Source organism: Malania oleifera, chromosome 8 (assembly GCF_029873635.1).
Source record: "Malania oleifera isolate guangnan ecotype guangnan chromosome 8, ASM2987363v1, whole genome shotgun sequence".
NCBI lineage: Eukaryota > Viridiplantae > Streptophyta > Magnoliopsida > Santalales > Ximeniaceae > Malania > Malania oleifera.
Window position 1 is genome coordinate 42,136,782 of NC_080424.1, and position 288,358 is coordinate 42,425,139.

The 288,358-nt window shown below is 36.4% G+C and overlaps 3 protein-coding genes and 1 non-coding gene across 8 annotated transcripts; 3 read left to right on the forward strand and 1 right to left on the reverse strand.

Moving 5' to 3' along the window:
• Positions 1 to 8,654: 8,654 nt before the first annotated feature.
• Positions 8,655 to 38,440, forward strand: LOC131162307 (peroxisomal nicotinamide adenine dinucleotide carrier-like). Of its 3 annotated transcripts, XM_058118637.1 has the most exons (11): positions 8,655 to 8,893; positions 9,076 to 9,189; positions 9,345 to 9,419; positions 10,342 to 10,472; positions 10,727 to 10,781; positions 12,208 to 12,360; positions 23,331 to 23,399; positions 23,478 to 23,585; positions 24,555 to 24,623; positions 37,276 to 37,330; positions 37,916 to 38,440. In XM_058118637.1, the coding sequence occupies exons 1-11, from the start codon at positions 8,660 to 8,662 to the stop codon at positions 38,104 to 38,106; spliced, it is 1,254 nt and encodes a 417-aa protein (XP_057974620.1). In that variant the 5' UTR covers positions 8,655 to 8,659; the 3' UTR covers positions 38,107 to 38,440. The 3 variants fall into 3 exon arrangements, with proteins under 3 accessions (XP_057974620.1, XP_057974622.1, XP_057974621.1); XM_058118639.1 differs by lacking the exon at positions 37,276 to 37,330; XM_058118638.1 differs by lacking the exon at positions 23,331 to 23,399.
• A 33,940-nt stretch (positions 38,441 to 72,380) lies between these two features.
• On the forward strand, positions 72,381 to 193,239 carry LOC131162484 (phospholipase SGR2). Of its 3 annotated transcripts, none has more exons than XM_058119019.1 (21): positions 72,381 to 73,066; positions 76,419 to 76,519; positions 77,474 to 77,668; positions 84,562 to 84,717; positions 96,023 to 96,094; positions 96,184 to 96,336; positions 109,200 to 109,250; positions 121,496 to 121,666; positions 134,955 to 135,104; positions 143,100 to 143,165; positions 143,330 to 143,896; positions 143,988 to 144,054; positions 144,184 to 144,296; positions 144,505 to 144,577; positions 155,935 to 156,037; positions 156,588 to 156,681; positions 156,840 to 156,902; positions 170,916 to 170,964; positions 171,177 to 171,280; positions 173,656 to 173,702; positions 192,526 to 193,239. In XM_058119019.1, the coding sequence occupies exons 1-21, from the start codon at positions 72,826 to 72,828 to the stop codon at positions 192,758 to 192,760; spliced, it is 2,871 nt and encodes a 956-aa protein (XP_057975002.1). In that variant the 5' UTR covers positions 72,381 to 72,825; the 3' UTR covers positions 192,761 to 193,239. The 3 variants fall into 3 exon arrangements, 2 of the variants coding, with proteins under 2 accessions (XP_057975002.1, XP_057975003.1); XR_009138831.1 differs by lacking the exon at positions 192,526 to 193,239 and adding an exon at positions 169,930 to 169,978 and having other exon boundaries at positions 72,388 to 73,066; positions 173,656 to 173,688; XM_058119020.1 differs by having other exon boundaries at positions 72,388 to 73,066; positions 156,840 to 156,896.
• On the forward strand, positions 164,282 to 164,387 carry LOC131163262 (small nucleolar RNA R71). The gene has a single exon (XR_009139034.1). It is a non-coding gene; the product is annotated as a small nucleolar RNA R71 (small nucleolar RNA).
• Positions 193,240 to 267,738: 74,499 nt separating the features above from the next.
• On the reverse strand, positions 267,739 to 269,090 carry LOC131161338 (protein PHOSPHATE-INDUCED 1-like). Its single transcript, XM_058117044.1, has one exon. It carries the CDS (start codon positions 268,881 to 268,883, stop codon positions 267,912 to 267,914), a length of 972 nt encoding a protein of 323 aa, XP_057973027.1. The 5' UTR covers positions 268,884 to 269,090; the 3' UTR covers positions 267,739 to 267,911.
• Between the last annotated feature and the right edge of the window lie 19,268 nt (positions 269,091 to 288,358).

Genomic DNA, 288,358 nt, shown 5'->3' on the forward strand with positions numbered 1-288,358 from the left:
TATTTCCATCTGGTAGGACTAGACCTTAAATTAGTAATAGGTAGTACGAGGGCATTTTAGTTAGATGAAAGTAAGGATAGTATTATGAGGTTCGGATTCTTAGAATAATTTGTTATTATTGCAGGATGGATCCTGAAGGTAGTAGTGCTCACACTAGTGGCGATGATGGAGCAGGGCCTTTTAGCATGAGTGGTGGGGACTCAGATGCTATTTTAAGCAACGTAGCTCAGCAGGTCATGGCTGAGATTGCACGGAGCTCTAGGAGGCAGGGAGGCCCATCTGTAGCCTAGGGGTGTACCATAGAAAAGTTCATGAAGATGTACCCTCCCGCGTTTTCAAGAGCAACTGATCTTATAGTTGCTGAGAACTGGATGCACGAGATGGAGAAAGTACTAATGGTGCTTCACTGCACCGATGAGTAGAGGGTCCTCTATGCCACGTACAAGTTGTCAGGTGAGGCCGAGAGATGGTGGACGACCATGAAATTATTGGAGTAGAGACCCATACTAGAGCCTATGACCTGGATTTGGTTTAGAGAGATATTCTTTGACAGATATTTCCCCACCACTATCAAAGAGGCTAAGGTGTAGGAGTTTTTGAGTTTGACTCGCCGTTGATAGTTCAACAGTATACGGCGAAATTCATCAAATTGTCATGATTTGCTCCATATATAGTGCCAGATGAAGCTAAGAAGGCCAGGATGTTTGAGAGGGCTTGAGATGAGATATATATATAAGTAGGTGGCGGTTCTAAAGATGCAGGACTTCTCTAAATTGGTAGATAGAGTCACAGTAGCTGAGGAGATCGAACAAAAAGATGTGGGAGTACCGAGCTAGAGGAAGAGGCCCATGCCTCCAGGTTTCCAGACAAGTCCTAACTGGGCCCCATGGAGGGGGAGACTGATTCAGTGGAGGCCAAGGGCAAATGACAGGATACCGAGGGCTCCAGGGTGAGCAGACTTACCCCATCTATCCTAGATGTGATCGGAGACATTTGGGAGAGTGTATGAGAGAAGAGAATGTTTGCTATCGGTGTGGGAGATCCGGTTATAGGGCTTGGTCATGTCGGGGACTGCCGACCCACGTACCAGTTCACAGACCGTTCCGGGGTGGTTATCAGGCACCCCGTGGAGGCCAACAGAGGAACACAACACCAGCTAGGGTCTATGCATTGATGCCGGGAGACGCTAAGGTTTCTGGAGACGTCATGACAGGTATTCTTACTACTTTACCATATAAAGTTGTTGTTTTGTTTGACACAAGTGCCACCTATTCTTTTGTGTCATTGGGATATGCTAAATTAGTTGGGGTTGTTATTAGTAGCCACGCCGACTGGATCAGTAATGAGGTGTAGGAGAGTGCTTACAAATTTTCCAGTGGGCATTTAGGAGAAAGTATTACCAACCGATCTTGTGGTATTAGATATGCAGGGGTTTGATGTGATATTGGGTATGGACTAGCTGATAGCTAATCACGCCAGCATAGATTATCATCGAAAAGAAGTGATTTTCATACCCCAGGTGAGCAAGAATTCAGATATATAGGTTCACGTGAGCACATCTCACCACAACTGGTGTAAGCTATTTAGGCGAGGAGAATACTTCATGGTGGTTGCTAAGGGTACATTGCTTACATAAAGGAGTTGCCGAGGGAAGAACTGAAAGATGCTAATATTCCAGTAGTTAGAGAATTTTTAGATTCGTTTCTAAAGGAATTATCTAGCTTTCCACCAGACTGAGAGATCGAATTTCCTGTGGATCTTCTACTAAGGTCGGCACTGGTATCTAAAGCACCGTATAGAATGGTTCCAACCGAACTGAAAGAATTGAAAGACCAGTTGCAAGAGTTGATGGATAAAGGGTTTATCAGGCCTAGTGTGTTGCCTTGGAAGCACCAGTCTTGTTCATTAAAAAGAAAGATGGGACTATGAGAATGTGCATAGATTATAGAGAGATAAACAATTTGACAGTCAAGAATAAATATCCTCTTCCCAGAATTGACATTTATTTGATCAGCTCCAGGGGACCCAAGTCTATTCTAATATTGATCTTCGGTCAGGATACCACCAGGTGAAAGTTAGAGCAGAGGACATTTCAAAGACAGCATTCCGAATCAGGTACGGGCACTACGAGTTTCTAGTAATGTCGTTCGGATTGACTAATGCACCGGTAGTGTTTATTGACCTAATGAATCAAGTGTTCCATCAATACTTAGATTTGTTTGTTTTGGTATTTATTGATGATATACTAGTCTACTAGAGGAGTTTTGAGGAACATGAGGATCATCTGAGGCTGGTCTTGCATGTGTTAAGGGAGAAAAAGTTGTACGCTAAATTCAGGAAATGTGAATTCTGATTGAGGCAGGTTACTTTCTCGAGCATGTAATTTTGGAGGATGGCATATCAGTAGACCCAAGCAAGATAGAAGTAGTGGTGAGTTGGGTGAGACCGGGGAACGTTCAAGAGGTCAGGAGTTTTCTAGGTCTAGCAGAATATTATAGAAGTTTTGTGGATGACTTCTCCAGATTGTCGGGTCCACTGACACGACTCACGAGGAAAAATGTGAGGTTTGAATGGACTAATGATTGTGAGTAGAGCTTCCAGGAGTTGAAGTGACGACTGGTCACTGCACTGGTATTATCTATTCCATCATGAGAGGATATTTTTGTGATATACAGTGACGCATCCCAGAAGGGACTTAGGTGCGTGTTAGTGTAGCATGGGAAATTTATTGCCTACGCTTCTCGGCAGCTTAAAGAGTATGAAAAGAATTACCTAGTACATGATTTAGAGCTAGCTGCAGTGGTGTATGCGGTGGGAAATGCGAGATCTTTACTGGTCATAAAAGTTTAAAGTATTTTTTCACTCAGAAAGAATTGAATATGAGGCAAAGAGGATGGTTAGAGCTCATTAAGGATTATGATTGCACCATTAACTACCACCCAGGAAAAGCAAACGTGGTGGCTGATGCATTGAGCCGAAAAGCAGCAGAAGCAACGATGTCAGCAAATGGAGATTTAGCATCCTATTTAGATGGATTTGGATAGATTAGGCGTGGAGCTAATAGAGGGTGATCACTAGACATTCATTTCCAACCTGGTGTTACAGCTTAACTTGTAGGAGAGAATTAAAGCTACTCAAAGAAATGAACTAAAATTGGTAGAGCTGATAGAAAAAGTGCAGAACAGACAGGGAGAGGAGTTTACTATATCAGATGATGGAGCCCTAGGGTTCTGTACTAGACTGTACGTTCCTGGAGATGCTGAAATTATGAGGGCTATTTTAAAGGAGGCTCACAGATCGTTTTACACAGTTCATCCTAGCAGCACTGAGATGTATCGGGACCTTTGAGAATCTTCCTGGTGGAGCAGTATGAAGAGAGAGATAGCCGAATTTTTGGAGCAGTATTTGACGTGCTAGCAGGTAAAGACTGAGCACCAGAGGCCGGCAAGACAGTTGTAGCCACTCCATATTCCCGAGTGGAAGTGGGACCATATATCCATAGATTTTGTCATAGGTTTGCTACCAGCGCTACATAGTCAGAATGCCATTTGGGTAATTGTAGACTAGCTGACGAAGACTGCCCACTTCCTACCTATTAAAGTCAGCTATCCTATGAATAGACTGGTAGAGATATACATTCAAGAGGTAGTTCGAACTCATGGAGTGCCAGTATCAATAGTTTTAGACCGTGACCCACGTTTCATATCACGATTTTGGAGGAGCTTACATGAGGCTTTGGGGACTCAGCTATCATTCAGTACGATATTTTCATCCTCAGACTGATAGGCAGCTAGAGAGGATGATCCAGATACTTGAGAATATGCTACGAGCGTGTGTGCTAGATTTTGGGGGTAGTTAGACCCAATATATGTCCGTGGTTGAGTTCGCGTATAATAAGAGCTACCAGATCAACATAGGGATGACATCATACGAGGCATTATATGGTAGGAGGTGTCATTCTCCACTATATTAGGATGAAATGGGTGAGAGGCGAGTTTTGGGACCAGAATTAGTGCAGCAAGCGTACGATAAAGTCTAACTAATTAAAGACAGGATTAGTGCAGCTCAAATTTGGTAGAAAAGCTACACAGATACTCGCTGCCAAAGTTTGGAGTTTGATGTGGGAGATCTAGTGTTCTTGAAAGTAGTACCACTGAAAGGAGCTATAAGATTTGGGAAGAAGGGTAAGTTGGGCCCTACATTTATTGGCTTATTTGAGATACAAGAAAGAGTGGGTCCAGTGGCTTATAGGGTAGCTTTATCACCAACTTTATCTATAATACATGATGTGTATCATGTTTCCATGCTGAGGAAATACATCCCAGATTCCTCCCACGTAATCAGTTATGAGGAGATAGAGCTCACAGATACACTAGCATATGAGGAGACGTCAGTGCAGATCTTAGATAGAAAAGATCAGGAGTTGCGCACCAAGAAAATACCATTAGTGAAAGTCCTGTAGGGGAATCACGCAGTAAAGGAGGCCTCGTGAGAGTTACATGAAGAGATACGTCAGAAGTAGCCACATCTGTTTGGCGAAGATCAGTAGTAGTCAGGGGTAACAATCCAAATAAAATTAGTATTGTTTATTTCAGTGCATATTAATTAAAATATGAATTGTATATTAGATTATAGGGTAGATAACGTTTTTAGTTTTGGGAGAATTTTATTTTATGTATATGCTTGTAATCTCTCAGAACCCTGATTGTAACCACGGTATTCTTTCGCTACAAAATAGGTTAAGTAATAAAATAAGTAGTAAATTTTTCCTCAGAGGATGGTGTATAATATAGATAGTAAATTTTGAGGATGAAATTTTATAAGGAAAGGAGAATGTAAAGACCTAAAAATTATAATAATTAAATAGTAGAGAGGAAGGAAAATTTAAAAAGGATCAAAACAGGGTTCGTCGACGAAAGCCCTGATTTCGTTTCGTCGACGAACTCCTTGTAGGATTCATGGATGAGTCTTAGTGTCTCGTCAACGAAGAGATACTAAGAGGTTGTATTTCAGACCCATTGTTTCATCGATGAGTTCTTTACCTTCGTCGACAAACTGCGTATCAAGTCACCAATAAACATGCAAAATCGGGATTTCAGCGAGCAAATTAGTTTTTCCTTCTTTTCTCTCTCTAGATTTCGGAATTCTATGCTTTCTTTCTAGGTTTTTGGCTTGGTCTCTCCCCGGTTCAACAATCAGAAGCTACCACAATGATCTTGGGGAGATTCTCTACAACTTAGTCAGAGCAGAATTTTGGTTTGAGAAAGTTGGACACCATCCCAAAATCAGGGTAAGTAGGTTATTTTAGGTTTATTTGGTTAGGCTTCTCTGAACCTAGATTTTGTATTAGATGTTGATATATTGGTGTTTGAGGTGATTAAACTAGGGTATTGTGAATTCAGGGTTTGGTGCATATACTGTAGGCAGGCTAAGGAACCTAGTGGATGTTTCTAGGAACCCAGGTAAGATGATAAATAGTTTATAATTTTGGAAATATGGGTATGAAAATTATTCTAGAAATTCAATTGATTGACAGGGAAATATATGTGTGTTTAATTTCAGGATTTGGAATTATGAACGCCATGGGCATGAGTTAGGAATTAGCAGACGAGCTTAGTTTGCCAAGTAAGGGAAATATGTTATGTCAGTAAAATTAGGAATATTTATTAGTAAAGTATATGTATTTCAGATGGTTACAAATATTAAATTAAATGATTTTCATGATTATTATTCATATCATAAATTATTTTTATTATCAAAAAATACAGATTTCAGGATATGAGATATTTATTATTTTAGTAGTGTGACATGAGTTAATATTAGACCAGTACAATAGTTATACAACTTTCAAATTATCATGATTTATAGTATACATACAGAAACATATATTTTACAGCATTTTTCAGAATACCATAATATACATATTTCAGAACCATAACATTTAGATTATTCAAATATTCAGTATTTAGATATTACAAATTATTCATATTACGCAGTATATTCAGATCAGTTATTACAATGTTATGGTTATTTCAGTAGATATAGAACCATGGTAAAATAATAAGATATATATAGAATATTATTATACAATATCAGATCCCTGATGAATCAGTTAAGTCAGTAGAGCACGATATCGTAGCTATTTCAGATCAGAGTGCAACCACATATCTCAGATAGTGTGTGGATTTCTGTCAACCGTGCCTTGGAGGGATTGCAGGCTCCCCAGAAATCTAGGTTGAGGAGGCCGATTTGACGAGGGAGATGTCAGTTATCATGCCTTTGGAGGGATTGTAGAGTGGCCGGTCTGATGATTGATAGACTTTCAGTTAACTTATCCTAGTAGGCCAACCAATGTTAAGTCCCACCTACGGACCGCACAACCTTGTCATGAGGGGTTAAATCATGACATACAGTTTTTTAGGGAAGTTTGACAGTTATATATATATATATATATATATATATATATAGATTTATAAAAATTAGCAGACTTACCTATAGATTATAAAAGTATGATTAAATGGTAAGTTTATAAACAACTGTATTTTAAACCACATAGGTGTGAGTTACACAGTATTATATTTTACCTGTTATCCTAGTTCAGTTATTTGTTATTTCATAGTTCATGTAAACTCAGACGCCACACACTGGTAATAGCGTATTTCTTCTTATTGAGAGTTGTCTCATCCCAATAATTTAACATTTTTCAGGTGATCTAATTAGACGAGCAGATCAGGTTCGGAGATAGATAAATCATTTACATTGCCCTATCTGTAGGGTAAGTGTTTTTAGGGGAGACATATTTTTGGAGTAGCATTCAGGGTTTTTGTTGGTAGATGTTGCTGGGAAGATGTGTAGTTATGTATATATGTTTTGAGAATAATACTAAATTCTGGTATTGTAATAATGGTTGTATAGTTTTATATTTTCCGCTACATAGGTGTTTTCCAGTAGTCTTTATATATATATATATATATATATATATATATATATAATTAGAAAAAATGGTATGAATTTTGAGTTCGTTACAATAAAAATCCTTCCAAGATTCCTAGAGACGACGTCAATTGTTGTGGCAAGAATTTGACTAAAAAATACAGATAAATCTTGACCTTGAATCCCTGCAAAGAATCAAGAATAGGAGGCTTGGAGGGCCCAAGGTGCATTCCTAGGGATCACTTTGAGTCTAGAAGTATGGTGTGATTGCAGCAGTAGGAGAATGAGTGAAAATGAGATCCTTTGACCTTTATTGTGGAGTCCCCTTTATATTTGTTTTAGGGGTACCCTGTTGATGACTATAAGAGTTATGATTTGACTTGAGGATATTTATTAGGTTGAATTGATTTGGATGTCATATTTGTTGCAACTAAGCTCATCTTGTCCCTTCGGATATCATATTTGTTGTAACTAAGCTTATGTTGTCCATCCATATGATTTCTTTCTCTTTGTAGTCCTTTACAAGTCAACATTGATATTATTTTGTGTTATATCAATATTATTTATATACGTTATTTTTAAAATTTATGTTATTAATATTAAATTTAGTTTTAGATAAATAATTTAACAAAAATACTCATAAACTGGCATGCCAATTTTAATCATTTTAAACATTTTAGATAGCTTATAACTTTTTTACCAAACACTCAACTCTAACTTTTTTTTTTCAATGACTCCTTTTTTTATAAAGGGACCAGACAACTCTTACAATTATTTGAAGGGTTCCTTTTAAAAATTTCCTTTTAAAAAGTTACATGACGGTCAAATTAAGTGAAACTTTTAGAAGTTAAAAACTATTTTTTTCTCCAACATATTATTCAATTCTATTACAGTCCTTAATATTTTTCAAATATTATAAAACTATAAATGCATAATTATAATTTTTAAAAGTATATATATATATATATATACACATATATATAATCATTTTAAATACATATTCTGGACACACCTTACAATTTTTTTTTTATCAAATACTCAAAATTTTTTTTTCTAATAGCTTTTTTGTTTTCCATAGGAGGACCAAATATTTTTAAAACGATATTAATAAACTCTTGTTCATTTGCTTCTTTTCAAAAGTCCTTTTAAGAATAGTAGCGAACTAAACTAAGCCTTAGGACTTGTTTAGTATAGTTGTTATTTTCTATTTATGTTTTTGCATGGTGAAAAAAATATTGTAAAAACACGTTTCTTTATGTTGTCAATTTTTTTTTATTATTGATTTTTAATTATTTTTGAAAAAATTAGAAATCAAATTTTATGATTATGAATTATTTTAGTAAGTGTTGGCAAAAATTGTTCATTTGGATCAAATCATTCATTTTACATACTTTTAAATTGAAATAAAAATAAAATAATCATATAATTTAAATATAATTAAAGGAAAACATATATAAATTTCAAAAAATAATAATAATTATAACATAATTTTACTATTTTTTAATTGTCATCTCTAAAAATATTTTTATTATAAAGTAAAATTTGAAAGTATAATAATTTAAATAAAATAATTATAATAATTTTTATTAATTTTTATAATATTATTTTATTTAAAGATGAAAATGAGTTTTTTTTTAAAAAAATTAATTTTAATTTAATTTATAGTTTCTGTTTCTTGTTTCGGTTTTTGTAATTTACAATCATACAGTTCAACAAGCGTACGAAAATGCCCCTCATGGAACTTTCATTCCCTCGCATTCCAAGCCTCCAGCAGAGTTGTCGCGAAGGACGAGCATGTAAGCAGAGTGAGCTCGCCGCAGATAACATTCGCGGGAGCAGTGCTGCATTGCCAACGCTGGAAGTGGATAAGGTGAAGGGCATGTCGAACGCCGTGGCGAATGGGCTGGCCGGAGCCGGCGGTGGTATCATCGCTCAGATTGCAACGTATCCCCTCCAAGCGGTATCATCATCCCTATCATTCTTTTATTATAAAAATCAATCAGTGCTGCCGGCGCGTCTTTCCTTCGCCGTTACAGTTCCACCACCATACTCTCGTTTTCATCATTCATCAGTGAATTCATCTTATAAAAGCAAAACAAAACATAAAGAGAACAAAAATCGGTGCTGGGGGTGTGGTTGTAGGTGAATACGCGCCAACAAACCGAGAGAATCGCCAAGAAGGACCTCGCTAATTCGAGTGGGAGTTTGCCATCTCCCAATCGCTTTGCAGGTGGTACGCTTGTTCAAATTCTTCAGGTTATTGTCCTGCTCCCCTTTCTCATCTTCTTTCTTTTCATTCAAACCTCGACAAACTTTTTGAAAATTACTGAGAATAAAGAATGACTATTTATTTTCCCTTTTCCGAGATTTTCTGACCTATCATATGCACCCCCCTCCCCCCCTAAAACCAGGTTATAAGAAGCGAAGGCTGGGGAGGACTCTACAGTGGCCTTAAGCCTTCACTCCTCGGGACTGCTGTTTCACAGGTGGGTACTTATTATGTTAGAGGTTTTTACACAAAAAAAAAGGGTGATCTAGGATGGCCAATTAGTATTTGGATGGATCATTCTGGCCCTATTTGGAGACCAATTTCAAAAAAATAGGATCAAGGAATTATTGGGTCCTAAACCCAGGGATGTGATTAATTCACAGCATAGAAAATATTCTCAGGAATGACATTTCTAGGAATTTCATTATTGCAAATGAGATGCATGTGTCGTTGCAATATTTTGTTTGGTTCACTGTAATAAACCAAGAATATAGGCATGCCTCCAATGTCAATGTTTGGGGGATTTCTCCTCCATCCATGGAACAGGTGCCTTCCTGATGGTCTTCCTGTTGTATGGTGAGTTATTGTGTAGACACTGGTTAGTATTTGAGGTAGTTGATCCCTTCGATAGTTGAAGGACTATTACAATTTTTTTATATTCTATTTTAGTAGATTGTTTCTTGATGCGTTGGAGTTGCATGGCATAGTTCAAGCTCAAATTTGAGGTGGTTCAGTCCTGGGTTGTTCAAATGCATATCTTTTGATGCTTTATGCCATATGGGGCTCAAAAAAATATGTTCATGTTTCGACTTGATCAGTTCATTTCAGGTTTAGAAACTTCTCCATTAATTCTATGTTAGTACCCTGGCATCTTTAGCTTGATCGTTCAATGTGTCTTATACAGGTTGCTAGTTCTGTAAATAGTGGCCTCATATCAAATTTTAGGTTTGTAAACAGGCGGTACCATGTTGAAAGATATCAAGTCTTCTTGTAGGTTCTCCTCGTTTAAGAAAATTGATGCCCATCAAGACATGGGATGCTCCTTTCACCTGCTTTATGTTTTGTCGTCATTTTTGCCTTTTTTGCATGAGGTTTTACACTATGACGGTTGACCTGATGATCTCTTGTGGTGTCTCCAGGGTGTATATTACTATTTCTATCAGGTTTTCAAAAACACAGCTGAGGCTATTGCAGCTGCCCAAAGAGACAATGGACATGGAGATGGTACTGTTGGCATGTTTTCTTGGCTTTTTGTGGCAGCCATTGCTGGGTAAAAAGTCAAATTTTCTATGGCTTTGAAGCACAAATTGCCTTTAAGTTTCTTTTATATTTAGTTATGTGTTAATGGAGTCATGATGTTCTGATGAAGATTTGCTTTCTCATGGTTTGAGATTAAACCATATTCATATTTGTAGTCATTATTCTTATTTTGGAATGAGCTAAAGGGAAGAGTTTTGCTATTTTCCTTTTCATGAGGGAGGTTTAGGTTTAATGATATCTTATTACAAACTTTTTATTTTGCAGGTCTTTGAATGTGTTGCTGACGAACCCAATATGGATTCTTGTAACTCGTATGCAGGTGGTGCCTTTGGATTGTTTAACTGTGTGCTCATCTTCTTTACTGAGTGGGTATGAGATGGCCTAGAGGTTGTGGTCTAGTTCCACTCACATTTGGGTGGGGCTTGAACCTCACCACCCTCTCTCCCAATTTTTTTTTTTAAAATCTTTTTTGATAGCAAAAGAAGTTGAATTTATTAGAAAAAAAAAAAGAAGAAAGTACAAGAAGGAGAACAAGAAATCCTCTGCAACAGAATAAAGAAAAAAGAGAAAATAAAAAATAAAACAAAAACTATAAAGAAAAACTCAAACAATGAGACTAACAATGCCAACCATTCTCGTTGGATATCAGAAAACTTCACTCCTTTAAAACAACCATCATAAGCACACAGAGTGAAGCCAAATAATGTATCTTCTTCCATAAGAAAGATTCATTCAGCTTTTTTTTTCCATAAATATATGAGCATTTTGTTCAAACCATACACCCCACTGGATCACGAAAACTGCACACATCCACAAAGCCCAAGCATCCTTCCATCGCAAAAGAAGTGGGCGACAAATCCTCCACTGATCCCAGAGGAACCCAATTTCTCCCAAAAGACCAAAAAGCTTATCCCATATATTCCAAGAAAACAAGCAGTGCAAAAACAAATGAGATGCTGTTTCAGAACTATCACGGTAAAGAATACATATATCAAGAGAAAGTGCGTGCCTTTGAAGGTCTCGTACTCTTCAGCCAACTGTTGGTGTTAACTCTATTAAGATCAACTAACCAAGCAAAAGCCTTGATCTCTGAGGGAACTTTGGCCTTCCAAATAATTCTATGGAGTGGAAAGGAAACATTAGCATTAATCAAGTTGTTGCAAAAAGTTTTGCAAGAATAAGCCCCTGAAGAGTCTAAAGACCAAGAGCGTCTATCTACCCCTAAGAAAGGACAGCGAGTCCCCAATAACATCAACATGGAAGACAACTCCACCTCTTTATCAGTAAGAGTTCTATGAAGTGGAGGTCCCAAGAAAAAAAAATGTTTGAATTGTTTATTACAGTACTCTATTGCTCTTCATTAGTCCAATACTTCTCAGGAGAAACTTAAAGAGCTCTCAATGATTCTCTGGTTTGAACTTTAATACATACATATATACGTATACATGTATAAATTTTTTTCTTATTTTTTTCCCTCTTATATAATAACTGAAGGAAACAATTAGAATTATGGCTTACTAATTGTGATTTGCTAATGCTGACAGATGGTCTACCAATAATGTGTTTTTCTTAGCTTTTTACCCTTGTTTACTGGGTGGATAATCTGACCCTTGTTCAGTTTGTGGATATTGTTTCCCACACTCTGCCTTTGTAAAATCTCATATTTATACTTCCATACATAGGATTAGCATATCTTTAGTTGAATTTCAATTAACTTGAGGACTCCATTCTTCGTTTAATTTTAGACACATACTCAAGCAGAAAGGAAAATTATGGAGGCGAAGGAGGCTGCATTGAGAGAAGCTTTTGAAAGCGGTTTGATAGATTCAAGTTCTTTGCAAGAGAAATTGACTGAAATTCACACTGTAAAACCTTCTCCATATGGAATGCTGCATGCGGTTTGTATTTTCTATTTTGTTCTATTGTACAACATCTAAGTGGTGTATTTTTTTATATTTATTATGAGTTTGAGCAGTTCTTGATGGGTTATTTTTGCGATCCTTTCTTTTTCTGAATCTGAAATAAATGCTGTCCTTGTTTCTAAATGCTTTTCGTTATATTGCTTGACTGTTGACCTTGACAATTCCATGCAAATTGATTTATGTCTGCATGGCATAAGATGGTATGTGACTATTGACAACTTTATATTGACCTTGAAAAAATAAGTTATTTCTTGCATATTTTAATCGAAATAAATATTCAGCATACAATATGATATTTGAATCACATAAATTGCTTGGTATTGACTGATAAAAAAAAAAATCTAGGTATTCATTGATGTTTGATCAATTATGTTTTTGACTGAGTTTTGCACTCATCATAGTTCCTCTGATTTATGTAGTCAGGTGGCTTGAAAGTTTAGTTTTATTATCCCAACTGTTAGAGGTTATTTATGTCTTTTAGTATTATTAGTAAGTGTGTTAGTATGTTAATTAGCGAGAGTTAGTAAGCGTAATTGTCATTAGAATGTATATTATTTGTATAATAAATAGAGGGAGAGACCTATCTTCAAGTTAGGTCATTCTTATTAATCAAAATCTCAACATGGTATCAGAGTGTGATCCAACCTAAACCCTATTATACTCAGCCGTTGCCAGCAAAACACATTCCCATCACTGCCCTTCTCAGATCCACCTCCACCATTCATTATTTCACAAAACCAACCATATAGCTAAAAACAAAACCCTTCAAAGCCTACCCCCACGAAACCCCATTGCCGTAAAAGGTCCCATGCGCTGTCACATGCCAGCCAACTGCCAGCAGTGCCAACCCCACATGCCAGCAGATGAGAGTCTTTGGCCACCTTTTTATTTATTTATTTATTTTTCTCTGCCATGCTCTGATTCCTTCTCCAGACAATATTATCAAGCTATTGGGCATGTTTTTTTGCTAAAAAATCCAACCTTTTTTCGACCATGCACTCACAGTAATCTGTTAATTTCTGTTCGTTGTTTGTAAAGGCTTCTTCGTGAGTTTCTTGGAGCAGTGGCAGTGTTCGTAAATTAAGTTGTGAGGCTGTGGCAGTGCTATGTCAGTAGGTGAGGTGTTCACCTTGTCCGGGGTTGTGTCGGTACTTTACATAGTTTGTGATTGTCTTGATTAGTTTTGATTGTTCTTCTTGTTTGACATTGTTGTGGCTGCAAGTTTGTGAGTGTTGGGATGGAGTCTATGAATCCCAAAAATATGTTTCCTACATCGCTGCCATAGATAATGATTCAAAAGTTGGATAAAAGAATTATGGTCAATGGTCTAAAGCCATTCGGGTTTATTTAGCAGGATTAGGAAAATCTGAACACTTGCTCCACTTTTATCCTTTTGATGAGAAGAGAAAACAAGTGTGAATTCAAGAAGATGCCTTGATTGTTTCCCTCTTGTGTAATCCGATGGAATCACATATTGCACATATCATGTAGATACGTGCAAGGAGATTTGGGATTATGCCAAGCTTCTAAACTGTAGTAACATTACATGTATATATGATTTATCCTAGGAGTACTTTCAGTTACAACAAGGAGATAGGAGTATTGCAGATTATTTTGAAGAGATGAAGCGTATTCATGAGTAGCTTAATGTCTTGCCACCTATAACTGCCAACGTTTGTGAGATGCAGAAGCAGAGGGAGCAGATGGCAGTCCTTCGGGATCTAGCAGGCTTGAGACTCGATGTTGAGGCAGTCCGGTCCTAGATACTTAGTAGAGTCGAGTTGTCATCATTTGTCGATGTTTATTCTCATGTCCTTCGTGCTTCCTTTAGTACACATTCTCCTGCTCTTGCATCTGGCTCTAAGAAGACAGCCTCTGCTACACAAGGTGATTCTAGTGCTCTACTAAATAACTGCAAAAGTTATCAAGGTAGTTCGGGTGGTAATGGTGGTAGAGATGGATGAAGTAGAGGCACTCCTCGCAATTGCAGTCATTGTGGACTGAATAATCATACTATTGAGCAGTGTTGGGATCTCCACAGTAGACCTTCGCGTGTTGATAATGTAGACACCAACTTCGCACCTTTGGGGGCAGCCAATGCAGCCACCATTGACTCCACACCTTTGGGGCCGAGGGGGGGGCAACGTACTGTATCCATGTCAAAGGAAGAGTATTCCAAGTTCTAGCAGTATCAAGCGTCACAACAAGCTTCTCTCCCCATTGCATCTCTCGCCCAAACAGGTAATCCCATAGTATGCTTGTCATCCAGTATTTTTCGTCCTAGTCCTTCGGTCATAGACTCCACTAGCACTAATCATATCACATGTATACCTAATTTCTTCTCTACTCGTCAAGATCCTACAAATTTTTACCTTGTATTACTCTTGCTGATGGATCCACCACTGCAGTCAAGGGAATTGGGACTGTTAATCCCACTTTTTCTGTTTCTCTTTGTTTCGTTTTGTATATTCCCAAGTTTCATTTCAATCTTATGTCCGTTAGCAAGATTACTAAGTCCATGAATTTTTTAGTAACATTCTTCTCGATTCTATGGTTATTCAAGATTTGAAGACAAGGAAGACGATTGGCGGAGGGTGTGAAGCTGGTGGACTTCATCACTTTGAGCCGCTATCTCCTTCTACCGCCTGCGCTGCTGCTGCCACACCTCTCCAAATTCATTGTCTTATTGGTCATCCTTCACTAGACAAGTTGAAAACTCTTGTTCGTAATTTGAGTTTTGTGCCTAGTCTTGATTGTGAGTCTTGTTAGTTGGGAAAGCACCATCGTGTTCCCAACTAAACAGGCTGCAAGCCTTTTCTTGTTCCTAATTTGAGTTTTGTGTCTAGTCTTGATTGTGAGTCTTGTTAGTTGGGAAAGCACCATCGTGTTCCGTTTGCTTCCTGAGTCAATAAACAGGCTGCAAGCCTTTTCATGTTAGTCCATTAGGATGTTTGGGGTCCTAGTTGAGTTGTGTCCAAGTTGGGTTTCCAGTACTTTGTTTACTTTGTGGATGATTATTCAAAAATCACTTGGCTCTATTTAATAAAAGATCGCTTTGAGTTATTTCATATATTTTATGCCTTTTGTTTTGAAATAGACTCAATTTGGTTTGCCAGTTCGAATACTTTGAAGTGCTAATGCTAAAGAGTATTTCAGTTCACAATTTGCTACTTATATGACTTAGGTTGGTATTGTTCATCAATCATCATGTGCCCACACTCAACAAAATGGAGTTGCAAAGAGGAAATATAGACATATTCTTGAAATCATTCGCACCTTACTTTATCAAATGCATGTACCTAAAGTGTTGGTCATTTCAGTGTTGTAGTATTTGAGTTTGGTCTTTGATGGTGTGTGTAGTGGATCATTCTTTGTTTTATTGTCATACTTCATCAGGTAGGACCTTTCTTGTTGTTTATGTGGATGATATTGTTATTGTAGGTGATGATGATAAAGGTATTTAGAGTCTCAAAATTTTTTCTACAGACTAAGTTTCAAACTTAATATTTGGGATCGTTGACATATTTCTTGGGTATAGAATTATCTCGATCTTGTGTGGGAACTATTTTACCACAGAGGAAGTATGTTCTTGATCTGTTGGATGAAACTAGATTGTTGGGATCCAAACTGGTTGATACACCCATGGATTCTAACAGCAAATTAATGCCGGATATGAGTGATTTGTTGCTTAATCTCGAAAAAATACTAAAGACTTGTTTGAAAGTTAAATTATCTCATAGTCACTTGGCCAGATATATCTTTTGCAACAAGTGTTGTGAGTCAAATTCTAGACAGAGGACAAGTCATTGGGACATAGTCATTCGCATCTTGAGGTATTGCAAAGGTACACCTAGGAGAGGTCTTTTATATCGTGATCTAGGTCACACTTATATTCATGGATATATAGATGCAGATTGGGTTGGATCACCTTCCGATTGGAGATCCATGACCGGGTATTGTATCTTGGTTGGTGGTAATTTGGTTTCTTGGAAGAGTAAGAAACAAACTGTGGTGGCTAGGTCAAGTGCTGAATCATAATATAGGGACGTGACTCACACTACTTGTGAACTTGTCTGGTTGAAGAATATGTTGGAAGAATAGGATTTTTCACATTCTTAGCTTATGAAGTTGATGTGTGATAATCAAGCTACTCTTCATATTGTCTCATTACTACTGCTTATGGGAAGTTCGATATGCAACTTGCTAATTTTTTAAAGCTTTGGGAGGTGCTTGTGTTAAATTTATTTGTAACAAGCTAGGAACATATGACATTTATGCTTCAGCTTGAGGGGGAGTGCTAGAGGTGTTTTGTGTCTTTTAGTATTATTATTATCAAGCGAGTTAGTAAGGGTATCATTGTCATTAGAATGTATTTGATTTGTATTATAAATAGAGGAAGGGACCTATCTTTAAGTTAGGTCATTCATTTTAATCAAAATATCAACACCAACAAAGTTTTATGAGGATGTCATTGAGGACTGCCTCTTAAGCCTTCTTTTCAGCACATCTACTCTAGGTCACCTAGTTTGGCGCACCAAATCTTTGCTTCCTTCTAAATAAAGAGTTTTGTGAGAAAGTCATATTTGTGTTCACTAAAGTGGATTTTATTGAAACGTTTTAAATGATCACAATGAATAGTGCTATAAATTTGCACAAATATCTACACGGGCAAGTTTGTAATATTTGTGAAACATTAAGGATGAACATGGGATTTGAAAATTCATTGAAAAGAAGTTAGCTTTTTACTCGTAAAAGCTTCAAACAGCTCCATTTCTATGTTTGTTATTCGAAAGCTCAAAAGGTAAGTTTCCGTTCCTTGAACAACTTTATCCTTTTAAAAGTAGAAGCTCCCATAATGGGGTTTTTGTTTGGGGAGGTTGGGTGTTTGGGTTTGGAATGCAGCCTAAAGACGGTACCGGGAGCTTAATATCTGTGATGTTCAATGATGGGTATGCTCATCATTCCTTTGGTTGCCATGATTTTAGAAAATGGTGGCAGCCAGCCTAATGGCAATGGTTGTAGCCAAAGCAGATGTTATAGAGTTGCCATGAGTTCATTCTTTTGCATCAGCAAACTTGATAGAAACATAGAGATTCACATGTTTTGATCCTAGAATCCTACATTATATTGTTTTAAATGATTTGTAGTAATCCTTTTTTTCATTTGACATAGAAAATATACTGCAAATATTCAATGTTATCTTGGGTTTTTCATTCATTGTTGGTGAGAAAAAGCCTATATTAGCTACTTTTCACTATTTTATTAGCTATAAATGCTACTTAAACTAAGAAATCATAAATATAATGAAACATATTCTATACAAAGCACATATATGCATAGCATAGCAATAGAGTATATTTTAATATCTAGATTAAGTGTAAGAAAAGTATTTAAAAAGATAAAGTTGATAGGACTTACAATTTACAAAATTTATGTTATTTTATTGATAGAAAAAGTTTATTTAATTTTATTTTAGATTCAATGGTGTCTCACGAGACCTCTCCCCTTCTCTCTATGTTCATCAGTGTTTATTGCTTTGATGATTGTAAAGCATGAAGGAAGGATAATGCGGAAGATCAATCTAGATCGAAGGGAAAACCTTTGATTTGAGACTGGATAGAGGGAAAGGAGTGAGTTTCTATTCATGCTCGAGCATAACACCAAGTCAAATTGAGGGATTTGGTTGTCTTCATTGTTGGTGAAATGGTTTAGGGGGGGTGTCGTCAGTTTTTGGAAGATTGGAAAGAGGTTTTCAAATCATCAGGGTTGGTAGTGTAAGATATTTACTGTCTATTCATTTAATGAAGATTTGGAAATTTTTGGAGACAAGGTTGGGATGGAAGGGAATTTTTTTTTTTTAATTTTTAAAATTTAAAAATTTTAAATTTTATTTATTTATTTTTATTTTATTTTTTTCTGATGGGGCTAAAAGAGAGGGGTGACGAGAGTTTATTCAGGAATTTGGAGTGGTGACTAAGGAATTTCAAGCAATGGCAAATGATTCTGGTGAAGGCAAGGTCGATGAGGGGGTTCAGAGGAATAGTTGTTCACGGAGCGAGGTCTTGACGGTAGGAAGGATTCAATTTTATGATCGTTGTGGGAATCGATGCAGATTGTGACATACATCATCTGCATGGCAGCAATCAGTGCAGAGGTAGCTAGGGTTTCTGAAAATGGCGGTGTGAAGAAAATGGATAGGAAGGGGCTGGGCCTTGGCTTGGTGAATTAAGTGGAAATGGTTTGGGCTTTGGGCTGGGCATTATAAATATTGCTCTGCATTTGGGTCACATCTTAATATTCAAAAAGGCACTGGTGTAGATAATGGGCTTTCTTCAGCTAGACCAGAGCACAAAGGCCTGAAGTTCTTGCAGCCTATTACATCTCAAAACAGCCAGGCCCATTCACTGGATCAGTTTGTTCTAATGGCTGGAAGACAGACTCAATACAGTGGCTCTTCAAGCTTCCCAAACAAAGGGTATCTCAATCTTCCTAGAAAGGTTGAATCGCAGTCAGAGAAGGGGGCGGTTTCATCTTCATTGCAAGTTAACGGAACTGTGGGTATGGGCAGGAATGGATTAGGTAGTTCACTGAATCAAGATGACGCTTCTTATTCTAGTGGGTCTTAAAAGTGGGAGGTTGGGAGAGTGGCCTATGATTAGCCTCTGACTAAATTTGATGAGGGTAAGGGTACAAAGGATAAGACAGTTTGTGAGGATGATGCTCAGATTAATCATGATGTTGTGAAGGGTCAAACTATCAAAGTGGAGATTGAGGGAATTAATAATGAGGGAAGGGATGGTACAATTTGTCATCATTGGATGGTGGGGCAGGTGGATGTTAATGACGAGATAAGGGTTTTGAAAGAAATGATTTTAATTGTAAGGAGAAAAATGCAGTAGGGAGGTATGTTGGAGGATGAAACTATGAAAATAATGTTGGTGGTGAGTTTGCATGTGATAAAGGTTTGTTATTGGACTAAATTTGGGTAAATCAGGGTTATTTGTCCGAGTCATTAGATTTACTTGGGGATTTATCATATGTGCCTCCATCTCCAGTGGAGGAGTTGGAGAGAGTTCCTCTTTTTGAGGATGTTGGTCTGGGAAAAGAGCCGCTGGACTGGATATTGCCTATCGCGGGGGAGAAAGTGATGCAGAGGCAGCATCAAGGTTCTGCAGCCATGGGAGGGATTAGAAGAAATAGAAGAGGAAGGGAGGGAAAGGGAGGAGAGAGGAGATACCCGGGGGGGTGGGGGAACTCATGTTTAATCAATTCAATTTCATCAACTACTGCCTACGTCATGGCTTCACACACTATCTATAGGAAAGCCTCTAAACACATGAAATTACACACATACCCCCAAGACTACATTGCACTACAAGCATACCCCTAGAATACACAATTACTACAAACAAGACCAACATAAATAATCCTAATACAAGCAAACTACACACACATTAAACAACAAACTAGCTAAGCACATTTGGGTTTCGGATCCAATAAACCATTCACCCTATTCTTTGACATGGGCCTCCTAATTGGGTCGAAATGATCCATCCAAATAGCCGCTTCTTGTCCTGCATCAATTCCCTCCTTTCGAAAAGAACTCGACTCCATCAAGTTCAGGAAAGTACCAAAGAGTCATCTCGTTTCATGAGAAAGGAACCAGCAGTACGCTTCAACTTGGTGAGTGGAAGAATTCGTGATGGCATCAGCTTATACTTCTTGTTGTCAGTGAGGAGGGAATAAGAATTCTCATATCCATCATGCTTCACCTTTCTATCAAATAACCATGGTTGGCCCAAAAGGATATGACAAATTTTGAGAGGAAGGATATTACAGTGCACTGTCTCCATAATGGAACCAATCTTGAAGGTAAGTAGGCAGCGATCATGGAACTTCAAGTTGGTATTATTCACCCAAGCAATTTTGTATGGTTCGGGATGAGGCTCAACTTCCCAATTTAACTTCTTCACAGCTTCATCAGCAACTACATTTGTGCAACTACCAGGATCAATAACCAAAGTACAAAGCTGTTTTTGGCATATCACTTGAGTTTAAAAGATGTTGGTCCGCTTCCAATCCTTTGTCTCTTTAACCTTGTGAGAAGAGAGCATATGTCGAAGTACTACACAAGTTTTCAAATTGCCATAATCTTTTAAGTCACTTGGAATTTTTGTTTCAGCTTCAACTACTTGAGTATCATCATCATATTCTTCTTCTTTTTCTGCAACAGCCATGAATTGGTTAGGACATTGTGCAGTTTGATGTCCACTACCTTGACATTTAAAGCATTTGAGTGATGGTTGGCTCTTAGAAGTTGTTTCAGCGTGCTCAAGAGTCTTCCGAGAGGTATTGGTCTAAACACCTTTACCCAATTGCTCAACTGTCTTCTCCCGTACAGTTCCACTAGTACTCTTTGCAAACCAAAGGGCTGATGTAGCTCTTGGAGGATTGCGTTGCATGTCCTCCTCGATCTGAGTGGCAACCTGTGCAGCATCCCAAACTGTAATGAGATGACATGCAGCAAGTTTGGAGGCAATAGCTGGCTTCAACCTTTTTTGTACAAAGCTATCATAATGTCCTCTTTCCATTCTATATCGGCACGAGTAGCCAAATGATAGAATCTAGTAGTGTACTCCATCACTGTCTTTTCTTCTTGCTTCGAATCAAAGAGCTGGAAAGGAACACACTGTTGATAATTGGGAGGCGCAAATTGCTCTTGCATGGCTCGCTTTATCTCATCCCACGTTGTAATCTCACCAAATCCCCTTCTTCTAAAGATCTCCCTTTGTTTAATCCACCAAATTCAAGTAGTTCTCTTCAGTTTTGATTCAGCAAAGTACAACTTTCTAGCCTCATTCATGTCATACCATTGGAATAATACTCCAAAGAATATGCTCAATCATCAAATTCATCAGGAGCATCACCATTAAAATCTGAGGCTTCTAGTTTAATTCCCTTAAATGATTATTTCGACCTTCACACAACTCAAAAGCATGAAGGACAGCAGCTATTTCACCATCTTGTTTGGAAGGAAATTCCATGGGCCTTTTATCTAAGGCTGCAACTTTGGTTGTTAGCCTATTCAAAGCACCAGTAATCATCTCCAAAGCATTTTCCATATTTTGTATCCGGCTGAGTAACAACTCTACCTTTGCTGATGATTCAACACTGGAACCATGATGCAATTATATGAAGCAAATCACAAACTTCGCTTTCAATTATTTAAGATCTTCAAGTCACCTTTAAGCTTGAGTATCATGCAGAAATGAAACAAATTCACTAGCAAAACTCACAAATGCAGCAATAAAACCTGGTTTTTTATGCTGACAGCAGAAATTTCAGGGCTCCATGCCAAAATTGTCGTGCTTGCTTGCAATAGTGACCACAACAAAATTTCTCCTTGCAGGTCAAAATATTGTGGAGATAATCCAAATTATCATGGCTGGAGCAAATTCTCGTGAAACTGGAACTAGGAGATGACGCAGGCAGAGTCCCACCTGCAGGTCACCAACGCATGGGGCGCGTGGGTGTGGGTAGGTGGAGTTGAGTCTCTGGCTATGAAACTTTGGTTGAGGGAAGATCAGGGGATTAGGAGTTCAGTGGTGTTGGATGAGAAGCGGCTATTTGGATGGATCATTTCAACCCAATTTGGAGGCCTATGTCAAAGAATAGGGTGAACGGTTTAAAATGAAATAGAGGCATCATTTGTGCACATGCATATATTGTAAGTTTTATAAAACAAATGGACCAAAAAAAAAGAAAAATGTTTTACTGCTGCTTCCCTCTTCCCTCCATTGCCAATAATGCAAAAAAGATAATATCTCCCTGTTTTCCTCTACTACTTCACTCCACCTGCTCTCTCTCTCTCTCTCTCTCTCCGATGATCAAGAACAAACCAGGAAGAGCCATAGTCCATGAGGATTCAACTATTCATTGGCCTTTGAGGCTTTAACAGAAGCCAATAAGGAACGAAGCAACAGGTTTTGAACCAGGAGGGGAATGGATGTCTTTGGCAAAGCAGCTTGGGAGGTCCAGGCAAGGATGAGGATCTTGTTCTAGGACTTCCTTTATTTTGTTTTGTTTTGTTTTTTTTAGTTTTTGTTTTTGTTTTTGTTTTTTTTCTGGTTTTGTATATAGGGACCAAAGGAAACGAAACTAGCGTTTCCTCTGCAGAAGTGTTCTCAACGTGTCCTGGAGTGTCCAAAACTGTCCGAAAATAAAAAACTTTGAAATTAATTTTTGACACATGACAGACATGTATCAGGCACGTGTCAGGTGCCTGTCAGTGTCTAATATGTGTTGGATACAAACATGTTTGACTTTTACGAGTGTTATTTTTTTTTTAAAATTTTTGGTGAGGATTTCTTGACCTAGATTAGTTTGTATCTCTTTTTTTCTTAATATATTTCTTTTCCTATAGAAAAGAACTCGATTTATTCTGAGGTTAGCTATTAAATTAGCCTAAAATTTTAATAAAAAAATATATCAAATTGGAATAAACCAACTTAAATTGAGTTTCCAAGCTTTGATGTGGTGGTTATAGTGAAAATAAAAAATGCAAAAAACTGGTCTGAGGAAGCCAATTTTAAAGCATTCACAACCAGTTTGCTAGTGTAGTGGCCTGTAACACACTGTCACAATTCATAATGCCCATTCCAGTGCCATAATGGACTGCGATGGCTGGTATAGTTGTGAATCAGGGACCATACTGTAATGGTCTTGAAAACCACCAATGTTGTTACCCGATGGTTGATGCAGCTATGGTGGACCAATTTTTAAAATGCTGTTGGTTACTAAATATTATGACTATTATGCTTAGGATTGTGCCATGTGAATCTCGGCCTTGAAAATAGTGAGGATGCTTCTAATATTTAAAAGTTTACCTTTTTATATTTTTTTATTTTCTCTTCTTATTTTGTTGTATATTTATGCATTATCAATAGGCAAATGAGGTTTATAATGAAGCTGGAATTAATGGATTTTGGAAAGGCATCATTCCAACTCTTATCATGGTTAGTTTTGTTAATAATAGAATTACCTGAATTGCAGTGTTGAGATACTGCTACTATCATGAGCTCACTACATGCCAGGTGTGCAATCCATCAATTCAATTTATGATTTATGAAAGCTCATTGAAGCATCTAAGGGCAAAACGTGCTACAAATAAGCAGGGGTTGAAAAATGTGACAGCACTGGAGGTAAAACATTCCCTTTAGATGATTAAGTTAGACGGGACATTGTATAGTTTGTTGCAAAGCCAATTGTTTCCTTTATTAAGCATTGAATCTTATTTAATGTGCATGTACACCATATATTTTAGGGAGATGAAATGGTTGGAAGTTTCCCAAAATTTATCATTTATTTATTTATTTATCTTTTGTTTTACACCATAATTGGAAGAAAAAAAGGTTGTTGGTGGCATAAAATTTTCGAATCCTATCATGTTTGACCACAGATAGAGTGTTCAAATTGTGAATTCAATTTTTTTTTTTTTCTAAAGTATTGCCTCTCCTCGTCTAGGTTGTAATTTCTCCTTTATCTAATATATCTTCATTTTTTTTTATTTCAAAACATAACATAAAATAAAAATACTTCCAATGTTTGGCAACATAGGCATAAGAAATTCCTTATGATTTCCGTGTAAGAAATCTTCCATCCGCCTGAGGCATGGATATTGGAGCCAAAAATTAGGTATTTCAACGTAATAAAAAATGCTTCATTTGCAATAAGTAAGAACTGAAAAGGAAAAAAGGGGGGAAATTTTCTCAAATCATAAGATTATTCCCTTAATAGTTTTACATTTGTTTTCTCCTCTCAATAAAAATGCTAGCTTCATCAATTGCCCGGGTAATTTCCTTTTATTTACTCCAAAAAAAAAATGTTTTTTAGGGTTCTTTATAATTTGTTTTGTGCTTGTTTTTTTCAGTTCATTCTTCAGTTTTTTTTTTCTTGGAAGATTTTGTCCTTCATTGATTGTATTCCTTTTGTCATTTAATATATCTTCTTCTTCTTCTTCTAAAAATATTTACACCAAAAATGGTTATTTGACTCATCTATTTATATTTTGTAACATTTACTTTTAGGAATTATTTTTGCCTTAGCATCTAATTCAACTGCCTTATTATAAATTGGTGCACTATTTTACTCATTCTCTACTCTCTTGACAGGTTTTCTTATTAGGAGCCTTGGCAAAATTGGGAGCCACCATCTCAACCTACCCTTTGTTAGTTGTTAAGGTAGAGTTTGCTGACCAGTTGCATTTGAGAAGTTATTTTTCTTTACATATTTCATAGTTATTATACTTATCTATCTTGGTTACTATTTGTTCTCAAATATTGTGACAAAGTGATGACTAATATTTAATTGAAACAGATTTTTGTCCCTAACTTGATTTCTTGAAGTTACAATTTATTCTTAATTAAGTGCTTTCTTGGTTGATAAGAATTAGTGCAAAAGACATTGACCTCCCTTGAGGTTTGATAAGAAACATTAACCTCCCCCGAGGTTTCAAAAATTCGAGAAACCTCACCCGAGGTTTCAAAAATGTCACTGACCTATCTTAAGGTTTGGCTAAAAGACACAAACCTCCCTTCAAAGAATTTGTAGTTTGGCGAAATATAAGGGGAGGTTTGTGTCTTTTTGGCAAACCTCAGGGGAGGTCAATGGAATTTTTGAAACCTCACATTTGCCAAACCTCAAGGAAGGTGAGTGCCTTTTGCCCTAAGAATTATAACACAATCAACAAATCTTTGAGGTCGCCAGTTTTATTTAAGTAACATTCTGTAAAATCTGTGTATTAGAAATTTAGAGGCAAGTGTTATGTCCCTCTTCATTTCACTGTATTGTGCTTGATGGCTTGATGGGTACCTTGGTCCTGAAGGATTTTTTGCATTTATGGGAGTAAATCTTGTTACCTAGCGTGGCAAGGAACAAACTTCTACAGCAAGATCCAGTGCTGAAACAGAGTACCAAGCTATGGCTCGTACTGTGAGTGAGCTTATATGGCTCAAGTCTCTTATGTGTAAGATGGGATTTTGGTAATGAAGCCAATAGATAAGTTTTGTGATAATCAAGTTGCCATTTATATCGCTAGTGATCAAGTATTTCTTGAGAGGACAAAGCTCTTTGAAATTGACCCTCATTTTGTGAGGGATGTTGTGTTGAATAAGGTTGTGAGGACTCCCTTTCTGAAATCTATGGATCAATTTGGCGATATTTTCATAAAGCGTTTTATTTAAGCCTGCCTTGTCTGATGGTTTTTACACAAGCTGGGTTTGGCTGATATTTATAAACCTCCAGCTTTAGAGGCAGTGTGGAATAGAATATTTTTTTCTAGCTGTTAGGTTGTGTGAGTGGGAGTATTTTTGTCCTTAAGTCTTTTTTATTTTTATCAACATATAAGATGGCAAAGATAGAGCTGCAAGTAAGGCTCAAGGAACTATCACCTCTTTTTTCTTTTGCTTTTTTCATTCTTTTCTTCTCTTTTTACCTTTTCTCTTTTGATTTTCTCTTTCTCTAACTTTACAACATATCAAACTAATGGAGAAGTCATACTCCCTTTTCATGACTAAGGCACTATCCCACTTAAAAAATAAAACTTAAACTACTATTTACGTGATGATTACCCATCGTATGCGTAGAAGACAAGCAGCCACAGGCAAGCATAGTTGACCTAAAACGCTTGGCTCATGACACATCGGCGTATTCCTCATCATTAGAAATCTTCTTTGATGGAGGTTTTCGTTGATACCTAGTTGAGTGAAGAGGTTGTACACATCAAAGGCTATTTGGATTCCCGATGATGATCTTTGTGAGCTTGATCCTTCTCTTAGTGGTACTTGTCTTAAATCTCAAGAGTCTAGTACTTTTCTGCTAAGAGAGTACAATAGGGTGCTTTTGCCACGTCATCAATTTAATTGCTTTGGCTTATTGGCTTTTGAATCGTTGTAGGCCGCGTGGCTGTTAAAATCGCGATCTTCCTACAATCATACTTTACTAAAACGATCCTAGTCCTACCTAAAATAGCAAATTGGTAGGGTCATAGTAGGATCATTGTAGGATCAATAGATCGGTGGGATCATAGTAGGATTTTGATAATATCGTATGATTCTCCATTCTTTCATAATTTTAAAATCTTCTCTAAAATACTTTTCATAGAGTTGGCTTTTGCTCTATATAACTTATACATGAAATGGATAATTTTGAAAGTGATTTGGTTTATTTTATCTTAACAAAATTATGACTCAAAATTTACTTCTTGGTTCATTAGTGATTATTAAGTGGTACAAACGTTGTGTACTGGTGGCTTGGATTAAGTCATTGATGATAGTCTTAGTGATACCAATGAGACAAATGGTTGCTTGGATGCTGACATTTGAGGTAGAGGCACTAGCTTGATAGTTCAACTTTTGTTTGTTAAAAATTTTTTGAAAAACAAAAATGGATATTCATGTTGTATGGTTGTTTGTTGACTACTTCTTGTAAAAAATTGTGTTGTTATTTCATAAGTACTTATTTCATCATCCAGCCAATTTGATTAAGTTAGGTATGCAACAATTTGAACACTTCATCTTTTCTTCTTTTAGTAATATGAGGGCTCCACCATTGATACTTGTAATTTTTTGAGTCTTCAACATTTACTAGCCAAATTTGTAGATTTATATCATAGAAGTTTATGAAAAAACTTCATACAAATGCATTTTTCACATTAATTTATGTGCTATTAGAATATTACGATCCTTGATTCAAAATGCATGACTCGATCCTGCAAACCATCCTATATAGGATCTGGATTTTAATAACCCTGGTAGATCGTAGGCTGGACCAAAGAGGCTTCCAAGTTCCAACCAAAATGGGTTGCTTGAAAACTTGTTATTGTTGCTAGCTCTTACAGTAATGGTGATTAATTTATGATGTCTTTACACCTGATTATCAAAGCGGATAGGAAATTGATCACTTTCAATTGGGTGGGAGATAGACTAACATGCATAATGGGAAATTTTGCAAGGGTTTTGCCCTCCAACTTTTGTCTCGAGCAAATGCGATTGTTCTGGACATGGAAGTCAAAATATCGATGGGGTTAAAAATTACAGTATTGATGAGGGCTTGATATTATTCAGTTTTGTTCTCTATGCTTGGGTTGTTTCCTGTTGAATTATAGAGTAAAATTGAAGTCCTAATCCCAATGATAGGTCTCTCCCTTTATTTATAATATATATCAAGTACATACCAATAACCAAAATATCCTTATTAACTCACACTTACTAACATAATATTAAAACATAAAAATAATGCTAAATGACCAAAATAGCGCTATTAATACTCCCCTCAAGCTGGAGCATAGATGTCATATGCTCTCCTAGCTTGTTACAAACAAATTTAACATGAGAACCCACCAAGGCTTTAGTAAATAAATCAGCTAGCTGCAAATTAGACTTCACATAAGTGGTTGTTATGAGCATTCGCACAAGTTTCTCCCGAACAAAGTGGCAATCAACTTCAATGTGTTTTGTCTGCTCATGGAAGACTGGGTTGGAGGCAATATAAATAATAGCCTGGTTAACACATATCAACTCCATAGGTCGAAATCTAATTTTCCAATATGTTCTTCAACCAAGCAAGATCAAATGTAGTGTGAGCCACGACCCTATACACTAATTCAACACTTGACCTAGCCACCACTGTTTGTTTCTTACTCTTCTAAAAAACCATATTACCCCCAACAAAGATACAATATCCAATTATAGATCTTCTAGTGGAAGGTGACCCAGCCTAATCTACATCCGTATGTCCTTGAATATAAATATGACCCCTTTCTTGATATAGGAAACCTCTTTCAGGTGCACCTTTGAGATATCTTAAGATTTGAATTATTGTATCCAATGACTTATTCTTGGAGAATCAAGAAACTAGTATCCAATGACTTATTCTTGGAGAATCAAGAAACTGATTCACAACACTTGTTGTGAAAGATATATCTAGTTGAGTGACTATAAGATAATTCAACTTTCCAACTCTCTGGAATCATCTTGGGTCAGTCAACAAATCACCCATATGTGGCACTAACTATTAGGATCCATAGTTGTATTAATAGGCTTGGATCCCAATAGTCCAATCTCATCTAGAAGATTAAGAACATAGTTCCTCTGTGACAAGACGGTTCCCATACGACATCTCGATACTTCTATACTCAAGAAGTACTTTAATGGTCCCAAATCTTTAGTTTGAAAGTTAGCCTATAGGAAATGCTTTAGGCCCTAGATACCTTGATTATCATCATCGTAATAACAATATCATCTACATACAAAATAAGGAGATCCTACTGAATGGAGTATGCCGATAAAAGACAAAGTGATCTACTGCACAATGCACAATGTTGGAGTCCAAACTCAAGTACTATAACACTTGAGTGACCAAACCGTGCTATGTAAGACTATTTAAAACCATATAATGATTTTTGAGCCGACACATTTTGCTTGACTCCCTTGAGCAACAAAGGCAGAATTTCTCAGAAAAGAGAAAGGCCAATCCCAATCTAGGTTTCAGAAAGAAGCCAGAAATCAACAGGAAACGCATCATCTAGAAAGATGAGCAATCTAGAGACAAGAGTCATATTCAGCGTTTTATATGTAGCCAGTTTGGGCATTACAACACTCGATGCACTCAGAACCCAAAAACTATACAATAGAAGAATGTGATTCAGAATCTAGAAAAGAGGAAAGAATCAATTCTCTTGACGAAATTCTGGGAAGGACTCCAGAAATTTCGAAAGAAAAAAGAAATCTGTTAGAAGGATTATTAGTAAATCCAGAAAGCACTCTTTTTTTCAAAAAGTATGAAAAGGGTAATTGAAATATTTGAAGAATTTGAAAATATTTCAAAAAATTACAAAGAAATTAACAGGGAAAATATGGCAGTTATCATTCACCAGCAAATTATCCTAAAGGTAGAGATGAGCATCCAACTTTAAAAGAATATGTTCACTACCAAAGCGATAATTGGAATTTCAGAGAATTCGGAATTAAATCAATATTGGATAAGAAGTGGATTGTGTATTCCAAAATTACACTTTCCCAGTAACATAAACCCTGAGAACTTATTAGCAGTTCAGAAAGCCCTCAGAATGGGAGATTTCCAGTTTTTTGGTTTCATATAAATAGGACAAGCCTTTAATTTCCTACTAGCATTGGTAAAACATGTATTAAATTTCACCAACCCAGGAAGGCTATGGTGGATAGGATACATTGAACCAATCGAATTAAAGACAAGGAAAGTACTGTTTTGGAACCTTTTTCCAGAAGACTGGAATGACGGATCGGTTTCAGATTTTAATGAAGAAGCACCCAATTGGGATGATTTCCTAAAGCATAAAAAATTCTATGTGTTAGTTTAGAATCTATGGGGAATTTATCTTCTTGAAGCAAGAGTTGCTTTAGATTGTGTGCTTTTTGCAGATTATGAAACCTTAATTGCAATTGAGGGAAAATATCTCCAATTCTATGAAAGAAGCGAGCTTATCCGATTATGCTATTGAAGCAAGGAAAGTGGTAAGCCAGATCAGAAATTGGGAATGCCACCTCCCATCAACTCAGGCAATGAAAAATGATCTCCAGCGGAACTTGCTAAAAAAAGATAAAGATGAAGAAGTCATCGAAGCCCTTAAAAGATCTCTAAAGAAGGACAAAATTTTTTCAGATGCTAGTCCAAAAAAGTCATCATATCCTAGGCCAAATTGACAGGACTAGTCAGTAGGGTCATATCAGGCACTTATCCAAAATTGTGTCATATCTAGGCCTCATCGAAAGGGTGATTCGAAGGGTCATATCAGCTTTACTTTTACTTGAAGATTCTGTTTGTTTTGTCTTTTGTAAAAGGTGAGTCAGGAAAGCATGTGCTGTCCCCTCCTTTATTAAAGTAGCTTTATTAAAGTAAGAATCTTTACCTTTTATTTTGCTTTATGTCGACATCGATCTAGCATCTACTTTTGAAAAAGCAAGATATGTTTGTCCATTAGTAGTTTGCTTGCCTATTTAAGGGAACTCTGACCCTATTGTTTGGAGAGGAAAAATTAATAGAAGTTTCAATTTGTTCAAAGACATCTCTCTCTCTCAAACATTTTCCTTTCCAAGTAAAACATTGTTGTGTGGGTTGAAGTCCTATCCTGACTGAAAAAGCCTGACGGAGAGGCGTAGAGGCACCACATAGGCACCAACATAGCAGTGGGATCGGAAGATTACCTTCTACAGCTTCGTGAAGGTCCAAAGAAGAGAAGAACAGGTATTTGATCTTTTATTAATTTAGTTCTTCCTCCCCCTTTCATAACGATCTAATTAGTCGAGTCCTTTTAATTTAGTAAAAATTAAGAGCCTAGACCTTCTCCTAGAGATACCATTTAGGAAAGCATTCTTCACATCTAACTAATGTAAAGGCTGGTGACAACTAGTGGCTAAGGAGATCAATAGACATACTGAGGTAAGTTTTGAAACTAGAGAGAATGTGTTTGAATAATTCAAACCACATGCCTAAGTATATCCTTTAGCAAAAAGGTGGAGCTTTAGACAAGCCATATAACCATTTGGATTGACTTTGATGTTGTACACCGAGCAATGACCGACGACAAACTTATCAAGAGGAAGCCGTACCAAATCCCAAGTATCATTTTTATGTAGCACACACATCTTTTCAACCATTGCAGTCCTCCACCTAGAATGGGATAGGGCTTCAAAATGGATTTTGAAAGAGCAACTAGCGACAGAGTACTAACAAAATAGTAATACAAGGGCGATAAGAAATCATAGCAAACAAAATTGGAGATTGAATGTTGGGCACAAGTGAGTTTATCTTTCTAAACAACTATAGGTATACGTTGGGAGAGTCCCTTGAGTTGACTTGTGTATGCATGCAAATTAGGTTGATCCAAGTAATGAGAAAGACTCAAACTGGATGAAGATGTAGGACTATTCATAGTTAATAGGTTAGGATTTGGAAGGTTAGGCAAAGGAAGAGACTCATCAAGGTCAACAAAACTCAAGGATTCAAAATAATAAAGTGTAGACTCAAAAAAGGTGACATCAGCATAATCAAAGAATTGATGTGAGGTAGGGATATAACATTGATATCTCTTCTGAGTGTATGAATAGTGTAGAAAAATACATTTGCTACCCCGAGGGTCCAACTTGTTTGTTCCTAGACTTAACAGATGGAGAAAGGACGCAGCCGAATATACAAGGATGAAGTGGGAACAAAGGAGCATTAGGGAAGATAACTGATTATGGGGTTTTACCGCCAAAAATGGAGGATGTCATTTTATTGATAAGAGAGCAAGCAGTAGGCACACTGTCAATCCAAAAAACTTTAGGGACATTCATATGATATTTAAGGGTACGAGTGACTTTGAGAATATGTCTATTTTTCTGCTCTACAGCTCCATTTTATTGTGGAGTGTGGGCACAAGATGATTAATGGATAATACCACAATTAGTTAGATAGGTAGTGAATTTGGTACTGAAGCTCTCCTTAGCATTATCATTATGAAGTATCCTAATTAGCATATCAAACTGAGTCCTTATTTGAGAATAGAAAGCACAATAGATAATGTACAACTTAGAACAATATTTCATTAAATACAATCACGTCATCTTGGAGTAGTCATCAACAATTTTAACGAAGTAACGAAACCCCAACTTTGATGTGACACAAGTAGGACCCTAGACATTGGAATAGACTAACATGAAAGGACTAACCGCCCGTTTATTGACTTGGGAAGCAAAGGGAATACGATTATGTTTTCCTAACTAACAAGACTCACACTCAAGATTCAACACTGAACCCAAGGTTGGAACTAGTTGTTTCAAGTTGTCCAAGGATGGATGACCAAGGCGACAATGGATTTGAAGTGGTGTAGCAGCTGCCGTGTAGGCAATAGGAGGAGATAGCGATAACATTTTATCTAAAAGCTTAAGCTATTAGGTTGTGGGCTAACAATGTATATCAGACCTCAACGCCCCCCACATGTGCAGCTTGACAGCATGTGGAGAGATAAAAAAATGATAAACAACACCCATTCTAGGGAATAAGATCATTCTTAACAAACAAATAATAAACATGGGCAACAAGACTAGAACCTTGGACTCAAAGGACCTTTTGGCAACCTGGCTCTAATAAGCTTTTAGGTAAAGTGGTATTCTAGCATGGTATCTGAGCAAGATCTGACCTAAACCCTAATTGCATAATTGCCGCTAAACCAAACCCTAAATATCATAATCCCACACAAACGCATTGTTGTAGGACCATCAGAACTCCAAAGCCTAGAAGCAGGTTCAGGAGTTGCAAAAAACGTTACAATTGTGGGAAAAAATCCTAGATGCTGCTGTCCTCTTCAAAAACTCTAAGAAATACTTCATATTTTGCAAAACCAACCACATAGCAAGCAATAGAACCTGTTGATCTGTCAGTCTGCAAAATTTCACAGCTAGAGGAGCCTTCACGCACCTCCACACACTGGCCAAAATCCGGCATTGCCAACCCCACGCTCTACCGTGTTTTTGAGCAGCTATTTTGCTCCGATTTCCTCCCAAATGTCTTGAATCCTTCCCTACACTTTAATACCAAGTTATTTGTCATTTGTTTTTGGTCCAAAGATATCACCTTTTTTAGTTGCTCAGGTGCCACATTTTGGGAATGATTGTTTACCATTGCCTGAAGCTGTTGGTCAATGTTTATTGAGTTCATTACGGCCTAAAACAATGGTATTGCTGTGTTCATAATTTGTTTTTATCTAGTTCATCGTGTGCTTGTGGTCTGCGCTGGTTGTCAAACGTAGTGTGTTGGAATGGAGTCCATGAATTCTAGGAGGATGTTGTTTGCCGCATATTTATGATTTGCTACTGTATTGATGCTACGTGTGTTTTGGGATGGAGGTCTCAAATCCTAGAAGTATGTTTCCCCCATCGGTCACTTGTTTGAGTGAACAACATAAACTAAGAGTCTCAAAGGAGGAGTATTCAAGGTTTTTGCAGTATTAGGCATCCCAAAAAGCATCTCATCACATAGCATTGTTTGCTCAGAAAAGTCTTCCTACAATTTGTATGTCATCTGGTATCTCTCCCATAGAACATAAGACAAGTGTATCCAAATTCTTTTCTACCTTTTAATATTTTTAAAATACACCTCATTAAACCCTTGTTGATGGGTGCACTATTATTGTTAAAGGGATATGTTCAATAAATCCTACTCCTGCCATCCTTCGTTCTTTTATTTTATATATACCTAATCTCCTTTCAATCTCATGTTTATTAGTAAGCTTACAAACTAATTGTTCTGTGGCCTTCTTTCCTGATTCTGTGGTTATTTAGGATTTGAAGGCGAGCAAGACAATTGGCATATGACGAGGAGGCTCGTGGACTTTACTACTTTGAGTAGCTTTGTTACCATGTTGAATTATTGAGTGAATGGAAGGCCTAATCACAATGATAGGTCTCTCCCTCTATTTATAATATATGTCAAGTACATCCCAATGACCAAAATACCCCTAGCAACTCACACTTACGAACATAACACATACTAATAATGCTAAATGACCAAAATGGCCATTAACATTTCCTTTCAATTGAGAAGGTCTAAACAAAAGGGACAAGATCATCAATTGAAATACTGAATGTGCTGGAGGTTGGGGGATGATGGAACTTTTAGAAACTTAAGCAGAGGTAGATGTAGGAATTTCAATGGACGAGGGATGGATAGGGTGAGTGTACAAGGGAAGCAAGAGGGAAACTGGTGGTAGTGAGGGATAAGGCTGCGAGGAGGTCTGTGTTTTTTCAGCTATCTCGAGCCGAAACTTGCTAATACTGTGGAAATAGGGAATAATCATGCCTAGAGCCATTCCTGAAGCCTTGTTGTAGTTATTAAGTTATAAATCAATTTGGCTAGAATGATCAGGGAATGGTCCAGGCATATTGTTTGGAAATGAAGTGCATGATATAAGATGTTCTGATTATGTGATAAAATTAGGTTAATCCTAACTTATCAAAATTTAGAACACTAGGGTAGCAAATTGGATTGGTGCCTCGTAGTAGGGCATGAGAACATGGGAATGAAGTTGGGTTGCTAAATGGGCATTATAGGAAATGGGTATCACATGCTGTGGAGGGTTGGGCATCTTGAACTTGGGATTAATTTGCATAGCATAAAGGTGTGGGCTAATATGAGTTAGAGACTTCTTTTAGGACAGACCTACTAATATTAAGTGGGCCCATAGGAAAAGAATTGGGCTGAAGCGTGATCGGGTCATGAAATCTAAGCCCAACATGATTGATTAAAACCTTGGTTGGGGTTAAAGACAGTAAGTTTATGAGGTGGGTGGTCCAAGCAATGTTGGAGATAGTTGACAAGGGAGATTGAAGGGGAGGGTCGTGAGATGCTGGGCATTAAAGATTCAACATCAATACATGGATTGAACCAAGAAATCAAGATTCCTTCTTGGAGGCGAGAATGGAAGATAAAACAATGAGGCAGTTCACAGAGAGGATTTGATGATGTTAGGATCTTTGAAAAATCCTACCCAAGTTGACTTGGGTGGGGTTATTGCTCAGGCAAAGGAAGCTGTGGGGGAAGAGGTTGATGAATTAAATATTAAGGGTAAAGTAGTGCTAGTGGAGATCTTGGGATTTAATTCTCTAGCTTCTAAGATATTTGGAGAGGAAGATGACAACTTTAAGAGTATAAGTGAATCAGAGAGGTTTATTGCTAGCATAGTTTATGGAAAAATTCATGGCTTCAATAATCCCCTGAAATTATTATGGATAATGAGGTTTCTTGTTAGGGCTATATGGATTTTGGGGACACTGGCATATTTGATCAGTAGGAGAGGACTTTGGACTTGGGGATGGGGAGGCACTTTGTGAAGGTACAAGTTGGTGTGCCATTTTAAGGAAGTTGCAGGTCTTCCAAATGTTGTATTTGACAAGGGACTTTGGCTATTATCCCATATAATGAAGATTGTTCCTCTATTGAGATTGTTGTTAGTTTGAATAGTATCTATGGAGGGGGTTCTTGAGAAGGTAGGAGATCTTTGTTGTTCACAAGTTGTGGATGTTTTGGAGAGGACCTATAAAGGAGAGCTAGACAATTCCCAAGAAGGTCGAGCATGATTGTGGCAGGTGAAGGTATTCTGATGGCTGAAAGGATTCTCTGAACTAGTGGGAATCCAAAGTGGAGGGTTAGAGAGAGAGAGAGGGAGAGGGAGGGAGGGAGAGAGAGAGAGAGAGAGAGAGAGAGAGAGAGAACTTGATGGTTCCAATGTCAAAAAGATCCCCCATGAAGAATAATTAGGGGTATTTATAGAGGAGAGGCTAAATGTTGCAAGGTGTCATCTTCCGATGATAGACTGATATGTCATGTCTCATTTATGACACATGGTTAAGATAAGAAAGAATAAAAAGAACATGTGTCACGAATGATGTGGGATGCTTGAGCAACTTTGGAAAAGGCTAGGGGGTTGAAACCCCCTTAGTGAATCCTGACTCGAGCCCACCAAGCCAAAGCTCTCTTGAACATGCTAACACTAGGATTGGTAGAGAGACCCCATTATGTGTTTCTATGGCCAATCTTAGTATGTTCCGTCGAGATTGACCTCTTGCAAGAATGCAAATGTAATATAGTTAGTATTTAATTTAATTAACATGTTCATGTGAGTTTGGCATTGATTAAGTTAACAATCTAGGATAAAGTTATTTTACACATTTTCAGTATCTTTGGGAACCCTCATTTGACTTCTGTAAAGACAGCTCAAGGATTTTGAAAGGCATTCTTTCCATTTCATGCGGCCTAATTTACCAAATGCGTCTTGTGCCAGAGTGAGGGAGCTGATGGGGGAGAAGGTACTACTATGTCCTTCAAGGGTGAGAGAGGCAGTTGGAATCCTCAAGTTCTCTTGGAGGGGATGGATATTAAATTGGTTAGTTCTTTAGGAAAGGAGGTTAGGATGTTTTGAGGGGGAAAGATTGTTAAAATATGAGGTTGATGAGTTGGAATGTAAAAAGGTTAGGCAACATTAAGAAGAGGGGCCTCAGTGCTGGAAATTGTGGCTAGATACTCACCTGATATTTTGTTCTTTCAACTTATAAGAAACTAAGATTGAAAGGCTTGTTCAGGGGGTTATTAGGGATATTTAGGCTTGGAAAGGGAAGGATTGGGCTACTCTTTCTTTATATGGGCAGTGGGGGGTGTTTTGATGGTGTGGGGGACTAGGTTGATCTGTAGGGTTGACTGTTTTTTTCTTTTTCCTCTTTATCTGTATTGCTTGAAGTTAGGGGGTGGGGGCAGAGGTGGTATACCTTGGTCTACAGTGATAGTCTTTCAAGACCTACATTTGGTCTCAATTTTGTGAGGAGTTTGCTGTGTATGGGTTTTGTTTTCTACTTTTCCTAGACAGCTGGTTGGGGGGACTTTAATTTTGTTAGGTTTCTGGCTGAGGTAAAAGGGGTGTGAATTTTTTTATTTTTTAGTATGCATAATTTTGATGGATTCATGGAGAATGTATATTACCAATGTTACATTTTGTTTCTTGTTTTAATAAGTTTCATTTCCTCTTCAGGAGGGGGAAAAAAAAAACATGAGCCTACTCATGATATGCCAAAACCAGTCGGTCTACTCCACTAGAGTTTGAAGTTACATTGACCTCTTGTATTGTAAACAGCAAACATACATAAATAATCCCAATTAAGACTTTAGAATCATCAAAACATTAACACAGCATATGACAATTTTGTATTCAACAGAACGCATTACACATAATTTTTGTTATCAAATCAATCCCTTGGGTCAACAAAATGTATCTCTCTCCCCACCAGAATTTTCTTCTTGATTTTGTTATTCTGCATCCTTGTGCAGTCAAGGCTTCAAGCAAAGCAGGAGATAGGTGGTAGCAACTCATTACGATACTCAGGTTTGCTTTTAGATGAGTTTTGGCATAGCATGGATTTAACTTTTCTCAACCATTGTCATCCTATTAAGTTATTATCTTCATCATATTTATCACGGCTGTTATCTTGGCATTTTTTGGAAATTTTGTTGCATTATTATCATTTGTTTGCTTGGTGAAGCCATGAAATGAACTCTAATTGTAGAATAGACAGTGTAGTGTTTGTAAGTCTGATTCTTGATGAAAAGAATAGATAGTTTAGAATTTGCAACTTGCCGCAAACAACAATTACCCAGCCATTGACAAAAAAAAGAAAGAAAAAGAAGGTATTTCTTGGCATCTGATCAACTGAAAGTTACTGTGACCATATCTCAAACCCATGGGTAATGTTGGGCATAGTCCTCCATCAACTAGCACAGGGGGTATGTTGGTAAGCAAATATTCCCCCTTCAACCAGTGTGAGGGTTATCGACAGAGCTTCATATGTTGTTCACTATGCTATTTTAATTATTTTTTTGGTCCTGATTATTCATTCAATTAAGAGGCACAATGCTTGCATTTTACAGCTAGCTACATTGTTCTCTTATGATTTGGTTTCAATAAGTACAGGTACTCTGGATGCAATAATCAAAATGATTCGTCATGAGGGATTGCCTGGCTTTTACAGAGGGATGAGCACAAAGATAATGCAGAGTGTTTTTGCAGCCTCTGTACTTTTCATGGTTAAGGAGGAACTCGTCAAGGCTTATATGGCGCTAGCAGTTAAATCACGGAAGGTTTTGCTGGGTGTAGTGAAATGATTTCTTCAACGGGTGCAAAAGTTCACCTACTAGATTTGAAGACTCTGACGCAGACCCATATTGCTCACGAAAATTATTTTTATAATGATGCGCCAATTCACGCAAATTAACTATCAAAATATTCCTAGCTATTAGACTGGAATGTTGCTGTGAATCTTTGCAAGCACACACAAAACCTTACTTGTATTGGCATATGTGCCTGCTAACCATTCTTCAAATTTGGAGAGATCCTGAATTTGAATTTGTTGTGAGTTTGGATAATGTGATATAAAATTGTACTAAAATTTATTCAAATCTATTTAAATTCAAATTTAAGGTCTTCAATGTTCTCAAACGTAGTGTAAATGTATTTTGTATTCTTGAGTTGAACTTATTAACACTTTTTATTGAGGAAATTTTACATTTGGTTTTGGTTTGAGATTGATAGAAAGTGTATATATATATATATATATATATATATATATATATATATATATATGTGTGTGTGTGTGTGTGTGTGTGTGTGTGTGTGTGTGTGTTTTTAATCTCGTGTTATAAATAAATTAATTATAAAAAATACATTAGCTTACAATATGAGATGCTCCATTAGTCTTTAGGGCACATTAAATATACAGCAAAATAAACAAGTTTTATTATTTAATTAATAAAAGTAACAAAATTTTAATAAATTTAGACTATTAAATTAGATTACCTAAGCTTACCTGTAAAATTTAAATATCATAAAATTCCTCACAACATAGTGACAATTTTGAAAAAATAGAAAAAGAATGTTGAAGGTTAACAATTTAGCGAGGTAGTGCGATGGCTACAAAATGTCTCCATTGAGAGCCTTCGACTCTCCCACTCCTAAAACTATGTGCGCTTCTTATTCCACCGGACTAAAATTTCCAAATCCTAAGCTGGGGATTCTTAGATTTGATTTTATGCAATTTTATACAAAATATAATATAAAATTATTTTATTTTATGTTTAGATTGGTTTTGAATTTGAATTTATATTAAATTTAGATAAGATGAAATATAAAATTATATTAAAATTTGTTTAAATTGATCCAAATCTAAATTCAAGATTCGAAATTTATTTTTTCAAATGCAGTATCAAATTTTATATATATATATATATATATATATATATATATATATATATATATATAACAAATAAAACCAAGATCCTTGTTTTGTGTGGTTATAAAACTAAACAAAATGGCAGTGATAGAACAGACATGGAATTTGCTTTTTTACAAAATTTAATTCAATTCGAAGAAGAAATTCTAATAATATGAGAAAATGCATGGTTTCAACACCTAATATTAATGCCTACTTATGGCAATCATATCTGAATAATTAAAGGTTGCATGCTTGAATTTCACTTGTAAGGACTGAAGTTCTAAAAATAATGGAATCTAGAGTTGCATTAAAAACATCATGGCTAAAAGGATACTTGGTGGCGCTAAAACAGTTATTGAATCCATTAAGAAAACATAAACATTAAGATTGGACTTGCAAGTTCAATGTCAACTCCCCATCTGTTATGAAGAAAGTAATTCAAATAATTCCTATCCCTTTTGTACTTTTACCCCTAGTTTTGAGTGTGTGTATGTGTACGCGCGCACCTCTATACAAAGCTCCCATAGGGTGAGGCTCTGAATACCACCCAGCCAACCCGAAAATACCAATCACTCCTTGACTTGCCTCCCTCGTTAAATATGCATAACCTATGAATATGTGATTAATGAATTAATATTACATATTTTAACCGCTGACACCCATCTTAACATATTTATTGCTATTGGCTATTGCAATTTACTATATTGTACATGGTTTGTATTTTGTTTCATATGGTGAAATTACAATTTATTTTTGGTTATCTAGTTAAGCTAGTGTTGAATAGTGTCGCATGACCTTTCACAAGGTATGAGAAATTCGATCCGTGACAGTTGGCATCGGAGTTTGGTTAGTTGTTTCATGATTTGGTTGTCTTTCTATTGGGGGATTTTGTGAAGCATTCGAAAGAGACCATGTCACACACCAAATACGAAGAGAATTGACGTGCTAGAGGCGTAGGTTGAGACAACCAACAATGTGACTATAGAGATTACCAAACTTGTTGAATATGTTGGTGCATTAGATGGATCACAAAAACATTACCAAAATTTTATTATGAAATTGTCAGAGGACTTATGTGCTACATAAAAGCTTTATAGATCTGGATGGGTAGGCTTACCACCAAGATGAACTTGATGGTTGGTGTTATTGGAGATTCCAAATTTATAATGATAGAGTCGAAGAAAAAATGTGCCAGAACCCAGAGCATATAGGGCTGCCCATGATGCTAAAAGATTGGAAAACTTCTTATTTAACATGAAGCAATACTTTCATATGGTGAGGGCCAGCTCGAATAAGGTGAAAGAGTCCATTGCAAATATATACTGAAGTGAATATGCTAAGTTGTGGTGGCGTACCAAATACAATAAGATTCAGAATGGATATTGTGTAGTTGATAGTTGGACAAACTTGAAAAGAGAACTCAAGGCCCAAGATTTGCTAAAATTTGAGTATACATGTAAGGTGCAACCCTTATGCACACTAGTATAGTGCCAATGGAGTGTGTGTGGTGAAACATCTTTTTCAGGGCAGATCAAAGAAACATATTCAAAGGAAGATAACAGTTGGACTTTCTTGTGACAATAATTTCAAGACTTGCGTACTACACAATCTACTGCAGAATGCTTGATTGACTATGTTGGACAAAGTTCTACCATGTCTAGATAGGGTGACATGTTTGGTGGAAATGTTTGAAATTCTTTCAGGAGAGGAAAATTTCAAGCAGGGCCAAACACAAACAAGGTATCAAATCAACGAAACTGATTGTCACTACGTCACAAGCATTGCTTAATGCCCCTTGCCATCTTCATTGTGGAATGAGGACACAACGACAGGATGAAACGATGATAAAAACCTCAAGGATAGGTAAATGCATGCTGCGCATTAGTAGGCAAACAAAAAAATGGAAAGTTACCCAGCTAAAGGGTTAATGGTTATGGATCTGCGAACTAAATATAAAGCAGGTATCCTACGATGCTGATTGTAAGGATGCTAGAGTCTTACCCATGATCTTGTCTCATAAGGTACACATAACGACTCAAACTAACAAGTTGGAGAAGGGATTCATGAGCAAAAGCAGTGACTCCACAATGTAGCCTACTCTTAAAATTGCCAAGCAAGGGAGTGTGAAAGCCTTGGATCAGTGGTAGATAATTGTGCACTGTTAATAGCCCTGATTGTGTATGGTTTCCATTTGATACTATTAATAAGAGACACTAAAGGCAAGTACCAATGCGTTTACTTAGATCCCTTACCCTTAATGGAGTCAACCTATTGCATGGTGCAGCACTGTGAGTGTGAAAAGGGGCAAAGGAGCTCCTTTTAACTGTAACACTCAAATCACAGGTATTAATAGTAAGTCGAGCTAATGGAAATTGGCAAATCTATTGGTGGATGAAAGGTCTAGGCAAGAGCGGTCCCTACATAGCCATCCCAGATATGTTGGCCTGATGAGTATAAGAAGTTGTAAAACCTACATGACATACCTTTCATGTATAGTAAAATGTGTGGAGTACATAAGATCGAGCGAGATAATAAGGATAAAGCATCCTATTAAAGGGCCAATACTAAGACACCAAGCAAAAGCTAGAGAGTAGTACTCACTTGAGTAGTTTATTGGGAAAGAGGGTTACACCTCCTTCCAACTGTTGCTTTTTAGATCATACTACATATTTCAAAGAGAATATAGATAGACAGCATGTTTGATGTGTGTACTACCACTGCTCAACAAAGTGATTGTACATAACAATTATCCATTTCCACTTAATTCATTGATTTGTTTGCAAATTAAACAATTCATGTCCTCTGCTATTGACCAAACTTATTGTAATCACGCTCATTATTTAGTGAATTCGTATCTGGTGATGAATGAAAACTATTTGCATGACACAATATAGGACATATCAATCTTGTGGATGCCCTTTGATTATGAAAACAGATGTGGCCAACAACTTTTCGAAAATGCTAATGACCTAGTGTTTCATGGCTACCTTACAGGCTTATTCCGTGGTATCCTTTATGACGTATTGCCTGTAGTTCACTTTAAGGGAACATGAAGAGCATTTGAAGAAGTGTTCAAAAACGGTGAGACTACATTTGTGTGGAATAGAAGTTTTGTTTTTTTCCTTAAAGGAGCATCAAATTCCTTGTCATATGATTGAACAATATAATATTTTGGATGGAATGGTCTAGGGTAAAGAACTTAAAGATTGGAAGATCCCCCCGTCAATCAAGGAGTTTTGTTTGTTTTTCGACTGGGCTAATACGATTGCAAGTTCTGCGGGCCTCCTCATAGAGGAATTTCTTTCAATTGTATAAACTGCTAAAGAAAGGAACTAATTGTGAACTAGATAGATAGGAGTTTAAGGGCCTTTTGATATCTGAAGAAGCCAACGATGTGAGATTTAATACAAGCCTCTTTCAACATCATGAAGCCCTTTTGAGTACAAACATCGGCTTATGAATATGCCTTAGTGGAGTCTTTCTAAGTAATGGGTCTAACGTTGCGTACTAAGTTGTAACTTAGTGAAATTGAATTGAAAATGCACAACTAAAAAAAAAATAAATGCTAGTGGTAATTTCTACTATGTGGTGCATTACCTCTTGATTTTTTAAGTTCTATGAAGAATGATTGTGCGACCGTCAAATTAGATCATTTTTTTTCTTCGTAGTATATAATTATAATATATATATATATATATATATATATATATATTCTATATATTACTTTTCTGATACCTCTTCTATGAAACTCCCATGCCGAATTATAATATATTCATTCTACGCAGCGGAAGACCTAACCATACATCCATCATCACTCTATACACTACCAGGTTCAATACATTCATACACGTCATATAACCCACTCCCTCCAGTATCACCTATCCCAAAAAATACAAAACTCATCACAAACTACCCTAAACTTAGGGCCTATTCAAGAAATCTCTCTATCTGTGAGTCTGATCTGCCGCTAGCTGAATCACCTAAAAAATATTAAAGTATGGGATGCCCACACTCTTACGACGAATATGCTATTTCCGGTGTGTAATCAGTTACAATACTATGAAAATCTATTACGTATAATTCATGTATCACTGAATCTGTAAATTATACCAATAATATAAACCATCACCTTTTCCCTTTTTGGATTAACCAATCTGTACTTTAGCTTTCTACTGGAACATACTCTATCATATAAGGTAATTTTCTATCTTTGTAACTCATAAATATACATAATAAGTAACTAAAACTTCCCTATTGGATACTGTGTGTCGTGATTTAACCCCTCATGGTAGGGTTGTCGCCCGTAGGCGGATCTATCCGGGCTGGCCGAACCAGGGATAACCCTATACTCCGTCAGTCTGACACCTCCTCACCCATATCTGATGGAGTCTGTCCACTTATGGGCTCTATGCGATCGGTTTATATACTCCGTTTACTGAATAGGTGGTTGGCACTCTATACTGTATGTAACTACGTACCGTGCTCTGTAAATACTGTAAATAGTCCGATAGGGCGGATACTATAAATACATTTCTATATTAACATCTGTTTTCCATTATTTTGTAATAACTGTATTAACCATGACACTGTGATAAACTGTACCTGTAGAAATTGTATTTCTGAAATGAATTTTCAAACTGGCTATCATGGTATTCTGTAATTACTATAAACATATTACTATCTGTATATTACTGTAAAACTAACTCTGCAAAATACTATAAAACACCCTGGGGGGGGTTTTTTGTACTATATCTATATCTCAAGCCACACATGAATTTAAAACATATTATTCCATAATTGATAAACTGTGATAAAGTTCTGCTGGAATATAAATAGGTAAAAATATACATATACTATACTGAAAATTATACTAAATTGCCTAGCATAGAATATTTATCTTCCTCACTATTCAAAAGCCTATCGTATACCGTCCTACCCCCGTATGCTTCCTACCCGACCCCGGGGAAACAACATTCGGCTAGAACGAATATCAATATTTCTTTGCCTACCTCATTTTCTACACCTACCAAATGCCACATTGAGCTAAAGGCCTTACCTTAATTCTAGGAGGACTTCTACTCGATCCACCGAGTTCATCCTAGCAGAAGTAAGAGGACTCCCCAGGGCGTCGTGGTGGCCTAGGTCGTCAATCAACTACTGACAGGGCCAAAGTGAAAGAAGAGAGGAAGGACCGGTAGAGGAGAGAGAAAGATTGTTTCGGTGATTTCCTACGCTGAAAAAATGAGTTAGCACTATTTTATACTCACCGGCCTTCGTCGACGAGCCACGTCACCGTCGTTCAACGAGTTTTCTGTAGAAAGTTCGCGACGAACCTGCACCCTCGTCCGCGAAATTTTAGACTTCCAAAAAATTCACTCTCGGTTCTTCTTGTCGACGAAACATTGTCTTCGTCGACATAGCCCTCTTGTACCTCGTCGACAAATCACCTTTGTTCATCACGAGGACCTGCTTAAATTCTTTGAGTCTTACATCCCAACGTGCACATTCGTCGACAAAGATTGGCTGGCTTCCTTCTATAACTGCTTCCATACTTCTGATCCTTATTTATGATTTAAATACCCTTATTCTTCGGTCTTTACATTCTTCCCTCTTTATAAAATTTTTTCCTCTAAATTTACTATTCTGTAGTCTTATCATCACTTAAAGGCAAACAGCTACTTATTTTATTCCTACCCTCACTTATGGCGGAGGAAATAATACCTGGTTACTAGGGTATTTCGGAGATACAAGTATAAAGAAATTTCCCCCAACTAATACTACCTATCCTATACTCTATTTACAATTACCTTGTACAAAACAAAATTATCACTACTTTTAATTACCATCACGCTATGACCCACTAAACAAGTGGGGGGTAATTTCTCTCTAATGTTCATCTTCAAGCTCCACAAGTCTTCTTCTACCGCGTGATTCATCCATAAGACTTTCACTAACGGTATCCTTTTGCTGCCGCATACCTGTTCTTTTCTATCTAGAATCCGCACTGGACGTCTTCTATGCTAAATCACCACTGAGTTCCAATTTTGCATAACTAACGATTGGGAAGGATCTAGGACCTATTTCCGTAACATATAAACAATGAACACATTGTGAATCCTAATAGAGATGGTAGTCTATTTTAGTCCAGCCGATAGGCAACTGACCCAATACTGCTCAGAGTATCTCAAATGGGCCAATGAACCTAGCTCAACTTACCCTTCTTCCAGACCTCATATTCCCTTCAATGGTGCGATTTTCAGAAATACATGATCACCCTCTTTCAAATTCCAGTTCCTGGCGGCAGTATCTGCGTAGCTTTCTACCACTTCATGTGCTGCATTGAATCGATCTTGATGAGTCGGACTTTATCGTACGCCTGCTGAACTATCTTTGGCCCCAAACTCGGACCTCTCACCCATTATCACTCCATATAGAGGGAACGACACTTCCTACCATAAAGTCCTCATAAGGAGTCATGCCAATGCTAGTATCGTAGCTTTATTATAAGGAAACATTCCACCAATGGCATATACTGAGTCCACTACCCTTTAAAATCTAATACACACGCTCGCAACATATCCTCAAGTACACCTGAATCCGTTCTCTCTGTCGGACCGTCTGTATAGGAGAATGCGGTTGCTGAATGCTACGCTGAGTCACCAATTCTCCTATAACTCCTCACAGAACCGTGATATAAAACGTGGATCACGTCCGGATTATGGATACCGACACTCCATGGGTTTGAAACATCTCCTGTATTTAAATCTCTGCTGATCGTTATTCATAGGGTAATGCTAATCTTAAATGGCTATAAAAATTAGAGCTGTCCTTCGTCACCTATCAATCAATTACCAACACCAAGTGCATTTTGACGTTAGGCTTGACCACCAAGTATGAACCTTTGACCATGGTTGCGTGTTTCATCTGGAGCATGTTCCACTATTTTAAATGATACTTGACTTCGACCAAGAAAAAATGTTCTAGCCCCACTCCGCTACCCAGAGCATATAGGAGCTTCGTCCCTGCATTGTGCTAAAAGATTGAAAACTTCGTTCTTGTAACATGAAGCAAGTCTTTCATTTGTGAGGGCCCCAGCTCCTGAATACGGCTGCTGAAAGAGGGTCCTAGTGCTCGCCAAATTATTAACTATCTGAAGTGAATATGCTAAGTTGTGGTGGCGTACCAAATACAATAAGATTCAGAATGGATATTGTGTAGTTGATAGTTGGACAAACTTGAAAAGAGAACTCAAGGCCCAATTATTTTCTAAAAAATTTGAGTATAGTGTAAGGTGCAAACCTTATGCACACTAGTATAGCCAAGGAGTATGTGAAACAATCTTTTTCATTGCATATCAAAGACATTTCAAAGAAAGATAAGTTGGACTTCATTGACAAAGAATTCAAGACTTGCGTACTACACAATCTACTGCAGAATGCTTGATTGACTATGTTGGACAAAGTTCTACCATGTCTAGATAGGGTGACATGTTTGGTGGAAATGTTTGAAATTCTTTCAGGAGAGGAAAATTTCAAAAGAAGGGGAGCAAACAACAAGGTATCAAATTCAAAGGAAACTTTGTCACTACAGTCACAAAGCATTGCTTAATGCCTTGCAAGCTTCCATTGTGAAGAGGACACAACGACAGGATGAGAACGATGATAAAACCTCAAGGATAGGTGAAATGCGATTGCTTGACGCATTGAAAAGGCAAACAAAAAATGGAAAGTTACCCAAGCTAAAGGGTTAATGTTTATGGATCTGCGAACTAATATAAAGAGTACTCGTGCTATGGTGGATGCTAGAGCTACCCATGACTTTGTCTCATAAGGGAAACATAAAGACTCAAACTAAAGTTGGAGAAGGATTCATGATGCATGAAAGCAGTGAACTCCACAATTTAGCCTACTCTAAGAATTGCCAAGCAAGTGAGTGAGAAGCTTGGACAGTGGGTAGGACATGTCAATGTTATAGCCATGATTGTGGATGGTTTCCATTTGATACTTGTAATAAGAGAGTAAGGCAGTACCAATGTCGTTTACTAGATCCCTTTCCTTAATGGGAGGTAAACCTTTGCATGGTGCAAGCCACTGTGAAGAAAAGGGTCAAGAGGAGCTCCTTTTAACTGTACAACTCAAGAAGGGATTAATAGTAAGTGAGCTAATGGAAATTGCAAATCTATTGGTGGATGAAAAGGTAAGGCAAGAGCGGGTCCCTACTGCCATCCAAGATATGTTGGCCTTATGAGTATAAAGTTGTAAAACCTACAACATAACTTTCATGTATAGTAATGTGTGGAGCATAAGATCGAGCTAATAATAAGGATAAAGCATCCTATTAAAGGGCCAATACTAGATGACACCTCAAAAGCTAAGAGAGGAGCTCACTTGATAGGTTATTGGAAGAGGGTTACACATCCTTCCAAATGTGCTTTTTAGATCATACTACTATTTCAAAAGAAATATGATAGAAGCATGTTGATGTGTGTAGACTACCACATTCTCAACAAAGTGATTGTACATAACAATTATCCCATTTCACTAATTATTGATTTGTTTGATTAACAAATTCATGCCATGCACTTGACCAAACTTGACTTGTAATCAAGCTATTATTAGGTGAATATCGTATATGGTGATGAATGAAAGACTATTTGCATGACACAATATAGGACATATCAATTCTTGGTGATGCCCTTTGAGTTAACAGATGTGCCAACAACTTTCTAAATGCTAATGAACTAGGTGTTTCATGGCTACCTTGACAGGCTTATCGTGGTATACCTTTATGAAAGTATTGCCTGTAGTTTCACTTTAAGGGAACATGAAGAGCATTTGAAGAATGTGTTCAAAAACCTGGTGGAGAATAACATTTGTGTGGAAATAGAAGTGTTTTTTTTTCCTTAAAGGAGCATCAAATTCCTTGGTCATATGATTGAACAATATAATATTTGGATGGATATGGTATAGGGTAAAAGAAATTAAAGATTGGAAGATCCCAACGTCAATCAAGGAGTTTTGTTTTGTTTTTCGACTTGCTAATTACTATTGCAAGTTCATGGCGGGCTACTCATAGAGGATTTCTTCATTGATAGAACTGCTAAAGAAAAGGAATAAATGGAACTAGATAGAGGAGTGTAAGGGCCTTTTGATAACTTGAAAGAAGCAACGATGTGAGATTTAATACAAGCTCTTTCAAACATCATGAATCCCTTTTGAGGTACAAACAAAGGCATTAGAATATGCCTTTAGTGGAGTCTTGTCATAAGATGGGTATAACGTTGCGTACTAAAGTTGTAAGCTTAGTGAATTGAATGAAAATGCACAACTAAAAAAAAAAAAAATGCTAGTGGTAATGTCTACATATGTGGTGGCATTACCTACTTGATTTTAAGTTCTTAGTGAAGATAGATTGTGACGACCTCAAAATTTATATCATTTTTTTTCTTCGTAGTATATATATATATATATATATATATATATATATATATATATATATATATATATTAACTTTTCTGATACCCTCTGCTATGAAACTCAGGCCTATATAATATATTCATACCTACGCAGCGGAAACATAAACCATACATCCATACATACTATACAATACCAGAGTTCAATACATTCATACCACAGTCATATAAAACCACTCCCTCCAGTATCACCTATCCCAAAAAATACAAAACTCAATCACAAACTCACCCTAAAACTAGGGCTATCAAGAAATCTCTCTATCTGTGAGTCTGATCTGCTCGCTTAGCTGAATCACCTAAAAAATATTAAAGTAATGGGATAAGCCAACACTCAGTAAGACGAAATATGCTATTTCTAGTGTGTGGAAAATCAGTTACAATACTATGAAAATCTATTACTATATAATCATGTATCACTGAATCTGTAAATATTATACCAATAATATAAACCATCACCTTTTCCCTTTTGATTAACATATCTGTACTTTAGCTTTCTACTGAACATACTTCTAATACATATAAGTATATTTTCTATCTTTGTAAATCTATATATACATAATAATAACTAAAAACTTCCCTATGGATAACTGTGTGTCGTGATTTAACCCCTCATGGTAGGGTTGTGCGACCCGTAGGAGGGATCTATCCTGGCTGGCCGACCAGGATAAACCACTATACTCCGTCAGTCTGACCAGCCCTCCTCAACCCATATCTGATGGGGAGTCTGTCCACTTATGGGCTCTATGCGATCGGTTTATATACTACGTATTATCTGAATAGGTGGTTGCACTCTATACTGTATGTAACTACGGTACCGTGCTCTGTAAACTGTAATGGTCCGATAGGGTCTGATACTATATAATACATTTCTATATATAACTATCTGTTTTACCATGATTTTGTAATAACTGTATTAACCATGACACTGTGATAAACTGTACCTGTATAAATTGTATTTCTGAAATGAATTGTAAAACTGTATAATCATGGTATTCTGTAATTACTATAAAACATATTCACTATCTGTATATTCTGTAAAACATAACTCTGAAAAATACTATAAAACATGTTTTTGTACTATATCTATATTCTCAAGCCACACATGAATTTAAAACATATTATTCATAATTGATAAACTGTATAAAGTTCTGCTGTGAATATAAATATGGTAAAAATATACATATACTATACTGAAAATTATACTAAATTTGCCTAGCATAGAATATTTCTCTTACCTCACTATTAAAAAGCCCTTATCGTATACCGGTCCTACCCCCGTAGGGCTTCCTACCCGACACCCTGAAAACAACATTCGCTAGAACGGAATATCAATATTTCTTTGCCTACATCATTTTCTACAACTACCAGAAGGCCAACAATTGACTAAAAGGCCTTACCTTAATTCTAGGAAGGAATTCGACTCGATCCCACCGACGATTCATCCTAGCAGAATTGAAGAGAACTCCGCCAGGAGCGTCGTGGTGGCCTTAGGTCGTCAATCCAACTACTGACAGGGCCAAAAGTGAAGAGAGAAGAGGGAAGGACCGTAGAGGAGAGAGAAGAGATGTTTCGGTGAATTTCCTACGCTGAAAAAATGAGTTTAGCACTATTTATACTCCGGCCTTCGTCGACGAGCCACGTCACCTCGTTCACGAGTTCTGTAGAAAGTTCGTCGACGAACCTGCACCCTCGTCGACGAATTTTAGACTTCCAAAAAATTCACTCTCGGTATCTTCTTGTCGACGAAACTTGTCTTCGTCGACATAGCCCTCTTGTACCCTCGTCGACAAATCACCTGTGTTCATCAACGAGGACCTGCTAAATTCTTTTGAGTCTTACATCCCAACGTGCACATTCGTCGACAAAGTTGGCTGCTTCCTTCTATAACTGCTTCCATTTCTATCCCTTTTATGATTTAAATACCCTTATTCTTCGGGTCGTTACATTCTTCCCTCTTTATAAAATTTTTTCCTCGAAATTTACTATTCTTGTAGCTTATCATCCCTTAAAGGCAAAACAGTCTACTTATTTTATTACCTACCCTCACTTATGGCGGAGGAATACCGTGGTTACATAGGTAGTTTTAGGAGATTACAAGTATAAAAGAAAATTTCCCCCAAACTAAAATACTACCTATCCTATACTCTATATTACAATTACATTGTACAAAACAAAAATTATCACTACTTTAATTACACATCACTGCTATTACCCACTAAACAAGTGGGGGTATTTCTCTCTAATTTCATCTTCAAGCTCCCACAAGGCTTCTTCTACCGCGTGATTCATCCATAAGACTTTCACTAACGGTATCCTTTTGCTGCGCAATACCTGTTCTTTTCTATCTAGAATCCGCACTGGACGTCTTCATATGCTAAATCACCACTGAGTTCCAATTTTGCATAACTAACGATATGGGAAGGATCTAGGACATATTTCCTTAACATAGAAACATGAAACACATTGTGAATCCTGAATAGAGATGGTAGTTTAGTCAGCCGATAGGCAACTGACCCAATCTTCTCGAGTATCTCAAATGGGCCAATGAACCTAAGGCTCAACTTACCCTTCTTCCCAAACCTCATGATTCCCTTCAATGGTGCGATTTTCAGAAATACATGATCACCTACTTCAAATTCCAGTTCCTGGCGGCAAGTATCTGCGTAGCTTTTCTACCGACTCTGTGCTGCATTGATTCGATCTTGAATGAGTCGGACTTTATCGTACGCCTGCTGAACTATCTTTGGCCCCAAAACTCGCCTCTCACCCATATCACTCCAGTATAGAGGGAACGACACTTCCTACCATAAAGTGCCTCATAAGGAGTCATGCCAATGCTAGTATCGTAGCTATTATTATAAGAAAATTCCACCAATGGCATATACTGAGTCCAGCTACCCTTAAAATCTAATACACACGCTCGCAACATATCCTCAAGTACCTGAATCGTTCTCTCTGTCTGACCGTCTGTATGAGGATGGAATGCGGTGCTGAATGCTAGCTGAGTCACCAATGCCTCCTATAAGCTCCTCCAGAACCGTGATATAAAACGTGGATCACGGTCCGAGATTATGGATACCGACACTCCATGGGGTTGAACAATCTCCTGTATGTAAATCTCTGCTGATCTATTCATAGGGTAGCTAATCTTAATGGCTAGAAAGTGAGCTGTCTTCGTCAACCTATCAACAATTACCCAGATGGCATTTTGACCATGCGATGTCGGTGGTAACCCAGTAACAAAATCCATGGATACGTGGTCCCACTTCCATTCAGTAATGAAAAGTGGCTGAAACTGACCTGCCGGCCCTAGTGCTTAGCCTTAACCTACTGGCACATCAAACACTGCTGTACAAATTCTGCAATCTTCCTCTTCATGCCGCTCCACTAGAAATACTTCTGCAAATCCCTATACATTTTCGTACTTCCAGGATGAATAGTGTATAGAGATCTGTGTGCCTCCTCTAAAATTGTCCTCTTGATGCTGTCATCTATAGGCACACATAATTTGGTGCAAAATCTCAAATCCCCATCGTCAGAAATGCTAAATTCTTCTCCCTGATCGTCTTGTATTCTGGCTATCACTTCTGCCAATTTTGAATCATTCCCCTGGTCTGCTTTAATCCTTTCATAAAGTATAAGCTATACAATCAAATTAGCAATAAACGCCTGAGGATCATCTGCTACTAATTCCACGCCAAGCTTTTCCAAGTCCATCTGAATTGGGTGCTAAACTATTGCGGCTAGTTGTGTTGTATTTTTTTATTTATGGCTCAAAACATCAGCCACCATATTTGCTTTACCTAGGTGGTAACTGATGGTGCAGTCATAATCCTTGATGAGTTCTAACCATCTCCTCTAGCGCATATTCAACTTTTTCTGTGTAAATATGTACTTTAGGCTCTTTTGAATAGAAAATATTTCACATTTCTCCCCATATAGATAATGTCTCCAGATCTTCAGTGCATGTACAACTGCAACCAATTCCAGATCGTGAGTAGGGTAGTTATTTTCATATTCTTTCAACTGCTTGGACGCATACGCCACCACCCTACTATGCTGCATCAGTACACACCCAAGTCCTCTCAAAGACGCGTCACTGTAAATCATATAACCATCACCTTCTGATGGAATCGTCAGTACTGGTGTAGTGACGAGCCGCTGCTTTAATTCCTGGAAACTCTGCTCGCATTCCTCATCCCACAAAAATCTGGCACTCTTCTTGGTCAAACGTGTGAGAGGTCCTGACAAGGCTGAAAATCCCTCCACAAATCGTCGATAATAACCTACCAGTCCCAAGAAATTTCTGACTTCCTACACATTCTTCGGCCTGACCCAATTTACGACCGCATCAATCTTGCTGGGATCCATTGAAATAATGTCTCCTGAGATCACATGGCCTAAAAATGCAACTTTCTCAAGCCAAAACTCACACTTTCTAAACTTGGCATAGAGTTTTCTTCCCTGAGTGTCTGCAGAACTTGCCTCAAATGCATCTCATGATCCTCAAAATTCCTCAAGTACACCAGTATATCATCAATAAAAACTACTACAAACTAATCTAGATACTGGTGAAAGACTTTATTCATCAAATCCATGAACACAGCTGGGGCATTCGTCAAATCAAACGACATAATGAGGAATTCGTAGTGCCCATATCTGGTCTTAAAAGCTGTCTTTGCAACGTCCTCTGCCTTTGCTCTCACTTGATGATAACCTGATTTGAGGTCAATCTTGGAATACACCCATGTACCCTAGAGCTGATCAAACAGATCATCGATACGGGGTAGAGGATACTTGTTCTTAATAGTAACCTTGTTGATTTCTCTGTAATCAATACACATCCTCATAGACCCGTCTTTCTTCTTTACAAACAACATTGGAGCTCCCCACAGCGATACACTGGGTCGTATAAATCCCCTATTCAGCAAGTCTTGCAACTGATTCTTCAATTCTCCTAATTCAGCTGGAGCCATACAGTAGGGAACCTTAGAAATCGGTGCTGTCCCTGGAGGCAAATCTATAGGAATATCCACCTCGTGTTCGGGAGGCAACCCTGGTAGCTCCTCTGGAAAAACATTTGGAAATTCTCGTACAACTGGGGTACTGTCAAGCTTCGATTCATTCTCTATCATTTCTTTTACAAAAGCCTTAAACCCCTGACATCCTTCTCGGAGTAGTCTACTTGCATATATAGCTGATACCATCTACAAGGGAGCACGCACACGAGAGCCAACAAACCGGAATTCTTATTCACCAGGGGATCTAAAAATTACTTCTTTCTGATGGCAATCAATACTAGCGTGATTAACAGCCAACCAATCCATACCTAGTATTACCTCAAATCCGCATATATCAAATACAATCAGGTCTGCTGGAAGCACTCTCCCCTGAATTTCTATTGGATAACCTCTGAGCACTCTCTGACACCGTATCACTGACCTTGATGTTGTAGCTACGAGCAGTTCTCTATCTAATAATTGGGTCTCACCTCCAGAAAATTCAACGTAGGATGTAGAGACAAATGAATGAGTAGCACCTTAATCAAATAAAACAATAACGGAATGTGATAAAATAGTAAAAGTAACTATCACCATATCCGCGGCAGCCTCTGCATCACCCAACGTCAATGCGTAAACCCTCGCCAGGGCCACATTCCTCTGCTACCCTCCATGAGGTTCCTGATATCCTCCCCAATAGGGCTTGGGAGCTAGGACCTAGTCTAGCAGTCCTAGGCATGCACGTGCCATGTGGTCAGGTCTCCCACATCGATAGCATACATCTCTCCCTACTTGGCACTGCAAATGACGTCTTCCGCACGTCTGACATACTGGGACGATCGACGCACTCTGATTCCCCTAAGGTCCCGTCATCTGCCTCTGATCTCCCCTATCGCGAACTTCTCTCCATGGACCCCTACTGGAGCTAGCCTGAAAGCCCTGAGGCACATGCCTCTTCCTCTAACTCTGAGCTGCTATAACACTCTTAATGATCGTAGCTCTGTCTACAACCTCCGTAAATGTCTAAGCTTTGAAGCCAATCACCTACTCAAATAAGCTTTGCCTCAGTCCTTCTTCAAACTTCTTTGCCTTTTTCTCTTTATCAGGTGCCAGATGTGGAGCAAAACATGACAACTCGATAAATCGAGCTGCGTATTGGGATGCAATCATCTGCCCCTGTACCAGATGCATAAACTCTACTGCCTTTGCACTCTGAACGATAGCAGGGAAATACTGCTTAAAGAACAGTTCTTTGAATCGGTCTCACATCACTAGAACTGGAACCGGCCTCTGCTCCTCTATTAGTCGCGCTGATCTCCACCAGCGCTTTGCCTCCCCTGTTAGATTATATGTTGCAAATACTATCTTCTGCTCATCTGAACAAGGAAGCACTGCCAACATCTCTTCGATGTCCTCGACCCAATTCTTAGCCACAATTGAATCATCTCCTCCAGCAAAGGATGGGGACTTCATCTGCGTAAACTGCTCGATCGAACAGCCACGCTCCCCAGAGCTCCTGGCCATCTCAGTTATCACCTTCTAGGTGACACTGCACAACATAGCATCTGTATCTCCTCCACCTATGCTGGAAGGTCCTGGCCTGTCTCTCCCAGCATTCATACCACTGCTTCCCGAGTCCATCCTGAAAACAAGAAACACACTAAAGAACCTTATCTTCTACACAGACCTATCCTATACCAATTCAAAATTAACTACCTTTCCTGACCTTAACTCAATATCCAGTTCTGTCACCTAGACACACGACCCGACAATAGTTTACTATGGTTTTCCTGAAATCGTCACCCCAGGAAAAGCATAGAAACCACTAGGGTAATCTTGTACCCAGACTACAGAACAAACCTCAAATCCTCCCCTATACTCTGGTATTGCTTTTGCTACACTCTAAGGTCTACAGAACCTAGCAACCTAGGCTCTGATACCAAATTGTGACGACCTCAAAATTTATATCATTTTTTTTTCTCCATAGAACATATATGTATTAACTGTTCTGATACCCTCTACTATGAAACTCAGGCCTGTATACAATATTCATACCTACGCAGCGGAAACATAAACCATACATCTATACATACTATATAATACCAGAGTTCAATATATTCAGACCATAGTCATATTAAACCACTCCCTCTAGTATCACCTGTCCCAAAAAAATACAAAACTCAGTCACAAACTCACCCTAAAACTAGGGCTATCAAGATATCTCTCTATCTGCGGGCTTGATTTGCTCGCCTTACTGGATCACCTGAAAAATATTAAAGTAATGGGATGAGCCAACACTCAGTAAAACAAAATATGCTATTGCTAGTCTGTGGAAAATGAGTTACAATACTATGAAAATTTATTACAATATAATCATGTATCACTGAATCTGTAAATATTATACCAATAATATAAACCATCACCTTTTCCCTTTTAATTAACATATCTGTACTTTATCTTTCTACTCAACATACTTCGAATACATATAAGTATATTTTCTGTCTTTGTAAATCTATATATACATAATAATAAATGAAAACTTCCCTATGGATAACTGTGAGTCATGATTTAACCCCTCATGATAGGGTTATGCGACCTGTAGGCGGGATTTATCCTGGCTGGCCGACCAGGATAAACCACTATACTCCGTCAATCTGACCAGTCCTCCTCAACCCATATCTGATGGGGAGCCTGTCCACTTGTGGGCTCCATGCGATCGACTTATATACCACGTATTATCTGAATAGGTGGTTGCACTCTATACTGTATGTAACTACGGTACCGTGCTCTATAAACTGTAATGGTCCGACAGGGTCTGATACTATATAATACATTTCTATATATAACTATCTGTTTTACCATGATTTTGTAATAACTGTATTAACTATGACGCTGTGATAAACTGTACCTGTATAAATTGTATTTCTGAAATGAATTGTAAAACTGTATGTCATGGTACTGTAAACTGTATAATCATGGTATTCTGTAAATACTATAAAACATATTCACTATCTGTATATTCTGTAAAACATAACTCTGAAAAATACTATAAAACATGTTTTTGTACTATATCTATATTCTCAAGCCACACATGAATTTAAAACATATTATTCATAATTGATAAACTGTATAAAGTTCTTCTGTGAATATAAATATGGTAAAAATATACATATACTATACTGAAAATTATACTAAATTTGCCTAGCATAGCATATTTCTCTTACCTCACTATTAAAAAGCCCTTATCATATACCGGCCTACCCCCGCAGGGCTTCCTACCCGACACCCTGAAAACAACATTTACTAGAACAGAATATCAATATTTATTTGCCTACATCATTTCCTACAACTACCAGAAGGCCAACAATTGACTAAAATACCTTACCCTAATTCTGGGAAGAAATTCGACTCGATCCCACTGACGATCCGTCCTAGCAGACTTGAAGGGAACTCCGCCAGGAGCATCATGGTTACCTCAGATCGTCGATCTAGCGACTGACGGGGCCGAAATCGAAGAAAGAAGAGGGAACGACCTTAAAGAAGAGAAAAGAGAGGTTTCAGTGAATTTCTTGCATTGAAAAAATGATTTTAACACTATTTATACTGCGGCCTTTATCGACAAACCTGTACCCTTGTCGACGAATTTCAGACTTCCAAAGAATTCACTTTCGGTATCTTCTTGTCGACGAAACTTGTCTTCGTCGACGAGGCCCTCTTGTACCTTCGTCGACAAATCCCCTGTGTTCGTCGACGAGGACCTATTAAATTCTTTTGAATCTTACATCCCAACATGCGCGTTCGTCGACAAAGTCGGCTGCCTCCTTCTGTTACTTTTTCCATTTCTATCCCTTTATTATTTAAATACTCTTAGTCTTCTAGTCGTTACATAGATAATTCAAAGTGGAGTTTGAATTCCCTTTCAAGCACTAGGTGAGGAAGATGAATCAAATCGCAGATACACTAAGCAAAAAGGTGTGGCTTACAGTTTTACAATTGGTAACACACTTGAGAGGAAGGTTACCATGACAATTGGGAGCACATTAAGGAGAACCTTGTCAAATATTTAATTGACCAAAACCTTATATAAGTTAGGGGAGGAGAGAAAATCACGCTTGTTCTAGTTAGAGGATACTACACACATGGTAATTGACTCTTTGTGCCATGAGCTCGTGACATGGGAAGACATTGTTGGGGGGTGTTATGACACCACGTGGGAAAGCCACACAAGATGGTGCCATAATTTGGCATTGTTGACGTAGAGGTACTATTCGCTGCACATGTATGATGAGGAGGTTGATTATGCCCAAACTCTCACTTGCCACAAAGACAAGGTCAAGTGGATAAAGATTGAAGAGTTTTTTATGCCTCTTCTAGTACCAACAAGACCGTAGGGAAACTGTAGCGATCCTAAAAATTTCGTTTAATTTCTCTTATACCACTTGTAATAACATGAATATTTCATATTATAATAATCACTGATACAGACAGTGGAAGACCTCAAATTCAAATTACTAGAGAACTAATTATCCCAACACAACAACAATATCATTTTCAACAATACAATTTACATATCCCTAAAAGAATAGTTTAAATACATAAAAAAACCTAATTTAATTAAATATATATTCTAAATAAAACCTTCTATCCCACCCATGCTTCCATTGCGCTACTCTAACCCCTATTATACTCCACATGTCATTTGAAAAATATTGGATAATCATGGGGTGAGACACCTCTCAATAAGAAGGAATAGATTATCATCATTGTATGGCAACATGAGTTCTAGTGTGTCATAAACATATCCTGTAAATAATTAACTTTAACTGGTAAATCATGTATATTTGTACTTATACATATGTAAGTCTGGTAAATATATACTTTTCAACATAAGCATACTTTATCACAATAAGTTTCTCTAAGTACATAAATCATTTGATATACATATACATAACAAAATTTTTCCCTGGATGGACAATCATATAATATCATGTAATAACCCCACATGATTGGATTGTGTAACCCGTAGGTGAGACTTAGCAATGGTTGGTCTACCATGCTAAGCCAAACATAACGCGTCTGTAAGTACGATTGGCCACCCCTACCTTGGTCCAGACCCAAAAGGGTATCTTACTCTTCAATGACCCAATCGACTATCGAATCACCTACACTCTATCTAAGAAGTGTGGTGGCACCGACTTATTCATAACAACAAAAGTACCGTGCTCTGAGCATAATTGATCCATCAAGGTTCTAATACCATATAATATAATTCATATAATATAACTGTAGCATAATCGCATTTTTCATATTTTTGCATAAAATCTGTCATATCATAATTTTTGCATAAACTGTCATTTCATATTTGATCATGGCATAAAGCCGGCTGAACTTTCATGGTATTAAGTCAGCTAAATTGTCATAATATACTGATCACGGCATTAAGCCAGCTAAACGGTCATATCAGAATTTCATAATATTTGTAACATTTTCTAAAATCATTGTAACATCATACTTGCTTTGGATAATCATAAAATAATCTGACATACTCATACTCATGTCACACAATTTGAGTGACAATATATAATATAATAACTGTTTGGGAAAAATATATTTTTTGCTGAGGACTAACATTAAATCATCTTCTAGGGTTTACTTAACTCAAAATACATGGTTTCCCTAAAATATACATATAAAAATAATTCAAAATTTTCATTTCCATTTTCCTGAACATTCAGAAAATCACATATATTATTGTTGAAAATCTGATATAATCAAATCCCTACTATTTAATTTAACTCCAAAATATTCCCAAAAATCTGATATAATAAAATCCCTACAGTTTAACTTAACTCAGTCATATTTTTAAAATAAAATATGAGCATAAATATAATTAATTTCACATACTCAATTTAAATCAGACATATTTTAAATAACATAAATCTAATTAAATTCACGTACTCAAATTTAATCAGGAATATTTTTAATATAACCCTAACATAATCTATTCCTCTTACCTTAGCCCTGGAGTGGGGCCTACGACATCCAAACGACAAATCCACTCCGATTAAAATGTTTAGGAGCGGGGCTGGGACTCGAACATTGGTGTTCGTTTTTCGATTTGGTTACAGACGGAAAGAAATCTTAGAGAGAGAAAAAGAGAGTGAACAAAGAGATTGAGGAGAGAGAGTGTGTGAGATGGTATGACCAACACACAAATAAAAAGGGGTAGGGGATTGATTTCAATCTTCCTGAAGCCGTAATCATATGTATATATATATATAATATATTATATATTATATTATATTATATTAATTAATTAATTTTTAATTTAATTATTTTATTTTTAAAAATTTTAATTTTTTAATTAATTTTTTTAACACTTCCTTGCATATTATTTTTGGGGCCGTTAAATTCTCCCTTCCTTATAGAAATTTCGTTCTTGAAATTTGCTAACCATCAACTCCAAATGAAAACTATCGTGAACCCAATGATTATAAGTTATCTCATGAACAATCCTATTAAAAATTGATAACTAACACGAACTGATATATTACACATCCTATCATAATACCCCTTGTCTCAACACCAACACTCAACAACTTTAATTCTCATTTCCAATTCCTAAAGATCTAACATCGGCATAACCTTTCTCTCTTAACAAATAATATATTCTGGATCCTTCTTTAGAAATGGTACCTACAAGAATTCAGTAACCAAATTGCAATACGGTTAGGATCCCTACTAACCATCCTCTTATCATCCTTTAGCTCCAAAATAAAATTCCTTCTGAATAAAGAGGTATTTAAGGCTTTTATCATCTGAATACAGTTCAAATTTTTTTCCATATGCATTTGAATGCTATAATTTTAATGCAAACATATTAGTAGCTAATTCCAAGTCATTGGTTGGATAATTGCGTTTGTGAGGCTTTAAGTGTCATGATCCATAGGTAGCCACCTTTTCCTTTTGCATCAATACACTTCCCAATCCATTCAAGGAAGCTATGAATTTAAGCCACATTTTTAGGAGTTTCCCAACTCAATACAACATCCTTAGAAAAATCAATAGATAACCATTCTTTGATTATGAAATGTCTCAAAAATTTCGCACTAGTTGTCCAAAACTCACATTTCTTATTTAGCATATAATTAATGCTCCCATAATTTTTGTAAAGTTAACCGCCAAGTCAATACCAATTCTTAATGTAACCCGGTTCAACTTCCAATAATCAATGCATAGCCTCAAGGACCCATTATGTTTCTTAGCAAATAACACAGGTGCACATAGTGATACACTAGATCGAATAAATTCCTTATCGACGAGATCTTCTAGTTGCACTCTAAGTTGCCTTAGTTCAGCTAATGCCATTCTATATAAAGTAGTTAATATAGGCTCTGTCCCTAACACCAAATCAGTAGTAAATTCAATCTCCTTTTGGAGGTAGCCTTGATAAACTATCTTGAAAAATATCTAAAAATTCATCACCTATGGGTAAAGAAGTTTGGGTTTCATTAACTTATGTATTTTATTTCATTGTTGTTACAAACCCCAGGCATGTGCCCATATTCCATCCTTTCACAAGCACTCAAGATATCGAATATGAGAGCTTGTTAGTTGGAAAGAAACTGTCACTCCATTTGGATCTCCGATTACTACTTTCTTTTAAAAACAATCAACTAAGTGTATGATAAATCGATAACCACTCCATTTATAGGATTATATCATAATCCACAATATCTATATTAATAAGTCAACTGGGAAGTCATTTCCACCAATATTTAAAATGCGTGTCTGCATGTTCTGTCCACATATATAGTCTTCCCTAGTACAATTGGTTTATCTACAAAATAACTTTTAACTAAGATCTTATCATCGACTTCCAATTCAACTTTTTAAACACAAAGGAATGGTGAACCTCCATAACCTCCATAATAATTGCTTCATTTCGAACAATGGATTCGAGGATATAGGAAAATGCTTTCCAATACTAAAGTATCCTAAGCTTTCATTATACTGCACCACCACAATAAAGATTTTGGAAATCCGTGGTACGAAAACATAACTGTAAGGCAAAGAAACATTCTTGCATATAGTGATACAGGATCAATATCCAACAACTTTAATTCTTCATTACAATCCCTAAAAACTAATGTATGCGGGCCCTTATAGACCTATGCTTAGAAGATAAGGAAACTAAATTAAGCAAACCAATTAAACAAAAATATCAATTTCCTAAATAACCTAAAATCTTGCTTCCTAAGCAATAGTATCCTAGAATTTCGAAGATTCCCCCCCCCCCCCAATGAAATCATCATAAATATATATATATACCATTAACATTTGTAAGTTAAAATAATCTCTTGGTAACAAACCGCATTATTTCTCCACTACCAGAAAGAATTCAACATCAAATTGTAAAAATGCAAAAGATGAAGAACGAAAACCACAAATAACTAGAAGGAGACCACCACTATTTTCTTTCTTAGCTAACTCAACATATTTTGGATTGATCCCTAAATGCAGTGGTTCAACAATTTCAATAGCAACATCCTCAACTACCCTTTTCTCATTGGTTGACCTCTCTTTGAATAAACCTAAAGGAAGACTTCTATTCTAACTAACAATGTTTCAGCCTATAGAACAATACTTATTTAGAACCATCAAAATTTCCACTTTGTCTCTGACTGTTCTCTAAATTTAAACAACTGGATAAGACCTCCTTCCAAACTCGAAATAATTGTTTTGTGAATTGAGGCACAACTACACTCGTCTCCTACAAAACCACCATCGCCTGCTACTCTTGCAAGAACTTTTGCTATTCATTTGTAAACCCAACTCTATAAGCTTATCATTCCAATTTTCTTTTATCCCCATCCAAGTCTTTATCTTACTAACTTTTGTAATGAGTACTTTCCTTCAATTTTCAAAAGCGAAGGCAAACATTCGCAAATCCATCTAACCACCAAATAAGGAAATCTAACTCCATTAGCTGCAAATCTGGGTTTTCTCCTCCAAGTAAACAAAACACCCTACCCAAACTTTTCCACTTGCAAATTGAAGTGTTCTCTTTCAATCTAACATTATTTTGGGGAACTTTCGCTTCCATACTATATATGTGTGCTCAGTTATTTGAATTCTAATTCCACACATTAAAGAACTTTGATAGTTTCCAACTAAATTTTTTCTTAGCTCATCAACTTAATATACTGGATTATTTTATTAAACCGATGTAAGAATTGTAACTTCCAAATTTGAGATGACTTGCCCGACTGATCATGGCACAAGTTTTAAGACACCTTATGCATCGTAGTCTTTTTTATGTGTTGATATTCCCTTGGGTGTTGCATGCAGTTCTATGGGCTAGTAATATGATTTCTTATTGCAAGATCTTCTCACACTCACTTGAATTAATTATTCTCCATATCATTTGGTGTGTGTCCTCATTTAATTTACATTTATCAGATTCTTATTTTGTTTTCTTAAAGAAATTTAAAAGATCCTCAATCTTTGAAATTCTAATTTCATTGGATACTTGACTTATAGGCTATAAGAAAAATTATTTTCTATTCCTCTTTTGATTGAACATAATTTAAATTTACTTGATATTTTTATTGTAGTCTGGAATTGAATTTTGACCCTATACTTTCTTGAGGAAGTGATCCAAAGTCCCATGGCTAACTTATGGAAATAGGGAAAGACTGAATATTTTATTTAGGCACAAGAAACATGAGAGAAAATAACGTATACCAAAGAACTATAACTTTTCATGAAACTTTAGGATAATCAGTATCCCAAAGAACTTCACCATTAAAGAACCCCTAGGATTTCTAAGCACTTAAATCCAAAGGTAACCACTAACATTCTTTCAGTTGCTCCCAAAATCCATGCACACTAAATCATAAAGGAACCATAGAGAGCTAGGAGTATACTCTAATGTGCAAAACATCTATTTTGTGCATATGACCTTTTTGATGCAATAAATTGACGTCCAAAATGCATTGATCATTCATCCTGAAAACCTTTTTTGTCCTTTTAAAGTTCTAAAATATGATTGGACGGTCAAAGAGGTATCCCACAAGGCTCACCGATTTACTTTTCTTAAACCCAATAATGAGATCGTCTTATTCGAGTAGAATTCGAAAACATGATCAGGAGCAGTTGTAGATACATTTAACTGGAGCGAATTCCTTGTTGAGCATCATTATAGCCAGTCATGGTGCCTTCACATCAAAGTAGAAGTTCAAAGCTTGGCTAAGATCAGTGACAAATAAATGTAATTGGGGAAAATTCTGTATTGAGCATCATTGTAGCCACTCTTAGTGCCTTCACATCAGAGTAGAAGTTGAAAGCATGACCAAGATCAGTGACAAATAAATATAACTGGGGCAAATCCCATGACAAGTTTTGGGGAACCAATTTAGGGGCATTCATATCAGAACGGAAGGCAAAGTTGGTTGTGTTGATTACTGGCCTGTCAGGGAAAGGAAAGCTTGCACATCATTATGCATTTCACGCATTACATAAAAGGGGAAAAAGAAAAATGCGTACACATCTTTCTGCCATGCAACATGCATACACATTATAAATAAATTTTTAGGTTACTTCTTCATTAAGGAACTTAATTTTTTTCCCTCTCTCTCTCTAACTTGCGCCCACACCCCTTCTCTCTTCGATTTCTAGTCATTCGTAGCTCGAATCAACGATCGAAAGTCGCCATGAGGATCAAGGGGCATTTATCTACAAGTCTAGCGGAGCAGATTTTTTATCTGGGCTTTCCAGGCACCACTCCAAAACCAGGGTAAGTAGGGTATTTGAAGGTTTTATTGTTAATTTGGAGTATATGATGCCTAGGAAATGCTAAATGAGAAATATGCTCTAAGTTGAGTTGATTAATTTGGAAAAAAAAAAAAGTAATTTCAGGGTTCTGATCTTCGAGCACCTAGGGCATGGATTTAGGGTTCCCAGTAACTTAGGTAACAAGATTATATTATGTTAGTTAATTTTGAATTATGGACCAATATAGTGGCAATGTATATTTTCAGAAATGGTATATGTAATTTTCTAAATAAATTGAGTATATGAAAAGGACGGTTTTGACTGTTATATGTTTTGGGGAAAATTAGCGTGATTGGTTTGAAATCTCCTATTTTCTATAAAATAAATAGTTTAAGTTAAATAAAACCCTAAAGATGCTTAGACCTTATTTTTAGCAATTTATGTCTTTCCCCATCAGTTATTTTATTTATGATTATCAGATAAAAATTGTGTGGCATGAGAATAGTTTTTAAATGGTGTATATCAGCAAAATGATTTTTACTAATATTATACAACATGATATGATGACTGGGGGCAGAGATTTGATATGATGGCCGGGGGCTGAGATTTAGATTTAATATGACAACTAGGGGCCAAGATTTAATGTGAGGGGCAGGGGCCGAGATTTGATATAACGGATGGGGGCCAGGAGTTATTAAATGATAGGTTTTCTATGAAATGAGATATAATACAACTTTATTATGTAAATTTCCATATATGATTCTAGAGCCCTATGGATATGAAATGTGATGTCATGAGCATAGTACCGTAGCAATATGTTGGCAGAGAGTGCAATCACACTGGGATGATAGTGTGATGATGGATAGACGATTTGGTGACCTAGGCCACAGTACTACTCCGAGGTTTTTGCTAGGGGGGGCCCATTCGAGATAATTTCGGGTGACCATATGTAGGCACAATCTTACTTACTATCTTTACTGACTCAGCTATGGTTGGCCGACCATATATTGAGTCCAGCCTTCGGGCCGTACAACCTGTCATGGGGGGAAGCATGTCATATGAGATTATGATAGCGTGACAACACTAATATAGCGGTCCAGGTTGTATCTTTTATGCATATATGAGCAAATTTACTATAAAACGACTATATTGAGCCGACAATTTATTATTCAAAAATTATGTATGTTCAGATATACATTGTAGTGCAGTTTTAAATGCCATTTCATATACAGTTAAATAATGAAACTTTTATATTCACGAGAACTCATGCTAGCCACACACTAATATTAATATAATCCGCCTTACTAAGAAGTGTCTCACCCCATTATATAGGGGATGTAATGGAAATCAATTAATAAATTTCGAGAACGAAATTTTTTAAGGGGGGGAGATTGTAGAAACCCAAACCCAAAAAATAAGGAAATAAATAAAGAAAAGGAAAATGGAAAATTTTAAAAAGGCAAGCAACAGTTTGTCAACGAATTCCCTACTTTCGTCGATGAACGTCTTTTTGCAGCTTGTTGACGAAATTCAGGCATCGTTAACGAGGAGATACCAAAAGGAATTGCAAGCATATAGGTCATTGATGAATCCCTTCTTTCGTTGATGAACGTTCCCAGTAAGCTATGTAAAGGGATTATATTATGTCAGTTAATTTTGAATTATGGACTAATATAATGGCAACGTATATTTTCAGAAATGGTATATGTAATTTTCTGAATAAATTGAGTATATGAAAATTATGGTTTTGACTGTTATATGTTTTGGGAAAATTAATGTGATTGGTTTGAAATCTCCTATTTTCTATAAATTAAATAGTTTAAGTTAAATAAAACCCTGGAGATGCTCAAACCCTCTTTTCAGAAATTTATGTCTTTCCTCATTAGTTATTTTATTTATGGTTATCAAATAAAAACTGTGTGGCATGACAATAATTTTTAAATGGCGTATATGAGCAGAATGATTTTTACTAATATTATACAGTATGATATGATGACCGAGGGCCGAGATTTGATATGATGATTGGGGTCCGAGATTTAATATGACGGCTAGGGGCTAAGATTTAATGTGACGAGTAGGGGGCGAGATTTGATGTAATGGCCGGGGGCTGAGAGTTATTAAATGACAAGTTTTCTGTGAAATGAGATATAATACAATTTTATTATGTAAATTGCCATATATGATTCTAGAACCCTGTGGATATAAAATGTGATGTTATGAGCACGATATCGTAGCTATATGTTGGTAGGGAGTGCAATCACACTGGGATGATAATGTGATGATGGATAGACGATTAGGTGACTTGGGCCACAGTACTACTTCGAGGCTTTTGTCCCGAGGGGAGGGGGGCATTCGAGGCAGTTCTAAGTGACCATAGGTAAGCACAATCATACTTACTACTTTTACTAACTCAACTATGGTCGGCCAGCCATATGTTGAGTTAAGCCTTCAAGCCGCACAACCTGTCATGGGGGGAAGCATGTCGTATGAGATTATAATAGTGTGACGACACTAATACAACAGTTCAGGTTGTATCTTTTATGCATATATAGACAAATTTATTATAGAAGGGCTATATTGAGTTGACATTTTATTATTAAGAAATTATGTATTTTCAGATATACAGTGTAGTACAGTTTTAAATTCCATTTCATACACAGTTAAATAATGAAAGTTTTATATTCATGAGAACTCATGCTAGCCACACACTGATATTAACATAATTTGTCTTATTGAGAAGTGTCTCACCCCATTATACAAATCCTTTTTCAAGTCCTTGAGGGAACCGTACTTAGCTTACCTTGGGGCTGGGATTAGACTTCTGGAAGTGGTTATCAGAACTAGTGAGATACCAAATATCTTATTATGTTATTTTGGGATTGTAATATGTAGATAGATAGTAGTGTGTATGTATTTGGGAACAGGTAGAACTCTGGTAAAGTGTTTGGATGTTTTAGAAGTCTTTCGCTATATGGTTCATTTTCAGTAATGAAAGATGCACCCAGGATTCCTTGGTTAGGGCAGGTTGCATTTATATATGCTACAGGTGGTATCAGAAAGAGATATATAAATATGTATGTTTTATTAGCACTCTGGGTCCGTGTGGCGGGTCGGGGCTCTACATTTATACTATGGAAATGAGACGAGTATTTTCAACTGTGCAAAGTGAGTACAATGTAAAAAAGCTATTTTCGGTTAAATAAAGGATGACTGTTTTCTATAAACACTAAATGCATGCTAACCACACAGTAATATTAAATTAATCTGCCATACTGAGAAGTGTCTCACCCCAATATACAAATTATCTTTTTAGGACCATCTTGAGGTTGAGCTTAGCGAACTTCGAGGCGGGGTGATAGCCAGTTAGTTTTTGTGAGTGTCAGTAAGAACTCTACTGTATATAATTTGAGTTTGAAGCCCTGAGTATGTAATATGGGTGTATGGAATGAGTTGTTTTTGTTATACTATTTTAATGGGTTGTAATATGGATAATTGGAGACTATTGTGTATAAAGGTACTTTAGAACTATAGTAATGGATTATGGAGGATATTTTATTTATTTTCACTACATTTATATTATTGATTATGGTATTAGGTACACAGACGTCACTTAAGTAGCACCCTGGGCCCCATGTCATGGGTTGGGGCGTTACACCAACACCTCCTTGCTCGTATGCTTTCCTGTTCTGAAACTCACCTTGCACTGTTTACCAAACAAACAGTATTTACAGAACTTAAGCTTACAACAAGAATTACCTCTCAGTAAGTTCCGCTTGTGTAGCTCCTACAAACCACGTTCATTCATGTGACCTAACCTCATATGCCACAAAGTAGTATCGTCTGTATCTGTATTTGAAGAGGTACTAGCTACAACTCCACCTGTCACTTAGCTACCCACCAGAGTGTACAAATTGTTTCTCAAATGATCCTTCATTACTATCGGTGAACCTTTAGCCACTTTCAGCACACCATCCCTAACTGAAAAAGAGAAACCATTACTGTCCAAAGAGTCTAAGGAAGTCATATTCTTTTTCAACTCTGGAACGTGCCTCACATCCTTGATGGTTCTAACCACACCATCAAACATCCTAATTCTGACCGTTCCAATACCAAGAATACCATATGAAGCATCATTACCCATCAGCACCATCCCTCCAGAGATTGGTTCATAGGAGTCAAACTAGTCCCTATATGGATACATATGATATAAGTACGCCGAATCCAAAGTCCAGGTATCGACTAAGTAACCAGAACCTGTAGTAACTGCCAAAAGATCCCCATCAAACACTGATGAACTGTTTTCCACTACAGTAACCTGCTCAATATTCTTCCTATTCTTTTCCTCTAAATCACTTTTCCTTCTTAGATGGTCCTTCTTCATATGCCCTTCTTTCCCATAATAAAAACAATCACTCCTCCAGTTCCCACTTTTACCCCTGGACTTGGATAAAGATTTCCCTCAATTCGAATTACCCCTACTAGAACTCCTGCCCTGTTGTTGGCAAGACTCACCTTTAGCCACCAACCCTTCTCCATGTCCTGGATAATTTGGTTTGTGAAAATTCTCACTCTCCAGAATGGCAGTAGTCACCTCATCAATTGTAAGAGTCTCCTACCTAGCAATAGTGTGGTTTTCAAGTATCAAGTGAACTGGGAAGCGAATACAACAAAATCAGTGCTTTATCTTCCACCTCAATTTTTACCTCAATACTCAGCAACTGTGTGATTATCTTATTGAAATAATTGAGGTGGTCTCTGAGTTCTATGCACTTAGTCTCCTCAACTGATACAACTGTTTCTTCAAATATAGTCTATTAACTAGGGACTTGGACATATAAATATTCTCCAATTTTTTCCAAAGCTCAGCTGGTGATGTTTCAATCAACACATTGTATTTAATTTCTGGAGCTAAACTTAAGCGAATGGTACTTATTGCTTTCATCCACTGATCATAACACAGTCTCTGACTTCTTGTCTTTCCCATATAGTGCCTTAATTAGTCCCTATTGGATCAACACATCCTTCACAATGCTCTGCTACAAACTGAAATTATTTTTCCCATTAAAGGGTACCACCTCGAACTTGGCCGTCAAAGTACTCGCCATTAATTTTTTTTTTTTCCTTTTTTCTTCTCTCCTCTAACATCAGCAATGACATTAGCACCTATCAAGATGACGTCAGCAACAATGCCTGCGTCAGCTTCTATGTCAGCGTGATGTCAGCGCTCCACGGGGAGGATCTGCGCCTCAACCCGCACTTCGACCCAATTCTGAATCCGAGTATGTCACCAAATTCTGGCACTGTTCATCATGTTCTTCATCTGTGAAAATTTTTCTTCTTCTGAATTTTTTTTCCACACCTTTAATTGAAAAATGATCTTCCTTCAATTAAAAAAATTATGGAATAATTTTCTGGCACCTGATATGAATCTTCGCATACCTCAATCCTATATGAATGAATCGATCTGATCTTGAGCACTCCCATGGAAAAACTTCAGATTCAAAAAAATTCTTTCAATCTGATCTGATCTATCAGATCTGCACCAAATTGAAACCGTGTTCTGATACCACTTGTTAGGATCAGAGGAGCCAATGGGGGACTTGATACATATGAGTGAATACCAACTTGACTCCAAAGCTTAAGCCCATTGGGTCTTGGGCCCAACCATGTATATAAACATCCATCATCCTCTCAAATTTTACAATGTGGGACAAGCTCACAAGTGGAATTCTCAACAGGTCCAACACAAGAAGGGAATGTATATCAATGAACCATTCAACTTGCAATTTCATATTGTATACTTCCAACTACACGCAAACATCAACAACAAATTATAGCAATTCGCCTCTAGGTTCATAGTTCTAATGAAGTCGATAGGAGGAGAAGTTTCACACCTTGGAAGATGATTACATGCTTTGGGTCTATGTGTCACAAGCTTCTCACAAGATTCAATAGCGTCATCCTCCAAAAAACACTTGTGCTCAATTGAATTTCTAGTTTTAACATTGACTTTTGTTGCTTGCTCCTAAGAATCTTCTACAACTTGAAAGTATTGTTTCGTTGCATTTTATTGCCCTTCATGGATGACATCATGGTAATCTACCACCTAGACAATTAATGGACCTCATCATTTTCACATTGATAACCCATAACAACCATGAATTTAGGGTCATCTGCAAATTCCTCATTTTTTTGATAATCGTGCAGTCCATTAAACAATAATTTTCATTTCATCTTTGATAGGTTGTTTTGAGAATTTAAGTTTGCTTGCAATTTCCCCTTTTTTTGTGATTGTATGTGGATTCCATAACAACAACAATAATTTATGATTCATCCTTCATAAGCTATTTTGAGATTGGAAGATCACATTGCCCAAAATAAAAACTCTTTCTTATCTTAAGATGGAAAATGATTTCATGATAACAATTAGGGAAGAATTCAAAGACCAACAAACCTTTCATTTACAGCCAAAAGAATGTTTGAGCTTACTTGTTCTCTTTAATAATGCTATAACCACTTAGCCACGTAACCAATAAGCTTATAAGATGTGAATCCTCCTTCCCCCACCCCACCCCCCCAATTGTGTCATTGTTTTTGAAGTAGATATCAAGACAAAATAGCTAGTTCTATAATGGAAAAATTACCATTGAAATAAAGAGTATCCTCAAGACAAAGCATAGAAGCCCATGTAACATTTCTCAAACTCGTATCTTGTAATCCTGTATGTAGGTTCTCCAATTTATCAACAATAATGAATGTCTCAATCTCCAAAAAAAATATTGTTGCCTAGAATGGTTTCAAATGATAACCATCCCAATACAATACACGATCACAATATTTGCACACCCAATACTATAATTAACACAAATAATTACAAAATAACACTAGCTAAAATATGTAATTACAAAATAAGCACAAGTGCTTAAAATATGCAAGTAAACCAGGGTAACTAAGCTTCTAAACTATCTAAATTTACTAGTTTAATTAAACAAATCCTTGATTTCATATTTTTCAAATAAAGTATGGTCTGTAGAGTGATTCACAAGGAGTCTTCCATCATAAGGTCATGCAATTCTTATACCTTAATCATCACCTCATAATTCCTCTCTCTTTAAGGGGGCATTTGGTATCACCATAAATAATTATGAAAACGGAAACTAAAAGTTAGAATAAAAATTGAAAACCAAAAACCAAAAACCTATTTGATTATTTCCTTAAAACAAACTAAAACTTGATTTAACAAAATCTCATTTTTTTTTTCCTTAAACTAATTAACAATTAAAAAATATGATCAATATAATAAAAGTAAAATATAGTACAACTTAAAATACTATAATAAAAATAAAATTTTTATAATTATTTTAATTAATTGTTATATTTCAAAATGAACTTTAAAGTAACAATATTATGGTGCACGACAATTGAAAATAGTGGAAATATTTTGTAAATAAAATTTATAATTACAATTTTTTTGAAAATTATGGATATTTTTATTTTAATTATATTCTAAATTTATATGATCATTTATTTTAATTTTGATTAAAAATATGTATAAAATGAATGATGATTTAATAAAAAAAATTCTAAATATTAAAATATTCTGACATTGATTCTAACACAATAAAAAATCATGAAAATTAATTAAATTTTTTTTTTTTGTAAAAAGTTTAAAACTGAAAATAGAAATAAAAAAATAAAAAAATTATATTTTTTGTTTCTTTGCTGTGGAAAATGAAGACAGGAAACAAAAAATATAAATGATAACAAATGAGTCGTAAAGTGTCATTTTTTTTTTCTTTTTTAAATGAACAATGATAAAATTTTGAAGAAAGAAAATTTTACACGTGCGAATGACGGGAACAAGGCACACGAATTCAGAATTGACATGTTAGATACAGCCCAACCCCCGTATCCCTGCGCTGGCCTAATGGTTCTACCAGACATTCAACGCAACACATCTCGCGCTTGAATGAACAATGTTCCTGTCCTTCATATGGGGTTAACCTTGTATGTTGCATTGGGCACTACGGAATTTTAACGTCGCAGTTTAGAGAAAGCCCATATGATTATTTGATCGAGCCATCTCAAATGTTTATGTTTGATTCACGTGAAATTTTTTGGAAGCTTGAATTTGGCCAAATTGAAGAGTGCCCATTTGTTGACATGCAACTAGTCCTACCTTCGGCGGCCAATTGCTTCATGTTAAATTTAGTTCGAAGTTCATATTTGGTCATTTCGAAGAATACCCATCTAGGCATCTAATAATTTGCTGAAAAACTCGATTCTTTTCTTGGAATAGTTTCCGTGGCTAATTGGGGGGTGGGGGAGGGGGGGAATTGTGCAAATTTTTTTTTTTGATGCAGAGATGGTTGGAAATGATGATTTCGAAGGGGAAGCTAAACAATCATTTCCAGAATGTTCGGGTACCTGCGCCATTAATGAAACTTCCCCTGATTCGTTGAAGAATACCCCGACGAACATTGCCAGACTGGAGGATGTGATCGAGCACTCTAAGGGTCGGCAGAAGTATCTTGCGCAGACTAGAAGTCCCTCTGACGGTGGTGATGTTCGGTGGTATTTCTGCAAAGTTCCTTTTGGAGTTAATGGTGAGTTATAAGTCAGTTTGATAATCTATGTGAAAATTTGTTGATTTTGTTTCGCTCAATTCATTTTGTATAATCTTTGAAGGAATGCATCAGAGAAAAGAATTTGCTTTTTATATTCTATCAAAGAACAATATTTTTTTCCAGTTTTCAATTTTCGTAGTTCAACACCTGGAAATCAAAAAACATTCATCAACCAAGTTTAATATGATTATTTGCTTGCTTGATGCTTATTATTATTATCATTATCATTATTATTATTATCTGGAAACTCTAACAGCTCATGTTGCGTGATCTTCCAAAGTTCACGAACTTTCTTTCTGTAAGTTTTCTCAGAACATACAGAGAATAGATTCTATAAGCTATTGAGAAACTTCTAGTTGCATAAAATAAATCTTATTATTTTTACAATGATGCTTTTCACAGGTGTGTTGTCTCGTGTGGGATTCATCCCCTGGAACACTTGTTGAATTAATTGAGCTCTCTATTAAGATGTAGAGGATGTGTGTCTTTTATTTTGAAGTTGATGTGTTCATTCAACGATTGGCTCTGTTTGACAACCAGTAGGTAAAACTAAGTATATAATGTTGAACCCTTATAGGCTAGAGAAATTTATAGACCTAGGTGGGATGGGAGAGCTGAATAGCTGATAAAAGGAATGAAGATGATATTGAAAATAATACCGAGAAACAAAAGAATTCTATATCTGTTCAACCTACATTTCTGATGTGAACTCCAACTGACATGCGTTGAGACCCAACAACCAATATTGGAATACTTGCCAAATGATGCGAACCTTAATCGACACACATTGAAACCCAACAACCAATTTTGGAATACTTGCCCAAGAAAACTAAAATTCAAATTTTTGATAGGAAACCCCGACCCAACGTTTATAAATGAAATGCGAACCGAAGGTTTATGTAACAAACCTTGACCCAATGATTATAATTAAATCATGAACCGAAGGTATAAAGAAACAAACCTCGACCCAATAATTATAATTAAATCACGAACCAAAGGTACGCCACAAGGAAGAATCCTTGATAAGTTCACAAGTTCTCTGAAGAACCAACAGAAGAAATTAAACCTCACATTTTATTCAATGTTGTCTATTCCAAGATGTAGTTGTTATTACAATAAGAAGGCTATTTATAGGCATAGCCTGGGAGACAAAGCATTAAACGCTTCCAGCAACTCTTAACAACTTTCAGCAACTCTCAACCTAACACAATTAGTAATAACACAACTTACAAAGACATGCACATGCAAGCAAACAAGTTGTCTTGCAAGATTACAATAACTCTCAACCTAACACAATTAATAATAACACAACTTACAAAGACATGCACATGCAAGCTAACAAGTTGTCTTGCAAGATTACAAATTAAATGTAAAGGCATAAGTCAAAAAGTCAAATCCCATATTTGAATAGCACACCATTATTAAGGAGATTACAACATTTAAGCAAGATCAACTCCATCAAAAACTTGGATTAAGTTTATTAAGTCTTCATATTTCTTTGAGCCAAGCTTGGAGTGACTCGTTTTTGAATAAGCCCAAATATCTTAAATCAGCCCATGAAGTGCTTCTTCGATCTTCTTGGATCTCGCTTTAGTGATAGACCCAACTGGAATATGCAATGGATTCTTTAATGGTGCTTGTCGATTCTCATCATTCCCCCTCTCTTAAAAAAGATTTGTCCTCGAATCCATGTAGTATTAAACCAATACCAACGGCAAGAAAATATTATAGAAACAACGAATCAAAGGAAGATGACAAAAATCAGATTTTTTTTGAGAGAAATGAAACTACAAAAGTCATGATTCAAGAAAAAGAAATTAACTTTGATAAGTACCAAATGATAGTCTCCGTTGCTTCAATATCACTTTTTTTTTTTTTTACTTGGTACACGTCACAAAATAAGAACAATGAGTAATGAACACAAACGGAGCAAGATAGGATGATAACAAGAAACAAAAGATAAAAGGATAGTAAACCTAATTTTAGAGCCCGAGCTCTGATACCAAATGATGTGAACCTCAATCGATACACGTTGAAACCCAATAACCAATATTGGAATACTTGCCAAATGATGCGAACCTCAACTGACACACGTTGAACCCCAACAACCAATATTGGAATACTTGTCCAAGAAAGCTAAAATTCAGATTTTGATAGGAAATCCCTACCCAACATTTATAAATGAAACGTGAACCGAAGGTATAAAGTAACAAACCCTGACCCAATGATTATAACTTAATCATGAATCAAAGGTATAAAATTTGAACGCCACCGGGAAGAATCCTTGATAAGTTCACAAGTTCTCTGAAGAACCAAAAGAAGAAACAAATCCTCACGTTTTCTTGACAAGCACCATTAAAGGATCCATTGCATGTTCTAGTTGGGCCTATCACTAGAGTGAGATCCAAGAAGATCAAAAAAGCACTTCATGGGTTGATTCAAGATATTTGGGCTTATTCAAAAACGAGCCACTCCAAGCTTGGGTCAAAGAAATATGAAGGCTTAATAAACTTAATCCAAGTTTTTGATGGAGTTGATCTTGCTTGAATGCTGTAATCTCCTTAATAATGGTGTACTATTCAAATATGAGATTTGACTTCTTGACTTATGTTTTTACATTTAATTTGTAATCTTCATATTTCTTTGGGCCAAGCTTGGAGTGGCTCGTTTTTGAATAAGCCCAAATATCTTGAATTAGCCCATAAAATGCTTCTTTGATCTTCTTGGATCTCGCTACAGTGATAGACCCAACTGGAACATGCAATGGATCCTTTAATTGTGCTTGTCGATTCTCATCAATTTTGAAAAAAATTGGTCTTTATTGTCAATAGAACAAGTTTTAATCCCTGTTGAGGTTTTAAGGGCCAGTTTATTATTATTTTTTTATTTGATAGAAAAGGAAATTAATTTAGGGAGAAAAGAGATATATGCAAAGGATAAGATAGCCTCCAGAATCATCAAGTAGAAAAAATTGATGCATGAATTTTGAAAGTTAGGAGCAGAAGGAAGAGATAATTTCTTTTAATGTTCTTTTTGGGGGCATATTTTTTCGAGGTGGTGGGGGAAGGGGTCTTGTGGGAGGTGGGGAAAGAGCAAAGTTTGTTTGTTTGTTTGTTTGTTTTTGAGGGTGGGGGGGGGGGGGGGATTTGCGAGAAGAGGAAAATTTGTGCTACTTTATTGAAAAGACAATCTTAGAACACTTTATCATCTGTTTTTTTTTTTTTTGGGAAAAGATTTCTTTCTGATGATGCTAAGATTTTGAATATTTGATATCTGTATTCAATTCATGTGCTCATCTTGATGGGATTTTGCTTCCTTTGTGTTTCTACAGAGCTAGCCGCCTCCATACCTTGCACAGAAATAGTGGGGAAGAGTGACTATTTTCGATTTGGTATGAGGGACTCTTTGGCCATTGAGGCATCCTTTTTGCAGGTCTTGATTCCTATTTTCATGTTGGTTGATGTATGTATTATGTTGTTGTTCAAGAATTGTCTTTAATGGCAAGGTTACCTTTTTTTTTTTTCAAAAATACAAGAGTTATTCACGACTTTTCAATCCTTTCATGGAATGTGTCATTAATATTTATCTATTAACCCATTCTTGTGCAAAGAATTAATATATTGATTTGACAATATTTGGAAACTAAAAAAAGTTTGGGCGAAAGGGAGTTACCTCGCTTGAGGTTTGGAAAAAAGATAGAGACCTCTCTGGTTTCAAAAATGCCACATACCTCCCTCGAGGTTTGTCAAAAAGACACAAACCTTTTGTCAAAAAACTTGTCTTTTTGCAAAATACTAAGGGAGGTTTGTGTCTTTTTTGCAAACTTGAGGGGAGGTCTTTGGAATTCTTGAAACTTAAGGGGAGGTCCTTACAATTTTTGAAACCTCAGGGGTGGTTATTGTCTTTTTTCCAAACCTCATGGGAGGTTAGTGTCCTTTGTCCAAAAAGTTTATATTTTATATAAATGACCGTATTATTTCTATTTAATAGTTATGTGATTTCATGGTTTTTTTATGCTATAACATCTAATGGTTTGTTTGGGAATATTTTGTGTGTTAGGTCCCCATTTTTTGTTGCCGTTTTCAGTCTCTTTTAAAATATTAGAAAAAAATTATGTTTTGTACTGTTTTCATTTTTATTGTTTTTGAAAACATGCTCTTGGAAATAAAAGTAAAAAAAAAGTGGTTTTGTAAATGGTTGTGCAAGATCATCTCTTGTTATTTATTTATTTATTTTTATTATATGAATAAAATCAAAATAAAAAAAAAGTCACCTACTTTCATGAAACAAAAGGACAAAGAACACACAACATTTCCAAATGCATCCTGAGGTTCTCACAGTTGCTTCCTCATATAATTGTTTTCTTTGTTGAATATGCAATTGTAGAGAGAGGAAGAGTTGCTTTCTAGTTGGTGGAGAGAGTATGCAGAATGTAGTGAAGGCCCAAGGAAACGATCAAGTTCTAGTACTAAGTTGGATTCACAACCTAAAGCATCTTCTTTGGAGGGTGCTCCATCTGCCCAACCATACGTTGTCGAAGAAGAGAGAGTTGGTGTCCCTGTAAAGGGAGGATTGTATGAGGTATTTTATATTTTTCCTTATTCTTCTTCATGTTATTTTCGTAATGATCCTTTTGGCAACTTGTTTATCTTTCCATTTTTTTGAGAGGTAGTGCACCTAAAAAGATCTTGTTCACCTTACTTTTTCTATTTAAAAGAAATATTTAGGTGGGGTTGGGCCCCCTTTTCGAGCTAGCTTCTCCTCTTTTAGTCAGATTTGAAGCATTTGATTGTTGGGAATCTTTAAAAAAATAATTTTTAGCCATAAATTATTCTATTCCACCCACATCATTTGTTTTTTTTTATTTTTTTATTTTTATTTTTATAAATATAACATCATTGCCTCCCCGTTACAACTAAGTAGCATATTTACAATTTGATCATTTAATATATTTTAGTTGCTTTACAACACCTGTACTCAACATTTAAGAACAACTTAGGGCCTGTTTGGTATCGTTTCTATTTTCTATTTTTGTTTTTGTAGAATGAAGAAATAAATAAGGAAAATGTGTGCTTTTACATTGCCAATTTTTTTTTTTTGTTGTCGGTTTTTAATTGTTTGCTAAAAAGTTGAAATTCATATTTTATGATTTTTAGTTGTTTTGGCAGTCTATTATCATGATATCTAGAATTAATTTTTTTTGGATTAATTCATTCATTTTATACATAATTTTTAAATTAAAAGTAAAATAAAATGATCATATGAATTTAAAATATAATTAAAACAGAAATGTCCATAAGATTTCAAAAAAATAAAAAAAATAATAAAAGAAATTTACAAAATATTTTTACTAATTTTCAATTGTCATGTGCAATAAGATTGCTTGTAAAGTGAATTTTGAAATATAATAATTAAGTAAAATAATTATAGTAATTTTTTATTTTATTATAGCATTTTTCATTTGTACTATTTTGTACTTCTTCTTTTTTAATCATATATATATATATATATATATATATATTTTAATTGTTATTTGATTCAAGGACAAAAATGAGCTTTTGTTTAATCAAGTTTTTAATTTGTTTTAGTTTTAGAAATATTAACCGAATAGGTTCTTGGTTAATTTTTATTTTCTATTTCAAATTTTTAGTTTTTGTTTCTGGATTTTGTTTTCATAATTTTTGAAAGTGATATCAAACAACCCCTTTGCTTTTGAACGACTTTTTCAAAGTGACAAGAAAATGTTACTATAATCTGATTAGATCTTTTTCATAAGCCACAAGGCATCCAAATAGGGATAATAAAATGGGGCGAATCCAGATTACCTGAATAATTGTCTAGGTCCCTTTCTCTGCCTTAAAACTGTCTTGAAGCAAAAGAAATATCCCATCCCTGAATCATTTGAAGCCCCGATTCCTCAAGGGGCCTGAACTATTGCTCTGAATGTTGATCTGATAGCCTGAATCCACCTTGAATATAGAATTACCTTTTATTTTTTATTTTTTACAATTTGATTGGATCTCTCAGTTTTTACTTATGTACTTTTTCTCAGGTTTAACCATGTTTGAGGTTTGAATATTAAAAGTCATTGCATATTGATATAAATAAAAATTACTATATATTTGTGTGCATTATACTTTGTATATTTGATTATTTATATTTGTATCCAGGGTGGATTGGAGCAGATTGGATTATAAGGGGGTCGTAATCGGGGTGGGGAAATACAATTCCCTTCTATTATCCTGAATCTGCCTTGGATCACAAAAATTTCCTGAACCATTTCCTTGAATTTTTTTATGAATCCTCAGATGTCTCCTTATTGGCTGATGAGCGTGGGATCTCCACAAATATGGATCCATTTACATCCTTTCATCTTGATGATGACTCATTTTTCTCCCCCAAAAAAGGCTGAAATAAGAACCAAAGATCATATCAGAAAAACAATTACCAATTAATTTAATACTGAACTTTCCCAGAATCTGACTGGGTGCTTCGTTTACCTCTGTTAGTTATTTGGGCTTAAGAGAATCAAAGGTGGTGAAGCTTCTGTGGGGCTTATTAGCCCAGTTTATGGGATTGAGTTCTTCGACATGAAAAAAAGAATATGCTTATGTAATAAAGTCAACCTTTTTTTTTGATAAAATATTCCAATAAACTAAAACTAGCTATATAGATGAAGAGAGGACTTTCTTTTGTGTTTAGCCTTTCTGTTCTGCAAATTGACTGAAACTTCTCTCTTTTCTTTTGTGAAAACTTCGTTATTGTTCTTATTTGGGCTTGCTAGTCCTATGCTTTTCTTACAAAGTGCTTGTTACTTTTGGAAAGGAATATTGGAATAATCTATCTTATAAAAAAAAAAGTTGTAATAATCTATTTCTCAAGATGTGATGTACAAGCGTACAACAACAACTGTGCCATAAGTCCCACTACGTGGAGTTGGCTACATGAATCCTCTTCTGCCATTCCTCAAGACATAGAGCAACATCCTTTGACAATTCGAGGGTTGTCAAACCCTTATTCACTATCTTAATTGAAGCCCTTCTCTCTATGATGGCCACTAACATAACTAGCTCCCTCCTCACTGCTCTGTTTTTTGGCCTACATTGCTAGTGTCCTCAAGATATAGAGCAATATTATTTGACAATTTGAGGGTTCTCAAATCCTTATTCGCTATCTTAGTTGAAGTTATTTTGTCTATTCTTCCCCCTCTGACGGCCACTAACATTAACTAGCTCACACGTTGCTGTGTTATTTGGCCTACATTTCAAGTGTCCAAACCATCTTGATTGTCCTTCCATATCTTATCTTTTGTAGGGTGCTATGCCAAACTTTCCACGAATGTATGAATGTGTTCATTCCTTAATTTATCTTGATGAGTTATACCACTCATTCACCTTAGTATTCTCATTTCAACAACTTCTATTATTTGGGTATGTTCGTTGCCCGACATTTTTATCGATATAGCATAGAAGCTGTCCTGTACAACCTTCCTTTAAATTTTAAGGGTGTTCTATTGTCATAGAACACAATCAAAACGCTTCTCCATTTTACCCAGCACATTTTTGAATTCGTTCAATGTCTATTAATGCGCATGACTCTTCTTGCATTTTTTTTTTAAATTTTAGTCTACTCTCTCTCTCTCTCTGTCAGCTTTTATATAAAATTTCATAATTTTTTTTTTATTGGCAACTTTTATTGTCAGTGTAGGATTCTTTGCTCTCCAAGCATTATAATCTGATGTGAAATCTTGCGATGCCAATTACAGCTAAGGAGAAGATCATTCATTTGTCTCTAGATTGCTGCAAAATTAATACTGCTACTATTCGCTGTTTGGCTAGTAGCAATGGTGCCAACCCAATTGTTTTTCTTTGTCATCAAATCATAGTTCCGAAAGTTGGTGCGTGATGACGGCCTTTATGTAATGGTATTGGTGGCTTCCGAGACCGTTAGTGGAGGTTACCTTGGAGGTCCTCCAATTCACAAGTGTAACAGCCATTACAGTAACAGTGTAGCATAACAGCTGTTACAGCAACGTGTTATAAGCTGTTGCAGGTTGCAATGGCTGTTATGGACTGCTATGAGCCGTTACAATATTAGATTAGCTGTGCATGACCTACATAGGTTTTTGAGCCTTTTTGGTATTTTTTCCCCTCTCTTTTTCCTTTATTGAAGCTTTGAAACCCAATTTTGAGTTGATTTAATTTATTTAGTAATTTTTTATAAAAAAAAAAAAATCATTTTTGGGTTTATTTTCCTTGACATTTTCAAGAACTAGCATTCAAATAAACCTGACTTTTTCTACCATTAAATTGCATGTGTCCATATTCTTAGTTCTTTAATATATTTTTTTCCCCATGTTTTCTTACACCTGATTTGGAGACAAGAATGCGTTCTATTTGTTCTTGTTTAATGTATGAACATCCTTTATTTTTTATTTTTTTCGATAACAAAAGTTCCTTTTAAATTTATTTTTAAGATGTGGCTCTAGTTGCTAAGGAAGTGGTGGAGGACATGAAAAAATATTGAATTGGGTGCTGGTTTGGAGTGAAGTTCAGTATTTGGCCTCACTATGGTGTCGTTGGTTTGGGATTTTTTAGAGGAATGAGTTTCCTGGAGTTACAAAGAGATTAGAGGGACCTGTTGGCTTGTTGATCTTCTCTTTTTTGTTATTTTTTTAGTTGTAGTTTTTTTTTTTTTCCTGGATTGTTCCAGGCCTTTTCTGGAGATGTCTCATTCTCCCTCATGTTAATCCCCTTCGTATTAATGAAAAGTTTCTTTTGCTATAAAAAGAAGGTGTTTATCCTCGGTGACTGTTTGTGTTGTGAATGGTCAACCGAGGGAGTGGTTTAACGTATTCCGGGGGTTGAGACAAGGGGATCCCCTATCCCTTTTGTTTTCACTCTAGTTGTTGTTGTGTTGAGTCGTATGTTGAGACATACTCAAAGGCTTATGTCATTCAAGGCCCTTAAGGTGGGTATAGAAGAGGTTCATGGTTTCCCATCTTCAATTTGCTGATGATACCTTGCTCTTTCTTGAAGACAATGTTGTGAAATTCCGAAAGGTTTTAATCAATCTTAGTATTTTTGAGATATTTTTTGGATTGAAGATCAACATGTCTAAAAGTAGGGTTGTGAGTGTGAACTCGGAATGGGCGACCTTGAGGTTTTTGCAAATTTAGCTAGTTGTACTATTCTTGAGTGCCCTCTTACTTATTTGGGTATTCCTTTAGGTGCTAATCCCAATTCTTCTCCTTTTTTGGATCCGTTGGTGGAGAGAGTGGGGAATAGATTGGAAAGTTGGAAGAGGCGCATTTATCTTTAGGGAATTGCATTAGTCTTGCTAGGGCTGTTTGTTCTAATATCCCTACTTATTTTTACTTCATTTTTTTTTAGGATTCCAGTGGCGGTGGCTGATGCCTTTGAAGAGGATTATGAGAAACTTCTTGTGGTTGGGAATAGTCAGGAAAGAGAGGAGAGATCACCTCGTTTGGTGGGAGAACGTTAGAAGACCTAAGTCTGAAGGGGTTTTGGGCCTTTGGGAATTTGGTGTTCGAAAACATCTCATTAGTTGGAAAGTGGTTGTGGAGGTTCCCTTTGGAGGTTGGTTCCTTATGGCACATGATTATTAAAAGTATGGATTGCATTGGAATGGTTGGGATACTAAAAGGAGTGGTAGTGTTTCTCGTGCCTGCCCTTTGAGCTTATTTCCCCAGTTGCTCACTTCTTTTACCCTCTTACCCATTTTTGTGTTGGGAATGGGAATCTTATTCTGCTCTAGGAGGATGTTTGGGTTGGTGAGGTTTCGTTGGAATCTTTGGTCCCTTGCTTTTTTAGGCCGTCTACCATGCATAATGCACCGATTAATGCTTTCTATTATTTTATTTTATTTTTTGGGGGGGGGGGGGGGGGGGGTATCTCTCTCTTGGGGCTTTAATTTTTGTTAGGAATCTCAATGAGAGAGAGATTGATGATTTAACTGTTCTGTTCAAATCTGTTGTACTTTAGAGGAGAGTGATTTGAGGTTTTGGTCCAGGGGATTTTCCTAGTTGTTGAAATTCTGAATCCTTCTTATTTTCCCTAAACCTTTTTTATCTAGAAGGCTATGGCTACTTTGAAAATCAGGGTTTTTATGTGGACTGTGGTTCTTAATAGGCTTAATACCAATGATTGAATGCAGGTGAGATGGCCTTTGAAGGCTAGCAATCGTTTATTTCTTCATTTTTGAGTGGCTAAGCAACTCTGGTTTTATCGTTTCTTGGTTTTTAAGGAAAATTTGGTGTTGCTGCAGACTGTTGAAACTTTTTTGATGGTGCGATACACAAGTTTTGGGAGGAGTAAGAAAGGAATAGGCCTTTTGTGCTGTTTTGGACAGTGGATCAAATGATCTTTAAAGACAAAACAAATTCCTTACCTATTCTTTGGGATAGAGTTAATTTTTTGGCTTCCTTTTGGGATTATTCTTTGGGTTTTTTTTCAAGGAACGTTGTCATTAGACATCCAGCGAGATTGGAAAGGGGCTCTCATGTAATTGAGTCTGTTTTTTCTTTTTTTGTTTTTGTTTTTATGTGGATTACATGTCCTCCACCTGTTGTATCCTTATTTCCTTTTCTCTTAATGAACTTTTTCTATACAAAAAAAAAATCCTTTAAAGATAAAAAAAGTACAGAAGATGGCATTCTATATTTATAATTCATTATACTCATGATTTCTTAGTTTGAACTTCACTTATAATCAATAAACTAGTGAAAAGTAGCAAATGTATGTTTTTTCTTGTCAATAGCAACTAAAGCAATGAGATGACGTCCAATAGTTGTGGTATATGTCAAATTTAAATTGATTACAGTTTACTAAAAATCATTTAAAGCATTAGTATATAGGATTTTTGGATCAAAAACATGTGAATCTATATGTTTTAAACTAGTTTGCTATTACAAAAAGATGAATTCATGGATGCAGTGTCCCGTTACCCATTACGTAATGTCTATGATGAAGCATTACCATTACGCGAACCATTACTGTTATTTAAAAACAAACATCAACTAATGTCCAAGTGAATGTTGTGTCATTGCTATTTACCTAGTTATTGCTCTCATATTGATTGTGGGACCATGGGATCCAATACGTCTGGGCGGTTATTTGGCATTTCTTATTGATCTTCACCACATCTTTCTGATCTAGTGTTTGTCGGTAAACAATGATTTCTGCCTCTTATCTTTGTTCACCTGGCCTTTTTAAGTAATTCAATGTGTTCTAGCTTATTTTTTGTTAGTTCTTTTTCTCACACCCTACTCTTGAATGCAATTTTTTGAAGTCACCATGATGTTGCTTTTGCCATTTAATATTTTATGTATATGATTTTCTAGCATGTCAAATCCCAGGTTTTGAGCTGATATTCCACAATATTCTCATTTTTCCAAAGTTCAATGCTATTATCTTCGCATCTAATTCTAAATGTGAAGCAACGTTGTGTTGCAGGTAGATTTGGTGAAAAGACACTGTTTCCCTGTTTATTGGAATGGCGAGAATCGGCGTGTTCTAAGAGGTCACTGGTTTGCTCGTAAAGGTGGCCTCAATTGGCTTCCACTCCGTGAAGATGTTTCTGAGCAATTGGAGTTTGCATATCGCAGCCAGGTGCACAACTGAGCAAGATCTGCTGCCTCTTTTGGTTCAGGTTTTTTGGTTAAGTAGATTGTGTATTGTTGGCTCAATAGCAACCAAAGTGAGGTTGAATTGGGTTGCTTTAATATAACAATTTATTCAAAATAAATTTCAATGGTTAAACACAATTCAACACGAATAAATATTTATTTATATCTTTATATATATATATGCATATATACATATATGTGTGTGTGTGCACAGTGTATACACGCACACACACGTGCACGCACATATGTGGGGGGGGGGGGGGGATGCAGTAAAAAAATTTATAGTAGTGGTTCTAGTGCGGCACTTGTGCCCACTTCTTAAGGCTCCTCCATTTGAGTATTTTATTTACAATCTTCTTCTATGTGTGTGCATTTGGCCTTTGTAATTTCACCAAGGACACTGAGACCTCATTGGGTTTCTCACCCCCAATTCATTAAGGACAGAAATCCTCCACAGCAACAATGATGTTATAATACTCAATCAATAAGATAAAGGGATCTTACAAAGACAAAATATCCTTTTATGACAATTCACCTCATTAAGTTTTAAGCTCTGACAACTATCAATGCTTGGGGGCTAAACAAGTAGGTTTGTTCATTGCTTAATGATAGTAGTGCCTAACATAACCTGTTATGACAATTCACCTCATTAAGTTTTAAGCTCTGACAACTATCAATGGTTGGAGGCTAAAATAAGTAGGTTTGTTTATTGTTTATGATAGTAGTGCTTACTCTTTGCATATAGCTCATGCAGCTTGACTTATTTTTAGGCTTCCAGTTGCAAGGATCAGCTGAGAACTTCAAACTCCATCAAACTATTGGTGAATTGAAATTATTTTAGCTGCTCTAGCATTTAATTCTTCAAACTAGCCATTGTCATGGGCTAGTAGATTTCCATGGCCATAATTATCACCTTTGCTCAAGTCTGCCCAAATATCACAACAGAAGCATGCCTGTGAGGCAACAACCCCAGCATACTCATCTGAAAGTATAAGGACAGTCATGAATTCATTTGGTGGGCCAAGTGTGGTCAACAGGCAACTTCCTCAGTAAATCTTCCAATAAAGCGCTTCCTGAGGAAACTCTCCTAATGAAAGAATGGTTCCTAAGGAAACATATCCTAAATCATCCAGGGGTAGTGCTTCTTCCCATAAGCATTCAATGTCGTGTTTTCCCTCAAAATAGTCCTCAAGTAAGCATGTATGCTTCTAAACTTCCATAGGCCGCAGCTCGAGTGGCACTCTATTTTGCCTGAGAAAGGCATATGAAGATCTGGCGATCCCATGATTTCCCAATGAGTATGAGATGGCACTAGTCATTGGTAAATGGTAGTCCAATTGTTGGTGCACTTCTTGTTCTCAGTCAAGAGCATTGTGCCTTGACTGCCTTCTAAGTTCTACAGGGTCTCTCAATCCCTTATGGAAACTCCAAGCAACCATTATAGATGGCAAGAGCGTACCTCAAGCTTTCCTTGGGGGGCTGTCTTGGTATCCCCTACGACACTTTGGGGATGGTAGGAAGCTCACAGGGCGTTTCATTGATGAACCCCCCCCCTCCCCCCACCACAAAAAAAGAAAAGAAAAAACCCAAAAAAGAAGAAGAAGAAAAAGAAGAAAAAGCTTTTTGTGTCATCCTCAACCTTGCAGAAGGAAATGAAAAGATGGTTGAGGAGTCATACTCCATTCATTAACTATAGTAATCCAGGTACTCATAGGGAAATGTAACTGAGCAACATTACCAGCCAAGGTTGGTTTATGACAATCATCGGTTCATTCATGATTCATCCATGGCAACTTTTATGCCTTTCCAAGGCTTTCAATGCCCCTTTTGGCTTGAATCATGTGCCTCCTGTGCAAGTCACAGAGGAGGGAATCTAAGAACTTGGAAATCTCTCCCACTTCATCCATAAAAACGTCATTGTTGATTGAAAGATGCTCCAAAGTACAACTTTGTGTAGCTCTGGTGCACCTAGCAGAATGAGTGAAGGGTTTCCAAGTCATACTGAATTAAACCAAACTCAAAGTCAACATCACTTGTCCAAACTCTGACCTGAGTTCCTCTAAGAAGATATACATTGTGTTCCATTCTATGAGCAATGTCAAATGAAAATCCAAAATCTTCTATACAACTTCCAAGCTGAAACCATGTTCCTCTAGAGAGCATAATCTAAGTCCCATGTTCCATAAAGTAATTGGCTTGCATATGAATGGGTGAGGTGCTAATTTGGGAATTAGATGTTCTTCTCAACGTCCATGGAGGTGTATTTCTCCAATTTATTTCCTCTTTATTCCTCATTATTCTTTTTTTGGTTAATGTTTCACGAATTCGTTTGTTGATATTTGGATGGGGAATACTGCTTCGTCCTTTTCTTTTCCCTGTCTTCATCACTTATCTTCTGGCATAATGATGTTTTTTCTTCTTTTTTTGATTGATGAAGGTGATTTGTCTTCTTGGGACCTAGAATTCTAAATGATAGCGAGGTGGGGGAGCTTTCTTCTTTATTGATTTTGTTGGAGAACTGTTGTTCTTCTTTTAGGAGCGTAGTCATTCTTGTTCTTTGGATGCTTCAGGGATTTATTCTTGCATATCTTTCTTTAAAATTTGGATTAATGCTAATATCTCCTTTCTGCTCCATTAAACTATTTGAAAGGCCAAAATTCCTTAAAAAATCAAGGCTTTTATTTGGTTGGTTCTTAATAGAGTTAACACCAACAATTTGTTGCAGAGAAGGAGACCTTCAAAGGCATTTCCTCCTGATGTGTGTTAAAGTCTTGATAGTTCAGAAACTACTCATATGCTTTTGCACTGCATGTTTGCTTGGAATATTTGGAATAATCTTTTACCTCTCTTGGGAGAGAGTTGGGTTTGTCTCGAGCTAGTGGCTGGTCAGGTCTTTCTGGTTTTGGTATAAAGAAGGAAGCAGCTATTTTGTGGAGGTGTGCAGTTTATGCAGTTTTGTCAGTTAGTTGTTGGAAAGTAATGCTTGAATTTTTATGGGAAAAAGCTGAATTCCTCTCTGTTATGGGACAAGATCTCCTAGCTAAATGGTTGATGGAACTTTCTTCCTTGTTGTCGTAATTGAACAATTGTCATCTTTCTTTAGCTAGGGATACTCAGTCTTGGGCTTTGGATCATTTGGGGGGTATATTCTTGTAAATATATATATTTTATATATATATATATATATACATATATATATAAAATAGTTTAAGGGGAAACTTGCAAATCATGGATTATCACTCTCAAAGCATAGAACACCCCTGCCCAACTTTTTTCTTCCATTTCTCTTCCTCCCTCCATAAAAAGAACCACTTCTTCCAAGATTACCAACCTAGTAGAATACTCCTATATTCCTGACTCTGCTCAGATCCAGGAAACCTCCCTTCCACTTGTAAATCCCTACAATATTTTCAGAAGAAAAAGATCTTTAGCCAACCAAGTTCGGACTCTTCTTATATCTCATAACAGACCTCAAGTTAAAGAATATGTCCAGACAACAGCCCTTGATAAGTGCCTTATCCCAGCCTCTTCCAAAGAACAATATGTTGATCTTGAGCTTGATCAAGATCTGATCAATCAATGGATCAGAGAAGGCTATACTCATCTTCATTTTGGTGCTGTCAGACTCCTCCTTACCCTTCATGGCCGTAAAGGACTTCCTGTCACAGCCAGGATTACTCTTCTCAATACTACCTACACTTAGTATGAGCATGCAGCAATTGGCACTTCGCTTACCACTCTTCAAGCTGGTAGCGTCTGTCTCACGTTCTTCCCCAACTTTAATATATATATATATGTATATATATATTTGGAGTTTTTGACCCATTCCAACTCTTTTTTTCCTCTATAATAATGTATTTGGAAAGCCAAAGTTCCCCAAAGATTAAGGCTTTCATTTGGATGACTGTGCTTAATAGAATCAATAATAATAATCTGTTGCAAACCAGGATACCTTTGAAGGCCTTATCTCTAGATGTTTGTGTGCTTTGTTATCTGACTTATGAATCAACATCTCATTTGTTCTTACACTGAGTTTGCTTGGAGCATCTGGAATAAATTATTTGCTGTGTTGGGAGATGCTTGGGTTTGTCCACCGTTGGTGGAAGGAATGTTGGCAATTTCTTTTGAGGGTTTTGGAAGAAGGAAGGATAGGGCTGCTCTTTGGAAATGTGGTGTATTTGCAGTTCTGTGGGGATTATGGTTGAAGCGCATTGCATGGATTTTTTCAGGGGAAAAAAAAAAAAAAAAAATTGAGTTGGCAGCTGGTTTGGGGTAGATTCTATACTTGGTGTCTTTATGGTGTGCTGGCTTTGGATGCTTTAGCAGAGCTAGCTTTTTGGAAGTTCATTGAGAATGGAGGAATTTTTTGATATTTCATAGTGCTTATTTGTTTATTTAGTTCCTTTTTTATGGATTTTTCCAGAATTTTGATGGGTATGTGTTATTCTCCTCTCTGTAAATTCTTCTCTGATTGATGGAGTCTCTTCTTTTGCTAAGAATTTTTTTTTTTTTTTTCATTACTTAGCCTCACTTTGATGTGCTGCTGTTGGTTGTTTTAAAGGAGTCGGTTTTCTATTATTCAATGGGATTGGCTAGTTTTATTAGTCAGATGGCTGTTTTTTCTCTTTTTGTTTGTTCTATTGTTTTTTTTTTTTTTTGTTTAGGAGGATTTCTTATTTTCCTCTTTCTATATTCTTCCTATTCTAATGTGAATCCATCTTCCTTTGTTAAAGAAAGGAAAAAAGAGGAGAAAGACCAGTGACCATTCATTTCTCCATGCAGTGGCTAAAGCTGCTTTGGGTCTATCGGTTCTCAGTTTTTGATGCAACATTGGTGCTGGCATGATCTGTTGATGCTCTCTTGTTGGTACAGTATGGAGGCTTTGGCAAGAATAAGAAAGGGATAGTCTTATGGAGATGTGATGTTTTGCCCTTTTTTGTAACTTGTGGATTGAAAGGAATGCAAGGATTTTTAATGGCAAAAACAACTCCCCTTTTCCTTGCTTCCTATTGGGCTCATTCTTTGGGCTTCTTTCAGGGATTTATACTTTCTAATCTTCAGAGGGATTTCAGAGGTGCTTTAATATAATTGTTTTTGTTCGCTTTTTTTGAGGATGTCTTATCCTCCACTCGTTGCAACTTTCTCTAGGAAATGGCCTGTTGTTAGACGTGAGAAACAGGTTCTTTAAACTTCCCTGTTGCAAAAAGCCTACAGATGTAATACGTAATAGTTTACACTCTGCCTGAACGCAAGGTTACATCCAACCCTTTTTAGTATAAGTATGCATATTCTGTTCCAACCAAATCCCCAACCACCAAGGGTTATTAAAACTGGGATTCTGCGCTGGATTGCTAGGATGGTTTGCAGGATCAGATTGTTGAATTGGATCTAGGATTTGTAAGGTTATACTAAATACATATATAAATATAAAAAATACATTTATATGTTGTTTTTTCATAAATTCTATCATATAGACCTACAAATTCGCCAGTAAGTGTTGAAGACTCAAAAAATTAGAAGTATCTATCGTAGGGCACTCATATTACAAAAGAAGAAAAGATGGAGTGTTCAAATTGTTGCATTCGTAACTTAATCAAACCGTCTTACAAAGAAAATGAAAAAATCACTTACAAAAAAACGAGAGCATATTTTTTAACCCAAAACAGTCAACAAACAACCATACAACATGAATATCCATTTATCTTTTTCAAAAAATTCTGAACAAACAAAAGCTAAAGTATCAAGCTAGCTTCTACCTTAAATTTCAGCATGTAAGCCACCATTTGTCTCATTTGTATTACTAAGACTATCATCAATGACTTAATGAAGGCCATTATTAAAATCATCACTATCATTTTAATTGTTACTGTTAAATGCATTTATGTGTTATTAACCTATCTTCATTCTTAACATTTAAAGTTTGCAGCATGTAATAATCACTGATGAACCAAAAAATAAATTTTTCGAGTCATCACTGCATAGGTTGTCCATTCCATGTTCAAGTTACACAGGACAAAAGCCTGCTATATGAAAAGTTTATTAGTGGTTATTTTAGTCATTTAGCATTATTAGTGTGTTAGAGTTATGTTAAAAAGTGTGAGTTAGTTAGGGTATTATGGTCATTGGCATGTACTTGACATATACTATAAATAGAGGGAGAGAATTGTGATTAAGGCCTTCTGCTTTCTCCTAGTATCTTAACATGGTATTAGAGTAAGATCCAATGTTAATCCTACCACCAAACCAAAAAACCTAAAACCTGATCATCCTGTGAAACTCAACCAGGATAGGAGGGTCAATCGCGCCTCTAGAGCCTGGAGATTGGTCTAGCCATTTCTGAAAAACTCAGCATCTGGAAAATTCCCTGGCCGTTGCTGCCCATCTCAGAACCATCAGAACTTTTCCATATTTAACATAACAATCACATAGATAGTAAGATAACCTTCCGATCTGTAACTCTCAAATACCATCACAGGAGGACCCTTGTGCACTGGCTGCTGCCCATAGTCCTGACCCTACGCACTGGCTTGTGAGCCTTTCTGGCCAGTTTTTGCTACCATTTTTTCCAGAATGCGTTGATTACTTCCGTAGACTATAATATCGAGTTCTTGGTCATGTTTTTTGTTCAAAGATCTCCTTTTTCGATCATGCACTCTTGGCAAGCCATTAGTTGTTGTTTGAAATTGTTAAAGGTCATCGATGGGTCTCTTGGAGCAGTGGCAGTGTTCATGGGTTGGTTTTTTGTGGGGCTGTGGCAGCGTATGTCAATCTGTTGGTGACTCGTTTGTGGTTGTTTTGGTGGTTCACCTAGCTTTCAGTGTTCAAGTTATTTTGATCGAGGTTGTCTAGTTTGTGAGTGTTGGGATGGAGTACATGAATCCCAAAAGTATGTTTCCTTCATCGCTGCCACAAATAACAACCAAAAAGTTGAATGAAAATAATAATGTTTAGTGGTCTAAGGCTGATGAGGTTTATTTGACAGGATTTCGTAAATCTGAGCACATGTTCCACTATGGGCCTTTGATGAGAAAAGGAAAGAAGTGTGGATTTAGGAAGATGCATTGATTGGCTCACTCTTGCGGAACTCGATAGAACCCAAGATTGCATGAATGTGCATGCATTTGGATGCATGCAAGGAGATTTGGGATCATGTCTAGCTTCTATATTATAGTAATATTACATGTATGTATGATCTATCCATGGGGTACTTTTAGTGACAACAGGGAGGTACAAGTATTGCATAGTGTTTTGTAGAGATGAAGCGTATCCATAAGAACTTAACTTTGTGTAACCTATAACTACCAACGTTTGCGAGACATAGAAGCAAAGGGATCAAATGACTGTCATTTGGGTTCTAGTGGTTTTGAAACCTGAATTTGAGGTAGTCCAGTCCTAGATACTTGGTTGTGCATAGTTGCCTTCCTTTGCTGATTTTTATTGTTGTGTCCTTCGTGCTTCTTCCAGCACACATTCTCTTGTCCTTGCAATCTTGCATCTAGTGTTCCTACCCTTGGCTCTAAGAGAACTGCTTTCATCCCACCGGGTGATTTTGGTTTTCAACCAAATTGTTGAAGAAGCTCTCGAGGTGGTTCAAGTGGCCGTGATGAAAGAGATTGATGAGGTAGAGGACTGCCTCACAAGTGCGCTCATTGAGGACGAGGAGGTCATACTATTGAGTAGTGTTGGGATATCCATGGTAAACCCCCTTGTGTTGCCAATGCAACTACCATAGATTCCACACTTTCAGGCTTAAGCAGGGAGCAATATATTGTATCTATGTTGAAGGAAGAGTATTCCAAATTACAGTAGTATCGAGAATCTTGGCAAGCTTCCCTACCCTTTGCGTCTTTTGCTCAGATGGGTAAACCTACAACTTGCCTAGCATCTAGTACTTCTCGCCCTAGTCCTTGTGTTGTAGATTCTGCTGCCACTGATCATTAATGTGCACCTTGAGCATGTTTGAGATCGGGTGCCTGACCTGGGGTGTGGGAATCCTAGATCCATGAAGTTTTGGAATCCGGCATTGGAAAGAATGGCCAAGAAGCTGGATGGTTAGAAGGGGGCACTCTTTTCCCTTCAGGGTAGAATCACCCTTATTCAGGCCTTTTTATCCAGTATCCTTTTATATTATTTGTCACTACTTAAAATTCCAGTCGGGATTGAAAAATATGATTATGAAAATAATGAGAAATTTCTTATGGTCTAGAGTTGGGGCTTTCCTGGACGCTTAGTAAGGTGGGATGAGGTCTGCAGGTCTAAAATGGAGGGAGGGCTGGGTCTTGGTAATTTGATGTCTAAAAACATCGCTCTCCTAGCAAAATGGTTGTGGCGTTTTTCCGTAGAAGATCATTCCCTTTGGCACAGAGTGATTAGAAGTAAGCATGGCTTGGGTGTGAACAGTTGGGCATGGAGAGATCTATTTCTCAGATTTATCCTTCTTCACTCCTCACATTAATTTTGTGGTCGGGAGGGGTTCTTGGATTTGTTTTTGGAAAGATTCGTGGTTGGGGAATGATGTTCTATCCACATCTTATCCTTTTTCTTTCAAGCAGGACAGTATGATTTCTTTTGTTGTGGTTGATTTGGTTGGATCTCTGGTTTCTTGGAACTTTGATTTTAGAAGATCGCTAAATGATAAGAGAGTTGATGGAACTTTCCTCCTAGTTGGCTTTACTGAACAATTGAGATCTTTCTTCAGCCAGGGGGGATCATCAGTCTTGGGTTTTGGATCTTTTGGGGGTATATTCTTGTAAATCTTTTTATGGGTTTTCGACTTAATTCTAATCCTTGTTTTCCTCTGTACTCATGTATTTGGAAGGGCAAAGCTTCCCCAAAGATTAAGGCTTTCATTTTCTGACTCTGCTTTATTGAAGCAATACTAATAGTCTGTTGCAAATTTGTAGACCTTTATAGGCCTTATCTCCTGATGTTTGTGTGCTTTTTATTTGCATTTTGAATTGGCATCTCATTTGTTCTTACACTGTTTTTTCTTGGAGCATCTGGAATAAATTATTTTCCGGTTGGGACTTCGGAGAAGCTTGGGTTTGTCCTGTGTCAGTGGAAGGAATGTTGGCTATTCTTTTGAGGGTTTTGGAAGAAGGAAAGACACGGTTGTTCTTTGTAAATGCGGTATATTTGCAGTGCTGTGGGGATCATGGTTGGAGTGTAATGCATGGATTTTTCAGGGAAAAAATTAAATTGGTAGCTGGTTTGGGAAAAGAGTGAATACTTGGCCTCTTTATGGTGTGTTTGGCTTTGGATGTTTTATGGGAGGTAGCTTTTTGGAAATCCAGCATGATTGGAGGAATTTTTTGCTTTGACATTTAATAGTAATTATTTGTTTTTTTAGGTTTTTTTCTGGATTTCTCTAGAATTTTGATGGGAGATGTCTGATTCTCCACTTTGTAAATTCTTCTCTTATTAATGAAATCTCTTCTTTTGCTATCAAGAAGAAATTGCCTAGCTACTGTAGTCAGCACAGGGCCCTATTAGGCTAAAGGTTTAGGATTACTATCTAAAGGGATTCTTCAATAAGTTAAAAGCCAATCTAAAATACCACACCCAACTATTGAAGTCAACTCCAACACTCAATTAGAACTAAGATGAATAGCCAATGCCACTTTCCCCAAATTAAATATTAACCAAAAAATATGCTAAAAAATTGAATAATTGTAAGGATAGTAAGGAAAAAAAGGCTTTCTATGCTCATTTAACAAGATAACAATATCATCTGTAAACAGTAAATGATATAGTGACACTATCATTCCCCACTTCAGTACATCTGATCCCCTATCCATGCCCTATCTTTCAATCTACCCAAAGCATCCACAGAAAGATTGAACAAGAAAGGAGATTATGGATCCTTTTGCCCAATACCTCTCAGAGATAGGAAAGCATGGCCTTTCGTTATTGATCTCCAATGATTTTCCTCAGAAACTGCCTCCTGCCAGAGAAGAATCTTTCCCATCTCTTACTTTGGCACAAAAATATCACACAGGTCTTGAAAGTTACCGTATATATAATGCACCATTATTTTTCTATAGGGAAATAAAATCATTCCAAGTCCTTCCAAGTTTATCTTTAAGAGAAACCAGAATTCTGATATAGCTGCATTAGGAGTCAATTCCCTTGCCTCTGCCTTCTAACCTATAGAAATTGCCCCCTTCTCAAACCAAAACTCCACCAAGCCTTGGCATCTAGCTGGTTTCCTCCTTTGCTTAAATGCATTGATCTCCCTTGTCCCCTTCCATTCTTGGTCTGCCGATGATCTTGCAGCCCCAGATGGAATGATTGTCTTTCAGTGCCCACAAGTGGTCTCCCTCCTCTCCTCATGGTGTGACAGCAAGAGCCAGAGAAAGCGATGATTGTTTTAATATCGTATCTTTATTCAAGATTGTTTGGAGTTGGTTTGTCAAAGATTGTTGCAAATAATTGTTGCTATTTAACTTACACATGATCATCTGATGCAAATTAGAAGAGAGTAAAGGCTCTGTTTCCATGGTCGATCACAACTATCAAATGGTCAGCAACAACAAAAAGGTAATGTGCAGCTGAACACTTGAAATCACCATTACGGGAGGAAGGTTGACAAACGGCCCTTAAACAACTCAAATCACACCAAGTAGAGAAACTGGCACAAAAAACACCTTCAATGAGTCCTGAAGTCACCAAAACAGTCCATAAAACAGAAGAACAGTCAGTAGATTAACTTCGAGTAACAAATAGTGCGCATTGTGCTGCACACTTTCCATCACCAAAGAATAATAATTTCTAGTAATGAGCGATTGCCATGAGATGCAGTAACATGGGAAGCTTCCTTCCTTGAAACTGACTCCAGATATGCTAAACTTCAGCATACATGGGAAATTATTACATTTGAAAATGCCAGGAATTACAAAACAGTCTACACTGGAGAATTCGGCAGGGCACTAGGGTTTTTGACTTTTGCTTGTGACTGCAAACCCCAAAACAAACCAAACCGGAGGGTTGATACAGGCTGGCATCAGCCACCCAGAGACTTTTTCTGTGCTAAAATTATTCTGCATGTGAGAGTCTCATTGTCATATTTCTCCAGTGCTTTTGAATGTATACTTTAGAAGTCAGTTCATATTATTCTGCACCCATGGACTTTAGATGCAGAGGGTGGGTTTCTAGTTGTTCCTTGTTGGATAGTGGCTTTTATCTTCTTTTTGCACTTTCTTTCATTTTATCTGTAAGTTAAACTTGGTTTTCCTGTGGTGTCTATAAAATAGTGAAATGCAGATAAAAGTTGGGCTATTTTCCTGCAGGTTTGGCATCGAAGAACATTTCAACCTTCTGGACTTTTCGCAGCTCGGGTTGATTTGCAAGGCTCCACCCCAGTATGATACTGTTCAGCTCTAAGGGAGTTGTATTTCCTTTTCTGTTAATGCCTTGTGTCTAAAACATACATGGGTTTTGCTGCATGTAGGGACTACATGCGCTTTTTACAGGAGAAGATGATAGCTGGGAGGCTTGGCTAAATCTTGATGCATCCGTTTTTTCTAGTGTCATTAGTTTTGGAGGAAATGCCATTAAGTTAAGGCGTGGATATTCCACATCTCAGTCATCGAAACCAACCCAGGTCATTCTTTCTTCATTTTTCCCCTTTTCTTGTAGCTTTTCCAAGGTTGCAATATTTTTTTTTTAAAAAGTTTTTTTAGGACGTTGAATAGGTTACTAGGTTTCTAGGCTACTCATTTAGCTGTAGCTGAAACTTTATGTTTGGTCATGTTCATTGATCTGTTAGTTTTAATGCCTTGTTGATTTAGTTCAGTTGGTAGCCTGCGCAACTTATATATTAGAGTTTGAGCTTTTTTAACTGAACAAGAAGGACTGGTGTTTAAAAGAAAGATTTTTTAGGTTCAGGGCATGCGGAGTTTTTAACCAAGATTTTTCATCATTTTGAATAGCTTATGAATTTTCTAGGGTAATTACTTAGTCCCTGAGAAATTGTGTAGTTCTGTCTTGTCAATTAATCTATTAGTTTTAACTCCTGATGCACGACTTCAATTGAAATTCCATGCAACCTATTTATTGGAGAATGAACTTTCTCAATCCAAAAATAGAAACCACTTTTCTAACAAAGGGATATTTTCTACGTTCAGGGAGAAGCAGAGTGTTCAGCACAAATCATGGGCTTGAACATCAATTACATAGAAATACAAGTGTGCAAAAGGCGAATGCGTTTTTTTTTTAATAAATAAAAAATATGATGTCTCTCTATGGTTCTCTTTCTTGCGTATTTCCCTTTCTTTGTCTCTGTCTCTATCTCTGTCTGTCTGTCTCTTGGTTTTGCATTGCGGCCTTGTTTGTTTATGATAACAGAGATGAACAAATGCTCAGATTGAAGAAAAGGCCTTTGATTTGAGATTGGACAAAGTAGGGAAGATTCCCTATATCTTCATTTTTGAACACAATCATTCACACAATTGGTCGGTGAGATTTCCCTAAGGTACTGCTGACTGTTTCTCTGATTTCTTGTCAAGCTCAGTCAGATGGAAAGGGAATTTAGAAGCGTTCGAAAGGGTATCGTTCCATATTGGATGTTGATTTGTCCAACCAATATGGGGAAGTTTTTGGAGTTAGGGTTGGGGTGGAAAGAGAAGAGATATTCAGTGTTCATCTTGGGGGGCTTGAAGGGTTTTTTTTTTTTGGGGGGGTGGGGGGTGAGGGGCAAAGCTTCATGACTGAGTTTTATGAGCTAGTGAGAGAGATCCATCCTGAATGTTGTGGCAAAGATGAAAAGGAAGTGAGCCAGTCCATCGATCAATGAGCTCGTGGTGTCAGGAGAGATATAAAAGCCAAAGGAAGCAATTGAGCAGCATGTGGGAAAGATGCGGTGACAAAAGGATCAGTTATGTACCCAGTGTTGTGGTGGATTACAGTCAAAGTAGGCTGGGTCTCTGTGCTGGAGATCTTCAGTTCTTGCTCAGGCATGAAGATCCCATTGGTAAAGGTAGCTAGGGTTACGGAAGGGACTGCAAGATTGGTAGAGGTAGCTAGGGTTTCTTTTGGAAGAAGGAAGAGATAAAATTGGGCTGAGGATTTTGTTGTTTGTTTTGGATCTGGGCCAGATTCTATAAAAAGGGGGAGGTTCTTTGTTATCTAAGTTGGGCCAGCTGCTCCAATAGGCACATTCTCAAGCTAAAAAATTGGATGGACATGAAATATTCTTTGGATAATAAAGAGGAATCCCTTTCTCTTAGTTGGGCCAAGAGAAGGCCCGGTGTATAAATAGTATTGATAGGGCCAGGTTGGTGTAATAGCTCATGGAGTCGATCAATTTTCTAACAAGGACCAAGGGATTTTCTTCCGAGGGTTTTACTACTTGAGAGGCCTGAAATTTTGATTGCTATACAGAACAGAGTTGTTCGTCGAGGTGTGAAGGAGTTGTGAGTGGAAATGCTTAGGAGAAGCAGGAGATGCAACCAGTTGGAGATGAGAATCTCCTGCAATCAGCTGGAGGCCAGAATCTCTTGCAGTCACTTGGAGGCCAGATTGGGGAAGCTATGGTGATGGTATGCGTGCATGAAATGAATTTTTCTGATAAAAGAAATGATGCAAGAGTGTAAAATGTCTTAGGATATAAAGGTGTACAAGTGTCGTACAGCAGGCAAGGAAAGGGAAAGTAAGAAAAAAAATTACTTGTTAATAATTGTATGCGTCCAAACTTACATGAAGATAAGTTTTTAAAGATGGATGAGGTGAGAAAGTTTTATGTTGAGGAATCTCAGAATTGTTCCAAGTCTGGCTTTGATAAAAGGAGGAAATCATTTACAGGGTGAAAAGTAAAGTTCTGGGGATATCTTAGATGAGGACATCAAGTTTGGTAGTGACTTAGCTTGTGATAGTGGTCTTTTGTTGGATAAGATTCGTGGAAAAATGGATTACGTTTTTGACTTCAGACACAGTTGGGGATCTTTACCATGTGCCTCTGTTTTTCCGTTAGAAGGTTTGGAGGATATTAATATTTTTGAGGAGGGGGTTTTTGGTATAGATTTGGCTGTGGGATGGGTTATTACCTACTCTTGTCAACGAAGTTAGTGTGTAGGACGTAGGTGCTCAAAAACTTCTAGATGAAATGGGTTTGTTGCTAGAGGATCTAGGAGGGAATGACGTCAGTTGGATGGGACAGAAGGGGCAAATAAAAGTAAGCATGTACTGACAAGACCATAGAGCTTTATATAATTATGAAGGGAAGGGTTTAAAAAGGGTTTTCTTGTGACCATGGTCTTAAATTTCCACAAAATTATCGAAATTTGTTCGAAATTTCTGGTTTCCGTCACCCTTGAAATCGAAATGGCAATTGATTTCCATCTTACACAATTTCCATTGAAATCTCAATGAATCATCCTGACATTTATTGAAATCTCGAAATTTCAGAGAAACTTGTTAAAATTTTAACTATACAATGAAATTTCCTCGGAATTCAAATAAGAGATTTAGGAGTGAAGTGAAATTTCTCTCTTAATTTATTGTATTTATTTTTAGCGAAACAAAATATTTTTGCAAATGCTTTTGAAATTATATGAAAAAATAAACTTACAACAGCGTTTTATTTAACCATTTATGTCTAAATTATCATTATTTGTATAATAAATAATATTTAAATGATTTATGAATTTCATTTGTATTTTCTGAATATGTTTACTGCACATTATCTTACAAATATGTTTAATACTCATGTATTACAACTTTTCAACCTCATACACCACATAGATGTATTTAGCTTGTAATATATTAGTGCTAAAACTTACATTATTATGTTTGTTAACCATTTCTAAAGTTTCACAAAGAATTCCATGCTTTACTACTGATTTTTGTTATTTTTTCAAATTGAAATCTAAATTGACATTGAAATCGAAATTTTTGTACTTTTGGAGCTTCGAAATTTGAGTCAAAATCGAAATTTAAGACCTTGCTTGAGGCCAAGGTCTTAAATTTCGATTTCGGAACTCCAAAAATACAGAAATTTTGATGAAAATTTTGATTTTGATTTAAAAAAAAACAATAGAAATTAGTAGTAAAGGATGATTTTTTTTTAAATTTTTTTATGAAACTTTAGAAATGGTTATTAGACATAATAATGTAAATTTTTGGGCTAATAGAATATAAATTAAATACATCTATGTTGTGTATGAGGTGGAATAATTGTAATATAATATGCGTATTAAACATATTCGTAATATAATATATTTATTACAAACATATTCCTTTAGTATAAGTAAAATTCGTAAATCAATTAAATCTTTATTTATCATACAACTAAAGATAATTTATACATGAATGGTTAACTAAAATGTTCTAGTAAGTTTAATTTTTCATATAATTTCAAAAGCCCTTGTAATAAGTTTTTGCTTCAATAAAAATAAGATAAATTAAGAGAGAAATTCTCACATTTAAATTTTAAATAAATTTCATTCTATAGTTAAAATTTTGACAAGTTTCGACTAAATTCGAGATTTTGATAAATTTTGGATGATTCTTGAATTTCACGTAAGATGGTTGCTTCAGAGATCATAAATTTCTATTATAATATGTATTTTTAGGGGGATGAGAGTAGACCGATGGTGGAAGGATTAAAGTGGGATCCTTTGTATGATGATAAAATAGCCTGGTTAGAGAGACCTCTTGAGGAAGAGGAAGTTAGGGCCATAGGTTTTGGGATGGAGAGGGATAAAGCTCTTGGGCCAGACGGATTTAATTTAGCTTTTTATGAGGATTGTTGGATCATGGTGACGAATGACCTAATGAAAGTTTTTAATGAATTTTATTGAAACGGGATTTTTAGCAAGAGAATTAGTTCTACTTTTATCACTTTGGTGCCTAAGAAAAATAGATCAATTAAGATTTTTGATTCTAGACCGATTAGCTTCGTTTATAGTGCTTATATAATAATCACTGATGTGCTAGCTAATGGGTTGAGTGTGGTGCTTGGTAGGACTATTTCTAAGGCCTAGAGTGCATTTGTTTTTTTTTTTTGGGGGGGGGGGGGGGCATGTTGTGGATGCAATTTTGATTGTGAAAGAAACTGTTGAGGATATCAGAAGAAGGAAGAAGAAGGGGGTTGTCTTTAAGGTGGATTTTGAAAAAGCTTATGATAGAGTGAGTTGGAACTTTTTGGATAAGATTTTAGTGAGAAAGGGTTTTGGAGAAAGATGGTATAAATGGACGAAAGGGTGTATGTCTAATGTGAATTTTGTGGTGATAGTTAATGGTGAGCCTAAATCTTGGTTTAGGGCCATGAGGGGGATTAGATAAGGGGATCCTTTTTCTCCATTTTTTTGTGTGTTAGTGGCAGATGTTTTGAGTAGGTTGGTTGATAGGGTGGTGGATAGAGGGTTAGTGTCTTAGTGAAAGGTCTTAAAGTGGATAGGGAGGAGATTATGATTTCTCACCTTTTGTTTGTTGATGATACTATTTTGTTCCTGGAGGACCATAAGTCTTCTATTCTAAATAGAATGGGCCTTCTTCGAATTTTTGAAAGGGTATCGGGGTTGAGGATTAATATGGGAAGATGCGGTATTGAGCCTATTAATGTGCCTATGGAGAGTGTTAGGGGACTAGCTTTGGAAGTGGGGTATGCAGAGTTAGGTTGGTCAATTTTCTATTTAGGGGTTCCTTTTGTGCACAATCCCAGAGTAGCTAGTTTCTGGGAACTGGTGGTGGAGAGAGTATCTAAGTGGTTATATGGGTTGAAGGGAGCCTTTTTTCTTTGGGATAGAGGATTACTCTAATTTAGGCTTGTCTTTCTAGTATTCCGTTGTGTTTTTTGTTTATTTTTAAAATCCCAATGGGAGTTGCTAGTAAGGTTGAGAGAATAATGAGGGATTTTCTATGGTCAAGGGTAGGGGGTTTTAAGGATCACTTAGTGAATTGGGAAGTGGTGTGTAGGACTAATAAAGAGTAAATTTCATCTTCATGGGGATGGGTGGGATACTAATTTAGGTTCTATATGTTCTTCGGAAAGCCCATGGAAAGCTATTTCCCAAATTTATTCTCTCTTTATTCCCTATATGAAATTTGTGATGGGTAAGGGTTGTAACATTTGTTTTTGGAAAGATATATGGTCGGGGAATGTTGTTCTGGTCACATTTTCCCCTCACTTATTCTATTTGAGCTTAGGGCAAAATGATCTCATCTATTCTTTTATCATGGATTTGGGCGGTCCTCTACCTTCTTGGGATTTTCGTTTTAGGAGAGACTTGAATGATGGGGAAATTATTGAATTATCTTCTTTGTTGGTTATGTTGAAAAATTGTAGGATGTCATCGGAGGATGATAGTTGTTCTTGGTTGTTGGATTCCTTGGGAGTTTTTTGGTGTAAATCTTTCTTTGATTTCTTAGTTGGTACGAATCATTCCTCTCCACTTTACAAAGTAATATTGGAAGGTCTAAATCTCCCATAAAAGTAAAGCGCTTCTTTGGTTGGTTGTGCTTAATATAATAAATACTAATGACTTGTTGCAAATGAGGTGACCTTCAAAGGCTTTATCTCCTGATATTTGTATGCTTTGTTTGGATTGTTCAGAATTTGTGTCTCATATTTTATTGCATTGCGATTTTGTATGGAAGGTTTAGAATAAGTTATTTAATTATTTTGGAGAAAGGTGGGTTTGTTCGAGAACAATGGAGGAGTTCTTGGCAATATCTTCTGTGGGGTTTGGTAGGAGGAAGAAAGGTATTGCATTATGGAATTGTGCTTTATTTATTGTGGTATGGGGCTTGTGGAAGGAACGTAATCCACTTATTTTTCTTTTAATGGCTTCTTTGTGATGTTTGGGCAATGGAACTTTTAAGGGGAATGTGTTTGACAGATGTTAATAGGGATTGGAAGTCACTTCTATGGGTGTGCTGATTTAAGCTTTTAGTTTTTTTGTATTTTCCTTTTTTGTTTTATTTTCTGGGGATTCTTAGATTTCATTAAGGAGATGTCTTTTCTCCTGTTTGTACATTCTTTCTTTATCTAATGAATTTCTTTTTATATCAAAAAAATTATGTAAGACGAAAATCAATTGTGATTTCAATTTTGAGGGTGATGCAAAGCGGAAATTTTGATAGAAATTTAAAAAATTTTGTGGAAATTTATGACCATGCTAGTGGCTTCTTTTGGTTGAAACAAATTTTTTCTATAAGGAAAAGTCTTTAATAAAGAAAGTCCTAGTAGGTTTGACTATTCCTTGCTTGTTCTCAAAGCTCCATCTCGCAAGCCCTAGCAAGTTCGACCGTTCAAAGCTTTATATTCGAAGCTTCAACTTCTTTAGTTCTTCTTCTTCAAATTGAAGGACATATTCTTTGATAACTTGAAAGCTGTTCTTTGAAGGTTTATTTGAAGTTCTGGCAGGGTTCAAACCATGGTTTTAAAACCCACGTGGGTGATCGACCCAGTGAAGCCACTAGCTCGGTTCAACCGATCAGACTGGCAAGTTGGATTGGTGGTCGAACTGGTATTATATATATATATTATTTATATATATGTATTACATTTGTGTATTACAAAGAGACCTTAATGATGATGTCGATATTAATAAATTATTATCATTTTGTTTGGATCTAGAACTTTATTTAGAAGAAAGAAAATAAAAGAAAATTAGGTAGAAAATTCATTTTTATTATTGTTAGATACTATTAAAAATAAATATTTATTTAAAATTAAGAAAAAATAAATGTTAATAATGTGCAAAATCAAAATTGTGTTTAATTGATATATATCACTTTTCATGACCAAATATGAAAATTTTAGATTTTTTTTTTCTATTTGGTGTTCTTAATATTTTTAAGCTTCGAAGTAAAAGATTTTAAATTTTTGCAAATTCTATATTTTTTTTTTACATATAATTTAAATGAACATGTATATGTACATATGTATGCATGAACTATAACACAAAATGAATGCGGCTCCCATGGCAAGGCCCCTGCATCACGTGTGTGAGGTCTTGGGTTCTATCCTAGGTGCCTCTGAAAACACAATTTTTCAAGTTATAATGAAATCTGGGTCAACCCAGTCAACTTGTCGGGTTTGACAGAGTCAGCCCGAGTCACTCGAGTTTGATCAGGTTGATACCTGTCCACACCAAATCCGGTTTAAGCCTTCTATCTGAACTAGTGAGTTGGCCGGTCCCGGTCCAACTAGGTTGGACTAGCTGGTCCTGTCCGGTTTTTAAAACTATGATTCAAACTCCGATGGTTCCTCTTCTTCTCTTCGACATATCTAGACTTTAGATACTGTTGAAAACCTAAGGACGGGTCTCTCTTTCTCTTGCGTAACATCTATCTCACCCTCTTACGAACACGACCATGGCTGTGTTAGCAGGAGGTAATGTTAAAGTGTTCGGTGTAGATTGAAGGGAAATCTTTCGATCTGAGATTAGATAAAGAGGGGGAGACCTCTTTATTGTGCATGCTTGAGGTTAATGTTTCTCAAAATGGGTGGGTTTAATTCATGAATGAGGCAGTTTCCTGACTTTCCGATTGTTCATCAAATTTCATTCGGTTGGAAAGAGGCTCTAGAAACGTTTGCAAGGTAAACTTCCATTGTTGGATGGCAATTAGGTGGACAAGGGTGGGGAAGTTTTTGGAATTAAGGCTGAGGGGGAAAGGTAAGAATTTTTTGATGTTCATTCCAGGAGGCATAAAAGTAATTGGGTGGTGAAGCTTTGCAAACGATTTCTGCGAATTTGCAAAGGAAATTTGTCATGATTTTGAAGGAGCTGGAATTGCAAGCACTTAAACTCCAAAATTGTGGAGTAAGGTGGTGATGGAAGGAAAGATAGGCTAAAGTTGCTCAAGTAGTCAACAATCAGAAAAATTGTGTCTTAGGAGTGGGGTTGATCTGCGATTGAAGGAATTGGGGATGCCATTACCAGATTACAGAGCTGCTCATCGGAGGCGAACATCAATATGGTGTAGGGAATTAGGGTTTTGATGGTTGCTGCTAATCTTGTAGAGGTGGTTAGGGTTGCGATAGGGGAGTATGAGGTTACGATGTCTGCCTGGTCATCTGGTAATCATCTTGGATTTGGGCCAGATTTGTGAGAAAGGTAATGCTTCTTTTTTAAAAAAGTTAGGTCGTTTAAAAGAAGAGGCCCAATGTTTTGACAAGAATGCGATGGGCCTTTCTCTGGATTCAAAAGATGGTTCTTATAAACAGGGGCTTTCACAAATGGGCCTCGTTTCTAAGAGGTCCAGTGCAAGGATATGGGTGATCAGGCTCTTCCCTCGCACGACCCTATTATTGAACAAGCCCGCTATCCTAGCCAAAATTTACATGTAGGAGAGGTGGGTATTTTGCAAGATTTTAGCGAAATACAAATTCTCTCTCCAGCTCTCCAAAATAAGCATAGAATGGATCAATATTTCAGAGGTTCAGGATGATTTTAATTTGGTTTAAAAACAGTTGGTGACAAAATGATGATACTAATCAAGGTCTTAGATTTCAATTTCAACTCAAATTTCGAAGCTCCAAAAGTACGGAAATTTTGATGGAAATTTCGATTTCCATGTCAATTTCAATTTCGATTTGAAAAAATAACGGAAATTAGTAGTTAAGCATGGAATTCTTTGTGAAACTTTAGAAATGGTTAACAAACATAATAATGTAAGTTTTAGGACTAATATATTACAAGTTAAATACATCTATGTTGTGTATGAGGTGGAAAAGTTTGTAAAATAGTATGTGTGTCAAACATATTTGTAAGATAATGCAGAGTAAACATATTGAGGTAATACAAATGAAATTCATAAATCATTTAAATATTATTTATTACACAAATAATGATAATTTAGACATAAATGGTTCTGTAACTTTATTTTTTCATATAATTTCAAAAGCATTTGTAATAATATTTTGTTTCAATAAAAATAAATAAAATAAATTAAGAGAGAACTTTCACTTCACTCCTAAATCTCTTATTTGAATTCCTAGGAAATTTCATTGTATAGTTAAAATTTTGACAAATTTAGCTGAAATTTTGAGATTCCAATTGCTATTTTTGTTCTTGTTTAATGTGGGAACATCCTATATTTTGTATTTTTTTATATTTATGACTTCTTAGTTTAACATTCACTTTATAATCAATAGAGTAGTCAAAAGTAGCAAATGCATGCTTCTTCTTGCCAATGGCAACTAAAGCAACCAAGATGACATCCAACCTGTGTAGTATATGTTATATTTAAAGTGATAAAATTTACTGCAGATCATTTTAGAATGTAGGATTTTGGGATCAAAACATTAGAATCTATTTGTTTTTAACAAGTTTGTTAATGCAACAAATGAATTCTTGGACGGGGTGTCTGTTATCTGCTATATAACGTCTGTGATAACAGCAGCCTGTCACTCTGCGATCGTTACTATTATGTGGAAAGATAGTAATGGCCACGATATCCTTACTAGCTTACACTCACTTTGGTAACAATCCCCTCCATGATTGAGCATAGATATCATATGCTCTCCTGTCTTGGTACAAATGGATTTAACTTGCGCATTCCCCAAGGTTTAGTTAAAAAATGAACTAGTTGGTATTCTGACTTCACCTCAGCAGTTGCAACAAGCTTTTGCACAAGTTTCTCTCGAACAAAATGACAATAAACCTCAATTTCTTTTGTCCTTTCATGGAAAACTAAATTGGAGGTGATATGAATAGCAACTTGATTATAAGTTTATCACACATCAACTCCAAAGGTTGTGAATGAAAACTAAGTTTTCAAACATGTTCTTCTACCAAATGAGTTCACATGTAGTATGGGCCATAGCTTTATGCTAGTACTTTGTTTTGTATCTTCTATGTAACCAAGCCAAATATACGTCTATGTATCCCTGAGCACGACCATGACCTTGATCGTAATACTGGAGACTTATCCCACTTGCATGTTGTACCTTTCTTACGGCTGCTGCCTTGAGGTTTTTTATTGTCGATTCTTCCTTCCTCTCCTCTTCTTTTTAATTTCCTCAAATGAAAAATCGATCTTTCCTTGAAGACTTCGAATCAAACTGGAATACTCTTACTAAGCAGGTTCATTTTGCAAAGAACCCAATTCGGTGCCTGCATTTTGAAGCTGGTACTGTCAAAATCCAGCCCATTGAGATCCTTCAAAGATGGAGAGAGGGAGAACTCCTGTACACTCAGGATGTCTGGAACTGCTTCTGGAATAATTGCCAAGTTCTCCACATTCAAGGGCTTCAAAGACTCCCCATTTGGTTGCTAATCAGCCCTAGCAATCTCAGCCTGCTCAAGCTGGGTGTGCTGTGTTACAGGAGCTCCAAAGCGGATCTGAAAGTCCAAGAAAGAAGAAAGGCATGATCTAGAAGAGAAAGGGGTGAAAGTGGCTGGCTTATTAGGTAGTGGAAAAGAGGAGGCCCAAGTTTGTGAGAATCCAGAAGTGAAAGAATATGGGATGAAATTTGAGGAGCCCAAAAAGAGCGCAGTGCCCAAGTCTTTATAGCTGGAAAATTAGGTGTGTCAAAGAGAGCTAGGCCCAGGAGATTAAAAATAACGATTGTTTGGAGCCTTGATGATCCTGCCTTCTTCCTGGATGACATGCACGAAGTATTGCAAGTCTTCACTCGCCTTCTCTGATTCCTTTTTCTGCAATTTCTTGATGGAGAGATTGATACAGCCACTGCAGTGAGGGCAACTGCAGTCCACTTCTGAAAGAACCATTGGCACTGTTATGGCTCGATTGAGGGTGTCGTCATCCTTGGCCAAGTCTTAGAGCAAGGTTGTTGTTAGGGATCACTCTTCTTCCTGGCTCAGACGTGGCATCAATGATTTTGGCGATCCCTTCAACAATTTTGTGGAAATTTAAGACCATGATCCGCGCATCTGATACTGTTAACATATGCTGTCCAATTAAGCATAGGCAATTATCAAACGCATTGCATTGCCTTTGGCTTGTGTTTTCATTTAGCTAACCTTCATGATACTTCGATTTCTGATTTCCTTTTTTTGCTGGAGGATAGGCAGTCTTGGTATTTTTAATTTATCAGAAACCTTAGAGACAAGTGAGCTTTTCCTTTGGTTGAATGTTCTTGATTCTTTTCATATTCATTTGGAGGCCTCTTAAAGATTTTTTTTTGCCAGTATTTCCTTTATTCCTACATTCTTTAATTTTGAAAGTCAAAGCCCTCAAAGGTAAGGCTTTTACTTGGACTGTGATACTCAATAAAAACAATACTAATGTTTTGCTTCAGAAGCAAATACCAAATAAAGCCTGTAGCCGATGTTGGTGTACTTTGCTTTAGGAGTGGACAGACTTGCTCACATCTGTTCTTACATTGTCCTTTTTCGAAATTGTTTGCTTGAATTTGGGTTTTCCCTCGTCTGCTGATGCTTTTTGTGTTGTTAGTTTTTGAAGTTTTAAGAGAGGAATGCGGTGGAGATCTTTGTGATGATGCAGGGTTCTTGCTATTTTTTGGTGTATTTGGTGGAGAGGAACACAAGAATTTTTAAGGGTGTTTTTGCTTATAATCATTTGGTCTTGAGTAGAGTGGTTTTATTGCATCTTTTTGGTACTCTTTAAATGGCCCTTTCAGAAATGTTTCTCTGGAAGATTTGCAGATGGATTGGACTGCTTTACTTTACTAGAGTTGTATTCTAGTTTGTTTTCTTTTCATTCCACTTGCTTTCATTTCATGGAGGTTACCTTCTCTTTGGATTTTTGATTTTTTTTTTTATTATTTCCTCTCTCTTTGACAAAATTAAAAGCACACCCCTGTGCCACAAGGCTCCCTGCTGTGCGAGGGTAGGGGGAGGGACATACAATGTACACAAGCCATACCCCTGCTTTTATGTTGAGAGGCTGTATAAAATTTTATGTTAAAAGAAAAATCATATGGATTGACCTTAACATTCTTGTAGTGCAAAAGATTATTGTGCCATTACTTGATCTAGTTTTAATCATTTCTGACTCTTGATTCCTCCAAGTAACTAGAATAAAAAACAAACAAATAGTGACTATCTTTCATAAATAATGAATAAATAATTTTTTGTGTGTGTGTGTACGTTAAATTTTTCTTTATATCATTGTCAAGATTTCTGTTCTTCTTTCTTAACACATTTCTTTGGTTATAAAAAAATTGTTGCCTAGATTAATTGCACTCAGTCACAAAAAGATGTTTTTTTCCAAGTAAATATTTACTCTGCATTCTATTGAAGTTCTGCTTTTTATTTTTTATTTTTCATTTCACCCATTTTTTCTGTACAAGTTCACATGCACACGTGCACACTTTTGGTGGCGTATTTTTTTTTTATTTTTTATTTTTTCATTTCCTACTCTCTTGCATATAGAAGGATTTGCTTTAGTCTCGAAATTATTTCGTTATTATTACAACTTTTTATACTAGAATCTTTATTATTGATGCTGGCCTAGGGGGCTTCTTGGTTTGTATTGAGTAGGAGATTTTCAAATGCTCATCCTCTTGAAAACCCTTTCTCATTTTTTTTTCAGGATGAATTACGTCAACAGATGGAGGAAGAAATGGATGACTACTGTTCACAGGTATGTGCATTAGTGCTCTTCCCCCTGGCTTATTTTTAGTAAAAAGTGTCTTTAGCCGGTTCATCTGTTTGTTCATAGTTCATACCAGATCATTGTGTTTTTTGACTCTATGAGGCAGGTTGCCTAGTATAGGTGCAATATTTATCAATGAGCTGTTGTAAACATGCAATATCCAACTTGATTATCTAGATAGTGTGTGAGTATGTTAGGGCACAAAAAGAGAAGAAAGGAAATAGAATATATTAAGAGAGAAATTTTGCTTTGGAGAGAGCAACTCTCACTGACCAGCTGACTTATATGAAATGCTCTTGACAAAGATCTCCGTAAAACCATAAGCTAATAATACCCTACATGATTTGCTGGGCAGCTCCACCACTCTCCCACAAGCTCGGATGTATAAGTATCTTCAAACCCTATCTCAGTACAATAATTAAAGAAAACATGTCTAAATTAGGCTTTTGCTAATGAATCTCTTGGTTGGTATACTGACTTCATAAATGGGGTAGTCAAACCTTTCTCCATACAGTGTTTCTTATGAAATAGCTTGTCAAATTTGACATGTTCATCCACTCAAAGAATATAGGATCCCTTGCAATATATATATCAATCTGATTGCCGCAATACATATCGGGTTTTATTATGGGAAAACCCATATTTGACACAAGAGACTTCAATCACAGTCACTCATTGTCTGTAATCCTGTAATTTGGTAGTTTGCTTAAGCATTGGTATTACCATGGTAGTTTGTTTCTTCGTTCTCCAAGCAACAAGATCACCACCCACAACAGTATGACACCTGGCAGTCAACCTTCAATTAAACCCGCTGGAGTTTGCATTAGAGTATACCACAATATCAAAGCTCCTATGGTACTTAGTGTTAGAAGAGAATATGTTATTTAGTACTAAGGTTGTGTAAGTGAGGGTATTTTTGTCCTTAAGTCTTTATTATCAATATATAAACAGGCAGACCTGGACCTGTACGTATGCTCCTGGAAACTGCACCTAATATGTCCTCTTCTTCTCTCCATCTCTAACTTTACAAATTGTATCAGAGTGTTGATCTCCTCTATTTCTGATTTATCTGAATTGATTTTTTTTAATAGCAAAAGAAAATTTCATTGATAGGAAAAGAATTTAAAAGAGGGAGAATGAGAATCTTCCAATAAAAATCTGGGACAAAGCAGAGAAAAAAGGCCTAAAAACAAGAAGGAGAGAAAATCATCGAGCCAGCAAGTTCCTCAAATCTCTTTGTAAATCAGGAAAACTAGCACCCCTAAAAATTCCAAAACCCTCACACCACAAAGAAGCCATGTACTGAATCTTTTCCCACACTGCTAACCACTTTAACTTCTTTCCAGAAAAATCTACGCATTATGCTCCAACCATAATCCCCCATAAAACTGCAAAATATGCCACGCTTCCAGAAAGCTGCCTTATCTTTCCTTCTACCAAAACCTGCAAAGAAGGTGGCTAACAAATCTTCCACCGAAGAAGCACAAACCCAACTCTCATCCATGATACTGAACAGTTTGTTCCAAATCCTCCAAACAAATTCGCACCCAAAGCAGATGATATACCGTCTTGGAATTTCTATAACAGAGCATGCAAACATCTGGAGAGAGAGCCTTCAAAGGTCTCTTGATTTGTGGCAAGTTATTGTCTTGGCCCTAGAGTCGAGTCTAGAGAGGGGGGGGTGGGGTGAATAGGTTCTTTTGTGTATTTTCTCTTTTCTCTATAAAATATAAAACTTGGCAAGATACAAGCAATTATATCACAATATGTAAAATGTAAATCATGCACAAGACATAAAATAAAAGAGTAGGGAAGAAAAGCTCGACAAACAATTTTAACATGGTTCAGCCTTTTGCTTACGTCCACGTCTTGAGACACACTCAAGGATTCCACAATCCACTATAAACCTCCTTCACTAGCGGAGAAGCCTTTACAAATGGGAACAAATCCCTATCGCTCACCAAGAGCCGCAAGGTTCACCAAGGACCTTCACACGGGAGCCAATTCATTTCGCTCACCAAGAGCCTCAATGTTCACCAAGAATCCTTGCAATTCGGTTCACCGAGAACCCTTTGCAACTCAGTTCACCAAGAACCCTTTGCAACAAGAAGATGAATTACAAACAAAGCTCCTTGAATGAGCGGGTATGTAATTCAATTAAATCCTCACAAAAATCTCTCAAGTAATGAATCAACACAAGATTAGAGAGTAAGAGAGAGATTGAGCACAAAAATGATGAACTAAAATGTGGTGTGCTTGGGAATGATAATCACTAAGAATCAATCCTTAAATAAGTCTTTGGACTTGTATTTAAAGGCAAATGGACGAAATAGCCATTATATGGCCGTTGGGCATTTAAAACAATAAAAAACTTTGAGAAGTGAGAACTAGCCGTTTGCTGCCCATTGTGGTTCAAACCCCAACGCAAACCGTTGAATGTTTACCCCAAATAGTCGACTGTTTCATCTGGGCAGAATCCATATTTAGTTACTACCTGAAACCGTCGATGCACCTAGCCAAACCGTCGACGGTTTGCCCTGTTTTTTAATATCTTGTTTTTTAGGTGCATGAATGATGTTTTAACCCATTCGGGACCAAGTATATGAAGATATATAATATTTAGATTGTTTAACACTCATCCCATTTAAAACAAAATTGAGTATACGATATTTTCATGTAAATCATGGTTTTGTCTTTGAAAAACTCTTAGTATGAAACTTATGACCTAGTGATATCCTATATACTGTATGTACTAATATGCATATGCAATTGCTCAACTCCTGCTCAATAAACATGCATGAAACAAAACTACAAGAGTTACGACAAATACTACCTCAAACACTGCCCATTACATATATTTCTACATACCTTCCATTGGTATGTGCTTGAGTTCTTCCGATTGAGTGTCCTCTTGATCTTTGCCTATTTGATCGTCCACTCGATTTTTGCCTATGAGAATGTTCGCTTGATCTTTGCACAAAACCTGTATCTGTGTGATTTCACCACTTATACTTGCCACAACTTAGTATATGCAAAGATTAGTTTAACTAAGAACCACTAATGGGTTGTTATCATCAAAATACGACAATTAGGATCATGTAGCCACTTAGGCTAACAATCTCTCTCTTTTTGATGATGGCAAACCAATGATGTTCTCATAGGATATAATTGTAAGCTCCCCCTTAATTTATGCATATTGTTAAATAAGTTGAAATTTTTCTCCCCCTTACTATATGCATATAAGTCATAATTAAAACATTTAACTAGAAGCTTTATATCCATTGGAGCTATAGCATACATTTATACAAACTAGAAAGTTCATTTTATATTAAGACAAATTAACAAATAAACTGAATTTTCATTAAGTAACAAATAAGAACTTTCATTAAAAACATTTAAAGCATTACTACAGATTTGTACTTAATACACCCTCCTATAGTACCCAACCTATTAACACCAACCTACAGACCTACTTCTCCCCCTTTCATCATCATCAAAAAGAGAGGACCTATTCTTTTAGCTTAAAGAGCTATTGGTGATTGGAGACATGTTCTCCCAATTAACCACTAATGGGAAGATACCATAAGGTAAGATTAATTTCCCTAGGACTCAATTTTATGCAAGAAATATGCTGACTATGCATTTCAAGAGTTTTACCACCATTATGACTAGGGAAGACATCTCTTATCTATAAGAGGTGGGTTTCTTGGGCATGCTTATGAGATTTTAATCAAAATTGGATGACCTAGGCTGTTCATCTCAGAAATACAAGGTTTTTCTATTGTCACCCATAAATTTATTCCTAAAGAACAAGCTTGAGTAAAGTGCTTGTGAGGGAGGGTGTGCATGCTACTTCATCTCATAAACTAAAACCAATACTTTTAAAATAAATCAACCAATTATTATGCATAAACTGGGATTTTATACCTTGAGTGCTATCCACAAAAATTTTGGTAAGTGTCTCTAATTTTGCACTATATAAACTCATTTAGTCCACACTTATCCCTTTTTGCCTAGGTATGATTAAATCTACCTTATTTCTATCAAATCCTAGGTTCTAAGGAGGCAATAGTCTAAGATTTAGGTAGTTCGTTTTCGTACCCATTCTTCTTTGGGTCCCAAGGGGTTGGTCTTTTTAACTACCCATTCTAGCTTTCGTTCTTTGCCTCTTGCAACTCTAAAAGGACAATAATAACGAATAAGACCTTTCCTTTCACAATACAAGCGAGTTTTGTTTGCATGTGAAGGTTTTGTCTGATTAACCCTATTTTTACTTGATGAAGCATTATTATGGGATTTAAAGGAGGGACCATAAAGTAAATTCTTTTTTTAAAATCTATTTCTTTGGGTTCCTAAGAGTTTATTAAAGTTTTCTTTCCCATTTGTGATTTTAGAAATCATTTTCCCATAATCTTCATTTTTCTTTTTCAAGAGGATATTTTCTTTTAAGGTATTTTCAATTTGAATTTTTAAATCTTCGGTATTTGCAATACACTCCTCATTTTGTGTCTTCAAGGAACTATTTTCTTCTTTCAAGATGGAACAAAGACAAGGTTCCTTTTGTTTACATTTTGACAATTTATCTTCCAAATTTTTGTTCCTTCTTTTGATCACAACTAATTTTTCGTACAATTTAGTGCATGTGATCTCTAATTCATCATAGGTAAGTTCTTCATCATTGGAACTTACCTCCTCTTGTTTGTTAGTTATGAAGTGCAAGTGTGCTTCTTCCTCCACTTCATCATTGGTGGAAGGTCTATCGATTTCATCCCAAATAGTAACATTCATGGCATTATAATCTACTTTTCGAAATTTCCCTTTGTGTTTGATAAAGGGACAATTCGTTATTATATGCCCAGCCTTTTTGCAATTGTAGCACCTAATGCTATCATTTTTTCTTGTCTCCTCTCTTTTAGTTTACTAGGAATTTCCTACATTTTCTTGTGACTGATTCTATATCATCCTCACTATCTTCATCTTCTTCTAGAATTTCTTTTTATTTTGAACTAGATGATTTTAATGCAATACCTATATCCTTCCTAGGCTTTTCAGGATCCAAAGTCGTGTTTTTCTTAATTTCATAGGTCATAAGTGACCCAATGAACTCATCAAGTGTGACTTTGGTTAGATCCTTTGCTTTGTCAATGGCGGTTGATTTAGCATGCCATGACTCGGGTAAAGATCGGAGATCTTTTTTTACATTAGCCTCCATAGAATAAGTTCTACTGAGTGCTTTTAATCCATTTGATATGTGTGTGAACTGAGTGAACATGGATGTTTCTCATCCATTTTAAACATTTCATACTCATTAACTAGCATGTATATTTTGGACTTCTTAACTTGGGATGTACCTTCATAAGTGACTTCAAGCTTATCCCATATTTCTTTTGCGGTTTCACATTGACAAATACGATTATATTCATCATTACTCAAAGCACAATAAAGGAAATTTTTGGTTTTAAAATTAAGTTGTACTAACCTCTTTTCTGTGGTTGACATCTCTTCTATTGATTTCGGTTCCTTTTTATCATTGTTGAAGATGAAGTCTCCCTTTATGATGACTTGCCACATCTCCAGATCATGTTACTGAATGAAGATGGCCATTCGATTCTTCCATGCTGGATAGTTGTTGCCATTGAACCTTGGTTGTTTGTCTACGGATTGTCCTTGGGAAAAAGTATTCACCCTGAACTCCATTGATCCTTTCACTTTGGAAATCACTCCAAAAAATTAAGCGCCTTGCTCTGATACCACTTGTTGGCCCTAGAGTCAAGTCTAGAGGGGGGTTGAGTAGGCTCTTTTGCGTATTTTCGCTTCTCTACAAAATATAAATCTTGGCAAGATACAAGCAATTATATCACAATATGTAAAATGTAAATCATGCACAAGACATAAAATAAAAGAGTAGGGAAGAAATGCTCGACACACAATTTTAACGTGGTTTTGCCTCTTGCCTACGTCCACGCCTTGAGACACACTCAAGGATTCCACAATCCACCAAGAACCTTCAGTCACAGTTCACCAAGAACCTTAAGTCACAGCTCACCAAGAACCCTTCACAACAAGAAGATGAATTACAAACAAAGCTCCTTGAATGAGTGGATATGTAATACAATAAAATCCTCACACAAATCTCTTAAGTAATGAATCAACACAAGATTAGAGAGCATGAGAGAGATTGAGTACAAAAATGATGAACTAAAATGTGGTGTGCTTGGGAATGATAATCACTAAATGTTAATCACTAAGAATCAATCCTTAAACAAGTTTTTGGACTTGTATTTAAAGGAAAATGGACGAACTAGCCGTTACATGGCCATTGGGCATTTAAAACAATAAAAAACTTTGAGAACTAGCCGTTTTCTGCCCATTGGGGTTCAGACCGTGACGCAAACCGTTGACTATTTGCCCCAAATAGTGGACTGTTTATCCCACATAGTCGACTGTTTCATCTGGGCAAAATCCATATTTAGCTACTGCCTGAAACCGTCGATGCACTTGGCCTAACCTTCGACGGTTTGCCCTGTTTTTTCAATATCTTCATTTTTAGGTGCATTAATGATGTTTTAACCCATTCGGGACCAAGTATATGAAGATATATAATATTTAGATTGATTAACACTTGTCCCATTTAAAACAAAATTGAGTATAAGATATTTTCATGTAAATCATGGTTTTGTCTTTGAAATCTCTTAAGTATGAAACTTATGATCTAGAGATATCCTATATACTGTATGTACTAGTATGCATATGCAATTATTCAACTCTTGCTCAATAAATACTACCTCAAACGCTGCCTATTACATATGTTTCTACATTAGCTTCCATTGATATGTGCTTGAGCTCTTCCGATTGAGTGTCCTCTTGATCTTTGCCTATTTGATTGTCCACTTGATCTTTGGCTATGAGAATGTTCGCTTCATCTTTGCACAAAACTTGTATCTGTGTGATTTCACCACTTATACATGCCACAACTTAGTATGCAAAAATTAGTTTAACTAAGAACCACTAATGGGTTGTTATCATCAAAATACGACAATTAGGATCATGTAGCCACTTAGGCTAACATATTGGTTTTAATTTTTTTAAGCACAACCAGCCATGAAAAAGCCTTAATTTTTGGGGGAATTTTGACCTTCTAGATAATAGGATTGAGAGGAAAAGAAGAGTTGGAATAGGTCAAGAATTCAAAGAAAGATTTGCAAGAAAACACCCTCAACTGATCTAAAGACTATGAACGAACATCCCTACCGGTGGAAAGTTTACTATTGTTCAATAAGGATAACAACAATGAGAGCTCCACCATCTCCCTGTCATTCAGAGTCTCCTGAAATGCAGATTCCAAGAAACCAAAGAACTACTCAAGTTACTAACAAAGAAAGAAATAACTCTATTTGGTTCAGATCTCAGTCCATAAAGACGAGGGAAAGATGTGGAAAAAGAAGCATTCCCAAGCCAAGGGTCTTTCCAGAAACAAATCCAGGAACCCCTCTTGAGTGAGAGGAGAGTAAATATGAGAAATAGGCCTCCACGGACTCCCCAAGGAACATCTCAAACTAGCATTGGTATCCCAACCATTCTCATCCAACCCAAACTTATTTCTTATAACTCTGTGCCAAAGGGATGTATCTTCTAGGGGGGAATGCCATAACCATTTAGCAAATATCTGGATTTTTTCCTTATCTTCCCCTAACTAGTTCTCAAATCTGATTTTTTGGACGAAGATTCATTTAGGGACACCCTTCCTCTTGGTTAGGCCGTGCATCATCCTTTGTTTTTATGGTGGTTTGGTGATGTAAAGTCAGTAGTACTCTGTTTCCAGTATACTGCTGTGCTGTTCCGCTGTACCACAGGCTGTTATCAGTTGTACTCTGTTTTTTGTTTGCTAATAATGCTGTTTGATTCTGCTTGTGTTCATGATTGATTGCTTGCAATCTTGTAGCAATTTATGGTTAGTTTCGATTTGTGTTCTAGAACTCTTCTTGGTTATACTCGCTTTCAGTTGCTGCGAGCCATATTGCCCGTAGCTGTTGCTGCGAGCCATATTGCCAACAATGCAGTGCTTTGTTGTGCTCTTCCATGTTCTTAATGGTTAAGTAATTTCTCCTCGGATATTGTAACCTCAATTCTGTTGTCATAGCTGCCTCATGAAGTTCTGAACCTTTGAAGTTCTGAAGTGCTTTTTTGTGCTAGTTTTTGTTGACTGACTTCATCTCAAGCTTCTTCCTGTGATAATTCAGTCATGGTAGGGGAAGTTTTGGAGGATGAAGAGGCCTGGATTGCTTATTCCATCTATTCCTCTTGTTATGTGTGCCTAAATTTTTGTTGAACATATATTAGTTAGCACTCTTTTCCGTCGCAATTCTCGCATTTGCACACATTGTGGCTAGGATCATACTGTTGATTGCTGTTGGGATCTCCTTGGGCCTATAAATATCTTACCGAGGTTGATTTTACTGATGACACTTCAAACGCACCTAGCCACTCCATTGGAGAGTTTAGTACATCATCTACCATATCCTAGGAGGAGTATACCGATCATGTTTGCATGGTTCAACAACTCCAAACTCAATATTCTACATCTAGTGCTAATGTGGTCCATTTAGGTACCAACTAGGCTTGTGGTCTCTTCATCCTCCTTACCTTGGGTTATTGATTTTGGTGTGTCCTCCCATATGACAGGTAGTCCTATTTTTTTTCTGTCCTTGAACCTCACTACTTGACACAAGTTACACTTGCTGAGTGGCCATATTCTTTTGATTCCTTATTCCATCTATTCCTCTTGTTATGTGTGCCTAAATTTTTGTTGAACCTATATTAGTTAGCACTCTTTTCCGTGCTTCCTGGCCTCTCACTTCGTTTTGTTATTCTTCTGTATCGTCACTTCAATGAAGCCACCTGATTGGCCTGAATTTCTCAAATGCCCAGTGCCGACCTTTCTCCTTTTTGGTTCTAGATTCTTTGCTTTGTCTTGATCATCATGGTCAAGGGAGAATAAATGAAATGATATTCTTTTGGCTGTTCTATGACCTTTCCTTCTCATTGTGTTATTCAGGATCTTTAGCGGAAGAAAAGGACTTGTGTACCTTGATGGTTGTCATGGTGGATCTAGTTCTTGTCATGCAGATTCCTCAATTTCTGCTCATGGTGTTTCTTTGGACTAATGGGACACTCATTTTTGTGATCCATCCCTTCAAAAACTAATACAAGTTTTTCCCATGTTCAAGTTTGTTTGCTTCTTCTTCTTTTTTTTTTTTGAGTGTTTTGCATGCCAAGAAAGCATAATATGGCATCTTTTCGGTCTAGAGTAAAGTCTCATGATAAATCATTGTTTCTTTCTTACAACAAAAACAACAACAAAACCGAGCCTTAAGTCCCACTAGGTGGGGCCGTCTATATGACTCCTTTTCGGCCAATTTATGCCATCATGGACCATTTCTTTTGAAATCTTTGTTTTTTCTTGTTCATTCAAATATTTGCTATTCAAATGTTTTGATCTAACAATGCACTTGGATTCATTTAAATGAGCTTCAGTTTTTTTTTCCTGGCCAAATGGTTTATACATCAAACCTCTTGTACACTTACCTCTTAGCATAATTGATTAGCTGAATGAAAAAAAAATGACATTTACTTGAAACAGCCTGGTCTCTAGACTCTCTATTCCTTTGTATCCATGTTCCTAAAACCTTTTGTATTGTTGCCCTTTGTCTGACCTGTTTTTGCTCAACCTGAATCCCTCTTGTGTTCTAGGGGGGACAAATTCCCTTCTTTATTCATGTTATCTATTGTGCATTTTGTCTTTGGGTGCACATGTTTTGTTCATGTTCCACACACTACTCAGGACAAGTTCTCTTCTCATGTTGTTGAATGTGTCTTTTTCGGGCACTTAAGAACTCAGAAAGGATGTAGATGTTATGATTTCCACATTCGCAGGAAATATGTTAGTGCTGATATGATCTCTTCTGAGGTACAAATGTTGGGTCTTCCTTGGATCAATATGTTTTCAGTCCATAAATGATTTATGGTCGCCCCTTTTATGTTGATCACTTGATCTCCCCTATACCTACCTTATTTCTCTCGATAAATATTCCTGTTCTCTCCCAAATCCATTACTAACTTAAAGAAAGAACTGAGATTTTATGACAGCAGAAAGCAAGCACAGACATCACTATCTCCATGTAGCTGCTTCTTTTTCCCATCGCTTTTTCATCTTCAGGTTCTGAAGATTCATCCTAGACTTGGATTTGCCCATAATTGGAAAGGTACCTGATCATGTATTCAACAGTCCTTAGTTGCTTGACCTATTACACCTTCCTAGTCCTATGCGTTCTTTTGCTTCATCTATTTCCTCTATTTCTATCCCTTCTTCATAGGTTGAAGCACTTGCTAACCTTGTGTGGGAGCATGCCATGGATGTAGAAATGGATGTCTTCACAACTCGAGGGACATGTGACTTGGTGATTTTCCTTATGGTAAGAAGTTGGTTAAGTGTTGTTGAGTCTACACAATTGAATATCTCTATCAAATGATTTAAAGCTTTATTGGTTGCCCAGGGTACACCCAAAGATATCTTATTGATTATTTCGAGGCCTTCCTTCCTGTTGCTCGACTAAATTCTATTCATGCATTGATCTTGTTGGCTGTTAATTTTTATTGGCCTTTATACTAGGGTGTTGTGAAGAATTCCTTGTATGGAGATTTACAGCAACCTCCTAGGCATGTTGCTTAGGGGGAGGATGGTAAAGTATGTAGGTTGCATAAGACCATTTATGGTCTTAAGCAGTCTTCTTGAGATTGGTTTGACACTTTTAGCGTGGTGGTCTTTGGATTTGACTTTAACCAGTGCTACTTTAATCATTTAGCCTTTGTTTGGAAAAAGAGGACATATGTGATACTTATAGTAGTTTATGTTGATGATATCATCATCACTTGGTATGACTAGTGTGGGCTTGCAAATATCAAGTCGTGGCTTTAAACAAAAAATTTCAAATCAAGGACTTGGATACTTTGTTGCAAATTGAGCTGGCTCTGTCGATGATTTAAGGTCTACAACTTGATACTGTATATTTGTGGGAGGTAATCTTGTTACTTAGGGCAGGAAAAGCAAATTCCAAAAGTTTCTACAAAAAAGAAATAAAAATAAAAAATAAAAAATACAGCTTACTATAACAAGTTCTAGTGCTGAAGCAGAATACTGAGCTTTGGTTCATATTGTGAGTGATCTTAGTGGTTGAAGTCTCTTATGTCAAGGATGGGATTCTTCATACTGAAGCCAATAGATATGTTTTGTGATAATCAAGCTGCCATTTACATTGCTAGCAATGTATTGTTTTATGAGAGGGCAAAGCACATAAAAGTTGATCGTCATGAAAGCAATGTGGTATCACATGTTAAGGGGCAAGCTACTACAGCTATACCAATCCTCCACTGCGCGCCCCCCACCACCCCCCCCCCCCCACCCCAAAAAAAAAAAAAAAAAAAAAAGAAAATAAAAAATGAGTAGGGGAGTGAGAGATTGTGTATAGGACTTGTAAAATTTGGCTAAATCTATCCTAGAAGATTGAAGTCTGTTCTTATTGGTGAACCAAAATAGTTTTTGCATCATGAATGTGAATTCACTAATCACATTTCTTGTCATTTTTTGATCATCCCTTAATTCCTTGAGATCACTCTCCGTGGATCTGTTTATAGGGAAAAAAAGTTGTTTGCTTAATAGGGATTCTTGAAATGATTTTGTTAATTCGATAACAATGAGGTCCTTTTTCTTGTTTTTTTTTTTTTTTTGATTCGTTTGCCTGCACTGTTTGCATAAGTAGGTTGGAGCTTGCACAAATATAAAGAAACATATTCTTCAATGTTTTAATTATTTCCTTTTTTTTAATAGAAAAAGAAATATATTAAGGGAGAAAAGAATAAAAAATACAAAAATAAAGGAGGACAATAAATCCTTGAACTAAAGAAAGAAAAAACAAGACAAGACAAAGAAAAGGGGTAAAAACTAACAACCTAATCAAAAAACCCCTCTTTATTTATTTTTCTATCTTGTAGTGCATATTTGATAAACAAGCTTCATCAAACCAACCTCAAACCTCCAACACCCCCCACCCATCCCCCCAAGAGAAAGAATAAAAAAAGAAAAAAAATCTTTTGTGCTCCATTTGCAGTAAGCATGTATTTGATGTAGAGCTGGTGTATATGGTTTGATAATTTTATTCTTTGAATTTGTTGTGTAGGTTCCTGTTCGACATCTTGTATTTATGGTCCATGGTATTGGTCAAAGATTGGAAAAGTCCAATTTGGTAGATGATGTTGGTAACTTTCGCCATATCACAGCACGTCTTGCTGAATTACACCTAAGTTCCTATCAGCGTGGTGCTCAGAGAGTCCTTTTCATACCTTGTCAGGTAATATATCTCATTGAAAACTTTCTTTTCATATTGTTTTGATGACTAGAATGAGAGTGAAGATTTTATATTGAATTTTATCCAAAATCCAAATGCACAATTCCAAATCCAATGCTTCAAATCCATGGTCCAAATACAATAATTGTTTGGAGTTATGGGACCAAGTCTATGATATCTAACATCTTTCTCCTTAAATGAAAATTGCTTTTAAACTTGTTCAACATGGCATGTGTGTTGCCATTTGACATTTCTTTGAACACTTAAAAAATGTCATGTTTGTCTACTTACAAAATGTGTAGAAATGAATGGGAATTAAGTCACTTAAGAATTATAAAAAAAACTTACTATTGGCCTTTTCAAATCATTATGACTTCTTGGCTTTTCTCTATCATTTTTCACACAGATGCACAGACATAGTGTTTTAAATTTAGAAAAAAAACATATATAGCCACCAAGAGTTTTGAGCTCAGTTGTCCTCTGAGTTTGAACAAGTTGTCTTTAGGGAAAAAATGAGTTGGAGATAGATATCTAGAATGGCTTGGGTCAAACATGGGGATTGTAGTTCTAGACCCTTTCATAAGGTGGCAACTAGTAGGAAAAAAGAAGGAATCTTATAAAAAAAAAATGAGGATGATAGGGGAGAGATTATTAAGGATCCTATCGTATTGAGAGTTTGATTACGAATTTCTATAAAACCCTATTTCATGAAAAGGATGATGGAAGGATCATGGTTGCTGGTTGGGTTGGTGTCCTATTTCAGCTTATAAGGCTGCTTGGTTAGAAAGACCTTTTGAAGAAGAGGAGATCAAAAGATCGATTTTTGTGGTGGATAGAGAAAAGGCTCTTGGATTAGTTGGCTTTGCAATGGCTTTCTTTCAAAATAGTTGGTGAAGGGTGATTCTTAAAGTTTTATTGAATTCTTTGATTGTGGAGTTCTAGGGAGGAATATGAATTCTAATTTTATCACCTTGGTGCCCAAAACATAGGGCTTGCTATTAAGGTTAAGAAACTTTAGACCAATTAGTTTGGCTACTAGTGTTTATAAGATCTTGGCTAAGGTGCTTTCTAAAAGATTGGCTGTTGTTTTGAGGGACACTATCTCTATTAATTGAAGTGCTTTTATAGGTAATAGACAAATTCGATGCTTTCCTGATAGCTAATGAGGTGGTTGAGGATGTCGTTCGAAGGAAGAAAAGGGGGCTTGCATTGAAATTGGACTTTGAAAAAGCTTATGACAAGGTGAGATGGAGATTTTTAGATAAGTTTATGGCTAGAAAAGGCGTAGTTTGAGGTGGAGGAAATGGATTGGATGGTGTTTATCTTTTGTGGCCTTTTCTGTCTTAGTTAACGGCGAGGCTAAGTCTTGGTTTTGTGTGTCTATGGGTCTAAGACAAAGTGATATCCTCTCTCCCTTTCTTTTTACCATTGTGGTGGATGGTTAGAGAGGTGTAGATAGAGGGTTGGTGGAGGGGATTAAGGTAGGTAATGAAGATTACAACATTTCGCATCTTAGTTTGTAGATGATACTATTCTCTTCCTATCAGATAATGACGGATGCTTCTCTCCCTTGGTTATTATCTTACAAATCTTTGAGAAAGCATCTGGGCTGAAAATTAATTTAAAGTGGTCTAGTGCTTCTTGGTATCAATGTGGTCCTTTTGTTGGGCTAGCAGGATGTGCCATTTTGACTTGGCCTATTATGTATCTAGGTGTTTCCTTAGGTGGTTATCCTAATGCTAGCTCCTTTTGAGACCTTGTTTTTGAAAGAGTAGCTAGGAGCTTGGATGGTAGGAAAGGAGCATTCTTCATTCTAGGGGTCGTAGTACCCTCATTCACGTGTGTTTTATCTTCTAGACCTTTGTATTACCTTCCTCTATTTAGAATCCTAGTGAGATTGGCATGGGGGATTGAGAAGCTAATGAGGGATTTCTTATGGGCGAGTGGGGGAGAGGGTAGTAGTGATCATATTGTAGGGTTGGAAACTGTGTAGGCCAAAAGGGGGGGGCGGGGGGAGGCTTAAATTTGGATAGCTTGGTGTCCAAAAACATCTCTTTGGTGGGGGAAATGGTTATGGCGCTTTCCTTTAGAATCTAATTCACTTTGATAGGAGATAATTTGAAGTAGATTTGGAATACTACAAATAAGTTGATACTTGATTGGGAAATAATGTTACTTATTTGAGTCCTTTTAAGTTTGTATCTCAGATTTATGATTATATCCTTCCTAAAGTCCAGTATTTAGTGGGTGATGGGGAGTGAATTTGTTTTTGAGAAGAACATTGGGTGGGGGATATGCCTTTGTCTATTAAATTCCCTTTTTTTTTTTTTTTTTTAATCAAATCTCCATGATACCCCTATTTTTATCTTTCTTCTTCCACAAGGAGAAAGGCAGTCCTGGAATTTTCATTTTGGGAGAAATCTTAATGAGAAAGAGATTAATGAGTTGGCCCTTTTGAATAGGCTGCTGGATTCTTTTTATACTCATTTGGGGAGTGACAAAGAGGCTTGAAGCTTAGACACTTTTGTGGGATTCTCCTATAAATCCTTTTTCTCTTATTTGACTCATGACCTTGTTGTAGAAAAATTTGCTTTGTATCCATTGATTTGAGAAGCCAAATCTCCCTAAACAGTAAAAGTTTTCATTTGGACAATGGTACCTGAAAGAATTAATGCGAATGACTTGCTTCAAAAGAGAAGACCCAATAAAGTCTTGTCACATGATATTTGTGTCCTTTGCTTGAGTGGAGAGACTTTTGCACATTTTTTTCTTCATTGTCCTTACCCAAGGTGATAACTAGGCTTATCAGTCCACATTGAAGGCACTTTGTACCATCATGTTTAGAGGCTTTGGTTAAGGAAAGGGTAGGAAAACTTTATGGAAGTGCTCTATTATGGCTATTATTTGGTGTGTTTGGATAAAAAGGAATGCTAGATTTTTCAAAGGAGTGGCTATGTCTATTGTCTAATAACTTGCTTTGGACTAGAGTGACTTATCTTTCATCATTGTGGGTATCAGCAAATGGACTTTTTTGCCATATCTCTTTGGAAGACATGCAGTGGGACTGGTTGGCTCTATTGCATTGAGTTTGGTTTTGGGCTTAGACTGTGAAATTTGTAATTATTTACGTTTGATTGAGAGGGGGGATTTTATTCTCCATGTTTGTTTTTTCTTGTTTTATTTTTCTTGTACATTCTGCCCTCTCTAATAAAATTTCTTTGCTAATAAAAAGGAAAAAAAAAAAAAAAAGAGTTTAGATGTTGAGGGATTCTTGTGTCTTATGACCTATGTCCATTTGTAAGGCAGCATGTGTGTGTCCTCTTATTAAAGAATCTATTACTTTTATTGGCACAACATGGTCACTTGGGTGCCCCCTACAAGTGACGTGCTGCTCTTATGCCACTTGGGTGTTGCAAAAAGTGGACAAAGTGTGCACTAGGTTGCCACCTTGAAGCAACGTGCCATGTTGGTGCCCAAGTACAGTGTCAAATATGAGGGTTCCCAAGAAATTGGTTTGGGAGACTAGGATTAGATTAGGAACTTGGAATATAAACATACTTATGGGTAAAAGTGTGGTGATAATTGACACACTGATTAGAAGAAAAATTAATGTAATTTGCATTCAAGAAACTAAGTGTGTAGGTGAGAAAGCTAGAGAAATTGGAAAATCAGGATTCAAACTTTGGAATATTGGAAAAGAAGAGAATAAGAATGGGGTAGGTTTCATTGTAGACAAAGACTTAAATGATAGTGTTGCAGGTGTCAAAAGGGTAGAAGATAGAATCATAAAAATCAAGATGGTCTTAGGTCAAGAGATGATAAATGTCATTAGTACTTATGCTTCTTAAATAGACCAAGCAGAAAACCTTAAGAGAAAATTTTGGGAATATATGGATGGTATTATATAAGGGATATCAAGGACTGAGAAAATATTTGTAAGAGTTGATTTTAATGGACACATTGGAAAGGATAATAAAGGTTATGAGAGGTTACATGGAGGACAAAGATATGATGATAAAAGTGAGTCTGGGAATATAATATTAGACTTTGCCATGTCATATGATTTTATTACAATGAATACTTGGTTTAAGAAGAGAAAAGAACATTGAATAGCCTTCAAGAGTGGAAAAATAAAAGTCAAATAGATTTTTTCTTAGCTAGGAGGGTGAATTGTTTAGCATGTAAGGATTGTAAAGTTATCATAGGTGAAAGCTTAACTACACAACATAGACTTTTAGTGTTAGATCTATGTATTTAAAAATGGAAGAGAAATGATAATAAAAATCAGTGCGAGAGAACTAGGTAGCGGAACTTAAATGGAGAAAAGATAATAAAATTTGAATATAAAATGATTGAATATGGTGATTGGTCAATAGAGGATGGTGTAGACACAAATCCTCTTTGGAGTAGGATAGCTAGCTCTATTAAAAAGATAGCAAAAGAAATTTTAGGTTAATCAATAGGAAGATTCTAAAATAGCAAAGAAAGTTGGTGGTGGGATCACAATGTTCAATAATCTGTAGAGACAAAGAATTTGGTATAAAACATGGGAAAAATATAGAACCATGGAAACTTTGAAAAGTATAAAAAGGCAAGAAAAGATGCTAAAAAGGCCATTAGTGAAGCTAGACATAGATCATTTAATAATTTATATGCTAGATTAGATACAAAATAAGGGGAAAGAGACATATTTAAACTTGCTGGAGTTAGAGAAAGAAAGAGGCAAAGACTTAGTAATGTAAATTGTATAAAAAGTGAGGATGATATTGTGAGGAAGAAGGCATAAAAGAAAGGTTGTGAAGTTACTTTACTAAGATATTTAATGAAAACCAACTAGAAGGCTTAAATTTAGAATTGACAAATAAGGAAAATACTAAAAATATGAGATTTATTCATAAGTTTAGAGTTAATGAAGTTAAGTTTGCATTAAAAAAGGTGAAAAATGGAAAAGCTGTAGGATTGGATAACATCCATTGAAGTTTGGAAACGCCTAGGTGATAACAGGAGTATGGGTAACTAATTTATTTAACACAATAATAAAAACTAAGAAAATGCCATACAAATGGAGGAAGAGTACTTTAATACCTATATACAAAAATAAAGGAGATATTCAAATTTGTAATGGCTATCGGAGAATTAAACTTATGAGTCATACAATGAAATTATGAAGAGTTAGTTGAGCAAAGATTAAGGTTAGGAATGAGGGTCTCAGAAAATCAATTTGGTTTTATGCCTAGGAGATCTACTATAGAAGCTATACTTTTAAGAGGATTAATGGAAAAGTTTATGGAAAAGAAAAGGGCCTTGCATATGGTTTTTTTTGACTTGGGGAAAGCATATGATAAGATACATAGGGAAGTTGTATGGTAGGCTTGAGAAAACAAGGGCGTATGTAGTAAGTATACTGATGTCATTAAGGATATAAACGATAGAATAATGACTAGCATTAGGATTATAGGTGGAGAAGTCACAAAATTTCCAATCACAATAGGTGTGTATATCAAGGATTTGCTTTGAGCCCTTATCTTTTTGCTGTAGTGATGGATGAACTTATTAGGAGTATCCAAAATGAGGTTGCATGGCGCTTGTTTTTATCGATGATATTGACTTGATTGATAAAACTAGGGGTGAATTAAAATCTCAATTAAAATTATGGAGAGAAGCTTTAGAATCTAAAGGTTTTAGGATAAGTAGGAATAAGATAGAATATATGAAATGTAATTTTAGTCATAATAGGAGGATTAGTGGAGAAAAGGTTAGACTTGACGGTCAAGAAATCAATAATACTAGTAAATTTTGATACTTTGGATCTATTCCGCAAGTTGGAGAATAAATTGAGAAAGATGTATTGCATAGAGTTATAGAAGGCAGAGTAAAATGAAGAAGTTCTTCAAGTGTGTTGTGTGATCATAGAATACTGATAAAATTAAAAGAAAAGTTCTCTAGGATAGCTATAAGACCAGCTATGCTATATGGATTAGAATGTTGGGCGACTAAGAAACAACATATCAAAAATGTAAAAGTTGCCGAGATGAGAATTCTAATGTGGATGAGTGGTATAATATTAAAATATAAACTAAGAAATGAACATATTCATGGTAGGTTAGGTGTAGTACCTATAGAAGATAACATAGGGAGGGATGACTTAGATGGTTTGAGCATCTGCAACATAGGCCAAATAGCGTTAGTGAGGAGGAGTGAACTAGTCATGGTGAGGGGTAGTAGAAGGGATAGGGTTGACCTAAAATAACTTGGAATGAGATAGTGAGAAATGATTTAATAGTCTTGAATTTGTCAGAGGAAATTGTCTATGATCATGTAAATTGGCAAAAAAGGATTCATGTAGCCGAACCCTCCTAGTGGAACTAAAGGCTTAGCTTGTTGTTGTTGTATTGGCCTAGTGTGGCAGCAATTGGCGCGCATGACAGAGGCTCTAGATGTGGTCAAGTCACAGTTGAAACTTGACACTTTTGCTGTAGTAGCATAGAGGATTTTGGTAGTGCACTTATTATAAGTTGCAACTTTTGGTGCAGCGCTCTATCTTGGAATTTTTTAATGCAGATGGTGTGTGTCAGGCTGTTGATATATATATATATATATTGGTTTAGGAGAATAGATCCATACAATTGGCTTGCTAAGTTATTGTGGGTAGAGTAAGGAAAGTGTGGAATGTCAAAGCTTTTTACATAGTGATAATTGGCATGCCTTGATGGGAACTACCATTTCGTTGCAACTTCTTCCAAAAATGGAAAGAGAAGGAATATGAAGGGGACATAATCTTCTAAAGGAATGTAAACTGGTGGATGTAGATGCACGTGCATGTGTGTGTAGAGATGTTTTGGGGCAAGTTGGATTTTTTTGGTAACTAAAGAATAGAAGATGCCTCCTTGCTGCCGCTTTTTTTTTTTTTTTGGTTTCAGGTGATGGTCTTCACAATGTACAAAAAACATCCTAGCAGAAATGGCTTAAAGACTAGTTCCTATCCCAGAGCAACAAATCCTTACCATAAAAGATTCATGCATTATGCTCCAACCAAATTCCCTACAACATAGCAAAAACTGCATACCTCCACAATGTATTGGCATCGTTACTCCTCCTAAGACCTCTGAAATAAATAAGTAGAAACCCTTTAATTGATTCTGGATCGTAGTTACCAAAAAATGCTGATGCTGTAGCAAACCACGAATTTGTACAGATGTTTTGAGACATGGTAGTTTTTCGTCTCAGAATGATAAACCTAACAATCCAAAATTAATACAATTTGTTCCACGTAACATTTTTTTTTTAATTAGTTAGAGTGGGGAACATCACATTGTAATTCTATTTATTGTCATTATCTATCTATTTCACAAAAGAAAGTCTCTTTTAGATTTAGAAACACCTTAACATGCTTTCTAAAATATACGAGTGCGCTACACATTCATCCTTGTATCTATATAAGTATACCCAAGGTCTTAAATTTTGATTTCGACTCAAATTTTGAAGCTCCAAAAGCACGGAAAATAATTTTGATTTCAATTTGAAAAAATAACGGCAATAAGTAGTAAAGCATGGAATTCTTTGTGAAACTTTCGGAATGGTTAACAAACATAATAATGTAAGTTTTAGGACTAATATATTACAAGTTAAATGCATTATGCATCTATGTTGTGTAGGAGGTGGAAACATAGTAATATAGTATGTGTATCAAACATATTTGTAAGATAATGTATAGTAAACATATTCAGCTAATACAAATGAAATTCATAAATCATTTAAATAATATTTATTATACAAATAATGATAATTTAGACATAAATGGTTAAGTAAAATGCTGGTGTAAGTCTATTTTTTCATATAATTTCAAAAGCATTTGTAATAATATTTTGTTTCGATAAAAATAAATAAAATAAATTTAGAGAGAAATTTCACTTCACTCCTAAATTTCTTATTTGAATTCCGGGGAAATTTCATTGTATAGTTAAAATTTTGACAAATTTCGCTGAAATTTTGAGATTTTATAAATTTCAAGGTGATTCATTGAGATCTCGATAGAAATTATGCAACACAAAAATCGAATGCCATTTTGATTTTGAGGGTGATGGAAACCGGAAATTTTAATGGAAATTTCGACAATTTTGTGGAAATTTAAGACCATGAGTATACCCCTAATGTTCCACACTTTATAGCAAGTGCCTGTGATTCCGTTCCTATTCCGCAAACTAGAACATTCCACGTTCTAGGTAACATTGTTTTGGACATACTTGATTCTTTGTTAGTCAACCAAACAATCTAGCCCATGAACCCGAACTGACTGAACAATTGAAAGAGGTGAAAAAAAGCAGTCTCAAAAGTCAAAACCCTCATGACATAAATACACACATTTGAAAGTCTTAAATGCTGAGGGGCCTGTGCATTCTAATACTAGCCTTAGGCTCATTTGTTCTCATATAGATAATTTTATTAATCCTTCTTGTGATGTTGGGGTGGATTCTTTTGGGAAGGGAGATGATCTTTTGGAGGACCGTTGTCTATCTAGAATTAGAAAAGGTGTTCTACTTGTTCCTACCCAACTCATTCTTTTTTCAAAAGATTTATGCCTTAACTCTTAAGGAGGACTCTGGTAAGAGGATGGGTTGTGGGTTTAATTGTGAGGGTGGTGAGAGAGACAATCTAGACTCGCTTAAACACTTTGAGGATCTAGCATTGGAGCTTTTAGATCCTGTTGAGAATTTTGTGAAGGTGAGCCTAATTCCTAGGACATATGAGAGGAGGAAAAAAAAGTCCATAATGAGCTTAAAAATTTGGTTTCTTCGATTAATTACAAGTGCGGAAAAGGGGTTGGTAAGGGGGAGGGGGGAGGGGGGAGGGGGGGGGGGGGGGAGTGAGTTTAAATATGAAGCTTGTTAGTTGGAGTTTGGGGGGGGTTTAGGAAGAGGAGTTTGATAAAGGAAGTCTTGGACAAATACTCTCCAGATTTTGCCCTTATTCATGAGTCTAAATTGGAAGAGGTTGATTTTTTTTTTTTTTTTTTGGGGGGGGGGGGGGGGGGGGTGTTGCGTTTAGGAGATTTTTGGGGGGTCGCAGTAGGAGTGGGAATTCTTGCCTTCATGCGGTGCTTCAAGTGGCATTCTAGTTATGTGGGACTCTCAAACTATTTCCAAATTGGATACTTTGTTGGGTTTTTTTTCTCCCTTTCTGTGTTATTTAAAGTGAGAGGTCAATGGTGGGTATCCTTTGTGTATGGGCCTACTAGACCAACTCTTAGGAGTTCTTTTTGGGAGGAGTTGTATTATGTCTTTGTTTTTTGCTCCTTTAGATGGATCATGGGAGGTGATTTTAATGCAGTGAGAACAAAGGGGGTGGTAGAGTAACAACTAGCATGCAGAATTTTGATTTTCTTATCAGGGATTGTGGTTTAAGAGATATTCCCATGGGGAATGTTCCATTTACTTGGTCTATTGGGTTTTTTTTTTTTTTTTTTTGGGGGGGGGGAGCAGTCGCTAGTAGACTAGATAGGCTTTTGTTTTGCAGCAAGTGAGAGGATGAATTTCCAAACCTTTCTCATTGTGTTCTTCCTAGAGCTATGTCTAACCATTTTTTGATCTTGTTGGAATCTGGAAAGGTGTCTTTGGGTCCTACACTTTTAGATTTTGAGAATATGGTTGGATGATTAATCCTACAAAACTTTGGTTAGGACCTCTTGGCGAGAGGATTTGGTAAAGGCTTGGGGAGGATTCCGATTCATGAGAAAGTTGAAACACTTGAAGGAGAAGTTTGAAATAGGAGGTGTTTGGTGATTTCAGAATTAGAAAATCAAACATCTTGAGTGAGTTTACTTCTCTGGATAAGAAGGAACATAATTTTAATTTTACATATAGCGAGGAGATTAGAAGAGTTTCCCTGAAAAACAAGCTAAAAGAGGTGATCTTTCAGGAAAGAAGGAGTTTGAGACAAAAGACAATTCAAATGGGTTAAGGATCGTTACTGCAACTCTTCTTTCTTTCATAGATTAGCTAATGGGAAAAGAAGTAAGAATTTGATTAGGGTGTTAGATGTGGAGGATGGGATAGTGTCTAATAATGCTTTTGTTATCACCAATTTTTTTCCAAAACTTGTATTCGGGGGAGGATCATTGTAGGATGATGATAGAGGGCTTAGATTGGAACCTTATATCTGCTGATCAGATGTGTTGGTTAGGGAGACCTTTTTGATGAAGAGGAAATTTAGGGGGTGGTTTACGGGATCGAAAGGGAAAAGGCTCTAGGTCTAGATGGTTTTAACATTGCTTTATTTCAAGATTGCTGGGAAATAGTAAAGGATAATCTAATGAAAGCTTTTGGCGATTTTTGAAATTAAAGTCCTTAGCAAGTGCATTAATTCCTCCTTTATATCCTTGGTGCTGAAGAAGTCAAATTAAATTAAAGTGGAGGATTTTAGACCTATTAGTCTTGTCTCTAGTGTGTATAGGATTATTACTAAAGTCTTAGCTAATAGGTTAAGTGTGGTGCTTGTTGATACCATCTCAAGAACTCAAAGCGTGGTGGTGGTGGTGGTGGTGGTGGGGGGGGGGGGGGGTTGGGTGGGGAAGGTAGATAGTGGATGCTATTTTAGTTGCCAATGTGGTAGTGGAGGATACTCTTAGGAATAAGAAGAGGGGTTTCGTTTTTAAACTAGATTTTGAGAAAGCCTACGATAGAGAGAGTTGGAGTTTCTCGGATAGAGTTTTTGCGAGAAAGGGTTTTGGTGTGTGTTGGCGTCATTGGATTAGGGTTTGTTTGTCTAATGTGTGGTTTTAGGTAATTGTGAATGGTGAGCCTAAATCTTGGTTGGGTGCTTGGAGGGATATTAGATAGGGAGACTCTTTATCCCCTTTTTTGTTTGTCCTTGTAGCTGATGTTTTGAGTAGAGGATGGTGGATAGGCAATTAAGAGGTGTTTGGTTAGAGGCCTAGAAGTGAGTAGAGAGGGTGTGGTGGTTTGTTATCTCTAGTTTGCTGGTGAAATCATCTTCTTTTTTAGATGATCACAGTCTTTCTTTTAGGATTATCTTGGGTGTTCTTTATATTTTCGAGAGGGTGTATGGGCTTAAAATTAATATGGGGAAGAGTGGTTTAGCGGCTATGAATGTGCCAGTCGAGCGTGTTAGGGAGCAGGCTAATGAAGTGGGGTGTGGTATCTTGGATTGGCATTTGACTTACTTTGGTGTGTCTTTGGGGGGTAACCCTAGAGCCGTAGAGTTTTGGAACTCAATAGTGGAAAGGGTGACAAAGAGATTAGATGGTTGGAAGGGAGCCCTCTTTTCTATTGGGAGTAGTCAGGCTTGTCTTGCTAGCATCCCATTATATTTCCTATATGTTTTTAAGATTTTGGTGGGGATTGCTAGCAAGCGTGAGAGGATTATGAGAGAGTTTTTGTGCCCCAGGGGAGGAAGTCATAGGGACCATCTAGCGAGTTGGGATGAGGTTCATAGATCTAAAAAGGTGGGGGGCTTGGGTCTTGGTAAATGGTGTCTAGAAACACTGTTCTTCTGGCTAAATGGCTATGGCACTTCCCTTTTGAAGAATCATCCCTATGGCATAAAGTAATAAGAATTTAGTTTGGGATGGATGAGAACGGATTGGATACCAATGCTAATTTAAGATGTTCTTTGGTGAGTTTGTGGAGGTCCATTTCTCAGATCTATCATTTCTTGATTCCTCACTCTAAACTTGAGGTGGGGAGGGGTTCTCATATTCATTTTTGGAAAGATCCTTGGTTGGGAAATGCACCATTTTCCACTTCTTTCCCTTGTCTCATTCATCTAAGTTCTGAGCAAAATAAAGCCATTTCTGTTTTTGTTGGTGAATTGAGCAGTTTTTTGTTTTCCTGGCATCTTCAATGTAGGAGACCTCTCAATGATAGGGAGATGGTGGAATTGTCTTCTTTGTTATCTTTATTGAGTGGGAGTAACCTTTCTTTAGGGCGGGACGTTCGGTCTTGGTCTTTGGATCAGTTAGGAGTGTTTTCTTGCACATATTTTTTTGAATTTTTGATTCGTTCCAACTCTTCTTTCCTGCTATACTCTACTAGTTGGAAGGTTAATGTTTTCTCCAAAATAAAGGCTTTCACTTGGTTGGTTGTGCATATTGAGATAACTACTAATAACTTGTTGCAAATTAGGAGACTTATGAAGGCTTTCTCTTTTGATGTATGTGTGCTTTGTCGATGTATATGTGCTTGGTTACAAGAACTCTAAGACAGCTTATGTGAATTTTCTTGGAGTATATGGAATATGCTTTTTAGCGTTATTGGAGAAAGCTGGTTTTGTCCTCCCTTGGTGGAAGAGTTTCCAGAAATATCCTTCGTAGGCTTGGGTAGAAGGAATGATAGGGGCGTGGCCTCTTTGCAATATTATGGGGATTATGGATGCAATGTAATACTTGGATATTTTGTGGGGAAAAACATGACCAGATGCTGGGTTTGGGAAAAAAAATTAAATACTTGGCCTCTCTGTGGTATGTCAGTTATTGATTTTTCAAAGAGGCAAGCTTCCAGGAGTTTCAAAGAGATTGGAGGAACACGCTGACCTGATAATCTCTTTTTTATTAGGTCTTCTTAGCTTTTTAGTCTTGGAGTGTCAGAGTTTGTCTTGGGAGATACCTTATTCTCCCTCCTGTAAATTCTTTGTCTATTAATGATATCTTCTTCTGTTATTAAAAGAAAACATAAAAATAAAAAAAAAAATAAAAAAATGCACACATCAGGTTATAAGGCAGGTTCCTTCATATTGTTTGTTTACCACTTTTTATAGTTAAAATTTCAACAAAATTTCATTGAATTTTCAAGATTTTGATAAGTTTTGGATGATCCTTAGAACTTTTTGATGGAAATTTTGTAGGATGGAAATTGACTGTCATTTCGATTTTGAGGGTGGTGGAAGGTGGAAATATTTTTTGTGGAAATTTAAGGCCATATTTGGATGCTCAGCCTCAGAAACTTCCATTTGATTTTTACTTTATTTTTTTGTTAGAAAAATGCATATCTAGAAGAGGGAAGGAGAAATTACAAGCTAAAGGAGGAAAAACAGCCCTCAAAAGAGTCAGAAAATTAAAACTGAAACCACAACAAAAGAAAGTTGTTGATGTCATTTGGTTTTAGATTTACTGGATTTCTAATTTGATGAACTCTCGATAGATTTTGTTTGTTCTTTGGCTGAATTTTGCACTACCTTTAGCATTTTATTTTATTTTAGTTTATATAGACAGAGTAGGATTTACAAAACTTCTGATTGTTTCCATCTTAAAATTGCTCCATTCTTTTTTGGATTTCAGTGGAGAAGAGGCTTGAAGCTCAGTGGTGAAACAACTGTTGAAAAAATTACTTTAGATGGCGTACGGGGATTGCGTGTAATGTTGAGTGCAACTGTTCATGATGTCTTATACTACATGAGCCCCATCCATTGCCAGGATATTATAAACTCGGTATTGTAGTATGTCTTTTAAAATTTCATTTGGTCTTTATTTCCTTCTTTTTGCCCCTCATTTGCTCTGGTGAATACATCCTATTTGAAAATTTTGAAGTGCTTGCCTTGGTGCGGACTTGGTATGGCATCTTCATCATCTATGCATCCAAAGGGGCAGTTCATCTATTATTTATCTCCTGTGGACTTCTTGTTGAGTTGTGCAACTTGAGACTTGACTAATTTGTTGATCAAGACTTAATTCTAGAAGTGTTGTTTTGTGGTTCTGCATTCAATATCATACAGCATGGATAGCCTTGTAGCTATTTATAAAATTCATTCTTTTTGCTCTCCTGATTGTAATTGACAACTGTACATGAATCAAAAAAATGAAAAAGAAAAAAGAATGCTATCGTCACAGCTTTCCAAAAGCCAAAACTTTTTTTGAATTCATGACTCTAGAGACCCCTTGTTTCACTTGCCAAAATTTCTCCTAATTATATGTAATTGAAAATTGAGATCATTGCATTTTCATTCTGTGATGTGACCAGTATACATGCCTGCATAATTATGTCTGAAATGTTACAGAAGCCAATTTATGAACAATCTAGTTCGAATGTTTTGGGAGTTAACAAATGATACAGGATCAATTGAAGAAGAGAAAATGGGATGAAGATAACAGAAATTTAAGAGAAAATAAGGGAGATTAAAAAAGAAATCAAGAGAAATAAAGGGAGAAGTCAGAAACACAATTAGGGTTTGTGATTTCAATAATGCAAGCTGTCCCAAGCATTACATCTATTCTAAAAATTAAATAAGGAAACAAAATTAGGAAACAATATTTAATCTCTCAAAATCAAAAAAATACATAAGAAAATCAAGCAAACAAAAGTCTAACTTACGCCTATGCCTATTGTAAATGCACAGATCTTGCCGAGTGTGATTTCCAACATCTAGTTAGTGAATTTGAATTGAATAGGAGTTGCTGTTATGACATAATGATGATATCTTAGTCATTTAGCTTTGTTAGTGTGTGTTATGCTAACTAGTGAGAGTTAGTAAGGTTATTATGGTCATTGGTATGTCCTTTTGACATATATTATACATAAAGGGAGAGACCTATCATTGTGATTAGGTCTTCCATTTTACCCAATTATTCAACATGGTATGGGAGCATGATTCTGATATCTAAGCCCCAACTGTCACAGCCACCATCAAACCTGAAGCTTAAAATCCTAAATCTGCTGCACGTCTACCATAGTAGCAGAATTTCCAGCAAAACTATAGCCTTAAAAAACAGCCCGCTGCTGCTGGATGCCAAAGCAGTCGTCAGAAAATTGCTGGGTTGTGCCAGTTCAGGAACAAAAAATCCACCATAAATTTGCAAAAAAAAAAAAAAAAAGAAAAAAAAAGAACACCATAGTCACCCACAGACAGTGCTGATCTGCTGCCCATCTTCAGAAACTTCCTCATGTGCCCTCACCACCAGTCGAAGGCTGCAAGGGTCGACCCCACTCGCTGGCACGTGAAGTATTTCAGGCGTGTTTCTGGCCTGAATTCTTCCAGCGGTGCATGAACCCCCCCCTATAAACATATTATTGAAGGTTTCGTGGTGTTTTTTGTCCAAAGATCTCACCTATTTTAGTTGCTCATTTACGACACTCAAGGAATGGTTGTTTGATGCTTCTCGAAGCTGTTTGTCAATGTTTATTAAGTTTATTGGGCCTGAAACAGTGGTATTTGCTGCGTTTTTGATTCGTACGTTTGTGGGCTTGTGATTTGTATCGGCTGTTGAAGGCTGTGTATGTTGGGATCGAGTTGGTGTATCGGTTGTTGAAGGCTGTGTATGTTGGGATCGAGTTGGTGTATTTGAAAAGCATGTTGTCTGTTGTGTATTTTTTATCAGCTGCTCTATCAAGGTTTTATGTGTGTTGAGATGGAGTTCCCAAATCCCAGAAGTGTGTCTCGCTCGTTTGAGTGAACAATGTACTATAGCTGTCTTAGAGTAGTATTCAAGGCTGCTGCAATATCAGACATCCCAACAAGCATCTCATATCGTTGCATCTTTTGCTAAAAGAAGTAACCATATTGTTTGTATGTCATTTGGTATCTCTCCCACTAGTCCCTGGTTTATCGACTCCGCTGCTACTGACCATATGATAGCTGTCACCAACTTCTTTTCTACTCTCCGGTAGTGTACAAATCTACCTCAAGTTTCCTTTGCTGATGGGTCAACTACTGTTGCCAGTAGTTGCCAAGGGAATAGGAACAGTTATTCCTACTCCCTCTATCTCTCTTTTTTTTATGTTCTTTACATTACTAAATCCCCCTTTAATCACTTTTCTTTTAAACAAAGTCACTAAGTTGCTATGTTACCTTCTTTCCTAATTCTATTCGTATTTAGGATTTGAAGATGAGGAAGATGATTGACACAGGACGTGAGGCTAGTGGACTTTGCTACTTTGAGTCACTCTCTTCTCCTATGGCCTGTAGGGCTGCTGCATACCACATAAAATCTCGATTGTGAGTTCCGTGTCTAACCTCGATTGTGAGTCTTGTCATGTCACGTCAAAGTTGGGGACTTGGGGTTAAGTTACTTTGTTACTTTTGTCGATGATTACTCCAAAATGACTTGGTTGTATTTAATGAAAGATTGTCCTGAGTTGTTTAATATCTTTTGTGGCTTCTCTTCTCAAATAAGGGCATAGTTTGATATGCTAGTCCAGATACTTTGCAGTGATAATGCTAAGGAGTACTTCAAAACTCAATTCACTACCTATATGATAAACTCTAGCATGATCCATCAATCATCTTGTGTCCACACTCCACAACAAAATGGAGTTGTGGAGCGAAAAAACAGACATATTCTTGAAGTCACTCTGAACCCTTTTGTATCAAATGAATGTACTAAAATTGTATGGAGTGTTGTGCTCACTGCTTGTTTTCTCATCAATAAAACGCTATCTTCAGTCCTTGGTGGTAAATTCCCATTTTCAATTATCTTCCCTAAGGTTGTGTTGTTCTCCCTTCCTCCTTATATATTTGGCCGTGTCCTTCGTTCATCAGTTAATTCTAGGAAGGGGTAAATTGGTCTCTGTGCTATCAAATGTATTTTTTGGGCTATTCCTACACTTGAAAAGGATATTGATGTTATGGACCCACTTTACATTGATTCTTTTTTTTTTTCTTGCTGATGTCACCTTTTTTGAGTCTACATGGTACTATTATGATTCCTTGAGTTTTTTTGACCTTGATGAGTTTCTTGCTCTGCCTAGCCTTCTGATCCTAACTTATTTCCTTCGTCTAGTCTTCCTACATCTTCATCCAGTTTGAGTCCTTCTCGTCGCTTGGATCGTCCCAATTTGCAAGTGTACACAAGGCGAATCAAGGGAGGAGAGCCTCCTCTAGCTTCCACTTCTACGTCTTAAGTTCACTCATCAGATGATTCTTTTCTCCAAGTGGTTGATCCTCCTGTTTTTGTTCAAAAAGTAAACACACTTGTACCCAACATTCAATCTCTAATTTTTGTTTCTTATGATTTCTTGTCACCCTTATACTATCATTTTTTTTTTTTTTTTGTACTTTGCCTTTTGTTGCTCTTCCCAAGTCTATTTTTGAAGTGTTGTCTCATTCTGGGTGGAGAAATGTAGTGACAGAAGAGATGCATGCTCTACAGGATAATGATACTTAGGAATTGGTATGTCTTCTTCCTGATAAGTCTATGAGTGGTTATTGTTGGGTGTACACTGTGAAGGTCAATCCAAATGGTTCCATGGCTTGATTGAAGGCCTGCCTTGTTGCTAGGGGTTATACTTAAGTGTATGGCTTGGACTACTCAGACACATTCTTCCCTGTCATCAAAATTGTCTTAGTATGTTTCTTCATCTCCTTAGCCATCACTTATCACTGGCCTCTACAGCAGTTATACATGAAGAATGCTTTCCGACATGGTGATCTTTAGGAGGAGGTCTATATGGAGCAACCATTTGGATTTTTCGGCTCAAGAAGTCACTATATGGTTTAAAATAGTCTACGAGAACATGGTTTGGTTGCTTTAGTGTTGTAGTACTTGAGTTTGGCTTTTAATTGTGTGCAGTAGATCATTCTGCATTTTATTGTTATGTTTCATCTGGAAGGATTTTGCTTAGTGTGTATATGGGTGATATAGTGAGATGATCAAGGTATAAAGAGTTGACAGAGCCTAAAGCATTTCTTGTAGACTAAGTTTAAGACAAAGGATTTGGGACCATTGAAGTACTTCTTGGTTATAGAAGTATCGAGATCTCGTACCGAAACCATCTTGTCATGGAGGAAGTATGTTCTTGATCTTTTAGATGTGATTGGACTGTTTGGATCTAGACCCATTGATACACATATGGATCCTAATAGTGAGCTAGTGTGCCAAATATGGGTGATTTGTTGCCCAACCCAAGACGATGTTGGGGACTTGTTGGAAAGCTGAATTATCTCAGTCACCCGGCTGGATATATCTTTTGCAACAAGTGTTGTGAGTCAGTTTCTTGAGTCTCTGAGAACAGGTAACTGGGATGCAGCAATTCACATCTTAAGATGTCTTAAAGGTGCACCTAGGAGAGGTCTCTTATATCAGGATCGAGGTCACCCTCATATTCAAGGATATACTGATGCACATTGGGCCTAGTCATCTTTCAACAAAAGATCCTCAATCGGGTGCTGTATCACTGGAAATTTGGTTTCTTGGAGGAGTAAGAAAAATGTGGTGGCCAGGTCAAGTGCTGAGTCAGAGTATAGGGCCATGGCTCACACTATATGTGAACTTGTTTGGCTAAAGAACATGTTGGAAGAACTGTGTTTCCCACATTCTCAATCGGTGGAGCTGATGTGCGATAATCAAGCTGCCATTCATATTGCCTCCAACTTGGTCTTCCATGAGCAGACCAAACACATTAAAATTGATCGCCTCTTTGTTTGGAAGAAACTTATGCAGAAGCTCATTGTCACCACTCATGTGAAGTCTGATTTGCAGCTTGCTGATTTATTTACTAAAGGCTCCGCGCCCCCGCCCGGGGGGGGGGGGGAGGTTGTTGCTCATGTTAAATTCATTTGTAACAAGCTAGGAGCATATGATATATATGCTCCAGCTTGAGGGGGAGTGTTGATGGTTATCGTAGTCATTTGGCATTAACGTATGTGAGTGTTATGTTAACAAGTGAGAGTTAGTAAGGGTGTTATAGTCATTGGTATGTCACTTGACATATTTTGTAGAGGGAGAGACCTATCATTGTGAGTAGGTCTTCCATTTTACCCAATTATTCAGCAGTTAAAAATTTGGCGTTCACATTGCTTTTTGCGTGTTTCATTTGAGGGCTTAAATTGTCAAACCAAGGGGCAGAAGGGTGTTAGTAAAGCAAGTTTTTTGGTGTGGTTCTGCACTTTTTCTGTTGTTAAAAGTGAATTTTTGTGGCTGTCAACCTAGGGAACCAAGCACTAGTTCCTTATACCATTTTCCCCTGCAAAACCCTATTGACCCTGCTTTCTCCCAGTGTGATTGATCACTATGCTTTTGGTCTCTGGTACTTATGCTGTTCAGCAATTACAGCCTCTCTCTTTCTCTCTCCGCTGGTTTGCTCCTACAGTACTTATTCTTCTTTATTTGATTTTGCACTGTTTCTGTTTCAATTTTTTTGCCCTACTGTATTTATTCTGGTTTGCTTCTCGGGACATTGTTATATATTTTTTACGTGAAATAAAAATATTTCCATGGACTAAAAAGGATTTCAAATACATCATTGTTCAAAATTTTGTATTTGATGCAAAAAAATGGTTTAATTGGAGATGATGAGAGATATTTTAGTTTTTAAGTTTTACATCGAATAAAATTGCTTGAATTTTGCAATTCCCTTGAAACTTCTCTATTTTTTTCCCTGTGAAGCTTACTGGGCATCAAATATGTTTATTTCAATAAAAAAGACTACCCTTGTAGCTTTCTCCTTGAGGTTTGAAATTCATTTGCAGCTGAACATGATGTTGATAAAAGTATTAATCCAGACTTCCTTGCTGTCACTATTTAGAAGAAAATATGAATCTGCTTATACATTCAGACACTTTTCTTTGTGAGGGTACCACTGGTGCTGCAAAATTTAGATAATCGGAAATTAAAAAATTTGACATTTATTATCATTTGTATTTATCAATAAATTTCAATCAATAATACAACATTTGGAGGAAACACTGTAGGGTCTGTTGGATTATAAATGTGATGGATTAGGATTAATTGCAGCAATATATGGTGGCATAGAGAGATCCTCTCGTGCAGAAACACAGCTTTGGAGGGCCTAGAAGGTGTGACTGAGCGATTTCTCAACCAATACTTCCAGATCTCAAGAAATTCTGAAAATATCAGAATTGATAACCAAAATGGAAAGAGAAAACTCTGCCAATTCTTCATTATCTGGACTAGCATATACACAAGTGCCTGACAACCTTGCACATTAAAAATTCCTAGGAAATGACTATTCTTGATTACAGTTAGTTTGACTTCTCTAGACTTAAAAGACCTAATAAATGAACTTTGGAACTTGACTCATAAATGAACCTGGTAAATGAGGTTGGAATTAGAAAATGACACACTTTGACCAGACCATAATAAAGACGCCTAGATAACAATATAATAACTATTATTGCTTCTAACAAAGCAAAGAATGACCTGTTATTCCAGAAAATATTAACTAATGCTTCACTGCAGCAGCACTGCGTCACAATCTAATACCAGCCCTAGGTTAACTGAATACCTTTTCAGCCAATGGCAACCACCACAGCAAGCAGCAAAAGTATAAATGATAGCTTGGTCTTAATTTGATTTTGACTAAGTTTCAAGGCTTCAAATGTTCAAAAATTTTGATGTTGATGTCAATTTTGATTGAATTTTTAAAAATGATGGGGCTAATCGTAAAGCATGGAATTCTTTTTTGAATCTTTCAGAACTATTAGTAGACATGTTAATGCATGATTTATAACTAAACTATATAAACAAAAATACATCAAGGACAGTTATGCGGGGTATAAGGTGCAATAAGTGTACATATTTAATTAATATAAACGAATTTCATAACTAAGTTAAATATTATTTATTATACAAATAGAGATAATTTAGACATAAAAGGTCAAATAAAATGTTGTAGCTAATATCTAAGTTTAGTTTTTTCATATAATTTCGGAAGTTTGAAAGGTGTAATTCATATCTTTCTTGTAATAATCTTTGGTTTCACTTAAAAAAAGAAAAAAACAAAGATAAATTTAGAGAAAGTTTAATTTTGGTTTTGAATCTCAAACTTGAATTTCAAAGACACTTCATTTTGTAGTTAAATTTTTGATAAATTGTGCTGAAAATTTGAGATTTCTATAAATTTTGGATTATTTGTGGAAATTTCAGTTGAAATATTGTAAAACAGAAATTAATTACCATTTTGATATCAAGTGTGATGGAAGCAGAAATTTTGATGGAATCTTTGACAATTTCGTGGAAATTTATGACCATGAATAACTCTCACTACCCCAACCACAACAACAATGCCAAATTAGCCTTCATAGGCTTTAAGGAATATGATGTTGGTGTTGCTCTTGAAGCATCATGATCACAGAGAAGAATCTAAAGCTATTTCATATGTATGATTTACATAAAAAATAGGCATCATTTCTCCAGAAATCACTCACAGAATCTTTTCTGCCGTTATTTAACATAGTTTTTGATTGGAAGTTGCTGTTCATGTATTTTTCTGCATTTGAGATGTTTGAGCATATCATTTCTGCTGTTGTTTTGAATTGCTCAGTAAAGGATGCAATTGGGTAAGTAAAACATTGCTACTATTTTCTTTGTATGCCTCTATGCAAGTGAAGTATAACATTGGTTAAGATTAAGGCTTGGGTTGTGATCGAAGAAAAAAAAAAAGAAAAGATCAAGGCTTGGGTTTGAAACTTTGAAACATTCATTACAATGTAGCAGCACAACTGGAAAGATGATCAGTTATGTCTCCTGCAGGTTTCCAACCAGTTAAACCGGTTGTATCTGAAATTTCTTAAGCGGAATCCGGGTTATGATGGAAAGGTATGTAGCTGGTCTTGAATTCATTACTTTCTTTGATCAACTCTCTTCATCATTGCCTTCAAAGTTCTTATCCTCGGCTTACATTTCATAGCTTTCCATGCATGGTAAATCTCTAGGTGCGGTTCTTGCACAAGAAAATCTTACCGTAAGCTTACATTTCATAGGTCTCCATATATGGTCATTCTCTGGGTAGCGTTCTTTCTTATGATATCCTTTGCCATCAAGAGAACTTATCCTCTCCATTTCCAATGGATTGGATGTACAATGAGCGTGTTACAAATGAAGAATCTCCTGATGTCACCAACCAATCAACTAAATTCAACTCCTCTATCAATCTGGAGGAAAAAAGTTTGTGTGTAAGTAATAAATGTGCAGGCGCACTAGACCATGTTAATGATGCCCAGATGGATGCTCAAACCGCTCAATTGGTTCAGAAGGAAGGATGCTTCAAAGTTCCTTCTATTAGTCTGGCGCTTCCTGTCAGGTCAAATTTAGAGGAAGCTTCTGAACAGGCCATGGATGCTAAGCAAATAGACAGTATTTTATCATCAGAGGAAGATGCCCATGAACTAGTTTGTGATTCCATTGGCATACTTCCTCAACTAGGAGATGACTTCAACGAAACTGCAAATATAGTCAGTGGAGTTCCAGTTGACAATTCAGAAAATGCTGATTTAGTCTATGGAGGGGCAAGTGATAAGGAGAAAGCAACTGAATTGCTGATGAAGGAGGTAATGTTAAGAAATAATCTGTGTTTTTATCGATTCAGTGAGTAGTGAGCACTGCATTTTTTCTTCTGTTTCATAATAATTTCTGTTTCAGATTGATTCCCTAAAAGCAAGAATTGCAGAATTGGAATCACCATCTGCTGCTAAAGATACAAGCACAGGTTTGCATCAAGGATAATGCAGATCTTCACATTTTAAATGTGATTTTGTTCCTCTTTGGTTCTTATGCATAAAAGGGTCTTTTGTATGACAATGTATTTATTTAATTTTTATATGAACTGGAAATATAGGGGTGCACACAACCATGCCAAAGGAAACATCTCATAGAAATCTTTCACCTGCACTGGATGATGCCCCTAAGAGTTGTACCCCTTATATCAAATACACAAAGCTTGAATTCAAGGTGAGGCAAAGAGAATTTCATTCATTCATTCATTCTTTTATGTACCATTTGTTTTTGCCATAACATTGTAGTTTATTCTTACATGCATTGTGTTTCCCTCCTACATTTAAAAGATTTGCTCGAGTCCCTAAGCATATATAATTTTATTGTTACTGCAATACATGAATATTAAGAGATGTTGTTCCTAACACCAGTATCTATGTATCAGGTTGACACATTTTTTGCAGTTGGTTCACCACTTGGTGTCTTTCTTTCACTTCGCAATGTCCGTATTGGGATAGGTACTATCTACTACTAGTATAATCAGTGATAGGCTACAAAGCTGCGTGTGTTGCATATATATGGCTTTGTTCATTTACGAATGTGTTTGTGCATTTGCAGACACTTTGATCTTTTTGTTCTTATAGATATATATTTATTTATTTATAATTTTTGAAGTAATATTCTTGGGCATATAATTTAAAATTTACTACTCAAGGTTTGTAGTCAATTGTAAATGTGCACTTTTCTGACTCATTGTAAAGCAGAAAAAATAAAATGGTGGGTCATAACCTTATTGCCTACTTTGTAGAGGTAGAAAGATTTTTGTACTTGTATTTATCTGATGGGGGTGACACTTGGTATGATTTCTGTGTTAAACATAGGCCACATAGGCTTAGTTTAGGGTTTTGCTTTTGGATTTTACTCTTATAAATTTTCAAAATTTAGGGATTTGTTACGTTTCCTAATTTTGTTTCCTTATTTAGCATTTAGCCATTAGAAGATAAGCCTATTTAAAGGCTCCATCATGGACATTTGAGATAGCTTGCATTATTGAAATTGAGAATTGTAATTGCATTTTAATTTTTTCTTTAATTTTCCTTTTTTTTTTTTTTTTTCTGTTATTTTTCTGCTATTTTCTATTTTGCCAATTAGTCCTGCATCAATTGATATCAGGGCTGAAACCTTGATCCATAATGCTTCATCACTGTCACCAATGCCCACAATGTTACTGCTATCCATCACACCCCATCATCTATAGCCCCCACCTCTCCTCTAAAAAACCTTGTTGCACTTCCCACTGACCTCCATTGATATCAGGGCTTATACATTGACCTGTAATGCTTCTTCACTGCCGCCAATGCCCACAATCCTACTGTTTTCCATCACATGCCATCATCTATTGCCCCAACCTCTCCTCTGAACTCTCGTCGCACTTCCCCCTGACCTCTATTAAAAAACCCTAAACCCTGCTCGCTCGTCCACAAACAGTGAACCCTTCGACCCAATATATATGTTTCTGTTGAAAAAAAGGGAAGATGCTGTGAAGGTTGAGATTGTTGTTGCTGCAATGCTGCTCAACACAAAGCAAGAACCAGGAGAAAGAGCATCATTGCTGCTGCCCACTGCCAGAATAGAGTAGAAGTGCTGCTACATTGGACTGTATTGTTGGAGAAGCTGCACAACTTGTTGCTGCTGTTCTCATCATTGAAGGAGAAGCCAACTCAGATCTCCACCGCCATATATTCACCACGAGAGAGCAAAACCAATCTGTGTCATGCCACTACTGTTGCCTTTGATTTGCTGAGGTTTACCTTTGGCACAGCAAGTTGCAGCACTGTCAGTTGTCTGATCACACCCAATCTGCTCCACACCTCCACTGTTGCAGTTCTTTTCCCGTTCAAGGTCAATCCTGCAAACTGTACATGAGATCTTGAAGCCCCTGACCCACTCCTTTTAACCTGAACCCCATTTTTTCACCCAATTCAGATCCTACTTTCTTGGCCTAGTCTATTCTGCTATTTGACCAGCTGTCCAGCTATGACCCTTAACTCAAGAGTCTCAAGTGGATACCCTGGGAGTGTTTTCTAGTTAATTTTTCGTTGACCAGCTGATTGGATTTTGTTAAGATTTGATTAAAATAAATGACCTAACTTGAAGATAGGTCTCTTCCTCTATTTATAATACAAATTAATTACATTCTAATGACAATAATACCCTTACTAACTCTCACTAATTAGCATACTACCACACTCAATAATAATATATAACCTCTAACACTCCCTGTCAAGTTGGAGCATAATTGTCATTTGGTCCTAGCCAAGGTCTTAAATTTTAATTTCGATTCAAATTTCAAAACTCCAAAAGTATAGGAAATTTTGATGGAAATTTTGATTTCGATGTCAATTTCAATTTCGATTTGAAAAAATAGTGAAAATTAGTAGTAAAACATGGAATTCTTTGTGAAACTTTAGAAATGGTTCACAGACATGATAATGTAAGTTTTAGGACTAATATATTACAAGTTAAATACATATATGTTGTGTATGATGTGGAGAAGTTGTAATATTGTATGTGTATCAAAAGTATTTGTAAGATAGTGTGCATTAAACATATTTAGTTAATACTAATGAAATTCATAAATCATTTAAATGTTATTTATTTTACAAAAAATGATAATTTAGACATGAATGGTTAAATAAAATGTTGTTGTAAGTTTATCTTTTCATATAATTCCAAAAGCACTTGTAATAGTCTTTTGATTCAATAAAAATCAATAAGATAAATTAAACAAAAATTTCACTTCACTCCTAAATCTTATTTGAATTTCGACGAAATTTTATTGTGTAGATAATATTTCAACAAGTTCCGCTAAAATTTCGAGATTTCGATAAATTTCGGATGATTCGTTGAGATTCTGATGGAAATTGGCTGCCATTTTGATTTCAAGGGTGACGAAAACCGGAAATTTCGATGAAAATTTTGACAATTTCGTGGAAATTTAAGACCATGGTCCTAGCTTGTCACAAATGAATTTAACACAAGAACCCCACAATGCTTTGGTAAACAAATTAGCAAGCTGCATGTCTAACTTCACATAAGCGGTTGTAATGAGCTTCTGCACAAGTTTCTCCAGAACAAAGTGGCAATCAACTTCCATGTTGATTACAAATGAATTCAACTTCTCATGAAGACTGGGTTGGAGGCAATATGAAGAGCATCTTGATTATTATACATCAACTTCATATGCTGAAAATGCGAAAAACCCAATTCTTCCAACATGTTCTTCAACCCCACAAGTTCACCAGTGTGTGAGCCATAGCTCTATATTCTGATTCAGCACTTGACCTTGCCGCCATAGTTTGTTTCCTACTCTTCTAAGAAACCAATTTACCACCAACCACGATACAGTACCCATGGTGGATCTTTGATCGGAAGGCAATCTAGCCCAATTTGCATCTGTATATCCATGGATATAAGTGTGAGCCTGATCACAATACAAAAGACCTCTCCCAGGTTCACCTTTGAGATATCTCAAGATGTGAATTACTATGTCCCAATGACTTGTCCGAATCTTGAAATTGATTCACAATACTTGTTGTAAAAGATATATCCAGCCAATTAAGTGTGAGATAATTAAACCTTCCAACAAGTCTCCGGTATTGTCCAGGATTAGGTAGCAAATCACTCATATTTGGCATTAACTTACTATTAGGATCCGTGGGTGTATTGATCGGATTAGATCCCAACAAGCCAATTTCATCCTATACATCAAGAACAAACTTCCTCTGTGACACAATAGTTCCAATACGAGATCTAGATATTTCTATACACAAGAAGTATTTCAACGGTCCCAAATCTTTGGTATGAAACTTAGTTTGTAGAAAAAGTTTGAGACTCTGAATACCTTTATCATCGTCACTTGTAATAACAATATCATCCACATAAACAACATGAAGGATCCTACTCGATGAAGTATGACGATAAAACACAAAATGATCCATAGCACACCGTCGAAGACCAAACTCAAGTACTACAATACTAAAATGATCAAACCATCTAGGAGACTGTTTTAAACCATATAAAGCTTTCTTGAGCTGACGCACTAAGCCTGGCTCCCTCTGAGCGACAAATCTAGGTGGTTGCTACATATAAGCCTCCGCCTCAAGGTCACTATGCAAGAAGGCATTTTTCACATCTAGTTGGTGCAAAGGCCAACAAGAAGTAGTAGCGAAGGAAATGAACAAACGTACTGATGTAAGTTTGCAACTAGAGAAAAAGTATCAGGATAATCCAGACTATACACTTGAGTGTATCCCTTAGTAACAAGACGAGCCTTTAGAAGAGTCACAAAACCATTAGGGTTGACTTTCACAGTGTAAACCCAACGACTTTAACGACAGACTTGTCAAGAGGAAGAGGTACCATGTATCCCTTCAACCATAGTATTCCTCCACCCAGAACAGGCTAAGGCTTTCAAAACAAATTTAGGAAAGGTAGTAGATGATAGAGTTTCTAAGATGGGGCACTTTATTGCATGCAAGGAGACATTGGATGCAACCTATGTGGCAATTCTTTTCTTTTGGGAACTGGTCAGATTACATGGGGAACCAAAGGCTACCACATCTAATCGAGACATAAAGTTCCTTAGCCATTTCTAGAAGATCTTATGGAAGTTATTGGCTATAAAATTGCAGTACGGTAGTGCCTATCACCCTTAAATAGATGGGCAAAACTGAAGTGATGAATAGGATTTTGGGAAATTTATTGTAGTTCCTACTTCCTAAGGACAACATTTGGCAATGGCATGTGATTTTACCACAACTTGAATTTTCCTATAATAGCACCATTAACGGATCTATAGGTCAAAGTCCTTTTCAAGTGGGGTGTGGTAGAAATCTGAATTAGGTTGTTGACCTTGTGGATGTCTCGAACCTGCCTAGGCCTATTGATTATACTATTGCTTACGCTGAAAATTTAAAAGAGGTCCAAGAAAGAGTCCAAAGGGAGCTTCAAAGTGTGAACCAACTGTACTAGGAAGTTGCTAATGAACATAGACGGTTCAAGGAGTATCAGGTTGGTGATTGGTGATGGTTTTCCTTCGGAAAGAGAGATTTCCAGCGGTGCTTAGCACGAGTTGAAAAGTCGAAAGATTGGGGACTGTGCAAAGTTCTGTGCAAATTTGGTGAAAATACCTATGAAATAGGAAGTTGAACTCCCTCATGACTTGGATATATCACCAATATTTAATGTGGCTGCTTTGTACCCATTCATGGTGATATTCAAAGTGTGCAAGAACTCCACCAAAGTCACTTCTACCAAGGGAGAAAAAATTGAGGATGTCATACATGTGTGAGATGTCCTAGGGCTGGAATTTATTTCAATTCTTGTTAAAATGGGCTGTCAAATCCGGCTATTACAGTTCATGGATTAGCGAGGAGGAATTCATGAAGACTGACCTTGGCGTCTGCTGTGCAGTAAAGATGGCAACTTGCAGGGAGATGAGCCCTTTCTAAGAAGGGGGGAGTGCTGTAATCTGCAATGTTGATTTAATTTTATGTTAATGTCAAGTGCTGTTATTGATGGACGCTAGGGGTACTTTTGTAATTTCTGAATTTTGGGGTTTATTTTGATTGAATTAGCTTTGAGGGTCATTTTGTAATATTTAGGGGTATCTTTGTGATGGAAGTTATTTTTTCTTGGGCTTTAGAAGATAATGGTTTCTAGGGGGGGTTATGTGCAAACTAGGTGGGGTGTTGTTCTTAGGGGGGGTTATGTGCAAACTAGGTGGGGTGTTGTTCTTAAGTCTTTTCGTCTGCCATCCATAGATCACGTTGAGAGTATTTTAGGGAATGAGTCATGCCGTGTCTATAGATATTGTTTACACACCATACCTTGTGAATTGAGCAATAACCTTTTTGTCTTAACATAGCTTATTGGGGATAAGTTGCATATCATTGATCCAAATACCGTGAAGCAATACATCCCTTTTTCTTTGCCAAAGCTGAATTTTTTCCCTCCCTAGGGAAATGATGGGGGTCAATCATATGTGGAGGATTTTCATCTTTACCTCAAGCATATGCACGATGCAGTTTTGTGTTTGTTGGATTTTATTTGTAATTTTTGATTTTAAAGGATTTGATATTGTTTTTTAATTTTAGTTCCTTGTATAATTTTTTGGAAAGAAGCTTATGTAAAGACTCCTTGATATAACATTTACAATAGCTTGCAATTTTGAAATCGAAAACTCTAATTGCATTTTTCCTTTTCCATTTAGTTTCTCTTTATTTACTCTTTAATGTATCTCTCACACACTCTCTCTCTCTCTCTCTCTCTCTCTGCTATTTTCCTACTATTTTCTCTCTTTTTTAGTAGGTGTTGAATCAACTAGTTAACTTCAAACGAATATATGTTTTGCAGTTAGGTTGTTATTTCTTTATTTTGTAATGCCTATATTTCCCATCGCACATACCTAGTCAACTTCTTCAATCAGGGGTATGAGGTCCATTCATGGCTAAAATTTGTTTTATTATAATCTTATGACTTGTGCTAGTCGGTGCTTGATTATTAGTTCATTTGCATATCTATTATATTTGCAATATTTTAATTGTTAATAATGTTTAGGTAACACATTTGTATGTGTGAATTCCTATTGTATCTCAATGCTTATTTCTTAGCGCTTTTTTTTTTTTTTTTTGCTACATGCGATTCTTACAGAGTGTGTATGTTTGTGTTGAATGATTGGGTAAAATGGAAGACCTAACATAATGATAGGTCTCTCCCTCTATTTATAATGTATGTCAAGTACATATTCCATTGACCATATTACCCTTTCTAATTCTCACTCATTAACATAACACTAACAAACTAATAACACTAGATAACTAAAATATCCATTAGCATTCCCCCTCAAGCAAGAGAATAGATATCATATGCTCCTAGTTTGTTACAAATGAATTTAACATGAGCACCGCCCAAAGATTTAGTAAAACAAGTCAGCAAGCTGAATATTAGACTTCACAGAAGTGGTTGTAATGAGCTTTTGCACAAGCTTCTCCCGAACAAAGTGGCAATCAACTTTACATGGAAGACCGGGTTGGTGGCAATATGATTAGTAGTTTGATTATCACACATCAATTTTATTGGCTGAGGCTGTGGAAAACCTAGTTCTTCCGACATGTGTTTCTCCCAAACAAGCTCACATGCAGTGTTTGTGATAGGTATGTCTGGTTGAGTGACTGTGAGATAATTCAACTTTCCAACAAGTTTTCAGTACCATCCTGGTTGTGCAACAGACCACCCATATCTGACGCTAACTTATTGTTGGGATCCATGGGTGTTCAACAGGTTTGGATGCAACAGCCAAGTCTCATCTAAAAGATCAAGAACATACTTCCTCTATGACAAGACAATTCATACCCAAGAAGTACTTCAATGGTCCCAAGTCCTTGGTTTGAAACTTACTTTGTCGGAAAAGCTTTAGGTCCTTTATGCCTTGATTTCCATCACTAGTGATCACAATGTCATCGACATACACAATAAGCAAAATGTTGCTAGATGGAGTATGATAATAAAATACAAAGTGATCTACTGCACACCATCAAAGGCCAAACTCAAGTACTACGACACTAAATCATCCAAACCATGTTCTAGGATGTTTTTTTTATTCATATAGTGATTTCTTAAGCTTACACACTGAGCTTCATGCCCCCTAAGCAACAAATCTAGGTGCCTGCTCCATATAGACATCCTTTTTAAGGTCATCATGTAGGAAAGCATTCTTCACATCTAACTGATGTAGAGGCCATGACAAGTTGTGGCTAAGGAGATGAACAAACATATTAAGGCAAGTTTAGCAACTAGAGAGAACGTGTCAGAATAATCCAAACTGTACACTTGAGTATCTCCGTTAGCAACAATGTGGGCCTTAAAATGAGCCATGAAACCATTAGGATTGACTTTCATATTATACACCTGACGACAACCAACCATAGACTTATTAGAGGGAAGAGGTACCAAATCCCAAGTATCATTGTCATGTACCACACACATCTCTTCAACCGTTGCAATCCTCCACCCAGAATGGGATAAGGCTTCAAAAATAGTTTTTGGAAGAGCAACAGAAGATAAAGTACTAACAAAACAGCAATATGAGGGTGACAAGAAATCATAACAAACAAATTTAGAGATTGGATGTTGGGTACAAGTGCGTTTACCTTTCCAAACAGCCATAGGAGGATCAACATCATGGGAAATAAGATTCGACAAGAGAACTAAAGAAATAGAAGTAGAAGCTGAAGGAGGCTTTTCCCATGTGTATACACCTACAAATTGGGATGATTTAATCTACAAGGAATCAAACTTGATGAAGATGTAGGAGGATTGGGCATAGATAATAGGTTGGAACCTAGAAGGCAAGGTAGAGGAAGAGACTCATCAATGTCAACAAAATTCAAGGAATCACTTTAGAATGGTGTAGACTTGAAAAATGTGACATCAGTAGGGACAAACAATTGATTTAAATTGGGCTATAATATCAATATCCCTTTTGAGTAAAGGAATAGCCCAAAAAATACATTTATAGCACGAGGATCACACTTATTTGTTCTTGGAGTTAACTAATGGACAAAAGACACATAACTGAATATATTTAAAGGGAGAAAAAAGCGACCCTAGGGAAGATTACTAAATATGAGATTTTACCTCCAAGGATAGAGGATGGAATTTTATTGATGAGGGAGCAAGTTGTGAGCATGATATCACTTCGAAAACTTTGGGGACATTCATTTGATGCAATAGGGTATAAGTGACTTCGAGAATATGTTTTTTTTTTTGCTTTGGAACTCCATTTTGTTGTGAAGTGTTGGCACAAGATGGCTGATGGATTATTATACCAAAATTAGTCATATAGGTAGTGTTGTAGTGAGTTGAGTAATGAAGTACTCCGTAGCATTATCACTATGAAGTATCCTGATTGACATATCAAATTGAGTCTTCATTTGAGAGCAGAAGGCACACAAGATATTAAAAACTCTGAACTATCTTTCATTAAAACAACTAAGTCATCCTGGAGTAGTCATTGACAAATGTAGCAAAGTACCATAACCCCAACTTCGACGCGACACGACTAGGACCCAAAATATAGGAATGGAATGGCATGAAAAGACTAACTGCTTGTTTGACTCGGGAAGCAAAGGGAGCACAATGATGTTTTCCAAATTGACAAGTCTCACACTAAGATTAGACATAGAGCTTAAGGTAGGAACTAGCTGTTTTAACTTGTCCAAGGAAGGATGACCAAGGTGACAATGGATTTGTAGTGGTGTAGACTATGTAGTAGCGGCTGTGCAGATAATAGGAGGAGAGAGCGACTCAAAGTAGTAAAGCCCACAAGCCTCACATCCTGTGCCAAATGCCTTCCTTGTCTTCAAATCCTGAATAACCATAGAATCAGGAAAGAAGGTTATAGAACAATTTAGTGATTTGTAAGCTTACAATCTGACATGAGATTGCAAGGGGATTTAGGAATGTACAGAAAAGAAGAGCGACAGATGGAGGGAGGAGGATTTACTGTTCCTATCCCCTCAATTGTAGCAGTGAACTCATCAGCAAATGTATCTTGAGGTAGATTTTTAGGATACTGGTGGGCAGAGAAGAAGTTGGTTTTACCTAGCATATGGCCAGTGGCAGCAGAGTTGATAACCCAAGAACTAGTTGGAGAGATACCAGATGGCATATAGACTGTAGGATTACCTTTCTGGGCTAAATATGCAATGTGATAAGATGTTTGTTGAGACAATTGATATTGTAGAACCTTGAATACTCCAGTCATAGCTCGCAGTTCACTCAAAAAAGTGACTAACAAGGGAACCATACTTTTGGGATTTGCAAACCCCGTTCAAACGCTCACAAACTTGGACCAATGATAACAAGATTAATTGTTGGAACAATTGGAACGACCACGAACAAGGTGATCGATCATGAACGAGTGACAAATAAATCAGCACAAGGCTGCCACAGCACCAAGAAACTTAGACACAGCCCCAAGAAACCAACAAACAGCACCAAAACTGTTGGAGCAACCATGAACAAGGTGACCCACCACGATTGAGTCACAACTAAACCAGCATAAGGCTTCCTCAACTCCCCAAAAAAAACTTACACAGCCCGAATAATCCAGCAAACAGCTCTAACAGTTCCAAACAGCCATTAACAGAGTGCTCCAAGTGAACAATTGAAGAAGTTGAATTTGTTGAACAAAATAGATGACGAACAACTTGATATTATGATGTATGGTGGTATTTAGAACATTCTGAAAAAAATGGGAGCAGAAATCTTGCTCAAAAAACTTATGCCGGTGCATGAAGTCAGAGCTTCTGGCTTCCGGACGGTGCAGGGCAACGCAAGGGGCACTTTCCTGCTGTGAAATTTCACAGGGCAGCAGATTGGCAGATTCTGAGGGTGGCTATGTGTTTATTTTTGAAAAATATTAGGTGTTTCTTTGAGTTTCAAAAGGGACAGCAGTGTCCAGGATTTTTCCAGTGACTACAATATTTTCCGAAAACTCCTTGACTTTGCTTCTGGTCTTTTGGTGGTGCAGAATATCCTTCTACAGCAGCAGGTTTGAGGTTTAGTATCTGGTCTATGGTTTGGTTTTTGTTTGAGCATAGGATTTAGGTCAAATCTTGCTCTCTGGTACCATGTTGAATAATTGGGTAAAATGGAAGACCTAACTCAATGATAGGTCTCTCCTTCTATTTGCAATATATGTCAAGTACATTGCGTTGACCATAGTACCTTAACTAACTCTTACTCATTGACATAACACTAAATCACTAATAATGCTAGATAACTAAAATAACCATTAACAGTTTGCATGTGTGTGAATGTCCTAAATTTTCCACTGAATATCCATTTTATTAGATTACCAATGTTAAAATATTTTCTTTAATAAGTAAACTATATATAAAATGTAACTGTCTTCATTTTTATTTTGCTTAGCTAGCAGCTGTTTCTATTGTGAACAACATAAAATTTTGATGCATATATTTAGTCTTCATAGGGTCTGTTTTGTATCATTTTCTGTTTTATTTTTTGTTTTCATTTCTTTATAGTGAATAAACAGGTTATGAAAATGCCATTCTTTATGTTCCTACTTCCTAGTTTTCTGTTTTCCCTGTTGTTGGTTTTTAGCTGTTTTAGAAAAATTTGGAATCAGATTTTTTGGTTTTCAATTGTTTTGGCAACTTATCGCAGAGTTCTTGAATATCCCAAATTTAGTTTTATGAATTAAATAATTCATTTTGTACACATTTTTTTAATTAAAATGAAAATTAAATGACCATATGAATTTAGAATATAATTAAAATGAAATTATCCATAGAAGTTTTTTCAAAATATTTTTACAACTTTCTAATTGTCATGTACAATAAGATTGTTCTTGTAAAATGAAATTAAAATTTAATAATTAAGTAAAATAATTATAATAATTAATATTTTTATCATAATATTTTTAATTTATAATTTTTTTTTGTATTTTTATTGCTTTAATCATTTTTTTTTATTGTTTTTTTGATTCAAGGACAAAAATTGTTTAATCAAGTTTTTAATTTATTTTAGTTTTAATAATATTAACCAAACAAGTGGCTTTTCATTTTTAGTTTTAGTTTTTGGTTTTCTTTGGATTGGTTTTCATTTTCATAAATTTTGATAGTGATACCAAATGGTCCCTTAGTTATTCAGCTGTAACGGTTTTCTCTAGTATCTCAAAATGTCAAATATATTGAACTTCTGAATTCTGGAAAAGTCTAGTTGTCTGGAAAAATCCAGTTGTATTACGTTATAAATTTATTTATTTTCTTTTTATTCTATTTGGTAGGTAAAGGACATGAATACTGGGGAGAGGAATATATAAGCGAAGAGATGCCAGCTTGCCGGAAAATGTTTAACATCTTTCATCCATTTGATCCAGTGGCATATAGGTATGTCTTATTCCATCTACAGAGTTCACATCATTGACCATTTGGAACATGGGGTATGTGTTCAGGAACTTAGTTAATGGGAAGTGCCTCCTAAGCAAATTTGAAACAAATGCAAGCATGTTACATGCCGTTTTGTGGCATTCTTTGGATGGTTTTTGGAAAATTATTAGGTAGGATTTCTGCTGATTTGTTCAATGTTGTGGCAAATGCTTTGGCAAACAAATCACACACATTAGAGACATACATGCTCTCTCTCTCTCTCTCTCTCGTGCATGCAGGCAAAGGCACTTGCTTTTGTGCTCTGTGTAGCATCAAGGTCTCACCTTTTTCTGCTGCTTCATCACACATAGCATAGGCGAGCATGCACAGACATTATATCTTTAAAATTTTTTTTTGAAAATTTTTTCTCAATCTGTTTGTTGTGATTTAATTATCTATTTTTGAGTTTGAATTTCATTCACAAAATTTCTCTTGATCAGTTCATTTTAATATCATTGTGTATTTTGAATTCGGACTGCTTTATGTGAAGCTGTGTTAGTTTCTGATACAGAATAGAACCACTTGTTTGCAAGGAGTACATCGGAAAACGCCCTGTAATTATCCCTTACCACAAAGGTGGAAAGAGGTTGCATATTGGTTTCCAGGTTAGGGGTTTGATTACTGCTTAATTGTGGACTACATAGACAACTCTTTCTGTATTCTTCTTCTGTCTGGCACTTCATCTGCAAGGAAGAGGGGTGGGGCTGGGGGTGTGAGTGTGGGTTTGATTCATTTTAACCCTATGACATACTATGTGATGTAGGATTTTACTGAAGATCTTGCTGCACGTTCTCAGGCAATAATGGATCATCTAAACTCTGTAAGGGTGGGCCCTTTAAACTTATGCAGTTCTTTATAGATTTTCATTATCCATGATTTTCTTTTTTATTTTCCCATTTAGATTTGGAAAGTTAATTATCTTGAGAACTGATATTTAGCGATGCATGGGTTTAAATTTGTAAGTCTCTTGCAAAGTATGAAAAAGTTTTTTCATCAATTGAGGTGATAAAGGACTGCTTCTGCGGTGTTTAAACAGTTTTATAGAAGGCTCATATTGAGGAAATTAAGAGATTTTGTATTAGTTAGTTGACATTGGTTTATTTCATAATTTTTTTGTTACTTTAGGTTCTTTTATAACTTTTGATTGTTTTGGGGTTATTTTGTAGTAGTGATAGTTTTATGCGCATAGGGTTTCTTTAGTTGACGATACAGGCTCATGATGTGGGAATTTAATTTTTGATGATTGACTCCAACATTACACACACTCTCCCCTCTTCATGTCTTTGTCTGCTTCTCATGCTTGTTTTTCTATTTTCCCTCCTCATTCCTCTTCTTCTTTTCTTTTTCTTTCTCCTTCCTCTTCTCTTCTCTGTTTATTCTTTACTCTCTCTAATCAATTTCTCCATCCGTTCTCTTTCTCTGTTTTATCCTACACTTCTACATCCAATGTTTCTCGAAAAATATGGTTTCGCTTTGCCTTCTCAAATTTATTTATTTGTCCCCTGAAACTACATTCATATTCCTAACCATCTAATCCTAGCTAACAAATAACTTGTAGACTTTGATAACTTCATTTGTACCCTTTCACATAATAAAATAAAATGGAAAGGGATTTGAGAACTTTGTATTGCATTTGAAAACTTTGAGTGCATATATACTTGCTTCATAGAGGCATCTTGAATAGCTCTTGAGTAGATAGAAGCGGCCATTGGTAGGCTTGACAAGGCTTGGGCCCTTAACTACTAAAAATAATATTTATAAAACCTAACTATTCCCAAGTTTAGTAGAAAGTGGGTAAGTCAGGTGTCAATCCACAGGGATTTCTCAATCAGTTTATTAATGCCTTGTATAGAAAGAAAGATAAAAAAATGATATTTTGCAATGAGTGAAATCTAACCAACTACAGGAAAGCAAGTAAAAACTATATTACCCTACTCCTACAAAGCAGTGCTGAGACTATGAATCAGGTGCGAGACATCTTGCCTCTAACTACGTCAACCATGAATACATAAGGGTACTAACCTGAGCCGTCTTAGGCCAAAGCGGGAGAGGGTCGTTCGAGGGCACAGGGTAGCAAGGGTGCATGAACCGTCCGGAGCACGGTCGGGAATCGGAGTACACCCTGTCTCAACGATCACGAACACCTCTGCGTATCCGTAGCTAACTACTTATCTTGACTGAAACAATAGTAGCTCTATTCCTTACTGCAGCCTTTCATCATTCATCAAAGCAATAAATCAAAAGCGATAAAGGAAAGCATGTAAAAGAAAGCGGTAAAGAGAAAGCAAGTAAAAGATCGATTCTTTATATTCAGTACATTTGTCACCAACGCCAGAAGGAATGAGAGAATGATCATGTAATATACACGGAGATTACACAAACGCCGCCGGTTGTCACAGGCCGTCGGACACTTCGTGCACACACCGAAACAGGAATTGAAATCTACTCTACTCCTACTCTAACTTCGCTCTCAATGACGTCTTAGGTCTCTCACTAACTTAAGAGAGGCCGAAAGGGAACCCAGAGCTCGTGTTCCTAGCGAATACTTATAGGCTCTAGGGTTTACAAAGTTTTTTTGACAGTTTAGTTAAGTCTGCAGCAAATCTCGCATAGAAGATCATCGCTGTCGACCAAGTCGCCCCTATGCTTTCCTTGGTCGTGCCCTGGTCGATTCTCCCGGGAAAATAGGGATTTAAATCTTCAACATTGTTCACTCAGTCGCGCCATGAGGTCTTGCTAGTCGAGTTGATGATCGAGGCTTGCAGGATCTCGATCTTCAGGGAATCTTAGGCAGTCGACATAGTCGCCCTTCATGGTCTCTCCGGTCGAACACTCCGTCGAGGCTCTCGATAATTTTGATCTCAGTTCTGGTTCAGTATCTCGACGTGGTCGCCCTTGAGAGTCACTTGGTCGAGGACTTGGTCGATCCGTGCAACAATTCTTCCTCAGTCTGAACTTGGGAACCTACGAGTAAAGACTTAGTCGCCCCTTATGCTGCTTGTCGCACCACTTGGTCGAGTAAGGCCTTATTGTACGTTGATGATTTGGAGTTTCAGGAGTTTGGCTGAGTATCTGATTTGAGCTTTGTGTGTCTCTAAATTCTCCCCTAGCTTCTTGCACGTCCAATTCCTCGGTCTTAACCTGTTTTTTTTGAAAAGACAAACAAACCTTACATAGCTCTGAACAATGATAACTCTGGGAAAATGCATAATAAAATGAGGATAAACAAAGGTAAATAAGGGTCTAAAATCATGCATTTTAGGGACTCATCACAACCCCCAACTTACACTTTGCTAGTCCTCGAGCAAAGCAAAGACTAAGAAAACTACCAAATCCTATCTACCTCCTCTTTCGCGGGAAAGATAGTTGCATTTACCATATGCAACAAGGCTTAGGTTGATCCCAGTGGACGAGTTCTAGTGTCGTGAGGGTTTCCAGAGCGATACCCACAAACACCAGCTCAGTAAATCATGGAATAAAGTCACATGCAACAAAATTTATACCATTTTACATACAAGAATATATCCTGATTGCATCTAGGCCTTTTTATACATGACTCCAATATACACACACTCCGCAGCAATTGATCCATGCAAGTTTCAACAATATACAACCACTACCAACAAGCATAACTCATAGAGAATCAACCAGCAATTGCAATTCAGAGCTAATATTATCATGTAATCTCAAGTATAAATAGGTTATATCACAAGTCATGTGTAAAGTGCATGATTTGTCATACTCAGGATATCCATGGACACCTACAGAATGGTTTTCTTGACTCAGCCTCACTGGTATACTCTAAAAAATACTCAAGAAAATGGGTTCACTCATCATATGTGAGGAAGAATGTTATGATCAAACATCCCACATACTTTGAGGAACAAATGCTAATAATATGGAGTGGACTAGTCGGAATGGAATCCAGCCTATTTGTGAGGTGTTGGGTCCTTCACCCAATCATCTTCTCACCTACTCGCCACATCCTATCAAGACCACCCTAGATCAATTCATTCGTGACCCGGGTGTGAATACATTTGATGCATTGGATAGCCGAAGAATGTGGTGTCGTGTCCCTAGCTTTGACCTTTTCACATTCGATTGAAGCAGGTATTTTTTTTTTCATGTTTTTGCACTTCTATTTCTCTTTTTCTTTCTTTTGCTTATTATTTTCCTTTTCGTGGTCGACTAGGACAATCATTACACTTCTTTTGTTGTCTTCATGCCACCAATAGGAATTAAGCTCAACAGGAGTCCACAACATAAGTTTGTCTCTAGGGGTGGCTCAATCTTCATATCTTGGGTAGGCTACAAGACGTAGGTTTATATCTCCTCACTGGATGTCACCTCTAGGCTAGCAAGTGCAAAAGCAAAGACTAGTAAGCAAGGTATATCCAGAAAAAGGAGAGTTGAGTTTTAAAAACTCGGAGTTTGACGTCAAAAACTCAAAAAATGAATGAACAGGCTCAATAGTACCTCACAAGATGTCATAGTCACCATAGGTGTTCTCTCAGTGCTCTCAGGGATCACTAAGTGCCACAAACCACGTGTAAGTGTGTTCTTTGCCTCATGAAGTACCATGTGAATACAAGAGTCTACACAACAGTATTAACACAAATGAATCACTAGTCGTCCCTCCTAGAGTAGTAGCATATCAGTAAATAGGCTATGTCTTGTGAAACTACGCATAAATGGCTCGCTACTTTGTTAGTGAGCATAATAAAATCATATAAATGAAAAGCCTATGCATGTAACATCTAGGTTATATGGTTGTATGTAAAGGGTATAATAGATGTTAGCATGGCATGAATTAAGTTTTGCTGACCAAGAAAATTTTTAATTTTGTCATTTTTGTGCATGAAATGTGCTATGCAGTGGTTTCCTGGTGTGTATGGGAGGAAATTCTGTAAGCACTTTATGTACCTGCATCAAATATATGGAAACTAGTAACAACATGTATGCGAGAAGACACTATAGCATAATAGACATGTAGAGCATCCAAAAACACCATGTATATTTCATTCATGTCAAAAGGCAGTACAATCAGTTAGGAGCAGTGCAAGTAGCTGGACTGCCAATCAAAAAGATGGTGTAAGGAAAGAAAAGAAAAGAAAAACGAGCAAAAGAGTGTCGTAGAAGCACAATTCACGAATCAAGAGCAAGCAAAATGACTCTATAGATCGGAGTTGGAGTCAGAATCTGAATCGGATGAAAATAGCAACGGTTTAGCTAATGCGGCGTCATGGGCTGGCGCTGTTTCTCTCAGGTACCGAAGCCGATTGGGGGAAAGAGGAGGACCTGGGCGACGCGGCTGGAGAACACGGAGTGGCATTAGCTGGTCAGGCAGAGTAACTGGTGGGAGTGACTGATAAGATAGGAAGGGATATGGCAGCGGTTGTAGGTCAGGCTTGGGTGATGGAAGTTGGGCAATAGGAGGTGGCGCAGAAGAATGCGGCGGTCGCAACTGTGAGTCTGTAGTCGGTACCTATGGCATCCTCAAGGACTCTGCTGAACTCCCTAGGCGTGGGGCCGATCCCCGTCTTGAGAGGTGTCTTATCTATATGCGTGGAGCCCTTATTGCCCTTGAAGTCGGCCGACCCATTGTCGAAGAACCCTGTCTTGGTAGGACCCGAAGCAGCAGAAGTTTAGCAGCAGGTTGAGACAAGTCCGGAGATGAGTCTTGGGATGATTCTTGCCCCGAGATAGGTGGAGAAGACATTTTTGAAGACACACGACAAAGGAATGGCTACCTGAGCTAGATACGGTGTTGCGGGGCCCTGGTGACGGAGAGGGGCGACGACAATCGCCCAAGTCGCAACAACTGGCGGGAGTTGAAGAGTTGGGTGTGACACCAGATTTTAAATGAGTTCTGACCGTCCCGACCAGGTCGCACCAGCTCTTGTGTTGGTTGCACTCCTAATTTTTGAACAATTGGCTATTAACTGGCGACTAGGTCGTGTGCCAACTCAGTGCTAGCTGCGATCTTGGTCAAACCTCTCGGTAATTTCAAATTTTAGAACAGGGCAGGGGTTGGACCAAGTCGCCCATATTGTGTAGGTTGCCCTTCTAGTTACGCCCCCAACTTTTCCTAAAGCTTACTCTCAAGAGTCTAAACCCTATTAACCCTACAATGTACACTCTAAGGATACAAAAAGGAAAGAAAATTCTCAGGTTGCTTCCCAGAAGCGCTAAGTCGAACTCAACTTGATTCAAAGGGGAAGTTGTCCTCTCCTCTATCCTCGCCATCTCCTTTTTTTCGTACCTCCAACTTTTCTTCTAGCCTGGAGTCTGAACATTGAATTACGGAAGATCGCCTATACGAGTCCTTTAGGTTAGAAGTGGGGAGGCTTTTAGGTTGAAGTGTATCATCCAAAGGGTCCCCCCACTGAATTGAAGGGTCCATTTCCCCAACATTTATATTGATTGAGTCAGTATCCTCAGCTTGGACGACCATTAATAGGTATTGGGGAGCATGAAATACATTTAGCCGAAGTTGCTTATGGCCCAAAAAGATATCCATAATCCCTGCCCTGCATTGAATATAGGCGTTAGCCGTGGCTAAGAATGGTCGTCCCAGAAGGACAAAGATCGGATTTGTGGAAAGCTTCATATCTAATATGATGTAATCGACAAGGTAATGGAATTCTCTCACTTTGACCACCACATCTTCTATCACACCCCAGGATTTCTTAAGGGATCGATCAGCAAGACTCACTGTGATCGGAGTGGGTTGTAGCTTCCTAAGGTTATGTTGTTGGTAGGTCGAGTATGGAAGGATGTTCACACTCGCCCCTAAATCTAAAAGAGCCCTATCAATAGTATGATTGCCGATCACACAAGAAATGGTTGGTGTACCGAGGTCTTTTAGTTTAGGAGGAAGGCCTGTGCTCGGCCAACCTCACTTGTTCATTCATAGATCCCTTTGATTCATTTTGTAACCTATATAGGTCCTTGATGGTTTTTGCTTTCCTAGGTGTTCTCATCATCGCATCCAAGAGTGCTTGTTGGCCTAAAGCCGTCTAAATGCGTCCAAAATGGACTCAACTGTGGTCTCCTTCTTAGCTGAATAGGGCATAGGAAGAAATGTGGGGCATGGTGCTGAAGAGACATGAAAGGCCCTATGAGGGGCATAATGTGGCTTGGTCCCTCCAGCAACAGTTGAGAAAATAGAGAGGTTATGTTTTAAACTATAAGGAGATAGGGTACAAGAATCAACATTGGGTGTGACCCTCTCCTCTTCCTCGTTCTCCCCCTCCCTCAGTTGCTCCTTGGCTCGTTTATCTATCATCCCCGCCACTTTGGCGAGTGGTCACCGCCTGGGCTTGCTCGGGATATGATGAGGGGCCAGCGTCCGGTTCACATTCCACCTCATATTGTCCCTTGGAATTCACTAGAGGCTGACTCGGTAATTTTCCCTCATCTCTTTAACTCAAAGTGGCATCTAGTTGCCCCATGGTGGCTTCTAGCTTTGTTATGGATTGGGAGTGAGAGGGAAGGAGTTGTTGATCTACTTGGCGGTTAGCTTCAATCCGCTTGAGGGTTTTTAGCACCGTCTCCTGAAAAGAATCATAATTGGGCTAAGGAGAAGGTGGCTGCTGAAACAATAAGGGCTTGGGGGTGGATGTAGGATGATTCTGAGAGTTATTGTATGGCCGAAAAGGTTGAGCATCTGGGGCTTGTGGAGGTCTTTAGGCTTGAAAACCCGGAGCTTGCTGCCTCCAGGAGAAGTTAGGGTGTTGTCTCCACCCAGGTTTGTATGTGTTGGAATAGGGGTCGTTTGACGGCCTATCATGCCAATTGTGGGTGGCTTTCACTTCCTCATGCTGGGAAGGCGTGTGTGGGCAATTATAGCATGTATGGGAAGGATCAAAGTAGATTGCACAAACCTCTGAACACGCCATTGTATGCGATTGCGGTCCTAAGGACAAGCATTGATCTAACTTTTTGGATATGGAGTGCAGGGTAGGGCCTAGGTCATGGTTTGCTACCAACTCGTAAACTTCCTTAGGTTTAGAAGTGGATGGGTTGGGGGGTCTACGAGCAGTAACCATATGTTGCTGAGAATTCTCAGCTAGGTTTCCAAAGAGAATCCATGCCTCATTCTTGTGCTTTGTGAGGAAAGTACCTCCGCACGAGGCATCAACCATGGACCTATCTCTCTCAGCTAATCCTTCGTAAAATGTTTGTACAAATTGCCATGTGGGAACCTGATGATGTGGACATTTACGAAGTAGGTCCTTGAAACGCTCTCATGTCTCAAAGAAAAGTTCCCCATCCGTTTGTGTAAAACTTGTGATTGCCCTTCGCAGCTGGTTAGTCTTCCCAATTGGGAAGTACTTTTTCAAGAATTCATGTTGCATGGTGGCTCAGTTGGTCACCAAGTTTGGCTCTAAGGACGTCAGCCAATATTTGGCCTTATCCTTAAGAGAGAATGGAAAAAGGCTAACGCGAAGGGTGTCATCACTAAAATTAGGTATATGGATGGTGGAACAGATCTCCAAGAACTCATATAGATGCTGATAAGGATTTTCAGTGGAGTTCCTTTTAAAGGTGGGCTGCATTGAGATGATCGAACTCTTAATCTCAAATTGTGCCGCCTGAACATTCGAGAACTGGATGCAAGATGGCGAGGTGCATGCATTAGGCACAAAGTAGTCCCTAAGAGGCTGAAGGGGTTGCTCTCCTACCACAAGTAGGTAGGAATCTCGGGGTTCCAGGATTTGTTTAGCGGGAATTGGTGGGTTATTTTCGGCCATAGCTTTTAGTTCAGACGACTCAACTTTCTCTGGATTAGAGATAGGTTTCCTAAGGGACCTACGAGATTTTTCAATCTCGGGATCTATGGGAACTATCTCAGGTTTTGAGGAACGCAGATCAAACATACACACTTTAAGCACAGAGATTCAAACTTCAATATGTAACCGATAAAATATAAAAGCAAAAATATATGCAGACAAAGCAAAAATATCCTAAAAGAGAAATTGGCTAACAACCGTACCCTAGTCCCCGGCAACGGCGCCAAAATTTGGTAGGCTTGCCAAGGCTTGGGTCCTTAACTACCAAAAATAATATTTATAAAACCTAACTATTCCCAAGTTTAGTAGAAAGTGGGGAAGTTGGGTGTCGATCCACAGGGACTAAACCGTGCAGTTGTAAACCTTTTCTCAATCAGTTTATTAATGCCTTGTATAAAAAGAAAGATAAAAAGATGATATTTTGCAATGGGTGAAATCTACCCAATTACAGGAAAGCAAGTAAAAACTATATTACCCTACTCCTACAAAGTAGTGCTGAGATCATGAATCAGGTGCTGGACTTCTTGCCTTTGGCTACGTTTAACCAGGAATACATAAGAGCACTAACCTGAGCCATCTCAGGCCAAAGCGGGAGGGGGTTGTTCGAGGGCACAGGGTAGCAAGGGTGCATCAACCGTCTAGAGCACGGTCGGTAATCGGAGTATACCTTGTCTCAACGATCACGAACACCCATGCATATCCGTAGCCAACTACTTATCCTGATTGAAACAATGGTAGTGTTATTCCTTACTGCAGCCTCTCATCATTCATCAAAGCAATAAATTAAAAGTGGTAAAGGAAAGCATGTAAAAGAAGGCGGTAAAGAGAAAGCAAGTAAAAGATCGATTCTTTGTATTCAGTATGTCTGTCACCAATGCAAGAAGGAATGAGAGAATGATCATGTAATATACACGGAGATTACACAAACGCCGCCGGTTGTCACAGGCCATTGGACACTTTGTGCACACACCGAACTAGGAATTGAAATCTACTCTAATCCTACTCTAACTTCGCTCTCAATGACGTCTTAGGTCTCTCACTAACCTAAGAGAGGCCAAAAGGGAACCCAGAGCTCGTGTTCATAGAGAATACTTTTAGGTTTTTGGGTTTTCAAAGTTTGTTTGATAGTTGAGGAAAAGTTTGCAGCAAATCTCGCATAGAAGATCGTCACTGTCGACCAAGTTGTCCCTGTGCTTTCCTTGACTGCGCCTTGGTCGATTCTCCCGGGAAAACAGGGATTTGAATCTTCAGCATCGTCGACTCAGTTGCGCCACGAGGTCTTGCTAGTCGAGTTGACGGTCGAGGCTTGCAAGATCTCAATCTTCAGGGAATCTCAAGCACTCGACATAGTCGCCCTTCATGGTCTCTCTAGTCGAACACTTCGTCGAGGCTCTTGGTAATTCTGATCTCAGTTCTTGTTCAGTATCTTGACGTGGTCACCTTGGAGAGTCACTTGGTCGAGGACCTGGTCGATCTGTGTAGCAATTTTTCCTCAGTCTAAACCTGGGAACCTGCGAATAAAGACTTAGTTGCCCCTTATGTTGCTTGTCGCACCACTTAATCGAGCAAGGCCTTATTGCCCGTTGATGATTTGGAGTTTTAGGAGTTTGGTTGAGTATCTGATTTGAGCTTTGTGTGTCTCCAAATTCTCCCTTAGCTTCTCGTACGTCTTATTCCTCGGTCTTAACCTGTTTTTTCTGGAAAGACAAACAAACCTTGCATAACTTTGAACAATGATAACTCTAGGTAAATGCATAATAAAATGAGGATGAACAAAGGTAAATGAGGGTCTAAAGTCATGCATTTAAGAGACTCATCAGCCATCTGACAAGCCTCTCTTATTCTATCACTCATTCTATTCTCTTTACTTCCATTTTGTCTATCTATGCCTAATCTCCATGCACCTCAATTCTAATGTGAAGGGGTTTGTTCTAAAGTTGAAGAACAACCCAAAAGCTTAAGCTTTAGGTAAACCAGTGACATCAGAGAGGAGAGTGAAGAGATTAAGTGGAGGGGGACACTTTGGTGCTTGACCTATGCCACCCTTGGAATTCAGTTGGTACTGGAAGATATAGTGGAGGGAGAGCTATTGGCTAGGCGAGTCTCTCTTCAAAGCAAAGAAAAGGAAGATGACTCTTGCTTTGTTCCATATTTTTGGAAGAAATACGAAGGACTTTGAAGGGCTTGGTTCTTCTTTAAAATCCTAAAGGAAAACTAGTTCCTTATTACGCATTTTTGGTTGAAGGTCTATTTTCTATTGGTACTGGTTCTTTTCTATTACTTGTGGGTAGCTTTTTGATAGATAAGTCTCTAGTTGTAGCTTTTTGCAAGGATGAAATCTCATTTGGAGCCCTTTCAATTAACAGACCCATGTGCACACAGTTGTGTGTGTGTATACTGTCATTGTCGTACATGCATGATGCACATGGTTTAGGTGTCGCGTAATATGCCTTCATTTATTGGCCAAATTTACAGTTTTCCTCAATGTAAGTTGTTTTATGGTTTGTATGTATTTGTATTGATGCCTTGAATTTGAATTTTTAATATTTAGATTATTGTATATTGGTAGATTGTATTCGCTCATTTACAAGTTTATTTATTTATTTATTTATTTATTTTGTATAAATTTTTTGATTAACATGTGAAGTGCTGGTTTTCAATTTATTTGTTTGGATTAGTTAACTCATGGTTTTTAATCATAATCATTTTGGTTAATCCATTAAATTGTTTTGGCTTAGGTTTGTAATTGGGCTGAACTGAAACATTTTGTTCAGTTATATTTTGGTGCATGGTTTGATTACAGGAATCATGCTCACCCCTAGTAAACTTCTGAAGAGTTCCCATCCTGATGTGTTTGTTTTGAGGATATGCATTACTGTGCAGAATCTCTGGTTTGTCTTCAAACTTGTGCTCAAGTATGTCTTTTACATGGAGCTAAAGTGGTGTAGAAATCACATCACTAATTTTCCACTAATTGGAGGACAATTGAGTTCTGTTATAAAGCTTGTGGTTAGTATGATGTCATGTGCTCTTTAATAGTCAGTGAGTGGAAGGCACAGCAGTGGAAGTTCCTTTCCTTTAGCCAAGCCAACAAGGCCAAGTAGTTGTCGTGGAGTAGTTAGCATGTTCAATCATTCCTCTTTAAGAGTGATTTCCTTCCTCAATTTTCTAAGAGAAATCAGGTGTGAAAATGCGAGATATAGTTCCTGGAGACTAGCTTTACATTATGAAATACCACTCAGGGAGTTTGAGGGAAGAACCTAGAACCTGATCTATGGCCGAATAGCAACTCACACTTAAGCATATATCTTGCACTTCAAGAAGAACTCAAAGCGATCATAGCGCTTATTTCCAAAGGAAGCCGTTACGATTGCTTATGGGGAGGTGGGGGAGGGGAAGCGGGAGGGGAAAGGGAGCAGCTTTCTGATGACATGTGATTTTTTATGAGAATTTTTTATCACATGTTCTTGGTGGCAGAAATTTATTTTTACTTGGGATTTTCTTCCCTGGAAAGGTATGAGTAAACTAAGTTTCAGTAGCTCTTTGGACAATATGGGCCTTCTTCGTGGGGGTAGCATTTCAGAGGATCAAGGGGAAATATCATTTGGCATCTTCTGGGATGCTTTTTTTGATGAGGTGTTTCTGTAAGGCAGAAATCTTGGCTTTTTTTTTTTTTTCAGTAGGGTTCAAGGGATGTCCTCAGAATGGATTGGTGGAAACACTTAGTGGAGGGGAATTCTTATTGCCTCTGGGATTTGGTTGCTTGTGGATGTGGCATTGTGGACATTATTTTCATAGGGAAAGTAATTTTCGATAGAGAGGCTAATAAAAGTGTTAGCTCTTGTTTCACTTTAGCAAATACTATATATCTATCAGCTTTAAGGCAGTTTGGTCCCTCCCCTCTTCTTCATAAGCTGTTTAGGAGCAAGCATTTGTGACTTGGGAGAAGTTGGCTTTCTTTGGGGGCTTTTAAAAGCTCAAGGAACGTTTTATGAAAAGCCACCTGGAGCCTTTTCACCTAAAATTTTCTATTTAGGTCAATTATCACATAATACTTTCATGAGTTCATTTACCAAACAATCAATGATTACTTCTACTTATTATTAGGCACTTAAACTTTCTAGTCTTGGATAAACTTTTCATCTTCTGTTTTTCATTTGTCAGAGGGGGCCAAGTTAACCCTTGTAGTATTTTCCTAAAAGCTTTGGCTCCCCCTTTTCCCCCTTTTCCCTGGTATGTTTCCCATTAGGATGACTTTTGCTTAGAGTGCAACTTGATTTTGGTATCTCTCCCAGTTAGAATTAGGGGGCGAGCCTATAGAAGCAAACACGACCACCAATTTACACTGCATTAGCAGCAACTAGGTCTTTATCCCAACTTTTTGGGGTCAAATAGTTTGGATCTTTTTGCTCCAGTTAATTTCGTTTGAACAGTAAGTTGTATTTTATTAAATCCATCTGTCTCCAATTTATAAATACAAATGTTTCTTTTTCCTTATTTGTACAAATTCACCTTGTTTTTCATTTTTGAATGTCTTTATTAATGCCCATAATTTAAGGTTAAAACACATAAAAAAATTGAGGATTCAATGATATTATAACAGATAAAAAATTATCATCCGACATGTACGTAACTTCTTTCTCCATGACTTCCTGTATTGTTTGTCTCTGCAACCCTCTCTCCCTCTGAACCTTCTTGTTGGATTTTCAAGGTGTAAGAAGAAAAAAAAGAAGAGAGAATAAAAAAAGTTGCAAAAAGTGGTGTGGTTGTTAGTGCTTGACATACATTGTTGATACCCAACCAAATTGCCCAAGGATTTTGGTCTATTGGTGATCTTTTTTTAAAAAAAAATAATATTAGAGACATGATGGCAACTTGCAAGGAGATCATGGGTACAAGTTTGTGGCCTGCATATATTTTTTATTCATTACAAGTGATGGAGCACACATGTTGCGTATGCCCATAATAATTTAAACGTAAACAATAACAAAATTAAATTTGAGATTTACTTATATATATTTTTGAACAAAATCCAACTGTAAGTGTTGTTGTTTGCAGAATATATGTCAAGTGCATAACGATGGCCATAGTACCCTTAACATCATAGGTAATAATACTAAATAATCAATAACAGAATTCAACGCTTTTTGTTTTTGGGCATCGAAATGGCATACTAATTTCAACTTATTCATTGTTAATATTATTTAATTATTTTAATATGTAATTATTTTTTCAGATGTGAGGTTGTGTCTTGTAATTTGGCGACTTCTAGTTCAACATGTGTGCAAAGAGATTATCTTGATTCGATTACCTTTGGCAGTTTATACTTTTCTTTTTTTTGAAATTTTTATCATTATTTCCCATATGATCAATTTCAAGGCAAGATCGGGACCAATCATTTTATTGATGCTATCAGCTTGCAGAAAATTAGTTAGATTTGGTTATTTTGCATTCACATGGTTTAAGTATCATGTTTTGAGAATTATTGGTTGTTTGTTTGAACTTCATTAACTTCCCATAAAATCAGAAGTGGCTGCTTCTGTCAACATGAAAATGTGCTACTTCCAGTCTATAGGAACTTTTTATAAATATATATATATATATATATATATATATATATCTACTTGTGTGCATGCACATGAATGTGCCCTACATAAGCCAGTGCACAATCACCAGAAGTTCTCCCGTAAGTTCATGTTATAAATATAGATAATTTATGTGTGTTTGTGTTGGTATTTATAATATAATTTTGCACACAAATATATACTTTTTATAAGTTGAAGGGTTTAGTCTTTTTGAAATTATCTAATAATTCTAGGTGCCAATTATCAACAAATCGAGTGGAATTGAAATGGACAGTAGATTATCCTCTTCTTAACATTTAACCATGATGCTGAATTTATTTGAGTTTGACTTGGTGTTATTATGCTGCGCAGAAAAAGTTGTACCTACTTGACGACCTAATATCTATAATGTTTGGTTTTTTAATTGAACTTTAGAAACTATGACTATAAGTGCCCTGAATTGTTTAATGTAATGAACAGATAAAAGTTCTTACGGTGTGCCAGACAAGAAACATGGATAGCCTTGAAGGTAATAGGAACTTTCTCTATTTATTTATTTATTTATTTTTGTCTGCTTTCATTGTCCATTGATTCCTCCATATTAGATCTCCTATTTCTGACATAATTGATTACTAATATGTTCATTTTTTTGACTCCTTCTCTGTCATCTCCTGGGAAAAAAATCAATCTTTTACTCTTCTACCTCCGCAGTTTTAAATATGTTTACGTTTTATATTACAGATTCAACAGAAAATGCTCAAGAAAGAGAAGAGAGATCATATGGATCAATCATGATGGAGAGATTAACAGGAAGTGAAAATGGACGAATTGATCACATGCTTCAAGTGTGTAGTTGTAACAATTTTTTGTGCTTTACTATGTATCTAAATCCTGCCACATCTTCAGTCAAATGCATTTTATGTTATTTTTTTCTGCATGCAGACATAGTCCTTAGAGAAGTGTTTGAACTACCCTATTGTTTCTTTTCAGTTTATTTGGTAACTTTGTTTAATATCCATACCCATACGAGCTCTGCAAACTGCATGCATTTACTCTTAATCTTTTCATAGCTAGTTCAAGGTCTGGGCAAAGGAATAGGTTTGCTATAGGTAGGTGGCTGCCATTGTAAAATTTTGTCAGATAGCTAGGACATGGATCCTCAGAAAATAAATTTTGAGGGAAGTGACAGTAAAGAAAGAGGATTGCTTTAGGTAGATTTCCGGACATGGATTGCTACAAAGCACATGTTGGGAAAAATGAGACCCCAAATTATGCAGTGCTGAACCAATGAAGCATCAGGTAGTATTTTCAAGAAGTTAGTCAATTTTCACCTTCTTAGTTGCAATAATATTTATTAGTTATTGTTATTCAGGTTTCATTATTATGGTCTAACCAAGGTGTATTATTCCCTAATGAACTGATTAGTTATGAAATTCAATTATGGGCCTAGTTCCAAAGCTCAATTATGGGTCTAGTTCTAAGTTCATTTATGAGTTTTTTTTGAGTTTAGAGAATTCAAAAACAGCTCTAATTGGTAGCAATAATTTTCCTTGGCACATGTGCTCCCCAAGGTTGTCTGTACATATACTTACACACACACAACACACAAACACACACACACATCTTAGTCCAGATAGTGACAAGGGTGGTGCAGAAATTTTGCTTTCAATGTGATAATCAAGTCTGATTTGTTCATAATTTTCCTTACATCTGGATCAGTGCATTGAGGATTCATGGTATCATCCATCTTCTTGACTAGTCAGTTTCCATGCAAGAGGATCTGACCTTGCCATTGATCTATTCGGGTCCCCTGAATCTTTGTTTTTTTTTTTCCTCGTGCACGGCTCATGAATGGATTGGGATTGAGGCTTGGTTGTTTTAATCCATTCTTGATAGACTAAACCTGCACAGATTTTTATTATACTTATTTATGCTTTATATTGATTAGATTTCCTTCAGAAAACAAGTTATGATGGCAAGAGAGAGGGGTCATTGTGGAGGAATGTGCCCGTCTGAAGTGCTTTGCATCATTTAGGAAATGATCAAGATTTTGATTTTATTTTATTTTTTGATTTGGTTGTTCCATTAGAAAATTAGTTAAGTATGCTTTTCTTTAGACTATAGGAAACTAATTATCTATATATAGATGCATTGTATGCCCTTTTGGATGGTATTAAATTTTGAAAGATTGATTTGGTTATTTTATTGCAGTTTTTCATAACCGTTTGTTGCATGAGTTTTCCATTCAGCATAAAGTTAACATATCAGCATAATGCTTTCACATCCCAGAGGCATGGTTGATTAAAATGCAAGTTGTGCTCATGTGATCTGGATAGAACTATTAATGTCATATTTCAACAAACATTTTATTTAACTTTTTTTTTTTGGTAGTTTATTTATACAACCTTCATCTTATATTGTCTTATTTCCCCTTTACTAGTTTATTTTGTGTTATTTTTGAGTGTATCTACGCATACATGATAACTCAAAACAAAGAACAACTTGAGTCCAACTGTTTCAAATTTTTCTTGAGCAATTTAGGATGAAAAGTTGTCATTCTGTTGCCATTTTTAGTTTCTTTTCTTACCCTGCTAATGTCACTTTGAGAGACCCACAGAGTAAAAATCAGGTTTGGTAAATTTTTACTTCTTTTTAAGTGCCAGTAATTGGGTTGGATGTTGGATAATCAATGATGGGGCATCAAATAGAGTATCTAGAACTATGCAGCAAGGGTTAAGCTAGTGCTTATTGAACAGTTAGGACTAGAGACTGATCATGAGTAGCTCTTCTTGCTATTATTTGTATGTTTTCCTGAGTTATGAATGCTCATGAGTACCTCTCTTGCTACTAGTTTTATGTTTCCCACCCTCCTTAATTGCATGCTTATCATAAAACAAGGTACAGAATTAGTCTGATCTGGATTTTGTCTGACTTCTTGACCTCAGAAGTCAAAAGACTCAAAACAATTGGAGCAATAGCAGTTAGTGTCGGAAGTGATCTGAAACACTACAACAACAACAACAAAACCAAGCCGTAAGTCCCACTAGGTGGGATCGGCTATATTAAATCCTTGCTGTGAAACACTTTAACATTTTTTAAATTAGAGTTCTATTATTTTTAGATGGCATCTAGTCTCTATAGACACATTTAGATTTTCCCCCTTATCATGGATGCCCTGCTGCTTTTGACTACTGATGTAAGTTTTGGATTGATCATGCAGGATAAAACTTTTGAGCATGCATATATATCAGCCATTGGGTCACACACGTAAGTTCTTTTTTTTTTTTAAACTTAGAACCAAAATTTAAACTGCTTATGCTTATCTTTGGAGATGCTGCTTTTAAAAAATAATTTTTGATATATTTTTGGTAAACTGCAAGCAAGTTATTGCTGTGGAGTATGTTAACAGGAAGAGAAATGTTCAATATATTTTTAGTGTTCTTTTTTCTGTGATTACTCTAACCGTCATATGGAGCAGATAGTTCTTAGGATTGAAAATTATTTAATATCAATTAAATATAAATCAATCAATCATTTATCTTGTTTAATTTGAGAGGCTTTTTCTCCTTCTATATTATTTCTTTATTTTTATTCTTTTAGTGGGAAAAAGAGGAGACCCATTATTGGGATGCATATGCTTAACAAGTTGTAAGAATGTGGACACCTCATCTACTGACATGTTTTGTGCTTATAAATTATTTGCCGATGCTGATAGGGTTTAAATTTAACTTTTAACCACTGATAATGTCCTAAATTATAAATATCACTTATGTCCTAACCTACATTTGGTTTGCGGAATGTCTATTTTTAGGAATATATTGGTTCTAATAAAAGCTATGTTAATATTGTAAAGCAAATAACAATGTGAAACTTTTTATGACTCCATAATAAGGGATATATAAGGAATATCTATTCCCAAATTTCACCATGGAAATGTTTATTCTTTTATTTCATCTTGAATGAAATAAGGAACATACAAGGAATAGCTATTACCTACATTTCCAAAATTTCACTATATTCCTTCCTATTCCAAGGAAAAAATATTTCGTGAACCAAAAAAGCCTAAATTTGTCCCATTGCTTGTTATCCACTCATTGCTTTATGCCATTGTCCAAATGAAGGTGCAAATGTTTCTTTTAATTTTCACATTGAACTAAGGATTTATTTCTCTAAATTGAAAAGTTATCTAAATTACAGTAGCTGTGCTATCACAGATTCAAGCTAGTTTAGAGAAATTTGACTCAATAGCTTGTATATTTTTTTTTATTATTGTGTGCACCTGCTTTTTCGCATGTGTGATGTCTTGGACTTAGAGTTTTTCTTAACCAGCCCATTAAGGGTCCTAAAACTTATAATTTACGGTAGTTTGTCTTACTTTCTTCGCTCGTTATTGTCATTTGTAAATTTTTTTTTTGGTTGTGTAGAAAATCTTTGAAACTCTATAAAGATCCCTTATAACAAAACGGGGTTAGAGTTTCAAGGAGTTTGATTGATAAAATGTAGAGTTATTGTTAATTATTGAAGCCATGGTTACCTACATTCTTGTTCACCTCCTGCTTTTCTTCCTTTCTCTTTTGTACCTCTTTTATTATTTGCATAGTTGCACCTTTGTGTTCACTAATTGGTGCTATTTTTCCCCATAAATCCAAAACATTATCTTGTTCTAGCTCTCCCCTCTCCTATCTCCTCCCTTGGAGCTCTTTTTCCCTTTTCATTTTGTTTAGCTATGGGGTTTTCTAGCCATAAAGACGATTGTGTTCATCATACTGTCAGATTGAAGGGAAATTCTTAGATTTGGACTAGAGAAAGTGGGAAAGGGTGGATTCTTGTTTCTTCTAGAGAGAAACCTAGTGCATAATTGTCGGATTAGGGTTTCTGTGGAGGCAGCGAAACAGATTGTTTAAGATTGTTCTCAGTGGTTGGATGATTGATGAGTTTCTTGTGGAAACAAGATTTGGGAGGGCCAAATACTGAATGGCAATTAGGTCCAAAAAAAAAAAAAAAAAAAAAAAAATCTGCATAAGATTCTGGAAATAGAGTTGGGGTGGATCTCTTGCAGGAGGATATCATGGCTGTGAATGGAAGAATCTTGAAGAAGAGCTTCAATTTAGTAGTAACAGAGAAGTTTCTTTTATGGTGAAAGGCACAGCAAGTTGCTGTTGAATGAAGCTGTTGTCTGGAAATTTTTTCTGTCTGCTCTTTGTTGTGAAGTGATAAAGAATGTACACCAGCAGAGAATGGTGAGAGGCTAGAAGGGCTGAGGAAGTCAACTGGCTTGAGACTCAAGTGGCAAGGGTTTTGAGTGAGCTTAATCAGGGGTTGAAGATGGTTTAATCTAGGCCTAGGTCATTACAGTTGCTTAGATTTGGACTCTTTAATGAGTAAGATGGCTATTTATGGATTTATTACTTATTTAGAGAGGGCCAAAGAGCTGGTCCAGTCTGTAATTTGGGGCCTAATCTGCAGGATTTAAAAGGATGGAGAGTAAAAATGCTGATGGGGTGAAGATCCACTGTGGGGGGTTTGGAATAACCAAGGGTCATATTGCTGGACAACATGCTGGGTGGTTTAAATCAGGCCACTACTCTGATGTAATTAAGTGGACTATTGGACACGATATGTTGAGTTTGGATAATGGGGGTACGGTGCATCAATCATGGATCCACCTTGTTGCCATTCTTTCTTGCATCTCTACTGGATCCAGTTCCAAGATGAGATAAATTTTTGGTGGTGGGGGGGGGGGGGTGATTAAGGATCAGGAAGGTCGTGGTTGGAATTTCAGGAGCAAAGGTGATGTGTGGGGTATAAGGTCAATGGTAAGGGAAGTTCTTGTAAAAGATACTGGCAATAAGGTTGATGTTCATTGAATGGCTTGGAAACGGGTGTAAAATGGAAAAAGGTTGAGTCCAGGCGAGGTGATTTTGAGTAACCAAGGACTTCTGAGTACAAGTTGTGGTACCTTTTCAATGAGCAATGGTCATATTCAAGTCTAGTGAGGACGGATCTCTAGAACTTGAAGCTGAGATGGTGCAGCTGCCCTGTAGTAGTAGTGTGCAACTGACTGCTCTCTTTTTCTTTTTCTATTTTTTTTTATTTTTTATTTATTTTTGACACTGATAGATGATCAGTAACTTCACGGGTGCTGTAACCACTGGATTGGGAAGAAGAGTGGAAGTGTCCTCTAGAAGAATGAGGGCAACAAACTTTCTACAAGTGTGAGAATCATTGCACCCATAACCTTTCTAGGTTTGAGAGTACCCAACAAGACTCATTTAAAAGCATAAGGAGACAATTTGTCCTGCCCAATGTGTGGAACATGAAGAGAGCAAGTATACCTGAAAACATGACACAATGGGGTATATGGAGGTCTCCGAGTACACTGAAGAGAATGAAATCCTTCCTCCGCAACGGAGGAACATTGCGGGGCATCACATTAATTACAAGACAGGTTGTAAGGACGGAATTGATACAAAAAATTTTGGGAAGATGCATGTGAAGGCAGGGACTGTGCTATGTTGAGTAATTATCTACGTTTCCTCTTTTGTTACTCCATTTTGTTGAGAATTATGCACAAATTTTGATTAATTCTTTTATCAAGCAAAGATTGAATCTGGTTTTGAATCAGATTATAATATCAATGCTAAATTAATTTTCTTTATTTCTTGATAAACTAGGATGGATAGGGTAAGAAATTCAAGCCTATCTTTTAGCTGATATAACCAGTTATCTGAGAGTAATGATCTACAAAGGACACCAAATACTATGACCAATCAGGTTCTTGACTCTACATGGACCCACACATGTGAATGTGCAAGAGAAACCAAAGACTTACTGAGAAACTCAATTCTAGACAGAAAGGAAGATCTAATGTACTTCTCTGACTAAACACACGAAACAAGGAATAGACTTGAAAATAGGAAAAACTTGCAGCTTCTGAATAGATTGATTGTCCTGATGTGCATGACACTAATCCTAATAAACTCCATGAGAGGAAAATGAGGATGATGTATGCCACAAGCTGAAGCTACCACCATCACCATCAAAGTAATATGGTTATCCTTCTCATGTGCTCCACCAATCCTCTTCTCTGTCTGGAGGTTTTGAATAACAGATTGAGAAGGAAAGCAAGTAAGGAGCAGTTACAGGACTTCTTCAATTGACAAAAAATACAAATGCATGGGAAAATTGGGCACATACAATACATAAAGGGAACATAACTAAAAGAGAGATTGCCACAACCAGAACTGGCCTGAATGGGCCACAGTAGTACTAGTTCTAAAAGACTTGAATTTGGAGTTGCTGGGCCGTACAGGAAAGGTTATTACGCTTCTATCTGGGCACAGGATGATGCGTTTATCTCACCGCTAGAGTGACCAAGTGTGCTAGAAGTATCTGGTGTAGATTTGTCTTGAGCCACTACTACTTGATAGCCAGGCTCTCTTTGGAGAAGCCAGAAGAGAAATGAGACCCATTTTTGGTGATCTTGTTGGATTCTGGCATACACTTGTAGATGGTAAGGCTTCACAAACAAGAATCTGACCACTGATTGTTTGAAGCTCAAGACAACTCGGAGAGGAACTTGGCAGCCCAGAATTTTGCCCCTACTCTTGAAATCTTGATCATTGGAACATCAGTACTGAATGATTGGTGGATATTTAATTCCTCACATACGCCATTGAGAGTGCTATAATATTCACTCATGAGAGTACTCTCGGTCAAAATTTGAAATTTTTTTTTTGATAAAAAATGTGGGATCAATTCTTATCTAGGGAGAAGCTCTCTCAAAGATCATTCCACACAACCTTTGCTGTCCTGTGAAACAGCACGTTGGCTGCAGTTCTTGGTCCCATGCTACTCCACTACCACACTAGTCTATCATTCTCCTTCATTCCTAATTTTCGCGTCTGGAGGTGTTGGAGAATGAAGAAAACATTCTGTCTTCTCGTTTGCGGTAATGTATACTTTTGACTGCTTCAGTGCAGAATAAGTAGTTGGAGTAGCTAGCCAATATAATGGTTGTCATGTGCATGGTCTTAAATTTCCACGAAATTGTCGAAATTTCCGGTTTCCGTCATCCTTGAAAATGAAATGGCAGTCGATTTACGTCTTGCATAATTTCCATCGAAATCTCAACGAATCATTCTGAAATTTATCGAAATCTTGAAATTTCAATGAAACTTGTCGAAATTTTAACTATACAATGAAATTTCCTTGAAATTCAAATAAGAGATTTAGGAGTGAAGTGAAATTTATCTCTTAATTTATTTTATTTATTTTTATCGAAACAAAATATTATTACAAATGCTTTTGAAATTATATGAAAAAATAAACTAACAGCAGCATTTTATTTAACCATTTATGTCTAAATTAATATTATTTATATAATAAATAATATTTAAATGATTTATGAATTTCATTTGTATTAACTGAATATGTTTACTGTACATTATCTTATAAATATGTTTGATACACATGCTATATTACAACTTTTCCATCTCATACACAACATAGATGTATTTAAATTGTAATATATTAGTCCTAAAACTTACATTATTATATTTGTTAATCATTTCTAAAATTTCACAAAAATTCCATGCTTTACTACTGATTTCCGTTATTTTTTCAAATCGAAATCAAAATTTCCATCAAAATTTCTGTAGTTTTGGAGCTTCGAAATTTGAGTCGAAATCAAAATTTAAGACCTTGGTCATGTGTGCATTGACTTTATTGGTGGAAGTTTTCTGTGTATGCTGTCTAGAAAGCCCTCAATATAGCACAAACAGCACAGGCCAGACTAGGAACAGTGATGAGCAAATTTCATGGCAGCACCGAACAGCTAGCTAGCACTTTGGAGGCGTGGTAAGGTTTCAACAAGCAACCATGACCATAACTAAAGACAGATGTCACAAATCAGCAGCTACGACACTGTAAGATGGAGCATAGGCATTGAAAAACACAACAGTCAGCAAAGCCTCAGCTGCAATTACAAGCACAATTCAGTGACTGCGGGAGGTTGACTGGGCTGACAGGCAGGGAGAAAACTATGCTGGAAGTACAGAAAACCAGCCACAAGGTGCTTCTAAGACTAGTCTTGCAATCTGCAATCAGATGCAGGCAGGTACAGGAAACTGGAAAGTTGTCACTATCGGAACTCCAATGACAACAGATAAACAGGTGCAGGCAGGGAGAAACCATTTGATGACTTCATGCGACCAAACACATCCAACCAACCCAAGGATGCATCCAGCAACAACTGTCTTCTACTAATGGGATTCAACTCATTTCATATCTGCTAGATGTTATGACCACACACTACATCCAATAATGGTTGCACGTTACACAACTGGGAAAAACGGTGGCTCCAAACAACTCTGAAAAATGAGAGAGCATCTAATTTAAGAGTCAAAGGGGGAAGGCATGGGGAAGAGGAATGATCAACAATAGTGATTAACATCAACTGTGAACAGTAAGGATGAACAGTGATTGTAAAGAACAGCGAAAAACAGTGTTCAGTCACTGAAGCTTGCTCTGGCACGATGTTTTACATCTGAAATAATCCAAATGGATTAATGAAGGAATAATGAACTTGGGGTTAAAGCAATAGAAAGAAAGAGAAACGAGGGAGGGGAGGAGCAAATAGCTGGAGGATAGAATCGTATGGTCTGTTTTCTCTATGGTCAGGCCCTATTTAATCAGAAAAATACACATGAGCCACTATCTCCTTCTATGGCCTGCACTGCTATTGCCACACCACTGCAAATCCATTGTTTTCATAGTTACCTCAGTGTGTCTGTTCATATTTGTGGAGATTTTGATTAAAATGAATGACCTAATTTGAAGATAGGTCTCACCCTCTATTTATGACACAAATTAAATACATTATAATGACAATAATACCCTTACTAACTCACTAATTAACATACTAACATGCTTAATAGTAATAATACTGAAAAACATAAATGACCTTTAACACTCCCCCTCAAGTTGGAGCATCAATTTCATATACCCCTAGCTTGTTACAAATAAATTTAACACAAGCACCCTAATGCTTTGGTAAACAAATCAGTGAGCTGCGTATTGGACTTCACATAAGTAGTAGTAATGAGGTTCTACACAAGTTTCTCCTATACAAAGTGGCAATCAACTTCAATGTGCTTCGTTTGCTCATGAAAAACCGGGTTGGAGGCAATGTGAAGTGTAGCTTGATTGTCACACATCAACTTCATGAGCTGAGAATGAGAAATACCCAATTCTTCCAAAACGTTCTTCAACTAGACAAGTTCACCCGGAACACTTTGGTAAACAAGTCAGCAAGCTGCATATCATAATTCACATAAGCAGTAGTAAGGAGCTTCTGCACAAGTTTCTCCCGAACAAAGTGGTAATCAACTTCAATGTGCTTCGTTTGCTCATGAAAGACTGGGTTGGAGGCAATATGAAGAGCAACTTGATTGTCACACATCAAATTCATGGGTTGAGAATGTGAAATACCCATTTCTTTCAACATGTTCTTCAACTAGATAGGTTCTCAAGTAGTGTGAGTCATCGTTCAATATTCTGATTCAACACTTCACCTGGCCATCACAGTTTGTTTCTTAGTCTTCCAAGAAATCAAATTACTGCCAACCAAGATATAGCACCCGATTGTGGATCTTGGATCGGAAGGTGACCTAGGCCAACCTGTAAATTAGGATGATCAAGACAATGAGAAGGACTCGAACTAAATGGGGACTTAGATGGTTGGTTAGGCAAGGACAAAAATGTAGAATATGGAAGATTAGGCAAAGGAAGAGATTCATTGAGCTCAGAAGCACTTAGGGACTGGGTGTAGTTAGGCGTAGACTCAAAGAAGGTAACATCGGTAGAAACAAAGAAGCGATGCAGCACAGGACTATAACAACGATATCCCTTCTGGGTATATAAGAAAAACACATTTTATAGCATGAGGATCCAATTTATCCACCCCAGGAGTTAGTTGATGAACAAAGGACACACCCCCAAATATATGAGGAGGGAGAGAGAATAAATTTTACCCTTAATAAAAGAGGATGGCATCCTATTGATCAGATAACAAGCAGTAAGTACAACATCACTCCATAACATTTCAAGTGATTTCAAGAATATGTCTATTTTTCCTCTCTGCAACCCCATTTTGTTTAGGAGTGTGGGCACAAGATGATTGATGGACAATACCAAACTAAGTCATATAAGCAGTGAATTGTGCACGAAAATAATCTTTAGCATTATCACTTCGAAGTATTCAAATTGACAAACCTAATTGAGTATTTATTTCAGAACAAAAGGCAAAAATTAAATGAAATAACTCGAACAATCTTTTATTAAATATATCCAAATCATTCTTCAATAATCATCCACAAAGGTTACAAACTATCAGAAACCCAACAACTCTGCTAGGACCCCAAACATCATCATTAACTAACATGAAAGGGCTTGCGGCCCGTTTATTGGCTCGGAAAGTGAAAGGGAGACGATGGTGTTTTCTAAAATGACAAGATTCACAATCAAGACTAGACAAAGAACTCAAACTAGGAACAAGGCATTTTAGCTTTTCTACTAAAGGATGACCAAGACAACAATGAATTTGGAAAGTTATGGTAGCAACAGTGTAGGTGGTAGAAGGAGATAGCGGCTAGGTGATAGAGTCCACTAGCTTCATACCGTCCACCATTTGTCTTCCTTGTCTTCAAATCTTGAATAAACACGGAATCAAGGAAGAATGTCACTGAACAATTCATGGATTTAGTAATCTTGCTAATAGACATAAGATTGAAAGGAAATATGGAAATATAAAAAATCGAAGGAAGAGAAATAGAAGAATTGGGATTTACAGTCCTTATTCCATTGATTGTAGTGGTGGATCTATCAGCAAGAGTAACACAAGGTAAATTTGCAGGATATTGAAGAGTGGAGAAGAAGCTAGGTATACCTGTGATATGATCAGTGGTAGTGGATTCTATGACCCAAGGACTAGGGTGAGAAGTACTGGATGACAAACATACTGTGGGATTACCTGTTTGAGCAAGAGATGTGATAGGCAAGAGAAGCTTGTTGTGATGCTTTTGGTATTGTTGGAACTTGGAATGCTCTTCCTCTGACATGGATACAGTATGTTGCCCTCCACTTAGCCCCAAAGGTGAGGAGTGTGGTGGCTACATTGGCTGCCCCCAAAGGTGTGAAGTCGATGGTGGCTGCATTGGCAGCATGTGAAGGTCTACCATGGAGATCCCAACATTGGTCAATAGTATGATTATTCCTTCCGCAATGAGTGCCCTTGCAAGGAGTACCTTAACCTCATCCGTCTCTACCACCACGACCACTTGAACCACCTCGATAACTTTTGCGATTGTTAGGTAGAGAACTAGAATCACCCTGTGTAGCAAAGGCTGTCCTCTCAGTGCCAGATGCAAGAGTAGGAGAATGCATGCTAAAGGAAGCATGAAGGACACAAGAATAAACATCAGAAAATGATGACAGCTCGGCACTACTAAGTATCTTGGACCGGGCTACCTCGAGGCTCAAACTCAAGTCTCAAGCTTGCTAGAACACGAAAGACTGTCATTTGCTCCCTCTGCTTTTGTATCTCAATAATGTCGGCAGTTATAGGTTGCACGACGTTAGGCTTCTCATGGATACACTTCGTCTCTCCAAAATAATCTGTAGTACTCCTATCTCCATGTTGTAACTGAAAGTAATCAAGGGATAAATCATGCATATGTGTAATGTTACTAGAGTATAGAAGCTTGACACAATCCCAAATCTCCTTGTATGTATCTAGATGCAAACACATCCGTGCAATCTGTGGCTTCATTGAATTCCATAAGAGGGAAACAATCAAGGCATCTTCTTGAAGCGACACTTATTTTCTCTTCTCATCAGAAGGATCATATTGGAGCAAGTGGTTATATTTTCGTAATCTTACTAAATAAACCTGAATAACTTTAGACCATTGAACATAATTCTTTCCATCCAACTTTTTTAGTTGTTATTTGTGGCAACGATGTAGGAAACAAATTTTTTGGATTCATAGATTTTATACCAACGCTCACAAATCAGCAGCCATACCAATGTCAAACCAAAAGAACAATCAAAACTAATTGGGACAATCACAAACTATGTGAAGCACAGGCGCAACCACGGACGAGCTGAACGGCTCACCAACAGATATAGCACTGCCACAGCCTCACAACTGGACATATGAACACTGCAACTACTCCAAAAAACTCACAAAGAAGCCTTCACAAACTTTGAATAGAGATTAACGGAGTGCTGCGAGTGCATGGTTGAAAAAGGTTGGATCTTTTAGCAAAAAACAAGCCCAACAGCTTGATGATATTGTCTAGAGAAGGAATCAGAAGATGGCAGAGGAAAAAAAAAAAAAAAAAGGTGGCTAGAAACTCACTTATGCGCTGGCGGCATTTGGCCAGTGTGTGGCTGCGCATGGGAGCTCCTCTAGTGATGGGGTTTTGTGGGCTTAGGCTTCAAAGGGTTCTATGTTTGGGTATATGGTTGGTTTTGTGAAATAATGAGAGGTGGAGGTGGATCTAAGAAGGGCAGCTGAGGGAATGGCTTTTCTAGCAATGATTGAGAAGAATAAGGTTTAGGTTGGATCACGCTTTGATACCATGTCGAGATTTTGATTAAAATGAATGACCTAACTTGGACATAGGCCTAACTTGGACATAGGTCTCTCCTTATATTTATAATACAAATTAAATACATTCTACTAACAATAATACCCTTACTAACTCTCACTAATTAACATACTTATACACTTAATAATAATAATCATAATAATAATAATACTAAAAGACATAAATAAACTCTAACAATCTTCTTAGTCACAACTTGTCATTGGACTCTTACATCATTTAGATTTTAAGAATACCTTCCTACATGGTGATATTCAGGAGGAGGTCAATATGGATTAATTGCCTGGATTTGTTGCTCAGGGGGAGTCAGAATTAATGTGTCAGCTCAAGAAATTATTTTATGGTTTAAAACAGCCTCCTAGAGCATGGTTTGATCATTTCATTGCTGTGGTACTTGAGTTTAGCTTTTTTTGTTGTGCTATAAATCACTTTGTGTACGACATGATTCTACTTGTATATGTGGATGATGTTGTGATTATTGGTGGTCATGGTCAAGGTATCTGTGGCATAAAATATTTTCTACAAACTAAGTTTTAGGACAAAAATTTGGTACCATTGAAGTACTGGGGTATAGAATTACACAAATTTCATAATGGGAATTGCTTTATCACAAAGGAAGTATGTTTTGGATCCTTATGAGACTAGGCTGTTAGGATCCAAACCTGTTGATACACCTATGGATCCTAACTGCTAGTTAGCACTTGATGTGGCTAATTTGTTGCCTAACCTATGATGATATCAGAGACTTGTTTGAAAGTTGAAATATCTCATAATCACACTCACCAAATATATATTTTGCTACAAGTGTTATGAGTCGATTTTTTGATTCTCTGAGGATAGTCATTGGAATGCAATAATTTGCATCTTAAGATATCTCAAAGGTGCACTTGGGAGATGTCTCTTATATCAAGATCAGGTCACACTCATATTCAAGGATATGCATTTGCAGATTCTGTTGGGGAAGGGGTGTATGCATGGTCTTAAATTTTCACAAAATTGTCGAAATTTTTTATTTCCATCACCCTTGAAATTGAAATAATAGTCGATTTCCATCGTATATAATTTCCATTGAAATCTCAATGAATCATTCACAATTTATCAAAATCTTGAAATTTTAGCAAAACTTGTCAAAATTTTAGCTATAAAATGAATTTTTCTCAGAATTTAAAAGAGAGATTCAAGAGTGAAGTGAAATTTCTTTCTTAATTTGTTTTATAATAATAATAATTATTATTATTTTTTGAAACAAAAGATTATTATGAGGAATTTTGAAATTATACGAAAAAACAAACTTGCAACAACATTTTATTTAACCATTCATATCTAAATTATCATTATTTATATAATAAATAATATTTAAATTCATATGAACTTACAACAACATTTTACTTCCATTCACTTCTAAATTATCATTATTTGTATAATAATTAATATGTAAAGGATTCATGAGCTTCATTTGTATTAATTGAATATATTTAATGCACATTATGTTACAAATATGTTTGATACGCATATTATATTACAACTTTTCAGCCTCATACATAACATAGATCTATTTAACTTGTAATATATTAGTCCTAGAACCTACATTATTATGTCTATTAACCATTTCTAAAGTTTCATAGAAGAATTCCAGGTTTACTATTGATTTCCATTATTTTTTCAAATCAAAGTCGAAATTGGCATTGAAATCAAAACTTCCTTAAAAAATTTTATACTTTTGGAGCTTCAAAATTTGAGTTGAAATCAAAATTTAAGACCTTAGGTGTATGGTGGTGATGGCTAGAAAAGATAAACTATCCCCTAGTTCAATTAACACTAAGTCAAATAATTAATTACAAAAAATGGAAGTAATCAGCAACAAAAAACACAAACCAGCCGCACGATCAGAATGAGAACTCCAAAATTTACGTGGAAAATCCTTTCGTGTGAAGGGGAAAACTACGAGACCAAATTCTGCTTCCAATCTTCCACCATATCAAAATAAAACAAGTCTTTCATATTTGAAACTAGAGGCATGCATCAACTACGATCATCAAGAATTACCAATTCTTGGCATACAAAGCACTACGAGTCATCACCAACAAAGTGGAATCAAAAAATAGAGTATGTCGTCCAAGCCTCGAAACTTAGTCTACTGATCTCCAAATGGCAATCAAACTAACCGGAATGAAGAAGGATGAGTCACTAACAAGCTGTCAAAATTTCAGCTCGATCAAACGAGAAATCGCTAGCCAATTGTCATGATCAAGCTGACTGCGCAGGCACCTTTAACCCTGAATTTTCCGCAATAAATTTTCTTCTCTCCATCATTGTCTTCTTGACTTTCCCAAGAATGCACAAAGCTTACTTGCTGGTAGCAATAACTTCCCAAAAGTAAGTGTTTTAGCTTCTCCAATGAAAGCCCCAAGGCCCCCAGCCAACTAATAAATAAACCACTCCATTCCAAGACAAAAAGTAGTTTACCAATGTCCCACTTGGACATTGGCAAAGACTTCCAAGTGAACCATTCCATACATGTGGGCCATGCTCCATATAGGAGGGAAAAGGGAGAAACATAAAACTTGTTGCAAGATTGCTGGTATGGCCACGTGTGGAATGATCCACTTGGAAGTCTTGGCCAATGCCCAAGTGGAAGTCAACACTTTTGTGCTTAGTTGGAATGGAGTAGTTTATTTACTAGTTGGTTGGGGCTTTCTTTGAAAGATGAAGGGTCATCTTTGGAGAAGCTAAAAAATTTAGTTTGGGAAGCTATTGCTGCCATAAATTAAGTTCATGCATCCTTGGGATAGCCAATAAGAATGATGGAGAGAGGAAAAATTATTGCTGAAAATTCTAGGTTAAAGGTGCTTGTGTAGTTTGTTTGATCTTGATGATCATATGGCAATTTCTCATTTGATTGAGTTGAGATTTGGACAACATTTTCTTGGCTCATCTTCCTTCATTCTAGTCCGTTTGATTGTCATTTGGAGATCAGTAGGCTTAGTTTTGTGGCTTGGACAGTAGCTTCTATTTTTTGGGCGAGTCCTCTCCATTTCTCATTCATGTTTGATTCCACCTTGGTGGTGATGACTCGTATATGCTTTGTATGCCAAGAATTTTTGTTCTTGATGATTGTAGTTGATGTATGGCTCTAATTTCAGCTCGGGAAGACCTATTATAACCTACTATTCGATATAGCGGAAGTTTGGAAATGGAATTTGGTCTTGTGGTTTTTTAGTTCACACTGAAGGGTTTCCCATGTAAAGCTTCTTGTTCTCATTGTGATTTTGTAGTTGGTTGGATTTTTGGTTGTTGATTACTTTTGTCCGTGGTAATTAATTATTCTACATAGTGTTGATTGGACTAGAAGAAGGTTTATCTTTGGCTATTGTGTTTTTGGTCATCACCTCCATACACTCCTACCCCAACAGTGGTATTAGAGCTGATAGTTTGAATTGGGCTCGAGTGTTCATGCATGTTTACCTAAGGATGTTGGTCCTATAAAAAAGGAGAAGTGGATCCTATGGATGCTAACCCAATAGATGAGTGGACTCCCATGGTTTCGTCATCTCTCCCATGGTTGAGTAATTGCTTCTAATTTGTTGCATGACAAATAATGATTTCTATTCAAGGGGGAGTGGTTGGAACTAGCAAGTGTGGGGGAGATTGTGAGTTTGCCCCACATTGGGAAAGCAGAGTGAATGACAGGTGCTTATATAGATGGTTGGACCCAAGACCTAATGGTTTAAGCTTCTGGGTCAAGTTGGTACTCACTCATGTATATCAAGTCAGTACGAAGACTCCTTCAATCCTAAAAGATTGGGTTGGATCACCTTTCCATAGCTAGTTACTATATTTTTATTGGTGCTTATTAGTTTTTCTAGAAAAGTAAGAAACAAACTATAGTGATTAGGTCAAGTGCCGAGTCAGCGTATAAGGTCATGGCTTACACTATATATGAACTTGTTTGGTTGAAGAACATGTTGGAAGAAATTGGCTTGCTGCATTCTCAAGCTATGGAGATGATGTGTGATAATCAAGTTGCTATTCATATTGCCTTCAACCGTTCTTCCATAAGCGAGTAAAACACATTGAAGGTATTGCCACTTTGTTTAGGAGAAACGTGTACAAAAGCTCAGTACAAACACTTGTGTGAAGTCTAATTTTATGATATCTATGCTCCAGCTTGAGGGGGAGTGGTAATGGTTATTTTAGTCATTTAGTAGTATGAGTATGTTTTAGTGTTATGTTGATAAGTTTGAGTTAGTAAGGGTATTATGGTCATTGGAATGTACTTGACATATATATAAGTACAACGAGATTCGACTAGGATAAATTGTTAATGCTTAGTGACAATGACAGAGTCATGATTTGTTAGAAGGACTATAACCGTTATGGTTTCATACTGTCATGGTTTCATACTTTTCTCACATTCCATTTACAATTTAATGAGCTAGGCTAAGGATTCAAAATTTTATATGAAAAATTTTAGTTTTATTTTAAAAAAAAAATATAAATATTAAAAATTAAAAATATGATTATAGATGGTGAATTTATAATACTAATTTTTCTTCTTATATATGCTTAATAATTCCTTTTTCAAATATTTTAAGAACATTCTTGCAATTATGGCATTATGAAAGTGAAATAAATGGTATTTGACTATAAAAATTTAAATATTGTTGACAGAGCTCAGTAATATGGAGAACCCAGAACATGTATAGGTCTCCCACTAATGAATAATACATCTTATGTACATCATAATGACCATCATGCCCTTCGTAACTTACGCCACCTAGTGGTCAATTGTAACATTAACTTGTAACATTCTCCCTCGAGCTCGAGCATAGATATTGTATGCTCCTAGCATGTTCCAAATGAGATTAATGTGGGACACTCCCCTTGCCCCAAAATTTTAATGAACAAATGAGCTAGTTGGCAGTCTGACTAGATGGGCAGTTGGAATAAGCTTATGCACTAGTCTTGTAAACAAAATGACAATCTACCTGAATCTATTTGTCCTTTGAAAAACTGGTTTGGAGGCAATATAAATTATCAAACATCAACTCCAAGTGCTGTGAGTATTGAAAACCAAGTTTTCTAGTATGTTCTTTAGCCAAATCATAGTACCTTATTGTGGAATCTGTGGTGGTTCCATTATGGACATGTGGGGCCTTAGCATCTTAGACTGGTCAATTGAATGGCCTTCCTATCCACAGCCTGTATGCCTACATGGTTTATCACATCCATCCGTTTCTCTATGATTTCTAAAACCACTCCAGGAGCCTTTGTTAACCACCATTTGTTGGAGGCTACCCGGTGTGACAAATTTTGACTTACAAAAACCAGTGGTTGGGATGTTTAAACTGGGAGTTATGGACTTAGTGTTGGAGGAGACATGAAGAGCATAGAAATAAACACCAAGAAAACAAGGCAACTCTGCAACATTGATATTTTGGGATTGAACTGGTTTAAAATCGAGTTTTAAAACCACTAAGACCTGAAGAACTGTTCCATCTTCCTCTGCATCTCACAGATTTCAGTTCTTATTGGGTTACACAATTTTGAATTCCTCATGGATATGCTTCATGTCAGCATCATATCCAATGACACTTACATTTGGTTGAAGTTCTTGAAAGGGAGACTGCAAATACAAGCTTGGTTACTAACATATAGAACTTTGACATAGCCCCATATCTCCTAATACATGCAAGCTGCATACACATCCAAGCAGTCTTGACATTTTCCATTAAATTCAACAGCAGCAGAGCAATCAACACATCTTCCTGAATTCATTCCTCCTTGCCCTCATTGCGTCCAGACTCAAATAGGTGTTGGAACTTGCCTAAGCTTGTCAAGTAGATCTTGGCAGCCTTACCCACTTCAAATAATTATTTCCATTCACTTTATCCATAGTTGTCGGTGGCTATGACAAGGGAATAAAAAAATTGGGATTCTTGGACTCCATTCTAAGGAGCGAAAAAACAAGAACAGCAACGTACATGACAAACAATCATACCAATGAATTTAATCACCAACATAATAACATAACAACTGCTCCAGCACCAATGGCCTCAACTACCACACACAAACAAACATCAACTACCACACACAAACAAACATCGAGGATGCCAAACACTCACTGAGGGCACCTGATGTGACTCTGTGGGCAACAAAAAAGGCTGGAACTTTGGCCTAAAAACCATAGCAATTGACTTGATATTGCTGCGTTTTGCAGGAAGATTCAGCCATGAACAATCAAATAGGATCAAAAGCAGGCTTCAATGAGGCCTCACACAGTGGCACAGTGAAGATCTTTTTTGGGGTTGGTAGATCTACAATTCTCATAAACACTTTTTGCGTGGGTTATCCAAAAAGTCAAAAGGGATCTTGTTGTTCTGATTTGGAAGCACCATATGACAATTTTCTGGTGGCTTCTGGAGGTGGTTACGCTCTGTGGCGATGTGAAAAGCCTTCCTGGGATGATAGACAACCATAGGGTTGAGGGGTTTGGAGTTCAGTTAGGCAGTGATAGTGGCTTTCTAGGGTTTTAGGTCTCAAGGCCATGCTCTGTGATTGATCTCCCTCCTATTTATATTATCTCATGCACATCATGCCCTCAACATACAGTAACAACATAAAGTAACTAGTAACAAAGATAAAACAGAATAAGAAAAGGAAAAACAAACCCGTATTTAGCTTTATATAATTAAAAGAGATTGAACAATATATTTGAGATTTATGAAAAAAAAATCATGTTTGAAATACAAAAAAAAATGAGCAAAAAATTATAACATGCAGAAACATAAGTCACATCACCATTAAAAAGGAATGATGATTAATTAAAAAATCAATTTATCTACTCTATGCAGAAAAACTACTTGTATAAATAAGTTTTGACTATAAATTTAATAACTAAAAGGGATTGGGAAATTTATTTAAACTTCTAGCAATCATGACACTATCAAAGTACTAAAATAAATAATATATGGTTATAGAATATTTTTTATATAAAATAGGTAAGATGGTATCAGAGTAATGCCTCGATTGTTATAAAATAGAATACAAAACAAATGTAAAACAAAAATATTATTTCTTTTATGATTAAAGGGGATTGAATAATGTATTTAAAATTTGCGGGAAAAAAAATCATATTTCCAAAATGTAGAGACTTGAGAAAAAATTGCAGCATGCTAAAATAAAAGTTACTATAACCTAAAAAGAATGGTGATTTAACAAGAAATCAATTTGTATAGTCTGCAGGAAATACTTGTATGCATGCAAGAATGTAATAAACATAAGTAAAAGAAAAGAGATTCATCACAAGAGATATTAGATGGAACAAAAATGGCATCAAAATATTGGTTTATTTAAATGTTAAAACTGATTTCTTATATCCAACTTTTTTTTTTTTTGGGAGAAAAATGTTGGCTTTTCATTACTATTTAGAATGACTTCTTCTTGCTATGTTACAATTCTTCACAATATCAATATAATAATTTGCCAAAAAAGAAATGAAGTGCAAATACTTGGGTGAAAGAAGTTAAAGCTGACCATGTTTTCCGGATTGGAAAGAGGTTTGGGTTTAATAAGGGAAAAAAAGTTAAATATCCTAAATATCTTCCATACTTTATTTACATTCTTACTCTATGTTCTAGTAGAAGATTATTTTTTCTTGTAGAGGGGGCACTGCAATCATTAGATGATGGAAGGAATCTTCAAAACTCGGGATGGGCTGAAGCAATAGCCCAGGCTCAATAGACCTTTCAGTGGTCCAGGGTAAAAATGAAGAAAGGCGTTGCAGTTGCTATGGTACCATGTTAGAGAGAGAGAGAGAGAGATATAGTGTTCCAGGGGGTAGGGAATAATTAATGATATTTACAAAACAGCCTGATGACTAATGACTTAACAAATAATCCTTTCACTGTAATTAAAGTGCATATAGTTAGGTCTGCCCTTGTTCACGTTGTGACTTCTTTCTGAGATCAAATTCATACTGAAACTTTTCAAATTTGCTTGTGCTGGTTGCTATTGTGAAACAATTTAGCTTAATTCGGGGTACTTTCTTAATCTATAACTCAAACATTTTTGTTCTTCCTCAATAATTTCATCAATGGTAGAGGACTTGAAAATAATAAAAAAAAAACGTTTTATTTTTCTTCCTTATTGTGTCTATAACAATTATCATTCCAGTTTTTATGAATTTTTGATACTCCATTTGGTTTAGAAAAAAAAAAAATTAAGAAGCTTGCAACTAACACCCCAAACCAAGTTATGTTCTGAACTCTTTTTTCTTTTCATGTTCTTTGCCACATTCTTGAGTAATCAAATTTGAGAACTTGAGCCTTCACGCTACATAGCTGACAGCTTCTGTGCATCTTTTTCTTTTCCTTGTTTGGGTGGAATGGGGTATGGTTTCTGGCAAACTCGACATGCAGAAACTATTGGAGAGATTACGATACTGCACTCTTCATACTGAAGCACTTGTATCAAGATATACCAGAACCCAACTCACCAGAATCAAGGGGAAGCAATTCTAAAAACGAGAGCAGCTTAACTGATTGGTCTGATCATAGAGATGCGGTCAGTGAGGAGATACCATTAACATTCTCTGACAAGGTTCTGATTAAAAGCTTCTCACAAAAAGCTAAGAAGATCATGAAGAAACCTTGAATGGCTGCATGCTATATGTATTTTTCAATTCACTGGATCAAGATTTAAGACCCTGTTCAACTCTTCTGCTCGCAACAGTATGTCCAGCAGAGTACCAATGACAGTCATTTTGGACTATAGATTACACCTGTATTTCAGTTGGACGGCTTTGAAGTCCCAAAATAATGGACGGACCAGCCGCTAAGTACCAGTGGAGGAGAAAAAAATGGTGCAGGAAGGTATCTGATTGTCATGTGGGTACAACTGTGGCGGATCCCTCCCTATAATACACGTACAAAAGGACATGAGCGCAGGATAATTTCTCCGTGCATATTTCATTCTGTATATTATGTCAATACTAGATTGTTTTTGGACTTAATATCGTGATGTTGGAGAGATTTATACAAGTTGTCGCTCTTATTTTTTAATTTTTGTGTTCTTTTTCTTCTTACTGACAGCATATATAAATTGAATAAAAATATTTTTTTTTTTTGGGAAAAGCATATTTATTTGGCCTTAGGTTTTGATGTTGCTATAAAGCTCTGTTGCAGATGGACTTTATTTTAATAAATTTTTTATTTGGGTTTAATAATATTTAACTATTTAAGAGCACATGCAAACATTCAAGTGGAACTAAAATATTGGCATCAAGTGTTCATCATTTTATTCTATTCTCTTGAATAAAAAAATGTTGTTATTCCATTATTATTTTAGGAAATGATTTGTTTAGTGCATACAAATAGGATGGGGTGGAATGGTAACTGATTTTTTTTTTTTGGTTATATTAAATCTTGAGTTTGAACTTTAGGATTTAGGATCAGGGTTTTAGTGTTTAGGATTTTGTTTTTAGGGTTTAGATTTGTTTTGTATTTTTGTTAATTTTTGTTTTTGTTTGTTTGTTTTTTTTTTTTTTTTTGGGTATTAGAGGGTGAGCATAAGTTTTTATAGTATTGTGAAAATTTGCAATATAAAAGTAGTATTTAATCCCAAAAAATTCCTTAAACTTTAATATTGACCTTTTGTAAGTATTGAATACACGCCGCTTTGAAGAGCAATCAGATTGTGTTTAGTTCATAAAATATTACCTGCAATAATATGAAATATAATAAAAATTTTGATAGTAAATATAATAATTATTCTTTAGCTATTTTTTATCATTTCATTTTATGCAGATTAGAAAAAGGAATGATCGTTTTTATTTAAAAATTTGAGAATGATTATTTCTTATTTATTTTTTTGTTATGGGTTCATGAAAGTTTTAAATTTGTCACTTGTTGGATGATAATAATTTTTTTTTATGTGAATTACGAAGTTTTTCTATTACAACAAATTATATTGATAGGCATATGGCAAACTAAATGCAACTGAATTTCTTTAGAAATGCTCACGAAGACAATTCTTAAGTACTGCATCTCTGAACTTTCATAATCTAGATATGGATGTTGACCAAACTTGCATAGTTTATTTAGTCAACATGGCTTTGGAAGATATGTTTCTCTTTTACTTTCAATTCACCACTGATAAAAGAGGGCGTTTAATTTTGTAACCTGAAAATCCTAGAAACTGTAGCATGTAACACAATACAGCTTGTTTGGCTCATGGAATGAGTTCAAGTGAGAAAATTAATCAAGTTAGGAATGAAATAGGCTAAAATGTGTTGTAAAATTTCATTCTAATGATACTAAAATGAAATGTCAATTTCTTTTGGTTGATATGTGTAATAAAAATTGAAAAAAAAAATAATATTTATGTTAAATTTACTATAATCTCCTTACGTATGAATAATATTTAACCAAATCCAATTTGTTTTAAGCAAATATGAAGCCACCCATTTAAATGTTTGCTTACTTGTTTATAAACTGTTAATAAGAAGGTAATTTGTTCTAAGCAGATCCTAACCTTCTTTTAACATAGTAATTTTTTATTTATTGGATGTTCAAATGACTAGGTTATATAGAGAAAGATAATTCATCTCCCGTCCCATACTCCCGTACACCTTTTCCAGATTTCAAATCCATACCATCTTTGAAATGTTTAAATCCTTTTAGAATTGAGATTAAATAAGGGTAACCCTCTTTTTCCAAAAAAGGAGGAAAAAAAAGTTCAAGCTAAAAGAAAATTTTGAACCATGCTAATATAATGAATAGCTAAGAAAATGTAGGCTAGATGTTTTCATTTCCAATCTAGTGCTATCTAAAATATTCTATGTTGTTGAGCATTTCCCTTCTATCTAGGCATGCCTCAAACGAGCATTGCACTATTCACAACCAAAGACCCATATGGCACGCTATGGTGTTGGAAGAAGTTTACTAAGGATTAATTTAATGTTTTGGGTATCTCCCAAATTAGGAAAATCCCCTTAAAGTAATACAAGAAGACATCAGTGGGGCCACAAGAAACACCACGCATTGAAAATTTCTGATTTTGAAAGGGCGCCAATATATTTAAGAATGACCCTAGTTTCAAAGCAGGCATGGGCTTACATAACCCAATAAAGTGACAGAAAATGCAGCTCACTAAAATCAAAATGGCCTAAAACTGCTGATAATATGCTGAGAAGAAGCATAAAAGAAACTTGTAATGGTAGTTGGGAAGGTATTGGCAAAAAAATAATAATGCTCCCAATCACATTAATTTTGGGTGCTTTGCACCTCTATTGTTTTGTGCCCAATCCTTATTTCTTTCTTTTTTGTGGCACCTCACTTGGCATGCTCAAAGAATTCAAAACAATTCTAAACCTCCCTTGTTTTAGAAAAAGGATTTCCAGTTTATTTTATAAGGCATAATCAAGTAAGGATATAGAAAATGAAGTATAAGATACCTTGTATCATTTTTGTCGGATTGATCAAACTTGGATGTTAGTTTCTCTACTTTTCTATTTATATTGATCAAATTTCAAGAACGTGCAAGCTATTTGATCTTCTCTCCCTTTACTCACTCTTTTGTTTGAATTAGTAATGGAAATTCTACCAAATTAGGTTGAGTGGGAGAGGGATCAAAAGTTCTTTATATAGAATTTTATAAGTGATTCAATCCATCAAAGAGTCATACATATGGTCTTTCCCTTCCTCTAAGGTCAATGTACTTTAATTTAATATGATACATGCTTAATGATCATTGGTTAAGGAGATTCATAACTTTGGTCAATGCATTTCCATCATTTCGGTGCATCTTAGTTGGATGACTCTTCCTTAACCATTAAAGGATACATAACTTTGGTCATTCACCTGTATCCATGAATTAAAGTACTTAATTTTAATTATTTATTTACACAAACAAACACAACCAACTACTTATGCGATCATAAAGATCACATGAAATTCCAACATTCTCTGACTAGAATGAATGATCACATCAAGAACCATATATCTTTCATTTAGATTAACATTCACTATACACTAAACAAATAACTAATTTGAATCATGGCGGTTTTATGTCAATTATATGACACAATTCCTTCAACGCATCACTTGATTAACATTGGTTTAGATGAGTCATGATGAGGAAGAACATGAACTATTCACTAATTATGTTTGTCGACACCCCATTTTTTCCAAGGATTTATATAACAAAATTAGGTAGCAATTTTATTTCATAAAATGATAAAATACAAGAATAAAAAACGGGAAAATTGAATTTTTTAGAATGAAAGAAAAAACAAAAAAAATAAATAAAATAAATAAAAAAGGTTGGAGTCTCCAATTCCCTATGTTGGCACATGCACACACGCACAAAAGAGAGTGAGTTAGGAAATCAAAATTAAAAGCTAATCAATTTTTAAACATGATCAAACAATTTAAAAGGAGTATTTTGATGATGGGAATTTCACATTTGCCCTCAAAATATCAGTCCCGTGGTGCAAACACTGACTCCCATTCACCCATACAGGCTTAAGGGATAGCACTTATCCCTACCTAGGGTTGAGAAAGAAGAGTTTGCCATATGGTGAGATCTCCCTTATCATTCCATCATTAGCCAAATGAAGAGACTAGTCATAAAACACCAAGAATTCACATCATACTTAAGCCATGCAAAATGATCATCAATGTGTAACCTTGCTATTTGCATTGCATGCTTATTGGAAATCTGTTGGAACTTCAATAAGGGAAACTTCATATTCTTTGGTTTAAGGAATAGATGTTGTGGTATTAATGGAAGTGGAAATACCTTCTCTTAGAGTTCTTATCGAATTTGAATTGACTGAAGTTGAATGGCTGCAAAACATTCTAGATCAATTAAATGTCCTTTATGAGAAAAAAAATAAAAGACAATACACCATGGTCAGTAGATTGCTAGAGCCTTCAAAAAAAATAAAAATAAAAGGTTCGTCCCTGGAATTTTCAAAAGGGAGACTTGGTATTGAAAAAGATTCTGACTAAAATAAATGATTCTAAAGGAAAACAACCCTGAACCATAAAGGACCTTATGTAGTGAAGAAGGTTTTCTTAAAAGGAGTCATAATCTTAGCTGATATGGAGAATGAGGAGTTCACACAACCTTTCAATTTTGATATTGTTGACTTTTTGAATCTGATTCCTATTTTGATGCTAACAAAGTACAAGCATTTTATATGTGTACTTAGCATGTGAATAGGTCCATTAACTCAACACACACATAAGGGGACTACAGATGGAAACCATAAACGACGTAAAGATCACAATCAGGTGCATTCCATGAAGTCAAAGGAGCAAAAAAGAAGACATTCACTATTTTATTTGTAATGCATTTTAGAAGACATTCACTATTTTATTTGTAATGCATTTTAGTTTTCATTATTTGGTTTGTAATAACGCATATCTCTGCATGATATGACCTAATGCTTAGAATGACAATAAATTGACCATAGGGGACAAAACCTTTCGAAGAAAAATTTTTTTTCTTAAATGCCAAAATCATACAAAAAGTTTTAAAATGTCTTAAGGTTAAAAATAGGAAAAATGTTGGTTTTAAATGATTTTGGTCGACTGACCCATTCCTATTTTAAATGCCTCAGTCGACCGACCTTGCCTTAAGAGCAAAACTATATTTTTTCTAAGACCGGTCGACTAGCCCTTTAAATTGACCCTATTTTTACATGCCTCAGTCAACCGATCACCAAGCCCGGCAGATTGGCCCTAGACCTCAGCCAACCGAACCTACGAAGGTTCAAAATCACCTTTTAACCAGCCAATCGGCACCTCCCTAGGTTGACTGAAGCCCCTTTTAAATTCAAATTTCTTGTGTTAGATCAGCCTATTGACACTAGCACCGGTCGACCAAACCTCTCGGGTAATTTCTAGCACTTAAACACGGTTAAATTTTGATTAAATAAATTTTAAAATTCCAACTGTGTTCTTAAACGGTCATATTTTCAAGAAGTCTATAAATACCCCTTCCATTAGCTTGATTAGCCAAATTTTTCTCTCAAATTTTTTTCTTAATCAAAGTTCCCCCTACTACATTTTCTTTGCAAATTTTTCTTTGGGGCAAAAATTTTTGACACTCTCTCCAACTCTCTTTCACTCATTCTTTGAAAATTTATTTTGAAGAGAACATTTTATTTTGGGCATTCATTTTTATTCAAAGCATAATACTCTCATCCATTCCTTATTGTTGAAAATCAATTTTTTGAGAGTTGCTTATAGTTTTTCCCAAACATTTTTCTTGATAAATATTTTTGGGAAAAACCATGTTCTTGCTTATGAATCTTTTGCACTTCCATTGCAAGATTCATATGCTCATTTTTTTTTTATTGCGTAAATCCTTTTTGCTAAAACTTTAAAATATCCTATGCTTCATTTTGAAAATATTCTTTGGAGATTTCATTTGAGGATTTGAAGATCTTTGAGGTACGCATTGCATACTTCATTTTTAATCAAAGATCATACAAACCCTAGGTTCTCCTGTTATTCTTTGAAAAATAATTTTTTGGGAGAAGATTTTACTAGGGTTAAATCTTTGAGTATTTATCATATACATCTTTTTCAAAGATTGAAAAATATTTTTTGAGAAAAACATCCTTACTCGAACATATTTCATATCATATTTGAGAGTGCATTGAGCTTTAAAGTTGTATATCTCTGCTTATATTTTGAAGTATTTTTACATGTACAAAAATATTTTTATCGTACCGGTTCGGCTCATCCCGTGAATTAAGCTCGGGAGTCTCTGCCCTGTAAAGGAGACATGTTTGGTTTAGCCTGGTAAATTGAACTGGGGAGTCTTCGCCTCGCGAGAAAGACCAATTGGACTCAGCCTGGTAATTGAGCTGGGGTATTCCTCACCTTGTAAGGAGAGGTTGTATGGTTGTGCCTCAGCCCTGTAATTGAGCTCGGGTTTACCTCGCCCTGTAAGGAGAGGTTGTAACGGTTTCTGCTCCACCCGTTAAGTGAGCAGGGTTAGTGGAATCATTGGGGGGATATGCCCAAGGCGGGGACGTAGGCAGTATTGGCCAAACTTCGATAACAAATCTGTGTGTGTGTGTGTGTGTGCGCCTCTATCTCATTTAATTTTTGCACTATGCTTGTTCATTTATGGTTATAACTATTTTGCATGCACACATTTAAGTTAATTGAGATATGCTCCACTCGTGTATGTTTGCATTTAGCGTTTAATCATTTCACGTACATGATTATATTTTAAATGGGATATGATGAGATGTTTGTATGCAAATATTTAAATTGTAGAGAATGCCATATTTGTTTTAAATATTTGAATATTTAATTAATTGGGGGAATTGAGACTGCCTAGAAAGACCCTAGGTTGCGAAATACTGTTTGTGATTTGAATTTTACCTAAGAAGTTTTTAAAACCCAATTCACCTCCTCTTGGGATCACATCATTCTTAAAAATTGGTATTAGAGCATGATTATAATAAGTTTAACCGCATTTGCATAAAGATTGCAACGATTCATATTTGGTGTATCCTTGTTTTAAGGGTCAAACCTTTTCAAATCCTCCGCTACTTTTAATATATAGATTTTACCATTGAACATTGAAAATGATTTTGAAATGCAAAGTTTCCCAAACATGAAAATAATTTGAATGAGCGTGACATGAACTTTATGCACATTATTTGTGTGTCATGCATATTTTATATTGTGCCTTAGCTACTAATATTTGTGCAAAGTTTATGTCGTATAGTAGTACTAAGGAAAATTGGGAACCATAAGAGGCATAGAAATTGAGAGGGAGGAGGACACCACTCTAAGTTTAAACGATTAAGAAGAAGTAAATTGAAAGGGTATATCTTTTCTCCTTATACTTGATTAAATATTTCATGCCATGATTCTTGCGTTATACATTGTGTTAAATCCTTTATTGAATCATGTGTTATAGCATGTCATCTTGTGAGATGCTTAAAAATAAATTTCATTAATACTTATAAGATGTTAGGATTAAGTTTGAAAAAGGGGTTATGATGCTTTAAACTTCAAAATAGTGTTTTGTATCTAAAATTTTAAATTTCAGTATACACTATTATTATACTAAGAATTCAATCCAATCCATTTTTCTTAAGGTATACACATTATTATGATTGGTTATTATCTGAATTTATTGGCTATAGATTGCTCAAATAAATTCCCCTCCAGATGAACAAATGAACATTTATTTGTTAAAAGATTTTTAATGCTATTTATGCTTTAGTATGAATATCTTAAATATAACATATTTTTGTCCACCACACAGATTTGAGGTTTAGGGAATTAATATTATGTGTGCGTGTGTCTGTCTGTCTGTCTATGTCTATATATATATATATATATATATATATATATATATATATATATATATCTCATATAATCCTAAACTCAAAATAGAGCTTAACTGAGCAAACATATTCAAACATATTTGACGCTCATTCCCCCATTAGAAATTACTAGTTTAATTTAATCATAAAAAGCCAAGTCTGAGTCAATTGAAAATTTAGAGTATTTGGCTAAGTTTTTAAGCATTAAAAATGAAAATCTAAGAACATAAGATAATAATGCATTGGCTATAAAACTGAGGGGGAGTTCTTTAAAATTCATCCAATGTGCAATCAAGTGTATTGTGCTTAACTACTTAGAAATATTTTACTATTTCATTTATATTGGATGACTTGAGAGCTGAACACCAACCATCCATTTTTAGCTTTAAAGTTACATCAATTGATGGATGGTTCATTAAATTAATACTTTGAGCTAAATGCAAATATCCATCTTCATTAAATGGTTATATTATTGATGGATAATTTATGACATAAAGTGATTTGAGATATATTGAGTTACATGCTGGAATGCACTAAAATGGTAATTTCATTTAATGAACAAATAATGTATTTTCATTGATTGCACTACTGAATTGCATGCTGGTAGTTGATTTTGGTTGTTGCATGCTTTACCTGAATTATTTGTTGTAAACAACTAGGTTATTAGTGCATGAATTTTTGGGAAAAATCCTATTTATAGATGGCATGCTGCTGACATTTTGTTAAACTTTCCCAACATAATCAAAGATCATAAAAACATGCACTAAGCTAATTACGATTTGCTGCATGCTAAAATATTTTTGAATGGATGAGTGAAAAATAAAAGAACATTAATTCTCATCCTTAGTAGAAAATGCATGCAAAGTAATTTAATAGGTCAGTACATGTTGAATCCTATATGCTTTGGGCTAAATTGAAAAACATGTACAATCAAAATTCTTTGAATTTTCCTAGGATGCCCTTCACCGAATACACATTCTCTAACTCTAGGATAATCTAGTTCATGAACACCATTTGGTCCAAATTTTTAGGATATGTACTTTCACTCAGGACCTAAATGGTAAAGCATCATCCTTGTTATCACACGTCACATGTTTTGATGATGGTCTATAAACTAGGGCAATTGCATGACTCAGGGGGATTTTTCATCCTGCACACACTCATTGTGTATTTTGAGTTGTGTCATCCTTATTAAACCCCTATTTCATAATTCTTGAGTATAGCCTTGAATGACTATCGTGCATTAAATTGAAATGCAATATGTCATGCTTGCGTGCTGAATGTCTAATAATTGTTGCACACTGAAATCCTTTGAAAGGATGAATATATGATGAATGCTCTCAAATGAACATCATTCTTGAGCTAAATTGAAGTATGTATGCATGCAAATATACAGGGGAGCTTAAACCCCGCTCTTAGAAAAAATAAGTAAGAGCTTAATGCCTATAGTCTCTTGCATACTAAGTTTTGTTATGAAGGATAAACATATGTTGAATGTGCTTAAATGAAATTCATCATTGCCCGTAAATGCACTTTTGTATGCTTGAGAATTTATCAGGGAGTTTAAGCCCCATCCTTGAGAAAAGGATTTAAAAGCACCTTCCCCATGGACTCACATTATTATTGTTTCTACTTTTTGAGTCTGAAACTCTTTTAGGTACCCTGAACATCATATTTTGTCTTCATTGAACATCTTTGATATGGATTGTTCCTGGTACGCATGAATACCTTGCACATGATTTAATGTTAAATTTCTGGTGCATATGTGCTCTAGGAATTGTATTTTTGGTGAAACACAAATTGCTTATCGTGTATCTAGTAAAATCTGCTAAAAATGAAAAATAGTTGCTTATACTGTTTTTTAATGAATTTTCACAATTGATATCAATATAAGTGATTAATTTTATCTAAACTTGCTCTTAAATCAAAGAGGGGAGATTTTGTAAAATTCCATTGCTTATGTTCTCCCTACTCTAGGCTTAGGTCAGAAAGTTGTTGTGGCTCGTATACTTAACAAAATGAATTTTTTTTTACCCACAATAAATCCTTAACTCATAGCATCTAAGCACGTATTCAAATCGATAGGGGGAGCTTTTGAACTTACATTTCTATCTTGTGTGCTCACCCACATTTTTAGCTTAGATCTGCTTCAAATTCATAGTGTCATGTGCTTAATTATGATGATTTTATTGAAATTTATTTTTCCACTTTGTCTTAGGTTCTGCCATGTGATCCTTGTTTTTAAATTGTTTTGATATTTTTAGGATCCATATGGTTGTTTTTCTGGTTATACTTTGGAATGCTCTTAAATGCCAAACCAAAAAAAACACTGCTTGCATGATATTTAAAGTTTATTTTTCAGCAAGTACAGTCCTCTATATTTATTGATAATCATAAGGGGATGTATATAGACATATTTTAATTTCAAGAAATGAATGTATATAGAATATATCTTATTTCTTACCTGCGTGCTTAAATGAACTCATGACATGTGCTACTAAAACTGTTATACAAATTTTGTGTCATGAAATTTATATATATATCAAAATTTTTTAAGGGTGTTGCATAACTGGTTCATTAATTATACATGAAATGCATGTGAACTAGTTAGACCGTTTTTATACTCAAACCTACTCTTTCATATGTCGCATGCTTTAAATTTCAATCTTTTGCGGGTCTTATATAATGCATAGACTACAATGGTTTGAGGATATCTCTGGTCTAACCATGTTTATCATGTCATTTTTTTTTTTAAATGACCAGTTATATTGCTTTGTGTGAATAAATGCCAAAAAGGGAGAGAATTTTTCTAAGTAAATTGAAATATTTCAAAATGGGGGGAGTTTCTTTTTTAAGCTAAAAATATTTTAAATGCTAAAATTATTGTCTACTTAGCTTAGCCCTTTTTGCTGATGCCAAAAGGGGGAGAACTTTGAGCAAAATGATAAATGATTTTATGACCAAAAAGGAAGAAATTTTTTTTTAGGCGCAAATAATATAGGGGTAAATATATGAGCTTTATTGTGTCTTAATGCTAAAATTAAATGCATGTTAAATTGTTAATATATTCTTTCGTGAATATGCTTGAGTTGTATTGTTTATTTTTAAATTATACATATTATTAGGGGGAGCCTTTTCAGGCTGCACCTATTTTGCTGTGATGTATTTGTCATCATAAAAAATGAGGAAATTGTTGACTTTTTGAATCTGATTCCTGTTTTGATGTTGACAAAACACAAGAATCTTATGTGAGTACTTAGCATGTGAATAGGTCCATTAATTCAACACACACATAAGGGGACTAAAGTTGGAAACCATAAAGGACATAAAGATCACAATTAGGTGCATTCCATGAAGTCAAAGGAGCAAATAAAAAGACATTCACTATTTTATTTGTAATGTATTTTAGTTTTTATTATTTGATTTGTAATAATGCATATCTCTGCATGATACAACCTAATGCTTAGAATGACCATAGATTGAGCTTAGGGGACCAAACATTTCAAAGAAAACTTTTTTGTTAAATGCTAAAATCATACAAAAAGTTTTAAAATGTTTTAAGGTAAAAAATAGGGCAAAAACTTTGGTTTTTAACTAATTTCAGTCAATTGACCCATTCTTGTTTTAAATGCCCTAGTCGACTGACCTTGCCCTAAGGGAAAAACTATATTTTTTCTAAGACCAGCCGATCGACCTATTCTATAACTAAAATTCCTAGCCAACCGGCCTTTTAAATTGACCACATTTTTACATGCCCCGACTAACCGACCTTTTAGTTTAAAAAGACCCTTAGTCGATCGGTCACCAAGCCTGGTAGACCGGCCGTAGACCTCAACCAACTGAACCTACGAAGGCTTGGAATCACCTTTTGGTTAGTCCACCTGAGCCTCCCTAGGTTGACCAAAGCCCCTTTGAAATTCAAATTTCTTGTGTGAGGTCAACCTACCAATGCTAGCACGGGTCGATTGAACCTCTCGGGTCTTTGTAATTTTCAGTGCTTAAACACGGTTAAATTTTAATTAAATAAATTTAAAAATACCAATCGTGTCCCCAAACAGTCATATTTTGAAGAAGTCTATAAATACCCCTTCCATTTGCTTGATTAGCAACTTTGATTAGCCAAATTTTTCGCTCAAATTTTTTTCATAATCAAAGTTGCCCCAACTACATTTTCTTTGCAAATTTTTCTTTGGGGAAAAATTTTTAACACTCTCTCCAACTCTCTTTCACTCATTCTTTGAAAATGTATTTTGAAGAGAAAATTTTATTTTGAGTATTCATTTTTTTTTCAAAGCATAATACTCATATCCATTCCTCATTGTTGAAAATCAATTTTTGAGAGTTGCTTATAGTTTTTCCCATACATTTTTCTTGATAAATATTTTTGGGAAAAATCGTGTTCTTGCTTGTGAATCTTTTGCACTTCCATTGCAAGATTCATAAGCTAATCTTGTTGTTTTTTTTTTTTTTACTGCACAAATCCTTTTTGAGCTAAAACTTTAAAATCTCCCATGCTTAATTTTGAAAATACTCTTTGGAGATTTAATTTGAAGATTTGAAGATCTTTGAGGTACTCATTGCATACCTCATTTTTAATCAAAGATCATACAAACCCTCGGTTCTCCTGGTATTCTTTGAAAAATAATTTTTTGGGAGAAAATTTTATTAGGATCAAATCCTTGAATATTTATCATACACATCTTTTTCAAAGATTGAAAAATATATTTGAGAAAAACACCTTTACTCTCTTGAACATATTTCATATCATATTTGAGAGTGCATTGAGTTTTTAAGTTGTACACATCTGTTTATATTTAGAAACATTTTTACATGTGTAAAAATATTTTTATTATACCGGTTCGGCTTATCTCGTGAATTGAGTTGGGGAGTTTCTGCCCATAAAGGAGACCGGTTTGGTTCAGCCCGGCAAATTGAACTGGGAGTCTTCTCCCCGTAAGGAAGACCAAATAGGCTCAGCCTGATAATTGAGTTGGGGTATTCCTTGTCCCATAAGGAGAGGTTGTATGGTTGTGGCTTAACCCTGTAATTGAGTTAGGGTTTACCTCGCCCCATAAGGAGAGGTTGTAACGGTTTCTGCTCCACCCATTAAGTGAGTAGTGTTAGTGGAATCCTTGGGGGGGGGGTGTTTGCCCAAGGCGGGGACATAGGCAGTATTGGCTGAATCTCGATAACAAATCTCTATGTGTGTGTGTGTGTGTGTGTCTCTCTCTCTCTCTCTCTCTCTCTCTTTCTCTCTCTCTCTCTCTCTCATTTAATTTCTGCACTTTAAATTCATTATGTGTATATATTCTTGTTTATTTATGGTTATAACTATTTGGAATGCACACATTTAAGTTAAATGAGATATGCTCCACTCATGTATGTTTGTATTTAGTGTTTAATCATTTTACATGCATGCTTATATTTTAAATGGGATATGATGAGATGTTTGTATGCAAATATTCACATTGTAAAGAATGTCATATTTGTTTTAAATATTTGCATACTTAATTAATTGGGAGAATCAAGACTGCTTAGAAATGCCCTAGGTTGCGAAATACTATTTGTGATTTGAATTTAACTTAGGAAGTTTTTAAAACCCAATTCACCCCCCGTCTTGGGATCACACCATTCCTAACATATGTAATCAAGAAATTCACCCTTATGTTTTGTATTGTACTCAAAACTTTGTATTCAAAGTGATGTAATCATTATTTAGTAACTAATAAAAGTTCAAAGTTTCTCTTTATTTCATTGAGCATTTTATGGTTTGGTTTATAACTTTTGAGATTTGGGGAAAGATGGTCTCTTTGGGAAAATAAAATAAAATAAAAGAGAAAAAAATAAGAAAGAAAGAGAGAAATAAAGAAAGAAAAAGACAAAGAAGAGATGTCTAATGTTTCATCTCCTAAGTTATTTTCTGAACCATGGTTGGACTTGATCCCTTGATAGGTATTGTAGGCAACCTATCAAATAAATGATAGGTTCAGCCCAAACAATCAGAAATCCAACTTTCCCATGAGTTTGGAACTTTTCATTTTGATTTTAAATATGAAGTTTTAAGGTCAATCAAGATTGATGTTAGTATTCTTTGGAAAAATGTTGCTCTACTTGATACTAGGGCATATTCCAAAGACAACTGAAGATATGGTTTGACAAGGGCAATTTGAAGGAATACGTGTCATTTTCAAAAGATTATTATTTTGGAACTCACATTCTTTATCATTAATTCACAAAGAATGGAAGTATTAATCATAGCAATCAATATAGTCTTACCTAAGTCTTGTTCCATGCCCAATTTTTAATAATCCCCACCCTTTCATAATCATCCATATTCATTTTCAAAACCAAAGATTGAGAATATTTTAAAATTCCTAGCAAATCATTAATATCAATGGTACAATTTCTAAAGAAGTACAATAATGAAGCAGATAGAAAGAACTTATGGATGGTTTTGGCGGGCTAAGCTGAGATTCTAGCTAAAGTAATGATTGGGACATGTTGGAATTGGTGTATTCCCAAGAGGGGGGGGGGGGGTGAATTGGGTTTAAAAGCTTTTTGGCTAATTTAAACATTTCGCCGATTCACCACATATCATATCCCATTCAAAGTACATGCGTGTATGTAGAATAACTTTAGCAGTGAACACAAACATACAAGTATGCAGTAAATCTTATTTAAATTAAATGTGTGTATGTAGATGATTATGACAATGAATATAAACTAGTACACACATGCAGAAATTCAAGTGCATGAATTTAAATAAGATAGAGAGAGAGAGACAGAGATTTGTTATCGAGGTTCAGCCAAACCAGCCTACATCTCCACCTTGGGAGGATTTCACTAACCCTGCTCACTTAACGGGTGGAGTAGAAATTGTTTACAACATGCTTTCCCTACTGGGCGATGAATACCCTAGGTCACATTACAGGGCTGACCCCAACCTACACACATCTCCCAAATATGCATTTTTACCATAATATACCAATATAATACATGTTTTTCTGAAAATTAATTTTCTGATAAATAATAATAAATTATATGGAAAATAACATCTTTAGTTTATTCCCTTACTTGGTACTGAAAAGAAACCCCCTAATTTCACTCTTCCTGCACCCGTAGGGCTCCCCATTCAATACCCTAAATTCAACAATCCCTAGAACTAAACTTCAGTATTTATTCGAGTACATCATTTCCTTCAACTGTGGAAAGACCAAATTCGGCATAAAAAGTCTTACCTCAACTCAGGGATGAATTTCAATGGAGCTCCACCAACGATCCGCTTCGGTAGATATGCAGAGAACTTCTCCAGGAGCATCGTGGTGGCTTCAGATCCTCGAATCAGCGGAAATGCGGCTTGAAATCAAAGAGAGAAGGGTGGAGAACCAAAGGGAGAAAAGAGAGAGAGGGTTATGCACCAAAAATTATGCTTAAAAATGAAGTTTAGGCTATATATACACTGGCCTTTGTCGACGAGCCACGTCACCTCGTTGACGAGGTCAAGAAGGGTCCTCATCGACGAACTATCCCCTTCGTCGATGAAGTTTAGAGTTGCCCAAAAACCTCTCTCGATATCTTCTCATTGACGAAATTCACCCTCATCAACGATACCCTATGTTATCCTCATTGATGAATCCCCTATATTCTTCGACGAGTCCTTGATCTAAATTCCTCGGTTATTACCCCCAAAGTGCAATGTCATCGATGAACGCAAAGTGTTCATCGACGAAGTCTGCTGCCTCCTTCTATTTCTATTTCCATTTCTCTCCCTTTTTATTTAAATATCATTATTTTTATTTGCGTCATTACATTCTACCCTCCTTATAAAATTTCGTCCTCGAAATTTACTATTCATATAATTCATCATCCCTTAAAGGCAAAACGATCTACTTATTTTATTACTTACCCTCACTTATGGCGGAGGAATGTCGTGGTAACATTTCCAGTCTTGGGAGATTACATATACCAAAAGAAAATTCCCCCAAAACTATAATACCACTTACTATCTAAAGAATAACATGTACCTGCAAAAGAAACATTACATATTTATTCACATTTCTTAATCACATATGGACTTCTTGAAATAATTACGGGTATTTTTGTCTGATCTGTTCCTCGAGCTCCCAAGAAGCCTCTTCTATTACATGATTCCTCCATAGAACTTTTACCAAAGGAATCTTCTTATTACACAGTTCCTGTTCCTTTTTATCCAGAATTTGCACTGGTATTTCCTCATAAACTAGTGAATCACTGAGCTCTAACTCACCATAACTGATAATATGAGAAGGATATGGGATGTATTTCCTTAACATAGATACGTGGAATACGTCGTGCATCCTGGATAGTATAGGTGGCATAGCTAGCCTATAGTCCACCGGCCCACTTTCTCTAAAATGTCAAATGGACCGATAAACCTAGGGCTAAGTTTACCCTTTCTACCAAACCTTATTACTCCTTTCAACGGAGCTATCTTCAAAAAAACATGATCACCCACATCGAACTCCAAATTCCTGCGGCTATTGTCGGCATAACTCTTTTTTCGGCTCTGAGCTGCACTGATTCTATCCTTGATGAGACGAACTTTATTGTTCGCCTGCTGTACCAGCTCTGGCCCCATAACTCGCTGCTCACCCATCTCGTCCCAATACAAAGGAGATTGACATCTCCTACCATACAGTGCCTGAAACAGTGCTATACTAATGTTGGTCTGGTAACTTTTATTATACGCAAACTCTACTAGCGGCATGAACTGAGTCCAGCTACCCCCAAAATCTAAAACACATGCTTGGAGCATATCTTCTAGTATCTGTATCGTCCTCTCAGTCTGCCCATCTGACTGAGGATGGAATGTCATATTAAACGATAGCTGAGACCCTAGAACTTCCTGTAAACTTCTCCAAAAACATGACGTAAAACGTAGGTCTCGATATGACATGATAGATATGGGCACTCCATGAGAACGAACTATCTCTTGGATGTAAATCTCTGCCAAATTGCTAAGGGGATAGCTGATCTTGATAGGGAGAAAATGAGAGGTCTTAGTCAATCGGTCTACTATCACCTAAATCGCATTCTGGCCATACGATGTCGACGGCAGCCTTGAGACAAAATCCATGGATATATGATCCCACTTCCAGTCTGGGATAAATAATGGTTGCAACTGACCCAATGGCCTCTGGTGCTCATCTTTTACGTGTTGGTACGTCAAGCACTAGGCTACATACTCGGCAATCTCTCTCTTCATACCACTCCACCAATAAAACCCTTGTAGATCCATGTACATTTTTGTACTGCCAGGATGAACTGTATACAAAGATCTGTGAGCCTCCTTTAAAATAGTCTTCCTAATGTCAGTATCGGCAAGAATGCATAATCTAGAACAAAACTGCAAAGCTCCATCATATGCAATACTGAATTCCTCCCCTTAACCACTCTGCACTCTGTCCACCACCTCTACTAATTCTGGTCTTCTTTTTGGGCGGCTTTAATTCTTTCCTGTAGAGTAGGATGTACCACTAGGCTAGTGATACATACCGAAGGATTTCCTTCGATCAATTCATTGCCGAGTCTCTGTAGATCCATCATGATCAGACATTGGATCTCCATAGCTGCCAACGCTGATTCCCCAGACTTCCTACTCAGTGCATCAGCTACCACGTTTGCTTTCCCTGGGTGGTAGCTGATAGTACAATCAAAATCCTTAATCAACTCTAACCACCTTCTCTGTTGCATATTCAATTCCTTCTAAGTGAAGAAATACTTTAAACTCTTGTGGTCGGAGAAAATCTCACACTGCTTGCCATATAGGTAATGCCTCCAAATCTTCAATGCGTGTACCACTACATCCAACTCAAGATCATAGGTACGGTAGTTCTTCTCATATTCTTTCAACTGTCTGGATGCATACGCCACCACCTTGCCATGCTGCATCAACACACAGCCAAGTCCCTTCAAGGACGCATCACTGTAGATAGTATAACCTTCACTCCCTGACGGGATAATCAATACAGGCGCTGTGACTAGCCTCTACTTCAATTCTTGAAAACTCTGCTCACAGCTGTCGTCCCACTCAAATATGGAATTCTTCCTAATCAGCCGTGTCAGAGGCCCTGATAAAGCTGAGAATCTCTCAACGAAATGATGGTAATAACCAGCTAACCCTAATAAACTAATGATCTCTTGGACGTTCCTTGGTCTAGCCCAATTTACTACTGCATCAATCTTGTTGGGATCTACATAAAATCCGTCTCCTGAGATAACGTGTCCCAAAAACACAACTTTCTCGAGCTAAAAGCCACATTTTATGAACTTTGCATATAGCTTCTTCTCCCCTAAACATCTGCAAAACCTGCCTAAAATGTATCTCGTGCTCCTCATAGCTCCTCAAATAGACCAGTACATCATCAATAAAAACAACCACAAACTAATCTAAATATGGATGAAAGATCCTATTCATCAAATCCATAAATATCACAAGAGCATTCGTCAGGCCTAATGGCATAACCAGGAACTCGTAATGCCCATATCTAGTCCTAAAAGCCATCTTCAATACATCTTCTGCTCTCACCTTTACCTGATGATAGCCTGACCTGAGGTGGATCTTAGAATATACCCATGTACCTTAGAGCTGGTCAAACAAATCATCGATACGGGGTAGAGGATACTTGTTCTTGATGGTCACTTTATTAATCTCTATGCAGTCTATGCACATCCTCAAAGACTCATCCTTCTTCTTCACGAACAGTAGTGGAGCTCCCCACGGAGATACATTAGGTCGTATAAAACCCTTATCAAGTAAATCCTGTAACTTTTCAGTTCTACCATCTCTGCTAGCACCATTTGATACGGTACTTTAGAGATCGACGTTGTACCTGGAAGTAGATCAATAGGAAAATCTACCTCATGATCAGGTAGCAAACCCGATAATTCATCTAGAAATTCATCAATAAACTCCTTTACTACTGGCGTGCTGGTGAGCTTTACTTCATTTCTGACGGTTTCCTTTATGAAAGCCACAAATCCTTGACAACCATTCAGAAGTAGTCTCCTCGCCAAAACCGCTGAGACCATCGGAGGTAGTGACTGCACTCGTGACCCTATAAATCTGAATTCTAGTCTCCCTAGAGGTCTAAATATCAATTCTCTCGTACGACAATCTATAATGGCAGAATTAGCTACTAGCCAATCCATGCCGAAAATGACATCAAACCTATGCATATCCAGCACCACCAAATCATCAGATAAAATTCTCCCCCGAACATCAACTGGCCAACTACGGAGCATCCTACTAATCTCACCGCTGACCCGGTCGGTGTAGCTACTAATAATTCAATATCTAGTGATTTTGTTTCAGCACCATATAATTTAACACATTCCACAGATACAAACGAGTGTGTGGCCCTTGAGCCAAAGAGTGCAGTAACTTTAAATGAAAACATATTAATCGTACCTATCACCACGTCGCCGGTTGTCTCAACATCACTCGGCATCAAAGCAAAAACCCTGGCTAGGGCCATATTTCGCTGCTCGCCTCCACGTGGTGCTTGGTAGCCTCCTCGAGCAGGTCTAGAAGTAGGAGCAGCACCAATCTGAGCCTGAAAATCCATTATTATATGTCCTGACTCCCCACACTGGTAGCAAATACCTCGCCCAACATGACACTCCCCTAAGTGTCTCTTCCCGAAAGACGGGCAAGTTAGAGATGGTTGTACACCTTGAAAACCGCGGTTCCCGGTCTTCTTTCTCCGATCTCTGTAGTAGCCACCTCTTTTCCATGAACCATGACCGACTCCCTGCTCGGAACCAGAAGGTATGGATCCCTTTTTCTATCTCTGCTCCTTAGCCTCTATCCGCTCTCGAATCTCTGTTATAATGGCTCTATCCACTAGCTCATCAAAATCCTGCAACTTCAAAATCGACACCTGCTTATGTATTTCTCTCCTCAGGCCTCTCTCAAACTTCCATACCTTCTTTGCTTCATTTGGCATAATGTACGGGGCGAAGCAAGACAATTCGATGAACCTTTCCGCGTACTGCTGTACGGTCTGCTGTCCCTACTTCAGATTCAAGAACTCCTCTATCTTAGCTTCCTTGGACGAAGCCGAAAAATATCTGTCGAAGAACATCTCCTTGAACTGCTCCCATATCATCTTCACAAGTATTGTCCTCTGCTGCACTAAAATTTTCACCGCCGACCACCATCTCTCAGCCTCCCCAGTCAGCTTGTTGGTAGAAAATAGCACCCTCTGCTCCTCTAAACACTGTAGCACTGCAAATATTTTTTCGATCTCCGACACCCAGTTTTTAGCGACTGTAGGATCTGTTCCTCTTGAGAAAGCCGGAGGATTCATCTTAATGAATTTTTCGATCGAACTACTGTGGCCTACCGATGGACCACCCTGTTCCCTTGAACTCCTAGCAATTTCTACCATAACATGTTGTGCCACGCTGCATAAAAGGGCATCTAAATCACTACCCGTGGCGCCTGAGGGTCCAGCACCCTCATTCCCACTGGCATTGGCACTATTGCCACCAGGGTCCATCCTGTAAAACAAATAACTTAACTCAGAACCCCTTCACTATACATATCACCCAATCAATATAGTATATACTCCTAATTAATTCATCTCTCTTGATCTTAATTCAAGGTTCAATCCTGCAACCTAGATACCTAACTCGATGATAGTTTACCATGACTTTCCTAAAATCGTCACCCCAAGAAAATCACACAAACCACCATAGAAATCCTACATCTAGACTATAAAACCAGACCTCAAATCCCCTTATCCTATACTTTGGTATTATTACTGCTGCATTCTAAGGTTTATAGAACCTAGTAACCTAGGCTTTGATACCAAACTATAACGACCTGCTTATCTTAATATAAAATGAAACATAATAAATAAAATAGTCAACCCAAACCCATGGGTAGTGGGGACACCTGTCATACACAGTGGAACCTAGACAGCAATAAATGTAAATCACATTCATCAACCATAAATTACTTAATACCAGAGTCTACTATATTCCCAAAGATATTGTGTATTTACATACAATCTCCAAAATATCAAAATAAACCTAGGATCTTACAACAAAAATCTCCTGATCCTAAATCAGAACTTACCCTTCTAGTAGGGAAGCTCAATTCACTCAACGGCGGCCCTGACCCGTTGGTCTCTCTGGGTTTCCTGAAAATCATTTAATGTTTGGGGGTGAGACACTTCTCAGTAAGGGAAAATAAACTAAATATAGTTGTGTGGCAACATGAATATTTAATGCAGTTATACATATTCAGTAAATTTCATATATCCGTAAATATACATCATAACATAGTGAATAATCATATACTTTCATATTTTTTAATAATTCATACTGATCATGGAATGTCTGTTATAGCTGATAATACTAAAAACATACCCAGGATGAATAGTTAGCTGATGTCATGTATTACCCCCCATGACGGGTTGTGCAGCCCGAAGGCGGGACCAGACAATGGCTGGCCGACCACTGCCGAGTAAAAAATGTCTGTAAGTACGATGGGCCCGTCACACCCTGGTCCGGACTATTAGGTGGACGTCTACAACTATACACTGAAAGCCACATCGACTATCCATCTTCCACCCCCTCGTGGGGTGGTTAGCACTAATTTGATAATATATATGTGATCTATAAGCTACGTGTTGACCTTATAGGTCACTCCCGATTTTGATAATGACAAATACTCTTGTATTTGATGAATATCTAGTTCTTGTGCAGGTCTATATTAGTAGATACATTGACCGTACGAAGAGAAAGTGAAGTTGAACACCAAATCTCCTTTTGTAATGCATTTCATATCTATTTGTTCTATAATAGTAATTAGGACATTTGGTTTGTAATAAGCTCACACACATCACATGAATGATCTATTTTGTAAGCTCAAACCATATGCGAACTAAAAGTGACCTTAGAAAGACCTTAGGGTTTTCCCTTCGGTTGACCGACACCGAACTTTTTCGGTGTCTTGAAATTGGACCCCAAGAGACCCTAGGACACACACATTTACACATATATTTTTTAGGCACCTGAATAGGGTTTGTATGTCTCAAAACGGGACCGAAATGCACACTTGGTGCACTTTCAGTCGACCGAACCAAGCAGTTCATTCTGCCTTGGTCGACCGAACTGGGCCTGGGTCAACAGTTGACCAAGTCCCTAGTCGACCGAACTAGGTAGTTCAAAAAGCCCCGGTCGACCGAAACCCTCTCTGGTCAACATTTTGACCATCTAGTCGACCGAGCCAGGTTTGTACATCAACTACCTGGTCGATCGAAGGTCTTTGGGAAAATTCCCAACGGTTTGGTCGACCGAACCAGCCAGTTCAAAATGGCCTGGTCGACCGAATCTCAGAAAATTAAGAAATCGCCCTCTCCTGGTTGACCGAGCCCTCAGTTCAAAAGTCCCCTGCTCGACCGAACCATATGAGACTTGGTCGACCGAACCTATTCTGGTCGACTGGACCTCTCAGGTTGCCCTGATTTTTACCGCAGTTAAATATTTTTTAAACAGGGTTAAAATGCTTTAAACATCATTAAACTTCCCTAATAATACCCAATAGGTCCCCAACGGTCATATTTTCTCCCATGCCTATATATATGAGATCATTTGTTAAAAAGAAGTATGATTAACTACTTTGATTAGGGGAGAATTCTCTGAAAACCTAAAATCCTATACTACTCATTTTTTAAGCCTTATTCACTCAAGCTTACCCTCTATTAGTGTCTAAATCATTTGTAAGTGGATTGAGTGTCTGTTTGCAAAGGTTTGCTCTCCTTATTCTATTTGATAGATACGATTTTATTTGAGAGAAAAACGTAAGGATTCTTAGGGAACTTTATTGATAAGTCTATCCTAAGAAGATTTTGATAGATCTTCTAAGCTTGCACCTTCATTGCAAGATCTTGAGAAGATTGTATTTGTTTTTGGGTGCAAAACATTTTCAAAATACCTTCAAATATCTAGTGTGCTTTGTCTTGATAAATATTTTAAAGAGATATTTGTTTGTGTGAGAAAAATCTTTGTTGCAATATTCGTTGATTCATATCTCTAGTTGAATACAAAGATTACACATCTTTTGCAAACCAAGCATATACTTCATTTGATACTTGCATGCTTGAAACATCCCGCTGATTGAAATACTTGAGACTTGACATCTTTGTGTGAACTTATTGGCTGAACATCTTGTGATTCAAAGATTGCTTGTTTGACACTCTCACGTATGCATTACACTAATAGAAAATACTTTTGAGAGTTAAACCATTTAGACCACATTGAGCTTACATATTGAATCATATTGTGGTGTATGTTATTGCGCGCATTTGGGTACATATCTGCTTTACACGAAAGCATAAGCACTGTACCATCTGATTATGTACACATTAGTTGTATATCTAGGCATGGGCCTAAAGAGGGAGACTAGCCCTGGAATAGTCCTAGATTGGCTTAGACCCGATTAAGAAAGTTAGGTGCGTCATCCTGTTAAGGCATGTAGGTTGAGGTCAGCCTCGCTAATTGAACTGGTTAAGGTTGAGGTCAGCCTTGTGTTAATTTGACCTGGATGTAATCTGTGTTGCTCCACCCTTAAGTGAGCTATTAGTGGAATCCTCTGGCTTGCGAGCTAGAGGCGAGGACATAGGCACAGTTGGCCGAACCCCAATAACATATCGTGTGTCTTGTTTATATTTCTATAGTTTATATTTACCGCACATGTATGTTATGGTGTGAATGATGCGTTTGATTTAATTTTCATATCATATTTATCTACGCATTTGGAAATTGCATACACAGACCCTAGGTTGTATATATATATATTGCTATTGGATAGATTAACCTAGGAGAAAAGTTTAATTTTCTAATTCACCCCCCCTCTTGGGAATACACCAATTCTAACACTACGGTACCGTGCTCCTGAACTGAACTAAGCTAACATCCGAGTTCTGATAACATAGAGTACATAATAATATAACATTTAACATAAATGGATTGATAGCATTTCTATACTTTCATAAATATGGCATCGCGCCGAACATTTCATAAATACAGCCTCATGCCAAAAACATATAACATATACGGCTTGGCGCCGAAAATCTGATACATATTATTCTGAGTAAATAAGTCATTTATCATGTACTTCAAAATTATCATATACTGCATTATTTCATAATTCCTGAAAACATGATTATTCATAAAATTGTCATATCATAATACTTTTCATGAAAATAATATTCATGTCACACAAAACTGAGTAAATTCGTACGTTTCATTTTAAAATCGCATTTTCTGTATAACAGTAATATTTTCCCAAATATGCATTTTTACCATAATATATCAATATAATACATGTTTTCCTAAAAATTAATTTGCTGATAAATAATAATAAATTGCATGGAAAATAATGGCTTTAGTTTATTCCGTTACTTGGTATTGAAAAGAAACCCCCTAATTTCACTCGTCCTGCACCCGTAAGGCTCCCCGTTCAATACCCTATATTCAACAATCCCCATAACTAAACTTCAGTATTTATTCAAGTACATCATTTCCTTCAATTGTGGAACGACCAAATTCGGCATAAAAAGTCTTACCTTAACTCAGGGATGAATTTCAATGGAGTTCCATCGATGATCCGCTCCAGCAGATATGCAAAGAACTTCTCCAAGAGCGTCGTAGTGGCTTCAAATCCTCGAACTGGCAGACATTCGGGCCGAAATCGAAGAGAGAAGGGTGGAGAACCGAAGGGAGGGGAGAGAGAGGGTTTTGGGCCAAAAATTATGCTTAAAAATGAAGTTTGGGCTATTTATACACTAGCCTTCATCGACGAGCCACGTCACCTCTTTGACGAGGTCAAGAAGGCTCCTCGTCAATAAATTATCCCCTTCATCGATGAAATTTAGAGTTGCCCAAAACGTCTCTCGGTATCTTCTCGTCGACAAAATTCACCCTCTTCGATGAGACCCTATGTTATCCTCGTCAACAAATCCCCTGTATTCATCGACAAGTCCTTGATCTAAGTTCCTCGGTTATTACCCCCAAAGTGCAATGTTGTCAACGAACGCGAAGTGTTCATCGATGAAGTCTGCTGCCTCCTTCTGTTTCTGTTTCCATTTCCCTCCCTCTTTTTTAAATAGCATTATTATTATTTGGGTCATTATAGGTTTTGTCTTTACCAACCCAATTTTCACTGTTACCATTTTACCCAGCTACGGTAAAACTATATAACCGTCGACGGTTTTCTTAACACTCCAGAAAACCATCGCTGGTTTTCTCCTCACCAAACCATTTTTATCTTTTTTTATTATTTATTTTTAATATTATACTTTCTAGGTCTCTACACGAGGCATTTTTTAGCTTAGAGGAAGGTTGGCCGGGGCAAGTAGAAAGGTCAAACTTCATTGGTCGGTCGACCGTGGAAGCTATGTTCAAATTAAGGTCGGTCGGCCGAGGCTTTTGTCAACTGTTTGACTTCTAGCCTACAAAACGGTCGATTGACTGTGGCAATTTAAACGTCAATGGGTCGGTAGACCGAGACTATTTAATTAACCAAAAAATCCAACATCGGACGACCGATTGTCGATCGAAGTCTTTGTCAAATTCATTTTAGTCCTAATTTTTTACCCTAACTAATGGTTATTAAGAAAAAGTTTTTCTGTGAAAAGTGTTGGTCTCTAGGGTCTGTCTATGACCATTTGAACATTCAATCCATATAATGCAGATGCATGCAGTATTATAGAGCAAATAATAAAAATTAAATGCAATTACAAATTAAAATCAAATGTCTTCTTCTTCTTCTCCTTTGCTTTTGTCTTCACGGAATTCGCCAGATCATATAGGCTTGAAGTTCCTCCTGGCTTCCACTTCCCTTCTGCCTTATGTGTGTGTTGAATAGTAAAACTGCTCAAGCACTTATAAACACACATAAGAACCTTGTGCTTTTGTTAGCATCAAAATAGGGATCGGACTCAAAAAAGTCAACATGACAAATTAATTATAAAATTTATGTTTTTCTTTGTGGAGTTAGGTTAAAAATGTCATCTCTATCTTTTTCTAACATTTTATCTTAAAATGTTAGTAAAAGAGGGACAACTATATATTGATAATTATTTTTTGACCAGAAATTTCATAACTTAGATGAAAATCCAAGAATTAATCTAAAACAAGGAGCAAAAGAAATTAGTATTGGATAGTCAACCGATCATTTTATGGTTGTCGATCAGTTCCTGTCCTTCGCATTTATTTGCACATGCACAAAGAGACTTGTCATCATCCTAATAGTAGTCAACCAGTCACATGGGGTGGTCTATTAGTGTAGTTAATTTTCAAATTTTGAATTTTGTTTATTTGATTGGTTGTTGATTTTGAGGGTTCCAAGTTGTTGGTCATTGCTATGTCTTAAGTAGTGAATCATGTCATTGTTGGTCATTGGTTGGTGGTTATGGAGGTTGAACTCAACCCCTATTTGCCTCCACCATGCATAGTATATAAGTAGAACTCAACCCCTATTTGCCTCCACCATGCATAGTATATAAGTAGATTGTGCACGGTCTGTTATAGGTATGTCCTAAGGGAGGGATAGGGAATTTTTAACACTATATTTAAGAGACATGTCTTTGTATCAATTTTCCATTCGTTTTTTTTTTTTTTTTTCGGTATGTGAATGTATTTTCTAAGTGTTCTCCCAATATTGGAAATACATTTATTTTTTTTTTAATTTAAGTCAATCCTATTACCTTTGCTTGGGTAATTTCAAGTTTGTATTATAGTTGTGTATGGATGTGCTTATGTTGTTATGTTTTCTTTATATGGTATGGTAATATGATTGTTTTTCATGCTTTGTGCTACTAGAAAGTCACAAAAGTGTTTGCCATGCAAATTTCAAAGCCACGTAGGCTTTGACACCATTTTATTCAAATAATAATAATAATAATAATAATAATAATAATAATAATAATAATGTAGTTTTGAAACAATAATTTTGAAAATCTTTTCTATCTTTTCTTTACGTATGCATGTTAATTTTTAAGATTGGCATGTCAACTAGGATAAGAGTAGATAAAATTGGTGCATAGGCTCCATAGAATTTGCATGAAATTTTGAAGAATGGGGGATTATGCATGCAAATGGTTGACTAGCCTTTAGGGCTTGGCCGACTAGTTCATCTCTAGCAAACAGTTGACTAGTTAAAAAAGTGGGGTCGACTGCCCAATTTAGATGTCATTCATTAGTCTTTTTTCTACACTTTTCTTGAACTTTTGAGTCAGTGATTGGTTTAAACACTAACCAGAAATTGAGTCGTATGGTTGTTTATTTGACATGGTTTAATGGTTTTCCTTCTAAAAAAATGTAAATTTTCAAATGTTTTCTAAAAAATAAAAATTTTGAAATGAATGTCCATAATGTGACTTTTGGAAATTTTTCAAAGCATTTTTAATTCATTTTTCAAGTGATTTCAATGTAGGTGTTGGCTTTTTGAGTCCTATCCCATTTTGATAATGACAAATCATAGCATTTCATTTGTGTGTTAAGTTTTTGAATAGGTTATAGTTTCAAAAGGCACAGATGACTGATGCAAAATGGAAGCCTTGAAAGTACCGAAACGAACACATTATATGGCGTATTCCATGAACATCGGAAGAACAAAAGCTTGAAGACTTTATGCTTTTCAGTTGTAATATTTATTAGGTTTCAATTGTGCATGCATTTCATATGATTTGAATTGAAGCTCACCATTGACCTTAGGATCTCCAAGGCCTCATGGAAAACCTTTTATTTAAAATGTTTAATCTCACAAAAAAAGTTCGAAATGATTTTGAAATCAAAACAAGGTCAAAAAATCATTAGGACAAGTTTAAATCAATATTAGACTCAATATAAATCATATACACATTGTCCTAGCATGGGATAACTCAATTAGAAGGCTTGTCAATGTGAAAAACAGAGCACTCATCGACTAATGGCATCCATTTGTCGACTAATTAAACCAGTAGCCTTAATTGACCTTCTACCCAAGTCACTCATTGATTAAAGGCATGGACTCGTCAACAAATGGGCATGACTCGTCGACGAATGGTAATTGAGTCATTGACAAAAGAATCCAGTAGCTTAAACATGTTTTCAGCCCAGGTAACCCGTTGATGAAACATAGTGACTCATCGATGAATGAAGGTCACTCGTCGATGATTGACATCCACTCGTCGACAATTCGTATCAAGAGTTGAACGCCAACGGCCATAAAACGGCTATTTTTCAAAATAAAATAATAGTTTAACTCCCCAACGGCCATATAACGATTATATTAGGTTTTTATCTATATATACTAAGCTTGAACACTTTGAAAAAGTTAGGGAAATATATTAGGAGCATACTTGCACATTGTTTAGTTCTTGTTCATATTTGAAACCCCTTTTGAAGATCAAATTCTTACTTCTCCTACTTTTATTTTGAAAAATCTCTTTGGAGAAAATCTTTTGGGTTATACAAGGAAGGCTTGAGCATATATTCATACTAATATGTTTTTCTTGAAAGCCTTCTTGTTATTTGATTTTTCAAAGGTCAATCTTGAAATCATTATTTATACCCTCATCTTCTTGCAAAAATATTTTTGAGAGAAATTCCTATACTCTACCAAACTTTAAATTTCAAATCATTTCAAAGTGCATATTAGAAAGTTTTTCATTGTACAAATTAGCTTATTGAAGAAGCATTTCTATGTATGAAAAATTTATTTTCATTCATACTCTTTGCGGTTCGGGTTGTGAACTATGGCCAACTGAGGGGATATCACTTGGAGAGGTGGCTCTTCCTAGATAGAGTGGACCAAGTAAGGGGATATCACTTGGAGAGGTAGTGTAATAACCAAAGGAATTTTATCATGGCCTCCTCGACGAACACAGGGGATTCATCAACGAGGGTACAAGAGGGTCCCGTCGACGAGGACATGTTTCGTCAACGAGAAGATATCAAGAGGATGTTTTGGGCGATTTTGAATTTCGTCGACGAAGGGAAGAGTTCATCAATGAATTGATTCTTAGACTCATCGACGAGATGATGTGGCTCGTCGACGAAGGCCGTAGTATAAATAGTGTTAAACTTGGATTTTTACGTAAAAATATTCACAGAAACTCTCCCTCTCCTCTCTCTTCGGTTTCTCCCTCCTCTCTCTTAGATTTCGGCCCCGTTAGCCACTGGATCAACGATATGAGGCCACCACGACACTCTTAAGAAAGTTCTCTCCAAGTTTGCTGGAGCGGATCATCAGTGGGATGAAATTGGATTTCATCCCAGATTCAGGGTAAGGTCTTTTTGTCAAAGTTTGGCTTTTCAAAAGTTGTAGGAAATGTAGTACGCAAGGAAATAGTGATATTTTGTTCTGGGATATATGGTTTTCAGGGTGTTGAGTGGAGAACCCTGTGGGTGTAGGACCCATCTCAGCAGAGGATTTTTAGCAGAAATCAGGTAAGGGAAATATGTTATGTTAGGAAATACTAGTACGATTTCAATATGAATTATATGTTTTTACCAGATTATTATTTCACATCAGGAATTTATACAGTTTATCAAATACGTTTAAAATTTTTTAAGTTACTGTGTGGCATAAGAATATGGATATAGTACAGAAACATGTTTTTACAGTATTTTCAGGATTATGTTTTACAGAATATACAGACAGGGAATATGTTTTATAGTATTTTTCAGAATACCATGATTATACAGTTTTCAGTACCATGACATACAGTTTTATAGTTCATTTCAAAAATACAGTTGATACAGATACAATTTATCATAGCGTCATGGTTAATACAGTTATTACAAAATCATGGTAAAACAGATAGTTGTATAAAGAGATGTATTATATAGTATCAAACCCTGATGGATCATTACAGGATTACAGAGTACGGTACTATAGCTATATACAATATAGAGTGCAACCACCTATTTAGATAATACGTGGTAGATAAGTCGTTCGTGTCTATGTTGTCGACAGGCTTCCCATCATATATGTGTTGAGGAGGGATGATCTGACTAACGGAATATAGTGGTTTATCTTGGTAGGCCAACCAGTGGTAAATCCCGCCTACTGGCCACACAACCCTGTCATGAGGGGTTAAATCGAGACATGCAATTATCCACAAGAAAGTTTTTCAGTATTTATATGTATATACAGTTTAAAGAAATAGAGGATGTACTTATGAATATTAGAAGTATTTTGAATAGAAAACTTATAAAGATAGTTATGTTAAGCAACATGAACAAAGTGGTATTATATATTATTTGTACCTGTATTCCCAGATTCAGTTATTCATGATTTTATAGACTCGGATTTTTATAGAAATGTAACTCATTTGCCACACACTAACAATAGCATATTTCGTCTTACTGAGCATTGACTCACCCCATTATTTTAACATTTTTCAAGTGAGCCAGTTAGGCAAGCGGAACAGGCTCGTAGGTAGAGGGGCTATAGTGCTACCCTGCCAGTACGGTGAGTGTTTTTGGGAAGGAGGGGTATTTTTGTGTAGCCCTAGTATAGTTATGTATGTATATTTTGAGAGTATTTAACACTCTGGTATTGTATCGTATATGTATATGGTTGTGGATACCTGACTTTAGCTTCTCGCTGCATAGGTGGGTGATTAGTTATAGTAGATTGTGTTGAATGAGTGGAATTACATAGTCTTTATTATTATTACACATAGATGAATATACAAAATTTTAGCAGGTCATTACAGTTTGGTATCAGAGCCTAGGTTGTTAGGTTCTATAGACCTTAGAGAGCAGTGGAAGCAATACTAGAGTATAGGAAAGGATTGGAGGTTTTTTCTATAGTCTGGGTATAGGATTTTTGTGGTGGTTTTTGTGTTTTTCTTGGGGTGACAATTTCAGGAAAACTATAGTAAACTATCATCGGGTTGTATGTCTAGGTTGCAGAACTGGATTATAAGTTAAGATTGGGCATAGTAGTTAATTATAAATATAGGATTTTAGTAGAATGAAATAGATAGGGTCAGTGCAAGAGATAAGGTTCTTAAGTGTGTTCTTGTTTTTCATGATGGACCCAGGAAGCAGTGGCATGAATGCTGGAGGAGACAGGCTAGGACCTTCCAGCATCGGTGGTGATACCGATGCAGCGTCACCCAGTAGGTGATGGCTGAGATGGCTAAGAGTTCAAGGGATCGTAGCTGCATGATCGAGCAGTTTAAGAGGATGAAGCCCCCATCCTTTGCTGGAGGAGATGACCCGATTGTAGTTGAGAATTGGGTCCAAGACATAAAAGAGACGTTGGTTGTGCTTCCTTGTTCGGATGAGCAGAAGGTAGTGTTTGCAGTTGTTGGCCTTACAAGGCTTAACATCTTATTTTGATGCTAACAAACAAGTAGAACTTAACATGCTTTGTTTAAGTGATTTCAGGACTCAATGATGAATGCAAGGTTAAAAAATTCATGAAAGCTTGTATAAGGATGATTATATCAAGCTTGAAGCATGGATTCAAAAATGGATTTAAAGATAAAGCTTGAAGAGCATGAGAGCATAAGGATTAAATAGAACGTGATGAAAGCTTAAAGAAAGATGAAGCAAGCAAAAAGACCCCAAGGAATTCAAAAGTTGAAAATTTGAAAGAGTTTATAGGAAATTTCATGTAAGTACTTCAAAAAATTTCAATATGGATATATGAAATTCTTAGGTTAATTTATTGGACCTAGATACCTTTTAACATGGAAAATATTTTTATAAGGTCAAAAATTATTTCAAAAAGGTTAGAATCATTTTTGGAATGAAAAGCACAAAAAAGAGGATTTTTCAAATGCTATTAATTTTTCTACATCCGAATTAAGGTGCATTTTTATCAATAAAAAATTCTTTATTTTAAATGTGTTCAACATAAAATTTGTAGGATTTTCTCTTATCTTTCATTTTACATCAAGATCATCAAATTTGGAGTTACACAAAAAAAGTTATGATTAAACTACTAAAGGGTGCTCGAAGTTGACAGCAACATTGTGTTTCGCCAGTAGACTACCTAAACCATGACAAGCGCCTGGGTGATCAAGCCAAGCAACTAGCTGTGTCCTGGTAGGCAACTTCCACCCTACTATCCCTGCAGCCCCTTTAAAAATAACATGGCAGGCGATTGTCAGATTGTGGTAGGTGACTGTCACGAACAAAATTTTAAAAAAACCTCAACGGAAACATTTTTTAAATGGTTTGCTTGGGGCTCAAACTTTGTGAAAACTTGGGGGATACTCCAAGTCACTTGGGGACCAAGTTACATATATCTTCAAGTTTATAAATAAGCCTCAAATATCATTGAATCAATACACCAAGAATTCAAATTCAGCAAAAATTCAAAATCTCTCTTAATTGCTATCAAATTCTCAAGACTCGCTTTTGCTCTCAACTTGCATGAATTCAACTAAGTTTTTGCTAATCTTCTTCCACCGGAATTGTGCTACAAATTCTAAATCTTTCAATCATTGAAAGAATTAATCGGTGATATACTTCATTGAGCTTAAAATTAATTTCCATATTGTGATTTATTTTTAAGTATATTATAGTTCTGAATTGTTGTACTAATCAGATCTTTTAGGAGCAAATTCTTTGTACACAAATATTTGATTTGTATCTTGTAAATTGACAATTCCAAGGGTTCTTTGGATCGTTGGCTAAGTAAGGGGATATTGCTTAGAGAGGATTGGGTCAGTGGCTTATTGGCTAGCTTTACCACCATCTTTGTTCAGGATTCATGACGTATTTCATGTTTCTATGCTAAGAAAATACGTCCTAGATCCTTCCCATGTTTTCAGCTATGTAAAATTGGAACTCAGTAGTGATCTAGCATATGAGGAAGCTCTAGTGCGGATCCTAGATAGAAAAGAATAGGTATTGCGCAGCAAAAGGATACTGTTAGTAAAAGTCTTGTGGATGAATCACATGGTAGAAGAAGCCTCATGAGAGCTTGAAGATGAGATCAGACAGAAATATCCTCACTTATTTAGTGAACACAACGGTGATGTATAGATTAAGGTAATAGTAATTTTATTTTGTTTAGTACGATGTAATTGTATGTAGAGTATAGGATAGGTAGTATTTTGGTTTTGGGAGAATTTTCTTTTATAGTTGTAATCTCCCAGAACTACCCATGTAACCACGATATTTCTCTGCCATAAGTGAGGGCAGGTAATAAAATAAGTAGACCGTTTTGCCTTTAAGGAGTGATGAATTATATGAATTGTAAATTTTGAGGATGAAATTTTATAAGGAGGGGAGAATGTAATAACCCAAGGGATTTTCTCATGGCCTCGTCGATGAACACAGGGGATTCGTCGACAAGGATACAAGAGGGTCCCGTCGACGAGGACATGTTTCGTCGACGAGAAGATACCGAGAGGATGTTTTGCGCGATTCTGAATTTCGTCGATGAAGGGGAGAGTTCGCTGACAAATTGCTTCTTAGACTCGTCGACGAGATAATGTGGCTCGTCGATGAAGCCCGTAGTATCAATAGTGTTAAACTCGGATTTTGACGCATAAAAATTCACAGAAACTCTCTCTCTCTCTCCTCTCTCTACGGTTTCTCCCTAATCTCTCTACGATTTCGGCCCCGTTAGCCGCTGGATCGATGATTTGAGGCCACCACGGCGCTCCTGAGAAAGTTCTCTCCAAGTTTGCCTGAGTGGATCGTTAATGGGACGAAATTGGATTTCATCCCAGATTCAAGGTAAGGTCTTTTTGTCAAAGTTTGGCTTTTTAGAAGTTGTAGGAAATGTAGTATGCAAGGAAATAATGATATTTTGTTTTGAGATATATGGTTTTCAGGGTGTTGAGTGGAGAACCTTGCAGGTGTAGGACCCATCTCAGCAGAGGATTTTTAGCAGAAATGAGGTAAAGGAAATATGCTATGCTAGGCAATACTAGTATGATTTCAATATGAATTATATGTTTTTACTAGATTATTATTTCACAGCGGAAATTTATACAATTTATCAAATACGTTTAAAATGTTTTAAATTACTGTGTGGCATGAGAATATGGATATAATACAGAAACATGTTTTTACAGTATTTTCAAGATTATGTTTTACAAAATATATAGACACGGAATATTTTTTATAGTATTTTTAGAATACCATGATTATAAAGTTTTCAGTAACATGACATACAGTTTTGCAGTTCATTTTAGAAATACAGTGGATACAGATACAGTTTATCACAGCATCATGGTTAATACAGTTATTACAAAATCATGGTAAAACAGATAGTTGTATATAGAGATGTATTATATAGTATCAGACCTTGATGGACCATTACAGATTATAGAGCACGGTACATAGCTATATACCGTATAGAGTGCAACCACCTATTCAGGTAATATGTAGTGGATAAGTCGTTTGTTCCTATGTTGTGGACAGGCTCCCCATCATATATGGGTTGAGGAGGGTCGATCTGACTGACGGAGTATAGTAGTTTATCCTAGTAGGCCAACCAGTGGTAAATCCCACCTATCGGCCGCACAACCCTGTCATGAGAGGTTAAATCATGACATACAGTTATCCACAAGGAAGTTTTCAGTATTTATATGTATATACAGTTTATAGAAATAGAGGATGTACTTATGAATATTAGAAGTATTATAAATGGAAAACTTTTAAAGATAGCTATGTTAAGCAACGTGAACAAGGTGGTATTATATATTATTTGTACCTGTATTCCCAGATTTAGTTATTCATGATTTTATAGACTCGGATTTTTATAGAAATGTAACTCATTTGCCACACAATAGAATAGCATATTTCATCTTACTGAGCGTTGACTCGCCTCATTATTTTAACATTTTTCGGGTGAGCCAGTTTCGCGAGCGAAACAAGCTCACAGATAGAGGGGCTCCAGTGCTACCCTGCTAGTAGGGTGAGTGTTTTTGGGAAGAAGGGGTATTTTTGTGTAGCCTTAGTACAATTATGTATGTATATTTTGAGAGTATTTAGCACTATTGTATTGTGTTGTATATGTATATGGTTGTGGATACTTGACTTTAGCTTCTCGATGCTTAGGTGGGTGATTAGTTATCGTAGATTGTGTTGAATGAGTGGAATTACATAGTCTTTATTATTATTACATATAATTGAATATACAAAATTTTAGCAGGTTGTTACAGGTAGCTTCGTCTAGAAGGAGTGGACCGAGCATGGGGTATCGCTTGGACAGGTTGGTCCACCTATAAGGAGTGGTGTAATGGATGGCTCCACCTAGTTTTGAAGGAGTGGTTTAGTGGAAATCTTTGAATGGTTTGCTCAAGGCGAGGACATAGGCAGGGGTCGTCGAGCCTCGTAAAAATCCTGATATCATTCTCTCTTTCCCTATACTCTTTACATTTCCGCACGTGTATGTTTATTGATATATTGTTGTGATTGGTTTACATACATGTCTTTTATTTTGTTTGGGATATTGTTGGTGAATCGGTTAAATAAACCGCAAAAGTTTTTTTTTTAAATCCAATTCACCCCCCACCCCCCCCCCCCCCCCCCCCGCCCTCTTAGGATTATACCATTCCTCACAGTGGGTTTGCGATTTTTCCACTAAAAAAACTAGAATTTCAAGCTATTTTAAGAATTTCATTTTTAATAATAATTACCTATGAAGTGGCTTGAGGGTGAAGAAGTTCTTATTTCCTAAAAGTTAATAAACTTCAAGGCTCTACCACTAAAGAGAGTTTTCAGAAAAATCATTTTTTAAATGATTTTTTATTTAAGATTTCAAATTATTTTTAAAAAATTCAAATTTTTTTAATTAGTAATTGAAAATATTTTGAGAAATTACAAATGGATTGAATCCATTTTCAAGACATGTAGGCAATCTATTTTCACATAAATGCAATCACTTTTTTAGAAAAGAAAAAAAGAAAGAAACATACGGTCTTTTTGTATATGTGAATGTGTGTGCGTGTGTGTGTGTGTGTGTGTTTTTTTTTTTTTTTTTAGCGTTAGTTTGAAAAGATAGTAGGTGATGGAGTCTCCATGAGAGTCTTTTTAAAGAGTGAGAATAACTTAAATATAAAGGATAGGCAACTTTTTGTAGACGGTGCTATGGTGCACCATCCACAGGATGAATTCCTGCTTATTTCCATCTTTTACAATGTTTCTATTAAATTTGTTTCAAAAAATAAGTTTTTTTTTTTTTTTTATGACACACAAGTGGTTGTTTTAGGATACTAATCTTTCAAGTCTTTCTGAAAATAATTGAAGAATTATCTTCTTTATTCACAATTTATTCATGAATTTATAACTCTTTGAAAAAAGTTTTCTTTATTTTTTCTTCTCAGAAATTAAAACAAAGTGACAAATCTATTGATAAAATATAAGGATGATTAGATAATTACTAGTTCTTTATATTTTAATTGTTTTAATAATGACTAAGGGTCATTCAGTACATGCATGCTGAAAGTTAAGGTGTTATCCCAAGAGGGGGGTGAATTGGATTTATAAAAATTTTTTAAGTGTTATTACAAAATTTCAGCTTTTTGTATAATTAAACAAACATACAAGAATGACTTAATTTTAAATCAATCACAATCCAAACATAAACCAAATATTAATCACAAACACAAATAGTAATCAATCAATCAACCACAATACTTAACCAAGATTTGAGAAAGCTTGCCACACTTTCTTTGTTTTCAGCATTTGCCAATTTTTAGCTTATAGGCTGGTATGTATGATTTTTATGCGTTCCTTTTAAATAAGATTTTCGCAAGCGGTTAATCAACGTACTCCCTTAAAGGTTTCTGTAAATATTAACCAACGTACTTTCTTAGATTTAAAAGATCTTCTTCAATCTTAGTTTCAGCAACCTTGCACTTTGAAACACAATTTGTATATATGCTAAAATTTAAATAGAAAGGGGTAAAGAGAGTGAGACTGAGATATTTTTACAAGGTTCGGCTTATCCTCAGCCTACATCCTCGCCTTAGGCAAGACCACCTAAGGATTCCACTAACTCGTTCCTTTCCAGGCGAAACAAACCGATTATAATCCTCCTTTAGGGTAAAGCCCCCTCTCCAGGCGATACCCCATGCTTGGATACAACAATCTAAATACCTGAATCGTCAAAGAAACAAGAACAAGAAAACAAATTCTTTTGTACAAAGAATGCTCTCAGATGGAGCTGGTTAGTACAATTGAAATCTATATACTTCAATAATAAATACTTAATGAAATAGAGTTGAAGCTTAAGAACAATATCACTGGCATACTTCTCTAGATGGAAATCAGTATTTCAGATTGTATAGCTCAGAGAAGAGTGATCAGTGCTTTAAAAAATCTCAGCAATTCAGAATGATTGATTGAGCAAGAGAGCTTTGAGAGAGTAGGTGAGTTTTTTAACTTAAGAGTATATTTTTCAATTGCTTGGTGTACGTTTAATTCATGAAGACATGTATTTATAGGCTCATAAAGCTTAATTCGTGTTGCCCAAGTTTACTTAGAGTATTTCCCAAATTTTTACAAAATTTGAAGCAAAAGAAACTTAATTTTGAATTTTAAAACTTTTTTAAAAAAATATAGTAGTTAACAGTGTTTAGTCACCTGAGGAGTCGAGGTCAGTCGCCTGAGGTTCATTGTTGGCCTTATAAGGCTTAACATCCTGTTTTGATACTAAAAAACAAGTAGAACTTAACATATTTGATTAAGTAATAGCATTTTAGGACTCAACTATGAGAAAGTAAGATCAAGTGTTCAAAAGAATTCATGAAAACTTATATTTCAAAGGAGGATGATCATATGAAGCCTAAAACATGGATTCAAAGATGATTTAATAAAACTTGAAGAAAATGATCACATGGAATGTTTTCAAAAGCTTACATCAAATTCAAGTGATCAAGAATGAAAGCAAGATTAAATTTAGGACTTAATGGACTCAAAGCAAATAAGCTCATATATGAAGACTTCAAGGAGTTCAAGAATTGAAATTCTGTAGGAACTATTTTGTAAGTACTTCAAGTATACTCAAATATGAAATTCTTTGAAGCTCATTAGGTACAAGAGACCTAGAGCCCTAAAACTTAATCTTGGAACATATTTTTTAAAGTAAACAAATTAAAATTCCAAGAATTGAGAAGTAAACAGAGTTCTTACAAAAATATCTTAAAAATAGTATCCCTGTACTTGACAACAACTTGACTGATATCCTTAGTAGGCTGAAAATTTAAATGTTTTTAAAATGCAGAGACAGAAGGTCATTAGGCTATTGCCTAGACCCTGCACTTGACGAGGCAAACTGAGAAGTCTGACTGGGTTCTACTAGGCAACTACCACCGTATTGACTTTGAAATTAAACTGTGTATTTAGTGAGAGGATCTTGACCAAAAGGTGACGTGCAACTGCCACGCGGAAAATTTTAAATTTTTATAACGGAAAGATTTTTTAAATCAGATTGCATGGAGATCAAACTTAATGAAAACTTGGGCACTACTCCAAGTAAACTTGGGGATCAAGTAAATTCATTTTATCAAGTCTATAAATAGCCTCAAGATCAATGATTTTAAACACCCAAGCATACAATTCAACTCTCAATCTCTCTCAATTGCTCTCATCATTCAAAGGCTCTCTTGCTACCATATTGTGCATGAATTCTACTGAGTGTTGTTGACTTTCAATCACTGATCTTGTGCTTCAAATCTGAATCTTTCAATCATTGAAAGAATTAATCGGCGATAAATTCCCTTGAGCTTCAATTTCAATTTCATATTGATTTACCTTGAAGTATATAGTTTGGAATTATACTAATATGCTTTGTGTGAAGGTATTATTGTACGCATCTCTTTTCTTGTTTCTTGGACGATTCCAGGTTGTTAGATCATTGCCCAAGCATGAGGTATTACTTAGAGAGGTGCAGCTCTAGTCTATTGAAGGAGTGACCGAATGTGGGGTATCACTTGAAGAGGCAGTGCTCTAGCCTACAAAAGGAGTGTGTAACAGTTTTGTTCCACCTGGAAAGGAACTGGTTTAGTGAATGCTTTGGTGGTTTGCCAAAGGTGAGGACATAAGCTGGGATAAGACGAACCTCATAAAAAACCTGGTGCCTCTCTCTTTCCCTTACTCTCTTTATTTTCAATATATATAAACTGTGTGAATGATTTAATTTCTTAATCATAAATACTACATAATTTGGAAATTAAGTAAACTTGAGTTTAATTTTGATTTGGGATTGTTGAAACTAAAAGGGAGTACGTTGGTTGATCAATACTTTGCGGAAACCTCAAAGGGAGTACGTTGATTGGTTAACACCCAAAGATAAATTAACTAAAAGTTTATTTAAATTCTTAGTTATTGAGAATTTGAGTTGTGATTTGCATTGAAGAGACAAGTTTCATTACTACAGGGCTTGAATCAAATACACAGGGCTGCAAAAGCTGAAAGCTAAATATTGAATATACTGTGGTTAAACACTTTGGTTGATTGATTGGCTGAATGATTAAGTTTTGATTTACTTGAGTTGTGTTGTGATTGGTTGTGGATTAAATAAAAGAACATTAAATTTTGTGTGATTTCCAAATCAACAAGAAGTCAAGAAATCTTTGAAAGAATTTAAAAGAGGTTAAGAATTCATAAAAAGATTTAGAAAAAATTTTAATAACCCAATTCACCCCCCCCCCTTTGGGACTACACCTTAGTTTTCATTCATTAAAACGGAAATTTTTTAGCTGAAAACAAGGTCAGGCGCCTGAGGTGACAAGGGTTAGTCACCTGAGGGTACACTGCCTCTTTAGGAATTCATTAGTGAAATTAGAAATAGCTTCCCAAGAGGGGGGGGTGAATTGGCTTTTAAAACTTTCTTTTAACTTCTTTTAAGAATCCTTAACTTCTTTAAACACTTAACCAATTCTTTAACTTATTTGTTTAATTTCACCAATCACACAACAACTTAATTAAACAACCAATCAATTAAACACAATCTTCAATCAATTTATTTTCCAAGTATAAGTCAAACAACAAACAACCAAACCAAGATATAAAGTATTCAGCACTTTGGTAATATAACAACTCAAGATGGTTGTTTGTTTATATTTTCCAAATTTGAACCAAACCCTGTAATGAATGAGAATTTATGCTTGCTGATGTAAAGCGCTGTATAGATGAATCAAATCACTCTTTCCAAATATTTAGAATTCAAATAAACTCTTGGTAAATTTATCTTTGGGATGTTAACCAAGTAACGTACTCCCGTAAGGTTTCCGCGATATGGTGTCACCAACGTACTCCCTTTCGGTTTCCGCAACCCAAATCAAAATTAAACCTTAAGTTTGTTTGATTTTCCAAATATATGTAGTTTATATGATTTTTAAATTTAAATCATCCACACAATTTTAAATATGCTGAAAATAAAGAGTAAGGGAAAGAGAGAATGAGACAGAGATTTTTACGAGGTTCGGCTTATACCCAACCTACGTCCTCGCCTTGGGAAAATCACCAAAGGATTCACTAGTTCAATTCTGTTGACGGGTGGAACAATACTGATTACAACACTCCTTGGTTAAGGCTAGAGCCCGCCTTCTCCAAACTATATTCCCTCGTTCGGTCACTCCTTACATAGGCTAGAGTCCGCCTCTCTAAGCAATGTCCCCTTGCTTAGCCAATGATCCAAACGACTCTTGGAACGTCAAAGAACTATAAGAAACACAAGATAAGATTTGCATACAAGTATACTCTCTCAAAGAGCAAGTTAGTACGATTTCAGCACTATATACTTTGAATGTAAAATACCAATATGAAATACAATGAAGTTCAAGTGTAGAATTCACCAATATCCTTATTAGATAAGGATTAGAAATAGGAACTCAGAGAAAGAAGGATCAGCACTTCAGAATTCTCAGCAAAATAATTTTTCAATTGGTGAACAAGAGAGCTTTCGAAGAACAAGAATACTTTCAGCTTTACAAGCAGATTTTTCAATTCTTGGATAAGTTTTGATTTGCAAAACCATGTATTTATAGGCTTTCAAACTTGTTTCCATATTGCAAAAGTTTCCTTTAAGTGTTTCCCAATATTATAGAAAGTTTGGAGCTCAAACGGCTATATTTTAAAATATTAGAATTTGAAAAATTTTTCCGTTGAATAGAGTTCAGTTGATTGAAGTGTCATGGTTAGTCAATTGAAGTTTCTTAACCCCTTAAAAATATAGAACTAGATACAGGGTTAGTTGACTGAAATCAGGGTTCAGTCATCTGATGTTGCAAGTTCAGTCGACTGAAGTCACAAGTTCAATCATCTGAACTGCTACTGCCTGCTGTATATTCTATCCAACAAATCTTCAGTTGATTGAACTTAATCTTCAGTCGTCTGAAGTCATCTGTTCAGTCATCTGAAGTCGCACCCGTGAACAGTGTTCAGTTGACTAATAGCAGTGACCCCCCTTCAGTGTTTTAGCTATAACTTTTTATGTATAACTCCAAATTAGGTGTTTTTGGTGTCAAAAGAAAGCTAAGAGAAAATCATAAAACTTGTATGTTCATCACTTTTTAAAATAATGAAGCTTTTATAGTGAAAAATACACCTGAATACGGCTGTATCAAAATTGACAGCAAACAGAAAAACCCTTTTTGGTGCTTTTTATTCCAAAAATGATTCTAACCCTTTTAAAATAATTTTTGACTTTATAAAATTATTTTACAGATATTTTAAAAGGTATTTAGGTCCAAGATGTTAACCTAAGAGCTTTAAAATATTGCAAACGATATTTTAAACATTTAAAGTACTTACATGAAAACTTCTAAAACTTTTCTCATTCTTAAGTCTTCATGTTTTGTTTCTTCAAGCTTCCATCTTTTCTTCAAGATTTCATATTCTTTGAGCTTTATCACTTTGCCTTTCTTTAGATCTTTTAGTATTCCTTGACTTTCAACAACTCATTCATGTCTTCATATTCTTCAGGATTTAATATATCATCTTTAAATCCATGTTTGGACTCTTTTAAGCTTCATTTGATCCTCTTGAACACTTTGACCTTTGCTTTCTCATATATAAGCCCTGAAATATCATTACTCACACAAATACATTAAATTTCACTTGTTTGTTAGCATCAAAATAAGATAACAAGATTTTAAGCCTTGTAAGGCCAACAATTAGGAAATTCTTTAGGTGCTTGAACTTATTCTTCAGTCGCCTGAGAAAATTCTTCAGGCACCTGAGCTTTGACTTTAGTCGCCTAAACAGATAAAATTTCCTATTTTTCTGTTCAGTTTTAAAAAATACTTAGCTATCTTGTTTTGTTACTTTACAAAATCATTTTTCAAGGTTTTAAAAACAAGGCCTCTAAGTCTAAGATAAACCCTAATGTGCTTCAAAGTATTTCACATGATATTTGAATATGAAGTACTTACATTGATTCATCCTAAAACCTTAAGTACTCTAAACTTGAAGTCTTTATAGATGTCTTTGCTTTGAGTCCTCTTGACTTGAAGCTTGAGTCAACTTTAAGTTTCCAAATGCTTTGAATCTTTTTAGTCCACTTGAGCTTCCTTTGGATCACTTTGAGAATGAGTATGACTTTGTGGTCCTTGGTGATCTTTGAACTTGCATTTCCTTTGATATTTTGAACTTTGTCGTTTAAGCATTCCTAAAACATCATCACTTAACAACACATGTTAAATCAACCTTCATTCATTATCATCAAAATGAGATTCGAAAGCCATGCTAGGCCAACAATCTCCCCCTTTTTCATGATGACAAATAAGGAGCAAAGATGAGAGTTCCTTTGAAAAAAGGCTCCCCCTTATAATAAGCATGCTTTGTTGACCTTATTAGTCGCAACCAGTTTTGATAATGACAAATACTGATATTTGATGCGTAACAAGTGCTTGTGCAGGTTTAAATTAATATCCTAGGGGAGGACACTTGAGAAAACAAAAAGACCGTGAAGTTTTGTAATTTCTGTTGTAATTCATATAGGTATGTAATAATGAGGGTCTGTAATAGTAACTTAGGCATGTGGATGTATGCTTATCACTTGAACATCATGCACATATGATATTGTGTAAGCTCAACCAAACTGTAGCAAGACCTTAGGCTCCAACACTCATGCACACATAGCATGAAATATATGAGTGGGAATAAATTGCGCTGAAAACTGAACATATCTAAGTAAGCTAAGAGGGGGTCGGGTGACCGAACTTCTGGAGTACAAATCTCCTTGGGTGCTTGAACCGTGAAGGTCAAAAAGTTGACCAGACCTCGGGTGACTGAACCATAAACATGCTTATCTCCCTCAGGCGCCCGAACGCCTTGAAAGGGACTGCTCACCAACTTGGGTGACCGAGAATTTTAGTTCAAATCAGCCATGGACGACCGAACACATGAGTTTGGGCACCCGAACCCCGGACCGGGCACTCGAAGTTACGTAGCTTTGCGAATGACTTTGATTCAGGCTACCAAACCTTTATACGGGCGACCAAATCTCATTTGAAATCTGTTATGACTATGTTTGTTCGGGCGACCGAACCAAGGTTCAGCCACCTGAACCTTGGATGGTTAAAATTGATTTAACCGCGGTAAAACTAGGTTAATACGGGCTAAGTGAATTTTAATCATTTGGGACTTTCTTAATTAGTCCCATTGTGTTCCGAACAATTATAATTTTCTACCTGCCTATAAATAGGCCTTCATTTGCATGATTAGATAAGAATTAGCAAAGTGATTAGCAAAAACTCTCTTCTCTCTCTCTCTCTCTCTCTCTCTCTCTCTCTCTCTCTCTCTCTCTCTCTCTCTCTCTCTCTCTCCTGAAAATCCATTCTTTGCCCTAATACTCCCAAACCTACATCCCCTTGATAAAATCCGAGAGTGTGAGAGTTTCATTCGTGTTTGTTTGATTGTTGCTTAGAGCTAATCCTCCCTTTGCTGTGTTTACTTGATATTTATTTTTTGTGAGCATAGCTTAGGTTTGTCCCACATATTTGCTCATTATAAATCTTTTGTGGGATTAAACCAAGAAAGCTTAGGATATTTGCATTTCATTGCAAGTGTCCAAGAGCTTCGTTTTTGGAATGCAAATAATTTTTCAAACAAGCAAATAATCCTTTCAAACTAGCTCTGCTCTTATTTTATTGAAGAAAATCATTTTGAAACTAGTTTGATTATCTATCTAGTATACTTGGAATATTTTTGTCTTGATTGAAATATTTTGTTTAGATTCCAAGTCATTGCTTGTGTTGATTATTCTTGAGAATCATACCGATTGTATTGCATCAAACACTCTTGAGCTTCATATTGACTATACTGTGTTGAGTGTTGGTAGAATACATCTTGCATCATTGAGCTTACACTATATCCATACTATTGATGCGCATTTGATTGAGCTTATTATTTGGGTACAAATCTGCTTTATGTGAAAGCATTATTTCATTGTTTCATCTGATTGTAAAATCTGAGTGTTTCCAAGCGTAGCCTGAGGGGGTGGTAATTCAGTCCGGTAAGGATTGTTGTAAAGGTTGAGGTCAGCCCTGTGCTAATTGACCTGATTTGTATAGGTGCCGCTCCACCCGTTTAAGTGAGCATTATAGTGGTAATCCTTGTGCTTGTTAGCCAAGGCGGGGACGCAGGCAATTGGCCGAACCTCGATAACATTTTTGCGTGTCACCCTTTCTTTACTGCTTTCTGGTGTTTGTGTGATTGATTAAATTACTTTATTTACTTTCTAGTATACATTTACTTTACTTGCACTAGATTGACCATAGGGCTGTGAATATACTAGTGTTAAGAGTTTGACCTAGGGATTAAATTTTAAAAATACCAAATCACCGCCCCTCTTGGGATCACGGTAAAGCTAACAATTGGTATCAGAGCCACGTAGCATAGACTAGTTTTTATTTTGCTAAAAGATGACTCATGGCTTATAGCTCCGTGAACCCTTTCCCTGAGGGACCATCTTCCACACGACCTCCTGTTTTTAGTGGTGTTAATTACACCTTTTGGAAATAGAGGATGCACATCTACCTTCAGAATATTGATTTGAAGGTGTGGAGGATTGTCTTTAAAGGAAATTATGTCCCTATGAAAACTAAGGGTGCAGCTAGGGTTCCTAAGACTGAGGATGAAAATGATGATGGTGATATTAAAGTTGTTAGTCTTAATGCCACTGCCGTGAATATTTTATACTGTAGTCTTGATGTAAATGAATTTAACAAGTTTATGGCATGTTCTACTGCAAAAGAAATATGGGATAAGTTAGAGGTCACATATGAGGGTACTAGACATGTGAAAGACAGTAGGATAGATATGTTGACCAGTGAGTATGACGCCTTTAGGATGAATGTAGGTGAGTCCATTCAGAGCATGTACACTAGATTCACACACATCATAAACTCACTGCATTCATTAGGAAATACCTATCCCACATATGAGATGATCAGGAAGATCCTTAGAGGCTTACCTCCTGTTTGGGAAGCAAAGGCTACGGCCATTGCTGAGGGTGGAGACCTTAAGGCCATGACCTTAGATGAGTTAATAGGTTCCTTGATTACTTATGAATTTTCTATAAATGAAAGAATTAATGAGCATAATAGGGCTAAGAAAGTGACGACAGTGAAAGCATCAAATAACATCTAGTGAGTGCAGTGAGTCTGACACTGATGATGAAATGACCATGCTAACCAGAAAGTTTAGCAGATTTTTCAGGAAGAATAGGAAGCCATTTAAAAAATATAGAGACTCTACTAATGAGAAGGGAAAGTCCAACAAAAGAAATGAAAAATCAAATGCTCCTACGTGCTATAACTGCAACAAGGTGGGGCACATCAAACCCGACTGCCCACTACTGAAAAAGGAGGCTAAGAAAAAGAAGAAAGCCATGAAGGCTGAGACTTCATGAGACTAATTCAGCAGCAGCGACTCGAATTCAAAACATAGTAACACGAAGGTCGCTAATTTGTGCTTGATGGCACACGAGGATGAGGTATTGTCTTCTAGTTCATTATCTTCTTATTATTCATCTGATGATTGTGATTCTAACTGCATACCTACATTTAGAGAATTGCAGTTTGAATATATTCGTGTTTCAAAATTGTTGGGGAAAATGACCAAAGAGAATAGGAAATGTGAAAATTGGTTAAAATTATTTAATATGGCAAAAACCTCTTATGCCTCTATTTTAAAAGTAAAGGATGCTACTATTGTTGTGCTTGAGAGGAAATTAGAAGATAGCTCCAAAATCATTTTTAAATTCACTAAGGGCAAAGAAAATTTTAAAAAATTATTTGGTGCCAAAAGAAACTCCTTAAGTAAAGAGGGTCTTGGTTTTAATGGTATTAAAAATGTTAGACAACCTAATCTTTACTTATGGCACTTTACATGTGAGTCAAAATCTCATATTCCACCTAAAGAACCTAAGTGTAGATTAAGATGTTTTAAATGTAAACAGATTGGTCACATTCAATTTGATTGTCCACTTAGGAATAAGCATGCTATAATTAGGAAGGTATGGGTAGTTAAGGGAGATTCTGCTACTAACCCCCGTGGACCTAACAAAATTTGGGGACCAGCATCAGTCACTTAGCTTATTTTACAGGTATACCTATGATCGTCCTCCTCCAAGGACAGATGGTACTTGGATAGTGGGTGCTCACAACACATGACCGGCAACAAGGACAAATTCACATCAATTGTTCCCAAAGATGGAGGCTATGTAACATTTGGGGACGATGCCAAAGGACGTATCATCGGGGTAGGTAAGATTGGTAAAGGTTCCTCTCTTACTATTGATAATGTTTTTCTGGTTGATGAACTGAAACATAATCTACTTAGCATAAGTTAGTTGTGTGACATAGGATATAAAGTATCTTTTGAAAATGACAAATGCATAGTAGAAAATAAAACAAATCACAAAGTGCTTTTTACTACTGATAGACATGAAAATGTTTATACTACCTCTCTTGATAATTTAACTTCACAACAAGTAACATGTTTTTCATCTATAAATGAAGCAAGTTGGTTATGGCATAGGAGTTTAGGACATGCTAGCATGAATTTATTGTCTAAACTTGTTAGAAAATAATTAGTTAAAGGCTTGCCTAAGATGTCTTTTGTAAAGGATAAAATATGTGATGCATGTCAAATGGGTAAGCAAACAAAATCCAGTTTTAAGAAAAAGAAATTCATATCTACTACTAGACCTTTGGAGATGCTTCACCTAGATTTGTTTGGACCTAATTCTATGCAAACTCTTGGTGGTAAATCTTATGCCTTTGTTATTGTTGATGACTTTTCTAGATTCACATGGGTATTGTTTCTTGCACATAAAAATGAATCATGTGAACAATTCATCAAACATTGTAGGAGAATTCAGAATGAAAAAGGATATAGAATCACTCACATAAGAAGTGATAGAGGCACGGAATTCAAAAATGAAAGCATAGAAAAATATTGTGACTTAGAGGGCAAAACACATAACTTCTCTGCACCTAGGACACCTCAACAAAATGGTGTAGTAGAAAGAAAGAATAGGTCATTGCAAGAAATGGGTAGAACTATGTTGAATGAGCATAACTTACCTAAATATTTTTGGGTCGAGGCCATTAATACTACATGCTATGTTATGAATAGGGTGTTAACTAGACCATCAATTAATAAAATCCCTTATGAATTATGGAACAACCATAAGCCTAATATTTCCTATTTTCATGTGTTTGGTTGTAAATGCTTTGTGCTTAGAGATAATGAATGTCTAGGAAAGTTTGACTCCAAATCTGATGAAAGTATTTTCCTAGGATATGCATTAAATAGCAAAGCATATAGGGTTTTCAATAAAATAACTTTAACCATTATGGAATCTATTCATGTTGTGTTTGATGAGTCTAATCCATTTTCTAATAAAGATGATGAAGATGATATTGATATTAGAAAATGCTTAGAGAAAATGTCTATTGAAAGCAATGCAAGTGAAAATCAAGAAGCAAATGAAAAATCACTTGAAGATAATGAAAATGGAAATCAGAAGCTGCCTAGAGATTGGAAATTCATTAGAAGTCATCCTATAGATCAAATCATAGGCGAACCATCCCGTGGAGTAGCCACAAGATCCTCCTTGAGAAATATAGTGAATCATTTCGCTTTGTTATCCCAAGAAGAACCTAAAAATATCAAAGAAGTCATAGAAGATGATTCTTGGGTGATGTCCATGCAAGAAGAACTTAACTAATTTGAAAGAAGCAAAGTGTGGACCTTAGTTCCTAGGCCTAATGAGCACACCATCATTGGAACTAAATGGGTATATAGAAATAAGAAAGATGAGAATGGGGTAGTAACTAGGAATAAAGTTAGACTGGTTGCCCAAGGGTATAACCAACATGAAGGAATTGACTTGGATGAAACATATGCTACTTGCCTTTGCCGCTTTTAAAAATTTTAAATTGTTTCGAATGGATGTTAAAAGCGCTTTTCTAAATGGCTACATTAATGAAAAGGTATACGTAGAACAACCACCCGGTTTTGAAAATCATAAATATCCCGATCATGTTTACCGGTTATCTAAAGCCTTGTATGGATTGATACAAGATCCTAGAGCTTGGTATGAGAGGTTTAGTAGTTTTCTACTAGAAAATAGGTTTACCCATGGCAAAATTGATACTACACTTTTCATCAAATCCAAAAATGATGATATGTTCCTTGTTCAAATTTATGTGGACAATATCATTTTTGGGGCAACTAATGATGAGTTGTGTAATGAGTTTGCAAAATGCATGCAAAGTGAATTTGAAATGAGCATGATGGGTAAACTTAGTTTCTTCTTAGGGCTACAAATTAAGCAAGCTAATCATGGAATTATCATATGCCAATCTAAATATATTAGGGACTTGCCAAAGAAATATAATATAGAAGATTGCAAAATTCTTGGTACACCTATGAACTCTTCCATTAAGCTTGATAAAGATGAGCAAGGAATCCTTGTTGACGTAAAATTGTATCGTGGCATGATTGAGAGTCTCCTATATCTCACTGCTAGTAGGCCTGATATTATGTTTAGTGTGTGTATGTGTGCTAGGTTTCTAGCTGTCCCTAAGGAATCTCACTTAAAAGCTGTCAAACGAATCCTTAGGTATCTAGTTGGGACTATAGAATTAGGCTTGTGGTACCCTAAGCATACTACCTTTGAGATTATTAGTTACACTGATGCTGACTTTTCCGGTAGTAAGGTTGATAGAAAGAGCACTAGCGGCACTTGTCATTACTTAGGATAATCTCTTGTTTCTTGGTTCTCCAAGAAACAAAACTCAGTTGCCTTATCCACAGTCGAAGCTGAATATATCGCGAGTAGAAGTTGTTGTGTCCAAACTCTTTATATGAAACAACAACTTGTGGATTTTGGATTGCACTATGAAACGATACCGATTAAATGTGATAATACTAGTGCAATCAACATCTCTAAAAATCCTATCTCACATTCATGAACTAAACACATTGAGATTAGACATCATTTCCTTCGTGATCATGTGCAAAAAGGATATGTGGCTCTTGAGTTTGTATGCACCAATAAACAATGGGCCAACATATTCACTAAACCACTACTCGAAGATAGGTTCATACAAATTAGACGTGAGTTAGGCTTAATGCATAGTAGAGAAGCTTCCTAAACTTAAATGTTTCATAACTTGCAGAAATTTAGGGGGAGCTCTCTCATGGGAACTTTCCAAGTCTTGGCAACTAATACTACTGTTGACTTATCTTCTTGCTTTAGACTTTGTGAAAGTTGATTATTGATAGTGTGCACATGCGTTATTTCTATAGCATGATAATATTGATGTAATGTATAATGATTATCATTTGCCATGTACAACTTTCTTGTCTATCTCATGATGATATTAAAATTTATACTTGATTGTTGGACCATACTGAACTGTTTGAATAGTTATGGATAAATTGTTAGGACATATTAAACTCAAACAGGTTACACTTATACATGATTTATTTTGGAAAGACCGGTTTACAAACGGCACTCTGCCGAAATTTTTCTAAAATCTTTCCAAAATCTCTAATGTATGAATGTAACATCTACCCATTTCCTGGAATTTTCACTCTTATAGCCCTTTTTACTGTTTCCAAAAGGGGGAGATGGAGAGGTAAATATAATTGGGTAAGGTTGTAATACATGATGCATACTGTTAGGGAGAGCTTATCTATGCTATACCCAATTTTTGCAAAATAAATTTGTCATCATCAAAAAGGGAGAAACTGTTGACCTTATTGGTCGCAACCGATTTTAATAATAACAAATACTGATATTTGATGCGTAACAAGTGCTTGTGTAGGTTTAAATTAATATCTCAGGGGAGGACACTTGAGGAAACAAGAAGATCGTGAAGTTTTGTAATTTGTATTGTAATTCATATAGGTCTATAATAATGAGGGTCTATAATAGTAACTTAAGCATGTGGATGTATACTTATCACTTGCACATCACGCACATATGATATTGTATAAGCTCAACTAGACTGTAGCAAGACCCTAGGCTCCAACACTCATGCACACATAGCATAAAATATATGAGTGTGAATAAATTGCGCTAAAAACTGAACATATCTAAGCAAGCTAAGAGGGGTTGGGCGACCGAACTTCTGGAGTACAAATCTCCTCGGGCGCCCGAACCATGAAGTTCAAAAAGTTGACCAGACCTCGGGTGACCGAACCATAAACATGCTTATCTCCCCCAAGCGCCCGAACGCCTTAAAAGGGACTGCTCACCAACTCGGGCGACCAAGAATTTTAGTTCAAATCAGCCCCAGGCGACCGAACACATGAGTTCGGGCACCCGAACCCAGGACCAAACACCTGAAGTTATGTAGCTTTGCTACTGACTTTGATTCAAGCTACCGAACCTTTATATAGGTGACCGAATCTCATTTGAAATCTTTTATGACTGTGTCTGTTCAGGCGACCGAACCAAGGTTCAGCCACCCAAACCTCAGACGGTTAAAATTGATTTGACCGCGGTAAAACTAGGTTAATACGGGCTAAGTGAATTTTAATCATTTGGGACTTTCTTAATTATTCCTATTGTGTCCCGAACGGTTATAATTTTCTACCTGCCTATAAATAGACCTTCATTTGCATGATTAGATAAGAATTAGCAAAGTGATTAGCAAAAACTCTCACTCTCTCCTGAAAATCCATTCTTTGCCCTAATACTCCCAAACTTGCATCCCTTTGATAAAATCCGAGAGTGTGAGAGTTTCATTCGTGTTTGTTTGATTGTTGCTTAGAGCTAATCCTCCCTTTGCTGTGTTTACTTGATATTTAACTTTTGTGAGCATAGCTTAGGTTTTTCCCACATATTTGCTCATTATAAATCTTTTGTGGGATTAAACCAAGAAAGCTTAGGATATTTGCATTTCATTGCAAGTGTCCAAGAGCTTCGTTTTTGGAATGCTAAGAATTTTTTAAACAAGCAAATATTCCTTTCAAACAAGCTCTGCTCTTATTTCATTGAAGAAAGTCATTTTGAAACTAGTTTGATTATCTATCTAGTATACTTGGAATATTTTTGTCTTGATTAAAATATTTTGTTTAGTTCCAAGTCATTGCTTGTGTTGATTATTCTTGAGCATCATACCGATTGTATTGCATCAAACACTCTTGAGCTTTATATTGACTATGCTGTGTTGAGTGTTGGTAGAATACATCTTGCATCACTAAGCTTACACTATATCCATGCTATTGATGCACATTTGATTGAGCTTATTATTTGGGTACAATTCTGTTTTACGTGAAAGCATTATTTCATTGTACCATCTAATTATAAAATCTGAGGGTTTCCAAGCATAGAATGAGGGGGCGGTAATCCAGTCCGATAAGGATTGTTGTAAAGGTTGAGGTCTGCCCTGTGCTAATTGATCTGGTTTGTATAGATGCCGCTCCATCCATTTAAGTGAGCATTATAGTGGTAATCCTTGTGCTTGTTAGCCAAGGCGGGGACGTAGGCAATTGGCCGAATCTCGATAACATTTCTGCGTGTCACCCTTTCTTTACTGCTTTTTAGTGCTTGTGTGATTGATTAAATTGCTTTATTACTTTCTGGTATACATTTACTTTACTTGCACTAGATTGACCATAGGGTTGTGAATATACTGGTGTTAGGAGATTGTCCTAGGGATTAAATTTTAAAAATACATATTCACCCCCCCTTGGGATCACAGTAAAGCTAACATGCTTTTAAAAAACAAATATGAAAAATGATGATTTCAATTATGAGTAAGTTTAAAAGTAAGGCACAGTTAAGTATATTTCATACAGCTAAGTATATTTCATTATAGCTCATTTCATGTATATATTTGCATTGTATTTTAAATCATCTTCATACAATTAAGTATATTTCATTATAGCTTCTTGCATTTATTTATTTTTTTACTCCCTTTTTCTATATGCCAAGATTCATATATTTGCAATATCCTTATGCATTGTATATTCATGTTTTCTCTCAAAATTTCTCCCCCTTTGACATCATTCAAAAAGTATTGAGGGCCATAGACACAAAGTGGTTTAGCATATTAAAATCATAGGCATATTTAGAGCAGAGTCATAGTACACAAGGTCATAAATAGAGATTACAAGCCCAACCAAAAGCAAGAGCAATAAAAAAAACACACAAAAAGTGCTTAATACATTCCAGAATGATAAACTAAATCAATTATTAGCATCATCATCTTCCTCTTCAGCGTCTCCGTCATCTCCTTCCTCTTCATCACCTTCCTCTTCATCTTCTTCTTCATCTCCTTCCTCTAATTCTCTCGGAGTGATATGCGAAATGGGGGCTAGAATTTGAGGAGTTAAAATGATTTTCTTGCCTCTAACCTCAGTAGTGAGAACACTTTCCCCAGAAATCATATTGGCATAAAAAATTTTAACAAGATTGGGATACATGCCTTTGGCTTGATAAACTATGAAAATTTTCCAACAGATGTTTCTAAATATAGGCAGTATTTCAGGGAATTCGAAATCAAAAAATGTGGTGTTGATCACCTTACCAAAGATGGGGTCTATAGAATGGAGATTAGAATGATAAAGATGCTTTGAGTGGGGAGTGACTAGCCATTCCTCGATATTGGTATCATCCCTTCTGAAGGAGGATCCTCAGTTTGTTGTGGTCTTAGTGTGAGGCATTGTTGTATTCTTGGAGATTTGAGGAAACAAGCCAAGAGGAACCCTGGAATCCAAGAGGAAGAGAGTAGGAGAAGGGAATTAAAGCTTTGATTCAAAGGGTTTTGAGTGAGGGAGCAAGGAAGATGAAGGGGAAGAACTTCAGGTGAGTGATGGAGCAAAAGTCAATAGCCTGAAGTTAGGGTTTCGTTCTTCAAAATATATAGATCCCACAACTTCAGGCACTTGAAGATTAAATTTAGTCGCCTGAGGATTTATAGAATTGGAATCTCAACAGGTAGTAGCACCTCAGTTGCCTGAGGTCTGTTGGCTCAGGCGCCTGAACCTCTAGTCTACAGTGCTCAGTCGCCTGAAGTCCTCAATTTCTTAGTTTTCTCATTTTTCTCAATATGAAACCTACCTAAATTACTTCCTTGCTATGTAACCTCTAGTCTACAGTGCTCAGTCGCCTGAAGTCCTTAATTTCTTAGTTTTCTCATTTTTCTCAATATGAAACCTACCTAAATTACTTCCTTGCTATGTAACCTCTAGTCTACAATGCTCAGTCGCCTAAAGTCCTTAATTTCTTAGTTTTCTCATTTTTCTCAATATGAAACCTACCTAAATTACTTCCTTGCTATGTAACAGTCCAAGTTCTCTTCTCATGGATATAAATCTTTCTTCGGAGAGAGGTTTTGTAAAGATATCAGCCTATTGATCATTTGTGTTTATAAATTCAAGTATGATATCTTCTTTTTGAACATGATCTCTTGGAAAGTGGTGTTTTATGTCAATATGTTTTGTTCTCGAGGGTGATATAGGATTTTTAGAGATGTTTATAGCACTGGTATTGGTGGAGTATTCTAAATTGTAGTCCTTTAATTGTTGTTTCATGTATAAGGTTTGTACACATATTCAGGTTTTTGTATGTCTTCAAAGCCCGGTGGTTGTTCTACATATACTTCTTCATTAATATAACCATTTAAAAATACACTCTTTACATCCATTTGATATAATTTAAATTCATTATGAGACGCACAAGTTAAGAGCATCCTAATTGCTTCTATTTTAGTTACGCGAACAAATGTTTCATCATAGTCTATCCCTTCTTCTTGGTTATATCCTTTAACTACAAATCTAGCTTTATTTCTAACTATAATTCCATTTTCATCCTTTTTGTTTCTAAATACCCATTTAGTTCCTATAATTGAATGATTTTCTTGTTTGGGAACTATTGTACATACTTTGCTTCTTTCAAATTGATTTTGTTGACCTTATAGGTGGCACCTGATTTTGATAATGACAAATACTGGTATTTGATGATTGTCAAGTGCTTGTACAGGTTTAAATGAATGTCCCAAGAAAGGACACTTGAAGCAACTAGAAGACCCTAAAGACCTTTTAAATTTTTTATTGTAAATTCAATATGTATAATATGGGTCTGTAATAGTAACTTAGGATGTGGTCTGTATTTACCTTACCTGCACATCATGCACATAGGATATATGGTAAGCTTAATAAGACCATAGCACGACTCTAGGTACCAACACTTACACATATCATATAACGTATAGGAGTGTTAAATTTTGTGCCTTAAATTTGAACAAATATCAGGATTTTGAGGGAGCTCGGGTGACCGAACCCCTGGAGTTCAAAACTCCTCGGGCAACCAAAATGTTGTCGAGTCAACAATTAACCAGGGCTCTAGGGCGACCGACCTATAATGTGCTTATCTTCCACAGGCGCCCGAACCCCTTAAAAAGGACAGTCCATAAACTCGGGTGACCGACTGTTTTAGTTCAAAAAGGACCCCGAACGACCGAACACATGGATTCGGGCCACCGAATATAAGACCGGACACCCAAAGTCATGAAGCAATGCTACTAACTTTGATTCAGGTCTCCGAACAAAAAATCGGGTGATCGAACTTAGTTAAATGAAATTTATTACTAAGTCTTGTCGAGCGACTGAACCTTGATTCAGCCACCCGAACCCTGGCCGGTTAAAATTAATTTAATCGTGGTAAAATAGGGTTAATTTGGGCTGACTGTATTTTAACCATTTGGGACTTTTTTAATTATTCCCAGCATGTCCCAACTTGTTATATTTTTACCCCTAGCTATAAATATGAGTTCATTTGCAATATTAGCACATGATTAGCAAATAGATTAGCCAAAATATCCTTTCTTTCGAAAATACATCTTTTGACCAAATACTCTCAAATCTCCATTCATTTGATATCTTCTGATATTGTGTGAACATTTCTAGAGTGCTTAAGATTGCTATAGTTTGCTAGAAACTCCCATTTGAGTGATTGATTACTATATTTCTTTTGGGGAGTTTTACCTTAGGTTTATCCCACAAATTTGCATATTATAAATCTTGTGTGGGGATAAACCAAGTAAGCTTAGGATATTTGCATCTTTATTGCAAGTATCCAATAGCTTGATTTTTGTAGTGCAAAATTTTCTCAAACAAGTAAGTATTTTCAAACTAGTGTTGTGCATCTTTCATTGAGGAAAACTCTTTTGAACTAGTTTGATTATCTAATTCGCCTCTTTAGAATACTGATTTTCTATTGAACTGCTTTGATTAGATTCCAAGATATTGCTTGTATTGAACACTCTTGAGCATCATACTGATTATATTGTGTTGAGTGTTGATTACATAAAACTTGCATCATTAAGCTTACATTATATCCATGTTATTGATGTGTATGTAAATGTGTGTATTTGGGTAGATATCTACTTTACGTGAAAGCATAATCATTGTACCATCTATTTGAGTGAATACTGCTGTATTTCTAGGCGTGGCTTGAGGGGGTGGTAATCCAATCCGGTAAGGATTGGTTGTAAAGGTTGAGGTCAGCCCTGTGCTAATTGACCTGGTTTGTATAGGTGCCGCTCCACCCGTTTAAGTGAGTAATTTTAGTGGTAATCCTTGTACTTGTTAGCCAAGGCGGGGACGTAGGCAATTGGACAAACCTTGATAACATTTCTGCGTTTCATTCTTACTTTACTGCTTTCTGGTACTTGTGGTGTTAATTAGATTGCTTTACATAATTACTGGTACATATTACAATTGATTTACATTACTTGCACTAGATTGACCATAGGGTTGTGAATATACTACTATTAGGAGATTTACCGAGGGCTTGAATTTTAAAAGTACCAATTCACCCCCCCCCCCTCTTGGGATCACGGTAAAGCTATCGGATTTAACTCTTCTTATATGGCAATTATCCATGAATCATCACTTAAATCTTCTTCTACATTCTTTGGTTCATCTTTAGATAAGAAGGCATAGTGATTGCATAAATTTTTCAAAGAGGATCTTGTAGTTATTCCTCTTGATGGTTCTCCTATTATTTGATCTTTTGGGTGATTTCTTATATATTTCCATTCTTTGGGTAGTTCAATATTTTCAACAGCTTCATTTGGTTTTTCTTCATCTTCTTCTTCTTTTGCTTCTACAAACTCATCTTCTTTTTTAGTAGCTTGTACTTCTTCAATTTTTATTGGTTTATTGAATGGAATTTCTTCATCAAAGGTTACATGAACTAATTCCAAGATTGCAAGAGTTATTTTATTGTATATTTTATAGGCTTTGCTTTTTAATGAATATCCTAGAAATATCCCTTCATCAGCGTTTGCATCAAATTTGCATAAATTATCTTTATCATTCAATACATAGAATTTAGATCCAAAAACATGAAAATAAGAGATGTCAGGCTTTCTTCCTTTCCAAAGTGCATAGGGAGTTTTATTCAAATTTGTTCTTATAGAAACTCTATTTATTACATAGCATGCAGTGTTTACAGCTTCAACTCAAAAGTATTTTGGTAGATTATGTTCATTTAACATTTTCTTGTCATTTCTTGAAGTGTTCTATTCTTTCTTTCAAAAGTTCTATTTTTTTGTGGAGTTTTAGGTGTTGAAAAATTATGATCAATTTCATGTTCATTGCAGAATTTATCAACATCTTTGTTGTTGAATTCTCTTCCTTGATCACTTCTTATGTTTGAAACAATATATCCTTTTTCATTTTGAAGTTTCTTGCATAGATTTATCAACATATTATAGGTTTCATCTTTGGAGGCTAAAAACAATACCCAAGTAAACCTAGAATAGTTATCAACTATTACAAAGGCATGTTGCTTACCTCCTAAGTTTTGAGTTCTAGTAGGACCAAAAAAATCCCAATGTATAAGTTCTAAAGGTTTACTAGTTGATATATGTTTCTTCTTTTTAAAACTTGTTTTGATTTGTTTTCCAAGTTAGCAAGCATCACAAATTTTATCTTTTATGAACTTTGTGTTTGGTAAACATTTAACTAAGTTCCTTCTAAATAGGTTTGATAATAGGTTCATGCTTGCATGTCCTAATCTTTTATGCCAAAGCCAACTAGCATCATTAATGGCAGCCAAACATGTTACTTCTTGAGAGATTAAGTTTTCAAGATTTACACAATATACATTGTTTACTCTATAGGTTGTGAATAGAATTTCATGATTTCTAGGATTTTGAACTATACACTTATCTTGCTTAAAGATTATATCATGACCTTTGTCACTAAGTTGACTTATACTTAAAAGATTATGCTTTAGTCCATCAACTAACAAAACATCATCAATAGTAAGTGAGGGTTCTTTACCAATTTTACCTATACCGACGATTTTACCTTTGGCATTCTCACCGAAGGTCACATATCCTCCATTTTTTTGAACTAGGGACGTGAACTTTACTCTATCTCTCATCATGTGTCTTGAACACCCACTGTCCAAGTTCATTTTTCTTTTGATGGAGTAGTCCTAAAGCATACCTACAAGGAAGGATTCATGGTGTTACTTTTGGAACCCAGACCTTTTTTATTCTTTTTAAGTCATGCTTAGTTCTAGTGTTTACTTTCCATTCATTCTTGATTTTGACATATTTCTTTTTAAGTGTACAATTGAACTTTATGTGTCCCTTATTTTTACACAAGAAGCAAGTGGTATTTTCATGTATATTTGTAGAAGATGTGCTTGCATAGTATTTAGCCTCTTTTACAAAATATCCCATAAATAAATTTTTCTTATTTTTTTTTTCTATTCCATTGTAGCCTATTCCTTCTTTATTATTCATCATCCTTTATTAACCAACCATCTTTTCAAAATTCTCTTTACTGCTAGTAAAGTTGTAAATGATTTTATCTTTATCTTCAATTTTGCTTTTAAGTTCACTTATTTCTTAGTCTTTCTTGCTTTCATCATTTACTTGTAGTTTTACTAATTCTTGAGACATATTGTTAATTTTCTTCATTAGATCATCAATACGAGAATCCTTTTCTTTTTCAGCCAATTTAGAACTTTCAAGTTAATTCTTAAGATTTTCATTTTGTTCTTTTAAGGCTATGTTTCTCTTAGATACTTTGATGAACCTATTGTGTAAATTGAATAGTTCATCTTGAATTTCTTTGTAAGAAGGCATACTTTCATATGAATTATTACTAAATTCTTCACTAGATTCTTCTGAAGAACTATAATAAGAATTTACCTCAGCTTTGTGTGCCATAAAGCACATGTTGACAACTTCTTGTTCACTTGAGTCATCCTCCGGTTCTTTTGAGCTTGTATCGTCCCATGTAGTTTTCATTGCCTTCTTTTTCTTCTTCTTGTCCTTCTTCAGCTGTGGACAATCGGGTTTAATGTGTCCAACCATCTTATAATAATAACATGTTGGTGGATCGTTCTTAGTTTGCTTTGTGTTTGTTTCTTCTTTGTTTGTTTTTTATACTTTAAACTTTAGAGGGAATTTTCTATTCTTTCTGAAAATTTTTCCAAGCCTTTTAGTAATAAAGGCTAATTCTTTATCTTCTAATTCATTGTCTTCATCCTCATCACTAGAGCTTTCTTTACTAGCCTTAAGGGCTATTGATTTCTTGTTTTGATTATTATTCTCTGAATTTCTTTCATTCATAGTCATTTTATATGTAAGTAGAGATCCTATTAATTCATCTAGGGAGGTGTTTTTCAAGTTTCTTCCTTCCGCAATGGCAGTGGCCTTAGGTTCCCAAATTGGTGGCAGTCCTCTAAAGATTTTTCGGATCATTTCATGAGTTGAGTAATTTTTCCCTAAAGCATTGAGGGAGTTTATTATGTGAGTAAACCTAGTGTACATATTAGTTATGGTTTCATCTGGGTTCATCTTAAAAGCCTCATACTCGCTTGTGAGCATGTCAATTCTACTATCTCTAATATCTATAGTTCCTTCATAGGTTACTTCTAACTTTTCCTAAATTTCTTTGGCCGACTTACGTCCCATGACCCTATTAAACTTATTAACATCTAAAACACAATTTAGTGCATTCATGGCACTAGAGTTTACTTGCATCATTTTATAATCATAGTTGGTCAAGTCTCTTTCTTCTTAGGAACTTCTTTGTCATCTACTAGTTTAATAGGAATGTAGTCACCATGTGTGACAACCTTCCATGCTTTCCAATCCATGGTTTGAATATATATCCTCATTCTTTGTTTCCAAAATGTATAATTGAAACTACAAAAGATAGGTGTTCTAGTAGATGATTGGCCTTTAGAAAAAGGGGAAACACCTAGGTGTGCCATTTAGACCTTTATAAAGCTTCTAATTAGGATTTTCTATATCTAGGCTCTAATACCAATTGAAAGTTAAGGTGTTATCCTAAGAGAGGGGGTGAATTAGGTATAAAAATTCTTTTTTAATTGTTATTACAAATTTTCAAATTTTTGTATATTTAAGCAAACACACATGAATGACTTAATTTTAAATCAACCACAATCCAAACATAAACCAAATATTAATCACAAAGACAAATAGTAACCAATCAATCAATCACAATACTTAACCAAGATTTAAGAAAGCTTGTTGCACTTTCTTTATTTTTAGCATTTACCAATTTTCAGCTTATAGCCCTATATGGATGATTTTTATGTGCTCCTTTTAAACAAGATTTCCGCAAGCGGTTAATCAACGTACTCCCTTAAAGGTTTCCGCACAATATTAACCAACGTACTTTCTTAGATTTAAAAGGTCTTCTTCAATCTTAGGTTCAGCAACCCTGCACTTTGAAACACAATTTGTATGCATGCTGAAATTTATATAGAAAAGGGCAGAGAGAGTGAGACCGATATTTTTTACAAGGTTCGACTTATCCTCAGCCTACATCCTCACCTTAGGCAAGACTCCTAAGGATTATACTAACTCGTTCCTTTCCATATGGAACAAACCGATTACAATCCTCCTTTAGGGTAGAGCCCCATCTCCAAGAAATACCCCACACTTGGTTACAATGATCCAAATACCTGAATCGTCAATGAGACAAGAACAAGAAAACAAATTCTTCTGTTCAAATAATGCTCTCAGATAGAGCTGGTTAGTACAATTGAAATCTATATACTTCAATAACGAATACCGAATGAAATAGAGTTAAAGCTCAAGAACAATATCACCAGAATACTTCTCTAGATGGAAATCAGTATTTCAGATTGTATAGCTCAAAGAAGAGTGATCGGTGCTTTAGAAAATCTCAGCAATTCATAATGATTGATTGAGCAAGAGAGAGTAAGTGAGCTTTCAGCTTAAGAGTAGATTTTTCAATTGCTTGGTGTATGTTATTTCCCAAGTTTTTAAAAAATTTGGGGCACAAGAAACTTAATTTTGAATTTTAAAATGTTTAAAAAATATAGTCGTTAACAGTGTTCAGATGCTTAAGGAGTTGAGGTCAGTCACCTAAGGTTCACTAAAACTAAAAATTTTGAACTAAAAATAGGGTTAAGCACCTGAGGTGACAAGGGGTTAGTCGCCTGAGGGTACATTGCCTCTTCAGGAATTCATCAGAAAATTCTTCATGCACTTGAACTTATTCTTCAGTCGCTTGAGGAAATTCTTTAGGTGCCTGAGCTTTGACTTCAATTGCCTGAACAGACAAATTTCCTGTTTTTCTGTTTAGTTTTTTAAAATACTTAGCTCTCTTGTTTTGTTACATTACAAAATCATTTTCGTGTTTTAAAAACAAGGTCTCTAAGTCTAAGATAAACCCTAATGAACTTCAAACCATTTCACATGATATTTGAATATAAAATACTTACATTGATTCATCTTAAAACCTTAAGTACTCTAAACTTGAAGTCTTTATAGGTGTCTTTACTTTGAGTCCTCTTGACTTGAAGCTTGAGTCAACTTTAGGTTTCCAAATGCTTTGAATCTTTTTAGTCCACTTGAGCTTCCTTTGGATCACTTTGAGAATGAGTATAACTTTGTGATCCTTGGTGATCTTTGAACTTGCATTTCCTTTGATATTTTGAACTTTGTCATTTAAGCATTCCTGAAACATCATCACTTAACAATACATGTTAAATCAACGTTCATTTGTTATCATCAAAACGAGATTCGAAAGCCATGTTAGGCCAACACATACTTTTCATAGAAAACATGTAAATTGTAGCAAGATTTTTTTTTCTTGGTAGGAAGAAAAGCAAGGGCAGCTATAATATCTTGAAATTGTAAACATTCTAAGCATGTGTGTTCTGAGCAGGCTAACTTGACCACCCTCTCCACTCTTAAATATAGCTAAGAGTTCAATATTCTTTGCATGATGGGATTTCTATCCACTGCCCAACCAAAACAATGTGACCTTTGAATAAATTGGATTAAAATAGCAAATTTCTCAAAGACTTTGATGCCAAGAAGAGGCATATTTCGTTCTTTAGCAGATTCATTTTTCATTCCAATATGCACATATTACAGACATGCTCCATGCCTTGTTGCAGAGAGAAGAGGCATATTTCGCACTTTAGTGAATACATTTTTCATCTCAATATGCATATATTATAGGCCCTTTCTCTTCTAATTGATTGTATTTGCAACTCCATCATTACAAGGCTTTCATTATTTTTTGTCTATCGTAGATGATTATTCCAAATGTACATGAATTTTTCTTATGAAATCTAAATCTAAGACTCGTATGTTACTTCGTTCATTTTTTGCTTTAGTTAACAATCAATTTTGGATCACTATTAAGATCATTAGAACTGATAATGGTCCGGAATTTAATATGACTGATTCTATCACTGCCATCTATTGGCCTTACAAGGCTTAATATCCTATTTTGATGCTAACAAACAAGTAGAACTTAACATGTTTTGTTTAAGTGATATATTTTCAGGACTCAAGGATAGAGCGTTAAAGAATTGATGAAAGCTTGTACTACAAAGAATGAATTCAATATGAAGCTTGAAGCATGGATTCAAAATTGGATTTAAAGATAAATCTTGAAGATCATGAGAGCATGAGAATTAAAGAGAACTTGATAAAAGCTCAAAGAATGATGAAGCAAGCATAAAGACCTTAAGGAATTCAAGAATTGGAAATTTGAAGGAGTTTATAGGAAATTTCATGTAAGTACTTCAAATAATTTCAATATGGATACATGAAACTCTTAGGTTAATTTATTGGACCTAGATACCTTTAAACATACTTGGAAATTATTTTTATAAGATCAAAAATTATTTCAAAAAGGTTAGAATCATTTTTGGAATGAAAAGCATCAAAAAGAGGATTTTCAAAATGCTGATAATTTTTCTACATCTGCATTGAGGTGCATTTTTCTCTATCAAGAACTCTTTATTTTAAAAAGTGTTCAAAATTAAAGTTGTATAATTTTCTCTTATATTTCATTTGATACCAATATCATCAAATTTGGAGTTATAAATAAAAAGTTATGATCGAAAAAAAGAAGGGTGCGCAAAGCTAATAGCAGCATGTATGCAACCAGTGGACTGCCTGAACTAGGACAGGCGCCTGGGTGGTCGTGGCAGGCGACTGGCTTTGTTCTGGCAGGCGACTACCAGGCTACTGCCCCTGCTATTCCTTTAAAATAAACATGGCAGGCGACTGGAGGTTTGGGGCAGGCGACTGCCACGCGGCTGTTCTGATTTTTCTCATAACGGTCAAATTTTTAAATAGGGTTATTTATGGCTCAAAATTTATGGAATCTTGGGGGATATTTCAACACACTTGGGGACCAAGTTAATTGCCTTTTAAAGTCTATAAATAAGCTTCAAAGATCATTGAATCAATACAACCAAGAATTCAAATTCAGCAAAAAGTCAAAATTTCTCTCAAATTTCTCTCAAATTCTCAAGGCTCTCTTTTGCTCTCAATATGCACGAAGCTTACTGAGTTCTTGTTGATTTTACTCACCAAGTTTGTGCTACAATTCTGAAATCTTTCATTCATTGAAAGAATTAAATTGGTTGTATACTTTCTTGAGCTTCAATTTGAATATTCATATTGTTATTTACTTTGAAGTATATAGTTCTGAATTGTTGTACTAATCAACTCTTTTAGGAACAAATTATTTGTACACAAATATTTGATTTGTTTCTGGTAGATTGATGATTCCAAGGGTTGTTTGGATCGTTGACTAAGCAAGGGGACATTGCTTAGAGAGGCGGGCTCTAGCCTATGTAAGGAGTGACCGGACGAGGGAATATCATTTGGAGATGGCGGGCTCTAGCCTTAACCAAGGAGTGCTGTAAAGGTATTGTTCCACCGGTTAAAGGAACAAATTTAGTGAATCCTTTGGTGATCTGCTAAAGGCGAGGACGTAGGCTTGGTTTAAGCCGAACCTCATAAAAATCTCGGTCTCACTCTCTCTTTTTCTATTCTTTATTTTCAGAGCATATTTAAATTGCGTGGTTGGTTTAATTTGACAATCATATATACTACGTAATATAGAAATCAAGTAAACTAAAGTTTAATTTTGATTTGGGTTGCAGAAACCAAAAGGGAGTACGTCGGTTATACCATATTTTGCGGAAACCATACGGGAGTACGTTACTCGGTTAACAGCTCAAGGATAAATTAACTGAGAGTTTAATTGAGTTCCAAATATTGAGAAGAGTGTGAATGTGTTGTTGAAAAACATATTGAAGAAGTAAATACTATATCAGCTAAGTATAAATTATAAACTACAGGGCTTACAAATTCATAATCACAGGGCTTATATAAACAAACAAACTATCTCAAGATCTTATATTACCAAAGTGCTGAATACTTTATATCTTGGTTTGGTTGTTTGTTGTTTGATTTGTTCTTGGAAAATAAATTGACTATTTGGTTTGAAGATTGGGTTTAATTGATTGGTTGTTTAATTAAGTTGTTGTGTGATTGATGAAATTAAACAAACAAGTTAAAGAATTGGTTAAGTGTTTAAAGAAGTTAAGGATTCTTAAAAGAAGTTAAAAGGAAGTTTTAAAAGCCAATTCACCCCACCCCCCCCCCCCTCTTGGAAAGTTATTCCTAATTTCACCATCAAATAATTTCTTCATTCAGTTTTTCAGATCAAGGATCTTGGTTGCTTATGATATTTTTTGGGGCTTGAAGTTGCTTGTTCTTCTAAGGGATTTTTTCTTTGCCAACGCAAATAAACATTAGATGTTTTGCAAGAAGTTGGTTTTCTTGGTTCTAAGCATGTATCTTTTCCAATGACTTAATATCTTAAGCTTTCTCAATTTTAGGGTGATTTGATTTAGAATTATTTATAATATCAACGTCTTATTGGTAGATTGTTATATCTCACAATTACTAGACCTGACATTGCTTTCTCTGTACAAATACTTGCTTAGTTCATGGAAACCCCACGGTTACCTCATCTTCATGCTGCTCATAGTATGCTTCGGTATCTTAAATCATCTCTTGGACAGGGCTTTTTCTTTCCTGCTCATTCACCCCTCAAACTCATTGGCTTTACTGATTCAAACTAGGCTAGTTGTTCTAATTCTCACCAATCAGTTACTGGGTTTTGTATCTTCCTTGGTAACTGACTTGTTTCATGGCAATCTAAGAAACAAACTACTATCTCTCGGTCTTCTGCTGAAGCTGAATATCGTGCTATGGCAATTACTACTTGTGAATTAACTTGGCTTGTCACCTTGTTCAATGATCTTGGTGTTTCAGTGTCTTCGCCAATTTCATTGTTCTGTGATAATCAAGCTGCAATGCACATTGCATCTAAACTTTTTTTTCATGAAAGGATGAAACATATAGACTTTGTTGAAATTGCAATAGTATGCAAAAATTTTCATTAATACAAAGAAAAAGATTACAAGGGTATATATATACAATAAAACATAACTGAACTTAAAAACTCAAGAATCAAATAATAGCTTAACAACAACTAACTTAACTAACAAATTGAAAATAAAATTATAACTGTAAGTTGATAATTTTTCTTTACAAGTGAATTATTCTGCTACTTTTCTGTTATCGGCTGCTACTGTTATTGCTACGAGCTACCTACTCTCTATGTTGTGAAGTGCTGAGGTTGAGTACTGTGCTACTGTAACTGCTCTCTGCTACGAAATGCTCTCTCTGTTGTGAAGTGCTGAATAAGAAGTAGTAGCAAGTATATTGTAATATGTCCCCTCAATATGGTGGGGAATGAATATTCAACACACCCATCTTGCACAAAAGAAAGTGAGAAGCATTTGATCCCAATGCCTTTGTGAAAATATCAGCAAATTGGTGATGATTGGAAACATGAAGAAGACGAAGAAACCAAGCCTGAACCTTGTCACAAATCAAGTGGCAATCAATTTCGATGTGTCTTGTCCATTCATGAAAAATAGGATTGGAGGCAATGTGCAAGGCAGCCTAATTATCACATAACAAAGAAATTGGCAAAGACCCCGAAACACCAAGATTTGTGAGCAAGGTGACAAGCCAAGTTAATTCACAAGTAGTAGTGACCATAGCTCAGTATTTAGCTTCAACAGAAGACCAAGAGATAGTTGTCTGTTTCTTAGATCGCCAAGAGATAAGAGAGTCACCACAAAGAATACAAAAGCCTATGACTGAATGGCAAGAATAGGGCAACTAGCCCAATCTGAATCAATAAAACTAGTAAGTTTGAGGGATAGAAGAGTAGGAAAGAAAAGACCCTAACTAGGAAACGATTTAAGATAGCGAAGCACACAGTGAGTAGCATGAAGATGAGGTAACCATGGGGTATCCATGAACTAAGCAAGTGTTTGAACAGAGAAAGCAATATCAGGTCTAGTAATTGTGAGGTACAATAATCTTCCAATAAGACTGTGAAATTGTAAAGGATCCAAAAGAAAATCACCCTCAGACCAAGAGAGCTTAAGAGATTGAGACATTGGAAAAGAAATAGGTTTAGAACCAAGAAAACTAGCATCCTGTAGAACATCCAATGTATATTTATGTTGGCAAAGAAAAATTCCCTTGGAGGAACAAGTAACTTAAAGCCCTAGAAAATATCGTAGACAACCAAGGTCCTTGATCTTAAAAACTGAGTGCAAAAATTGTTTTATAGTAGTCATAGAAGCAAGACTAGAACTTGCAATAATAATGTCATCAACATATACAGGAAGGGTTGTAAAAATCGAAGCAGAAGCCTGAATAAAAAGATATGAGTCAGACTTATACTGATGAAAGCCATAAGCAAGTAAGGTATCAGGAAGCTTAGAAAACCACTGTCTCGAGGCTTGCTTCAAACCATAAAGGCTTTTATGAAGTTTACAAACCAAATCAGGTGCCCCCTTGGCTACTTAACCCGAAGGAAGTTTCATATAAACATCCTCGAATAAATCACCATGTAAGAAGGCATTTGTTGACCTTATAGGTTATATCTCGTTTTGATAATGACAACTAGCTTTGTATCTTACCAGTGTCTTGATTTTTTGCACAAGACTATTCTTAGCACGTAATGACAAAGATATAGATTGCAACGACCCGAAAAAATTTTAAACTATTTGAAATAATAAGGAAGATAGAAGGAAAGGAAGAATAATTTCGTAAAGGTGGTAGCAAGCATTCGTCAACGAACAAACTAGTCTCGTCGACAAGTGTTTTGTATTGGCTCGTCGACGAAGGCACGTGTCTCATCGATGAGGAAAAACCGAGAGGGGTTTTTCATGACTGAAATTCATCGACGAGTTCATTGTTTCGTCGCCAAACTATGTACTAGGACTCATCGACGAATCCACGTGTCTCGTTGACGAATCCCTGCTTATAAATAGTAAGTTCTTTCATTTTAGCGTGAAATTTGTTGCATATTCTCTCTCTCTCTCTCACTAGAAATTTGGCCCTACTACCTTCTCTCTTCAATTTTGGGTCAAATTTAGCTCAGTTCGATAATCGGAAGCTATTACGAGACTCTTGGGAAGATTCTCTACAATATAAGCCGAGTGGATCTTTGATTTGAGAAATTTGGGAAACATCCCAAAACTAGGATAAGTAAAATAATTTTTAAGGTATTAACATTATTTTGAGGTATTTGGAGCCTAGGAAGTATTATAAGGGTGTTTTACAAAGATTTGAGGATTTTGGAATTTTTGGATTATAGGATCTCGTTTTGTTGATTTTAGGCCGAATTTTGAGGAGTAGGTAAGGGAAAATATTTTATACTAGCTTTTTAATAATTTTAAGTGACTAGTTTCGCGTATGAATTTCTATATCTATACAGGTATAATTTTCTAAACCTTACTGGTATTGAAAATGTTGCTTTTAGATAAATAAATTATATTGAAAAAAATCATGTGGTTGAAACCATTTTTGATAATTATATGATTATGGATAATGTGAAATGATAAATCGTTGAGACTGCAAATATTGGTTGACTATGAAATCTACTTGGTTGAATATACTGGTTGATTGTGGAAACAGATGTTGTGTATACTATGGATGTGTTGAATGATTGGTTGTTGTTGACTTGTATTGTGGTTCATGTAAATTACAATATAGCGTTGGCAGTGGTATGAGGAGGTCATTAAATCGTACCTAGTATAACAGTCATATAAAGTTGGCAGTGGTATGAGGAGGTCGTTATATGGACGTTTATATTGGGAGGTAAACATTGGCAGTGGTTTGAGGAGGTTGTTTACCTATTTACCATGAATAGAGTGTTGCTTGGTATCTTTTGTGGTTTGATTAGTCCTGTGTGGACCAGTCCTGTGTGGGCATTTATGTTATGGTTTGATTAGTTTTGTGTGGACCAATCCTATGTGGATATGTATGATGTGTGTGTTAGAGTCCTGTGTGGATGATTATATGATATGTGAATGTTGACCCTATATGGGTATAATTGAAGACTGTATGAATATCTTATGTGGATTGGTTGTGATATGTTTATATGTGTGGAGTCCTGTGAAATGAATATGGTTGGTAGCGTTTGACTTTAATTAATTAAGTATTTTGGGTAAAGTAGATTATTCCACCCGAAAGCTTGCCGAGAAAGGCGAGTACTCTGGTAATTATTTGTGGATACTAGAGTAGAGGGAAGTCACTTGTATGGGCGGGTGACCTTTCCTATTCTCAGTGACTTTACCGGGATACATAACTTAAGGGTTTACTGAGAAAGGTGAGTGCCTTGATGTTAGCACTAGAGCAGAGGGAACCTACTTGTATGGGCAGGTAGACTTTCCTATTCTCGAGAATTACTAGTAAAATATTGATGATTGTGGGTATGTGATTGGATAGCAAAGACGTTGACCTTGTGTGATCATAGGCATGATATTTTGGGCTACTTGTGGATTATGAATGCATTTTGGATGGATATTTTAAACACTTTAGTCACACACTGTTATAAACTATTTCTTCCTTACTAAGAGGTGTCTCACCCCGTCAATGTTTTAAAACTTTTCAGGTTATCCTTGTGATCGAGCTTAGATAGCTCCAGGGCGGGGTAGTTTTGTTAGTGGAATTTGAATGACTATGTTTTAGTTTTTTTATGTTTTATTATATTTCATCCAGATTTTGTAATATGGAGAATGTAGTAGTATGATATGAGTTTGTTGAGATGCAAATATAGAACTCTGGTATATCATGTTCAAGGTTGTTTTATTATTTTTCACTATGTGAATGGTATCAAAGACGCTTGTCAGTCTCCTAACACTCCGGGCCCCACGTGGCTGGTCCAGGGCATTACACAGATGATGCCATAAGAGAACTCAATGCTCACAACATATGATGACGTTTGGAGAAGCAAAGGAAATGAAGACCACTATTCTCAATTGTATTTTCATTTAAATTTGTTGGTCTGTAATAATATGGTTTGTAATAATTGCATTACATGCCTGATAGGATGCATAAGCTCAAAAAACTGTAGAATGTCCTTAGGGATCACCTTTGGTCGACTAACGCCGGATTTTTGGGTTTAATTTAAAAGCCTAGGTCGTAAACTGACTCTTGGTCCCCAAGCACCTCATGAAAAATCCCCTATAACTTAAGAGTTATAAGTATATGAATAAGGGTGACTACATATCAAAATCAGGAGCAAACTTGAAGCTTGAAAGGGCTTCAGGCGACCGAACCTTGGCGTTATAAATGCCTCGGTCAACCGAACCAAACTAGGTCAAACTATTGACTATGGCTCGGGCGACCGAACCTTAGAGCTGACACTTTTTACCTTCCCCAACCGCCTGAACTTTAAGTTCAAAATAACCCCGAGCGACCAAATTCTGAAGTTCGGAAAACCGAATCATTCACTGGGTGACCAAACCTCGAGCATTTGGAAAATTGCCTTGGCCCAACCACCCCAACTTTCCCTTGGGCACCCGAACTTGAAAAAGTAACTTTTCTATCTGTGTCTGTTTAGCCGACTGACCCTAAGGACCGGATGACTGAAACTCTTGGATTGCCTCATTTTTTACCACAAATAATTAAGTGTAATTGAGGTTAAAAATTGATTAACATTATTAATAATTCCCTTTGTGTCCAAACGATTATATTTTTTTTAGAGGCTATATATATATATATATATATATATATATATATATCTTCATTTGAAAAAAAATTAGACAATGATTAGAGCCTTGATTAACAAAGATTCTCTCTGAAATTCCTTGAGCTATACATTCCCATACAAGCTTACATACTCCACCCATTCTCATTCCTTTGCAAAAACAACTTTGGTGAGAGTATTTTGAGATAACCTACACTACCACTACAAGCTTACACTCTTATTTGTATTGATTGATTTTGTGATTTTAGTGATAGTAAGCCAAAAGCTTTCCCCTGTGATTTAATCCATAAATTTATTTTGTGGAGAAACTTTCATAAACATATGAGTCTTTGCATTCTTATTGCAAGACGCAAGAGCTTGTCTTGTATTTTGAAGAAAACATTTTTGAAAAGCTTGTTTTCAAAACATCTCGTGTGCTTGACTTTTGAAAATCATTTTCGAGATTTTGATTATGTGTTTCAAGATCTTTGATACTGCATGTTGTGATTGATATTGTCATTTCGATTCAAAGATCCCTACACATACACTCTCACACTTTGATTGCAACATTTGCATTATCTCTAGAGTTGTAATATGATCTTCATTGAGCTTATAAATCCTATCATATTGAAGTGCATTGGTTATACTGGTACAAATTTGCTTATGTTAGAGGCATTGAAATTGTATACAAAATTGTATTTACTATCTGTTGTATTCCAGGCGTGGCTTGAGGGGGTGTTAATCCAGCCCGTAAGGATTGGTTGTAAAGGTTGAGGTCAGCCCTGATAATTTGACCTAGTATTATATTCGGTACCACTCTACCTGTTAAGTAAACATTAGTGGTAATCCTCGGGCTTGTGAGCCGAGGCGAGGACGTAGGCACATTTGTTGAACCTCGATAACACATCTGGTGTCATATTTACTTTATTTGCTTTACTATACTGTGTATGCTTGTTTGATTTACTTGGAGCAAATTAATTATAGTTGCATTTATCGGCTTGTTTCATATATGTTTGAGATTGACCCTAGGTTTGTGAAATATTGTTGTTGGTTAGTCGACCTAGGAAAGAAAACTTTTAAATATCCAATTCACCCCCTATTGGGAATACACCAATTCCAACAGCATTGTTTACATCCAGCTGATGAACAAACTAATTCTTGGTTGCAGCTATAACTAAGAGACAACAAACTAAAACCAGTTTAGAAACCGGAGAGAATGTTTCAAAATAATCCATAACTTCCTATTGAGTGTAGTCTTTTTCCACTAGCTGAGCTTTAAAATGTTCAATGGAATCATTTGAATTCTATTTAATACGATATACCCACTTGCAGCTAATGGGTTTGTGACTACAAGGTAATGGAGTGAGAGACCATGTTTGATTTTCCTCAAGTGCACGACATTATGCCATTCAGCAATTTTAATAGCTTGATGATAATACTGGGGTTCAATATGAGGAGAAAGATTGTAGTATGATAAAATAGAAGATAAACCATATGGGTTACTAGAGGCTCTTTTCTGTGAGCTGGGAAGATGAGAGAGGACTGAGTTAAAATTGTTGGCCATAGAACAGTGGTAATCACGAAGATAAGAAGGTGGTTCTCGAGTGCGTGTTGAACGACGAAGAGAATTAAAATCTGAGGGAAAATCAGATGAGATAGATGAAGATGGAAGTGAACTGTTTGATGAAGATGAATCTTGTGGTGAAAAATTAGGAAAATCAAAAGAAGGAGCCGTTGGAGGACTGGGCAAAACAATATTAGATAATAATGGTTTTGAAAGAAAGTCAGTAGGTAAAGAAGCAAAAGGAAACTCTTGTTCATTGAAAATAACGTCACAAGAAATGAAATTTTGATGAGTTTGCAAGTCAAATAGCTTGTAATCTTTTATGCAAAAAGGGTATCCAAGAAATATACATCGTCGGGGACGAGCATCAAACTTATGTCGATTGAAAGAAAGTGTCGAAGTAAAACAAAGGGAACCAATAATCCTCATGTGAGAATAAGAAAGGGATTTACCAAATAAAATTTCACAAGGAGATTTATTTGATAAAAGAGGTGCAGTTTATGATGTATGCAACTGCTAAGATGTAGTCAGACAAAAAAAGTAATGGCAAATGGGCTTGAAAACGAAGTGCTCTTCCAACATTAAGTAGATGCTGATGTATTCTTTCAACAATCGAATTTTGTTAAGGAGTAGCAACACAAGATTTTTTATGTATGATGATGCCATTGAAGTGATAAAAATCAGACATATTAAATTATGGGCCATTATCAGTTTTGATGATCTTAACTGTGGTCTGAAATTGATTGTTAACCAAAGCAAAAAAAGAATGAAGTAACATACGAATTTCAGATTTAGATTTTATAAGAAAAATCCATGTGCATTAGTAAAAATCATCAACAATAGAAAGAAAATAGTGAAAACCTTGTATTGAAGCGGTTGCAAAAGGACCCCAGATATTTGCATGAATCAATTGGAATTTAAAAGTGGATATAGATTGACTGTGATGAAATGAAAGTCTGTGTTGTTTTGCAGTGGACAAACATTACAAGTGTCATGATTATTTAAAGTAGAAAATGAAATACAATCACGTAGCAAATTTAAATGATCATTAGAAAGATGACCCAATCGTTTATGCCAGAGATCAAACGACTGGTGTACATTATTCGAAGAAGAAGCTTTGATAGCAGATGCCATAGAACAACTCCCATATAAGAAAGGAATAAGATAATAGAGGCCATTATATAATTGGCCCAATCCAATCGTCTTTCATAGCTGCGGGTCCTGAATGAAATAGAAAGATGAAGAAAAAATGAGACAACATGACAGTGAGGATGATAGTATACTAGTAGAAGTGAGATTAAATTTGAAAGAAGGAATGTAAAGGACATCATGTAAAACTAAAGAAGATGAAAGAGAAACAGTTCCAAAATGAGTTACAGAAACACGAGTTCCATTTGGCAAATTTACAAAATATTGAACTGAAGAAGTAATGGAGGTTAAGAAATGAACATTACCAACCATATGGTCAGTTGCACCAGTGTCTATGATCCAAGAGATTGAAGAAGACAAAGAAGAAGAACAATTTGAAACAAAGAAAGAAGGTGAAGTTGAAGAAGATATACCTATCATACACATTGAGGTTAAAGAAGAACTACCAGTGGAAGTAACCAAAGCTGAAGTTGATGGAGATGAAGGCTGTAGAAGAGCCAATAATTGAGTGCACTAGTCTTGAGTAAAAGGTAAGGAAGGAACATCTGAGCCAACTTGATTTGCTGAAGATGGTCCTTTCTCAGATTTGATGAATTTAAATCCAGGTGGAAAGCTATGAATTCGATAACATTTATCAATGGTATGACCCGAGATTCCACAATGAGAACATATAGGCCTATTTTTCTTGAAAGGCTTTGAAACTGTTAATGCAGGTGAAGCAGTTGTAATCATGGTGGCAAAGTCAAAAATTGGTGCTGAAATTGAAGTAAGTTGGCATTGGCCTTCATCTTAGAGTAGTAGAGAAAAAGCCTTGTTAATGGTAGGAAGGGGATCCATCATTAATAGTTGTCCTCGTATAACTAAAAAAGAATCGTTTAACCCCATAAGAAATTGAATTGTGTAGTCGAACTACTCACGATTGAATATGTTTTGAAGTGCTCCATAGGAACAAGATGGTGAAGAAGAGTAATGAGGAGGAGGACGGTAAGACTGAAGCTCATTCCAGAGAGTCTTCAATTGAGTATAGTACTGAGTGATGGATAATTGCCCTTGAGAAAGGTTTGAAATTGATTTCTTCAACTGATAAACACGTGGTGCACTGCTTCTTGAAAATCGTTGTTGCAGATCAAGCCATATATCTCTCACATTATCAGAAAACATAACACTAGATGCAATGTCCTTAGAAAGTGAATTTATGATCCATGCAACAACCATTGAATTGCATCGCCCCCACATGAACCGAAGAAGATCATTGATAGCAGGTTGTGGAAGAGAACCATCAATGAAAAGAAGCTTGTTCTTGGCATGAAAAGAGGTAATCATCGAACGACTCCATGTATGATAATTTGTTTTAGTGAGTGCTAAGGTTACAAGCAACACTAGGGCTATCTCTGTGATACAGAAAATAAAGATTGACAAAGTCATCCACAATAGATGAATTCGACGAAGTGGAAGAAGAAAATGATGAATTTGTGGAAGCCATGAGATCTTCAAGAAAGCTTCAAGAAGAATAATGCAGAAAGAATGCGAAAGAAATTTAAATCTGCTCTGATACGATGTTGAAATTGCAATAGTATGCAAAAATTTTCATTAATACAAAGAAAAAGATTACAAGGGTATATGTGTACAATAAAACATAACTGAACTTAATAACTCAAGAATCAAATAACACCTTAACAACAACTAACTGAACTAATAAATTGAAGAAAAAAATTATACTGCTATTGCTGCGAGCTACCTACTCTCACTGCTGTGAAGTGCTGAATAAGAAGTAGCAGCAAGTATATTGTAATAGACATTGATTGTCGCTTGGTTCGCGACAAAATTTAAGTTGGGTTTCTCCACCTTCTTCATGTTTCAACTCATCAACAGATAGCAGACATTTTTAAAAGGCATTAGGATATGATGCTTTTCATTATCTTTTGGGCAAGATGGGTGTGTTGAATATTATTCAACATCTTCATCTTGAGGGGGGTGTGTTATCATGCTGTATTAACACTGCAGCAGCAGTTCTCCATCAGGCTGCAATACACAGCAGCAGCCGCAGCAGCTCTCCATCAGATGCTGCAATACAGAGCAGCAGTTTACAAAGGCTCTTCATCATCTTTTGTGCAAGATGGGTGCGTTGAATATTTATTCAACATCTCCATCTTGAGGGGGTGTGTTAACATGCTGTATTAACACTGCAGCAGCAGTTCTCCATCAGGCCGCAGTACACAGCAGCAGCAGCAGCAGTTTTCCATCAGATGCTGCAATACAGAGCAGCAGCAGATCACCTCCTCACGCAGCCTACAACCTACAATTTTATTTTAATTATTGTTTTTCAGCAGTAGCATTAGTTAGTTGAGTTCGCTCAGTAATAACAGAGTTAGCAGCAGCATTAGTTTTAGTTCAAGCTTTGTTATTGTTGTTATTTTTATTTAATTCAGTTAGCAGCTCACGAAATGTTATTTTTATAATTTCAACATACTCTATGCCCTGCTAATGCATAAGACGATTAATTCAGGCGGTATAATCAGCAACACATTTCGTGAAATGTTTATTAACCGAAACATTTAAGGCATTAAATAAAGCTTCTTCTCAATTTATGAATCCTTAAGATCAATGTAGCAGTTTGGCTGGAACATTTGAAACAAGTAATAAATCTGAAGTGAGCAATTGATGAAAGCATTCTGATTTTTAAATGCAAAAGCAAACCAACTAGTTTACTTTACCCAAAAACGTACTGGAAACAAATAAATCAATCAAAAAATTACACTGTAAATCCCTCTTAATACCCCCTACGGTTACGGAGTGTACAATCTACTATATCCCCTTGTTTCCCCTGTTTTTCACACTAAAGTGTAGCAAGACGATGTAGAAGGATCATACACCGCCGGAAGCAAGTACTTCCTCCCATTTGCACCATTGGCATTATAACTGGCGCCTGTTGTTTCATCGGTCAACAGGTTCCCTGCATAACCAGGATAAGCCCCATTTCCATAAATCCCTGTACAGGCAGAAGCAGCCTCCAATTGAGCCCCGGATTCGCCCTGGTAATACCCATTTCCAAATGGGTTCGTCGCAGTTCCGGCCAAGAGGCTAGCCAGGTTTATGACGATGCCGTCCAAGCCGACGTCGTTGTTGGGCGCCAACAGGGGCGGGCTCTGCGGTCCGTAGATGGGCTGGTGGAAGGGCCAAGCGCATTGACCCGGGCACTGAGTCTCCGAGTTCCCCACCCAAATGTAAGCGAATTTGTTGTTCTTCCCCTTCACTTTGTTGCTTCCAGCAGGGGAAGAAGACCACCCGTGTGTCCCGCACCGCCCGGAGCAGAACCCCTCGACGGCGACGTCCGGGGAAGTCAGAACAACGTTAATGGCGTTCTTGTGTTCGCCCCTCGAAGCCAACTGCACGATTTGCTTGCTCGTGAGGAGCTTCCCCAGGGAGTAGGTGTTGTCCGTGATTCGATTTTTGAGACGGAGGGATAGGGGTTGTCCTCTTTTGGAGGAGAAGTGGTAATATTTTTTCGTGATATTCCACCAGGTGGTAACAGAGGGTTCGGGTTGGTGGTGTTTTCGGGAAGAAGAAAGGGAGGAGATGAAATCGGAGACAATGGCGAGCTGGGATGGCTTGAAGTTTCCGTACCAGATGAGGTTAACGGAAATGTTGCCGTAGAGAAGAGGGCCGTCGTGGTATCGCAGGAGCAGAGGCTGGTCTTGCACCAGCTCATGTAGCCTCCTTGCGGCCAACGACACATGAAATAGCAAAATTAGAAAGATGAGTGGCAGGAACCCATGAGAAAGAAAAGAAGGAAAAGAAACCATTTTTTCAGCGGAATCAGAGACTAATGGCCGGGTACTGTGGAGGGAGGGAGGGAGAGAGAAAGAGAGAGAGAGAGAAGCTATGTGCTTGGTGAGGTATAGGAAGCGGGTGGTGGTGAGTTTATATAGAGGCGTGAAATAGGGTCTTTCCTTTCTCTTTTCAACTCTCTGTAAAATTTGAAAATAATAATCCCAAAAGAAGTGGGCGGGTTCAGAGTAGGAAGAACCTGCCTAGAAAGAGACATCAAAATAGCAGCCTGTGGGAGAAGGATATGGCTTCCCATTTACGATTTGCCGATTCGGATTAGAGCGCCCAACGGTCCACTTACAACGCGTTTTTTTAAACTTGGAAAGAGAAACGATCAACGCCCACTTGCAGAGCTTTGGTTGCGACCCCACTGCACGCTCCGATGTCGGAAACTCAAAATTTAAACAGGCTGTAGTTCAAAGGCCCTTGGAGTTCAAGCTCTATTCAAGCGCGTGAATGAAAGACAAGGACCGCTTTAGCAAATGGAGTAACGCCCGTTGTAATAAAGACAAAGCCTTAAAAGCTAAGGGTAGAGGCGCCCCCATGGAGGTTTCCTGATTAGCGAGCAGAAAAGCATCACAGCTTAGCTACAGTTCATGGGCAGATCGAATTTACCAAAATAGCCTTCTGAGGCTAAAGGATCCAGCCTCTGATATGGGCAGGAAAGGGAAAAGGAAGAAATAAAGGGGTGACGTCGGAGAGATGGCCAGCTGGAGACGGTATGATTTATTGGAATGCGGGGGTCCTTCCAACTGGCAGCGAGCGTTTGGCTCTGACGTGGCGAGAGTATCCGAGGGATAACAGAACGTGAGAGCACGCGCTCCTTAAACTAAAAATCTGCATACTATACCCGTGAGATGAGGTGGCATGTTTTGATTCGCTTCACCTACTCCAACAGTGGTATGGCCCTCACGGGACAGCAGGATGCCACGGAGGCATCGATCCTATGCTCTAGGAAAATGCTTAGTTGCGTGGGCTACTCTAAGCTCTAAATCCAAAATTGATTTGAATAATAGATAATTCTTTGTTTACAATCTGAATTTTTTGGTGTATGGAATTAAGTAATTTAAAATAATAAAATAATAAAAAAAAATTTTGTTAAGCTTAATTTAGTCCGCATTTGATAGATAAGAAGAAACCTTAAAGTTCAAAATAATGATGTAATGAACATTATTCCAAAAAAAAAAAAAAAAAAAGGAATAGCCCGTGCACAAAGCTTCCACGTATGCAGGATCCCGTGAAGGGTTTGGTAAAAATAATAATAATAAATATAAGTGTGTGGTAAAATAATGGACAAATTGTAGTATTCAAAATAATCAAAATTTTTATTTTAGTTTAAGAGATGCAAATAATGCATAAATAATTTTCTAATATTTGGAAATTTTAATACACTTATAATAGAACAATTAATTTTAAAAGACAAGTTTTTAACTTGTAAAAGTTCAAAATTTATAAATTTTAAAATTTTCCTCTTAAAAAATAAAAAGGTTATGGCAAGTTGAACTATTTTTCAAATAATTGCAAAAACTCAACCTTGTTTTTAGAAAATTTCAACTTCATTATAATAAAAGCTAAAAATTTATTTTAAAAAATTGAAAATTTTGTTCTTTTTAACATCCCAAAATGTACCTATAACTGCCCATAAAAATTTCAAAAAAAAATCTCTATAATTATCCATACATATTTCAAAAAATATCCCTAATTATTCATAACTTTTTTAAAATAATATTTCTTAAGACATATTTATTTACTACTTTTTTAAAAATTATTTTATTATAATTATCACTCAAAAGTCACGAGCCACAACTAGTATATCATAATAGAAATGCTATTTAGAGAGAGAAAGAGAGAGAGTTCCCAACCTAGTCACGGGCAGCGCGGATCAAATAAGGAGGCTGACTTAATATATATATAGGATAGTTAGCTACAATTAAGGAGCATTTTCCATAATGTATATATAAAGATAGTAAAAGGCCGTTGAATGCTATTGTTAATTACCCTAGCTCTAAGGGAGACCAAAGTTCACAGGCCAACCAGTACGTGGACTAATATATCATAAGCATGGCATTCACGAGGCACATGTAATAGCTGTAGGTTTAATAAACTAATTAAATATATTTATTATGTTATGTAATAAGAGGCTCCTCATTCTTAATTTATGCATATATGCAATGTACGAGTGTTGAAAAGGGGAGCAAGGCGTCCAGCTGCCATATCCTGATACCCCGATTCGCACAAAACATAGTCTAGCTAGCTACAAGAATCGACCGTGTTTGACGGCTTTTTCGGTCAATTCTTGTAGCTAGCTTCTATGTTTCATTTGACCAATTTTTAATTTAATATTCATTTTAATTAATTAATGTGTAGCTAAATAGCCACACGGGTGACCTCCTAATTAATTAATTTAAGATTTCATTTTTTCTAGATAACTCTATATACTTCCCTTCAGAATTTGATTACTTTTTTTTTTTAAATTCAAAAAATTCATCAGCTGTGTTTATTTAAACTTTGGAGCTTTGACCACATTTTATGAAACGCAATGGATTCTTTGTGTCGGAAATGTCAATAGCTCACAGCTGTACTTGTCCCACATCTACTCGGCAGTCAATATGGACATTTGGTTGAAAGAGAATTGTCAAGTATTTTTTGAATGCAAGTTTGTGCTTGGGAACATAAAATTAATACTTGATTTGATGAACCATATTAAATGAAATTTAAAAATATATTAATTTTTTTTTGTGACATATCATTGTTGGGTTGGATAGAAGCATTTAGGGGTGAACAAATGAATGGTTTCGCCAAATTTAATTAATTAACTAAATTAACCAAAATTTTTAATTAATGATTTCGGTTAACCAAATTTAACCAAAAAAATTTGAAATTAATTACTAAAAACAGAATATAAATGTAAATTGTTTACCAATTCAAGGGAAGAGAGTGGGTAGATCGGGACGGGAATTGGGAAGAGGGGCTCAATGTCACGAGCTAAGTTTGTTCAGGGTATTATGCTTGTCTGTGACTGCTTATCTCGTGTGCTTGGGATGAGTTTTTATCATGTAAATACTCGTATAGGGTTATTTTCTGCTAATAAAGTATTTGTAAGCCAAATAAGGCAGTATGACTCCTCGACCACTTTGATGTTTCCTAGTGTCAGGATGATAATTACATAAAAACCTCTTTAGGGGAGGGTGAGTGTTCATCAGTCATAGTAAAACTCACTAGCAATTGTCAACGTGTTTAGCCTACTTGCCTCCCTCGTTAAGTACACCATGTCAACAGAGGATTTGTTAATGAATTATGTTTGCTTCAATGTTTACTGCTTACTTACCACGGCTTTCATGAATTGATTATTGTTTCCACTGCTATCTGAATAAATGTTAATGAAAGCGCTTCATGGATGAATGTTGGTAAACGATAGACTGGCTAGTTAAGCAAAAGTGCTTTAGCTAGCGTCGCACGGCCCTTTACAACGGTGTGAAAATAGTCAGATCGTGACATTTGGTATCAAAGCCAGGTTGGTGACATTTGGTATTAGAGCCAAGGCTCAGTTGCTACGAGAATTGAGTTACCTTCGTTGTGGGATTTTGGAAGTTTTGGTAATTGACCATGACACCAAACAATGTTGAAAGACTTAGTGCACTGGAAGCACAGGTTGAAGAGACAACCAACAATATGGCCAACGAGATGGCCCAACTGAGGGGACTTGTTGATGAAGTTGTGGGATCACAACAACATCAAGCAAGTTTGACAAGTGAAATGTCAGAAGACTTTCACCACACTGTGGAAACTTTGCAGGCTCGGATGGCTGATCTGGACGCAAAAGTGAATCTGATGGTTCTTGCTATGGGGAACTCCAACACTTCGGGAGTTAGTAAGACCAAGGTACCTGAACCCAGGACGTATGGGGGTGCCCGTGATACTAAGGAGTTAGAGAACTTCTTGTTTGATATGGAACAGTATTTCCACATTGTGAGGATGACCTCAAAACAGGTGAAAGTGGATACTGCAATCATGTACTTGGTGGGTGACGCCAAACTATGGTGGCGTGCTAAGTACAATGACATTGAAAATGGAAACTGTGTAATTGATAATTGGGCAAACTTGAATAGAGAGCTCAAGGCCCAATTCTTTCCTGAAAATGTTGAGTACAATGCAAGGAAGAAACTGAGAGACCTCAAGTATACTAGGTCGATTAGGGAATATGTGAAACAATTTTCTGTTTTGATGTTGGATATTCAGGATATGTCGAAGAAGGACAAGTTGTTCTATTTTATAAAAGGGATGAAACCGTGGGCAAGGACTAAACTTCACAGACAAAGAGTTCAAGACTTGTCTACCGCACAAGCTGCTGCAGAATGCTTGACTGACTACGCTGGGGAGAATACCACTTTGTCCAAAGGATCTGGCGGAGAGGGAAACAATGGAAAGTATTTCAAAAAAGGCAAACCCAAGAGTGGGGGACCCGACTATAAAGCATAAACCTTAAAGGAAGCTTTGTCGTCTCGAGGGTTCAACACACCCAAGGGAAAGGGTAAACTTGAGTGTTTCTTGTGTCGAGGTCCTCATAGAGTTTTTGAGTGTCCTCACAAAGCATCACTTAATGCTTTACAGGCTTCCATTGCCGAACAGGCATTGGAATACGATGGGGAAGAAGATGAGACCCCGAGGATGGGTGCAATGCGGAAGGTGAGCGCATTGGAAACGCATGCGAAAGCCCCAAATGTTACACGAGCCAGAGGGCTAATGTTTGTGGACTTGAGAATCAATGGGAAGAGCACTCGCACTATGGTGAATACCGGGGCTACCTATAACTTTGTTTCGCAACCAGAAGCTTGGAGACTCAACTTATCTTTAGAGAAGGATACGGGACGCATGAAAGCAGTTAATTCTGTAGCCCAACCTACTCTGGGAGTAGCCAAGCAAGTTACCGTGAAGCTTGGGCAGTGGGAAGGTCATGTGAATTTCACAGCAGTTCCATTGGATGACTTTCCAGTCATTCTAGGAATGGAGTTCCTAAGGGGGACGAGGGTAGTGCTGATGCCTTCAGCTAGTTCCCTGTGTCTGATGGGAGATCACTCGTGCATAGTGCAAGTCATTGCAACGAAAGGAGATGAAGGGAAGTCCCTTTCAGCCATACAACTCAATGAGGGATTGGGTCAAGGTGAGCAGACACGTCTAGCCACGGTGGTGGTAGACAAAGAAGTAGGCCAAGAGCTAGAGCCTACGACCATCCAAGCGGTGTTGGATGAGTACAAGGAGGTGTTACCGAATAAGCTACCTCACAATTTGCCTTCACGACGGACTGTGGAGCATAAAATTGAGTTGCTATCAGGAGTGAAACCACCTGCTAAAGGGCCATGTCGGATTGCTCCTCGAGAGATAGTAGAGTTGGGGAAACAACTTGATGAGTTGGAAGCGGGATGTTTTCGCCCTTCCAAAACACCGTTGGGAGCATCAGTGTTGTTTCAGAGGAAACATGAAGAGCATCTACAAAGGTGTTCGACAGGCTGAGGGGAAACAGTCTGGATGTGAAGAAGGAGAATTTCTCTTTCACTCTGCAGAGCAACAAATTCCTTGGTCAAGTGGTTGAACAAAGTCGTATCCGGAGGGTTATGGAGAAGGTAAGGATGATTCAAGAACGGAAGATCCCCACGATAGTGAAGGAGTTGCGTTCCTTTCTTGGCCTTACTAGATATTGTAGGAAGTTCGATGAGGGGTATTCGCGGAGAATGACTCCAATAACAGTACTACTAGGGAGGTATTATTGGCCGCACACGCGGGATGATGTGGCTGATTATACCAAAACTTGTCTCACTTGCCAACAAGACAAAGGGGAGCTGAATAAGTATGGTACTTTCATGGCCGCACCAAAGTACTGTTTGGCAAAGGAGACAACACAATTGTTCCTTGTGACTGTTGTGAAACATTGGGGTGTTCCCCAAGTTGTTATTTGTGACCGAGACATAATGTTCACTGACAACTTCTTGACAGAATTTTTCAGGATATTCAAGTCATATATTGACATCTCTTCGAGTTATCACCAACAGATAGACACATAGATGAAGAGATTCAGAGAACTGCTAGATGAGTACTTGTGCCATTTTGTCAATGACAACCAGAAGAATGACGTGCAACTACTTGATGTGGCTCCAATATGTGGCAACACCCAAAAGTGCTCAACAACCAATAATAGCCCTTTTGAGCTTGTTACAGGCCAGCAGCCGCTGTTACCTCACACAGTGGGCGAGTCGTACAGACAAAAGAGTCCCAGGGCGTACATCTTCACCAGTGAAGGGAGACAGAATGCAGAGTTTGCCCAAGCTTATCTGGAGAAAGCTTCTAAGCATATGAAGAAGTGGGCAGATTAGGGGAGAAGACCGTAGTTTCATGTCAGCTGCCTCAAGCCATTCAACGCCAACACCAATGACTTGAGCAGAAGTCAGTCCAATAGAGTAGAGTTGAAGACAGTGCAACCTGACAGACATGATGTTGAAAAGATCCTTGCAGATAGAAAGTTCATATCCTCAAGGAAGAAGCGGCAGAAGTTCCTAGTGAAGTGGAAATGCCTTGATGACAAAGAAATCATCTGGATTTCTGCGGAAGATATTCAATTGTTCATGGACAAATTTGAAGTGTACCTACCGCCAAAAGTCTATGAGGACGTCGACCGCATAAGTGGGGGAGAATGTCACGAGCTAAGCTTGTTCAGGGCATTATGCGTGCCTGTGACCGCTTATCTCGTGTGCTTGGGATGAGTTTCCATCATGTAAATACTAGTGTAGGGTTATTTTCTGCTAGTAGAGTCTTTGTAAGCCAAATAAGGCAGTATGATTCCTCGGTCACTTTGATGTTTCCTAGTGCCAGGATGATAATTACATAAAAACCTCTTTAGGGGAGGGTGAGTGTTCATCAGTCATTGTAAAACTCATTAGCAATTGTCAACGTGCTTAGCCTACTCGCCTCCCTTGCTAAGTACACCATGTCAACGGAGGATTTGTTAATGAATTACGTTTGCTTCAATGTTTACTGCTTGCTTACCATGACTTTCATGAATTGATTGCTGTTTTCGCTGCTATCTGAATGAATGTTAATGAAATTGCTTTGTGGATGAATGTTGGTAAAGGATAGGCTGGCTAGTTAAGCAAGAGTGCTTTAGCTAGTGCCACACGACCCTTCACAATGGTGTGAAAATAGTCGGACCGTGACACTCAGGCATAGCCGTGAATAGGGAACTTAGGGAAGAAGGTAAGCAGATTGGGACAGGAATTGGGAAGTGCGGCTCATCCACTCAGGCGAAGCTGCGAAGAGGCGATTCACGAATGCAATTGCATGAACATAAATCACCTGCTCACTGCTTAGTTGCTCTCTCTGATGAACACGATTCCACAAAACCCTTGGCCTTGCTCTATCTAACGAACACGACTACACGAACACAATTAGAACAAGAATCACCTGCATCGCTTCATGTATCACAGCTGAGTAAAGAGTTTTGACGCCCGAATTTGAAAGTTGAAACTTGAATTTTCTAAGTCTCTAACCCTAAGAAATTGAAAACCAGAAAAGAAATGGGAATTGGCATTTGGGGATCAAATTGGGGAAGTTGGGATTTTGAATTTGGGAATTGGGAATGGTCGAACATTGTCGTCGTCGCCAGAGAAGTTTTTTGACATGCCTAGCCACCCAGGTCTGAACTCCCCAAGTGGGTAGACCGTGGCTCTGCACGCCTTTCCCCAATTCCAACCGTGCCTTTAACATATAATATATATATATATATATATATTATACTAATTTATATTTAAATTTTAATTAATTATTAATTCGGGTAATCCGATTAACCAAATTAAAATTCATCCTAACCAAATTGATAATTGAATACCCGAAATTTGGTAAATCCGTAATCGAATCGAACTGAACCTATTTCTTAACTAAACCGAGCCGACAGAATTTGGTTGGTTAATTCGAGTTTCCCCGAATTATGCTCACCTCTAGAAGCATTAAGTTGTACAAACTCATTGCCCACTAACCTCCACACTGCAAACAAATATCATTTTTAGTGACGAATCAAAAATCGTCACTAATAATACACTATTAGTGACGAAATCAAAATTGTCACTAATATTTAAGCCATTAGTGACGAACCTCATATTCGTCACTAATAATGCATTATTAGTGATGGTATCCGATTCGTCACTGTAGGTGCAAATGCATAGCGGAAGTCGCACACAAACTCGAATCAATCACAAAACAAGCAATGCAAGCACTCAATGATGAGCAATACAGAACAAGCAATCACTCACAAAGATAATCAATGAAAGCAATAATCAAAAGACACAAGATTTATATGGTTTGGTAATGTGCATACGTTTGCGAGAGCATCAACTGAATTTTTCACTATCACAATGTCAAGCTTACAATTAGGGTTACAAAATATGATTATATACGAATCCAAAGTATATAGAAATTGTAGAATCTATCTAAATCATCCTTGTAGCAATCCTCGGAGGAAAATCCTCAAATCCCACCAATCTATTGATCTCCAAATTTAAATTCTGTGACCTGCGCCAAACGAAATCGTCAATAGTTTCAACCAAACTATCAATGGTTTGAAGTTGAGAGCAATTCCATGCAGTCTGTCTGAAATAGTTGACAGTTACAATGAAATAATCGATGGTTACAGCGAAACGTCGATGATCGATTTTCCCTAGATGCTGAATGTTAGCTTTACCGTGATCCCATGAGGGGGGGTGAATTGGTATTTTTAAAATTAATGCCCTAGGTCAGTATCCTAACAACAGTATTTTCACAACCCTAAAATCAATCTAGTGCAAGTAAAATAAATCAATTGTAATATGTAGCAAAAATTAAATCGCGCAATTTGATCAACTATGTTGGCCTTACAAGGCTTAAAATCTTATTTTCTTGTTTTTATGCTAACAAACAAGTGGAATTTAACATATTTGTGTGAGTAATGTTAGCTCAGGGCTCATATATGAGAAAGCAAGGTCAAAGTGCTCATAAGGATCAAATGAAGTTTAAAAGAGTCAAAGTATGGATTTAAAGATAATAATTTAAAGTTTGAAGAAAATGAGGACATGGATGATAAGCCAAAGAAAAGTTAGAAGTCAAAAGAGCAAAAGAAAAGCAAAGAGAAAGAGCTCAAAGAAAGACAAAGCATGAAGACTCAAGAAACCTAGAATGTGAAAAGTCTTAGAAGTCTTTATGTAAGTACTTTAATGTTAAATATTGTTTGAAATATTATGAAACTCTTAAGTTAACTTATTGGACTTAAATACCTTTTAACATACTTGGAAAATATTTTTATAAGGTCAAAAATTGTTTCAAAAGGGTTAGAATCATTTTTGGAATGAAAATCACCAAAAAGAGGATTTCCCAATTGTTGTCATTTTTCATACATCCGCATTGAGTTGCAATTTTCTCTACAAAAAACTCCTTATTTTAAAAGTGTTCAACATAAAAGTTGTAGGAATTTCTCTTAGCTTTCGTTTGACACCACGAACACCTAATTTGGAGTTGTATAGAAAACGTTATGACTAAAATACTGAAGTAGGGTTGAAGCTGTCAACAAACTGAACACTATTCACGGCGGAATATCAGAAGACTGAACTGGACACTTCGGTCGTCTGACCCTCAACCTCGGTTATCTGAAGAATATCTTCAGACGACTAAAGATTAAGTTCAGTCATCTAAAGATTTTTCTGAAGGTTTTCTAAAGAGGCAGAACCACCTCAGATGACTGAACTCGAAAGTTCAGACGTCTGAACACTGTTAACGGGCATATTTTTCAAAAAATTTATTTTTTAAATATTAGTTTCTTGGGCTTCAAAATTTCTAAAAACTTGGGAAATACTCCAAGTAAACTTGAGCAACAAGAAAACCTTTTTGAAAGCTTATAAAAACATGGTTTTGCAAATCAAAATACACCATGAATTGAAAAATCCATTTGAGAAGCTGAAAGCACTCTTGCTCTTAAAAAGTTCTCTTGTTCACTCATTGAAAATCTCTTTTGCTGAGATATTTTGAAGTGCTGATCCTTCTTCCTCTGAATTCCTACTGCTAATCCTTATCTAAGAAGGATATTGGTGAATTCTACACTTGAGCTTCATTTGATTTCATATTGGTATTTCTACATTGAAGTATATTATTGTGTTGTAACTGTTGTACTAATTAGCTCTTTGAGGAGCAAATTCTTGTATACATATTTTGGTTGTATTTCTTGTAGATTGACGATTCCAATAATTGTTTGGATCATTGCCTAAGCAAGGGAATATTACTTAGAGAGGCGGGCTCTAGCCTAGTTAAGGAGTGACCTAACGAGAGGACATCGTTTGGAGAGGCGGGCTCTAGCTTTATTTAAGGAGTGACTGAACGAGGGTATATCATTTGGAGAAGGCAGGCTCTAGCCTTAACCAAGGAGTGTTGTAAAGGTTTGTTCTACCCGTTAAAGGAACATGTTTAGTGAATCCTTTGGTGGTTTACCAAAGGCGAGGACGTAGGCAGGGTATAAGCCGAACCTCGTAAAAATCCCAGTCTCACTCTTTCTTTCCCTACTCTTTATTTTCAGTACATATTTAAATTACGTGGATGGTTTAAATTGAAAATCATATATACTACGTATATTTTGGAATTAAGTAAACTTAAAGTTTAATTTTGATTTGGGTTGCGGAAACCGAAAGGAAGTACGTTGGTTATACTATATCTTGCGGAAACCATATGGGAGTACGTTACTTGGTTAAACATCCCAAAGATAAATTAACTGAGAGTTTATTTGAATTCTGAATATTGGGAAGAGTGTGGATATTGTGTTGATTGGATTTCATATTACACATCATATTAAAGAAGCAAATCCATTACTACAAGGCTTAATTCAAATTTATAACCATGGCTGACAACAAAAGTTGATTGTTTAATTTAATATATTAATATATTGTGGTTGAATGGTTTAAAGTTTGAATGTGTTTATATTCCAAAGATTATTGAATCTTGCATACTTCCATTAATCTAATAGTGTTGCAGTTAACTTATACTTGGGAAATTAATTGGTTGTTTGGTTTGAATATTGTGCTTAATTAATTGGTTGTTTAATTGTGTTGTTGATTGGATAAAGGAAACTAAGTTCTTGTGTGATTGAAAAATTAAACAAATAAGTCAAGAATTGGTTAAAAGAAATAAAAGAAAGTTAAGGATTCTTAAAAGGAATTAAAAGAAATTTTTATAATCCAATTCACCCCCCTCTTGGGACTACACCTTACTTTTCAATTGGTATCAGAGCGGGGTTATAACAAATCTTAATTAGTAGCTATAAAAAGATCATAATGGCTCAATTAGGCGTAACTCCCTTTGGAGAGGGACAATCTTCAACTAGGTCACCAATCTTTTGTGGACACAACTATATATTTTGGAAAAAGAGAATGCAAATATACCTTCTGAAATTAGGATAGCTTCCCAAGAGGGGGGTGAATTGGGAATTTAAAAACTTTCTTTTTAATTCCTTTTAATAATACTTAACTTCTTTTATTATTTAGCCAATTCTTTTACTTGTTTGTTTAATTTGTTAAACACACAATAACTTGGTTTCTTTTATACAATCAACAACACAAGCACTTAAACAACTAAATCACCAATCAACCTTTTAATCAACCACACTATCCAAACTAATCAAACACAATTTGAAAGCAAACAACCAAACCAAAATTAAGATATATAGTAGTAAGAAATTAGGATGGTTGTTTGTTTATGTATGCCTTATAAATATGAATCAAGCCCTGTAGTTGAATGATATGTTTGTTAAAATAATTTTGCTTCTTTTATATGATTTACAACCACACATCCACACTCTTCCCAAAATTCAGAATTCAAGAAAACTCTTAGTTAATTTTCTTTGGGTGTTTTAACCAAGTAACGTACTCCCGTATATTTTCCGCAAAGTATGGTTTAACCAACATACTCCCTTTCGGATTCCGCAACGCAAATCAAAATTAAACTTTAAGTTTGTTTGATTTCCAAATATACGTAGTGTATATGATTTCAAATTTAAACCATCCACGCAATATAAATATGCTGAAAATAAAGAGTAAGGGAAAGAGAGAGTGAGACACAAGATTTTATGAGGTTTGACTTCAACACAGCCTACGTCCTCGCCTTTGGCAAAACTACCAAAGGATTCACTAAACCTGTTCCTTTACTGGGCGGAACAATACCTTTACACACTCCTTCAGAAGGCTAGAGCAGCACCTCTCTAAGCAATAATCCCCCGCCTAACCAACGATCCAGCAAACATGGAATTGTCACAATCTACAAGAATATAATATAAATTCTGCGTACAAAAAATACTCTCAAAATTTAGAGCAGGTTGTACAAATTGAGATGTAAATTGTACTTCAAAAAACCAAAGAAAAATAGAATATATGAAGTTTTAAAGTTTTTAGAAGTCACGAATGGTTTGTTTAAAAGAGAAATGGAATTACAACCCGGAGCCAAGCTTTGATATTTTCAATCTACCAAAATTGTAGAATTCCTTTCCAGCAAAAGATGTGAGCAAAGAAGAACTTTAGGAGAATTTCAGCACAAGATGAATTTCAAATTTTATCTGATTTCTCTCTTTTCTTGTGTTTTCTCTTTCATGTTTTTTCATTCCCCAAAGAGGTATTTATAGGCAATTTAAAAGATCAACGTCCACATCAAATTATGTAAACTTTGAAAAAACATTAAATTGTTGACTAAATTTTGGAATTCAAAATTTTAAAAGATTAACATCCACATCAAATTAGGTAAACTTTGAAAAAAACATTAAATTGTTGACTAAATTTTGAAATTAAAAATTTTAAAAGATCAACATCCACTCAAATAGGTTATGTTTATACAGGATGTCTTTTGGAAAGTCCAATTTACAAACAGCACTCTACTGAAATTTTTCAAAAATCTTTCCAAAATTTATCATGCATAAATATAGTAATCACCCATTGCCTAGGATTTTAAGTCAAAGAGCCCTTTTTGATGTTACCAAAAAGGGGGAGATGGAAAGAGGCAAAAATAATGGGTAGAACGTTTATTTAAAAATACATGGGATGCATATTGTGAGGGGGAGCCTTTTTGGGCTTAACCCTATATTTTTCCAATCGTATTTGTCATCATCAAAAAAGGGGAGAATGTTGACCTTATAGGTCACGCCCGATTTTGATAATGACAAATACTCTTGTATTTGATGAATATCTAGTTCTTGTGCAGGTTTACATTAGCAGATACATTGATGGTACAAAGAGAAAGTAAAGTTGAAGACTAAATCTCTTTTTGTAATGCATTTCATATCTATTTGGTCTATAATAGTAATTAGGATATTTGGTTTGTAATAAGCAGCCACATCACATGCATGGTTTATTTTGTTAGCTCAAACCAGATACAAACTAAAAGTGACCTTAGAAAGACCTTAGGGTTTTCCCTTTGGTCGACCGACACCAGACTTTTTTGGTGTCTTCAAATTGGACCCCAAGTAACCCTAGGACACTCACATTTGCACCTATGTTTGTTAGGCACTTGAATAGGGTTTGTATGTTTCAAAACTGAACTGAAATGCACACATGGTGCACTTTCTGTCGACCGAATCAAGCTTGGGTCAACAGTTGACCAAGGCCCTGGTCGACCGAACCAGAATAGTTTAAAAAGCCTCAGTCAATCGAAACCCTCTCTGGTCAACATTTTGACCACCTAGTCGACCGAAGGTAGTTTAAAAAGCCCTGGTCGATCGAAACCCCCTGGGGTCAAAAGTTTGACCACATGGTCGACCGAGACAGAAATGAACTCCAACTAACTGGTCGATCGAGGGTCCTCGGGAAAATTCCCAATGATCTGGTCGACTGAACCAGCCAGTTCAAAATGGCCTGGTCGACCAAACCTCGGAGAAATGGAAAATCACCTTTGGAAAAGGCCTTTCGGTCGACCGACCACTCAGTTCAAAATTCCCCTGGTCGACCGAACCATATGAGTCCTGGTCGACCGGACCTCTCGGGTTGCACCTAATTTTTTACCACAGTTAAAATTTTTAAACAGGGTTAAAATGGGTTAAATATCATTAAACTTTTCTAACAATCCCTAATAGGTCCCCAATGGTCAAAAACTTCGGTATGTCTATATATACTCCTTCATTTTGGAGAATTAAGCATCGATTAGCAAAAGGATTAAAAATTTCTCTCTCAAGCGAAAATACTCTCTTTTGATTCCTATTGCTCATACTTTCCCTACAAACACTCCAGCTTTCCTTCTCAAGTTGAAAATCATTTGTAAGAGCTTTGAGTGTATATTCAAAAAGGTTTTGCTCTCATTGTTTGGAGTATTTTGAATCAATTTTTCTAACGAGAGCATAACCTAAGCATTCTTAGGAGGCTTTACTAATAAGCCTAGCCTAAGAAGGCTTATTGTGAACTTCCGAGTATTGCATTCTCATTGGAATATCTTTGGAAGTTTGTATTTGTTTTTGGTTTGCAAAAACATTTTCAAACTTACTCAAATATCTTGTGGAATCTATATTGAACTATTTGTGAAAAGATATTTGTGTTTGTTACATTAATCTTTGTGGCAATATCCATTCAAGTCTATATCATTTGCTGAAATACAAAGATTATCTATTTTGCGATCCAAGCATATACATATTCATGTGATTAAGATATTCTACTGATTGATATTCTTGAGGCTTGCTTGATATTCTATGTGAACACATTTGATTGAAACATTTTGAAATACATAGATTGTTGTTGATATTCTCACGTATACATTACACTGATAGAAAACATATTTGAGAGTTGAAATATTTAGACCACATTGAGCTTACATTATTAAATCATTTGTGGTGTTTGTGATTGTGCGCATTTGAGGTACAAATTTGCTTTATGTGAAAGCACCCTTATATTGTACCTTTTGATTGTATATCTAAGAGATTCCAGGTGTGGCCTAAGAGGGCGGTAATTCAGCTGGATAAGGATTGGTGTAAAGGTTGAGGTCAGCCCTGTGTTAATTTGACCTAGTTTGTATAGGTTCCACTCCACCCGTTTAAGTGAGTACGTTATTGTGATAATCCTTGTGCTGGTTAGCCAAGGCGAGGATGTAGGCAGTTGGCCAAACCTCGATAGCATATCTGTGTGTCACCCTTCTCTTTATTGCTTTCTAATGCTTGTGAAATTGATTAAACTGCTTTATTTAATTTTTGATATTACTTGAACTAGATTGACCTTAGGATTGTGAACATACTGCTGTTAGGAGGAAAACCTAGGGGATAGATTTTAAAAATACCAATACACCCCCCTTTTGGGATCACGGTAAAGCTAACAATTGGTATCAGAGCCACGTAGCATAGACTAGCTGTTATTTTGCAAAAAGATCACTTATGGCTCATAACTCCATGACCCCTTTCCACACGACCTCCTATTTTCAGTGGTGTTAATTACACCTTCTGGAAACAGAGGATGTGCATCTACCTTCAGAATATTGATTGGAAGGTGTGGAGGATTGTCTCTAAGGGAAACTATGTCCCTATGAAAACTGAGGGTGCAGCTAGGGTTCCAAAGACTGAGGAAGAATATGATGATGATGATATGAATACTATTAGTCTTAATGCCACTGCCATGAACATTTTATACTATAGTCTTGATGTAAATGAATTTAACAGGATTATGACATGTTCTACTGCAAAGGAAATATGGGATAAGCTAGAGGTCACATATGAGGGTACTAGATTTGTGAAAGATAGTAGGATAGATATGTTGACCAGTGAGTATGAGGCCTTTAGGATGAATGTAGGTGAGTCCATTCAGAGCATGTACACTAGATTCACACACATCATAAAATCACTACATGCATTAGGAAAGACCTATCCCACATATGAGATGATCAGGAAGATCCTTAGAGGCTTACCTCCTATTTGGGAAGCCAAGGCTACGACCATTGCTGAGGGTAGAGACCTTAAGGCCATGAGCTTAGATGAATTGATAGGCTCCTTGATCACTTATGTAATGTCCATAAATGAAAGACTCAATGAGTATAACAGGGCTAAGAAAGTGACTGCACTAAAAGTAGCTAATAACACATCTAGTGAGTATAGTGAGTCTGAAACTGATGAGGAAATGGCCATGCTAACCAAAAGGTTTATCAGATTTTTCAGGAAGAACATGAAGCCATTTAAAAAATATAGAGACTCCACTAATGAGAAGGGAGAGTCCAGAAAAAGAAAGGAAAAATCAAATGCTCCTATGTGCTACAACTACAACAAGGTGGGGCACATTAAACCTGACTACCCACTACTGAAAAAAGAGGCTAAGAAAAAGAAGAAAGCCATGAAGGCTTGGACTTCATGGGATCAATTCAGTAGCAGCAACTCAGATTCATATCATAGTGACTCGGAGGTCGCTAATCTGTGCTTGATGGCACACGAGGATGAGGTACTGTCTTCTTGTTCATCATCTTCTTATTATTCATCTGATGATTGTGATTCTGACAACATGCCTACATTTAGAGAATTAAAATTTGAATATATTCATGTTTCAAAATTTCTAGGCAAAATGTCCGAAGAAAATAATGATTTGAAAAAGAAATGTGAAAATTGGTCAAATAATTTAATATGTCAAAAACCTCTCATGCCTCTAATTTAAAAGAAAAGGATACTACTATTGTTGAGCTTGAGAGGAAATTGGAGGATTGCTCCAAAATTATTTTTAAATTCACCAAGGGCAAAGAAAAATTTGAAAAATTACTTGGTGCCCAAAGAAACTCCTTAAGTAAAGAGGGTCTTGATTTTAACGGTATTGAAAATGTTAGATGACCTAATCTTTACTTAGGACACTTTACACATGAATCAAAATCTCATATTCCTCCTAAAGAACCTAAGTGTAGATTGAAATACTTTAAATGTAAATAGATTGGTCACATTCAATTTGATTGTCCACTTAGAAATAAGCATGCTAAAATTAGGAAGGTATGGGTAGTTAAGGGAGATCCTGCTACTAACCCCCGTGGACCTAACAAAATTTGGGGACCAGCATCAGTCACTTAGCTTATTTTGCAGGTATGCCTAAGATCGTCCTCCTCCAAGGACCGGTGGTACTTAGATAGTGGGTGCTCACGGCACATGACCGACGACAAGGGCAAATTCACATCAATCGTTCCCAAGGATGGAGGCTATGTGACATTTGGCGACAATGCCAAAGGTCGCATCATTGGGGTAGGTAAGGTTGGTAAGGACTCCTCTCCTACTATTGATAATGTTTTTTTGGTTAATGGACTGAAACATAATCTGCTTAGCATAAGTCAGTTGTGCGACATAGGATATAAAGTATCTTTTGAAAATGACAAATGCATAGTAGAAAATAAAACAGATCACAAAGTGTTTTTTACTACTGATGGACATGAAAATGTTTATACTACATCTTTTGATAATTTCGCTTCACAGCAAGTAACATATTTTTCTGCTATAAATGAAGCTAGTTGGTTGTGGCATAGGCGTTTAGGACATTCTAGCATGGATTTGTTGTCTAAACTTGTTAGAAAAGAATTGGTTAAAGGCTTGCTTAAGATGTCTTTTGTGAAGGATAAAATATGTGATGCATGTCAAATGGGTAAGCAAACAAAATCCAGTTTTAAGAAAAAGAAATTCATATCTACTGCTAGACCTTTGGAGATGCTTCACCTAGATCTATTTGGACCTAATTCTGTGCAAAGTCTTGGTGGAAAATCTTATGCTTTTGTAATTGTGGATGATTTTTCTAGATTCACATGGGTGTTGTTTCTTGCACATAAAAATGAATCATATGAACAATTCACCAAACTTTGCAGGAGAATTTAGAATGAAAAAGGATATAAAATCACTCACATAAGAAGTGATAGAGGCACGAAATTCAAAAATGAAAGCATAGAAAAATACTGTGACTTAGAGGGCATATCACACAACTTCTCTACACCTAGGACAACTCAACAAAATGGTGTAATAGAAAGAAAGAATAGCTCACTGCAAGAAATGGGTAGAACTATGTTGAATGAGCATAACTTACCTAAATATTTTTGGGCTGAGACTATTAATACTGCATGCTATGTTATGAATAGGGTGTTGATTAGACCATCAATTAATAAAACCCCTTATGAATATGGAACAACCATAAGCCTAATATTTCCTATTTTCATGTGTTTGGTTGTAAATGCTTTGTGCTTAGGGATAATGAGCATCTAGGAAAATTTGACTCTAAATCTGATGAAGGCATCTTCCTAGGATATGCATTAAATAGCAAAGGATATAAGGTTTTCAATAAAAGAACTTTAACTGTTATTGAATCCATTCATGTTGTGTTTGATGAGTCTAATCAATTTTCTAATAAAGATGATGAAGATGATGAAGATGATGTTGATATTAGAAAATGCTTAGAGAAAATATCAATTGAAAATAATGCAAGTGAAAATCAAGATGCAAATGAAAAATCACTTGAAGATTATGAAAATGGAAATCAGGAGTTGCCTAGAGATTGGAAATACATTAGAAGTCATCCTATAGATCAAATCATAGGTGAACCATCCCATGGTGTTGCCACAAGATCCTCCTTGAGAAATATAGTGAATCATTCGGCTTTCTTATCCCAAGAAGAACCTAAAAATATTAAAGAAGCCATAGAAGATGAATCTTGGGTGATGTCCATGCAAGAAGAGCTTAATCAATTTGAAAGAAGCAAAGTGTGGACCTTAGTTCCTAGGCCTAATGAGCACACCATCATTGGAACTAAATGGGTTTATAGAAATAAGAAATATGAGAATGGGGTAGTAACTAGGAATAAAGCTAGACTAGTTGCCCAAGGGTATAACCAGCAGGAAGGAATTGACTTTGATGAAACATATGCTCCTGTTGCTAGATTAGAAGCCATTCGTATGTTACTCGTCTTTTCCGCTTTTAAAAATTTTAAATTGTTTCAAATGGATGTTAAAAGCACTTTTCTAAATGGCTACATAAATGAAGAGGTATACATAGAACAACTACCCGGTTTTGAAAATCATAAATATCCTAATCATGTTTACCGGTTATCTAAAGCCTTGTATGGATTGAAATAAGCTCCTAGAGCTTGGTATGTGAGGTTTAGTGGTTTTCTACTTGAAAATGGGTTTACCCGTGAAAAAATTGGCACTACACTCTTCATCAAATCAAAAAATGATGACATGCTCCTTGTTCAAATCTATGTGGACGATATCATTTTTGGAGCAATTAATGATGAGTTGTGTAATGAGTTTGCAAAATGCATGCAAAGTGAATTTGAAATGAGCATGATGGGTGAACTTAGTTTCTTCTTAGGTCTACAAATTAAGCAAGCTAATCATGGAACTTTCATATGCCAATCTAAATACATTAGGGACTTGCTAAAGAAATTTAATATGGAAGATTGTAAAATTCTTGGCACACCTATGAACTCTT

Excerpts from the sequence above, each read along its gene's own strand:
- LOC131162484 (XM_058119019.1), top strand. The coding sequence starts at position 72,826 with ATGGTTGGAAATGATGATTTCGAAGGGGAAGCTAAACAATCATTTCCA. Across the intron at positions 156,903-170,915 it reads ATCATCTAAACTCTGTAAGG|ATAAAAGTTCTTACGGTGTG; the intron begins GTGGGCCCTTTA and ends TGTAATGAACAG. Across the intron at positions 170,965-171,176 it reads AAACATGGATAGCCTTGAAG|ATTCAACAGAAAATGCTCAA; the intron begins GTAATAGGAACT and ends TTTATATTACAG.
- LOC131162307 (XM_058118637.1), top strand. The coding sequence starts at position 8,660 with ATGCCCCTCATGGAACTTTCATTCCCTCGCATTCCAAGCCTCCAGCAG. Across the intron at positions 8,894-9,075 it reads CAACGTATCCCCTCCAAGCG|GTGAATACGCGCCAACAAAC; the intron begins GTATCATCATCC and ends GTGTGGTTGTAG. Across the intron at positions 37,331-37,915 it reads CAACTCATTACGATACTCAG|GTACTCTGGATGCAATAATC; the intron begins GTTTGCTTTTAG and ends CAATAAGTACAG.
- LOC131161338 (XM_058117044.1), bottom strand. The coding sequence starts at position 268,883 with ATGGTTTCTTTTCCTTCTTTTCTTTCTCATGGGTTCCTGCCACTCATC.